Here is a 263039-nt window from a genome sequence, read left to right as displayed (position 1 = left end):
TATCTTTCTCACAGCTTGTGTTACACTGATCTAAAGGCTGGCTGCCATGCTAAACCAAAAGTTCCACAAAAGCAGAAACAGATTGTTTTTCTACAGTGTCCTTTGATGCACAGAAGTTTCAAGATTTTGGTGTAGTCCTGTTTATCTTTTTTTCTTGCCCATACTTTTGATAGCATATCCATACTTGTGATGTCATATCCAAGGAAACATTATTACCAAATGCACTGTTAAAAAGCATTTCCACTGTGTTTTCTTCTAGCAGCTTAATACTTAGAGCCCTTATGTTTTGATCTGTTATCCATTTTGAGTTAAATTTTGTCCGTGGTGTAAGGTAAGGGTCTAACTTCATTATTACAAATGCAGATAACCAGTTTTCTCAATATCATTTGTTGAAAAGACTCTTTTTCTCACTGTGTGGGCTTGGAACCCTTTTTGAAATCATGGCAGGCTACAGTCCATGGGGTTGCTAAGAGTCAGACGTGACTTAGCAGCTGAGCATCACGCATGCATACTAACTGGTATCTGGGTCATCTATGAGTCTTTTTCTATTATCTCTTTTTTTTCTTTTCATTTTGGTCATATTTCTTCCCTCTTTACAAGTCCCATGCTTTATTGCTGTTTTCCAGAAACTGTGAATAACTACAAAGGCTCCATATCATGTTCCCTTCCACCAGAAAGGATTCTCCCTTTTTCCCATTAGGCAGATAAGATGAGGGATTGAGCAGTCCGTCCTGTCAAGGATTAGGCTATATCAAGGTTGGGTTGCTGTTTCAGCCCAATTCACCCATATTCTTCAGGCGTGTTCCTTACAATTTTAATTGAAAGCTGGGCAGGTATTGGTGTCCTTAGCTCTGAAATACTGAAGTAGATTGAGCTAGCTCTCCAGGCTCCTGTCCCAGGGAGTCTCAAAATCTGGCAAGTATCTTGAGAAGGCCAGTTGAGCGGCTGAAGCTCTTCTTTCCCTGCCTCAGAAAGTCTTTATTTCCTAATCAGTAATGCCAGACTATGGGAGATTTGGGCTCCCCTGTAGTTCAGCTGGTAAGGAATCTGCCTACAATGCAGGAGACCTTGATTCGATTCCTGGGTTGGGAAGGTCCCCTGGAGAAGGGATAGACTATCCACTCCAATATTCTTGGGCTTTGCTGCTGGCTCAAATGGTAAAGAATCCACCTGCAATGTGGGAGATCTGGGTTCGATCCCTGGGTTTGGAAGATCCCCAGGAGGAGGGCATGGCAACCCACTCCAGCATTCTTGGCTGGAGAATTGCCATGGACAGAGGAGCCTGGTGGGCTACAGTTCACAGGGTCACAAAGAGTTGGACACTACTGAATGAATAAGTACACACACACGGGAGATTCACTGTGCCTTTTAGATGCTTTTAGCCCAACTCTCCAGTCTCATGAACGTTGTTCAGCACATTTTTCATATATAAAACTAGGCATCATCTGAGGCCCCTTAAGTTTTCACTTGTCGCTCCAATGTTGCATGACCATCAAAATCTTCAGTGATTTCTCTTCCCCAAACAGAGACATTCTACCTAAGTTAGGCCTTAGCTCTAGCCTGTGCTCAGCTCACTTCGGAAAGATTCTCTTGTCATTGCAATTTAACTTGGTTTAGTCTTCATTCCTTTGACATGTCCTTGTTTCCTTTAAAAAAGAAAATATGGTTTTTATAACCTTTCTAGCTTCTTATTGTAGGAGGAATACTGACCAGCCATGCCCTACAACTTACTTGATGTATAGGTTTTCCGTGGATGCTTTAGCCAACCTTAGTGGCTTAGAACAACAGAATTTTTTCTCTCACAGTTCTAGAGGCCAGAGTCTGAAAGCCAAGCAACATCAAAGCAACACTCCCTCTGGAGGATCTGGAGGAGCATTCATTCCTTGCCTCTGGTGGCTGCTGGCATTACTTACGTGGTGTTCCTTGTCCTGTCACTCTAATCTCTCTCCATCTTCCTCTTACTTCTGCTGCTCAGGAACCTCCTCTATGAGACCCTCCTCTGCTCTTCTCTTATAAGGACACTTGTCATTACGTGTAGGACCCACCCAGATCATCCATTATAGTTTCTCCATTTAAAGATCCTTAGTTTAATCACATCTGCAGGGAAAATCCCTTTTTCCACATAAAAGCTCTTTTTCCTTATTTTGCAGAAAAGGAAATATTCACAGGCTCCAGAGATTAGGCTGTGGATATATCTTGGGAAACCCGTTATCAGCCTACCACATCTGTAATCAGAAGGCCATGATGTGTTGTTGTTTTTTTAACCTTTGTAAAACTGAAAAATAAAACACACATAAATAAATATATGACTTAATGAATTATTTTAAGGCCAGCACCCTTAAAACTACCATCTAAATCAAGAAATGGAACTTCTCCAGCTAGCCCAGTTCTGATCACAGTTGTCTCCCTCTCCTGAAAATAGCCATTCTCTTGAATTTTGTGATAATTATCCCCTTGGATTTCTTTATACTTTCATCATCCAAGTGTGCTTCCCTGGACACTATACTTTGGATTTCCTGTTTATTTGACTTAGATGTGTTTTGAGTTTCTTAATCTACATACTTCCTCCTCTAGCCCTTTCTTTTCATGACAGTGTATCTGCTGAAGACCACAGAATGTTTGAGCTGTGTACCCTGCTTTCTGCCCACAGCCTGGGTTTTACTGATTGCATGCTAATAGAGTATTTTGACATGTTCTTCAGTCCTCTTCAGTGCTTGCACATGGACAGCTCAATCCAGATGTCTCTTTACATTCATATTTGATGCCTTTGGCAAGACTGTAAGTGGTGGTGTGTTTTTTAATCAGGAAGCCCATTGTGTCTAGTTGTCTCTCTTTATTGTGATATTATCAATTGCTCCTTTTCAGTTAATTCATTTGGTGTTGCACAATAATGATATTCTAATTCTATAACTTTGTTTTCATTCATTAGCTTGAATGTTTCTATAAAGAGACATTTCTCATCTACTTTTTGGTTAATCAGTGTTAAACTTATCTAAGAAAGGTCACATAAATGCTTTATTTTTTTCTCTTTAATGACTTTTAAAATGATTTGCCCCTATCATTATCTAAATGTGACCAGTTAGCTTTTTAAATTATATTTTTATGAATTCATAGATTTAAACATTCATTCTGATGCTCAAATTATTTCAGATTTGGCCAGCAAGAGCCTTTTAATTTAAAAATACTGGCTTCTAGATCCTTTTAACATATCCTGTCATTATTTGGACTTCCCTGGAGGCTCAGATGGTAAACAATCTGCCTCAATGTGGGAGACTGGGTTCGATCCCTTAGTTGGGAAGATGCCTTGGAGAAAGGAAGGGCTACCCACTCCAATATTTTTGTTTGGAGATTTCCATGGATAGAGGAGCCTGGCAGGCTACTGTCCATGGGGTCACAAAGAGTCGGACATGACTGAGCAACCAACACACACATCATTATTTGATCACATCCTTACTTTTTGGCAAAACAAGATATTCCAGGCTCATACTTTCTCTGCACCAGCCCTGGATCAGTCATTTTTCCAAAGGACCTTGATTCCTTTTAGTGGAGACTGATATTTATTTCTCTTTTTGTTTGTTTGTTTGTTTTGGGACAGGTTTGTTTGTTTTTTGGCTACACAGTTTGTGGGATTTTAGTTCCCCTACAAGGAATAGAACCTGGGCCCTCGGCAGTGAGAGCACAGAGTTCTAACCACTGGACCACCACTGAAATTCTTGACCTTGGTATTTAGAGACCAGATTTGGTTTGTAGTGAGTTCATTACTGAGATTTTGCTGTCCCCAAGACTACTTAATGGACAGAGCTGTGCACATACATTTACATCATATTTACTTTTGTATCTATCTATCTACCAATATATATACTGAAAACTATATATAAACTTCAAGAAAATTAGAGATACCAAGGGAACATTTCATGCAAAGATGGACACAATAAAAAACAGAAATGGTTTGGACCTAACAGAAGCAGAAGATGTTAAGAAGAGGTGGCAACAATATACAGAAGAACTATACAAAAAAGATCTTCATGACCCAGTTAACCACGATGGTGTGATCACTTACCTAGAACCAGACATATAGGAATGCAAAGTCAAGTGGGCCTTAGGAAGCATCACTATGAACAAAGCTAGTGGATGTGATGGAATTCCCATTGAGCTATTTCAAATCTTGAAAGATGATGCTGTGAAAGTGCTGCACTCACTATGCCAACAAATTTGGAAAACTCAGCAGTGGCCACAGGACTGGAAAAGGGTCAGTTTTCATTCCAATCCCAAAGAAAGGCAATGCCAAAGAATGTTCAGACTACTGCACAATTGCACTCATCTCACATGATAGCAAAGTAATGCTCAAAATTCTCCAAACCAGGCTTCAACAATACATGAACCGTGAACTTCCAGATGTTCAAGCTGGAATTAGAAAAGGCAGAGAAACCAGAGATCAAATTGCCAACATCCGTTGGATCATCAATAAAGCAAGAGAGTTCCAGAAAAACCTCTACTGCTTTATTGAGTATGCCAAAGCCTTTGACTATGTGGATCACAGCAAAGTGTAGAAAATTCTTCAATAGATGGGAATACCAAACCACCTGACTTGCCTCCTGAGAAATCTGTATGCAGGTCAAGAAGCAACAGTTAGAACAGGACATGGACCAACAGACTGGTTCCAAATCAGGAAAGGAGTACATCAAGGCTGTATATTGTCACCCTGATTATTTAACTTACATGCAGACTACATCATGCAAAATGCCAGGCTGGATGAAGCACAAGCTGGAATCAGGATTGCCAGGAGAAATATCGATAACCTCAGATATGCAGATGACACCACACTTATGGCAGAAAGTGAAGAAGAACTAAAGAGCCTCTTGAAGAAAGTGAAAGAGGAGAGTGGAAAAGTTGGCTTAAAGCTCAACATTCAGAAAACTAAGATCATGGCATCTGGTCCCATCACTTCATGGCAAATAGATGGGAAAACTGGAAACAGTGACAGACTTTATTTTGCGGGGTTCCAGAATCACTACAGATGGTGTCTGCAGCCATGAAATTAAAAGATACTTGCTCCTTGGAAGAAAAGTTATGACTAACCTAGACAGCATATTAAAAAGCAGAGACATTGCTTTGCCAACAAAGGTCCATCTAGTCAAGGCTATGGTTTTTCCAGTAGTCATGTATGGATGTGAGAGTTGGACTATAAAAAAAGCTGAGCACTGAAGAATTGATGCTTTTCAACTGTGGTGTTGGAGAAGACTCTTGAGAGTCCCTTGGGCTGCAAGGAGATCCAACCAGTCCATCCTAAAGAAAATCAGTTCTGAATGTTCATTGGAAGGACTGATGCTGAAGGTGAAACTCCAATACTTTGGCCACTTGATGCGAAGAACTGACTCATTTGAAAAGACCCTGATGCTGGGAAAGATTGAAGGTGGGAGAAGAAGGGGACGACAGAGGATGAGATGATTGGATGGCATTACCAACTTGATGGACATGAGTTTGAATAGGCTCCGGGAGTTGGTGATGGACAGGGAAGCCTGGCCTGCTGCAGTCCATGGGGTCACAAAGAGTCGGACACAACTGAGCAACTGAAGTGAACTGAACTGAAAACTATCTATACAGGTTTATACCAGTATCTCCAATTTCAATCCAGCACTGCTCAGCATATTCTAACCTCCTCCCTTTCCATATTTGTAATTTCCTTTTCTGAAAATGAGACATCTAGCTCCAGTTATCCTCTCTCTGTATGTAAATTTTATGCATAACCAATCTTCCATCACTGTCAACATCTGCATCCCTTCACCATTGCCCTCCTCACTCTGCTCTGGCTCCAACAGCCTACTGGACCATCCATCATGAAGATTTTCTCTGGACCCCATTCAGGGTACCATACTGATCCGTCTCTCCAAGTGCACAGCCTCTATCCCACTGTGGCTCCAACAGCCTGTGTCAGTTCCCCATCACTGCCACCTCCCTACCGAGATGTCTTCCTCACATCTCACGCTGCGTCACTGTGGCTCTGCACCATTCTCTGCTTCACACAGTTGCCTACTCTGCTTGGTCCTGCCTAATGGCTTTGGACTGAATTGTTCACTAAAGGAAGGGTTTGGGGAAAAGAAAATAAACATATATTGATTCCTGGTTCTGTAAGTCTTATATATACACACATATATATATCTTACCACCAGTCCTTCTGTTGATGTTGCTGTAATCATTTTGTTTGTAAAACTTTTTTCTAGATTCTTCAGGGAGGGCTGATGGAATATACATTCTCTTAGTTATCACTGGTAACAGTTGTGTGTGCCCTTCAAACTTCCAAGTCAGTTTTGCTGGATATAAAACCCTTAGCCCACATTTTTCCCCCTTGAGTGCATCTCAGTTGTCATTGTTTAGTTGATAAGTCTTTTTGCAACCCCATGGATTATAGCCCACTAGGCTCCTCTGTCCATGGACTTTCCAGGCAAGAATACTGGAGTAGGTAGCCATTTCCTTCTCTAAGGGACCTTCCTAACCCAGGGATTGACCTGAATCTCCTGCATTGGCAGTCATATTCTTTACTACTGGGTCACCAGGGAATTCTTCTGACATAAATTGTTCCTGTCAAACAGTCTAATGACAATATAATTTTCCCCCCTATGTAGATAGCTTGGATAATGAAATACTTTTTTCCTTAAATCTCAGTAATTTTACCAGAACATGACAACAGTGGTTATTCTAAATCGATAATCTTACATATGTGGTATGTTATTTCAATATGTAGTTGTCTTTTTCTCGATTTTTAGCTTTTAGTATGTATTCCCTGTATCTCTTCATTATTTTAATTAAAAAATTTTACCTTCTATTTCTCTTAAGACACTACTTATTATATATACTTAGTCTTTTTTTTTACACTTAGTCTTATATTCCTTTTAATTTAGTCTTCATTTCTGAAAAGATTTTTCTTTTATTTTCAGTTCTTTCCTATGTTTAGTCACCTAATAGCTGCATTTTTCAAATTCTGATTTCTATTGTTCTTTCATTTCCTACATTATTTTCACAATATCTTTCAGCTCGTTTTGAAATAGCGTATTATAGTTTGTTCTGCCTGTGGACATGTCTGCCTGATGTACTTTCATTGACAGTAAGGATGTTATTCTGCTTCTTATTCTCTTTATTTTTATAATAACTTTGTGTGGGAATTGCCCTCTATCCTTTCTTGTTTCTCTTTTCTTTTGGAAATATTCCTTTTCCTGAACTTGAAGAGGTATGGTTCAGGATGGCTTTTCTAACGTCACAGAGCTCCCTCTGCTGTTGATTTTGGGTAATGTTTCAAAAAACATGACCTGTTCTCTGAGATTTCCTAGCTTTCTCTTCACTTTTACTTAGACCTTCCTTCTCTTCATCTGGCTCTATCGTCCTGTTTTAATTGATTTTTATTCTGCTTGCGTCATTCTCTCCTCAGTGTGGAGCCCTGTCCCAGAAGGAGCCTTCCTGCTCAGTCAGAGAGCTCCTGGGACTGAGGCTACTCCAGCCCCCTCAGACCTCACCACGGACTCCTTGCATTCTTCACCTTCATCACTGGGCAAAGCCCTGCTCTGCTTGAACTGCTGTTTTCAAATTACCCTGTTCTGCTTTCCCGTGAATGTCTGTTGGCTGTTTGGGGGTCTGGTATTCTCAGATGTGTCAGAGGCCCCAGTGTCTCTCCCACACAAGTGCTGACACCACACTGGTCTTTTAACTTTTAGTGGTTTGTCCCCACCCACTTGTTTTTGGATGTCGTGGGGCTGCGGTCCCGTCAGTTTGTCATTGTTAATGGGATTTTGGCTTTGCTGCCTAGTTGTTCTATTTTTATGAGAGAATTCAGTGAGATTCAAAAACTGTGTAATCATCATTGTCCCAGAATCTTGTGATTTGTTTTTATGATGTACAAACTTTTATTATTACATAGCGATGCTTTTGTTTCGGTAGGCTAGATTCCCAAAATTTTTATTTCTAAATCAAAGAGACGTGGGGTTTTTTTACATCTTTATCGGTTTATCTATAGTGTAGAAATTCTAGATGCACAGCTCAAATAACATTTATGTGCATATATATCCATGTGACTGCCATTCATATCTAGATATAAATCTTTCCCCCAGAAAACTCTTATTATGTTCCTTCCTCCTTCCTCATCAATAATCCTCCTCAGCAAAGAAAACCATTATTCTGACTTCTATTAACATAGAAATTCTGTCTGCTCTTGAACTTCAGATAAACAGAATAATGCAGTATGCACTCTTTTATGTTTGGCTTCTTCCACTCAACACTTTGTCTCTGAGATTCATGCGTGTTGTTGTATATAATGGTATGATTGTTTTTGTTTGTTTATTTTACTGTGTGGTATTCCATTGTATAAATTGGTGCATATGTTTAAAATTGTTTTGAGTTTTTTATTGTACACATAACATGAAATTTATTATTTAAGCCATTCTAAGTGTACAGTTCAATGGCATTAAGTATCTTCACAACATTGTACACCTAGCATCATTGTTCATTTCTAGAATTTATTCTTCATCCCAAACAGAAACTGTATGCCTATTAAATAATATCTACCCCTTCCCTCTTACCCCAGTCCCTGGTAAGCCCTGTTCCACTTTAAATCTCTATGAGTTTACCTGCTCTAGATACTTCACAGTAAGTGGCACCACACAATATTTGTCATTTTCTGTCTGACTTATTTTGTTTAGTATAGTATCTTCAGGGTTTATTCAGTTTGTTTGTCAGGATTTCATTCTTTTTTAAGGAAAAATAATATCCTGTTGTATGTATTGGGTTGGCCAAAACGTTCATTTGGGTTTTTGTGTAAGATCTTCAGTTCAGTTCAGTTCAGTCGCTCAGTCATGTCCAACTCTTTGCAACCCCATGAACCGCAGCACGTCAGGCCTCCCTGTCCATCACCAACTAACATCTTACAGAAGATCTATACCACATTTTACTTACTCATTCATCTACTGATGGCGTTTGGGTTATTTCTACCTGTTGGCTATGATGAATAAGCACATTTTTAATTTTAATAGATGTTGGCAGATGCTTTTCAAAAATACTATGTTATGGGAACTTCTCTGGGGGTCCAGCGGTTAAGACTCAATGCTTCCATTGCAGGGGATGCACGTTTGATCCCTGGTGGGGAAACTAAGATCCCACATGCTGTGTGGCATGGCCAAAGATTTTTTTTAATAAATCTTTAGAAACTTAGACATATTAAAAATTATTTAAAATGGGGCTTCCATGATGACTCAGCGGTAAAGAACCCACCTGCCATTGTAGGAGACACGGCTTCAATCCCTGGTCTGAGAAGATCCCACATGCTGCTAAACAACTAAATCCGTGCACCACAACTCTTGAACTTGTGCTCTAGAGCCCAGGAGCTGCAGCTACTGAAGCCTGCACACCCTCCAGCCCATACTCTGTAATAAGAGAAGCCACCACAGTGAGAAGCCCAAGGACCGCAGCTAGAGAGTAGCCTCCACTCGCCGCAACTAGAGAAAAGCCTGAGCAGCAGTGAAGACTCAGCACAGCCAGAAATAAATAAAATTATTAAAAAATATGTATACACACACACACACACATATATATATCTGCAATTCTCTATAACATCCCTGGTGGTCCAGTGGTTAAGACCCCAGGCTTCTACCTCAGGGGGCATGGGTTCGATCCCCGGTTGGGGAACTAAGATTCCACATGCATGCTTGGTGGAGAAGTCCCCCCAAAAAAGACTGTGTTATGACCTGAATTTTGCTTCTCCTCACAGCCACCCTGATTCACATATTGAAGGTCTGAACCCTATCTTGGAGACAAGGCACAGAGATAATTAAGGTTAAATGAGGTCATAAGGATAGGGTCCTAATCCTGTAAGACCGGTGTCTGCACAAGAAGAGAGACACCAGAGATCTCTCTCTCTCCGCTTGCACAAAGGCCATGTAAGGGCACAGCAAGAAGGCAGCCATCTGTAATCCAGGAACACAGATGTCACCAAAAATCAACCTTGCTGGCACCTTGGCCTTGTACTTCCAGCCACCAAAACTGTAAGCAGATAAATTTATATTGTTTAAGCCACCCAGTCTGTGGTATTTTGTTGTAACAGCCAAGCCAATTAAGAAAGATTGTACCAAACTTTGACTCTCATAAGTAGTGTATGATTGTGTAATTAAAATCTGTCCCAATTTCCCCACACCCTCAAAACCATTGGATATTATCAGTTTCACTTTTTGCCAATCTGATAGTAAAAATGTCTTTGTTATTTTAGTTTCAATTATGCTGATGAAAAGTGTTGATATATATATTCTTTTTTTCTTTTGGCTGCATCACACAGCCTGTGGGATCTTAGTTCCCCAACAAAGGATTGAACCCAGGCCGTCAGCACTGAAAGCATGGAGTCCTAACCACTGGACCACTAGAGAATTCCCAAAAAATTGTTGTTGTTGTTCAGTCACTCAGTCATGTCCAACTCTGTGACCCTATGGACTGCAGCAGGCTTACCTGTCCTTCACCATCTCCCAGAGCTTGCTCAAACTCATGTTCATTGAGTCAATGATGCCATCCAATCATCTCATCCTCTGCTGTCCCCTTCTCCTCCTGGCTTCAGTCTTTCCCAGCATCTGTGTTTTCCAGTGAATCGGTTCTTCATTTCAGGTGGCCAAAGCGTTGGAGATTCAGCTTCAGCCTCAGTCCTTCCAATGGATATTCGGAGTTGATTTCCTTTAGGATTGACTGGTTTGATCTCCTTGCTGTCCAGGGGACTCTCAAGAGCCTTCTCCAACACCACAGTTCAAAAGCATCAATTCTTCCTCACTCAGCCCTCTTCATGGTCCTGTTCTCACATCCATACATGACTAGTAGAAAAACCATAGCTTTGACTAGATGGACATTTGTCCACACAGGGATGTCTCTGCTTTTTAATATACTGTCTAGGTTTGTCATAGCTTTTCTTCAAGGAGCAAGCATCTTTTAATTTCATGGGTGCAGTCACCATTCACAGTGATTTTGGAGCCCAAGAAAATAAAGTCTGTCACTGTTTCCATTGTTTCCCCAGCTATTTGCCATGAGGTGATGGGACCAGATGCCATGATCTTAGTTTTTGAATGTAGAGTTTCAAGCCAATGTTTTCACTCTCCTCTTTCACCTTCATCAGGAGGCTGTTTAGTTCTTCGCTTTCTGCCGTTAGAGTGGCATCATCTGCATATCTGAGGTTGTTGATATTGCTCCTGGAAATCTTGATTCCAGCTTGTGAGTCTTCCAGCCTGGCATTTTGCATGATATACTCTGCATATAAATTAAATAAGCACGGTGACAAAATACAGCTTTACTTCCTTAGTTAGAGTTAGTCCCAGGTATTTTATTCTTTTTGATGTGATTGTGAATGAGATTGTATTCTTAATTTCACTTTCTGATAGTTCATGTTGGTGTATGCAGCAGATTTCTGTATATTAATTTTGAATCTTGTAACTACCCTTTAACAAATTTGTAAAGCTATTTCATAGTGCTAAACTCTTTTAGCTTTTGCTTATCTGTAAAACTCAATCTGTCCTTCAAATCTGAATGAAAGCTTTGTTGGGTGTATTCCTGTATTCCTGGGTGTAGGTTTTTCCCTTTCATCACTTTAATTATATCATGCCCCTCCCTTCTGGCCTGCATAGAAGTCAGCTGATAGTCTTATGGGAGTTCCTTTGTATATAGCTTGTTGCTTTTCATTTGCTGTTCTTAATATTCCTTCTCTAAAGTTTGGCTATTTTATCTTGGTGTGATTGTCTTTGGGTTGATCTTGTTTGGAACTTTCCTCCTGGACCGGGATGTCTGTTTCTTTTCCCAAGTTAGGGAAGTTTTCAGCTGTTACGTCTTCAGATATGTTTATCTGTACCTTTCTCTCTCTCTCTCTCTCTCTTCTTAGACCCCTATAATATGAATATTTATATGTTTTATGTTTTCCCAGAGGTCTCTTAAACTGTCCTCATTTTTTAGGATTTACTTTGGCCATGTCAGGTCTTAGCTTCAGCACATGGGCTCTTCACTGAAGCATGGAGGTTTCTCCCTAGTTGTGTCTGTGAGCTTCAGAGCACATGGGCTCAGGAGTTGCAACATCCAGGCTTAGTTGCTTGGCAGCATGTGAGATCTTAGTTCCCCAACCAGGGAATGGAACCATGTCCCTTGCATTGGAACGTGGATTCTTAACTACTTGGCCACCAGGGAAATCTCCTGCCCTCATTTTTTAAAATTCTTTTTTCTTTTTTTTCCGTTCAGCTTGAGTGATTTCCACTGCTTTATCCTTCTATTTTGCTGATCCATTCCTCTGTATCATTTAATCTACTGTTGATTCCTTTTGGTGTAATCTTTTGTTTCATTTATTGTATTCTTCATCTCTGCTTCTTTATATTTTTTAACTCTGTTAAAAACATAACTTCTCACTCTGTTTATCCATTCTTCTGAGTTCTTTGAGGAATTATTATGAACATTACCTTAAGCTCTTTGTTGGATAGATTGCTTGTCTCCACTTTGTTCTTCTGGCTTTTCATCTTGTTCCTTTGTTTGAAACGTCTTCCATTTTGCCTCATTTTGCCTAACTTGCTGATTTTATTTCTCTGTGGTAGGTTGTTTGTGTTTTCCGATCATAGAGAAGTAGCCTTATGTAGGAATGGGGCCCTGCAGTGCTCTCCCCTTGATCACCAGAGGTGTATGCTCTAGGGGTGCCCTCTGTGTGCAGCATGGGTCCTTCTGTTGTGTCTGGTTGACTGTGGGTGTGCTATTAGACAGGGCTGGTCCTTGGTCTGGTTGATTTCTAGGCCCTGCCTTGTATGGAGGTTGCCAGCCACTGATGGTTTGGGCCTGATCCTGGCTGCAACTGGCTACATGTCCAGGGGAACCCAAGTCCTATTGCCAGTCCACAGGTGAATGGAACCAGGTTCTGGAGTGACTGGCTATGGGGTCAGAGGTCTCAGAGCTAGTGTCAGCCTGCTGATTGGCAGAACTGTTGCCTGAAGGAAGGTCCAGGGACTGCTGTTGGCCTGCTGGTGGGAAGGGCCAACTCCTGACTTAGCTGGCTGTAGGGTCCGGGGTAACCTGGAGCTGGTTATGGCTTATTAGTGGGTGAGGCCAGGTCCTAGGACTGGTGCCAGCCTACTGGCTGGCAGGGCTAGGTCTAATGGCTGGCTGTGGGGGATTGAGGTCCCAAGGCTAGTGCTGGTGCACTAGTGGGCAGGTCTGGGTCCTGAGCCCTCTGGTATGTGGGACTAGGTCTCAGGCAGTCTTAGGAAAACCAGCCTGATGGTAGGTGGGGCTTTGTCCCCACTTGACTAACTGCTTAGCATGGGAATCCCAGGACTGGTGCCAACAGGCTGGTGGGCAGGGCTGGCACTAACAAGCTAGAGGGAGGATTCGAAGGGGGTTCTTGCCAACAGCAATGTCTTCATGGTGGATGCACTCCCAAAACAGCTGCTGCCAGCATCTATGTCCCCCAGGGTGAGCTTCAGTTGCCTCCTGCCTCTTTGGGAAGCTCTCTGAGATCAGCAAGTGAGTCTGACTCTCAAATCCCTGCTTCTACCCTAGATCTCAGAGCATATGAGATTTTATATGTGCCTTTTAAGAGTGGAATCTCAGGACTTCCCTAGTATTCCAATGTTTAAGAATCTGCCTTGCAATGCAGGAGACGCAGGTTCAATCCCTGGTTGGGGAACTAAGATCCCACATGTTGCAGTGCAACGAAGCCTGTGCACCCAGCTGCTGAGCCCACGCGCTCTGGAGCCCTGTGCCGCAGCCCTGTGCCGCAGCCGTGTGCCGCAGCCCTGTGCCGCAGCCCTGTGCCGCAGCCGTGTGCCGCAGCCCTGTGCCGCAGCCCTGTGCCGCAGCCCTGTGCCGCAGCCCTGTGCCGCAACTAGAAAGTCCACGCGCTGCCGTAAAAGTCCCACACAATACAGGGAAGTCCCGTGTGCTGCAGCTAAGACCCAACACAGCCAAAGAAATAAAGAAATATTTTTTTAAGAGGGGGGACATCTCTTTCCTACAGCCCTCTGACTCTCCCAAAAGCAAGTGCTGCTGGACTTCAAAACGTTCTGGGGGCTTATCTTCCTAATGCAGGACCCTCTGGCTTGGGGAGTCTGGTGTGAGGACTGTATCTCTTGTTTCTTGGGGAAAACCCCTGCAATTATAATTATGCTCCTATTTGTGGGTTGCCCACCTGTGTGCATGGGTCTCTACTATACCCTATCTCCACCTCTTCTACTTGTCTCATTACAGTCCCTTCCTTATATTTTTAACTGTAAATGATCTTTTCTTTCTACTCCTGCGGTCATTTTCATGGATAGTCACTCTGTAAATACTGCAATTTTGATATGCTGGTGGGAGGAGGTAAGCTCAGGGTCTTCCTACTCTGCCATTCTGACCACAACCCCCCATGGAGCTTCTCAATGGAAAACACTTACTCATTTGAGGATTGACATTTCTTTTTTTTTTTTTTTAAGTGAAAGCTCTCAAATAAGTGATTTTCTTCCTATCCATGATTGCAGACATTTACAAAACCATAACATCTGAGTTCACCTTAAAAAATAACTTATATAAAGCAGTGATATACACAGCACAAAGTAGTTCAGAGAGGGGCAGGAGCAACTTTTAATAATTGAAATGTAAACATGAAAAAAAAGGACAGAATAAAAGTACCTACTCATTTCTACTCAAGATGTCATGTGATAGTATTTTACAATGTCCTGTGGGTCAATGTATGTATATGCATGTGTCCATATAACATACACACATACAATACATTCTCTTTCCCTGAGGTAATCATACATACACAGATAATCATTTGAAGTTCAGTTGAGGGCACTTCTAATGTTCCGCTCCGTACAGTTATTCGAATCACGTTTGGACCCGCTTTCTTCACAAAATAGGGGAGAGAGCAGAAAATAAAAAGGTTGGTTTGGTGTGACTTAGATTCCTTTGTTTAACTGTACACTGTGATGAATAATTTTCTTCTATAGTAGTTCTGTGCAGGGCTGACTCACTGTGGTTTCCATGAGGAGGCTTGGTAATGGATCACACATTCATTGTCATGCTAGGGGAGTAGCTCTCACTCTGAAAAGGATTTAAGAAATGTCCCCCCATTTCGCCATCATCCGTTGGCATGCCCGGCTGATTACTCAGGCTCATATTACTGGGAGAATTCTTGGAAATACTGTCCATATCTCCTGAGCCTAAAGAGTCATTCATGTGATGTGACTCCATTCCTCCTAATCCACCCATAGGACCATCTGACCCGGGGGCCATTGGAAAATTAGGCCTGTTAGGTCCCGGAGGTACTGCATTCATTAAAGTATACATGCTGTCTCCAGAGTTGGTTGAATCTGCTGGACTAGGCATGATGGGTATTTCTGGTGGCCCTCCACCTCCAGGAGGACCTACATAATTCCCAGGAGATGCTGAGGAGTATGGTATTGAATTGGCATTTGTTGGGTTTGGCCAAGGTCTACCACCACCTGGGCCCATGTTCATTTCAGGCATTCTGGGGCCACCTAAAGCATTCAGTGGGGGTCTTATTGCACCTCCATAGTTCTGTGGTCCTAAGGGCACCATTCCTTTTGGAGGAGTCATTCTCCGCATGGCCTACCCATATTTGGATGACCTTGTTGTCGAGTTGGGTCCGTTCCACTGGGAACTATGGCTGACTTCCTGGGACACCTCCAAGTGCCTGGTTAGGTATCCTCAATGGTAGCCTTGGACCACCAGGGTACGGAGGTGACATAAAAGGCTGAAAGAACTCTGGTGGTATAGGGCCTACTGGGCATGCCATCTCCCAGGGGAATGTTTCCTAGCACTGGCCTGGGAGCTGCTGCAGTACTGCAGTCATGGAAGTCTTTTGCTTCACTTGAATGTTCACGTGTCTCCCATCAGCTGCACAGCAGAGATCCCAAAACACACACCACCAAGAATGTAAGAATCCTGGTGGCTCCCCCAAGGTGATGTTCTTTTCCCAACTTATCTCTGATAAAAATATTTGGGCTGATTTCTGGGCTCCTACTTGGAGCACATACTCATATACGTAGAGTGCTAACTTCTCCCAAGCCTGACTGTCGGACAGGACGGCACTGCTATTACTCTTGCCTTTGCCATACATGCTTGTGCCAAGAGCAGCTCCCACTGTCACGCACCTGTCAACCCATCACAGCCTCCCCGGGGAACAGCCCCGTCCCCATGGCGACCCACACAGCCATCGAGGATTGACATTTCTATGTTGAATTTTTCCTTCTAGAAATATGGTTTACCTTTCCATAGTCATTTCCTGATCTTTAAGATTTTATCTTTTTCCTTATATAGACCATGGACTTTAATACTTTTTACTAATTTTATCAACATAATTTACTATATCAATAACTTAAGGGAGAAAACCCATAAGATTGTATCAATAGGTACCCCCAAAGAAGCAGTGTGTGAAAATCAACAACCATTCCTAATAAAACTCTATGCAAAACAGGTATAGAAGTAGAAACCTAAGTGTAACAGTGTCCATTTGCCAAAAACTAACAACAAACTTATTAACTGCTAAAGTATTCAAATTAAGAACTAGACAACTGCTAGTCACTTCAGTCATGTCTGACTCTTTGTGACCCCATGAACCGCAGCCCACCAGGCTCCTCCATCCAGGGGATTCTCCGGGCAAGAGTACTGGAGTGGGGTGCCATTGCCTTCTCCTAGAACTAAACAGGGAGGTCCACTATTAGCATAAATACTTAACATTATTTTGAAGATTTTATCTGATTTGTTTATTCATTTGGCACATGTTTATTGAGTGTTTGCTATGAACTGCTTTAGGTACAACAGTCTATAGAGCAATGAAAAAATATTTTGCCTTAGCAGAGCTTACAGCTGAAGGAATGAGGCAGTAAAGTAGAAAGAGTGGCATAAATATTTGAAAAGAAGAGATAAAATTATTTAGCTTTTCATATATGATTATACTTCTAGAAATCCTAGTCAATTAAAAATTTAAAATTTATAAGAATTTAATAAAGTGACTGATAGAAAATAAAGGTACACAAGCTTTTTTTAAGATTTTTCTGATGTGGACCACAAAGTCTTTATTGCATATGTTACAACATTGCTTCTGCTTTATGTTTTAGTTTTTTGGTTAGTCTTGTGGGATCTTACCTCCTCGACCAGGGATCAAACCCACATACCCTGCATTGGTAGGTGAAGTCCTTAACACTGGACTGCCAGGGAAGTCCCTCGTACATAAATTTTTGAGAGTGGCAATGACCAGTTTGAAATAGACATGATTAAAATATCCCTCTTATTAAAGTGTTTTTTATTCATACTCACAGATTCACAATATTTGAGTCCTAATGTTAAAAAGAGCAAGAAGATGTTCACAACAGATGCTCTCCCCAGACCACTTGGCCTGACCCATCCCATTCAGAGGACCCCTTGTGCTATGAAAGCTCATCCCCTGGAATGCACAGTAGAAAAGCCAGCTATTTGTACATCCAGTTCTATTTTGTCCATTCTTCTTTGTGTCTGGGGGCCCGTACCTGGTGTGTTAAATTAAGATTGTGCAGTGACTTGCTGAATTAGGAGGCACCAGCCACCCACTTTGGTTGGCAGATAGCTCCTTCAGCATCCGTGCTCACACTTTGGGGAAGTGAAACCCTGGGGTCGTTTTGATTGAAGGCACAATCGCAGTCCATTTATACAAAGGGAGTCACAAGATTTATTCCTGACAGATCCCAGAAACAAGAGTGTGAGTGGGGGGGAACAGGGGCATGCACAATGAACCAGGGGAAGGCCAGTTCTCTGTCCCATGTTACAAATGAGCAAGAAATAGAGAGCAACACAGCAAGCTTGGGGTAGAGGTCACCAAGTTTTCTGGAACTCAACACTCAGTGGTTATTTAAAGATCTCCACCTCCTAGAGTAATGAAAATAAAAACAACAACAACAACAAAAAAATGGGAACTAATTAAACATAAAAGCTTTTGCACAGTAAAAGAAACCATAAACAAAATGAAAGACAACCCACAGAATGGGAAAAGATAACTGCAAATGAAGTGACCCACAGGGAATTAATTTCCAGAATATACAAACTGCTCTCAGCTTAATAACCAGAAAGCAACCGATCAAAAAATGGGGTGAATATCTAAATAGACATTTCTCCAAAGAAGACATACAAATGGCCAAGGGGCACTTTGAAAAGTGCTCAACATCACTAATTATCAGAGAAATGTAAATCAAAACTGTAATGAAGTATCACCTCGCACCTGTCAGAATAGCTATCAGCAAAAAAATCTGCAAACAATAAATGCTGGAGAGGGTGTGAAGAAAAGGGAACCCTTCTATGCTGTTGGTGGCAATGTAAATTGGTATAACTACTATGGAGATCAGTATGGAGGTTCCTTTAAAAACTAAAAATAGAGCTGCCACATGATCCAGCAATCCTACTACTGGGCATATATCCAGAGGAAGCCATAATTTGAAAAGATACATGTACCTCAGTATTCATTGCAACACTGTGTACAATAGCCAAGACATAGAAGCAAACTAAATGTCCATCAACAGATGAATGGATAAAGATGTAGTACATATATACAAGGGAATATTACTCAGCCATAAAAAGAACAAAATAATGCCATTTGCAGCTACACGGATGGACTTAAAGATTGTCAACTGAGTGAAATAAATCAAGACACGGAAAGCCAAATATCATGTGATATTACTTATATATGAATCTTAAAAAATGGTACAAATGATCCTATTTACAAAACAGAACCAGAGTCGCAGATGTAGAAAACAAACATGGTTACCAAGGGGCTAAGGGGATGGTAAATCAAGAGACTGGGATTGACTTATACACATTCAGTTCAGTTCAGTCTCTCAGTCATGTCCAACTCTTTGCAACCCCATGAATCTCAGCACGCCAGGCCTCCCTGTCCATCACCAACTCCCAGAGTCTACTCAAACTCATGTCCATCGAGTTTGTGATGCCATCCAGCCATCTCATCCTCTGTCGTCCCTTTCTCCTCCAATCCCTCCCAGCATCAGGATCTTTTCCAATGAGTCAACTCTTCGCATCAGGTAGCCAAAGTATTAGAGTTTCAGCTTCAGCGTCAGTCCTTCCAATGAACAGTCAGGACTGATCTCCTTTAGGATGGATTGGTTGGATCTCCTTGCAGTCCAAGGGACTCTCAAGAGTCTTCTCCAACACCACAGTTCAAAAGCTTCAATTCTTCGGTGCTCAGCTTTCTTCACAGTCCAACTCTCACATCCATACATGACCACTGGAAAAAGCATAGTCTTGACTAGACGGACTTTTGTTGGCAAAGTAATGTCTCTGCTTTTCACTATGCTATCCAGGTTGTTCATAACTTTCCTTCCAAGGAGTAAGCGTCTCTTAATTTCATGGTTGCAGTCACCATCTGCAGTGATTTTGGAGCCCAGAAAAATAAAGTCAGCCACTGTTTCCCCATCTATTTGCCATGAAGTGATGGGACTGGATGCCATGATCTTAGTTTTCTGAATGTTGAGTTTTAGCCCAACTTTTTCAGTCTCCTCTTTCACTTTCATCAAGAGGCTCTTTAGATCCTCTTCACTCTCTGCCATAAGGGTAGTGTCATCTGCGTATCTGAGGTTATTGATATTTCTCCTGGCAATCTTGATTCCAGCTTGTGCTTCTTCCAGCCCAGCGTTTCTCATGATGTACTCTGCATATAAGTTAAATAAGCAGGGTGACAATATTCAGCCTTGACGTACCCCTTTTCCTATATGTAAAATAGATAAATAATAAGCCAGGCTCTTCTACCCATGGAATTTTCAAGGCAAGAATACTGGAATGGGTTGCCATTTCCTTCTCCAGAGCATCCCCCCCCCCCCCCCCCCCCCCCCGAGATCAAACCCACCTCTCTTTCATCTCCTGCATTGGCAGGCAGATTCTTTACCAGTAGCGCCACCTGGGAAGCCCATGTATAGCACAGGGAACTCTCCTCAGTACTCTGTAGAAACCTATATGGGAAAAGAATCTTGAAATGAGTGGATATATGTATCTTAAAAAGAGTGGATATATGTATATGTCAAAGCTATGGTTTTTCCAGTGGTCATGTATGGGCATGAGAGTTGGACTATAAAGAAAGCTGAGTGCTGAAGAATTGATGCTTTTCAACTGTGGTGTTGGAGAAGACTCTTGAGTCCCTTGGACTGCAAGGAGATCCAACCAGTCCATCCTAAAGGAGATCAGTCCTGAATATTCATTGGAAGGACTGATGCTGAAGCTGAAACTCCAATACTTTGGCTACCTGATGCAAAGAGCCCACTCATTGGAAAAGACCCTGATGATGGACAAGATTGAAGGCAGGAGGAGAAGGGAATGACAGGGGATGAGATTGTTGGATGGCATCACTGACTCAATGGACAGGAGTGTGAGCAAGCTCTGGGAGTTGGTGATGGACAGGGAGGCCTGGTGTGCTGCAGTCCATGGGGTCGGAAAGAGTCGGACGTGAGACTGAGCAACTAAACTGAACTGAACTGATTCACTTTGCTGCACAGCAGGAACACAACATTATAAATCAACCATACTCCAAGAAAAATCAATTTAAAAGAAAAAACTAAAAATAAAACATTTCCCTGGAAAAGCAAAACAGGAACTTGGCATAGGACTTGTCAGTTCAAGTCTTTATATAAATGTTCAGATTCTGGTGTGATGGGGTTTTACACTGATTTACAGTGATTTACAGTGATTCACACTGTAAAATTCCTATGCAGCAACTCAAAATGGTTGTCTTCTCATCACATTTTTAAGTATTTATTGAACTGCATGTCTCCAAGTTCTAGCAGAAGTAGGGGAAATTTCATGCCCAACCTATACATCCCTCCCAGGGAAGTAAGCCCTTCTGTTTACGGGTATTCACATTTCCCCCTCATCTCTGCTAAGTCAAAGAAACAGAAATTGGAAGATAATTCTAACATGCTTCCTGCCAAAATCATGCTTGAGAGTCATTGTCACTACACTGTTGAATGAATGGTCAGGGAAGATTAGAGTCAAATTGTATACCTTTAGGTAAAGGCCACTGTTTGAGATAGGAGAGTATAAGAAAAATTTAGGCTTATTAAATGTGTTTGCAAAAACAGTAAAGTAATAAAAATTAAATCCAACAGTATATTAAATAATACATTATGGGCTTTCCTGGTGGCTCAGACAGTAGAGAATCTGCCTGCAGTGCAGGAGACCCAGATTCAATCCTGGTTTGGGAAGATCCCCTGGAAAAGGGAATGGCTACCCATGCCAATATTCTTGCCTGAAGAATTCCATGGACAGAGGAGCCTGGTGGGCTACAGTCCATGGGGTCACAAAGAGTCAGACACAACCGAGCGACTAACACACAACATGTGACCAAGCAGAGCTTATCTCAGGACTTCAGGGTCAATTCACCATTAGGAAATTTATCAATGTAGTTCACCAGATTAAAAAAGAATATATCAAAAGAAGCAGAAAGAGAATTTGATGACATTTAAAACAGATGTCCATGAAAAGAATATACAAATCTTTTAACAAAATAGGAATAGAGGGAAATTTCTTTAGCCTGATAAAGGATATTCACCAAACTCCTACAAGGAGGGGCTTCCCTGGTGGCTCAGTGGTAAAGAATCCACCTGCCAATGCAGGAGACATGGGTTTGATCCCTGGTCCAGGAAGATCCCACATGCTGTGGAGTAACTAAGCCTATGTGCTGTAACTATTGAGCCTGTGCTCTAGAGTCCAGGAGCCACAACTACTGAAGCCTGAGCACCCTAGAGCTCATGTTCTGCAACAAGAGGAGCCACCACAACGAGAAAGCAGAGCACCACAGCTAGAGAGAGTAGCCCCGACTCACCACAACTAAAGGAAAAAAGCCCTCCCAGCAACAAAGATCCAGCACTTTCAAAAATAAAGAAAATTGCATGTCAAAAAAAAAAAAAAATCGTACAAGGAGGGTGGAGGGCTATAGTCCATGGGGTTACAGAGTCTACTTAGCAACTAAACAAAAACAATAAACAGTAAAATAAAGTCACTCAGTCGTGCCCGACTCTTTGCGACCCCATGGATTGTAGCCTACCAGGCTCCTCCCATGGGATTTTCCAGGCAAGGGTACTGGAGTGGGTTGCCATTTCCTTCTCCAGAGGATCTTCCCCACCCAGGGATGAAACCCGGGTCTCCCGCATTATAGGCAGACACTTTACTGTCTGAGCAACAAAACTTTAGAGGTAGTCCCATAGTCTCATTAAAGTAAAGAACATGATAAAGACCTTATCAGTGCATCTGATAGACTGGCAATTCTAGCCTCATAAATAAAACAAAAGGAGGAAGGGAGGGAGGAAAGAAATGAGGCATAGGAATTAAGAAAGAAGAAAAAAATGTGGAGAGGCAAATGAATGCCTATATAGAAAATCAAAGAGACTAAATGGGCATGCTATGAAAATGTAATGAAATATAGAATTCTACTCAGAAGAGCATAACTAATATTGAGGAATAGAATTATTATGAGAACTAAAGAAAATAAAACACAAATCCAGACAAAATCGTGTAATGAGAGGCCTGTAAGAAAATATTTATAAACAAAAAGATTTTTTCAGTATATAAATCTGAGTTTGTTAATGCGTTAGTCACTCAGTCGTATCCAGCTCTTTGCGACCCCATTGATTGTGGCCCACCAGGCTCCTCTGTCCATGGAATTCTCCAGGCAAGAATACTGGAATGGGTTGCCGTGCCCTTCTCCAGGAGATCTTCCTGGCCCAGGGATCGAACTTGAGTCTCCCACATTGCAGATTCTTTACCATCTGAGTCACCAGGGAAGCCCTGAGTTTGTTACCTTTTGTCAAAAGTTAAAGATGAAAGTATTCTTTTCCAGGTGACACAGTGGTAAAGAATCCACATCTCCAGTGCAGGAGATGCAAGAGATTTGAGTTTGATCCCTGAGTCAGGAAGATCCTCTGGAGAAGGAAATGGCAACTCACTTCAGTATTCCCTGGAAAATTCCATGGACTGAGAAGCCTGGCAGGCTAAAGTCCATAGGGTCCCAAAGAGTCGGACACACTTTTTTCTCCACATTCTTGCCAGCACTAGCTGCGATAGCTCATTTTCATTTTTTACCTGTCTGACAGGTGGAAGGTCATATTGTTTTGCATTGAATTGTTTCACAGTGAATTTAAGCATCTTTTCATTGTTTCTTGGCAGAAAATTTTCTCCTCTCTGCTTTGTTTATTCAAATTGTTTGTTCATTCTTATATTGGATTAATTTTTAAGAGCTTTTGATGTATTATGAATATTAACACACTGTCTTCCTACTTAGTGTATTTATTCTTTCTTTCTTTTTTCTGGCCATGCTGCACAGCTTGCAGGATCTTAGTTCCCTGACCAGGGACTGAACCCAGGGCCATGGCAGTGAAAGCACCAAGTTCTAACCACTGGACTAACAGGCAATTCCTTATTTATTCTTTCTTTAGGATAGTTTTCCAATTATAAAAACAAATCATATTGGGATCCTAACTGAAATTATGTTAAATATGTACACGAATTTTGAGAGAACTAATATTTTATGATAGTAAATAAATTCCTAAAACATGATTCAAACTGTCAAGAAGATGACTGATAAATTTGATATCAAAATTTTAAAAATTATTCTGATCCAAGATAATATTACAAAGTAAAATATAGGTGACAGGGAAATAAATATATCATATAAAGAACTAGAATTCTGAACACTTACTTACATATCAGTAGGAAAAACATAATCAATCCTAAGAAAATGAGCAAATAATATAAATAACAATGTATAGAAAAGAAATCCAAATGATAAAATATAAAAGACCCTCACTTAAAATGCAAATTAAAACATAGAAATACTACTTTTTCACCAATTAGATTATAAGAAATGAATTATTTGGCAATATCAACTGTTGGAGAGGTATGGAGAAAGGTCCTTTTATGGATTGCTGATGGGAGTGTATATTGAAGCAGGCCCTATGAAAACAACTTGACAGCATCTAATAAAATTGAAAAATATACCTGCTGAGCGACTCTATGACCTACAGACAATCACATATAGGCACAAGGAAACAGGTTCAAGGATGTTCATTGGAGCATTATTTGTAATAGCAAAAAATTAATAATAGTCTAAATGCCCATCAAAGAGGAAATGAATAAATTAAATGCAAAGTATTGTTACAAATGAATGCTACAAGGTGGCTAAAGAGAGAATGGAACATGTAACCCATTGTGGAGTGAAAAGGGCAAACCACAGAATGATATGAATGATGTTAAAGGTTTTGTGTTAAACACACAAAACACATTAAGGCATGTATTATGTGTATATACCCACAAAATGGATTCATGATGGCAGTTCAAAAAGATTGTTATATAATCTTATTTATAATGACACTGGGGAAAAATTCAAGGAATCTTTTAAAAATATACCCAAAGTAAAAGATCAAAAATATCTGCCAATCCGAAACAGAATTAAAGCAGAAAGTATGCTTTGCTGGAGTGAGAGGAGTAACTTGATCTCTGGAAAGGGAAAGAGGGTTGGAAGGGGTCATAATGGAACTTTAGCTTTACTCTGTCTGTGTGTGTGTATGTGTGTTAGTCACTCAGTCTTGTCTGACTCTGAGACCTGGTGGACTGTAGCCCACCAGACTCCTCTGTCCATGGAATTCTCCAGGCAAGAATACTGGAGTGGGTAGCCATTCCCGTCTCCAGGGTTAACTTTATTATACTTTTTTAAAAAAAGAATGTATATAATTATTGCTTCTGTAGTTAATTTTTAAGGTATACCAGAGACTTTGGGCTTTAAGATGGTAAAGCAGGAATTTCCCTAGCAGCGCAGTGGTTAAGACTCTGCTGTTAATGCAGGGAGCCCAGGTTCCATTCCTGGTTAGGGAACTAGATCCCACATGTGGAAACTAAGACCCAGTGCAGCCAAATAAATAAATAAAAAGTAAAAAAAAGAGAAAAAGATGGCAAAGCAAAAATATCCAAAGAATCTTGGAATTTGGAGGCAATGGCTACCTTGAAAGGCTGGGCTGAGATGGACACGCTGAAAAAATCTGAATTTAAATGTAAACAAGATCACCAGGTATAACTAGATATTTGAGAAAAGCCCCCAACATGATAGAGACAGAAATCCCCCTCCTCAATCAGACAGAAAAAGGCTTCTCACCACTCCTAAGTGAGATACTCAAGAGAATGAAAATATATGTCCAGAGGAAACTGGTACACAAATGTTCACGGTAGCATTATTCATAATCACCAAAAAGTAGAAAGAACCCATATGTTGATCAACTGATGAATAGATAAACAAAATAGGTATAGCCGCACAATGGAATATTATTCGGCTGTGAAATGTAATGAAGTATTGATACCTACTACAACATGGGTGGGTGGACCTTGAAATCATCACACGAAGTGAAATAAATCATAGAAAGCCACATTTTATATGGTTCTACTTATACAAAATGTCCAGAAAAGACAGATCTATAGTTTAGTGGCTGCCTAGAACTGGGGCTGGAGAATGGAAAGTAGCTACTAACAGATACTATTTCCTTTTTGAGATTATGAAAATATTCTAAAATTCAATTGTGTTGATGATTGCATCACCTGTGAATGTACTTAAAAACCACTGAAACGATCAGTAAAAAAAAAAGAAAGAAAGAACCACTGAACTGTATACCTTAAGCGGGTAAATTTTATGATATGTGAATTATATCTCAATAAAGCTAGTGTTATAAAGTCATCTAAAAGGAAGCAAAGATATTGGAGAGCAAAGGGGAAAACTTCAGCCCTCCTCTTTTCATGTTTGGAACAAGCCCTTCAAAAATCCTATTTCAGAGAACTTGTCTCTGCAGCCACATTAGCTGCTTCCAGTGCCTTAGTATTTTCATTCTCATTAAGATAATTTATAGGATTAAATTAATTACTGGAATTGTTTTCAGTGAATGTCCTTCTTTTCTGAGTCACCTTCTGTTTTAGGGTCCCTGGCCTTGAGACAGTCCTCTATGAACTTTATGAAATGTGTCCTGTTCAGGTCTGCTTGGGCTAAAAATTAGTTTTAGAAAGTATAACAATACTTATTTGGTATCTTAAAAATTAAGATAAAAATACATAAACAAACAAAGTAAAAATACTCAATTTCACTCTTTTCCAGAAATAACGTTCACTTGCATTTTGTTGTGTCTTTCCAGACTACTTTTGTCCACATGCAAAGTTATTTATTTTAAAAAAAAATCATGTTGTACAGACAGTATGGCAGCTTGTTTTCACATTCAAATATCTTGACTCTCCTTCCATGCCAGCATGTATGGCTTACTTGTAATACTTTGTTGTGATTAGTTCATAGTATTCCACAACATAGATCTATCATAAAATGTTATTTTTTCTTTTTTTTTAATTTATTTTTATTGAAGTATAGTTGATTTTCAATGTTATATTAGTTTCAGGTGTACAATCATAAATTGTTTTTAGGGTTTTTTGTCCTCTGCATGTGGGATCTTAGTTCCCAGACCAGGGGTCGAACCTGCACCCCCTGAATGGAAGAACAGAGTCTTAACTACTGGACCATCAGGAAAGTTTCCAATCATGAATTGTTTCACCATCCTCCTTAATGATATGTCTACTGTTTTTACTATTACAAATAGTTCTACAATAGATAGCTATTTTTGTATCTTTATGCATCTGGGCAGGTATTTCTATTAATATAAATTTCCATTAATAATGTATCGGTATTCTCCTCTAATACCCCTCCATGCCTGTATGCTCAGTCACTGGTTGTGTCTGACTCTGCGACCTCGTGAGCTGTAGCACACCCAACTCCTCTGTCCTTGGGATTATCCAGGCAAGAATACTAGACTGGGTTACATTTCCTCTTCCAGGGGATCTTCCCCACCCAGAGACTGAACCCATGTCTCCTGCGTGGGCAGGTGGATTCTCCAGCCCTGAGCCACCTGAGAAGACCCAACACCTCTCCACACAGTGCATTATCAACATTTCTAACTTTTGCCAAACTAATAGGGCAAAAAGGTTTGGCTGGCCTGCCCAGGCTTGTGAAACCTGATTGTGCACGTGCGTGTGTGCTCAGTCACTTCAGGGGTGCCCAACTCTGTGCGACCCTTGGGACTGCAGCCAGCCAGGCTCCTCTGGCCATGGGATTCTGCAAGCAAGAGTTCTGGAGTGGGTTGCCATGCCCTCCTCCAGGGGATCTTCCCGACCCAAGGATCTAACCTGTATCTCTTATGTCTCCTGAATTGGCAGGCAGGTTCTTTACCACTAGCACCCCTGGGAATGATTGTGCACATCTTTTCCCAATTTCACATTTAGTGATGGCACCTTGGTAGCTTGAAATCAGTAGTATTTACACCACAAAATTGGCAAATGATACAAATTAAAAACACACATACACAAAACAAAGGAAGGAAATATGAATAAAAACTGCTGTTCCAATTTTTAATTAAACTTATTTTGAGATAACTATAGACTCACATGCTGTATAAGAAATAATACATAATAATGGCAGAAACCAACACAATATTGTAAAGCAATTATCCTCCAATTTAAAAAAATAATGAAAAAAGAAAGAAAGATGCTGTGTATCCCAGTTTCTGCAAGGGTAACACCTTGCAAAGCTACAGTACACTGTCACAACCAGGAAATTGACACTGATACAATCAAGATACAAAGCATTTGTATCACCTTCTGTTACCTATTCATAGCCACACCCACTTTCCTCTCACCCCCATCCACACCTTCAGTTCAGTACAGTTTAGTCACTCAGTCGTGTTCAACTCTTTGCGAACCCATGGACTGCAGCACACCAGGCTTCCCTGTCCATCACCACTCCTGGAGTTTACTCAAGCTCATGTCCATTAAGTCGGTGAAACCATCTAACCATCTCATCCTCTGTGGTCCCCTTCTCCTCCCACCTTCAATCTTTCCCAGCATCAGGGTCTTTTCAAATGAGTCAGCTCTTCGCATCAGGTGGCCAAGGTATTGGAGTTTCAGCTTCAACATCAGTCCTTCCAATAAATATTCAGGACTGATTTCCTTTAGGATGGATTGGTTGGACCTTCTTGCAGTCCAAGGGGCTCTCAAGAGTCTTCTCCAACACCACAGTTGAAAAGCATCAATTCTTCAGCACTCAGCTTTCTTTATAGTCCAACTCTCACATCCATACATGACTACTGGAAAACTCAGAGCTTTAACTAGATGGATGTTTGTTGGCAAAGTAATGTTTCTGCTTTTTAATATGTTGTCTAGGTTGCTCCTTTCTTCCAAGGAGCAAGCGTCTTTTAATTTCATGGCTGCAGTCACCATCTGCAGTGATTCTGGAGCCCCTCAAAATAAAGTCTGTCACTGTTTCCATTGTTTCCCCATCTATTTGCCATGAAATGATGGGACCAGATGCCATGATCTTAGTTTTCTGAATGTTGAGTTTTAAGACAACTTTTTCACTCTCCTTTTTCACTTTCATCAACAGGTTCTTTAGTTCTTCGCTTTCTGCCATAAGTGTGGTGTCATCTGCATATCTGAGGTTATCGATATTTCTCCTGGCAATCCTGATTTCAGCTTGTGTTTCATCCAGCCTGGCATTTCTCATGATGTAGCCTGCATATAAGTTAAATAATCAGGGTGACAATATACATCCTTGACATACTCTGTTCCCGATTTTGAACCAACTTGTTGTTCCATGTCCAGTTCTAACTTGCTGGGAGCCAACACATGAGATCCCACCCATGACAAGGTCACGAGGAGAAAGCCTGACAGGCAAGGCAGATCAGGTTTTCAGGGATTTCGAAAAGCTGCCCCCGGCGCTCACCTTAAAGATGATCTCTGTCTTTCTGATGCCTGCCTCAATAGACTACTCCCTAATTTCTGTGACACAGGCAGAAGGCCTTCCCTGATCTCTTCCCAAATAAGAATCAATTTAGAACTTTAATCAATAAGTTTCCCAGATGGTGGTATTTTATGAGATTATCCAGGGTAAAAGGAGTGTTTTAATTTAAACTCCTTTGCTGGTAGTTTGTTAGCCAAATGCATTTATGCCCTTTGTACTAATATGCATGATTGTTTATAATATCCTAATCATAAAATAGCATAAAGAACCTAATTATATAAAAGCCCTAATAGACATAGAGCCTTTTTGAAGGGTGAAGGAGTCCTATTAGAAAACATAAGAAAAATTATTCTATAGGAGGTTATTGGGTTGACATTTGCTTGCTGTGTTTCGCTTGCTGTGTTTTTGCTTTTAATGTGCTAAGGTTGTGTTATAGAAACCATTGTTAATATAGTTAAAGATGTAGAGAAATAAGAACTTAGCACTAGTGTGGTAACAATGAGATGGTTGTTAATTGTCAGCCAGGAGTGCTCGGCAGAAGCTGCCTCACCAAAGTCGCAGAGTCAGTATGGGGTAAACTTCTTAGATAAACGCAACTGATAACTATTGCAGAAGGATTAAATTTTGTATTAATAAAGATATAATTCTACTCTGTACTGTTGCCCTATGAGACTGCTACCTTTCAGTTAAGGTCGCCATAAAAACAGAAAATAGGTTTACATTCACCTGACCTGCATAAAATGTTAATAGCCTCAAGGCCAGAAGATCATGTGCTAAGAATTACTATAGAATTAGAAAGCAAAAAACGTCCTGCTTTTCCTAAAAAACAAAATGATGTAATATTAATCCTGTGTAATCATGAGTAAGCATCTTGTACCTTGAAAACGTTCTGAGAAAGGGTATAAAACCTGTTGTCAAAAAGTAAAACACAGACTTGGCCCTATCAAGGCTGCTCTCACGTGCCTTCTCTCTCTCGCCAACGCCATTCATCCTGAGGGTACCCCCTGGATCCTGCCAAGGCTGGACCCCGGCACTAACTGTTGCTTCTTGACCTGCATACAGATTTCTCAGGAGGCATGTCAGGTGGTCTGGAATTCCCATCTCTTGAAGAACTTTCCACAGTTCGCTGTAATGCACACAGTCAAAGGCTTTGGCATAGTCGATAAAGCAGAAATAGATGTTTTTCTGGAACTCTCTTGCTTTTTTGATGATCCAACGGATGTTGGCACTTTGATCTCTGGTTTCTCTGATTTTCCTAAAACCAGCTTGAACATCTGGAAGTTTGCGGTTCACGTACTGTTGAAGCCTTGCTTGAAGAATTTTGAGCATTACTTTACTAGCATGTGCGATGAGTGCAATTGTGCAGTAGTCTGATCATTCTTTGGCATTGCCTTTCTTTGAGATTGGGATGAAAACTGACCTCTTCCAGCCCTGTGGTCACTGCTGAGTTTTCCAAATTTACTGGCATATTGAGTGCAGTACTTTCACAGCATCATCTTTCAGGATTTGAAATAGCTCAACTGGAATTCCCGAACCTCCACTAGCTTTGTTCGTAGCGATGCTTCTTAAGGTCTACTTGACTTTGCATTCCAGGATGTCTGGCTCTAGGTGAGTCATCACATCGTGATTGTCTGGGTCATGAAGATCTTTTTTGTATAGTCTTCTGTGTATTCTTGCCACCTCTTCTTAATATCTTCTGCTTCTGTTAGGTCCATACCATTCCTGTCCTTTATCATGCCCATCTTTGCATGAAATGTTCCCTTGGTATCTCTAATTTTCTTGAAGAGATCTCTAGTCTTTCCCATTCTATTATTTTCCTCTATTTCTTTGCATTGATCACTGAGGAAGGCTTTCTTATCTCTTCTAGCTATTCTTTGGAACTCTGCATTCAAATGGGTACATCTTTCCTTTCTTCTTTGCCTTTCACTTGTCTTCTTTTCTCAGCTATTTGTAAGTTCTCCTCAGACAACCATTTTGCCTTTTTACATTTCTTTTTCTTGGGGATGGTCTTGATCACTGCCTCCTGTACAGTGTTACAAACTTCTGTCCATAGTTCTTCAGGCATTCTGTCTATCAGATCTAATCCCTTGAATCTATTTCTCACTTCCACTGTATAATTGTAAGGGATATGATTTAAGTCATACCTGAATGGTCTAGTGGTTTTCCCTTTTTCTTCAATTTAAGTCTGAATTTGGCAATAAGGAGTTCATGATCTGAGCCACAGTCAGTTCCCTGTCTTGTTTTTACTGACTGTATAGAGCTTCTCCATCTTTGGCTGCAAAGAATATAATCAATCTGATTTCAGTATTGACCATCTGGTGATGTCCATGTGTAGAGTTTTCTCTTGTGTTGTTGGAAGAGGGTGTTTGCTATGACCAGTGTGTTCTCTTGGCAAAACTCCATTAGCCTTTGCCCTGCTTCATTCTGTACTCCAAGGCCAAATTGCCTGTTATTCCAGGTATTTCTTGACTTCCTACTTTTGCATTCCAGTCCCCTACAATGAAAAGGACATCTTTTTTGGGTGTTAACTCTAGAAGGTCTTGTAGGTCTTCGTAGAACCGTTCAGCTTCTTCAGCATTACTAGTCGGGGCATAGACTTGGATTACTGTGATATTGAATGGTTTGCCTTGGAAATGGACAAAGATCATTCTGTCATTTTTGAGACTGAATCCAAGTACTGCATTTTGGACTCTTTTATTGACTATGAGGGTTACTCCATTTTTTCTAAGGGATTCTTGCCCGTAGTAGTAGATATAATGGTCATGAGTTAAATTCCCCCTTTCCAGTCCATTTTAGTTTGCTGATTCCTAAAATGTCAATGTTCACTCTTGCCATCTCCTGTTTGAACACTTCCAATTTGCCTTGATTCATGGACCTAACATCCCAGGTTCCTATGCAATATTGCTCTTTACAGCGTTGGACTTTCCTTCCATCCCCAGTCGTGTCCACAGCTGGGTGTTGCTTTTGCTTTGACTCTGTGTTTTCATTCTCTCTGGAGTTGTTTCTCCCCTGACCTCCAGTAGCATATATGGCACCTACCGACCTGGGGAGTTCATCTTTCAGTGTCCTGTATTTTTGCCTTTTCATACTGTTCTTGGGGTTCTCAAGGCAAGAATACCTAAGTGGTTTGCCATTCCCTTCTCCAGTGGACCACGTTTTGGCAGAACTCTCCACCAAAACCCGTCTGTCTTGGGTGGCCCTACATGGCATGGCTTATAGTTTCATTGAGTTAAGACAAGGCTGTGGTCCATGTGATCAGATTGGTTAGTTTTCTGTGACTGTGGTTTTCAGTCTGTCTGCCCTCTGATGGAGAAGGATAAGAGGCTTATGGAGCTTCCTGATGGGAGAGACTGACTGAGGGGGAAACTGGGTCTTGTTCTGATGGGCGGGGCTATGCTCAGTAAATCTTTAATCCAATTTTCAGTTGAAGGGAGGGGCTGTGTTCCCTCCCTGTTATTTGATCTGAGGCCAAACTATGGTGGAGGTAATGAAGATAATGGCCAGCTCCTTCAAAAGGTCCCATGCACACCTTAACTCCATATAATCTCTAATCTGTTCTCCATTTGTATATTGTTATCATCTCAAGAATGTTATGGAGATTGAATTATATAGGTTGTAACCTTTTGTGATTGGTTTTTTTAGCATGATTTTCTGGAGATTCAACCAGGTTGAATATAACCATAGTTCATTTTTTTAAAACTGAGATGTAATTGACATACAACATTATATTTGTTTCAGGTACACAACATAAAGATTTGATATTTGTATTTATTGTAAATGATCACCACAATTAACATCCATCACTATAGTTACAAATTTTTTCTTTCTTGTGATGAGAACTTTTAAGATCTACACCCTTAGTAACTTTTAAATATACAATCAGTATTATTAACTATAGTCACCACACTATACATTACATCCCCATGACTTATTTATCTTATAACTGGAAGTTTGTACCTTTTGATCCCCTTCCCCCCTTTCCCCAGCCTCTCCAATCCTTGCCTTTGGGCATGCTCTCTATATCTATGACTTTGTTTGGTTTGTTTTTAAGATTCCACATATAAGTGAGACTATACAGTATTTGTCTTTTTCTTTCTGACTTATTTCAGTTAGCTCATTGCCCTCAAGGTCCACCCATGATTTTTCAAATTTGCAAATGGCAAGATTTCCTTCTTTTTATAGCTAAAAAATATCCGTGTGTGTGTGTGTGTGTGTGTATAGTATTTTCTTTATCCATTCATCCATAGAGGGGCACTAAGGTTGCTTCTACATCTTGGTTAGTGTGAATAATGCTGCTATGCTATGGGGGTACTCATATCTTTTCATTTAGTATTTTCATTGTTTTGACTGAGTACCCAGAATTGTAATTGCTGAATTGTATGGCAGTTCTGTTTTTCAATTTTTGAGGAACCTCCATATTGGTTTCCATGGTGGCTGCACCAATTTATTTATTATTTATTTATCCCTATTAACAGTGCGTCAGGGTTTCCTTTTCTCCATATCCTCACCAACACTTGTTATTTGCTGTTTTTTGATAACAACCATTCTAACAGGTGTGAAATGTTATCTCATTGTGCTTTTGATTTGTATTTCCCTGATGAGCAGTGATGCTGAGTACCTTTTCACGTGCCTTTTGGCCATCTATATGTCCTCTTTAGGAAAATGTCTATTCAGATTCTCGGCCCATTTATCAATTAGATTGTTTTTCTGCTGTTAAGAGCTCTTTATAAATCTTGTATGAGGTCTTTATAAATTTTGGACATTAGCCTCTTATCAGATAGATGATTTGCGTGTATTTTCTCCCATTCAGTAGGCTCCGTTTTCCTTTTGTTGATGTTTTCTTTCTCTGCGCAATAGTTCGTTTCTTCTGACTGCTGTAATCTACCACGGTATGGATGTACCACAGTTTGTTTAATCATACATTGCAGAACATCTGGGTTGTTTCTGACTAGTTTAGGCTCTTACAAGTAAAACAGGTATAAACATTCCTGTACAAGTTTTAGTGTATACTGCTCTCATTTTCGCAACTGATCCCGAGGCTGTTGCTAGTATTTATGACTTTCCTCTGTCGCTTCTCATTCCTTTGCCTTAATCATAGCTAACATTTATGAAGTGCTTACTACATGCCAGACCCTGTCCCAAGTGTTTTATAAGTATTACTCAATTCTCAACATAATCGTTTGATATATGAACTATTATTATCCCCATTTTACAGACGTGGAAGCTAAAGTAGACACAGGTACACAGCTAGCATGTGTTAGCACTCAGATTTAAATCCAAGTAGTCTGTTTAGGCCATGAAATGTTTACACCTTGTTTTATGTCCCGGGATATGTTCTAGTGTCTCCTGTTTATAGCATATGGGAACTTGAATAGAATTTGTAACCTAATGTTGTATGACAATTGTATAAATCTTAATTATGTTTAATTGGTTCACAATGCTTTTTGGATCTCCTACATCCTTCTACTTCTCTGTATATTCATTCTATAGATTTTTGAGAGCTTGATATTGAGACTCCAACTAAAAATCTTAATTTATCTACTTTAAAAAATTGTAATATATAGTGGAACCTTGTTCTGTATTTTCCAAGTCTCCTGTAAATGTGTCATCATACTTTGACAATTTTAAAAAATGTTTTAAAAATGAAAATATATAAATCCAGGTAATCTGGTACCAGAGCTCAGTCTCTAAACCACTGTTATACAGTCAGGACTTAAGATGGTTGGGTTCTTTCTTATGGGGTGACCTAAGCCTTCACTCTAGAGGATCTGAACTCTATTTTCTTGCTTCTGCTGCTTTAGTCTTCTGTTAACTTTAACCACTGGACATGGTGATCTGATATACCCCTGGGTGCCCCTGGGTTGCACATACCTTCCTCTCATCCTGTTGTATAACAGTAACCTTATTTTCTTTAAATCATCAGAATCAGTCATCCCAGCTAATATCTTATCCCCCTTTTCTACCTGTTCACTCAATGGCGTAAAAAAACTTCAAACAGCCAGGTGTCTGCCTCCGATTCCAGTGGAAGGGGACTACTGGTGTCTCCTCTTTGTGGGAGCATATCCCTTTGGGATGTGTATGTGCTTGTGAGTCCATTTGTTCAGTCATGCCCGACTCTTTGCTACCCTGTGGACGGTAGCCCACTAGGCTCCTCTGTCCATGGGATTCTCCAGGCAAGAATACTGGAGTGGGTTGCCATGCCCTCCTCCAGGGGATCTTTCAGACCCAGGGATCGAAACTGCGTCTCTTATGTCTCCTGCACTGGCAGATGGGTCTTTATCACTAGTGCCACCTGGGAAGCCCCTCCTTGGAATATCAAACCTCTAAACCAGAAGAGCCCGGAGTCACGGGACTACAAGTAAAAGTGTCGTGAATGGGCTATTAGGTGGAGGAGTGAGAGGCCCTGCTCCCTGCTCTCTCTCTGTCTTCTTGGGGCCACCATGTGTGCTGGCTGAGAGAGACATGGTGTCATAGAAAGGCTGCCAGTTCAGAGCATACACTGTACTGCCCTTTGTGGTCAGCACTCCATCCTCGGAAGGTTTTGCCATAACTAAGTCTGGGGTAATGCCAACTGCTTGAGGGATGGGGTACATCATAAGATCCATGACTCCCGTGGGTCTTCCTGGAATAGTTAAGAGTGTGGACTCTGGAACCAAACTGTCTGGATTCACATATAGGGCTCCCCACTTGCTTACCGACTGTGACTTTGAGCCGTTTACAAAACTCTGTGGGCTTCCCTGGAGACTCAGCGGTAGAGAGTCCGCCTGTCAGTGCAGGTGACACGGACCCGATCACTGGTCCAGGAAGAGCCCACGCGCCACAATATCGACCTGTGCGTCCTAGAGCCCGTGCTCACAACAAGATAAACCATCGCAATGAGAAGCCCGCACACCACAACTACAGAACAGCCCCTGCTCCCTGCAACTAGAGAGAGCCGGCACAGCAACAAAGACCCAACACAGCCAAATATAAACACACAAATAAAGTTATATGAAAACACCCTCCCTGTAACTCAGTTCCCTTATCTGCAAAATTAAAATAATAATAGTATGGAGTTTAATATGGTTGCTGCGGAGATTAGATGAGTCAATGAAACACAGCAGGACCATATGGTCCTTCCCCACCACATCCTCTGCCTGCTTGTTGTCTGTGGAAAACTTCAGCCAGAGAATAAGTTTAATCAGAGGAGTGAGAAAATACAGAAACAAACAAACAAAAAACAGTCAAACAGGACAAAGCAATAATAGTTCAGTCAGTAAGCAAGGTCAAAAGCCTGTAGTCCCTTCTCAAGGGCTATAGATAATTTTCTGAGCCATATCTTGTGAGCTGTCTTATAGATACCGAACCTCCTACCAGGTGGAAGAAGTTAACTTACACGATGACCAGACTGTAGCCATGACATAAGACATGACGATTCTGAGAACTGGCCTCAAGGAAATGGGGATAAACACCAACCCTGGAACTGAATACTAACTGTACTTGTAATAACCAGGATGATGCTGATCAGACCACCACATGACCAATTTCAAGAGGACTATGCTGTCTCTGCATGTAGCCCCCTCCCTCCATCTATAAAAGCTCTTGCCCACTGATTGTCAGCCAAGGGGAGTCAGCCTTCGGACAGTAGTCTGCTCTGGTCACCCTCCTCCGCCTGTCCCCATTTGTCAGCATCCAAAATAGAGCAAACCTTCCACCAACTTCCTTCTTTATTGGCTTCTGAGGGGTGAGCAGCTGGACCCCACCTTCGGTTACACTAATACTTGCAGAGATCTTCACATGCCAGACACTGTTAGCACTTTCGCCACACAGTGAGATCCTGGTCAGAAGCCATGTTTGTGGGGAACCATGTATATGAGGCATCCAGAATATCCACAAGTGGTGGGGATGGCAGATGTAAGAGAACGGGGAAAAGAAATCCAAGGCTAAAAATATGTTATTGCCTTTTAGGAAATGGTGGGACAAATTGAGAGAGTAGCAATGAAACATATACATTATCATGGGTAAAATAGATCGCTAATGAGAAGTTGCTATATAGCCCAGGGAGCTCAGCCTGGTGCTCTGTGACACCCTAGAGGGGTAGGATGGGGTCGGGGGTGGGAGGCAGGTTCAAGAGGGAGGAGACATATGTATACCTGTGGCTGATTCATGCTGATATATGGCAGAAACCAACACAACATTGTATATCAATTATCCTCCAATTAAAAATAAAAGTTTAAAAAAAATAAAATAATCCTGAAATCAACAGTGGAAAAAAAGATATGTAACTGCCTTCTAGAGAGAACAAATTTCTGCCCCTTCCATGTTGGAAGAAAGCTAACGTAAACACAGTTCATCACGTGGGTGGGCTGGGTTTCTAGCATTTGTGGGCCAAGTAGTAGCCCCCACTAGGTCTGACTTGGTAAGGGGTGGTCCATCCGGTGAAGGCCACATACAGCTGTGCCCTTGGCACTACAGCCACTTTGTTCATGGAATGTCTGGGGGGAAGGGAGGGACAGAATGACGACCATAAGTCAGGTTCACCTCCCATCTAATCACAGGAGCAGCCTCTAAGGGAGTCAGCCTTATGATGGGGAGTTGATGTACTGGACACAAATATTATTGTGTTCTGGGGTCCTCCTGTGAGTTCTATTCACAAGACTTCTTCCCAAACCTTTGGGTTTTGCTCCAGCCAAGTTTGTCCACCCAGCCAAAGCACTGGCCTTGCACATGAATCACTAGAGATCCCCTGGGTCTTCTCCCAATGGAGCCAATGATGCATTCTACTTGAAATTTTACCCATTGCAGGATTTTCTTTCTCCATTAACATTCAGGCTCATCTCTCAGAAGGGCTTTATTATTCTTTCTCAAGAGACATTTATTAATTATCTACAATTTAAGAAAAGGACCACTGATTCTCTAGAGTTGAAAGTAAATACATTAATTATAAGATTCCATGTTAAAAACTTATGTTTTCTAAGTGTTAAAACATTTTTTAATTGTGGAAAAACCTATATGATTAAATGTACTGTCTTAATCATTTTTAAATCTACGTTCAGCAGTGTTGAGTATATTCACATTGTTGTACAACAGAGCTCTAGAACTTTTTCTCAGGAGGGCTTTATTATTGCAGTAATATCAGTAATACTTAGGGCATGTAAATACTATTCAAAGAGCTTTACATATATTGTTATTTAATTGTCAAAGCAACTTTTGAGGGTAGGTATTTTTATTGTCTCTCTTTTAGAGATGAGGAAACAGAAGTACAGAGGGATTAAGACATTTGCCTAAACTGATATAGCTAGGAACTGGTAGAACCAGAATTCAAAGACAGGCAATCTGATTCTAGAATTCTTGCTGCTAATCTTTTTTCTTAAACCATGGGTTTGTTTAAGCATTTTTTAAAGTTGTACTACAGTTAATTTACAATGTTCTATTAGTTTCAGGTATACAATAAAGTGATTCAGTTTTATATATACACACACATATATATAACTGATTCTTTTTTCAGATTCTTTTTTCCATTATATATTATTACAAGGTATTGAATATAGTTCCCTGTGCTATATAGTGGGACCTTGTTGTTTATCTATTTAGAATTCTCGCTGTCAGCCTCTTAATAATAAACTGGTGATGGTATATGGTGGAGAGCCAGCCAGCAGCAATCCAAGCTGAAATGTTGTTTATATTTTTCTCCCATTATCTTTCATGCCTAACTTGTCCTGAAGCCACTGGAGTGGACTGCAGGAAGAGAGGCTATTTGGTGAGACAGGGCAAACTAGAGGATACATCAGGGCATTTTGAAGCTTCTTTCTGCCTTCAGGGTAATTTAAGGCTCCACCCAGCTCTATCTGAGGATGAGGAGCAGCGGGGTCTGTGAGACTCTGGGCCAACTAGGTGGATTAGGTAATCCTCAGTTCATGACGGGTCTAGGGTCACAAAACCCCTTGCTTGGGTTCTGTTGGGATCCAAAAGCTATTTACCAAGAGAAGTACAGTTACTTGCTGAAGTGGGCTGGGCCTCAGCACCCTTCTGGGCCACCCTGGGGACTCTCCCTCTGAGAGTCACTTGTCACAGCCTCAAAGATCAACCCCGTTTATCAAGCACCACTGGATCCCCTAAGTCATGAGGCCCCAGCAGCCAACATGCTTGAACTGCAGCCAGGAGCAGTCACAGCGTCTTTCCTGGCCCGAGACTCCCTTCTCTGAGCGCTACTTCTGCCTCTCAGATTTCAAGCATGGCCCCGGCACCACAGCGTCATGGGACCCTGGGGGCTTCTATAGCCTTGCTGTCCACCCAGAAAAGTTGCCTGGCCGCACATCCCAAGGCCCACTCCCCGCTGGAACTATTTCTTTGTGGCACAGTCTGGCTGTCCAGGGCCAACTCACATGCTTGCTCCTGGCTACAAGGGGACCTAAGACAACGAGGGTCTGATCTTTTGGTTCCTGTAGTGGTTGGTGGGTTCTGTCTCCCACCAAACTTAAAAAAAGAGGGGACTTCCCTGGCAGTCCAGTGGTTAAGATGCTGTGCTTCCAATGCAGAGGGCCTAGGTTAAGTTTAAAAGGGCTGTATGTGTTGGCCAGACCCAAACAATAAAATATCAAAGCAACCTATTCCAAGGAGTTGTTGTGAAGATTACATGATTTACCACATTATAGTGAAGGGTTTTGAGGCACAGACTCTAAAGTCAACTCCCTGGGTTCAAATCCTGGCCTCTGCCACTCCCTACCTGTATGACTTTGCCAAATTATTTCCCTTTTGTATGTGTAACCCCCGTATTTGTCAAATGGCCACAAGAGCACTCACTTCACAGTGCTAGTGTGAGGATCAAACAAACAGAGGATGTAAAGAACTTAAGAGAAGTACCTGGCACAGGTATGCTTGTATATGAGGCTTGGGTTCATGCCTTTTTGTCTTTAAGTCCTTAAAACAGCACCAAGGACTTAGTAAGCATTTAATAAGTGATAGCTGTTGTTATTATCATTATTACCTATGTCTTGCCTACTTGCCCAGGTGTGTCTCTGAACCTTATCCTAGAAGTGGAATTCCTATGTAAAATGGTATACATGGTTTAAATTTTGTTAGGTATTGACAGACTGTATTTTGTTAATAAGGCACCAACTGGTACTCTCACCAGTCCTAAATGAGTGTGCCCTTTTCCTCGTGTCTCATTAATACTGGATTTTAACCTTTTCAAATGTTGTTCTTCTAATAGGAAATGGTGTTATTGTAGTCTTTCATTATTTCAATTTTCAAATTCTGCATTTAGTTGAAGCCTTCTATTAAAATTTTAAAAACACACAATTGTGGAATTCCCTGGTGGCGCAACAGTTAACACTCTGAGCTTTCACTGCCAAGGTTGCAGGTTCAGTCCCTGGTTGAGAAACTAAGATTACCACGTGGCCACAAGAAATTTTTTAATTTAAAAATTAAGATAAAAATACATAATTGATATATAACAAAAAAATTAATTGCTCCCTATATTTCAATTCTTCAGAGAAAACCATTGTTAAGTTACATTTGGTATGCCTGATAGAATAAAGGGAGATTTATTTCTGCAATGGGCTTCCCTGATAGCTCAGTTGGTAAAGAATCTGCCTGCAATGAGGAGACCCCCTTCGATTCCTGGGTTGGGAAGATTCCCTGGAGAGGGGAATGGCTACTCACTCCAGTATTCGGCCCTGGAGAATTCCAGGGTGCAGAGTCTGGTGCAACTGAGTGACTTTCACTTTCACTTTATGTCTCCAAACCCTTTTCTATGAACATATAGATATACATAGATATAAGTTAAACATATATAATTTAAACTAATTAGTACAAATTAAATTAATTTAAGCAATTAATTAATTAAAACTACATGGTTTAACAAGCTTCCCAGATGGTGCTAGTGGTAAAGAACCCTCCTGCCAATGCAGGTAGATGTAAGAGATGTGGGTTCGATCCCTGGGTCGAGAAGATGCCCTGGAGCAGGGCATGGCAACCCACTCCAGTATTCTTGCCCAGAGAATCCCATGGACAGAGGAGCCTGGCGGGCTACGGTCCATAGGGTTGCAAAGAGTCGGACATGACTGAAGTGAATTAGCGTGTGTCGGGAGCCACCCGGGTGCGCCCAAATAGTGACAAGGTCACGGGACGAGAGCGGAACCTGCAACGCAGCTCTTCCCCACACGGGGCTGCCCCCGGGGCCCAGTATGTCCCCTCCCTCCAGAGCTGCCAGGTCGAGGAAAGGAATCTGCAAGGCAGCTCTTTCCCTCGAGGTTGTCCCAGGAACAAGGTCACGGGACGAGAAAAGAATCTGCAAGGCAGCTCTTCCCCTCGAGGTTGTCCGGGGGCCCGGTATGTACCTTTCTTCCTTCTGTCTTACTGTTGTTGGGCTTTCTATTAATTTTTGGAAATATAATATATATAGTAATAAGGCCTCCCTGGAAAAGTCCAGGCCTTTTTGGAAATGCTCATGATTGCTCTGGCTCAGGACACGATCATAAACATCAAGTCAGAAAAGAAAAGGCCACAGGTATAGTTTGGCTGCTTGCTTAAAAGATTATAATGTTCTAGAATAGAAAAGAGTAGAGGCATTTAGATTTAGAAGTAGATGTACTGCATCAGTTTACTTGCTCCTTGGTTGAGAGGGTTTTCATTATTGTTATTTCCTTGCTGCTATTTGTTCATTGTTTCCCTTTCTTTAAACAACATGAGATTATGGGTATTTTTGTAAAATTAGAAAATGGGGTACATAGGATTTCAATAGAAGATTTATATTAACCAGCTTCACTGCCATTATCTCACTATAATAGAGGTGTTTTGCTGCTTTAGAGGTGTTTTTGCTGTTTAATAGTTAATCATTGTAAATTGAGACTTTGTGGTTTCAGGTAAAGAAAAATATCAGGGTTTTCTCATGGTACTATTCTCAGAAATGTCAAACATGTTACTGTGACCCTTCCCATGTAGTGTTTTGTTGTCCAAAGAATTTACACTATACCTGAGATTTGTAGGACATTGTTTTGTTAGAATGAAAATGTTAGGCCATTGAGGCAAGAAGACTATGTATGGGACATTTAAGAAAAAACTCGGTAATCGGAAAAGTTCCAGATGAATGCATAAGGGAAAAACATGGGAAAGAAAAATATTGACAGAAGCATGAAACCAATATCTGATGTAATACGTGGTGACTTAAGGGGGAGGTAATGTTTATTCTATAAAAACTGAGCTGTCCTAAAAATAAAAAGAGCTACCTCTTCTATGCAACCTTCTGTGAGTGTGTCTGTCTGTCTTCTTCCTCGCCGACGCCACTCATCCCTTGGGTATTCCTGGTCCTGCCGGGGCTGGACCTTGGCAAAAGTGCACATGGTTTAATACACTAATTTTACATATAGTTTTAATTAAATGGGATTACACTCTTTTTTGCCTTTTACCCCCTCGACTCCTTGGATATCCTATAGTCCATGGGGTCACAAAGAGTTGGACACGACTGAGTGACTGAACAATACAATACTACAATGATTAGTTGATGTTCCATATTATTGATGTTACATAATACATTTAACCATTTCCGCTATTCTCAACTTTCTGCTATTACAAACAATGAACAGCCTATTCACATATTAGCATGCTTGTCTATTGTATGTGTCTTTCCATAGAGTATATTTCTGATTAAAATGTTGTTGTGCTGTGCTAAGTTGTTTTAGTCATGTCTGACTTTGCCACCTGTATGGACCATAGCCAACCAGACTCCTCGGTCCTTGGGATTCTCCAGGCAAGAATACTGGAGTGGGTTGCCATCCCCTTCTCCAGGAGATCTTCCCAACCCAGGGATTGAACCCGCATCTCTTATGTCTCCTGAATTGGCAGATGAGTTCTTTACCACTAAAGCCACCCGGGAAGCCCCTTAAAATGTTGCTGCTGCTTCTCAGTTCAGTTCAGTTGCTCAGTCGTGTCCGACTCTTTGTGTCCCCATGAATCGCAGCACGCCAGGCCTCCCTGTCCATCACCAACTCCCGGAGTTGACCGAAACTCATGCCCATCGAGTCAGTGATGCCATCCAGCCATCTCATCCTCTGTCAGCCCCTTCTCCTGCTGCGAGGTGTTGCTAAATTGCGTTCTTAAAATATTCCACTATTTTATACTCTTGCCAATAAAACACAAGCGTGACCTTTCCCCCATACTCCTTCCAACCCTGAATATTATCAATCATTTTATTTTTGAAAATCATATCATACTGATATTTTAACAAGCATTTCTGTAGCTGTTAATGAGATTGAGTACCTCTTCTCTTGTTTATTAGCCATTTATCTTTCACTTTCATATTCTCAGCACATTTTTCTGTTGTTCTTTTTCCAATATTAATTTGTTGGAGATCTTTGGATCTGGGAGCAGTCAGTCACTGTTTTTCAGTTTAAAACTTTTAAACTTTGGTTACTGAGCAGACTTTTGATAAGTTGAGACAGGAAATCTCACAAATATTCACTTACCAAATAGAAACTGTTAATATTCCTGGTCCTGGGGAGATCCTAGAGGAAACAGTTTAGACAAGTGTATGGAAGACAGAGAATCTGCGTGAAGACTTTTTCCCAGGCCTCCCTCTGATTCCAAGTAGAACTAAGGAAAGGTCTCCCCAGACCTTGGGATTCCTGTCTTTCTGGGAAAAGCAGCCCCTATCTTTCCAGGCAGCATCTTGGTGCTGAGGTGAGAAAGCAGAGGCCCTGGTCTCCCCAGGGAAGGAGATTTGTCCCTGCTCGTCCTGATTCTTAGTAGAGAAACTGTGACTCAGGAATATGACTCCAGGGACCAAAGGTCCTTCCAGTCTCAAAGAGAAAGGCTCTTATTTTCCTTTGGATATTTTATTTACAGTATTGTAACATGTCCAAAATGAAGGTTTGATTAACAGGTTTCATAGCTTAATTTGGGCCATTAACCAAGACTGATGCAATTCTTTCTTCCCAGGCTCTTAACTGAAAGGGTGCAAGCCAAGTGGGCCTCTATAAAGATGGAGATGATGGCATTAAAGTCATTTTATGGCTCTCGTCTCAGCTCTCCTGGAGCCAGTCTTGGCAAGGGAGGAAGGCTTGGTGGGGGGCTGGGGGTGATGGCAAACTTTCACCTGTGTCCTTATAACCAATATTATCTTTTCTAGAACACATAACTGATTTTCAAATCCACTTCACTTTTTCTTCTTGTAGAGTAGATGTATAACAAGACACAGTTTTTGTTCTAGTCAGACTCTTCATTTAAACAGAAAATCAAGGACTTCCCTGGGGGCTCAGTGGTAAAGAATCCACCTGCCAATGCTGGGGACATGGGTTCCATTCCCAGTCCAGGAAGATCCCACATGCCACGTGGCAATGAAGCCCATGAGCCATACCCATTGAGCCTGTGCTCCAGAGCCTGGGAAAGGCAACTACAGAGCCCGTGGGCTGCAACTACTGAAACGTGGGAGTCCTAGAGCCTGTGCTCTGCAACAAGAGAAGCCACGCAATGAGAAGCCCAAGCACAGCAACTAGAGGGTAGCCCCCATTCATCACAACTAGAGTAGCCCAAGGAGTCACAAGGACTCGGCACAGTCTTCAGTCCAGTTCAGTTCAGTTCAGTGGCTCAGTTCTGTTCAACTCTTTATGATCCCATGGCCTCCCTGTCCATCACCAACTCCCGGAGTTTACCCAAACTCATGTCTATTGAGTCAGTAATGCCATCCAACCATCTCATCCTCTGTTGAACACTTCTCCTCCTGCCTTCTATCTTTCCCAGCATCAGGGTCTTTACAGATGAGTCAGTTCTTCGAATCAGGTGGTCAAAGTATTGGAGTTTCAGCTTCAGCATCAGTCCTTCCAATGAACACTCAGGACTGATCTCTTTTAGGAGGGCCTGGTTGAATCTCCTTGCAGTTCAAGCAACTCTCAAGAGTCTTCTCCAACACCACAGTTCAAAAGTGTCAGTTCTTCAGGGTTCAGCCTTCTTTATAGTCCAACTCTCACATCCATACATGACCACTGGAGAAACCATAGCCTTGACTAGACGGACCTCTGTAGGCAAAGTAATGGCTCTGCTTTTTAATATGCTACCTAGGCTGGTCATAACTTTCCTTCCAAGGAGTAAGCGTCTTTTAAATTCATGGCTGCAAAATAAATAAATAAATAAATTCATGGCTGCAGTCACCATCTGCAGTGATTTTGGAGCCCCAAAAATTAAAGTCAACCACTGTTTCCACTGCTTCCCCATCTATTTGCCATGAAGTGATGGGACAAGATGCCATGATCTTAGCTTTCTGAATGTTGAGCTCTAAGCCAACTTTTTCACTCTCCTCTTTCACATTCATCAACAGGCTCTTTAGTTCTTCTTCACTTTCTGCCATAAGGGTGGTGTCATCTGCATATCTGAGGTTATTGATATTTCTCCTGGCAATCTTGATTCCAGCTTGTGTTTCTTCCAGCCCAGGGTTTCTCATGATGTACTCTGCATATAAGTTAAATAAGCAGGGTGACAATATACAGCCTTGACATACTCCTTTCGTAATTTGGAACCAGTCTGTTGTCCCATGTCCAGTTCTAACTGTTGCTTCTTCACCTGCATACAGATTTCTCAAGAGGCAGGTCAGGTGGGCTGGTATTCCCTCTCTTCCAGAATTTTCCACCATTTACTGTGATCCACACAGTCAAAGGCTTTGGCATAGTCAATAAAGTAGAAATAGATGTTTTTCTGGAACTCTCTTGCTTTTTTGATGATCCACCAGATGTTGGCAATTTGACCTTTGGTTCCTCTACCTTTTCTAAATCCAGCTTGAACATCTGAAAGTTCATGGTTCACGTATTACTGAAGCCTGGCTTGGCGAATTTTGAGCATTACTTTACTAGCATGTGCGATGAGTGCAACTTTGCGGTAGTCTGAGCATTCTTTGGCATCGCCTTTCTTTAGTTTTGGAATGAAAACTGACCTTTTCCAGTCCTGTGGCCACTGCTGAGTTTTCCAAATTTGCTGGCATATTGAGTGTAGTACTTTCACAGCATCATCTTTTAGGATTTGAAATAGCTCAACTGGAATTCTATCACCTCCACTAGCTTTGTTCGTAGTGATGCTTCCTAAGGCCCACTTGACTTCACATTCCAGAATGTCTGGCTCTAGGTGAGTGATCACATCATCGTGATTATCTAGGTCACGAAGATCTTTTTTGTACAGTTCTGTGTATTCTTGCCACCTCTTCTTAATATCTTCTGCTTCTGTTAGGACCATACCATTTCTGTCCTTTATTGAGCCCATCTTTGCATGAAATGTTCTCTTGGTATCTCTAATTTTATTGAAGAGATCTTTAATCTTTCCCATTCTATTGTTTTCCTCTATTTCTTTGCCCTGATCACTGGGGAAGTCTTTCTTATCTCTCCTTGCTATTCTTTGGAACTCTGCATTCAAATGGGTATAACTTTCCTTTTCTCCTTTGCTTTTCACTTCCCTTTTTTCTCAGCTATTTGTAAGCCCTCCTCTGACAGCCATTTTGCTTTTTTACATTTCTTTTTCTTGGGGATGGTCTTGATCCCTGTTTCCTGTACAATGTCATGAACCTCCATCCATAGTTCATCAGGCACTCTTCTGTCAGATCTAGTCCCTTAAATCTATTTCTCACTTCCACTGTATAATCGTAAGGGATTTGATTTAGGTCATACCTGAATGGTCTAGTGGTTTTCCCTTCTTTCTTCAATTTAAGTCTGAATTTGGCAATAAGGAGTTCATGATCTGAGCCACAGTCAGCTCCCTGTCTTGTTTTTGCTGACTGTATAGAGCTTCTCCATCTTTGGCTGCAAAGAATATAATCAATCTGATTTCAGTGTTGGCTATCTGGTGATGTCCATGTGTAGAATCTTCTCTTGTGTTGTTGGAAGAGGGTGTTTGCTATGACCAGTGTGTTCTCTTGGCAAAACTCTATTAGCCTTTGCCCTAATAATTAATTAATTAATTAAAAAATAATTTTTAAAAGATTATCTTGAAGGGACGCATACTGAAATATTAATTCAAAATATAATAAAATGTCTAGATTCACTGCCAAAAAAAAAAATCCAAGGTAGAGGGAGGCTGGGAGGTACAGTTGAAACAAAATGGGTTATAAGCTGATTTTTACTGAAAGTGGATGGTGTACCTGTGGGTTCATTATACTGTTCATTCTATTTTTGTATTTATTGACATGTTCCAGAATGAGAGAAAGAGAGAGATCTCCCTATCTACTTTCTATTCTTTTTTTTTCCTCTCAAGAGATAGGGACAGGGACTTTCCTGGAAGTCCAGTGGTTAAGACTCCAAGCTTCCCAGCTTCCCTTGTGGCGCAGTGGTAAAGAATCTGCCTGCCAATGCAGGAGACACAGGTTTAATCCCTGATCCAGGAAGATCACATATGCCACGGAGCAACTAAGCGTGTGCTTCACAACTACCAAGCCTGTGCTCTAGAGTCTGGGAGCCATAGAGAGCGTGCTCCGCAACAAGCAGAGCCACCACAATGAGAAGCCCGAGCACTGCAACGAAGAGTAACCCCCAACCACCGCACATAGAGAAAACCTGTGCAGCAGCAGCGAAGACCCGAAACAGCCAAAAATAAAGAAAACAACCACCACAAAGAGACTCCGTGTTTCCAAGGCAGGGGGTATGGGTTTGATCCCTGACAGGTGAATTAAGGGGCTTTCCAGGAGGTGCAGTGGTAAAGAACCCACCTGCCAATGCAGAAGACACGGGTTCGACCCCTGAATCAGAAAGATTCCACTGAGAAGGAAATGGCAGCCCACTCCAGTATTCTTACCAGGATAATTCCATCGACAGAGGAGACTGGCAGGCCGTAGTCCATGGGGTCGCATGGACTACAGACTGCACACAAAAAGAAGAAGGAGGAAAAAAAGAAGGAGGAGGAAGGGAACTAAGATCCCATGTATCACCTGGCATGGCCAAAAAAAAATTAAGGAAAAAAAAAAGAGAAATAGGGACAAAATAGTTAAGTGCTTTTCAAACACTTTCTTTCCCCTCTTTAGAGTCTCCCTTACTCTTGCCATTAGACCAATAGCCACTCCCAGCGCTGCCCACTGGGAGGCATACATTTGACCACACTGCTGAGATGCTTGTGGTTTACCACCCCAGGGGTAATCCTTGCAGCTCAGGGTTGAGAAGAGGCCACCTCCCAAGACAAAGACAGAAACGGTGGGTGGCAAAGTTTCAAGCACTGGCTGCAGGCCAGAGAGGAGGATATTTCTGCATGTGTTAGAGGTAGGAGGGAAGCTGTCTCACATTCAGCCCTTTGCAGGAAGCCCTGGCAGAGGGCAGTGTGGTTTTCTCTTTATTTTCTCTTCTCTGAGCTTTGTTGTCCGTCTGGGCAGCAGGCTCTGAATTCAGCATTGTTTGGAGAAGGGAGATACTGTGAGATGCGTGTAAGCAGCTGGATAAATTAGTAAGATTCTGTCTCATTAATGTGGGATGAAGAAAAAAGCTCCTTGCCTCTCCAAGTTTGCTAGCACGCAGCGCCCAGCCGGGCACCACTCACACCTGGTAACAGGTTCTCAGTAAAAGCTATTCTCTTCCTCTGAGAGTGTGGAGAAATGAGCAGGGCAGGGCTCAGAAATTCTGAGCTGGTTAAAACCTCAACTTGTCTAGCCAGTTCTGCTCCAGGCTGCTGTAGGCTGCCACTTTATGTGCAACAGGCATTTTTGTACATATTCGTGTTCTTCGGCTCTCAGTTTGTTTACGCTGCTCGTTTGCAAACAAATCTGTCCCTGTATATACCAGACAGCCCTATCGAATGTTGTTCTATCACCCTGACATTGTCAGACTTCCTTCCTAGCACTTATATGGAAACATTAGTCACTCAGTCGTGTCTGACTCTTTGTGACCCCATGGGGTGTAGCCCACCAGGCTCCTCTGTCCATGGAATTCTCCAGGCAAGAATACTGGAGTGGGCTGCCATGCCCTTCTCCAGGCGACCTTCCCAACCCAGGGATTGAACCCAGCTCTCCTGCATTGTGGGCAGATTCTTTACTATCTGAGCCACCAGGGGAGCACCCTAGAACATATATGAAATGATCCTATTTACTTATACATTTACTTGATTACTTGTTATCTAATGATATTAGATAATATTCTAAGGTTGTCTCCCTTAGAATGTCACCTCTTTGATAGAAATTTTGTCTTGTTCACCACTTTGTCTACCAAAACAGGGTGTTTGTGGAGATAGACTGCATGAATGACCATGCACACGTTTGTCTTCCAAAGGAGAGGGCAGACAGGTCAGTGAGACAACTGCTGTGTGAAGGGTCCAGAGCCAGTTCTTCTCCAAGGCATGGGACCCCACTGTGGCCCTGACTGCACCACACTGATCTTCCCCCCTGTTTTCTGTTCTTTCTTTCTTCCTTCCTTTCTTCAATATTTATATTAACATATATATTTGTTTGTTTTGTTTTAATACCTTTACTTGGGATTTGGTTACAAAAGTAGTACATACTTGTTATCTTTTCTTTTCTTTTTTTTGGCCACAGCCTTGTTTTGGCTGTGTAGTTTATGGGATTTTAGTTCCCTGACCAGGGCTTGAAACCGGGTCACCACACTGAAAGCACTGAGTCCTAACCCCTGGACCGCCAGGGAATTCCACATGCCAGTTATCTTTTAAAATGCACAAGTATATATTTTTAATAATGGAAAATTATCCCCTTCCTTTCATTGCCTCTTTCCAAAGGCAACCAGGCTGGCATTCAGATGTATATGCTCCCAGTCTTTCCTGGAGCACAGGGGAGTCTTCACCACTCCCCCCACCAAGGCTGCACAGTTTCAAGCTGAGGACATCTGCCTCCTCACTCCTCTCCCCCTTTCGGAGAAAAAGTCTCCAAGTTCTGAGATTTCTCAGAAACAAAACACCACAGCTTTCCACATTCCTTCTGTGCTCCCCACCCTCCTCCTTCAACCAAACAAAGCAAAACAGAACACAGAAATGCCAAGGAATGATTAGAAAAACTGTGAGCTCCCGACTCAGGCAGATCTGGATGGAAATCCTGCCATACCATCTGTCAATGTCCTTCGACCCTCTCTGAGCCTCAGTTTCTTTGTAAGAGAAAAGATGATTTACTTATAAGATTGGGTTGGGACAAGGGTTAAACTGGGCAACAGACAAGGGCTGGTGCGTGGGAGGAGATTTCATAACTTAATTTTCCTTTCTTCCCAATATCATTCCCAGGCCAGTTGCAACTGCTTCCCTGTCACTTTTGTTTTGCTAGAGATGAAGAACACCAAGGTTTCTTTTCTTTCGTAAATACGTCATGTTGTTCATCATCTCCTCTCCCTTCCCTTCACTGGGTTTAGTACTTCTTTCCTCAATTCCCCATTTCCCCATCAATGTTCTCAGGGCCTATTTACAGAGTCCCAAAGAAATTGGGCTTCAGGTGGAAGAAAAAGGGGGACCAGCAGTGCCCCCCCACCCCGGCCCCTGTGGCTGCGGCTCCAGGACTTCAGCCAGGAACATCCCACTCCCTGTTTGTGGAGACCACAGCCAAAGCTTGGGCAGCGGTTACACAGTCGCCTGGCTGTCTAGCTGTTAACCTGATAACCTATCACCTCTAATACTTACTGTGCTTCTCTGGGGCTTGGAACAACAGGAGGAACACACCCACCCCTCCAGCCTTCCCAAGCACCCTGTTTGGGGCTGGGGGATGCCCAGAGTCAGGGCGTCATGCGGGGCCACCCAGGTGAGTAGACTGAAGTCCAACTCGCCCAGCTCTGGCTGGCCTCGGTTTCAGGAAAGGGATCCCTGAAATTACTGAGAAGCAGCTACGGGCACTCAGGAGACCCGTGCTGACTGGGGTACAGTTCACCCCAAGCCCTGTTCGTGCCCCAAGAAGCAAATACACCAAGGGCGCTTCTCTGTTATCATTATCAGTCTGAACCCTGACCCTGGATTGCCTCTACCTGCAGCCTGATTGGGACAACTTTCCCCAGAACTTTGCAGGCTCTGGAGTGAGGATTCTGAGAGAAAATCACAAGAAGAGGCTAGAGGTGAGAGTAGGGAGCCACAGGGCATGAGAGAACTTGCATTGCGTGACAGACTCTGGGAAAAGCAAAATAATATACCTTCATTGAAGTTAAGAACTTTTGATAAGGGCGGGGGTGTGGTGGGCTGAGGGTTCTTTCTCTTTCAGATCTTGCCTGTTAGTCTCCCTCAATCCAAACAGTAGAAAAGTAGAGAAGAGGTAGGCAACAGAGACCCCAGAACGAGGGAGGCCAGAGGGATGGGGCAGGGTGAGTGGAGGCAGCCTGGGAGCAGGGAGCTGGCAAAGGTGAAGAGGCAGTCCTCAGGGGCCACCCCCGGGGGACAGCTGCACCCCCTTGTCAGCTGCCTGGGTGACAGTACAACGGCGAGGATGTAGAAGCAGCAAAGAGCCAGGAGGGGCTGAGTGGCGCTGGGGACCCGGGATAAGGGAGGACCCCGGTCATGGGCAGCCACAGAGCATCTTCCCTGAGTCAAGTGATCCCTCACCCATGGGAACCAGGAGGCCAGACAACCATCACACTGAAGCCCAGTCTTGCTCTCCTGCCTGCCACTCTGGTTTGGAAACCCTGTGGCTCTTTTCTACTGGCAACCTCAAGCCCAAACATTGTTGCTTTCACTCTCCAATAAAAACTTCACCACACAGCTTTCATCCAAGGAGATGAAAGAGGCTTCCTGAGACCAGAGCCAGCAGGTTCCTAGAAGAGGGGGGCAGGGGTTACCCCAGTCATGTGGCCAAGTTTGATGAGAGAGGGGGCCCTTGGTTTCGAGATGGAGAGCAATTTGCCAGGGTCCTCTTGTCCAGCTCTCTAAACCCTCGCTCCCCAGATGAGGGCAGCCCCCAGAGAGTTAAGGGATCAGGCTTCAACCATGCCTCAGTTCTTGAGCAAGTAGGTGTCATTTGCCTAGGGGCTTGGACACTATATTAGCAGACTCAGCAGTCATGGAATCCTCCAGTTGGAGAACTCTTTCCTGGATAGATGGAGAGTCTGAATTTTAGGGCCTGTCACGGTCAGCTAGGGACAATGGCATCACGCTGGACTGTCCTTGGGCCCTATTATGCTGCCCTAAGGAGTTATTGTGGCACCAGGCTGGGAGATGAGGGGGAGGCATTCCACTTTCACCTTCTGAGGTTTATGAGGGTAGTAGAGGGTAATGAGGAGCACTGCCAAGTTTCCTTCCACTTCAAAGCTTATGAGGCGTGAATGGGTCTGGGGAAGGTGCAACCTGTACACACAGCCCCACCCTGGCTCCTGTCAGGGCAGCTGCGGTAGCAAGACACGGGTGAGCAGCCTTGGGGAACACAGATGTCTAGAATAAGAAGGAACCTCAGGAGAGAGCTGACCCTGGCTACGAATGGGGGAGCAAATGAGCCCACAGTCTTCAGAGTCTCTGAATGCCAAGAGTCAGGTCCGCGTGCAGAGATGAGCGTTTAGCGATCCAGAAACGTGTGAGCATACACACTCATGCAAACACTCACGGCCATGCCCACAAAGGCATAAAGATTCTTGCCGGTACACAGACGTGCACAGGCACACACACACAGAGTCACAGATTGTGACACACAGGCACCCTCACACAGCCACACAGACACAAATACACACTCCCGCAGGCACACGCATGAAAGTACACACGCAGGCAGCACACGGGTATACAGGAGCGAGAACCCGCCCAGATACACAAGAGCACATGCCCAGGCACCCACCCCACTAGAGGGAAACGAGCCCAGACACAGCGCACATCTGCACACGCTCAGGTTCCTTCACACACACGCTTGCACTCTCACACAAACAGCTGCCCAGGCCATTTGAAAGTGCCCCAGCTGGCCAGCCGCTACCCGTCATTCCCTCCCAGCTGCGGCCCGGGCCCTCCCCCTGCCCCGCCCACCCCAATTGTTTGTATAAATCCCGTCGTTCAGGTGCCCTCTTCCCGCACAGCCAGCCAGCCTGGACACCTGCACAACCTTCTCTCTCTGCCCACTTCTGGCAGACCCCTCGGGAGCAAAGCGCACCAGCGAGCAGCATGGGTAAGGAGGGGGGCTTCTGACCACCGTGCGCTGCCCGCCGCTGGCCCGTCCCCCACAGGAAGTGACCGAAAACCTGGAGCGGGAGCTGGTTAGCGGAGGGAGCTGCCCAGCTCTGCTCCACCGTCGCCACCCCAACCCGCACCCCTGCATTTCCCAGAACCAAAGTTCTGGAATCGTCCATCTGGGAAGGCAGAGGGACTTCTGGGAAGGGTGACCTTGGGCTCCCACCCAGCTCCCCAGCTGCAACCTGGGACCAGGGCGCCTTGCTGCAGCTGAGAAAATATGTCCGGGTGAGGGCACTTAGGAGCAACTGTACCCTCTCTGACAGTTACCATAGGAGACTGACAGCCCTGATTCAGCCCTAGGCCAGCTTCTCACCGTAGGGACCAGGGAACCCGGCCTTTCGTGGCCAGGTCACTCTCTAGCTATCCTGCCCCACCAATCACTCCAGGAGGGAGATCAGGGAGCCCCCACACTCTCTTAAAACGGGGGGCAGGGGAGAAGGGGTGTTTCAGACTGTTTCAGTGCCTCCCACCTTCTCAGTCCTCCAAGTCTCCAAGCTCTCCTATTCCCCTATCCATGGACTTCTTGATGTCAGGCTGAGGAGGAGCCTGGGTCTGCTTGGGAGAATTGAGGTTCTTGCCTGTTGGGACCTGGCTCTTTCCTGTACTGGTGGAATGCCCAACAAGCCAGCCTGGCTTTGGAAGAACCCCTGGACTCATCTCAAACCCAAAGATATCTGAGATGATGCTTGAGATCCTTAAGATAGATGCTTCCCCAGAAAGAGGACTGATGCTCAGTGGAGTCTGAGTGGCTCACAGGGCCTGACCCTGACTGAGAAAAATGCTGTGGGCATTGGGGAATGGGGCACTTGGGCTCTGGGATGGGAGGATGGTGCTTAGGGGCGATAACCTCCTTCACAACACACCTCCTTCATACCTTTACTTCTCAATCTCTGGTTTTGCAGTTTTTGTATCTCTGTCTTGATGTCTTGGAGTTGGTTTTTTTTTTTTTTTTTTGGCTGCATGGGGTCCTGGTGGCGGCACGAGGGATCGTTTAATTGCAGTGAGGGTTCTCTAGTTGTGGTGCACGAGTTCCAGAGCTGTGGGCTTAGTAGCCCTACTGCCTGCAGAATCTTAATTCCCCGACCAGGGATCGAACCCACATCCCCTGCACTGCAAGGCGGATTCTTAACCAGTGGACCACCAAGGAAGTCCCTTGAGGTCTTGGAGTTTTGAACCTCCTTCCATTCTGTTTCTGGCAACCTCCTTCTCTTCCCCCTTACCTCCTGTGCCAAACCCTGACACAGCTTGGTTGCAGAGCTGAACAAGTATTAATTCCTTGGGGCTGGGCCTCACCTGTCCCATCCCGGCCCAGCCCTCTCTCTGGGCACCAGGCACTGCCTTGGATCTCTGGCACAGCCCTACCCATATTTATACGACATTTCTCACCTGAAAGTACTTCTGAATACTTTGTCTTGTTTGGCCTTCACAGCCACTTAGAGAAGAAGGTGAGGTATTATTAGCCCCTTTAGGCAAAGAGGAGAAAATGGAGAGAGTAGTTGTCAAACCTGGACCTTGAAACCTCACTCTGGACTCTACAGTGCTGTCACTGCCTTTCAGACTCTTAAGTCACGTGGCTGCTGCAAGTAGGGGACCTGGCTCCTTGGCTGAGAGCTGAGCCCAGGTACCAGTGGAGGTTGGACTCTGGAGCAGTGGCCAGGCTGGCCATGCTCCAGGCAGGGAGGTCATGTCAAGTTCTGTGAACTTCACTCCAGGGTTTCTTTCGGCCTACAGCTCCCTCTGTTTATTCCTCAGCCCTTCCTCCAGGTTAGGCCCCAAAACCTGATGCTTAATGCCTAAGTGGTAGTCCTCCCTGTCAGGGACTGACTTTGGTCGCCTAGATCCATGTGGCTTCTCTTGCCAGCCTTCAGGGGACAAGGAGGGCCACTTCCTACAGCTCTAGTGGTTGGGCATCTGAACTCTCCAGGGTTGGTTTACAGATAAACCAAGTGGATGGGGCCGACCCAGGGGTAGAAACTGGTCTAAGGATCTTCAGCTGGTGTCAGTCTTGCAGCCTTGAACTTCAGCCTCCTATCCCTTCCCAGACTTTTGGTTATATAACCCTAGCGCTGGCTGGCAGCCTGAGGTCAGGACCCAGAGGGGAGGGAAGCAGGAATTATCCCAGCTCCTAGCTTAGATGCCTTTCAAGTGAAATGAGATGAACAGGCGCCACCTGAGGGCTGTTCATCAAGCACAACCAGGGTTTACTGGCTGCTCCCAGGCCAGTACACAGCCTCACGCTTGACTTCAACTGCTGTTTTATTTCTCATACAAGCCCGCTGTGGTATTCTTATTACCCTCTTTTTACAGATGATGTGAAAACTGAGGCCAAGGAGGTTAAGTGATGTGTCTAAGTTCCCATGGCCAGTCAGTGACCAGCTGAGATGGGGATCCAAGTCAATGTCATAACCATTGCACCACACAGCCTCCCCTGCACTTACCCTTCTCCTGCCTCCCCTGGGTGCTGCTTGAGTGTCTGTGCACCTTCAAGTTGTATCTCTGCAACTCTTCCCACCACTCCCACACACTCAGGAGGGTCTGGAGGGGACCTGGGACGGTGCCTCTGCCTTGGCCAGTGGCGGGATGGGAGGGCTGGGGGTTGCAGCATGCAAGGAAGGAGCCTTCGCCCTCCAGAGTGTGGTCCAGCCAACAAGCCCCATTGTTTCCACAGCGACCAAATGTGGGAAGTGCGGACCTGGCTACCCTTCCCCTCTGGAGGCCATGAAAGGTACGTGTGAGAAGGTTGAGATCCAGCATCCTCAGGAGTGGGCAAGCCAGTACCAGTTACTGACCCTGTTGCTGGCACACCCTGCCCTGGTCTGGCCCTCCTCCCCAGCCTGTCACCCCCACTGCCTGCTTTCTACCCTCCAGGACCCAGGGAGGAGCTTGTCTACCTGCCCTGCATTTACCGGAACACGGGCACTGAAGCCCCGGATTACCTGGCCACTGTGGATGTTAACCCCAAGTCTCCCCAGTATTCCCAGGTGAGGTGGGGCTTGGACACCAGGGGCCCTAAGACCCCCCTCTAGGTGGCCGTGACAATGCCCTTCCCCACTCCATCCTTCTTCACCCCCCCTGGCTCTGGTGGTTCAGGTTGTTCATTGCACAAGAGTACCCCCACCCATGTGCAAGGCCAGTGCTAGAATCAGGGCTGTGCTTTGCTGCCAGCTGCAGCAGGTCCAGGGGGCCCCTTTTTGAAAAGCGCACAGAGGCATGGTCTGGATAAGCACCACCCATAGCCCCTCTCCTCTGCTAGGTCATCCACCGGCTGCCCATGCCCAACCTGAAGGACGAACTGCATCACTCAGGATGGAACACCTGCAGCAGCTGCTTCGGGGACAGCACCAAGTCGCGCACCAAGCTGGTGCTACCCAGTCTCATCTCCTCCCGAGTCTATGTGGTGGACGTGGCCACCGAGCCCCGCGCTCCAAAGCTGCACAAGGCACGTCCTCTGCCCTAGCCAGCTCTGAGCCCCTAATGGGCTCAGCACCTGGGGCAGCCTATGGGCAGGAAAGCCACCCCTAATAGCAGCAGCCTCGGGCTCCTGCGCAGGGTCAGGCTCAGCAGCAGGGAGCAGGGCTGGACTTTGGAGGAGAGTTACCGGGTGCGCTGGGTCATCATCACCCAGGGGCACCACAAGGGAGGAAGGAGGCTCTTGTTTTTCACTCTGAGCTTAAGGAGCCATTTTTTCACCAGTCAGTTAGTGAGCCCAGGGTTTCCCTTAGGCGGAGCCTCTGATCCCTCCTTTCAACACTTTGCTGAGTGCCCTCTTTGTGCCAGGCACTCACTGCTGGCTGCTGGTGATACAGAGTTGACACTGGCATCTTCCCAGCCTGGGAGGAGCTTATGGTCTCAAAGGGCTGTGAATGCCCTCAAGACTGGGGAGGAGCGGGGAGGAGGGAGGAGAGAAATTCCAGCTTTCAGCCAGAGAGTTGTCAGTCTCTGACGCCGCTGCTGGTCTGCAGACTGAATCTTTGCCATATTCCTACAGGGAAAATTGTGTCCATGTTTGAAAGGAAAAGAGGGTGGGTCAGCAAATAGAAGTGTGGGAGGGGAGGAGTGAGGAGTGGAGACTCCTGGCCCTGTTAGTTTCTGACATCATTCCTTACCCCTCTCCAGGTCATTGAGCCCAAGGAGATCCATGCCAAGTGTGACCTGGGCTACCTCCACACCAGTCACTGTCTGGCCAGTGGGGAGGTGATGATCAGTGCCCTGGGAGACCCCAAGGGCAACAGCAAAGGTACTGCAGGCACAGCTGTGAGGGAAGCGGATTCCAAACACGGGAGGGGTGGAACGACCTTCCAGGGAGAATCGAGGGTTGGGGGTCTCATCCAATATTTAAGTGATAATCATGTAACCTTGGTCTTCCCAGGGGGCACTAGTGGTAAAGAACTTAGCTGCCAATGCAGGTTGATGTAAGAGATGTGGGTTCGATCCCTGGGCCGGGAAGATCCCCTGGAGGAGGGCAGGGCAACCCATTCCAGTATTCCTGCCTAGAGAACCCCATGTTTTTCTGGGGAAATCCCCAGAACCTCTGTTTATGGACAGAGTAACCTGGTGGGCTGCAGTCCATAGGGTTGCACACAGTCAGACAAAACTGAAACGACTTAGCACACATGTGTGTAACTTCAGTTGTTTCAATTATTTTTATGAGGATGAGCCTTGAATGATGAATTCACTTACAAGTTCTGGTCTGCCATGGGGAACGTGAGAGAGTACAGACATGGCCGTAGAAAACAGATACATTTAATACCAGCCTTCCCAAACTCAAGAGCAAATCTCACAATCCTTGGGATCCTTAACTGTCACAGCTACTTGCTCACTTATGGTGTGGTCAATAGCTTTTACATGAAATGTCTACTATGTGCCAGACATGACCTATGAGATAGATGCTACTGTGATCACTGTTTCACATGTCAGGAAACGGGCACAGACTGGTTAAGTCAGCAGCTATTAAGTGGCAGAGCTGGAACTCAAACCCAGCAGTATGGCCCCTGTTTATGTCCTAATCACCGTGCTATACTGCTTCTCTGCCAGCCTCACCTGTTTCACCAGAGCTTTCCATCCAAGGGGCTTGGAGTGAACTATCAGTTAAGGTCATGGATGACCTTACTGATTACTGCATTAGACTGCAGTAGATTACTGCATTAGACTGCAGTAGATCAAGGTTACTACATTAGACTCCATTTAACTGCTTTTTCCAGAAGATGGGTTGCATGACATTCCAAGATTTAAGAACACTTAGGAGTAGACATCTATTTACATTTGCAAAGAAATGGCAAGGTGTCACAACCTACTCAGCTAGGGAAAAACACAGTGGGCACTCATGTCGAATTACAAATAAATAGCATTTTCTCTGTCTAAAAAAATGTAGTGAACAGAATGCAGTTTAGACTCTGGCAGGAATCCTACACTGAAAGTAGGAGGCTGGGCAGAGGAAGCATAGGGCACGGAGTCCCAAAAGATCCTGGCACAAGGGAGGAAAAATGAACCCTGTGGCCTGGGAGAGGGATGAACTGATGAGAGGCAGGACACCGAGCAAGTCCCCACCTTTCACCCAGGCCTTCTGGATGGGACCCTTTGGTCGGGTGGCCAAATCCAGCTCCTGAATCTAAGGACCTGGTAAACCCAGTGGGAGGAGGGGCACCAGGCGATGGGCTCAGAGCCTCTCGGACAGGCCTGGGGTGAGGGCTGGATGCGGGGCCTGTCTCCACCACCTCTACCTACCGCTTGACTTTCCTCACTGCTCAGGGGGTTTTGTGCTCCTGGATGGAGAGACATTTGAGGTGAAGGGGACGTGGGAGCGGCCTGGAGGTGCTGCGCCTATGGGCTATGACTTCTGGTACCAACCTCGACACAATGTCATGATCAGTACTGAATGGGCAGCTCCCAATGTCTTACGAGATGGCTTCAACCCTGCTGATGTAGAGGCAGGTGAGAACCCCCCGTATACCCATGGGCTGGCTGGAGCTTGCTCACGTGAACCCCTGCTTTCTATTCCAAACCCCCACTCTCCAGCCATCTTACTTCCCTCATGTGGATCCTGGAACCTTGGGGTGATGGTATAGGATGTGCTGAGTGCTCTGACTTGCTCAAGCATCCTTCTGATCCCTCCAACCCATCTTTCATCCTTCTACCCTGGGCTGGGCCCCAGCCTTGGCCCAGGCTCTCCTGCCCTGATCCTGATTCCATCTTCCGACCACGTCTCCACCCCAGGGCTGTATGGGCAACGCTTACACGTGTGGGACTGGCAGCGCCATGAGAGGGTGCAGACCCTGACTCTGCAGGACGGTCTCATCCCCCTGGAGATCCGCTTCCTGCACAACCCGGCCGCTGATCAGGGCTTCGTGGGCTGTGCCCTTGGCTCCAACATCCAGCGCTTCTACAAGAACCAGGTGATGTGAGCTCTGGCCCTCTCCTCCCAGCAGTCCTGCCAACTCTCTGCCAGCTTCCGTACTGTGTCACTACCTTCTCCCTCAGGGTGACCCAGGTCTCCTCCTCCTCTGGCTCCACCAGCCCAGACTTCCCAGGAATTGAAAATAAGGTCACCTGCCCTGCCTCTCTCCTCTGTCCTAGGCTAATTTCTCCCTAAGCCCCAACTGGCCATATTTATTCATTCATTCTCAAAAAATATTTAGTGAGTCAGGCACTGTGCTAGGGCTTTCCAGGTGGCGCTAGTGGTAAAGAACCCACCTACTAATGTAGGTAGATGTAAAGAGATGTGGGTTTTATCCCTGGGTTGAGAAGAACCCCTGGAGCAGGGCACAGCAACCCACTCCAGTATTCTTGCCAGGAGAACCCCATGGACAGAGGAACCTGGTGGACTGAGGTCTATAGGGTCGCAAAGAGTCAGACACAACTTAAGCAACTTAGCACTTACACACACACTGTGCTAAGTGCTGGGAATACAAGGGGAAAGCAGACATGATCCCTGCCTTAGGAGGGTCCGCAGGGGAGTTAGACCCTAGTGGCAAGAAGACCCTATACCCACTCTCTCTCTGCAGACAGTACACTCTGGGGAGACCTAGACCTGACACCCATCACCCAACTCTGACAGGCTCCCCTCTCTGCCTCTTAACCCCAATGTAGGGAGGGACTTGGTCAGTGGAGAAGGTGATCCAGGTGCCCCCCAAGAAAGTGAAGGGCTGGATACTGCCCGAAATGCCAAGTGAGTGCTCGGGGGAGCATGGGAATTGGAATGTTGATTCCTGGGCTGGGGAACAGGAGTCCCTAAAGCCTCTGGACCCCACCCCCTACCCCCAGGCCTGATCACTGACATCCTGCTGTCCTTGGATGACCGCTTTCTCTACTTCAGCAACTGGCTGCACGGGGACCTGAGACAGTACGACATCTCTGACCCCAAGAGGCCCCGCCTCGCGGGACAGGTGGGGTCCCAGCAGGATGGAGAGGGAGGGAGGAAGTAGACGTCCAGACATGAGGTGGAGGGTACAAAGTACCTGGGAGATGATAAAGAAGGTGCAGGAAAAGCAGAGATGGGGGCTGAGGGATGTTCGGGCCAGAACCACAGGGAATCGTGGTTGCACGTGGGGGACGTGAGGAAGTGAGGTGCTCTTCCTGGAATGTCCTCACTGCCCACCACTGTCCTCCTTTCTGCTCTGCTCCTCCCCATCCAGATCTTCCTCGGGGGCAGCATTGTTAAGGGAGGCCCTGTGCAGGTCTTGGAGGACCAGGAGCTAAAATGCCAGCCAGAGCCCCTGGTGGTCAAGGTGAGGCTGTCTCCCCCACAGATCAGGGGCCCCTCAGATCCCTGCTGGAGAGGTATGGGGGAGAGGGCTGGGCCGCAGCTGAATAACTCTCAGGGTTTGAGGGGTGCCACTGGTTCCCATGATCTGTATGTAACCCTGGGGTCTGACCCTTGGTTTTCCCAAGGGGAAGCGAGTGGCTGGAGGCCCTCAGATGATCCAGCTCAGCTTGGATGGAACACGTCTCTATGTCACCACATCGCTGTACAGTGCCTGGGACAAGCAGTTTTACCCTGATCTCATCAGGTAAGGAGACAACCTGGGCTCCCCTCCCAGCCCTCCTCTCCCAGAGGGGTTGGGCCTCCTGAAGACTCCTCAGCTCCGCTTGCAGACCCTGCTCCCTCCTCAGGAAGCCCTCCTCCCTCCCCCAACACTTACCTAATTTTGATGCAAGGAGAGGTGGCCCCCTCTGACCTCTTTCTTCTCCTGCCCTGTTTCCTCCAGGGAAGGCTCTGTGATGCTGCAGATCGACGTAGACACAGTCAGGGGAGGGCTGAAGCTGAACCCCAACTTCCTGGTGGATTTTGGGAAGGAGCCCCTTGGCCCAGCCCTGGCCCATGAGCTCCGCTACCCTGGGGGCGACTGCAGCTCTGACATCTGGCTCTGAAGCAGCCCCCCAGCCCCCGACTCTGGCTCCTAGCTGCATTCCGCATTTTGAACCCTCCATTCTGCAGAGACCTGGCTTCACTCTGCTCTCTCAGCCTCCGACCCTTAGCAGCTTCTCCTTTAAAGCCAAACCCAGGCTGTTGACATGTAGTGAACCATGTCTCCATCTGCCTGCCACGGTCGCAAGCCGCTCACTGTGCTGTTTTTACATGAGCTGTTGGAAATGATTTTTCTAAGAAATAAACGGGTGAACCTCTTCCTGAGATCACCTTGTCTCTGGGGGCACTGGGCTCCTCCTCTGCCAACCCTTTGTATCTTGCAGGAAAGTCCTGAAGAGGACCAAGGGGCGGGGTAGTTATGATGACTAGTTCATGCCAATGATTCCGGTATGACGCTAATGGTGCCAAAATCTTACTTCTGTGGCCAGACAGAACCTGAAGATTTTGAAGGTGGTTGTCACAAGGAGAGCCAGTGTTCCTAAAGTATTATTATTTTTTTTAATCTTTGAAATTTAAAAAAAAACATTTATGTATTTGGCTGTGCAGGCTGTTAATTGTGGCATGTAGGATCTACTTCTCTGACAAGGGACCAAACCTGGGCCCCCTGCACTGGGAATGTAGAATCTTAGCCACTGGACCACTAGGGAAGTCGCTAATTTGTGCTTTATTTTAATGAACCACCCATCTCATCCACCACCCCCAGGAGGACGTAACCTGCCCTCTCACACACAGGAGATCCCCTAGAGCCCTGACATAGATGTGCTGTCAGTTCCCAATGCTGCTGACAAGACTGAGAAAACACACCAGTCCAGGGAGGTTAGGTTTGTCACCTCCTACCTGGAAGACAGGAACAAGATGGGGCAGGAAGGCTGGGACATCAAGGTAACCAACCCAGCAGACCAGGCCCAAGCACTCTTCCCCCCTTGCCTGGACGGTGTTTTAGAACCTTGCCCAAATCAGAGATGTCTCCTTTCTCTGCATTAAGTCATTAGTTGTTTGTCAGAGGAATGCAGTGGAAGTTTCAGGAATCTAAGAGGCAGCAGCCAAGCAGTAATTCCATTGACTCCTTCACTGTCTACCCAAGACAGTACCAAGCAACATGCAGGTATTAATCTACCTTCTTTTCAGTCTTCCACAAAGATGTCTTTATTCTAAATACTGGAACAGTCTGAGACCCCCAAGATGGCCAGGCTGCCCCTCTTTCCCTTTGAGGTCGTTACAGTTTTGTTTCGTTTTGACCGTGCCACGCAGCATGTGGGATCTTAGTTCCCCAATGACTGGAGGCACTGAGTCTTAACCACTGGACCATCAGGGAAATTCCCTTTCCTTGAGATCTTTAAACATGCTCCTTGAAACATCTACCTCAACTTGAGTGTTGATTCCCTCTCACTGCCTTACCTGCCATCTGGGCTAGACTGTCATATCCCTGGGAAAACCTCCTCCCCTAATGGCTCCGGTTTAGTGACATCCTAACTTTACCTCTGGTGGCTCAGTGGGAAAGAATCCACCTGCCAACGCAGGAGACACGAGTTCAGTCCTTGGGTCGGGAAGATCCTCTGGAGGAAGAAATGGCAACCCACTCCAGTATCCTTGCCTGGGAAATCCCATGGACAGAGGGGCCTGGCGGGCTACAGTCCATGGTAGTCACAAAAGAGTCATGCAAGACTTAGCGACTAAACAATAACAGCAACAAACACTTCGTCTCAGCTCGAATGTATGCCACATTATACTGAGAATTCCTGCCTACTCTCAGCATCCAGCTTCTGCCTTAATGAACAAGTGACTGTAAAGGATGATTAAGTTTCAGGGAGCCTTGGGATTTACTGGGTCTTAACAGAGTTCAAGGAGGACCCTGCCAGGCTATAGTCCATGGGGCCTCCAAGAGTCAGACATGACTGAGCAACTTAGCATGTAGCACGTAACAGAAGTCTCAGGCTTCCCAGCTGGTGCTGGTGGTAAAGAACCTGCCTGCCAATGTAAGAGATCCAAGAGATGTTCAATCCCTGAGTTGGGAAGAGATGGGCATGGCAACCCACTCCAGTATTCTTGCCTGGAGAATCCCATGGACAGAGGAGACTGGTGGGCTATAGTTCATGGGGTTGCAAAGAGTCAGACATGATGGAAGCAACTTAGCACTCAAACCCAGACAACACAAGTCTCTCCTAGGTTTCTACCCTGTCCTTTTCGATAACCAAACTTCTTCAGAAAGAACTTGCCTTGGGGTAAGCAAATAGTTAATGAGGAAAGGTCCCTTACAAAATCCTTTACAAAATGTCAGCTGGTAGGCAGGAACATGTGGTCCTGGTGAGTCACAACCTAGCACCCCAAGGCGGTCTGGCCCCAGGTGTCCTAACCTGTGGGAAGGGGTAGCCATCAGCTCCCCCAATGCATGACAGCCTTTAGGGGCTGGATTCCATGTCCCATCAATCCCTGGGACATCAGATGCGGCCCCTAAATTGATGCTCCCAACCCCAAAGCCTCCCAACTCCCAAGCAAAAATAAAATGAAGAAAACAACCAACCAAATAACAGCAACAAAGAATTTTAGCTGGTAAATTCAGGAGTGATAGAATCTGGATGTACCAATGTGTGACCTCTAATGACAACTGGATCCAGGCAATAATCATCAGTGACTGCTAAAACCATTCAATGAAAGACCGAAATGGGGTTTCATAATGGCTAGATCAGATGATGAAACCTGAATACACTGTTCAATCTTTATATCACAAAAAGAGTACCTCCTAACGTGATGCAGTAGGAAGTACACAGCACCACGTATAAAGTATTCTTGCCAAAAAGTCAAAATTAAACTGATCAAGACTGAAGAGCTCATGGTCAGTTTACAGGAAATACAGGAGACAGAGGAACAAGTTTTAAAAGGTTAAAAACAGGACTTCCCTGGTGGTCCAGTGGTTAAGAATCCGCTTGCCAATGCAGGGGACATGGGTATGATCCCTGGTCTGGGAAGATCCCACATTCTGTCAGGCAGTTAAGCCCATGTGCCACAACTGAGCCTGCACTCTGGAGTTGGTGAGCCCCAACTACTGAGCCTTCTTGCCTACAGCCTGTGCTCTGCAACAAGAGAAGCCACTGCAATGAGAAGGATTGCCACTGGAGAAAGCTTGCACAGCAACAAAAACTCAGGGCTGCCAAAAATAAATAAATACAAATAAATAAATAATTTTTAAATAATAAAAGGTTATTGCACTATAAAGGTGCAATTATAAAAATGGGGAATGTGGGAAATTCTATAGCGCAAACAACCAGTTTCCTCAACAAATAAACTGAGAGAATATAGATTAGAAAGATTTAAGAAACATCAACCAAAACCAAATGTAATGCAATGTGTGGACCTTGCTGTTACTGTATTGAACATATCACAGAAAAATACATTTTCTTTCAGAAAATTGGAAAAATTTGGACACCCAGTGGATATTTGATAATAATAACAGATTATTTTTTAGGCGTGATTATGGCATTAGGACTGTGTTAAACAGAGTCCTTATTTTTAGTCATACTGAAGTATTTACATAAATCCTTAATTATTTTATATATATATAACAGCTATAATGATACAATAAATATCTATATTAAATAATCTAGAGTGAGTGAGTTGTAGAGTGGAGGAGGTCTAGATAAAACAGGATTGGCCAGATGTTGATAATTCTTAAAACAGGATGATGGGTATGTGTGTATGGGGGTTATAGTTTTCCTTCCTTTTTTCTATATTTGAAATTTTTTCATAGTAAAAACTTTATTTTTTTAAAGAAACCTCTTCACCTGCATCCTAATCCTGGCCTCATCTCACTATTTCTGCCCCTACATCACTGGAACAGACACTCCAAATACAAGAGAGGCCCTCCTGTCACCAGCAATGTGTGACCCAGTCTCCCCTAATCCCTGATATATCCACCGTGACAAGACCTCTCTCTGTTGTCTTCATGAAGATTCCACCCCATGGCCCACCACTGGGCTACTGAGCAATAGCAAAGCTGAGCTTGCTACATGAAAACTCTGGTATATCACACTGGGATCTCCTGCCAGCACCATGGTCAGCTCCACAAGTTGGCCTAGGAAACCATCTGGAAGGTTCTGGAGAGTTTGCTAAGCCCAGGGACACCCTTCCGCCCTGAGAAAACCTGTAGTCTCAGTCTACCATGATGAAAGATGTGAGAGTACTGGAAAGTGTCCACCCCACTGCCATTCCATCAAGCATGATCAGCCCTCCCACACACTGTGGTTGGCTCCCTAAAGGCACCTTCGGTCAACTGCACTCATCTCAGAGACTAATGAGGATAATTCTCCTTCTTGCATCTTCCATATGTTTGATTGCCTGGCTCCATGCTCTAAATATCTGCTCTTGCCCATTCTCCAGCATGCTGTTAGGAGTCCCTTCCCTGCCTTACTGGTTTTGATGCTTAGCAGGCTTTCTGCTATAAACACTACCTGACAGATGAATATGTACAATATTTTGTAAGGTTTAAAAAGTAAGTTGCAGAGATTTCCTGGTGGTCCAGTGGCTGAGACTCTGCGCTCCCCATGCAGGGGACCCAGGTTCAATTCTTGGTTGGGGAAATAGATCCCACATATCACAATTAAGAGTTCACATACTGCAATGAAGATTGAAGATCCTGCGTGCCACAGCTGAGATCTGGCTCAACCAAATAAAAAAAATAAGTACTATTTTTAAAGTTAAGTTGCAGATGGGTGTGTGCATGTGTATATACTTTATATATATATAGTAAATAATTCCCACTTTTAAGAAGAAATTCAACAAAAACTTTCATTTAGGTAGACTTGTGTTTGTAAGGACAGGGTAATGGGTGTGGAATGATACTTAGCAGAACATGTTACCTCAAAGGGGTGAAGGTTTTATAATGAAACTTGACAAGATGTTTCTAAAACTAATACAGAAATTTTAATGCACTGTTTCAGTTATCTATTGCTGTGTAACAAATGACCTCCAAAACCTAGCGGATTAATATTTTTACTCACAAACCTGGAATTTAGAAAGGGCTCTATGGGAACAGCCTGTTTCTGTTCCACTCTGTGTCAATGGGAGCAAATTAAAGGCTAGAGGCTACAGCCACTTGATGGCTCACTCACTCACATGTCTGATGACTGATGTTGGGTGTCACCTGGGACCCCAGCTGGGGCTGTGACCTACACAGGGCCTTTCCATAGCTGCGTGGCTTCCTCACAACATGGTGGCTGGTTTCCAAGGGCATGTCCCAAGAGACAGGAAAGAAGAAACTCTATTACCTGTTCTAACCCAGACTTGGAAGTCATACAGTGTCACTTCCACCTCATGCATTTATTGAGACACTCACAGAGGCTAAATTAAGGGGACAAGAAACAAATTCCACCTCTTGATGAGAGAGTGGCAAGGTTCTGGAATAGCATGTGGAACCAGAAATGTTACTGTGCCCGTACTTGAAAAATATAATCTTTCCTATGTAGGAATAATTTTTTTCAGTTAACAAAACTAATAATGGAAAACTTTCAGCATTAGACATCAAAACATACTGTTGCTGTTGTTGTTTAGTCACTAAGTCATGTCTGACTCTTTTTCAACCCCATGCACTATATAGCCCGTCAGGTTCCTCTGCCCATGGGATTTTTCCAGGCAAGAATACTAAAGTGTGTTGCCATTTCCTTCTCCAGGGGAGGGGGCTTCCGTGGTGGCTCAGGCAGTAAAGAATCTGCCTGCAATGCAGGAGACCCAGGTTAGATCCCTGGGTCAGAAAGATCCCCTGGAGGAGAACCCAGGCTTCTCTTCATTCTTGCATCTCCTCATTTCCACTCCAGCATTCTTACCTGGAGAATTCCATGGACAGAGGAGACTGGTGGGCTACAGTCCATGGAGTCACACAAAGAGTCAGACATGACTCAGCAACTAACACTTTCACTTTCTCCAGGTGATCCTCCCAACCCAGGGATGAAACACACATCTTTTGCATCTTTACCACTGAGTTTCCAGGGAGGTCCCTAAACATACTATATAATTACATTAATTAAAATAGAGTGTTAAAAAAATAAATAAATAAAATAGAGTGTTATGGGTAGACTAATAGACAAATAGAATCAACAGAAGAGAAAAAGGCCCAGAAATAGGCCCAACTGTAAAAGGGAACTTAGCATAGGATAAAAGTGTAAGATAACATTATAAAAATAAATAACTATAATAAGAAGGAAATGATAAATATTTTGAAATGACTGGCCATCCATTTGGGAAACAAACACATTACATTAGATCCTATGGAAGACATTATTGATTGATTGGCTGCTGAACAATTATTCCCAAACCTTTTTTCCCTTGCTTACCAGAGGTAACTTATATCCTTAACTTTATGATAATGATACCGCTACTTTTCTTTTTTTTTTTTTTACCAGATATGTAAAAATCCATAAATAATACATTATTCAGTTTTGCCTGCCATTAAACAGCTATTCATTGCATTGTACTTTTGTGTTCTTTCACTGTTTCTAAAATTCATCCGTGTGGATATGTGTAGCCATGGCTCATTCATTTATACTGCTCTCTGACATTCCATCATATGAATGTACAATTTATCATTCCACTGCAGGGGGACATTCAGGTTGTTTCCAGTTTTGCTAATGCAATCAATGGGACTATAAACCTTACTCCTGTCTTTACGGCACATCTATAGGGATAGGATTGCAGAATCATATTAAGACATTTAACATTACCAAGTAATACAAAATAGTTATACCAAAATAGACGATTTCCCAAAATAGTTTTACCAAGTTATACTTTTCACCAGCAGTGGATGAGAGCCCCTGTTGATCCACAGCCATGTCAAATCTCAATATTGCTAGACTTTTAAATTTTTGCCAGTTTATTAGTGAGTGTGAAATGATATCTTCATGTGGTTTTACTTTATATTTTCTTGATTACTATAGAGAATGAACAACTTTTCATATTTATGAGCCATTTCTGCTTCTTTTATAAAATTCCTGTTCATTTTTTCTGCCCCTTTAGTCTATTTAGTGTTTCATCTTTTTATTTGTAGGAGGTCTTTATAAATTCCAGATAACAATCCTTTTCAGTTATGTCTTTAAAACATCTTCTCCAAGTTTGTAGCTTGACTTTGCATTCTTTTTACAGTAGTTTTTAAAACAAATTTATTTTTAATATTAATGTATCTAAATTTATCAGTATTTTCCTTTATGGTTTACATTCTTATGTTTGTTTAAGAAATTCCCTCCTAGGACTTCCCTGGTAATCCAGTGGCTGGGACTCCAAGCTCCCAATGTGGGGGGCCCAGGTTTGATCCCTGGTGGGGGAACTAGAGCCCAGGAGCCACAACTGGAGATCCTGCATGCTGAAACTAAAAAAAGATCACATGCAAGGAAGATTGAAGATTGTATGTGCCATACCCAAACACATACCTAAAAGTAAATATTAAATAAAAAAGAAATTCCTTCCCAATTTTAGTAGGCAATGTATAATAATGTGCCTAAGAGCAAATTCTGAATCCAGCCAGCCCAGTTCAGATCCTAGGTCCATCACTTACTGTGTAACCTTGGGCAAAGTATTAATCTCTCATTACCTCAGTCTCCTCATCTGTAAAACAGGGATAATCATTGTACCTATCTGATAGAGTTGCTATGAGATTAAAAATGTAACACATATGAGGCCCTAGAACAACCCTCAGCACATATTAATGTTAATATATATTTGCTGTTATTACAATGATGCTTATCAGATGATTTTTATTGTTACTTCTCAGGGCAAGGACCATTACTGTTACCAAGTCCAATCTCACTCTGCTCACTGCACAATAGACCAATGAATCCAAGACAGGTGTTGAGGCAAGGCTAGTGCCTCAAAATAACCATCTTATTGGGCTCTGGATGCCAGGTTGTTTTATAGATTAGAGAGAAAGAAACAATGAGGAACTAAAGTCAAAAGGCAAAACAGAGAGGGAGATGCAGGGGGGAAATAAAGTGAAAGTGTCTTCAGTCTTGTAAAACATCTCCAAGGGAATGTTCAGCCTTCAGAAGGGGTGTGTTAGTCTCTTCTATTCACAGGTGGGCAAGGACAAACTATCTCTCCATGAGCCAAACAAAGGCACTTTAGTTTACAGTCAAGAAGAGGGGCAGGGTCCTCCAGGCAAGCCATTGAGTATGATTATAATAATAAATGCAAGTCAAAGAAACAGTTTCCAACATGGCGTCAGAATTGGCTTCCTTCCTGCAACAATACCTTATTACACCTTATTCAGCTTTGTATCCTCAGATCTTAGGCAGAAATTTGGCATAAATATTTAGTTGCCTGTTTTTCCCATCTCTAACTTTCCCCACCTCCCGACTCAACCTGGCCTTTCTACAGTGCTGTCAAAATAATTTCCCTTTCACAGAGATGATAGTTCTCCTCCCTTTGCTAAAGCTTCTGATTATTCTCTGACACCTTCAAATCCCTAAGCCAGGGCTTCCGTGGTGGTTCAGTGATATAGAATCCACCTGCCAATGCAGGAGACACAGGTTCAATCCCTGATCTACATGCCTCAGAGCAACTAAGTCTGTGCACCTGAACGACTGAGCCTGTGCTCTAGAGCCTGGGAACCTCAGCCGCTGAGCCCACGTGCCTTAGAGCCCCTGCTCAGCAACAAGTGAAGCCATGGCAATGAGGAGCCCATGCAGCAGCCAAGACCCAGCACAGCCAAAAATAAACAAACAAGATTATTTTTTTGAAAAAAAGAATGAAATTAGTAAGCCAGCATAATCTACCCCAAATTCCTTTTCCATTTAAAGTGCTTTACATTCCCCTTTATACCAAACAGTAGTGTTGGGGTATCTTTCCATCAGTCTACACCCATATTTGTACATGAGCACCTGAAAATCTGTATAAATGCAATCTAGGGCAGTATTCAAGAGAATGGGCTCCGAAGGCAGAGGGACTGACTTTGGATCCTGATTCCAGAACTTACTACAAGGTAACTCTGGACAAGTCCCTTCACCTCTCCAAGTCTGCTTCTATGTCTGCAAAATGGAGGCAACAATAGTTCCTACTTCAAAATAAGGTATTTAACATTTGGTCTGGTGTCTGGCACGCAATAAACAAATTTTAACTGTTACTAGAAAACCTTCTTGCCAGTATATTTGAATTTCCCCAGCTCCACAATCCCCTGGGTTTGTTCCCCCAGAACCCACCAAAGCTGGTAGTAAGGGAATACAGACTGCAAAGGGTGATGATCACGAAATCAGGCTTCCCAGATGGTTCAGTGGTAAAGAATTTGCCTGCCAATGCAGAAGACCCCAGAGACATGGGTTCCATCCCTGGGTTGGGGAGATCCCATGGAGAAGGGAATGGCAACCAACTCCAGTATTCTTGCCTGGAAACTCCCTGGACAGAGCAGACTGGTGGGCTACTATCCAGGGGGTCACAAAGAGTCAAAATGACTGCACTGCATGAACACATGAGGAGGCAACACTGCTCTCCTCTTTACAAAAGCACAATGATGATGAGACTGGAGAACTGCAGGTCAGGACTACAAACATAGTTTTGGGTGTAACATATCTGCTGTGCAAAACAAAAAACTGTGAATCCATTCAAAGGATGGTTAACCTTGAGTCCGTGACCTCTTAAACTAGATGCACCACTTGGCCTGTACCTATATTTTCGTGGCAGAAGGTTTATTGTTTTTCTCAGACTCACGACCTTAAAAAGCCTTAACCAAAAGGGAGAGGGACGCTTGACCCTTCAGCACAATGTTCTCTGAGGCGAAAAAGTCCAGGTGGGATCTCAGCACCCCTTGGGGGAGTCAGTCAAAATTCCTTTGTTCACTGACTGAACTAAGGGGATGCAAAAGAAGCGGCGACTCTTTGGAAGGAAACGAGGTACTTTCGGGAATCCTAGGAAGACTAAGGGCGCTTTATTTTAGCTTTATGTGGTACAGCTGCTGAGGTTAAGAGGCCTCCATCAATTGAGGAATGTGAGCTTGTGCTTGCAGGTTTCTTCTGAGTGTCTGCAAGCACGTGTTGGGTGGTAGGGACTAGGGGGGAATAGTTCAACTTGTTTTTCATCAAAAGCTAGTAATGTGAGTTTCCAGCAACTTCTATCACTACTACCTATCATTTTCTAGCTATTTTATCGTCCACTGAATCTTTTCTTCCAGTAGCTCTGACGCCCGAAGACAAAACTGAAACACGGAAGGAGAAAGCAAAGAAAGCTTCAAAAGGAGGAGAGCGTCCGGCCTTTCGTTCTGCGGTCCCTTTAAGAGAAGAACCTCTTGGGACCGGCAGTCCCAACCGACCCCAGTTTTAACCGAAACCTAACCCGGACTTCCCCCTCTTGACTCAAATAAGACCAACTTTGGATTTTCCCTCCCCTATTGACCAATCAGATTCTGTTACCAGGCAGATTTTAGCGGCCGCCGGTGCGAGCCCGGCGCCTTCTGTCTCCGGGTGGCAGCAACGACCAATCATAGAGCAGGCCGACCGAGTATCTAGGCAGATCGGGGCCGTTCCAGCCATTCAGAAAAAAGGAAATAAAGCAACGCACGAGCCCGCTGGGCCAGGATCGTGGGGCTGGGCTGGAGTGAAGGTGGCTACGAGGTAGTTTCTCTTTCTCCCTTACCTTTATTGGTGCTTGTTTTGGAAGGTGACTGTTCAAAGGTAGGGAGGGGGCAGTATGAGTTGGGAGGAGAGCAGACAAGATTTTGGCTGTATTTTCAACTGCTTCTTCACCCATGTGCACGTGCCCCGAATCTAGGACCCCTTTCCCGCAACCGGGTTTCCTACGCCCAGCACAGGAGTTCCGCTACCCTGAACCCCCTACTTCGCAGCAACGCGGGATGGAATGGAGGGGGAAGGGAGGGAGTGGGGGCGCGCGTCGGGAGGGGAGGTTGAGGGCGATGACGTAGGGGCCGGCGACGTGGGGAGGGGGAGCTGCGGGGGAAGCCGTGGCGAGATTAAGTAATGAGAAGTTGGGCCCAGATTTTTCCAAGCCTGGAAGGGCAGAAAATGTTCGTATCCTTTCTGACCTCCCAGGCAAATTCAGTGATGAGGAGTATATTAGAGAATTAAACAACTTTGTCTTGTGGTGGTTGTTGAGGGAAAGGAGGGCAGCATGGGGTCAGAGGCAGAAATGAAAATTTCTCTCTAATGTGGATTCCCAATCCCCCGTATCTCTTCCTTTACAGTTTTCCTCATTTAGGAGACCGCAGAAAGGTGGGGCAGATAGAATGGAGATGGCAAAGATCTCTTTGGGTATATATGGGCCTGGAGAAGTAATGGAATAATTTCTAATTTTTGGAGAAGGCAAGTTATAGAAAAAGACCACTGGGGAAATTCGGAGGCTTTCTTTCTGTCTTTCTGGGTAGAGAGGTGAGGAGTGCCCTGGGACCTCCAGCGGGGAAGGGAAATCTTGTTAAATCTTCTTGTCCTGTCTTCTCTCGACTCTAGCCCTCATGCCAGGATGGCAGAAGATGAACCTGATGCTAAGAGCCCAAAGACTGGGGGAAGGACTACCTCAGGTAGTGCTGAGGCAGGGGAACCCACCACCCTTCTTCAGAGGCTCCGAGGTACCATTTCGTAAGTACTCATCACCATCTCTAAACCTTGTTTCAGACCTGGGAATAGATCCCTATAGCACTTCTCTTCCTCTGTATTAGATGACCTGCACCTCCCCAAGCAAGTGCATCCGACCAGGGGAGATTTTCATCATGGTAGCAGTTCTTGAGCACCTGCTAGGCTTTTCAGACCTCTTCCTCTCCCTGGCAGTCAGCCACAGGGATGGGGAGAAATCTTTTGTATGACCTCCAGCTTTTTCCTCTTCTCTACAGCAAGGCCGTGCAGAACAAAGTAGAGGGGATCCTGGTGAGTATTCTGGGGAAGAAGGCAAGAGAGATGGCATTGGTGGGGGGTGGAGTGGGGATGAAGAAGGTGAGGATATGGGTTAGAAAGGTTTATGCAAGGGAGTCAGTGCTGTCTGCCCTGTCAGAAGATCATTGGCTTTATAGCTCGTTATCGCTTTGACCTTGAGCATCTTCATCTCTGTGACCTCTTGTGTAGAAGCCCAGTAGAAATAAAATCAGAGCTGATCCCCTCCACTCCCCTTCTCACCTTGGTAATTCTTAAGGGCTCCTCGGGGCACATTGAGCACCTAGCCTCAAATCATTTCTAAGCTCCTTTGTCAGCCTGATACTCACTCGCTCAGCTAGACAGTTTAGTGAGGATCAGAGGGTCCTACCTTGGGTATTTCTTGGCCTCATAATTTTTCCTGCCTCTCTGGTCCTCCCTACCTCAGCAAGATGTACAGAAATTCTCAGACAATGACAAGCTGTATCTCTATCTTCAGCTCCCCTCGGGGCCCAGTACTGGAGACAAAAGGTAGGTTTGGTGCTGGAATTTTAGATATCAGAGGTGCTTATTTTTAAAGAAAGACTCCCTAGGGGTGGTCCCTGGTGGTCTAGTGGTTAAGACTTCACTTTCCAAAGCAGGGGTTGCGGTTTCAATCCCTGGTTGGGGAGCTAAGATCCCACATGACTCCTGAACAAAAAGTAAACAACAGGAGCAGTATTGTAACAAATTCAATAAAAACTTAAAAAAAAAAAGGCTCCCTTAAAAAGGGCTTGGTGAATAAGAATACTCATAACAGCTCTCCTTAGTTGGGAATAAAAGTTGTTGTCCTGCCTTGGTTTACCAGGGAAAGGTGAATTCTGGATGCGCTGATTCAGTCCAGCCCTACTGAGGTGATAATCTGGATGGAACCAGGGCAACTGTTGGGATGTTGGTAATACTTGTCTCTTTTATTTCTCTTGCAGCTCAGAGCCAAGTACACTCAGCAATGAGGAGTACATGTATGCTTACAGGTGGATCCGCAACCACCTAGAAGAGCATACCGACACCTGCCTGCCAAAACAAAGTGTTTATGATGCCTATCGGTGGGTGTATGGGAGTGGGGTGGGTGGTAGGGTGGGAAGGTGGGCCTAGGACTACCCCCTCCTCCCTGTAGAGGCCCCTGCCTTGATGGAGCCTGACTTCAAGAGTTTCCCAACCTTGATTCCCAGGGACCCTCTGAACCCACCCACAAACCTCCTTCTCTGAGTATTCTTCCCACTCTGTCCCTGCCTCACTCAGGAAGTACTGCGAGAGCCTCGCGTGTTGCCGCCCGCTCAGCACAGCCAACTTTGGCAAAATCATCAGAGAGATCTTCCCTGATATCAAGGCCCGAAGGCTTGGTGGCCGGGGCCAGTCCAAGTATCCTTGACTGGAGAGGGTGGGCTGGAGGACCTGGGGAAAGAAACTTAGGATGAGGATATGAAGAGCTGGAAGTGGAAACAGCCCAACCTTCCTACTTGGGGACCTCCAGTGTGTTGGTTACCCCTTAACTTATGTCAGATATTGCTATAGTGGCATACGAAGGAAGACCTTGGTATCTATGCCACCCTTGCCTGGACTTGACCTAAAGGGCTCTGAGAGTGTAAGTAACCACCCTCCAACTGCACTCTTCTCCCCAAGGTAGATGGCAGAGGATTTTGAGAAATGTTTTGAGGCCTAACACAGCCTAGGTCATTTGGCACAGTTTCTCAGCCTATAGGATATGCCCTTCTGCCTACACTATGGCTGAGGCAGAGGAGGAAGAGAATTTGGGGGTTTCTGGGATGGAATGATAGAAGCTACTGCCATCCCTATTCTGGTCTTACTTACCGTCAACATTGGTGCCTGAGAAGGGCGGAGGGGCCTTTGTCACTGTGTAATTGGGCATGTCCTTCCCCTGTTTAGCCTGAAATGGGCCCAGAAGTAACCCCAGCACCTCGGGATGAGCTGGTGGAAGCAGCCTGTGCCTTGACCTGTGACTGGGCTGAGCGGATCCTGAAACGGTCCTTTAGTTCCATCGTTGAGGTTGCCCGCTTCCTGCTACAGCAGCATCTCATCTCTGCCCGATCTGCACATGCCCATGTGCTCAAAGCTATGGGACTCGCTGGTGGGTGGACCCTGTATTATGTTCTGAGAAACCTTCAACCACTTTAACCTTAAAGGCTCTCCCACATACAAGGAGAGAAGACACCTTCTGTTCCTAGAGACCCTTCCCAGACTTGCCTTGGCCCACCTCTTTCCCCTGCCTCTCTACCAGTCAGTCAATCAGAATCACCTCCCTCCTCCATTGTTTCTTCCTCACCTCTTTTCCTTTTCTGGCACTTCCGCAGAAGAGGACGAACATGCCCCTCGGGAACGGTCATCTAAATCCAAGAATGGGGTAGAGAACCTGGAGGGCGGTTCTCATAAGAGACCAGAGAGACAGGCCCAGGTGAGGAAGCTGATGCCCTTGACCTTACTCCCCAGGGCTGGGGGTATAGTATACCCTTCGCCCAGTGGGTTCAGTACTTTTCACGTCCTGTTCCTATATTCCCTCCATTGTCCAGTCTTCCCATTTACTGTGTTGTTCTCTTTACTTTTTAGCCTCCTAAAGAGCTAGACCCCCGGGCTGGGGCTGGCCCCTCTGCACGTGGAGAGCGAAAGAAGAGTGTAGCGGAGAGCCCAGCGCCAGTAGCCAATAACCCGCAGGTTAATGCCCTAGTGGCCCGGCTGCCTCTGCTCCTCCCCCGGGCCCCTCGCTCACTCATTCCGCCAATCCGAGTCTCTCCACCCATCTTGGCCCCCAAGCTTTCTTCAGGCACTCTGAAAATGGCTGCACTGCCTCTGCCCAGTAGGGCTGGGGGACCCCAAGCAGCTGTTCCCATCATTAACATGATCTTACCAACGGTTCCTGCTTTGCCTGGACCTGGACCTGGACCTGGACCTGGGCCTGGGCCTGGGCCAGCTCCCCCTGGGGGGCTCGCTCAGCCAAGGGGTGCAGAGAACAGGGAAGTGGGCATAGGTGGTGACCCGGGACCCCATGACAAGGGTGTCAAGAGGACAGCTGAAGTGCCTGTGAGTGAAGCCAGTGGGCAGGACCCTCCAGCTAAAGCCACAAAGCAGGAACTAGACGATACAGGAAGTGATGCCAAAAGAAAACGGGGGCGCCCTCGAAAAAAATCAGGTGGAAGTAGGGAAAGGAATTCTACCCCCGACAAGTCAGCAGCTACTGTGGATTCAGCCCAGTCCTCAAGGTTACCACGGGATACATGGGCCTCTGGAGGGGAGAGCAACTCAGCTGGAGGGTCAGGAGGGCCAGGGCCAGTGGGAGAGGCTGAGAAGGGCGTGCTTGCCCAAGGTCAGGAGGATGGCACTGTTTCCAAAGGAGGAAGGGGCCCCAGTTCCCGTCATGCCAAAGAAGCAGAAGATAAAATTCCTCCTGTCACCCCCAAAGTGAGCGTCATCAGGGGCAGTAGAAGCCAAAAGGAGGCTCTTCATTTGGTCAGGGGAGAAGTAGACACCTCCGCACAGGGAAATAAAGACTTAAAGGGGCATGTGCTTCCGAGCTCCATGCCCCATGAGCGAAAAGACCCTAAAGCAGCACCCCCATGATAGGTATGTGGGAAGGGGTGTTTATAGGCCTTTGTTAACTCTACCTGGCTGCCTAGAAGAGGCCCTTCTTTGCACTTGCTTCTCACTTGGCTCTTCATTCTCTTCTGTATAGACAGCTGAGGCACCCTGTCTTACATAGTGCCTGATTTTTGCCTCTCACTTTTCCAGCTCAGTCCCCTTGGCTTTAGAGTCACTAATCTGTAGTGACCTCTCTCCTGGATCCCTGCACTATCTTGTGGGAATATAGGGATGAAATACAATGAATGCCTCGGCTTGGAGTCTTTTAGTTTTAAATCACAGGAAACCTAACTCAGACTGGCTTAAAAACAAATTATTGGCTCATGTAACTGGCAAGTCCAGAGGTAGGGCCAGCTCCAGATGAAGCTGATCCAGTGACTCCATAAGTCTCTAAATACCTGATTGATTTCCCCTCACCATTCTACTTCTGTAGGATCATCTTAAGCCTGGTCTGCCTCATGGCTGCTAGCACTCCTAGGATTCCATGTTTCCTTTCTCATGTCCAACCAGAAAGAGAGGGCATCTTTGTGCCAGGAATCCTAGCAATAGGCCTAAGATTCACTTCGGTGAGGTCAGCCTGGGTCACACACCCACTCCTAGCCAGTCACTGTGGGCAGGAGATTGGTATAATAAATGCTGATTTGCCTGTTGATGCTACATCATGGCCTGTACCTTTTGGGAAAAAAAAAAAAAAAAGGCAGGATCAGCCTCCTTAGAATCACATAGATTCCTCAATGGGGACTGGGAATGGGGAGTTCCCGGGGAGTCACCTGACACGTGGCCACTGCTATGAAGTAGGTTTGGTTTTAGCTTTTAGGCTGAGACCAGTTATCTTCCTTTTTTTTCCGAATAGTTTTGAATTTTCCTTACTGCAGCTGTAACCTCTTCCTCTCATTCTGGTCTCAAGGAATGAGAGGGAAATCTTTCTCATTTGGAGACTTATCTCTTTAGTCTCATTTGGATAACAATCCCCCTTTTTTTTCCACCTCCATCTCAGAGATGGCTATCCTTCATTCTCCTCTTTCTGAATTTTAGTTTTCTGCTCATTCCTGCTTCCCAATGCTCCACTCTACTGCCTCTTGCACCAAGTAGAGTGAGCTTTACTCCCTAGTCATTTTATTAAATTCACTCTGTATCCACCAGGTGTCAGTCTCTTATCATGTAAGTGTCAGGACTTAGCCGGACTGGGATTGTGGGTTTAGGCTGTGTGTATGGAAGGAGGTGCCTTGCCTATCAGGGAGCACCAGTAGGAAGGGAATTCAGGTATATATTTGGGAAAAGCAGTAAACCAACCAACATTAATTAAGGACCTACTTTGTCTTCTGCATAGGGTAACTTCCATCAGGGATTCTTCATTTTCTTTCAGGGAGCCTTCATTCATTTGTTCATTTATTTCCACCATTGCAGATTTTTTAAAATTATATGTAATGTTTGATAACTATAAAGAATATATTTAACGTGAATAAGTTATGAAGCATAATAATTAAATGACCCATCACCCAATTTGTACATTAAAACATTAGAAATACTGCTGAATTTCTTGTGTTCTTCCCCTAGCCTGTCCTCATGGCTCTCCCTGGAGGTCACACTATCTTTAATTTTGTGTTTATTAACTACCTGCAATATATACATATATATATATATATATATATATACATAGCCTTTCCATTTATGTATATACCCTTTAAAAATGGTTTTGCTTTTTAGCTTTACAAAATTATATTCTCTTAACATTCCCCTGTGGTTTGCTTTTTTTTCCCATATAACATTATTTCTAAGATTCATCCATGTTGCAGATAGCTATTATTCGCTCATTTTTATCTATATAATATTTCAAGTGCATAAACCACAATTTATCCATCCCATCTGTCAATGGACATTTGGGTTGTTCTCAGTTTTTTTTGCAGTTATAAATAATGCTGCTACTAACATTCTTGTACAGGTTAGTGCCTTTGTTTTTAGTAAGATTTCTAAGTCTTCTGAGATGGTTCCTTTGGTCTGTACACCCTTTGAGTTGGAAACTGTTCCCTCTTGTCTCATTCTCTAAAAATGTGTATATTAGATTGAAATGAACCATCCTTTGATCATTTGATAAAACTTACTTGGTAAGCCATCTGAGCCTGGCATTTCTTTGTGGGAAACATCTTAACTATTAATTCAATTTCTTTAATAATTATAGGCTATTTGGGCTTTCTATTTCTTCTTGAGTCAATTTAGGTAAATGTTTTTCTAGAGTTTTGTGCATTTTACGTCATTTTTTAAAAATGAAATTCCTTCCATGTTCTTTTTCACCTTTGCTCCCTGGGTGGTCGTGTCCTCCTTTTCATTTCTGCTGTTTACTTGTGCCTTCTCTTTTTCCCCTTTGACCAACTACACCAGAAATTTGTTTTACTTGTTTGATTTAGCTGCCACTCTGGACTTTGTTGATCCTCTCCCTTAAATGTTTGTTTTCTACTTCATTAATTATGGATGTTATCTGGTATTTCCTTGTGCTTTCTTTAGATTTAATTTTATGTTCTTTTACATTGACTCTTTGCGACCCCATGAACTATACAGTCCATGGAATTCTCCAGGCCAGAATACTGGAGTGGGTAGCCTTTCCCTTCTCCAGGGGATCTTCCAAACCCAGGGATCAAACACAGGTCCCCCACATTGCAGGTGGATTCTTTACCAGCTGAGCCACCAGGAAAGCCCAAGAATACCGGAGTGGGTAGCCTATCCCTTCTCCAGGGGATCTTCCCTACCCAGGGATTGAACCCAGGAGACCCAGGGGTCTGCTGCATTGCAGGCGGATTCTTTACCAACTGAGCTATAAGGAAAGCCACAAATATTTGTTTTCTACTTCATTAATTATGGATGTTATCTGTGGTATTTCCTTCTTTCTTTAATTTTATGTTCTTTTACATCTTAATTTTTATCTAATTTTCAAGCTGTCTTTTTTTCTATTATAAGTTTTCAAGGACCCACTTCCCTATATTCTCCACATTTTTCTGTTTAAAAGTATTTATTACTTAGTTCTAAAAATATTTAAATTACCTTTATGACTTTTTTGATTCATGATTTAGAAAAGTTTTCTAAATTTCCAAAATCTAGATATTTAAAATTTTATCTTTTTGATACTGATTTTCAGTTTGATCATTTGTGCTCAGGAATTGTGGCCTCTGTGATAGCAGTTCTTTGAAGTTTGTCAGGATTGTTATTTCTATATTCTGGGACTTCCCAGATGGCTCAGTAGTGAAGAATCTGCCTACCACTGCAAGAGATGCAGGTTAGATCCCTGGGTTAGGAAGAGCTCCTGGTGAAGAAAATGGCAACCCATTCCAGTATTCTTGCCTGGAAAATCCCATGGACAGAGGAGTCTTACAGTCCATGGGTTCACAAAGAGTCAGACTCAACTTAGTAACTGAACAACAATTTTATATTCTGTAACTTACCTTGGATATCTACCTGTTTTGTTGTTTTCAGCTGATTTTCCCATAGCAGCTTGCTCCCTGGTATATTTTGTATTTTTGGACTTTGAGCTCCTATTTTGTTAATCTGAGGAAATCCAGTGGACCTAAATTGGGGGTACTTTCCTCCAGAGAGAGTTTGCACTTGTTTCTGCCAGGCGACAAAGGGTGCTCCGTACCTGGGACTGTGTTAACCCTTCAGGAGTCCTGATTTAACTCGGGGGTCCCAGGGTTCTCCCCTGCTTTGGCTAGGCCCAGGGTTTAGCCTCTGTTCATGATACTGAAACTGGCATCTGTGCCCGGAGCAAACCTGCTTCTCCTGCTGCATGTTACTCATTCTGCATAAGGGTTCAGCTCAACGTTATTTTTTCCCCTTCCTTTAGTGATTGCTTCTACTTTCTGATGAGCATGACAAACATGTTTACTGTAATTTATCCAGGATCCAGTGGTATTCTAGTGAGAGAGCCCTTTCTCTCCTCCATGCTGCCAGAAGTAGAAGTCCATTACTGTAGTTTTGGCATTTTCCTTCTTGTTAAGAGCTCAGCACTTATTGGAAGCTGGCTGGCTTAGCACTATCCTTAAGTCAATAATGATCTCAGCACAGTTTGAGTTATGTTAGCAGTAAGCACAGAGAGTGGTGGGAGGCAGAGAAATAGACAGGGATCAGAAATGACTTCCTAGTAGAAGTGAGTAGGACAAGGCCAACTCATAAAGCAAGGACAGAACAACAGAAGACATGATACAAAGAATTGAATCATGATACCCATTCTGCTGCCTAAGTGCTGTAAATTCAAAAAGATTAATTTGGGAAGGCTTCATGGAAAAGGTAGCTTTGAGTTGAAGCTTTAAGTAGAGCTTAAGTAGATAAAAAAAAAAAAAAGAAAGTCATTCCAGGAAAAGCAGGCGTTTGGGGATATGGGATGTGAGTAAAGACATGGCAGTCTAACTCAGTAAAAAGACCTGTTCAGCAGAAAGGTTACGTATGAACAAGAGAAATCAACTGGAAGAAGAACACACAACAGTTGAATGAATGGGTAAAAGTTATCCAGTGATGAAAGTAAAGCATTGATTGAATGAATGAAAGGTATGAAGTTTGCATTAGAGGATGGAGGAACTGAAGTCAAAAAGAACCCTCCAGACAGCTGTTTCCATTATCCATGTGGGAGGAGATAAGGGACTGGACCAGGTTGCCAACAAGTTGGAGGTGATAGGCATATGGAAAAGTAAACCACTGGTGATAGGATAGAAGCTTCCAAGGGAATAGTGCCCTCACCACGATTGGGTTTGGGGATATATCCACTCACTTTAGGAGACCAGACCACTGGGTGATTTTAAGATTTACATGAATGTTCTGGGGGGTTTAAGTAGCCTATTTTGTATTTTTATCCTAATATTTTAAAAATCTAACATGGAACAAGTTACTCTTCTCTTGGTCAGGCAGTCTTCAGTTGGTTAGATGAAGGGCTAAACGAAGGTTTTGGGGACTGTCTACTGCTTACACGCTGCCATTCCTTATTCTCTCCCCAATACCCTGTTCCCCAGTCCCATTGTTGTCTTTTTTCATTTTAGCCCTAGCATAAAGTAAGTCAGAAATAAAAATTTGTTACTTACTAAAACTTGAAATAATCTTTTGCTATTAAACCAAGGCAAACTATATATGTTTAGTCTGTGGCCTCAAATGAATGTATTGTTTATTTTTGTAGGCAACAGTCAATTTTCTTTTTAAAAAAATCAAAGCAAATACCACATTGACTCACATGCTAAACGGGGGGATTAATATCATTACATATTTGTCTGTGTGTTTTGTCTCATAGTTCAACAGTAGGCCTATTCCTGCTTTGTCTAGGATCATTCTGCTGGTTCCATGTTATGAGGTAAAGCTAATTTTATTTATATATATATATATATATATATATATATATATATATATGCAATACTTCTTAAGACATGTTCGTGAAGAGGCATTTTACCAGAAAGAGCATGAGTTCAGTTCTAATCTTAGCTTTACCACTTTCTATAGGATTTTGAACATTATTTAGTCCAGTTTTTTAAAACCAGGTTCAAAAACAGATGGCAACTCTGTATTGGGTTGTGAAACCAATTTAGCAGTATGCAAAGCTAAATGTTTTTAAAAAGTGAAATAGGGACTTCCTTAGTGGTTCAGTAGTTAAAACTCCATGCTGCCAATGCAGGGGAGGGGGGGGTGGGTTGGGTTCAATCCCTGGTCATGGAACTAAGATTCCATATGCCTTGTGCCACAACCGAAAGATAAAATAACTTTTAAAAAGTGAAATGGAGTAGAAAGTATCAATGTGCATTGCATATAGTAGGGTAATTGCATATCACTTCCTGAAACTTATTTCAGTGAAGACCATGTCTATGTGCTCCTCAATGGTCAGGATTAAAAAATTGATTTCTTATTGTGGGTTGAAGTAAAACAATTTCAAAAACCAATGACTTAGCCGTTCTGAAGCTCAGTTTCCATAAGATAACATCTGTTTCACACAGATGTACTGAGGAATAAATGAGGTAGCATTAGTATTTATACACAGTAGGAGGCCAAGCAATAATTGCTAGTAGCTTCTTTTTCTTTTCTCTGGGGGGGAAAAACACATTATCTATGGCTCAGGAAAAAAAAAATTACTCTTTATATAACCATAGGGGTGTTTAATATATACTTGGAGCTGTATTATGACCTGGGTCCTCTAGTTTTACCAACTTTTGATGAATAAGCCAACTTCTTTCCTCAATTTGATGACATTTAAATAAATAAATGAAATCAACAAAGCTAAAAGCTGATTCTTTGAGAAGATAAATAAAATAGACAAACCATTAGCCAGATTCATCAAGAAAAAAGGGAGAAAAATCAAATCAACAAAATTAGAAAAAATGGAGAAATCACAACAGACAACACAGAAATACAAAGGCTCATAAGAGACTACTATCAGCAACTATATGCCAATAAAATGGACAACTTGGAAGAAATGGACAAATTCTGAGAAAAGTATAACTTTCCAAAACTAAACCAGGAAGAAATAGAAAATTTTTACAGACCTATCACAAGCACGGGAATTGAAACTGTGATCAGAAATCTTCCAACAAACAAAAGCCCAGGACCAGAAGGCTTCACCGCTCAATTCTACCAAAAATTTAAAGAAGAGCTAACATCTATCCTACTCAAACTCTTCCAGAAAATTGCAGAGGAAGGTAGACTTCCAAACTCATTCTATGAGGCCACCATCACCCTAATACCAAACCAGACAAAGACGCCACAAAAAAAGAAAACTACAGGCCAATATCACTGATGAACATAGTGCAAAAATCCTTAACAAAAAAATTCTAGCAAACAGAATCCAACAATACATTTAAAAGATCATACATCATGACCAAGTGGACTTTATCCCAGGGAAGCAAGGATTCTTTAATATCTACAAATCAATCAATGTGACACACCACATTAACAAATTGAAAGATAAAAACCATATGATTATCTCAATAGATGCAGAGAAAGCCTTTGACAAAATTCAACATCCATTTATGATAAAAACCCTCCAGAAAGCAGGAAAAGAAGGAACATACCTCAACATAATAAAAGCCATATATGATAAACCCATATATGATAAAGCAAACATTATCCTCAGTGGTGAAAAATTGAAAGCATTTCCCCTAAAGTCAGGAACAAGCCAAGGGTGCCCACTCTCACCACTACTATTCAACATAGTTTTTGGAAGTTTTAGCCACAGCAATCAGAGAAGAAAAAGAAAAGGAATCCAGATTAGAAAAGAATAAAACTTTCACTGTTTGCAGATGACATGTCCTCTACATAGAAAACCCTAAAGACTCCATCAGAAAATTACTAGAGCTAATCAATGAATATAGTAAAGTTGCAGGATATAAAATTAACACACAGAAATCCCTTGCATTCCTATACACTAACAATGAGAAAACAGAAATTAAGGAAACAATTCCATTCACCAATGTAACAAAAAGAATAAAATACTTAGGAATAAATCTACCTAGAGAAACAAAAGACCTATATATAGAAAACTATAAAACACTGATGAAAGAAATCAAAGATGACACAAATATATGGAGAAATATACCGTGTTCATGGATCAGAAGAATCAATATAGTGAAAATGAGTATACTACCCAAAGCAATCTAGATTCAATGCAAGCCCTATCAAGCTACCAATGGTATTTTTCAAAGAACTAGAACAAATAATTTCACAATTTGTATGGAAATACAAAAAACCTCGAATAGCCAAAGTAATCTTGAGAAAGAAGAATGGAACTGGAGGAATCAACCTGCCTGACTTCAGACTATACTATAAAGCTACAGTCATCAAGACAGTATGGTACTGGCACAAGGACAGAAGTATAGATCAATGGAACAGAATAGAAAGCCCAGAGATAAATCCACGCACCTATGGACAACTTATCTTTGACAAAGGAGGCAAAAATATACAATGGAGAAAAGACAATCTCTTTAACAAGTGGTGCTGGGAAAACTGGTCAACCACTCATAAAAGAATGAAACTAGAACACTTTCGAACACCATACACAAAAATAAACTCAAAATGGATTAAAGATCTAAATGTAAGACCAGAAACTATAAAACTCCTAGAGGAAAACATAGGCAAAACACTCTCTGACATAAATCACAGCAGGATCCTCTATGACCCACCTCCCACAGTAATGGAAATAAAAGCAAAAATAAATAAATGGGACCTAATTAAGCTTAAAAGTTTTTGTACAACGAAGGAAACTATAAGCAAGGTGAAAAGACAGGCTTCAGAATGGGAGAAAATAATAGCAAACGAAGCAACTGACAATCTCAAAAATATACAAGCAGCTCCTGCAGCTCAATTCCAGAAAAATAAACGGTCCAATAAAAAAAATGGGCCAAAAAATTAAACAGACATTTCTCCAAAGACATACAGATGGCTAACAAATAGGAAGCAGGGGAATAATTTAGTCAAAATATTTATAAATATTTTTATTTTATTAATTCATTTATGAAAAATGACTATTTTACCAAAACAAATCTGACAATTGGCACTGTTACATATTTTTGGACATCTGCTTAATGCTTGACTGGATTCTCATATCTGCTTCTGCATTCAATTTGTTGCTACATAAACAAATATAAACATTTTTTTCCTGTGGTGGAAACTAAGGATACAGCTAGAATACAAAAATAAACCCATTCTTGCCTTGAGGAGTTCAGATTAGAGGGAGCTGGAGACCCAGAAACAGAAGGAACCAAAGAAAACTCCAAAAGAAGGCAGAAAGACAAAGTCATAGAGGCAAAGAAACACACAAAGGCCCTTAGAACTATAAACACAGAAAACTTGAAACAAACAATAGTGTGTGTGTGTGTGTGTGTGTGTGTGTGTGTGTGTGAGGTTGAGGTGGGTCTCAGCTAATAAAGGACTTACAACTGCTATACCTACAAAAAGTTCCTACTTTAAGGTTTGAACAGAGATGTTACTGGAAAGTAGAAAAACTTCCTCCAATAAAAAGTAAAATGTACTTCTCTTTTTACAATGTTTCAAAAAAGCTAGTCCTTCAGACCTTGGAATCCCTATCCTTTGAGGGGATGGACATGTGACATTTTAAACTCTAGGCAAAGCAGGTTCATCACCTCTCCATTCCTGCTCCACGGCTGACTAGGTGCTGGCCAAGAGCTGCTGGGCCTGACAGGTGGGCTGGTGATTCCCGACTCCAGGCCAGTGGTGACAAATTTAAACTATCTTTGGCACTCTTGGCCTCTTTCTCTGCTCATCTTTCATTACTGTACTCCTGCTTTAACCTAGCTTATCAGCTTGTCTTCTCATGAGCAAATTCCCTTCAGAATGCTCCCTCCTCTTTGTTGTTCCACTGGATCATTTCCAGTATCTCTTCTATGACCTAACTCACAATATTGAGAAAACTTTCATGCATTATTTATCATATACAGAGCAGCCTTCTGTATTAACCATATGTTCCTTTAGTAATCAGGTACCCTATTGGTTCTTTTATACATACTGCACGTTTTACATAGGTATTTTCTTTTTTAACATAGGTATTTTCAAGCTATTAATCTTTATTCTGCCATCCAAACACTGAAGCAATGACCCTCTTTCATTTATATTATTTATTGTCCCTGTGCTGGCATCACCAAGGTGATGGACATGAGTTTGTAGGCTCCGGGAGTTGGTGGTGGACAGGGAAGCCTGGCATGCTGCAATCCATGGGGTCGCAAAGAGTCAGACACAACTGAGCAACTGAACTGAGCTGTGCTATGTCATTTCAGTCATGTCCAACTCTTTGCGACCCCATGGACTGTATGTAGCCTGCCAGGCTCCTCTGTCCATGGGATACTCCAGGCAAGAAAACTGGGGTTGGTTGCCATTCTCTCATATTATTGTCCAGATAATAGTTGTAATCTGTGCTCTCGTTTAGTCCTCACAAAACCCTGTAGGGTGTTAATATACCTGGATCTACTCTGCAGACATAGAAACAGAGGTTCACAGAGGATGCATCAGTCATTCAAATCAAACAGCCTTCAAGGGGCAGGGAGGGTGGCGTCCAGGATCTGGGCTCAAGTAATTAGCCTCAATATAGACTATTAAGCAAGGTCCTATGAGGGGCAGAGGTTATGTCGGGACAGAGGTTCTGATGGAAAGGGTTCCTAGGCAGTAAGCTAACTGACAAATAGAATTACACAAGACAACAACATAAGTCCATTTGCAGGCCGAATTTTATTTGTTTAGATTTTTCATGGTTTGGTTTTGTTCAGAAGGCGTGATTTTGCCCTCCAAGCTTTTGTCATTTCACTCACCTTTCCCAACCTGGCCCAGTTCAGCCCCTCCCAGGCTGGATCGAGGTCCGGAGGCTGAAGGCCAAAGGCTGCCCAGGCAGGTGGTGACCTCGGAGGCAGAGCCGCGGCCTCGAGTCGCGCCGCTAACGGCGAAAGATTGACGCGGTTGGACCGCGCCATTCCCCAAGTGATAAGGGGCGTAACCTTGGCGTCGTCCTTAAACATGAGTAAGAATAGGATAGTGAAGGTGACTATCTTCCCCGCCTGCCCTTTCTTTCTCTTTCTGCTGTCCAGCTCGGCCCCCAGCATCCGTCCCCCGACCTGATTTACTAAAGGAGTCGTGTGGAATAGGGGAAAGTCCCTGATTGCCATTACGGTAACTCGGTTGCTAACTCGAACGGGCTCATTTACGTATAATTTGCACGTTCCAGTGTTTACTGAAGTACGCGGCAAGCCTGTACTCCTCCTCTAGCAGGAGGCCCACGCCCGCCCGCTACACCGCCGCCGTCTGCTCTAAGCCGAGAACCCCTGCCCCTTTATCCAGAAAATTTTACTTCCCTTTCGGCTTTCTTAGCTTCGCAAACGCTGCCTCTTAGGTCCGCTTCCCAAGGTTTGGCCCCTCCTCCCACCCGTAAGCTCCTCCCCTGGCCCTCTCCGCCTCCCCGGCTTCCAACTCTCTCTTCCCGCCCCCTTCTCTATTTCTGAACAGGCATGTTTCAGGCAGCTCACTCGACTCCTTAGATTACTATGGGATCCGTAGGGTCCTGAGCGTCGGCGTAGCAAGAAAGCGTAGCCCACGAAGGGCCTGAATTCAGAAGAAAACTCGAGATCTGCTGAGGAATTTATTTTATTTTTTTTTAATCCTGGTGGTGCGAGGGAGGAAGAGAAGGTTGTGAGGACCGGTCGAACGCGCGGTAGCGCGAAGGCCCCCTCAGGCGGCGCCGAGGGCAGCCCCGCAGCCGGGGCCTGGTGCAGCCGCCGCGGCCGCTGTCAGGGAAGCGCAGGCGGCCAATGGAACCCGGGAGCGGCCGCTGCTGCTGAGGCGGCGGTGTCGGCAGCCCGACCCCGACCGCCCGCACCCCCTCCGCCGGGGTCCCCCGGAGGTAAGCGACTCCTACCCCGTGAGTGCCCCTTGGCCTGTGTGTGAAAGGGTCCCTCTGCCACCCTGTCCAGCACAGCCTCCCCCGCCCCCACACCGGGGCTCGACTACAAAACTGTCCTCCCGGTGGCAGCTGCACCCCGGGTTCCTTCTCCACCCTTTCTTCCCGAGCCTGGGGTCCTCCTCTGCTTTTTGGCTTCCTCTTCTGTTTAGCTCCTCCCTCTGCCGGGGATTCCCCCCTCCCTCACGCTTATCCCTGTTGCCTCCGTCCCGAATTATCTTCTCTTAAGTCGTCAAGCCTTTCCACATCACGATGCCTTTTATAGGGTCCATCCTTGTTTGTCTTTCCTCATTGTCTGTGCCCCAGCCTCTTTTCCCACGGCCTCCGCCTGTATCCCTTTTCCTGTTTTGCCCCTTCACTCCGATGTCTCTGCATCCCCAGCCCTTGGTTCCCGATCCTCTGTGGCCGTCTCTTCCTCTGCTGCTTCTGATTCCATTACCTCACTGCCACCCACCCACCCAGCTCCTGGCTTCCAAGAATTATCTGTTCCTTCTCCTTAAGGGATCTCAGGCCCTCGCCATCATTCCCGAAGGACTGTTTACATTCTGCTTTGACCTTAATCCTTTCTTCTCTAGAGTACTTTAATGATTCCTGTAACTTTCTTTAGCTTTTCTCGACCCTTCCTCAGATCTCCCAACCTCTGGAGGTTTGTTCCTGTAGAAGAGAGATCTGACGGTGCTCCTTCCCATTCAGGATTTCCAGCTTTGACACCTCCCTCGAGTTTCAGGGGTTTTGCTGATCCTTGTGGTACTGTTTTCCCTGTGGTCCTTATGTGTTCTCTGTCACTCTACCTTTACATACCACTTATTTCAGGATCAGCTAAACCTTGAGCTAAGAAGATGTGTTGGGAGGAGAGGGTGCCTCAGCTGTCACAGGCTTTTCTCTGAACAGAGGGTGTTTCAGAAGGATGGAGCAAGTTTGAAGCAGTTCCTATCAGATTACACTTTGCTGGAGGAATGAACAGGCCTGCGTGGAAACTGAATGAGGTTGTGAGAAATTTTGTTTTGGATAATTTAATTTTAGGCTTGTCTTAGAGGGATCACAGAATATAGTGTCTTCCCACCCCTAAGAGGAATCAGTTTACTCTCTGTGGCTTTACTAGAATGGTTTTGGTTGATTCTGTAAGAGCTTAGGCCTGGAGTGGATTTGGTCAGGGGGTGACTGGGAAAAGGAACATGAACCAATGGAAAGAGCTTATATATTGAGAATCAGGACTCCTGGGGTCAGGATGTGACTTCTTCTCTTGACCTTTAGCGTGACTTTTTTGGGGAAAATAGTCGACTCTATAGGCATAGGTACAGTAATAGGCACTATTTTGGGGGGGGGAATTTGACTTCATTATTTGTTTACAAAACACTGGGTTCCTCAGACACAAGGTGTTTATTAGTAGTGATTCAGTGGTTCTGAGAATTTTCCTTCATTCTGGTCTCTCTGTTGAACCTTTCTAGTCTCCAACCATGGGAGTAAATCAGTTTGAAAGGCAAGCTCCAGGCCTGATTCTTTCATCTGCCTTGATTTGGTTCCCCACTGCTTTAAGTTGCTGACCAGCTTTGCTGTTCCTCTTGTACTTGAGCCATAACTCCAGATTCTGTAGGCATAAAGTACGTTTGTGGGAAAATCCTTTGAGGAAACTGGCTGGAAAAGAACACTTGGAGTGAGTTGGGACTTAGGAAGCTAGTTGTTCACCTGTATGCCGTGTCTCACTCTTGGCCTCCAATAGTGAAAAGGACACGTGAAGTTCCCTTCATCTTCCTACTCTAAGCCTGTTTGAAAGTAATCATGCTGCCTTCTCCTGGTTCCCCCTTTGTCTGCCTCCTCATTAGCCAGCCAGTGTCCAGTCTCATAATTCCCCTTTTTAGGAGCAGCTTTGCTCCTTGGGAGCACCCCTAAAGAGAAGTCGTATTCCTTTTAGTTTCTCTGCTTCCTTCTCAGAGCTGGGTCCATACTACGTGAGAACACATTTGCTGAACACTATCCAAAGCAGCAAATTGAAATTGTCTAATTTGGGGAAGAAGCTTGAGAGGGACCTTTCAGTAAGTGGCATGAGACCGGAGAGAGCCTACTTCAAGTGCATTTGGAGCTTCTGGTGGGGAGGAACAGTTCAGAGAGGAGTGTACAGGTTGCTTTCTTTGCCATCTGTTTGTTTCAGCAGGGGCTCCCAGAGCTGGCTTGGGCTGTCTGGCTGGTATCTGCTTATACCAGCTCTAGAGCCCTGAACAGATTTCTCCACCTCAATCAATATTGACTTAACTTCCCTGAGACCCCTGCTCTCCCTACCCTATCCCCTGATGCCACTATGCCTTGGGGCCTTGGTTAAGCATTTACCTGGTTCCTGGTAGGGCTTGAGCCTGTTTGAAGGCTTGGTTCTGTGTTTCTACAAGGGAAAGGTTGTACTCAAACTCCATTTTTACCATTGAGGTTAAGAGGGAAGGATGAGCTAAGACCTCCTTAAAGAAAGGTTTGAGTTAGACTTTGAGACATGAGGAGGGAGTCCTCAGGAGCAGAACAGGCAGCTTAGGATGATTAGGAGTCCCTTTTGAAGAGCAGCTTCTTTTTAAAAATTATTATTAAAGACATGTGAAAAAAAAAGACATGTGCATTTGGTAACAAATCCAATGATACTTAAAGGATTTATGATGAAAATCAATAGTCCCTTTCCCTTCATCCCTACTCCTAGAGATAACCTCTTAGTTATTTTAGTGTTTCTCTCTGATAGTTATTGCCAGAGCTTTAGATAAAATTTTTGTTCCTCTGTTTTTTTGGTTTATTAATCATTACAAAAGAAGACTGTTTTAGAAGATTCATACCTCTTGTTTATATGTTGTTTTTGTTTCTACTGGAAGCCTGAATACCTTTAAATGACATTTGAACTTTCTTTCCGTTAACTTTTTAAAAAAAATTATTTATTTTTAATTAGAGGATAATTGCTTTACAATGTTGTGTTGGTTTCTGCCATACATCAGTGTGAATCAGCCATAGGTATACGTATGTCCTCTCCCTCCCACCGCCCACCCTATCCGTTAACTTTTTTTTTTTTTCCATTTATTTTTATTAGTTGGAGGCTAATTACTTTACAGCATTGCAGTGGTTTTTGTCATACATTGAAATGAATTAGCCATGGATTTACATGTATTCCCCATCCCGGTCCCCCCTCCCACCTCCCTCTCCACCCGATCCCTCTGGGTCTTCCCAGTGCACCAGGCCCGAGCACTTGTCTCATGCATCCAACCTGGGCTGGTGATATGTTTCACCCTAGATAATATACATGTTTCGATGCTGTTCTCTTGAAACATCCCACCCTCGCCTTCTCCCCCATTAACTTTTAATAGCCTCTCTTAACTACCTACCTTGTAGGATGAACATATTGGCTCCACTACTCTTTTTTCCAGTTCACATGATCCATCTCTCCATCTCAAAGGGATCTTTTTTTTTTTTCCAGAGGGATCTTTTAAAAGGCAATGGAAAATTGAGCTCACCTTTCTGTTTGGAGGTAGAGCAATAAGATGATCTCTTAAGGGTCATTCTATGAAAATACAGGAACATATTAAAAACATGAGGATTGATCTGAAGCAGTCATATTTATCTAGTTCTTGGAAAAGGATTTCAAGAAGGCGATGGTGATTAACTATGTGAGGAAATTGATTTGGGGCTCTTTATATCTTGTCCTAGCAGAGACCAATCCACCAAGTCATTTCATGGAGGCCAGTGGAGAGTTGCTTGTCTAGAATCTTTTGAGGTGATGAGAAGCGAGAAGCCAGGTTAAGTGATAGCGTTCCCTACCCCCAAAATCTGTAGACTTCGATGCTTAGTCACAGAAGACATGCACATGTCCCTCTCTGGCCTCCTTCACTGCTGTTCTCTGCTCTGCCCAGAAGAACCCTCTGATGCTCACCTGAGGAGTCCCTTCTTTGCCCAGACATAAAGTGTGGAGCCAGTTGGTTGTCAACATTCTCTGTCCCCCCCCCCATACACACACCCCTTTCCAAGAAGCTAGCTGCTAGTCTGGGTCATGGTAGACCTCTTCAGTTCCCTTCTAGCCTCACCGGAAGGCCACTTTAGGCTCCCAATGTGAAATGTGGAGCCTCAGTTGTCTGTGTCCTTGAGAGCCATAGGAGTCTTTTGATATTAAAGGTTTGAATTTTCTTCTCTGGGGTTTTTCTTGTTCTCTGACTTAAAAGGGGAAAGGTGGTGAATACAGAAACCATTTCTTCCTTTTTTGCTTTCTAGTCCTTTCACTCTCTTTAGAATAGTTACTTATCAAAGCTATATTTTCTTTGTATTTCAGAATGAATTAACTGATGTTAAAGACCGTATCTGGAGTTAGGTTTTGAAAAATCCATTTCTTATTTCTTATTGCCTAAATTGCCAAAACAACCTACATTTCCTTCAGCTGCTCCTTTTCCCCATGACTTGCTTCAGAGGCAGGCAGTTCCTGAGACTCAGGAAGGCCAGGAGGGAGGCCAGGCTCCAGTCTGGTGGTTTCCAGTGGCAGAGCTGCCCTCTCCAGGAGAGGAGTTTGCTTTTCCTCCTCCTCTTGACATTTTCTGTTCCCTGGGGAGTAAAGGCTGTCAAATGGGGGACCTGTTCTGTTCAGTGGGTAAGTCCCCTAAATACTGTGATGTGGGATTTCTAGCTCAACCCTGGGATAAAAGAAATGATGGCCTCCTTGGTTTCCTCCCTGGTGCCAGTAGTAATCCCACTTGTGCCCATTTCCAGATCATCTGCATTTCCTAGTAGAATCTGAAATGCTGTATGTGGGAGAATGTCTGAACTTCTTTTCCCTTGAAAGTTTTGAAAAGTGGTCTTTTAGAAGCTTTTGGTGTCTTGAAAATCTCTGGAGTAGAGGAAAAGAGAATCATGTGCCAAGCATAGAGAGATTGAAAAACAAGAATTGGTTATATAGAGTGGTTTGAGTCTGTTGTGTGAGTGTCTAAGCAGACCTAAAGGGTAGTAGTGGTCCCGGTTGACTTTGAGGAATTTGAGAACCCTCTGGTGCAGTGTGCCACAGAGTTGCAGCAGGTACTGATTCACACTTCCCTCTTATTATTCCTGTGCAGCCCACAGTTGCCAGTAGAGACAGATCCACATGGGCAGAGGCAGCCATGCTGGTTCTACTGCTCAGAGGTCACTGCCTCATTTGGGAAAGAGCATGGTGAAAGAGTTGCCACCTTCTTGCCGATTCCAGTCTCAGACTGCATCAGAGAAATTTAATTGGGGGATGAACGCCTTGCTTGACAGAATTAGGAGAAAAATAAACTGAAGTCACCTTTTTTTTTTTCTTTTTAATACTCCTTGAGAACTTAAGAGTTCTCCATCCATCTTCCTGCACAATGTTAGTGGTTGACTGGTGGGGGAGAGCAAGCTGGACTATATATGTTGGACAGACGAAGGTAACCTTGAGTCTTAACATTTCAGAGGTTCAAGAGGCACTGAAAGAGTAGCAGTGGAAACTTGGGCTTTGCAGAGTGACTAGAGAATCTGTATCTTGAGGCTCCTTCCACTTACTTGGGTTCACTAGGGTCAAACCCCGCTTATCAGGTTCATTGATGTCACTATCACTTGGAAATTACCTGCCTTCCAGCTCCACAACTGCTTCTGCCTTCCTCTTGCTCATGCTCTTGAGTGTGACGTGCCTCACGGTATTTGTATTTTTGTGACGAGGCCTCTTGAGTCCTTTGCTACCTACAGCCAGACTCTGGAGCTGCATCAATCTGACATTAATATAGTGTACCCCTCCCAGTCCTTGCTTTGAGATTTCCTCCTGTTCTGCACTGATTCTCCTGATCTGGATTTGGTGAGTCTCTGAAGAATCATTCTAGGAAGGCAGTGGCTTTTATCAACAGTGTTCTCTCACTGACTTTCCTTCTGATCCCTTGGTTGTATGTTTTCTTCTCCTTTGGACATTCTGGACAGGTGGCCTCCAGCCTGATATCTTTTTGTCTTCTCACAGCCCCTCCAGTTCTTGGAGTGTTTGTATGAGAATGGGGAATAGTAGGGTTGGGATAGGAGAGGACTCACATAAATGTTTTGGAAGAGTCTTGAGTAACAGTATTAAATAAGTCCCTCCCCTTATAAACAACATAGGTGTGTGCACGTGAATTGTTTATTAACCTTTAAGGTGATAAGGATTTAACTAGCATTTGTAGCGGAGAAGGCAATGGCACCCCACTCCAGTGCTCTTGCCTGGAAAATCCCATGCGCAGAGGAACCTGGTAGGCTGCAATCCATGGGGTCGCTAACAGTCGGACACGACTGAGCAACTTCACTTTCACTTTTCACTTTCATGCATTGGAGAAGAAAATGGCAACCCACTCCAGTGTTCTTGCTTGGAGAATCCCAGGGATGGGGGAGCGTGGTGGGCTGCCATCTATGGGGTTACACAGAGTCAGACACGACTGAAGTGACTTAGCAGCAGCAGCAGCATTTGTAGAGTACTACTGTGTGCCTATACTAGACTTCCTTGTAGTTCAAACAGTAAAGAATCTGCCTGCAAGGCAGGAGACCAGGGTTCAATCCCTGGGTTGGGAAGTTCCTCTGAAGAAGGGAATGGAAAACCACTCCACTATTCTTGCCTGGAGAATTCCATGGACGGAGAAGCCTGGTGGGCTACAGTCCATAGGGTCGCAAAGAGTCTGACACGAGTGAGTGACTCACACACACACACACTGTGTGCCAGGGACAGACACGTTAGTTCCTTTTACACACATAAAGTTACTCATTCTGTTAATACACAGTAACATTAAGAAATAGACATGTTTCCTCCCATTTTACAGTTGAGGAAACAAATAGAAGATAGGTGGTTTGCACAAGTTTACACACATACGGGCAGAGCCAGGATTTTGAATCTCAGCCTGTTTGACTCCCAAGTTCAGGAGTTTTTCCACCATCTTTCAGCTGCCACAGCACTGGAGGAAGGGAGCACGATGTCATGTGCTCAGACAAGCAGAGAAATGGCCCACCTCAGCAGGGTTGACGATGGTTCTTTCTGAGCTGTTTTCTTCGTGGTAAAGCCTGGTGTGGTGTTTGCTGGCCATTATTTTTTGGGTGCTTTGAGTCTAAAAGAGAAGGTAAGAAAAGTATCTGTAACTGGAAAAACACATCAAGATTTTAGCGCTAAATAAAGGTGAGATGTTCAGGACCTGTGTATGGAGTGTTATATGAGGAAGAAAATACAGTTTAAAGAGGCAAAAATAAAGGTTACTGGCAAGGCATTTGAGGGAGATATGGGAAGAGCATGAAGGGAGAAAAGCATTTGAAGAGTTGGGCACAAGAGAATTAAGACCAGAATTGCTTCCCAGTCTACCTGAAGAATTTGTAAACCTATATAAACGTAACACACATAAAGCAACATTTTGCAAATACAAGTTAAGAACAGAGGCTAAGCTGAGTAACTGAGCCCAGAAGGAGTGAAGAGTAATGTAAGGGTGGGAGGTGGAAGGAGGGAGTCAGGGTAAGCTTCCTGGGAGGGGATGACTTTTCATCTGAGTTTGAATGAGTCCCGGAAGACATAAAGAGAGGGGATGCCTGGGAAGGTTTCCTGGTGAGGGCCAGACCTGAGGTCAGCACCACTAATGGTGTGTGTATGTGTGTCTCCCTTTCTCTTCCTTTCTCCCTCCTTCCTTCAGCTTGGAAGCTCAAAGTCTGGCTGTGGCCATGGGAGACACGGTAGTGGAGCCTACCCCCCTGAAGCCAACTTCTGAGCCCGCTCCTGGCCCACCAGGGAATAATGGGGGCTCCTTGCTAAGTGTCATCACGGAGGGGGTCGGGGAGCTCTCGGTGATTGACCCTGAGGTGGCCCAGAAGGCCTGCCAGGAGGTGCTGGAGAAAGTCAAGCTCTTGCATGGAGGTGTGGCCATCTCTAGCAGAGGCACCCCACTGGAGCTGGTCAATGGGGATGGTGTGGACAGCGAGATCCGTTGCCTGGACGACCCACCTGCCCAGATAAGGGAGGAGGAAGATGAGATGGGGGCCACAGTGGCCTCAGGCACAGCCAAGGGAGCAAGAAGGCGGCGGCAGAACAACTCGGCCAAACAGTCTTGGCTGCTGAGGCTGTTTGAGTCGAAACTGTTTGACATCTCTATGGCCATTTCATACCTGTATAACTCCAAGGAGCCTGGGGTGCAGGCCTACATCGGCAACCGGCTCTTCTGCTTTCGTAATGAGGATGTGGACTTCTATCTGCCCCAGTTGCTTAACATGTACATTCACATGGATGAGGACGTGGGTGATGCCATCAAGCCCTACATAGTCCACCGCTGCCGCCAGAGCATTAACTTTTCCCTCCAGTGTGCTCTGTTGCTGGGGGCCTACTCTTCAGACATGCACATTTCCACTCAGCGACACTCCCGTGGGACCAAGCTGCGGAAGCTGATCCTCTCAGATGAGCTGAAGCCCGCTCACCGAAAGAGGGAGCTGCCCTCCTTGAGCCCAGCCCCCGACACAGGGCTGTCTCCCTCTAAAAGGACTCACCAGCGCTCTAAGTCAGATGCCACTGCCAGCATAAGTCTCAGCAGCAACCTGAAACGAACAGCCAGCAACCCTAAAGTGGAGAATGAGGATGAGGTAAAATTCCCGGGCGGGACGGAGGGGCAAGCCAGGTGGCTTGGAGACAGGATGTCTGGTTCAGGGTTACTCTGTCCGTTTCACTCCTTCCCTGTGTTTCATTTCACCAGTTAAAGATGGAATGTTAGAATGGAAAAAGACTTAGGATTCATGTATTCCAGCTGCCTCATTTTACAAAGAACTCAGAGACCCAGGGAGATAAAGTGACTTGCCTCAGGTCGTATAGCTTAATAGCAAGGCTGATACTCCTGACTGTCCAGTGGGTTTTCACTAAATTGCACTGCCATCTTACTTCCTGAGAACTGTGGCAGAGACCCCCACCAGCCTGACTTGAACCCTGGGATATCTACCAGGACCTCTGAGAGCAACAACCATGGCGGGGAGGAAGAGGGGTTCTGTGTGTGAATTCTGTGCGTGCTGGGGGAGGGGAGATGATAAGTAGAACCTCAGCTTCATTCTCCTGCCCACTGCTCTTCATAATCCCTCTCCCTCACTCCCTGGAGATCCTGCTCCTTGTTGACATAAGGGTAAGGTTCATTCCCTATCACTGAGGCATCTGCAGAATGCCTTCCCACCTGCCTTTCCTTGGGGGAAGGGCTGTCTTGCTTGTCTCTTTCCCATGTCATTTGGGAGAAGCACAGAAAGAAGAGGGAAGCAGTCCTGATACGCAGTAAATCTTGGGCACACCCAGTGTCGAGTCAAGGGCCTGAAGCCTAAGAAGAGAAAGCAGCAGTTGGGGTGTCCCATTTAGGATAGGATGGGGGTGAGATAAGCCATCAGTTGGTCATATTGTTCAGTCTCTTAAGTCGTGTCCGACTCTTGGCGACCCCATGGATGCAGCACTCCAGGCTTCATACACACCAGTTATTCCACATCTGGACAGAGAGCAGGGAAACTTGCCCAGTGAACAACCAAGTATTAGTGACTTACCTAATGTCCCAGCCAGAAAATGGTCCCCCGGTCCCTACCCCACCCCTGACTCCCCACCAGCCAGGCTCCCATCTGGCTGCCAGCCTAGTCTTAGGGAAGAAGGGAGAAAAGACCAAGGAATTTGCACTTGCTGGAGAATGTGTATAGCCACGGTGCTGGCATCTGCCTCTCTGGGGCCCACAACCCACCCACATTTTTGATACAATGAGACTTCTTTCAAGTAAAGAGGTCAGAGTGACTAGGGCAGGGAAAGGCAGGAGGGAAAGAGTACAGAGCCTGGTCTGTCTGGAAATTTGGTATTTTATTATGATAATAGTGAAACTAAAGGAGCTAACATTTATTGAGCACTTAGTACGTGCCAAGCATCATGTCAAATATTTTACATTTAATCCTCACAACAACCTTAAGAGACAGGTATTATTTTACCACTGAGGAAACAGGTTAGATGATTTGGCTCAAGTTTCTCAACCGGTGTCTGTCACACCCAGCCTCAGCTGTCAGAGTCCATTCGGGGAAGAACAGCCTAGGCCTTAGCCATGAAGGTTTCCACGCCCAGGCACAGGCAGGGCCCAGCTGTTCTCAGAACCAGAATGGACCATTTTCGTTTCCGGTTGAGCTTGGCAGGAAGCCCAGGGTCATGAAGGGAGGCTGTTGCAGAGCAAGAAGAATCATCCAGAGCTGGTGGGACTAAGGTCATGAAGGGTTTGGGAGCTCCTCTGGGGGTCAGGCCTGTAGTGATACGAGTGTGAGCAGCTGTAAGTGAATCCCATGGTGCCTCGTGTCAGGCGCCTCGTGGCTTTACTCCACAGGCATTTTGTAGTACTCATCTTCGGACCGGAAAAACTGAGGCCTCGAGCTTTTTGTACTCTGTGTTGATCCTTAATCCCTCTTGCAGCTCACTCCTGCCTAGGATGGGATTTGGGGTGATGCTGAGACACAGGTATTCTGTGAATGCTTAAATTCTCTAGATTGGCTTCTCCAGCTGCCATTCTTCCCAACTTGGCTCCTTTTTCTTGGGTCAGTAGATCCAGGGACGAAAGGAGATGCCACTCCCGGGTTATATGGTGCTAGCAGAGAGAGACACCAGAATCCACTGTGGCTCCCCAGGAGATGTGAGAGTGAGAGTCACCAGGAGTCTAAGCATTGAAGTCTTCAGCACAGAGGTCTCTCCAAACCCCTGGACTTTTCGGAGATACATCTTCCAAGGCCTTTGTCTCCCAAGTATTGGCTTGCTTTCTTCTAATCCTCCATCTCCCCTGTCATGCAGCATTTATTCACTCAGCCTATAGTTCTTGAGCTTGTCCACTGCAGAGCCCTGTGCTGGAGGCAGTGGGGGCTGTAGGATAAAATGCTGTCCTTTCCTCCAGGAACTTACAAGGTAATAGGGAGATCCCATTACCTGGGAAGTTGTTTGGTTTGTAACTCTTCAGTTTTATATCCTGAAACTTAACTGAATTTATTAGTTCTAGCGGTTTTCTGGTGGAGTTCATGACTCTCCTGAAATGTGGATTCCTGCATGTGAGGAGGAAGTATATAGCTCACTAAAACAAAGCACATAGTTATCTAAGGTCTGAACAGAGACTCTCAAAGGAGAGATACCCTGCTCGCCCTCTCTGGCTTTCCCCGTGGGTTCTGAGTTTAATACTGTGCTCCCATCACCAGCAGGGAACCTCTGGAAGGTGAAGGGAGGCCTCCAAGAAGAATCCCAGGTGCTTGTGCAGTCTCTTCCTGCCTAGGGTCTCCCAGCAGAGTTCTTCTCTGCCCACATCTCACAGAGGGTTCTATTTTTTAATGAGGAATCCTTTACACTCTCCCTTACAATTAAAGGGCTCCAGCATTGATTTCTCCCATCTCCTACTATTCCTCCTCCCATTCCCCCACCCCAGCCCAACCCTTCAGAGCAGTTTTTCTCAACTTAGGGAACTCTTAAGTTGTTCAGGTAGTTTTCCTTTCCAGTTGTAACCACATGGTAATTATTTTGGCCTAGGGTTGTGGCTCAAGGAACAGTGATTTAGATCCTACCCCCACCCCACACGATTCCCCACTTAATGTAGATCAGCCTTGTCTTCTCAGGGCTATAACCTTTGTACAGAGAAATGTGCTTATCACACTGGAAGCCCAGGAGACCTTCCAGCCCAATAGACTGTGATGTCAGCTTCTTGGCCTCAAGCTTCTCTCCTTAGAGCTGACTCAGTTTGAGTGACTCAAGTCTCCAGAGGAGGAGAGAGGAGCAGTTCATGATGTATCTCCCTGCCCCCAAGGCTGTTAATGAGTCAGACAGGACTGTCCTGTCTGTAGAAGCAGCTGGAGCGGGGCTTGTGGAACCCATATCCTGCCTACTATTCCTTCCCCACCCAGCTCCTGGGTAGAGATTGAGCCAGCAGGTCATCATCAACTTGAGCGCCCTTGCTGCCTTGGTGCTCCCTCCCACCACCTCTCCCCCCCAAGCAGAAGAGCTGTGGCCTTGGGGGAGTGTTCAGCCTGAATTCTCCCTCAAAGTGCCCCTCTCCCCAGATTCTTTAAAGACAGACCCGACAAGAGGGCCTCCAGCTGGAATAGAATGTAAACTGTGGAATCGAATTAAGTAGATGCTTGAAATTCTGATTGCAGAGCAGCTCAGTGTCCACTGCCCTCCTGCCCTGGGAGCCGCTCCGATTTTGTCGCTGAGTCCAGGACCTCCCTCCCTGTGCACTGTGCGCCCGTGTTGCCCGTTCTCCCTGTCCCGGGAGACCTTGGTGGACGGAAGCCAGGGCGGGCCTGTGCACGAGTGCCGCAGAGCCGCTCAGTGACTCTCGGCACCAGTCCTTGTCCCTGTTTTGCTTGCAGACGCTAGTAAGACATAGGAATGGGGTGAGTTTTAGCTAACTCCCCTGAACTGGGGCTAGGACAGCCGCTCTGGAGCAGCCAGCCACTCAGCTTTCTCAGATGGATTCAGTTGCGACCTGGCTTCTCAACTTACATCCAAAAATTGTAGTTTATTGAGGGTCACATGAGACACCCTGATCGGAAGCCTACAGAAGTGTGGTAGGTAAGAGAGTTACTCGTCCTTAACTCCCAGCAGCACCTAGCGCAGATGTTTCATGCTCCTGGGTCCCTGCTAGCCCTCATCACATGATTCAAGAGTGGGATTGGGCTTTCCAGGGTGGTAATGAGGCTGATTAGAGAGGAGATGTACCTGACACTAAAAGGTTAGCTCTTCTGCTTCCTCCTCGATGTCTCCAAGAAGCTGGAGGAACATGGGATTTCTGCTATGGGGGCCATGCAGCTTGTTAAATTCAGTCTCAATGGTGGTCTCCATGGAGAAGGGGTTGGTTGAGAGCATGTGAGTGAATAAAGAGGAATCAGGAAACCTTTGTAACACTGAGGTACCTGCCTCCTTCAGGGATGCAGCTGTAGGATTTTTTTTCCTAGAAGGAAGACTTGTACAGGCAAGAACAGAAGGGCAGGAAATGAAAAGCAGAGGCCACTACCTCTTCAGCCCTTCTGACCTCAAGGTCTGCTCTAGCCTTCTAGCATCTTCCACAATGTCAAGAATCTGGGCAAGTGGCATTTGTGGGCTGACTTTCTTTCATTAAAGCAGAAAGGTAGAGCTACATAAGAGAAACAGTTATGATCCAGGTTGGAGCTAAATTCTTTGCCTTTGTCTCTCTCCCTTCCCTCCCTGCCCCCTTCTTCTCCCCTTGCCCTCCGGCCCTTTCCCAGGAGCTCTCCTCCAGCACCGAGAGTATTGATAATTCATTCAGTTCCGTAAGTGGGGCCAGGCTGGGACTGGGTGGCAGGCTCCCCCCATGGCCGCATTTCCTCTCCGTCCCCAGGTCTTCTGAGTCCTCAGGTCAAGGCTGGAGTTAAAAGTTGCCTTTTCTTCCTGGGACTTCAGCCCCTCACTTCCAGGCCTCCGAGACCTGGAGGAGCCCCTGGTCTTCGTTGCCAGTGCTCTGAGCCCAGGCTGAGGAGGCTCTGTTGATCCTTCTCCCAGGACAGCTGGGATGCAGTGCAACTCAGCCTCCAGCTCCTGGTTCTCCAGAGCAAACAGCTGGGAGAGAGGTAGAATTTACCCCTGGATTGAAGCCAAGAACTGCTTGGCAGAAACCCCCAGGATCCTCTTTCTCCCACCCAGCACCCTTTCCCTGTGGCTTCTGCCATCAGACCATCAAATGCTTGTTCAGTGTCTTCCAAATGCCAGGCCCCATGTTGGGTGAGCTGACTGGAAAAGCAAACAGGATTTGGCCTGAAGGAAAGTTGTATGTCCCCACAGCCGGTGTCCTTTTTAACTTCACATTTCTTCCAGGTCCGAGTTCTTCCCTTTCCCAGCTCCCTGCCCGGGATGTTTCTTAACCCTCATTCTCCTTTCTTGTTCCCCCTGGACTAACCCCTGACCCTCCGGTCCCACAGGGTCTTGGACCTTGTTGCTGGGCAGAGACGTGAGAGGAAATGCAGGACCCTCTGGGAGTTTGGATGGTTCCTTTACGTTTTACTTTTGATTTGTCTTCGCAATCAGTTTTCTCTGTGCTGTGCTGATCCCCTTTGAGTCGTGACTCCTCTCTCCTCCCATGTGGCAGCGCCTCTCTCTCGAGGCCTGGGGTCGTATTTCCAACATGCTGACGTAATTTAGGGGCTCCCAGCCCGAAGGCTGAATTGAGGATGGGAAGGAATTGTGTTGTTTCTAATCTGAAATAACTATGGATTGGTTGGGGTGGAGGGTCTTTGGGACCATGACCGTTTGCCACCTGAGTGGATGGATTAGGGGATCAGGATGAATGAAGGAGTGAGTCTCCAGATTTCCTCTTCCTTTCTTTCTCTCTCTCTCTGAAGCCCCTAGGATATTTCCAGGGACCAGAGGTCTAGTTCTCTTGTCTTCCTGTCTATCTCGTTTTCAACCCTGCCTCCCAAAGCATTCCTGACTGATTCAGACACCCCGGTCTTCATTACTGTGTGGGGCCCTGGGCCAGCCCCCTGGGGATAGAGCCTGAGAGCTGAGCTGTCCCTCGGAACCCTGGCTCTGAGCACATGCAGAGGTGGGCCTGGTACTGCCCAGCTTTCCAAAGAAGCTCTTTATGGCAATGTGAGGGAGTGAGGGTAGAAATTCTCACTCGGGAAACTGAGCATGACATACAAAGAGGGAGAGAAGCCTGGTGAGTGGGATACCCCTGTTTCTGTTTGAGGAAGAGGTATTGTTCTTGCCTAGCTGAGGAGAGATGGGCCGGGGAGCTGGGTGGCCAGCTTGATAAAATGCCCCTTAAGGTGGAAGGACTTAAGCTGGCAATGGAGCCCTTCTCCATGTCTAGCTGAGCCCATCTCTTTCCCCATCCCCGCCTGACTCCCGACACTGACTTTGCCCTTTCTGAGAATGAAGTACCCAGCGTGAGCAGCCAGGCCCGCAGGAGGGAGCGAATGTGGGTGGCCTGGTCCCTGAGAGGTGGGGGAAGAGGATCCAAGGAGGAATCACTGAAAGACCGGCCTTCAGGGCTGGCACCAGGGCCTGAAAGGAGCTGTCTTCTCCACACACCTCCCAACCTCCCATCTGCTTTTTCTTTCCCCGTTGATTGTTGCCTCATTAGTGCAAAGTCTGCTCATCCTGCCTCATACCCTGCATGCGCACTGACCCTCGGTGAGAGATTGTGGGGTGGACAGGTGGAATGCCGTGGAAGCAGCAAAAGTCACTTAAATGGACTGAATCCTCCTTTGAAAGGGGAGGTACTGATTCACAGCTCCCCTCTGGAGCTCTGTGGGCCTGGTGGAGACCCAGCCCAGGGATCCTGGTGGGGAGAGGGATGGCCTCGTTCCTGAGATGGGTGAAGCGCTTCAGGTGTGAGCAGCATTTCCGCCTGGGCCCTTGGCTGACCTCTCTGGATGTCACCCTCCCATCCGTCTGGGAGCCTTGGGACAGTTCCTCGGGAACTCAAGTCCAGGAGCAGTGGGGTGCACCGAGTGACCCAGAATCACATACCCCCTTCCCGTCAAGAAGCAGCCTGTGAGGAAGGGCAGTGCTGGCTTTTCTGCCTGTTCCCAGTTCAGGTTGATGGCCATGGGTGGGATCTCCTGACAGGGCCGGAAGATATCCCTTCCCTGGAGTACTGGAGACACTGGGACCCCTGGCCTGCGGGTCTAGTCGTGACTAAGTGGGAGGACCACTTTTTTCTATGGTTTCTTCACCATCTTTTACTTCACCCCACCCCCCTGTAGCCCGTCAGACTGGCTCCTGAGCGAGAATTCATCAAGTCCCTGATGGCGATTGGCAAGCGGCTGGCCACGCTCCCCACCAAGGAGCAGAAGACACAGCGGCTGATCTCAGAGCTCTCCCTGCTCAACCACAAGCTCCCCGCCCGAGTCTGGCTGCCCACTGCCGGCTTTGACCACCACGTGGTCCGCGTGCCCCACACCCAGGCTGTCGTCCTCAACTCTAAGGACAAGGTAGGTGGGCTCTGGCCTCAACCAGACCCCTCAGCTGACTCCCCTCCTGTGCTTGTGTGTGGGCCCAGGGAAGCCCCCGACACCCTGAGCTCCTCCATAGCTCATGCGCACCTGTCAGCCTTGACTTCACCTCCGCCCTGCTGTGACTCTGAGGGCCCGCCTGTGCCTCTTCTTGGGCTTTGTTTTTCTGGACCAGAGCAGCCTGATGTGTTCAGCTGGCCTCCTGCTCTGCCTCAGAGGAGAGCCACTCTCCTCACCTCCTTCTAGTCCTTCTGGGAGCTCTTCTCCAGCCCTTCCATAACTCTTAGGCTTTCCCGGCACAGCAACAATAAAAGTAGAGAAATGTTTGTTTCTAAGACCTTTTCTGATCACAGTGGGCAGGGAGAAGGAGAGAAAGGTGCCCAGTTCACGTTGGAGAGAATTAGCTCAAGCAGTATGCTGGTTGAAATGAGTACTAATGGTTCAGATGTTTGTTTGTTTGTTTTTTTCCAGAAGACGTATTGAAGATTAGAATCCTGTTTGACACAGTGCCCAGCTTTTTCCTAGTCTTTCTGTTTTGAGGACAAGCCCACAGAGGCATTCAGGCCTCTCTGATGGGTGGTAATTGATAGTTTGGGGTGGTTTTGGTCAGGTGCACCCTCTATACATTTTGAAGCTCAGCTGAACATTTGCTAGACCGATATACTCTCAGCCAGATTCTTATATATGTATTCATAGGATCAGTTCCTGCCTTAAGTAGGGCATTCCTGGTGTCTGGGGACTGATGGAGGCAGGCTGGCGCAGGGGTGGGTAGCAGGACAAACTGTTACCAGGGTTGAGTATTGGGGGGAACAGTGGTAGAGGTATATTACAAATACTGTTCTCACTATCCCCCCAGGCTCCCTACCTGATCTATGTGGAAGTCCTCGAATGTGAAAACTTCGACACCACTAGTGTCCCTGCCCGGATCCCCGAGAACCGAATTCGGAGCACCCGGTCTGTAGAGAACCTGCCCGAATGCGGCATCACCCACGAGCAGCGGGCAGGCAGCTTCAGCACTGTGCCCAACTATGACAACGATGACGAGGCCTGGTCAGTGGATGACATAGGCGAGCTGCAGGTGGAGGTGAGGGAGCTCCAAGGAAGTAGTACTGGGCATAGGATCTGTTCGCCAGGCGCTTTCATTGTATTTGAGACAACACAAAACTCCCTGAGGCAGGCTGGAGCAAATGCCCAAATGAGTGGGGTAGTTATTGACAGGGGTGAGAGGGGAAGCACTGAACAGGTCTAGTCTGGAATAGATTCAGGTGGAGCTTGTTTTCCTGCAAGGAGAATTTAGGCTTAACGTAAGGAAGAACTTCTAAGCCCAGGGGAGAGTGGAAAATTTAATCAAAATGTATGTTGAACACCTGCTATATAAAGCAAAGAAGAATAAGTCATATGTTTGTTCATTCAAGGAATATTTATGGAGGGCCTTCTTTTTGCCCACTCTGAGTATTGTGTGCTAGTAAACAAGGCTTGGCCCCTGCCTGCAAGGAGTTTGTGACCTAATAGGAGAGAGAACAAGGCCAGTCAGCAGGGAGATGTAATGTGGTGTGATCCAGGTTGTGCTGGAGAGAATTCGGTGTCAGGGGAGCATTTGCAGGTGGGCGTGGCGCTTATTCCAGACTTGGGGTTGGACACACCCCAGACAATTTCCCGGAGGAAGTAATATCTCAGCTGAGACCTGGAGGTAGGTAGGAATTAGCTGGACAGAGTATTCCAGGCAGAGGGGACAGCTCATGCAGAGACCAGAAGACACAAGGGAGCTTGGTCCATTTTAAGAATAGAAAGAAATTTTGTGTGGCTCTGAGGTGTGGTCATGAGATGAAGAGTGGTAAAGAATGAGGCTGGAGAGGCCAAAATGGGCCGGATATAAGAAGGATCCTGTAAGTGCAGAAAGAAACTGGGATTTCATTCTGGGGTTGTAGGGAACCAGAACAGGATTCTGTTAGAGCTATGACCCAATCAGATTCCACTTTGTGAAAAGGCAGACTCTGTACTTGAGCTGGCAATCCAACTGGGGAGACCAGATGCGGACATTTAAGAGGAAAAAATATATATATATATAAGGTACACAACAAAGCAATGTGCAGTAATGGCGAATGGGGTTAAGGAGAAATGCACTGGTAAAAGGAAGGAGAAAAGACGGGACTTGATATGGGCCTTAGAGTCTGTTATTTTATAGTTAGAGAGAGATGAGGAGATAAGATTGAATGGCTTAGGGCTTCCCTGATAGCTCTGTGCTAAAGAAAATCACCTGCCAGTGCAGGAGACACAGGTTCAATCCCTGGCCAGGGAAGGTCCCACACGATACGAAGCAACTAAGCTCGTGTTCCACGACCATTGAACCTGTTCTCTAGAGCCCAGGAGCCACAGTAAGAAGCCCAAGCACCGCAGCTGGAGAGCAGCCCCTGCTCGCAGCAACAAGAGGAAGCCTGCACAGCAACAGAGACCCAGCACAACCCAAAGAAATAAAAGATCGGATGGCTTAGTTTAAAGAAATGCTGAGAGGAACCCAGCCTGGAGAGGGTCTGTTCTGGACCCTAAGATTGCATTCCTGGCCTTGGGGAGCTCTCAGCATAAGGCTGAAAGTTCAGCTTTCTGTGATGGTCCTGGCAGTGGTTTGCAAACTTGAATGCATTGGAAGTCTTCTGGAGGCTTTGTTAGGAATTCATTTTTCCAGATCCCATTCCCAGTCATTTAAATTCAGATCAATGGTGGCCTGGGATCTGTGTTTTAGCAGCATTCCAGGTCATTCTGATGCAGCTATAGTTGACACATTGAAAAACACTGCTAGAGGGTCTGGGGGTGGGGTGGGGAACCTAAATAGTGTGGGGTCCAGAAGATGCATGACCTGAGGAGGCTTCTTGGAGCAGAGTTTGAAAGGGAGGACTGGTCATGCTGTGGAGAGTGCAGCATGAAGGGTGATCTGAAGAGAAGGTGGAAGAGGCGCCCCTGTGCTTAGCACTTCTGAACCGGCAGTGCCCTGCTCTCCCCAGCTCCCTGAAGTGCACACCAACAGCTGTGACAACATCTCCCAGTTCTCCGTGGACAGCATCACCAGCCAGGAAAGCAAGGAGCCTGTGTTCATTGCAGCAGGTGACATCCGGTATGGCCAGACTGTGTGGCCCTCCTTTTTCACCCCTCTCTTAGGCGCCACCTGTCTCTGTTCCCTTCCTTTTTGTCAGCCTTTAGCTTCCCTCTCCTCCCTCCTTACTCTGTCCTTGTCCTGATGCCATCAAACTAGAGGGAGTAAAGATGTGGGCTGGGAAGTTACTGGGTTACTACAGAAAGTAAATTTTAAAAGGACTCCAAAGGAATCAAAGTACCAGAGGAAGGTCTGAGTGTTTCCCAGAGTGGGTCTGGGAAGACAGAGGACACGTGTGTCAGACACATTGCTCAGAGAAGGAGGAGATGGTGTGGGAAATGCAGATGCTGGAGCTGTATCTGTTCTGATGCAGAATCTTGGTAGGAAAATGGTGAGGGGCTGCTAATCTGCATTTAGCATGATTACAAACCACCAGGTGAGCAGAGAGGTATCAGTGGTGTGTTCCTTCCATGAGTCTCTCTCAGCCCAGGTTTCTATCTCTGTGTGCCCAGAGTCAAGGAAACAGTGCAGGAAATGCGGGCATAGACAGGGACAGGAGGATCTGGGGTAACTCCTCCAAGCAAATGATACAGTTTCTTCCTGCTAGACGGCGCCTTTCGGAGCAGCTGGCTCACACCCCCACAGCCTTCAAACGAGACCCAGAAGACCCTTCCGCAGTTGCTCTTAAAGAGCCCTGGCAGGAGAAAGTGCGGTGAGTTGGGTGGGGATTCACCCTCCATATTCTGTCAGTCTCCTCTGAAAAATCCATCAGGCCTCAGGCAGTCTTGAGTCCTTACCTTGAGGGGGGTTTGATATGAATTTTTTATAGAAATTGTGTGTCTGTCCTCAACCTGGCATCACCCCCTGCTCTTTTTTTTTTTTTTGGCTGTGCTGGGTATTCATTGCTGCACACGGGCTTTCTCTAGTTGCAGAGAGCAGGGGCCACTCTAGTTGTGGTGCGTGGGCTTCTCATTGCAGTGCCTTCTCTTGTGGAACACAGGCTTTAGGGTGTGTGGGCTTCAGTAGTTGCTGCACATGGGCTCAGCAGTTGTGGCATGGGGCTTAGTTGCAAGATCCCACATGGGATCTCCCTGGACCAGGAACCAAGCTGATGTCCAATGCATTGCAAGGCAGATTCTTAACCACTGGACCACCAGGGAAGCCTGGCATCACCCTTGACACTTTTGCTTCTCTTCACAGGCGCATTAGAGAGGGATCCCCCTATGGCCATCTCCCCAATTGGCGGCTCCTGTCAGTCATTGTCAAGTGTGGGGATGACCTTCGGCAGGAGCTGTTGGCCTTCCAGGTGCTAAAGCAACTGCAGGTAAGAAAAGGGAGGGAGAAAGAAGGGAAACTCATCTTACCTGTAGCCCACCTGAGGTGATCACACAGGTCCTTCTGCAGGGAACTCTGCTGGGGACCAACTCCCTGCCTAGGCCAAAGTTGGATTTTCATTGAACTAAGCTGGTGCTTCTCCCCAGAAGTAAAGTCTCAGGAGCAGCTCCACAGCGATCTCTTGTGGCCCTTTTGTGACTGGCACCTGTTCTGATCACAGATCAAAAAACTCCCAACTGATTTGTAGCAAGTGGTTTGCGGTGGGCTGAGATGTCAATCCCTGACCCCCCAGGGTGGTTGCCTACAAGCAAATTCACCTGTTTAGTCAGTTCTTGATATAAGTATTTTCATTTTCTGGAGGAGATTTCTCTGAACCTAAATCTCTTGGTCTTTTTCCCAGTTTTTTGAACTTGGATTAATAGCTCCCACTTGCCCTGCCTGGGATGTGACAGTTAGGTCTCCTCTCCTCTCCCTCTTTTGAACTTCTCTCTATAAGATGCCTTTTCCTACATGCCACCCTGTGTCTTGTCAGACCCTGGATTTCCTTTCAAAACTTCCTGGTCCTCAGTGGGTTTACAGGGTTTTACTTACTTGATGGCCTAGAATTCAAGGCCACCAAGGATGGGAACTGTCTGAGGTTGGGAACAGAAGGGATTTTAGCCTCCTCCTCTCATTTAGAGTCTTAATGCCACTGTGTGTTTCCTCACAGTCCATTTGGGAACAGGAGCGAGTACCCCTGTGGATCAAGCCATATAAGATTCTTGTGATTTCGGCCGACAGTGGCATGATTGAACCAGTGGTCAACGCTGTATCCATACACCAGGTGAAGAAGCAGTCTCAGCTCTCCCTGCTCGATTACTTCCTACAGGAGCATGGCAGTTACACCACTGAGGCATTCCTCAGTGCCCAGCGCAATTTTGTGCAGAGTTGTGCTGGCTACTGCTTGGTCTGCTACCTGCTACAGGTCAAGGACAGGTAGGTGAATTCCTGTCCCTCATCCTTAGCTTTTCTCCAGGGTTTCCTCTGTTTCTTCATTTATTCATCACCACCTTCCACTGCCAAGATGTAAAGATGAAAGAAACAACATGTTATAGGCGGAGACAGATGTATTGCTGTTCTGTTAAGGCAAGGAGGCAGACTGACAAGTACTAAGGCAAGGGGCAAAGAAGTGAAGCATTTATGGGAGGAGCAAGGGTCTGAGCATGCAGTCTTGAAAGACAAAGGAGAATGAGGACAGAGAAAGCTGTGGATGGAAAGGAAGGATGTTCCAGGCAGAGGAAACAATTTGAGGTCATTTAAGCGTGGGCCACACTGCATGGCACGTAGTAGCGGTAATGTCAGGTAAGTTGAGGCTGGATTAGTAGGGCCTTCATGAGGCTCAGGAGGTTTATTCTGCAGGCAGAGGAAATACCGTGAGCCGGTCTGTGTTGAGTGAGTGTGCCTTGTGGCACTGTGGGCAAGAGTGGATCAATGGACCTTCAGCTGTCAAACAAGAGGTGATGAGGCCTGGTGTGAGGGCATTGGTAGAGACTAAGAGCAGAAAGGAGCAGATGAATGTGAAAGACATGGTGAACACAAAGTTGAAACTCCCAGCTCTGAATTCTCCTGGTTCCAGCATATGATTTCCAAAACTCAAGTACCTGTTGTTTTGCCTAGAGCTGCCATTTCTGCCAGTATCATGTGACCTTTAGGAAGCTCATCTTTGCACATAGGTGAACAACATACCATACAAAGGTTATTACACCCTCGAGGCCCTGTTTTTTAAGACCGTCTCCAGACAGTGACTCGGGGTCAGTGCTCGGAATGCACCTGTGAGTTGTGCCTCTCAGCGGGCTTAGGGCAGCTGCCTGGGAAAGCACTAGTTCAGTGGCCTGTGCTTCCAGGGTCCCCAGTGGTATGGCAGCACATTAAGGTTCACCGACAGAGCCGCTTATCAGAAATCCAGCATCTGTTAAGTGCCTGCGACGCCTGACTATTTTTTTAAATTGAAGTATAGTTGATTTGCAATATCGTGTTAGTTTCAAGTATATGGCAAAGTGATTCAGTTATGTATATATATGTATATGTGTGTGTAGGTATACACAGGAGCCTGGCAGGCTACAATCCTTGGAGTTGCAAAGAGTCAGACATGACTTAGTGACTAAACAACTATGTGTGTGTGTGGGTGTGTTGATTAGTCGTGTCCAACTCTTTGCAACCCCATGGACTGTAGCTCACCAGGCTCCTCTCTGTGGAATTCTCCAGGCAAGACTACTAGAGTGAGTCGCCATTCCCTTCTCTAGGGGATCTTCCCAACCCAGGGATTGAACCCAGGTCTCCCACATTGCAGGCAGATTCTTTACCATCCGAGTCACAGGGATATATGTACACAGACACACATATATATTCTTTATCAGACTCTTTTCCATTATAAGTTAATACAAGATATTGAATATACTTCCCTGTGCTATACAATAAATTTTTATTTATATAAGTAGTGTGTATCTGTTAATCCCTCTTCCCCTTTGGTAACTGTAAGTTTATTTTCTGTGTCTGTGAGTCTGTTTCTGTTTTGTAAATAAGTTCACTTATTACTCCACCTAGACGTGATATCGTATAATATTTATCTTTTTGTCTGACTGACTTCACTTAATGTGATGATTTCTAGGTCCATGCATGTTGCTGCTAATGGCATTATTTCATTCCTTTTTTATGGCTGAGTAAAGCTTGGTTGCAAGCTTTAGACTGTCCCTCAAGAGTCAGGATTTGGAATCCAGGGCCCAGAGAGCCTAGAGCCTGAGCCCCTGCGTTGAGTAAGTGGGGGCAGGGAAGCAGGTGATGCTCAGGCCTCTGGGCTATTCTTTAGGAAACTAATATATTTGAAAGACGAGAGTCCATCCTTTAAAAGTGGAGGCAGAGACGGGCAGCTGGTAAACCTTTCATAATAACTCAAAAAAGAATAGATGTAAAAAAAAAAAAAAAAAAAAGAATAGATGTAGTTAAGTCCTGAATGGACTCATCCACTGGAGAGAAGCGTCAGCAGTGAAGGGGGCCCCGAACTGGAAGCAGCTGAAGGTCCCCTCAAGTGCTTCAGAATGAGGCCCCTGCAGCTGGAGTTCGCTCCAGCAGTTAAGGAGAGGAGGAACTGCCCTTCATTCACTGGCTTGGGACCTGGGACAAGTCGGTCATTTCTTCTCTCAGCTTGTTTCCTCACCTGTAAAATGAGAGGCTGGACTAGCACACCTGGGGCTTTCTGGCTCTCAAGATTGAGTGTTGCTGAATTTGTTACACTTCCCCAGAGGGGTAAGGACTCAGGTGGGACTGGGTTCTCCCTCTGTCCCTCTTCTTTAGGCCAGTCAACCCAACCCCAGAGAAGGTGGCCTCAGACTGTGAGCTCTTAGCCTAACAAAGCCTCTTTTGACTCTGAGGAGGTCCCTTATGGGCCAGGCCTCACATGCTTAGCATGTTAATTGTTCCCCTCCGACTGGCCATTCATGTGGGAATCACAAAGACCTGGGATTTATCTCTCTCTCTTCTTCATGGAGAAGGAAATGGCAACCCACTCCAGTGTTCTTGCCTGGAGAATCCCAGGGATGGGGGAGCCTGGTGGGCTGCCGTCTATGGGGTCGCACAGAGTCGGACACGACTGACGTGACTTAGCAGCTTCTTCATGCAGCTAGCCTGTAGGAATTGCCTCCTGGGAATTTTTTTACATAAGTGGTTTTACCAAACAGTTAAAGCTGACTCTTTGAAGCCCACACACTATTTTACATTTAAACTCCACTCAGCCTGGGATTGCTGTTCCCTTCCAGTGGGGTTTCTGATTTGCAGTGGGCCAATGGGAATTACAAACAAAACACAGGTAATTAGGTTGTAACTGGCTGCTTCCCACTAAGCTAAGTGCTTGGCCTCTGTGACAGCTGGACAGAGTGCAGAGGCTGTCTTTTCTAGCTTCCCAGTTCTCTACTAGATTGGGATTGGGTGCTTAGAAGCACGATTATTGGGAAATGGGGATAATCTTAAAGCTATTTTATTAAGTTGTTAATGATAGCAAGTCAGACCCCATTGCCTTTGTTAGCAGTCTACTTTTCTAATTTCCTTTCTTCCTACTGCCAGCTTTGGGTTCTAGGGGTTGGACCCAGAGTTCTAGGCAAAGTGGCAGGGCCCTTGCCTGGTGTCATGTGGCCAGTGTGTTGCAGCTTAAGCTCCCACCTCAATCGGACTTACTACTGTCTCTTCCTCTCATCTGCCCCCTCCTCAGACACAATGGGAACATCCTACTGGACGCAGAAGGCCACATCATCCACATCGACTTTGGCTTCATCCTATCCAGCTCACCCCGAAACCTGGGCTTTGAGACATCAGCCTTTAAGCTGACCACAGAGTTTGTGGACGTGAGTCAGGAAGGAGAGGTGCCTCACTGTTCTGTCATGGGAGGGGGAGCTGGTAGTCTCCCCGCAAGTGGGAACAAACAGATCAGAAATGGGAATAAGTCAGGGTGAGGTTGGATGTCCTGGGAGGCTTCCTGCCTGATAAGAGATGGGCAAGTAACACAGTTTGGCACGTTTACCTAAGGGAGGAAGTTGTGAGCTCCCTTGCACACACAACTCTCTCCTCGAAGGTGATGGGCGGCCTGGATGGCGACATGTTCAACTATTACAAGATGTTGATGCTGCAGGGGCTGATCGCTGCTCGGAAACACATGGATAAGGTGGTGCAGATCGTAGAGATCATGCAGCAAGGTGGGCTGGGGAGAAGCCTATGTTTGGGGATAGGGTGGGACCTGTAGTGCCTCAGAATTCCTGCTATGTTGGGGCCCTGGGGCGTGGAGCCTCCAGAGTTGAGTCCACCTCAAGACTGGGGGTGGGGTTCCCAACTCTGAACCAGTGCCCTGCTCCTCCTTCCACATACTCCTCCCGACTCCTGACCGCTAGTCCTGGAGGGTGGGAGGGCCGAGGCAACAGAAACTACCTCCTGTGTGCACTAAGGGGAAAAAAAAAAGGAGTCCCATCTCCTGCCTCCTGGTCTCTTCCTGTCTCCCCATCCTTTGTCCAGCTCTGAGTTTGTCTCCTTCCATCGCTTGGCTCTTCACCAACTCAGGTGTTTTCAAAAGTCACCACCTTGCTACCCGTTGGCCTCTGACCTCCAATGGCCCTATCCTCAGACCCCTTCCCTTGGCCATACTCACCCCTTCTGCTCAGAGCCGAGCCGTGTTCTTCTCTCCTCTTTATCTGCTCTCATTGCTGTTTCCTCACTGCCTTGCCATCTAGTCTTTTGTCCAGGATCCCTCCTCTCCCATCTTCTCTGAGCCCTCATCCCCATTTCCTCCTCAGGGCTTTGGTGTCCACCCAGTCTAAGCTGCCAGTCTCCTCCTCCCCATCCCTGCTCCCACCCCACAGGTTGTCGCCGTTGCTCAGGAGCATCCCCGTCTGGCCCCGTGATGACGGTGGCCCAGGTCATCTGTGAGTGTCAGACGTAGCATAGGCAGAGGCCTGCAACCAGATAAGTGCCCAGCTCAGGGCCCACTCCCCAGACTCTTCCCAGCCTTCCCTCTGGGTCCTAAGACTGCTCCCTCCACCCTTCCCTGGAGGAGATGCGGTGCTGACCCCCTGCCCTCCTCTGCCCCTGTGCCCTTACCTAGAGGCACTTAGGTGTGTGGGATGAAAAGGGGCTCAAGACAGGGCCTCCCGCCAATTCTCCCTTCTCTGCCCAAGCAGACCTGCGTCCATGCTGTCAGTGATCTGAGGTGGGAGGGCAGGGGCACCAGGCAGCCCGGCTCTCTACTGTTACACTGCCCCTCCCTCCTGTCTGTTTGTGACCCTGTTCCTCGCTGCTGCCCCCAGGTTCTCAGCTTCCTTGCTTCCATGGCTCCAGCACCATCCGCAACCTCAAGGAGAGGTTCCACATGAGCATGACTGAGGAGCAGCTCCAGCTGCTGGTGGAGCAGATGGTGGACGGCAGTATGCGGTCTATCACCACCAAACTCTATGACGGCTTCCAGTACCTCACCAACGGCATCATGTGATACTCTCCTCAGGCCCCAGCGCAATGGGGGGGGGTTCAGGGGACCCTCCCTGGGAAGGCCCTTGGAGAAACCCTAAGCCAGGAAGCCCCACCCACCCAGCCATCCACCAAGGGAAATGGAAGGCAAGAAATACAAAGGATCATGTGGTAACCGTAGAACTTGCCAGGGCAGGTGGGGAGAGCCAGCTGTGGGGTCCAGACTGACTGGGGCTTCCTTGCCACCACCCCAGCTGTGTCAGTATTACCACCAGATGGACTCCAGGACTCACTGCCCTCCAGAGAACAGAAGTGATAAATGTGGGGGGCGCTGGGGCCTCGCTTCTCCTCACCAGGGTCCGAGAGGTTCTTTCCACAGGCCATCCTCTTCATGTATTCTGGGTCCCAGGAAGGAGAAGAGAGTAGGTTCTTGGTACTTAGGACTTAATCCTGTGGTTGGCCTTTGGCCATGCTGCTGCCTGACTGTCCCCTCCCAGGGACTGAGCCCTAGCCCGAGTTCCCCTGGGTAGGTGGGCTTTGGCATAGGGTCCTGCACTTGCTGAGGTCCCCCATCCCAGAAGTGAGGAAGGGAGTGATCACAGCCCCTCCAGTCTGAGGGTACTGGCCTAGCCTCGGGAATTCCTTGCCCTGATCCCTTCCCCACACCCAGGGAGACAGCTCTCAATTTTTTAATTTTTGTTTGAAATAAAGTCCTTAGTTAGCCATCTGTGTCATTTCTGAGATGTATTTTTTTCAGGGGTGGGGAGTGAACATGCCTGTGCAGGTTACAAAAGGAACCACACATAACAGCGGGAGGAAGACTGCATTTTCCCTGCCTGTCTTGGTCAATAACTACCTCATCCCTCAAGAAGGGCCTTCCCAGCTTTGTCACTCACCTCCCTCCCAGACCCGTCCACATTGTCACATAAAAAGAGGAGCTTGAATGGGGATTAAACCACGAGCAGTTTTAATGGTCTGGTTTTCTCCCTCCCATTTCCCCCACTGTTAGTATTATTACTACAAGAATAAAGGATTCCTGAGAGCCTGTCCCCTCCTCTCCCTGGGACCCCCTTGACAGGACTCACCCCACCAACCCCCCTCCCCCCCTGGATTTCTGGGGAAAAAAAAAGTGAAAGGCACTGCAGGGGTGGGGGGCTGGAGTGCCAGTGAGTCTGAAGGGCATGCTGGGACACAGATGGGGCCACCATCCGTGCCCACAGAGGTGAGGAGTGTCGCTGACCACCCCAGTATCAGGCCTTCCCATCCTCCCCGCCACCACCCCCCGTCCCACATGGGGGGGCTGCAGCAAGAAAATAATTAGTGTTGGGCTCAGAAAGAAGGAATGGAGGACCCACTCTACTAAGACCCAAGGAGGGACCGCAAGTAACTACCATCCTCAAAAGCTGGTTGTCCTTGGGGGTTAGCGGAAGAGGAGGTGAACAAAATGTGAATTATAATGGAGCTCCCCAGCCCAGGGACCAGGCAGCAGCAGTGACCCACGGCTCCCAAGAGAAGAGGGAGGGGCTCAGTCCAGGCCTGGGCCCTAGTTGTCCCCGCTGCCCCCTTGCCGAGCCCTGATGAACGCCATGCCGTGTGTGCGGAAATGGGTCTTGAGGTTGAGAGGGCTATCGCAGCTCTTGCCACAGACCTTACAGGTCAGCGGGCCTCCTGAAGCAGGCAAGGGTGACTCTCCACCATCTGGCTCGGACCTGGAAGGAGGAGGGGCCTCTTCCTCCCCATCCCCCAGGCCTAGGGCACTGGCACTCCCCACACCCCGTTTCTTCTTGTGGCTGATGAAACGGTGACGGCTCAGGGAGCCAGGCGAGGCAAAGCACAAGCCACAGTCGAGGCACTGCTGGGCACCACCGTCCACCCTCAAGCCCACCACGAGGCTCTGTTCTGCCGAGCCGCCGCTCCGGTAGCGCAGGGGGCCATGGCCACCCGACCCGGGTACGCCCCTGGGGGACTTGGCTGGAGGTGTCGTGCTGTCAGGCTCCTCACTGCAGGAGTCTGAGGACTGGCGGCGCTTCCGTCCCGGCCCCTGGAGAAGATAGTAAAAGAACTGGGTGTCCAAGTCCCACGGCTCCGGCACCCCCACCCCGCGCCAAGGCCGCGTCCACGTCCCGCAGGCTCCCGCTCCCACCGTCCTCGCTCGGCTGCTCAGGCCTCCGCCTACCTGGGCTCTGGCACCAGGGCCCCGAGCCAGGGCGCTCCCCCGGCCAGGGGACTGGGCCCCGAGCGGCAAGCCGTGCCGGACCTGGACGTGTTTCTCCAGGATCAGGCGGCTGCTGAAGGTGCGCTTTCCCTCTGTGCAATACCTAAAGGGGAGAGCGGGCGGGGTGGGCGCCGGGGCACAGCCCAAAGACCAAGGCTGGTGGCTTGAGCAGAGGGAGGCCTCAACCGTCAGTCCACTCAGACCTAAGAGGCAGGTGGGAAGGTGTTTTGGGGAACCAGGGTTGGGGGCACCCTGCTGGAGAGAGAAGAGGACAGGGGCACAGGGTGAAGGTTACCTGCAAGGGTAAACTCGCTTGATACCCTCGTGGTTGACCCTGACGTGGCGCCTCAGGCTGGGGGCCGAGCAGAAGGAGCGCTCACACAGGCGGCAGGGGAACTTTTTCACTGACTAGGAGAGCAGGCAGTGGGGGATCTCAGAGCCAGGCTCCCACCTGGGGCCCCGTCCCCATGGCCACACAGGCCAGCCCAGCGCAGCCCCTCTGGCTCCCGGGGCGCTCCCTCACCTTGCCGTGCTCCTTCTTCATGTGACCCACATACTCGTCACGCTCAGGAAACCAGGAGTGACAGAGGCCGCAGGTCCAGCCTCCCGGGCCGCCCCCCCCGCCCTTGATGCCTTTGCTCCCCAGTTCTCGCCGGGGCCGTTTGCTTGGGCGAGGGGGCTCGGGGGAGCTGGGCGGCTCCTCCTCTTCTGAGGTGGAAGAAGATTCCTCAGTAGGGGCAGCGGTTCCTGCCCGAGACACAGCCAGCTCCTCGGGCTCTGTCTTGGGGGTCAGAAGGGCACCCCCAGCTCCTTTCCCAGCGGTCTCCTCCCCCGGGCGCCCAGACTGATGGGTGTTCTGTGAGAGGGAGACAAGGCGTGTGGCTGTTGGCGGGGGAGGACCTGGCTTTGCCCAAGTCCTGGCTTCTCAACCCTGCTCCCACTTCCAAAGGGGTGTGTGATCTTAACCCCGAATTGATACAGCGGAGCACCCCACCTCCGTCCCTTGACTCCTGTACCTTGAGATGTTCCAGCATGGTCCTTTTTTGGGCAAAAAGCAGAGGACAAGATGGGCACTTGAAGACGCTGACACGCTGGGGCAGCAAGTGCTGGTCGAAGTGTGAGGAGAGGAGGGGTTTGTGAGTGAAGACTGTGTCACACATGGCGCACTTGTAGATCATCCTGTGTGGAAGGAGGGGACAGTGCCAACATCCTGCCCCATCAAGGCCCAATCCCCACTCCTCCCACCCCACCCCTATGTGCCCTCCCCAGGTCTCACTTGGCCTGCTGCGTGTGGAAGCTGGGATGCTGGGTGTAGAGATGGGCGTGGGCGCTGGGTGCAGACTTAAAGGCCATGGGGCAGATGGGGCACTTGTGGAAAACCTCGCAGTGTGACGTCTGGATGTGGGACTTGATGGAGTTCACACCCCCAAACACCACTGCACAGCTGGGGCACCTTGGGGAGAAAGTCGGAGGCACAGTGGTGAGTGGGGGGCGTCCCTACAGCCACCCCCAACCCCACAGTCATTCTCGGGGACCGGGTGGCCTGAGAACTTAATCAGCAGTGGAACATGAGCAAGTGGAGGAAGGAGCCACAGAATCCAGTCTGGGAGGGGAGGCCTGCGGAGGTAGAGCTGGTGTTCCAGAGGTGGACCTGCTCACAGAGAGGAGCGACGGAAAGGCAGAGAGCTCAGGCTGCACTCGTCAACACAGCATGGTTGAGTGATTCAGCAGGAGAGACGGGCCCGCCTTCTAAAAGGCTGGTCCCAGGAGCCACGAGATCATCAAGTACAGGAGGAAAAGTGTCGACATATGGGGAGGAGGTGTGGGAGGCACCTGTATCCTACGCGGCGAGAGAAATGTAGGCAGGCCTCCCGGAGATGGGTCTGAAAATTGGCTTGCAGAAAGTTGCCCCCACACTCAGGACAGACGTGGGGAGGTCGGTTCTTATGCATGCGCTGGTGGGCGCTGAAGCTGCAGCGGTTGGGGAGCATCATGGGGCAGGTCGGGCACACCTGTCGAGGGGGTCAAAACAAGGTGAGTCTGTGAGGAGGGGCCTGTCCCCCATTCCTTCTAACCAAGCCCCCACACCTTCCTAGACCCTGTCCCCATGGCACCTGGCTGTCTCCTTCCCAGGGAGGGGCTGTGAAAGGTAACTCACATTGCTGGTGGCCCCAGGGGCGGGGGGCCCGAGCTGCTGGAAGTGGGCAGCCATGCCGGCCTTGTCGCGGCACTGCTCCTTGCACTCCAGGCAGCGGAAGCACGTGTAAGTAGAGGTGGCAGGCGTGGTGGGTGGCTCCGTTGAGAGCGGCAGCACGGGGGCCTCGGCAGCAACTGCAGTAACGGCGGCTGTGGTGACGGCCCCTTCACCCTTGCCCAAGGCGGGCAAGGCTGGAGGTCCGAGGGCAGGTGGGACAGCCAGCAGGGGCGTGATGTCCGGCTGCCCCACCATCTGGTCCAGGGCCACTGGCCTCATGACCAGATGTGAGCACTGCATGACGAGCCCCTTGTCCTTGTGCTCGCGGGCATGCAGAAGCAGGCTGCACTTGTTGAAGAAGACCAGGCGGCGGGCGCAGTGATTGCAGGTGACCTCAATGCGCATGCTCCGGCGGTCATAGTGTCTCGCCAGGCTCTTCTCCAATGAGAAGGCATCCCCACACTCGAGGCAGCGGTAGCCCGTAGGTGGCAGGGCCAGCCCGGCCTCAGCCGGTGGACTCAGGTTCGGCCGGTAGGCAGGCAGCAGGTTCTTGCTGTTGAGGATCTTGTTGAAGGCCTCCACCAGGCTGGACTGGGTCCGTGAGATCACCGTGCCACCCGCTGCCCCCGGCCCAGTGGCCGGCTTAGAAGGCTGCACCATTACCACCGAGGCGCCATTCACCTTCTGGCCCCCCGTCCCCAGCCCTGTCCTCCCCTCAGCCTTGGGCAGGGCTTGGGGCACCAGACCCAGCACATTCTTAGGCATCGTCTTAGGGCTGGTGGCAGTGCCCCCGGGCAGAACCACCGCTTTGCGGGCCACACTGGCCGCCATCAGCATGGCAGTACTTGCATTCTGAATGGTGGCCACGGGCAGCACCGTGCCCTTGAGCCTTGTGCCGTCACCCAGTTGGACACTCACCACCTTCGGACCCTCGGGGGCTGGGGTTGCCGGAGACAACTTCAGGAGGTTAGCCTCCGCCAGGAAACCCCCCTCAGCCAAGGGGGCAGGGGGATCAGGGTCTGAGGGGACCCGGGTTACAGTCCTTGTGATATTTCCGCAGGATGTTTTAATGGTCTTGATCCGCACCTTGAGGGGCCGAGAGGAGCTGGAGGCAGGGGAGTCATTGCTGTCCTCGTCCGCAGCCTCAGCTCCACTGGAGGGACTCTGGGGACTTCCCGGGGAAGACTTGTCTCCTGGTCCCTCATCCTCCTCCTCCTTCAGGGGCTGACAGCTGGGCCCTTTAGGGGAGGCAAGCGGGCTCTGGTGCCCCGGAGACTTCTTAAAGAAGGACACCCCTGCCGCCTGGGAGGGGGAGGCACTGGCAGGGACTCCCGTGGCCTCAAGACTAGTGCCTGAGCCTGGCTGAGCAAGGCTCTGGGGATGAAGGGGGCTGCAGCTTTCCTGCTTCAAGGACCCCAGCAGTGGGGGAGAAGTGGGAGGCAGCAGGGCTGGGCCATTCTCCCGGGTCAGCTCAAAGGGAGAGGGGAAAGCAGGTGGGGTCAGGGCCCCTTCCCGAGGTGGGGAGGGTGCAGAGGGAGGAAGGGGATCAGGGTGCTCCCCTGGCTCAGGCCCAAAATGAGTAAACAGATCCAGCGGAGCTTTGCTTTCCAGGGATTTTTCTTTCCAGGTACCCCCACTGGGAGGAGCTGGAGAGCGTGGGGTTCCTGGAAGGGATGGCTCAGGGCCCCCAAAACCATTCTGCATCAGACGAGGTCCCAGAGGGCCTTCCTTCGTCACTCCCCCCACCCGGGCCCCTTCCCCTCCTGAACTCCCAGCCAGGGACTCTGACTGCTCAGGACACACAGTGTTTTTGACGATGACGCTGACTGCTGAGACGTCCGGTGGTGGCAGGCTATGGTCAGAGGCCTGGGCGGGCCCCCCAGGGCCATCCCCAGCAGGAGCTGCTGTTGCTTCTCCAGATTCACCTCCTACACTGGGTTCAGGCTTCCCGGAGCCTCCTGGCCCCTCATTTTCTTCTGGCCCAGAGTGGATGGCTTCATTTGCATCAATGTCAGGGATGTCAAAGGCAGCAAGGAGGTCATCAAAATCAGGGGTCTTCATGTCCCCCATGGCAGTCGGTCCCAGACCTGAAAACAGGGGAAAAAGTGAGAAACCGAGATGTCTGAAAGCAGGAACTCTGGACCTCCTCCCTCAGGATCTCCATATACATTCCCTCTCAGAAGCCCATGCACACTGACCTAGGTACACCTCCATCATAGTGCAAATCCTAGAGAGCTGATGGAGGCACCTGTTTTGCCAAACCCTAAAACTGGAAAGGAAGGTAGCATGCACATTCTAGAGAAAGATCCATAGAAGATCCAGAGAAAGCAAAGGAAAAGAGACGTCTCAGAAACACAGCTGAGAGATAAGACAGTAGAGATGGAGGGAGCACTGCGAGCGTCCTGGCTGAAACCACCACAACCCCTCCTGTGCCCAGCACAGAATCAATCAACTAATCAATACTACTATTAAGGAGGCGAATGAACACGATACTCTAGGTTTAAAAGCTCATTCACCGCAGCCTGGGATCCATTCATACTCTTCATGGATCTGCTGGGGGTCCACAAAGATCTGAAAGGCCATATGCACAAAAGGGCAGCAACTTAAGCCAAGATGCAAGGATTGATTCCAGTTCCAGCCTTATCAACAGCCTGCTGTATAAGCAAGTTACTCAACTGCCTTACTCTTGCTGTCTGAAACAGCGGGCAAGTAACTTGTTTAACACAGGGTTGTTCTGAGCATGATATGAATCCTAAACCTGAGAGTCAGAACCCACAGAATAATTGATTATTACAGCTAGGACAAGGACATGCCAGGCCGAGAAGGCGCTGGGAGAGAATAAGCACTGGAAATCTAGGGCTGGGGTCAGAGATGAGAGTCAGGGGTCAGGGAAGGTCAAGTCTGGGCCACTTGGGGGTCATTACTGGCACTTGGAGATCTAGCTGGGTTAACAGGGAGAAGTGGGTTCACGGAAGTTGCCCAAGAGACCCAAATGGAAAGAATAAGACACAGGAACAGAAAAAGACAAAGAGAAGAAGCAACGGAAAACCGTGCCGGCAGGCTGGTCACAAGGGCCCAGCCTAGGCCTCTCGCTGTCACAAACACCTGCTGCTCCCTCACCTGCCTTCCCAGGGGTGCCTGGCCCTCCCCTCGCCAACCCCGCCCCGCCTCCCCATCTTGCTCTCTCAGGACCAAAACTCCAGGGTATGAGCTTATCCAGCACAGCTGCCACAATGGGGAAAAGTCAGACCCCTCACCCCTGTCATTTCTGCTCTGAGCGCCTCACCTCAGGTTATTCCCAACTCACACTCCTCACCCTTTTCATTTTCCCTTGGCAACAGTGACCCCGGAAGGCTCAGCCAACCCCCACCTGTCCCAGTACAAGAAAAAAAAAAAAAAATCCCAAGAGACTAAAGCAGTACTAAACCAACAGGGTCAGCCGAGAGCCTGTGGGGGACCCAGGTCTGTTCCCTACCTCTCTCTCCCCACAGTGTTTCTAAATCTAGGAAGAAGCAACTGAAGAAGTCTCTTTCCTGCCACATTCCCTGCCCAGGATGCAAGCCGTTTCCCAGGCCAATTCTCTCACCTCCTTCCAGCCTTTAGACTGTAACTGGAGAGAGTCCCAGCAGGTGGCAGCTGGCAATGCTGGGACCAAGGTGGGGGTGGAGGGAGAGGGTACCAAGTAGAGGAAGAAAGGGGAGTCCTCCCTTCAGCCCCCTCTACTTAATTCTGCAGGTTCTGGGTTTAAACAAAGCCCTCTACCTTTTCGTCTGCCCTGCTGGATGGCTGCAGCCATCCCCTGCCCCGGCGCCCTTCCAACCCTGAGAGGCCAGAGCCGCCTTCCGCTTCGGCCCTCAGAAAAGTGGGCTGGTGGAGCACAGATCAATGGGGACTATGAGAATACACCTACGAACTTGCCTCCCCCAAGCAACTCCCTCTTTGACGTCCAAGTGACTTAGAGGTCATCGGATAGTCAGGAACAGGCAGTAGATCAAGCAGCGGAGCTCAAGGCCGTAGAGGCTTCCCCCGCTCCACAGTCCAGGCCTTTCTGCGTCTGCTGCGCCCTGTCTCTTGGGCTCCAGCCCCCCTCCTTCCCTCCGTTCTTCCCCAAAAGCCAAAGGAAGGGGTTGAACAGGAAGAGGGTGAACTGGCTTGGGTCGGGTGGGGGCCCCGCGTCCCCTTCCCTGGCCCGGGGCCTGCTGCGCAGAGGAGGGCGAGGGGCCGGCGGCCGGGGGCGATTAGGCTGCCGCCAAGCTGGGCAGCGGGCTGAATTAAGTCTCTGCCATCTGCCGAGGACCTGCGCGGGGAGCATGTCCAGGGTTGCGGGGAGGGGGCGGAGCGTACATGGGAGAAGTCAGAGGGGAAACTGAGGCGCGCCGCTGTTCTCTAGTTCTCACCCGCGTGCGAAGGGAAAGACGGGCCTCCGCCAGGCCAGGCCCTTAGGGAGCTGCCGCGCCGCACCTCCCGGCCCAGGACTATACCGGAGTAGGGGAGGTGTGGAAAGAGAGTGGGGAGGGGACAGTCTCTGCCAGAGTCGCAGCTCTCCAGCCGGGGTCCGTCCCAACTCCGACCTCCTTCCCTCCCTCCCTGCGCAGCGCAGCCTCCTCCCCGCGCGGACTCCTGAGGCTCTCTCGAGACCGGAGAGGAATCGGAAGGCGCGCCGCGGCCCGGGGCTCGAGGTTGAGTCCCGTCCGGGCCCGGACGCTGACCCGCGCCCAGGCGGGGTGCAGGCTCCGCTCCGGCCTGGCCCAGTTCCCCCGCCCCCACCCCCAGCCCCGGACACGGACACCATTTTAGGTCGCGACATCCCGCAGCTTCCAGTCCCCGGGCCGCGCTTCGGACACCTCTTGGGCCGGGGGCGCCAGGAGTTGGGGACCCCGACCCTCCCTCCACGTTTACCCTGCTAGGGGTTGTGCTTTCAACAGGCTGGGAGTTTCGCCCACCGGCCCCAAGGAACGGGGGCGGCATCGGGGCCACAGTAGAAGCCATCCCGGGGGGCGGCGCGGAGGGGGGGGGGTAGTTGACCAAGTGGGGGAGGGGCGGGGGCATTTACCCGCCCCCCAAGGGGGCGGGGCCAAAGGCGGGTATTTACCCCAGACACGCTTTCTTGTTCCGCTCCCAGTGCGGGCCGAGACCCGGCGGTCTCCCCACGGCTCCGGCCGCTACCGCTGCCGCCGCCGCCGCCGCCCTCTCCACGACCGCCGCTACTTCCTGCTTCTCTCCGGTTCAGCCTCCCCCTCCCTCAGCTCCCTTCGCGTTCCAGGTCTGGGCTGCCCGCTTTCGCACTCGCCATTGGTCAATGCCCCCGTCGTTCAGTACTGCGCCCCGCCCAGCTCCACACTGGGTTGGCCTTAAGTGCTGCCGCTCTGAACCAGCTCCGTACAGCCTTCCCGGCATCATTGGGCAAGAAGCTTGGTCCTTCTGGAGATGCTTCTTCTCATTGGTTGCGCCGGGGCCCACCTGCCCCCATCTGTGCGTCTCAAAAATGATTGACCTCCGCGACTGTCGCTTAGAAAGAAACCAATCTGATTCCCTGCTTTCCTACTGGAGGCGGTGACTAACCCAGGTGCGTCTCCGCCCCTTCACTCCCTATTGGCCACGATCCAAGAAGCCTGCAGTTCACTTATGCAAATTTCAGAACCCTCTGCTTTTTATTTGGTGGGCACTTTGAGGAGAACCTCGTTGGCCCTGAGTGGAACCCGGATGTGTGGGTTCATTTGCACTGTTTTCTCAAGCAACACCCCAATGTCAGTCTTCCCGTGCAGAAGTCACAAAGTGGGACGTCACCGAAAGCATCACGTCATCTGGTTGACCATTTCCTCACGGTTTTCCCCCTATCTAAACCGTCATATAATCTACTTGGATGGGATCCTCGCAAGGACTAGCTCTTGGGCGATGGCGTCAACCACTGCTCCTCCCTCTGCAGGAGGGCTCGTAGCGGGGGCGGGATTTGTAGTGTAGAAGGAACAGGCACCTGAAGCCTGGGACGGGCTTGCAGACCGGAAGTAAGGCAGAGGTGACGTTAGGGTGCTGGCGTGGCCAGGTCCATTTCAAAAGGGATCTTAAAGCGGCACTGTGTTAGGCTTCCTAAACACGGAGATAGGGGATGGATAAACCCGCCCCACCTCCGTTACCCATTTAAGAGTTCTCGTCTTCCCCGCCCCCAGCACGGGTAGGGGGTGGAGTCGCGGCCGGTTTTCCCGCGCTTTGTGGCCCCGCCCCCTGAAGGCGGAGGTAAGGGGAGGGGTACTCCGAAAGTGATAACTCTAATCGCCCTGGCGGGCTACAGTCCTTGGTGGGGAGGGGGATCCCAAAGAGTCAGATACGATTTTGCGACTAAACAAAAACAGCAAGTCAGTAAGCGCTCGCTGAACTCGTTTGCAAGTCCAGTATACCACCTCATGCATACCCCAGCCGGCCGGCAAGCCTACCTATTCCGCCTTGCACACAGCCGCTGAAAACCTTAGATGTAGTTATTAAGATGTTTCTGTTGTGCTTTCCAAGACTCCGGTACCCAGGACACGATGGCGCTCCCTGAGAGAGTGGGTAATAGCGATTGTATTGAAGTGTGAATCTGAACCTCCGGATGGGAGTATTGGGCCACCATTTGTCGTATGGTTCCATCGGGCAAGTTGCTCAACCTCCTCAACCAAATTTTCTCATGGGTAAAATTGGGATTAAAAATGCCCACCTGACATGTTTTCTGTGAAGATTTTAACGGTTTAGAATGTCAAAGTGCTTTGTAAAGCCATGACAAATGGGATTAGGAACCCCCTCTCCAGCTCTGACTTTCTCAAGGTTGTCTGCAGTTGTCCCAACTCACAGCTCCTCACCCACCTCTGAACAAACTAACTAAAATCGCATACTGGATGTATGTGAATGTATGCGAGTGTACGTATGGGAATGCCCACCGGCATTCCATTCTCCTCTCCTCTGAGTCTTCCTGTGCTGCGGTGCTTAGTCTCTCAGTCCTGTCTGACTTTTGCAAACCCCATGGACTGTAGCCTGCCAGCTCCTCTGTTCAAGGGATTCACCAGGCAAAAATACTGGAGTGGGTTGCCATGCCCTCCTCCAGGGGATCTTCCCAATCCAGGGACTGAACCCAGGTCTCCTGCATTGCAGGCAGATTCTTTACCACTTGAGCCACCAGGAAAGCCCATGGAACCATAATTACTACTCATATACTGGTACTATTGTTGTTGTTCAGTCACTAAGCCAGGTCCCACTCCTTGCGACCGCATGGGCTGCAGCACACCATTCTTTTCTGTCCTTCACTATCTCCCAGAGTTTACTCAAACTCATGCAAACTCATGTGCATTGAATTGATGATGCCATCCAACCATCACATCCTCTGTTACCCCCTACTCTTCCTCCCTTCAGTCTTTCCTAGAATCAGGGTCTTTTCCAATGAGTGGGCTCTTTGCATCATGTGGCCAAAGGATTGGAGCTTCAGCTTCAGCATCAGTCCTTCCAATGAATATTCAGTACTGATTTCCTTTAGGATGGACTGGTTTGATCTCTTTGCAGTCCAAGGGACTCTCAAGAGTTCTCCAGCACCATAATTCAAAAGCATAAATTCTTTGGTGCTCAGCCTTCTTTATGGTCCAACTCACATCTGTGCATGACTACTGGAAAAACCATAGCTTTCACTATATATGGACCTTTGTCAGCAAAGTGGTGTCTCTGCTTTTTAATAGGCTGTCTAGGTTTGTCATAACTTTTTTTCCAAGGAGCAAGTGTCTTTTAATTTTATGACTGCAGTGATTTTGGAGACCAAGAAAATAAAATCTGCCACTGTTTCCACTTTTTCCCCATCTATTTATCATGAAGTGATGGGATGGGATGCCATGATCTTCATTCTTGGATGCTGAGTTTTAAGCCAGCTTTTTCACTCTCCTCTTTCACCTTCATCAAGAGGCTCTTTAGTTCCTACCCACTTTCTCTGTTAGAGTGGTATCATCTGCTTATATGAGGTTGTTGATACTGGTACTATGTGTGGGCTTATTATAAGAATTTACATATAGAGGGTTCCTTGGTGGCTCAGGGGTAAAGAATCCACCTGCCAATGCAGGAGACACAAGTTCAATCCCTGGTCCAGGAAGATCCCACATGCTGTGGAGCAAGTAAGCTCATGCAACACAACTACTGAGCCTTGCTCCAGAATCTGGGAACCACGACTACTCAGCCACAACTACTGGAGTCCCAGAGCCCATGCTCCGCAGCAAGAGAAGCCACCACAGTGAGAAGCCCACACACCACAACTAAAGAGCAACCCCTGCTCACAGCAACTGGAGGAAAAACCGAAGCAGCAACGAAGACCCAGCACAGCTAAAGAATAAAAATTAAAACTACTGTGAAAATTCTTATATCTCCATTTTGATGGACAGGTACATCAATTTTTCCTGAGTATATACTCAGAAAAGTATATATGTGTGTGTGTATATATATATATATATATATATATATATATATACACACATATGTATAGTGCTCTAGATATCTATCCTTACCTTTACCAGGTAGTACCAGCTTTCCTAAGTATTCCAGTTTATACTCCTACTAGCAATTTATGAGTGTTCGAGTTGTCCTACAGTATCTTTACCAACGCTTGGCATTGTTGATCCTTTTAGTTTTAAGTATTCTGGTAGATGGAAAGATCCCCTGGAGAAGGAAATGACAACCCACCTCAGTATTCTTGCCTGGAGAGTCCCATGGCCAGAGGAGTCCAAGGGGTTGCAAAGAGTCAGACATGACTGAGCAAATAACACACATTCTGGTTTATCAGTTCAGTTCAGTTGCTCAGTCCTGTCCCACTCTTTGTGACACCATGGACTGCAGCACACCAGGCTTCCCTGTCCATCACCAACTCCTGGAGCTTGCTCAAACTCATGTCCATCCAGTTGGTGATGACATCCAATCATCTTAGCCTCTGTTGTCCCCTTCTCCTCCTGCTTTCAATCTTTCCCAGCATCAGGGACTTTTCAAATGAGTGGGCTCTTTGCATCAGGTGGCCAAAGGATTGGAGCTTCAGCTTCAGCACCAGTCCTTCCAATGAATATTCAGGACTGATTTCCTTTAGGATGGACTGGTTGGATCTCCACACAGTCCAAGGGAGTCTCAAGAGTCTTCTTCAACACCACAGTTCAAAAGTATCAGTTCTTTGGCACTCAGCTTTCTTTATGGTCCAACTCTCACATCCATACATGACTACTGAAAAAACCATAGCTTTGACTAGACAGACCTTTGTCAGCAAATTAATATCTCAGCTTTTTAATATGCTGTCTAGTTTTGTCATAGCTTTTCTTCAAAGGAGCAAGTGTCTTTTAATTTCATGGCTGCACTCACCATCTGTAGTGATTTTGGAGCCCAAGAAAATAAAGTCTCTCACTATTTCCATTGTTTCCCCACCTATTTGCCATGAAGCGATGGGCCGGATGCCATGATCTTCGTTTCTTGAATGTTGAGGTCTTTTTTTTTTTAATGTTGAGTTTTAAGCCAGCCTTTTCACTCTCCTCTTTCACTTTCATCAAGAGGCTCTTTAGTTCTTCACTTTCTGTTATAAGGGTGGTGTCATCTGTATATCTGAGGTTATTGATATTTCTTTCGGCAGTCTTGATTTCAGCTTGTGCTTCATCCAGCCCGGCATTTCTCATGATGTACTCTGCATAGAAGTTAAATAAGGAGGGTGATAATATACAGCCTTGATATACTCCTTTCCCGATTTGGAACCACTCAGTTGTTCCATTTCTAACTGTTGCTTCTTGACCTGCAAACAGATTTCTCAGGAAGCAGGTAAAGTGGTCTGGTATTCCCATCTGTTTAAGAACTTTCCACAGTTTGTTGTGATCCACACAGTCAAAGGCTTTGGCATAGTGGATAAAGCAGAAGTAGATATTTTCTGGTGGATACATTGTGATATTTCATTGTGGTTTTCATTTGTATTACACTGGTTAAAAATGATGTTAAGCACCTTGTCATTACTTATTGACCATTTGTATCATTTCTTTTGTAAAGTGCTTTGTCCAGGATTTAACTGTTAGTCTGTTCATTTCTTTGTTTTTGACCATGCCACGTGGCATGTGGGATTTAGTTCCCTGAACCCACCAGGGATGGAACCCACGCCCCTCTGCAGTAGAAGTGTGGAGTCTTAACTACTGAACTGTGCCAGGGAGGTCTATTTTGTTTGTTTTTGTTTTATCTTGTTTTGTTTTTTGATTTGTAGTTTTTCATATATTCTGGACACAAGTCCTTGTCAAGAATGCTAATTTCAGATTTGAATTGCACTTCTGCCATCTTTTCAGCCTTCAGTCAGACTGGTAGAAACTCTTTGGGAAGTAACATCATGATGGCTGCCCAAGAAGAACCCCAGGTTCAGTTCAAACTTGTATTGGTTGGTGATGGTGGTACTGGAAAGCTACATTCACGAACCAACATCTGACTGGTGAATTTGAGAAGTATGTAGGTACTGATTGGAGACCCTAACTTGGTATTTGTTGCCATGCCTGCTCTTGCCCCAACAGAGGTGCAGTATAAGCATGATCTAGAGGTTGCTCAGACGACTGCTCTCCCGGTTGAAGATGATGACCTGTGAGAAAGTGAAGTTGGGGTCCAGCATCAGAAGACCAGTTTTATAGGCAACCGTTCTGTGATGTCAGTGGTACAGCAAGTTTGCCATTTTATTATATAGCTAAGCAGAACAAGTGCTTAATCTGTGAATGCTGAAGGAGATGGATGGGCTTTGGAGTGAATGTGGCCATTAAAAAATATGCCTTCATTTTTGGACCTGCGTGTTTAGGTGCTGTGGGACACAGTTGTTACCTCCTTGACTTTCAAATATAAGACTGCCATAGGACTTCCTTGGTGGCACAGTGGATAAAAACCCACCTGCCAATGCAGGGGACATAGTTTCAATCCCTGGTCCGGGAAGATGCCACATGCTTCGGGATTACTAAGCCTGTGCACCACTACTACTGAGGCCGCGCTCTAGAGCCTGTGCCCAGCAAGAGAAGCCACCGCAAGGAGAAGCCTGCGTACCACAACAAAGAGTAGCCCTGCTCCCCACAACTAGAGAAAGCCGTCTCACAGCAGCGAAGACCCAGTGCAGCCAAAAAATAATTATTAATTTTTTTTAAGTTTAAAAAAAACTGCTATAGTCACATCACAATGTTGAGAGGTGGAATCTTGTTTGTTACTGTCGTTCTCACTCCTTTTTGTTTAGAATCAGAATAAAGTAGTTCAAATATAAAAAAAAAAGAGAGAGAGAATGTTAATTCCAGATATTTTCTTCCTGGCTGTAGCTTGCCTTTCTACTTTCTTTCTTTCTTTTTGGCTGCACTGGGTCCAAGTTGGTGTGCTCAGGCTTTCTCTAGCCTCAGCGATGAGGGGCTACCCCCTAGTTGCCATGCTGGGGCTCCTCGTTGCAGTGGCTTTTCTTGTTGTGGAGCACAGGCTCTAGATAGAGCATGGGCTCAGTAGTAGTAGCGCATGGGCTTAGCTGTCCCAAGGCATTTGGGATCGTCTCAGGCCAAAGATTGAACCTGTATCCCCTACGTTGGCAGGCAGATTCTTAACCACTGGACCACCAGGGAAGTCTGCCTTTCTTCTTTCTTAATGATGTTTTTTGGTGAATGTAAAGTTTTAATTTTTTGTGGTAAAATTCACATATTATAAAATTAACATTTTAAAGTGAACAGTTGAGTGGCATATTCATATTGTTGTGTAACCACCACAGCTATCTAGTTCTAAAACATTTTCATCACCCCAGAAGGAAACTCCATACCCATCAATCAGTGGCTCCCATTCCCCACCCTCCCAGCTCTGGGCAACCACCAGCCTCTGTTCTGTTTCTATGGATTTAACTGTCTAGATATTTCACACAAATGGAATCATGCAATATATGACCTTTCATGTTTGGCTTCTGTCACTTAGCAGAATGTTTTCAAAGTTCATCCAAGAAGTTTGTTTTTTGTTTTTTTGGCTGCTCCACATGGTTTGTGGGATCTTAGTTCCCCAAGCAGCGATTTTACCTGAGCCATGGCAGTGAAAGCTCAGAGTCCTAACCATGGACCACCAGGGAATTCCCAGAATTTTTAAAATTTTAATAAAGCTCAATTTATCAACCTTTCTTTTAGGTTAGTGTTTTCCACCTCCTGTTTAAGGTCAAGAAAAAAATTTTTTCCCTAGCAGGCTTGTTTTACTTTTCACTTTTAAGTTCACAAGTGTTAGTCACTCAGTGGTATCTGACTCTTTTTGACCCCCCACCAGGCTCGTCTGCCCATGAAATCCCCTGGAATGAGTTGCCCTTCCCTTCTCTAGGGTATCTTCCCAACCCAGGGATGGAACCCAAGTCTCCTGCATCATGGCAGATTGTCTACTGTCTCAGTCACAGACCTATTATAAATTAATGTTTATATGTGGTATGAGGTTAAGGGTCAAAGTTCATTTTTCCTCCATGTAGATATACACCATTTATTGAGAAGATTATGCTCTCCCCCACTGAATTGCAATGGAGTAGTATTGTGTCTTTTTTTTTTTTAATAAGTGGTACTAAAAAAATTAATAAATAAATGGTACTTTTTTTTTTCAGGGAGAGGGGCTATGCTGGGGATCTTAGTTCCCCAACCAGGAGACAAACCCATGGCCCTTGCAGTGGAAGTGCAGAGTCCTAACTACTGCACCACCAGGAAAGTCCCAGTGTTGTATTCTTGAACTGAATAGAACCAATAAATCTTCTGATAGCCTCCCAGCTTTCTGATCATGGTATATATAGCAGCCTCCCCGACAGACTGGTTCTGACATGTTCTGAGAATTATTCCTGGAAGCCCAGAGTAGAGCCTTCTCCTACTTCAGTTCTAATAACTTGGTAAAAATCTAATTCAATAAATTCCTTTCTCTTCAAAATACCTAGGCTAGATTTTCTTTACTGTACAGAACCCTGACCAATCCAGTCCTCACAGTTGTTTGATCCCAGTGCTATTGGTGGCTTATTATTGTTACCTGGAGCTTAAATTTATCTTATTTCCCAGGCAGCTATGTTGCTAAAGGGTAGGTGGGACTGTGGTAACAAAGAAGGTAACAAAGAAGCTTTCCTGTGGTTTATTTTAAATTGTTGCAACCTAAGGGAAAACTGAGCCACTGAAGCTGCCATATATGTGCATATACAGAGTCCAACCCAAAGTCCCCTCGGGGGCTTCCCTGGCGGCTCAGTGGTAAAGAGTTTGCCTGCCAATGCAGGAGACACTGGTTCGATCCCTGATCTGGGAAGATCCCATATGCAGCTAAGCCCCTGCTCTGCAACAAGAGAGGCCAGCCTCTCGAGGAGCCTCGAGAAGAAGCCCTCGAGCCGCAACTGCGGAGTAGCCCGCACTCTCCACGACTGGAGAAAGCCTGCGCAGCAACAAAGACCCAACATAGCCAGGAATAAATAAATAAGCAATTGTTTTTTTAAAGTCCCCGCAGCCTCATCCTCCCCAACTCAACAACACTCTCATTCAGGTAGACTTACTCTTCAGAAATTAGAAGCCCTCATACCCCTTACCCTAACACTCCCTCTCCAATCCACACCCTCTCCCTGGGTGACCTTGTCCACAAACATTTATCACCTTGGCCTAATAACTCTGCATCTCTCACTCAGATCTTCCACCTGAATTCCAGGGTGCCACCAAAAATACCAGACACTTCCGAGGCCCCATAATGCGAACCGAATTCACTGCTTTCTACCAAACATTCTCTTGTTCTTGGATTTGCTTCTCAGGGAAAGTTACCACCATTAACACCCACACAGAAACCTGAGAATTGTCTTTTCCTCATCACTCTTTCTTATCCCCTGTCATGACCAAAGCTTTTCAATCCCACCTCCTTAATATCACTCAGAGTCACCCCTCAAGCCCACATTCACAACTCTTGTTCCAGCCACCACTATATCTAGCCTGGGTGTTTTCAACAGATTCCTCATTCTTGCCCCGCCCCAAATGAAACTAATGAAACTCAAATGCCTAAAATTCTTCACTCTCTCCAATTGCCTGCATGATAAAGTCCAAACTTCTTGGAATGTGTGAGGGTGAAACAAAGACATTTTACGTCAACAGAAAGAACTTTTTACTGGATTTACTCCTGGAAGAATAAAAATTATCCCAGAAAGAAGATCTGTAAAGCAAGAATTAGTGTGGAAAAAAATTAGTAAACTCATGAGTAAACTTAAATCAACACTGCTTATATATGACAATAATGATAATCTAATTTATGTGGTTTTAAAACAAGACAGACATTTGGGTATAGAGGGTACATTGGATATACTCTTTATTTTTTTTTCCTTCCTGAAATCTACTGAAAGGACAGTAAAGAGTTTTGGGGGTTTTTTTAAGACAGAAGCTCCCAAAGACAAGGAGAATGGAGAAGACAACAGCATTGGATGCTAAAAAAGCTGATAAATATGTGTGACTGACCAGACAGATCAAAGAAAATTGAATTCTAAGTCAGTGGGCAAAGCTAAAAAGACAAACTGATGACACTGCAGATGAAGAACCCCCTGATTATCAGGAGTCAGCAACACCAGATACTTCTGAAGTGGTTGATAAATGCGGGATGAGAAACAGGAGAACTATTTGAAACTCTGTTTAAGGAGGGGTGTATCCCAGGTCCACACAGCAATTTGACTGCCTCTCCTCAACCACAGCAGAAGCGTGTAGATTCATGCTCCAGAGAGGACTGAAAGAACATTTACATCCTGTATTCTGAGAACCCCAGCTTTTCCCCCCACCTCAGTACCCAGAACACTGGCAATCAGAACTGTAGTCTCCAAGTAGGAGACTGGAATAGGTTTGCTTTGGAGAATCTGATCTAAAGATACTGACATTTGGGGTTCCCTCAAGAAAAGACCTGGCTAGATCATCCTACAGAGAACCTTACAGTTAACAGCTCCCCAGAAAGTCTCAAAAATATTGTCTCCCACACACACTGAGAAACTAAAATGTAGCTGTGACTGAGAGTCAGTTCACCCTGCCATTCATCAAGCTGGGATAAGAGACACAGAAAGCCAGCAAAGTTAACAAGAAACACTGTTTTCCCCAAGCTATGTAGCAGAAATGTTCATAACAACCCCTTTCTGTGACTATTGCTTTCTTATGCACTGAGAAACCCTGTTCTCTAAAATCATAAACTATAAGAAACATTGCTGTTGGAAAGCATATCAGTAAGAATGAGTCATTCTCCTTTTGCCTGGAGGATCCAAGTCACCCTGAGACGGAGGAGCAGCATGGATTGTTTCAGCCCAGGTGCAGAGCTTTAGATACGGGGTTTCTGGACACATCATTCCACATTAGTGTTGACTTCAGACTCCAGGCGGGTACTAACCTCTTTAGACAGATCCCTATTTCCTTTGAACCTCTAAGAACATGGCTTCATTTAAATCTCACCTAAGTTTCACCTTTGCCCCCAGTCCTGGAGCACACATATCTTGTCCTTTATTTCATGAAATACCTCACATTTTCTTCGGTCTGTGATCTCCTTCACTGCCACAGGCTAATGAGGTCATGCTGGTGGTTGGCTGGTTGGGGCTAGAATAACTCTCTCAAAGAAAACTGGGGGCTTTGGTCCACCAAAGCAAAGAGGAGACCAAGAAGGAAGTCCACTGGAATATGGGAAATAGGATCCAGACTTCCCTGGTGGTCTACTGGTTAAGAATCCACCTGCCAATACAAGGGGCACAGGTTCAATCTTTGGTCTGGGAAGATCCACATGCTTCAAGGCAACTGGACCCGTGCACCACACCCTAGATCCCACGAGCCACAACTACTGAGCCCACATGCCCTCAAGCCTGTATTCTACAACAGAAGCCACTGCAATGAGAAGCCCATGCACCGCGACTAGAGAAAACCCCTTGCACAGCAACGAAGACCCAGCACAGCTAAAAACAATCCATAAATTAAATAAATAAATGAAAACTTTAAAAAAAGGATCCAAAAAAGTTCAGTAGGATTCAACATAGAGAAGAAGTCAGGAGTCTGAATTCCCAGGATGTGCATGAAGGGAGATCAAAGAGGAAAGGGCAAGGAGGTCAGAGAGGCACCAGCAGGAGGCTCAAAGAAAGATGTCTGTGAGAAAGTGAGATTGATGGATGCTTTCAGATGCGATCCAGACAGCTGGAGAAGAGCTTGTGGTCAATTAGTAATAGCTAGACAACCAAGAGCACTTCAAGGCAAGTATCATAGTGATTCATCTATGAATATTATTTGCATAGTAAAAATAATGTAAATTCTGAATAGTCCTTCAACCAAAATTGTTATATATAATTATATGGAGGAAATGGGGGAAGGAGAAGGTGGATGTAAAACAGCTGAGCCCTTTTGTCCATTTTAGAAATCAGTGCCTAGGGCCTTCCCTGCTGGTCCAGTGGTTTAAGAGTCCAAGCTCCCAGTGGAGGGGGCCAGGGCTGATCCCTGGTTGGGGAACTAAGATCCCACATGCCTCTAAGTGTGGTTTAAAAAAAAATATCAGTGCATAATGCTGTTAAGTAAAAAATCAAGTAGTCACTGTATGTTACTTAGATATATGAAAAGAGATAATTAATAAACTACCAGATACAAGATTTGAAAGTGGTTGCTTCTAGGTAGGGGGAAATGGGCAGAGTGGACCAGAATGTTTTGTTTACACCTGTTTATGAATATTAGAACTGTTTAACTTGAGGAATTCCCTGGTGGTCCAGTCGTTGGGACTCTGAGCTTCCACTGCAGGAGGAACAGGTTCGACCCCTGGTCACAGAAATAAGATCCCTAGTGCTCGCTTCAGCAGCACATATACTAAAATTGGAACGATACAGAGAAGATTAGCATGGCCCCTGCGCAAGGATGACACAAAAATTCATGAAGCGTTCCATATTTTTAACCAGGACATGGAAGCAACCTAGATGCCCATCAGCAGACGAATGGATAAGAAAGCTATGGTACATATACACAATGGAATATTACTCAGCCATTAAAAAGAATTCATTTGAATCAGTTCTAATGAGATAGATGAAACTGGAGCCCATTATACAGAGTGAAGAAAGATAAACACCAATACAGTATACTAATGCATATATATGGAATTTAGAAAGATGGTAACGATAACCCTATATGCAAGACAGAAAAAGAGACACAGATGTATAGAACAGACTTTTGGACTCTATGGGAGAAGGCAAGGGTGGGATGATCTGAGAAAACAGCATCGAAACATGTATATTATCAAGTGTGAAACAGAGCGCCAGTCCAGGTTGGATGCATGAGACAAGTGCTCAGGGCTGGTGCACTGGGATGACCCAGAGGGATGGGATGGGGAGGGAGGTGGGAGGGGGGTTCAGGATGGGGGACACATGTAAATCCATGGCTGATTCATGTCAATGTGTGGCCAAAACCACTACAATATTGTAAAGTAATTAGCCTCCAAATAATAAAAATAAATGAAAAAAAAAGAAAGAAAGAAGATCCCCAAAGCCATATGTTACCCCAACACACACAAATTCAGCAAATAAAAATTCATCCCCATTTATATTTTGATTACAAGAAACATACCTAAAACATAAGAAATAGCTTAAAAGTTAAAGAACAGAAAATATATATGTGCCAAGCAAATACTAAACAAACAAATAAAACAGCTGATGTAGGTATGTTACTACTAGATAAAATAAAATTTATGACTAAGAGCATGAATTGGAGATAAAAGAGCTGCCACATTGATATGTTTTAATGCACCAAGAAGACACAATTATAAATTTGTTTCTTAATAACACAGCTCCAGATATATAAACTGTCAGAACTCCCAGGAAAAATTGATAACTACAATTGTGGGAAATGTTAACATATTTCCCTCAGTTGATTGATGGATCAAGAAAAATGTGTTTTGGACTTCCTGGAGGTCCAGTGGTTGGGAGTCCGCCTGCCAGTGCAAGGGACATGGGTTGCATCCCTGCTCTGGGAGGATTCCACATGCTTCGGGGCAACTGAGCCCATGTGCCAAAACTACTGAAGCTTGCACTCTAGAGCCAGAGAGCGGCAACTGCTGAGCCTGTGCACCCTCAAGCCTGTGCTCTGTAAGAGAAGCCACAGCAATGAGAAGCCCAAGCACCACAGCTGGAGAGAAGCCTCCACTCAGCGCAACTAGAGAAAGCCCATGTGCAGCCACAAAGATCCAGCACAGCCAAAACCAGATAAAGTTTTCAGTAAAAAGTAAAAATATGTTTCAGTAAAAATATAGGAGATTTGAACAACATAATTGAAGGTTTGACCTATTATCAAAAACCCTGCAGCCAATAATTGGGGGCACATATTCTTTTTGCATACACATACAACATTTTTAAAAGATTTGTTGAGGTATAATTGACATACAATAAGCTGCACATATTTAAAATGTACAATATAGGGGGACTTTCCTGGTGGTCCAGTGGCTAAGACTCTGAGCTCCCAATGTAGTGGGCCTGGGTTCAATTCCTGGTCAGGGAACTAGATCCCACATGCCACAACTAAAGAGCCTGCATGCCACAACTAAGACCTGGCATGTGCAAGTATATAAATAAAAATAAATACTTAAAATTTTTAAATGTGTACATTGAAAACCAGGTGGTGCCAGTGGTAAAGAACCCACCTGCCAATGCAGAAAACATAAGAGACATGGATTCAACCCCTGGGTCAGGTAGATCCCCTGGCGGAGGGCATGACAACACACTACTCCAGTATCTTTGCCTGGAGAATCTCTCAGATGGAGGAGTCTGGCAGGGTACAGTCCATAAGGTTACAAAGAGTTGGACAAAACTGAAATGACTTAGCATGCACACACATATGAACATGCCTCCATTAAAAAGGAAATAATACTCTGCTTAGGAAAGTGCCCTTTACTTCAGGCACACACAAAATCACAAATATAAAAGTTGACTGAGAGTCTTATTAAATGGAGCCTGCTGGATTGAAAGCATCAGCTGCTTCTCTACCCTCCAATTGGAAGAAGTTCAGAATGGTAGCTGCTAAATAGTCATCCTACCAAGATCTAACACAGATTCCAACCCTTTCTCAAGCACCCTCTGCTCGGTTCAGTTCAGTCACTCAGTCGTGTCCAACTCTGCAACCCCATGGACTGCAGCACACCAGGCTTCCCTCTCCATCACCAACTCCGGGAGTTTGCTCAAACTCAGGTCCATCGAGTCGGTGATGACATCCAACCATCTCAGCCTCTGTCGTCCCCTTCTCCTCCTGCCTTCAATCTTTCCCAGAATCAGGGACTTTTCAAATGAGTGGGCTCTTTGCATCAGGTGGCCAAAGGATTGGAGCTTCAGCTTCAGCACCAGTCCTTCCAATGAATATTCAGGACTGATTTCCTTTAGGATGGACTGGTTGGATCTCCTTGCAGTCCAAGGGAGTCTCAAGAGTCTTCTCCAACACCACAGTTCAAAAGTATCAGTTCTTTGGCACTCAGCTTTCTTTATGGTCCAACTCTTACATCCATACATGACTACTGGAAAAACCATAGCTTTGACTAGACCTTTGTCAGAAAAGTAATGTCTCAGTTTTTAATATGCTGTCTAAATATATATATATATGCTGTCTAGGTTTGTCATAGCTTTTCTTCAAAGGAGCAAGTGTCCATTAATTTCATGGCTGCACTCACCATCTGTGGTGATTTTGGAGCCCAAGAAAATAAAGTCTCTCACTGTTTCCATTGTTTCCCCATCTATTTGCCATGAAGTGATGGGACCAGAAGCCATGATCTTAGTTTTCTGAATGTTGAGTTTTAAGACAACTTTTTCACTCTCCCTTTTCACTTTCATCAAGAGGCTCTTTAGTTCTTCTTTGCTTTCTGCCATACAGGTGGTGTCATCTGCATATCTGAGGTTATTGATATTACTCCAAGAAATCTTGATTCCAGATTGTGCTTCATCCAGCACAATTCTCATGATGTACTCTGCATAGAAGTTAAATAAGGAGGGTGACAATATGCAGCCTGATGTACTCCTTTCCTGATTTGGAACCAGTCTGTTGTGCCAAGTCCAGTTCTAACAGTTGCTTCTTGACCTGCATACAGATTTCACAGGAGGCAGGTCAGGTGGTCTGGTATTCCCATCTCTTGAAGAACTTTCCACAGTTTGTTGTGATCCACACTGCCAAAGGTTTTGGCATAATTAATAAAGCAGAACTAGATGTTTTTCTGGAACTCTCTTGCTCTTTTGATGATGCAACAGATGTTGGCAATTTGATCTCTGATTCCTCTGCCTTTTCTAAATCCATCTTGAACACCTGGAAGTTCGTGGTTCACATACAGTTGAAGCCTGCCTTGGAGAATTTTGAGCATTGCTTTGCTAGTGTGTGAGATGATTGCAACTGTGCATAGTTTGAACATTTTTTGGCATTGCCTTTCTCTGGGATTGGAATGAAAACTGACCTTTTCCAGTCTGGTGGCCACTGCTGCGTTTTCCAAATTCACTGGCATATTGAGTACAGCACTTTCACAGCATTATCTTTTAGGACTTGACATCGCTCAACTGGAATCCCATCGCCTCCACTAGCTTTGTTCATAGTGATGCTTCCTGGGGCCCACTTCACATTTCAGGAAGTCTGGTTCTAGGTGAGTGATCACACCATCATGGTTATCTGGGTCATGAAGATCTTTTTTGTATAGTTCTTCTGTGTATTCTTGCCACCTCTTTTTAATACCTTCTGCTTCTGTTAGGTCCATACCATTTCTGTTCTTTATTGTGCCTATCTTTGCATGAAAATTTCCCTTGGTATCTCTAATTTTCTTGAAGAGATTTCTAGTTTCTCCCATTCTATTGTTTTCCTCTATTTCTTTGCATTGATCACTGTTAAGAGGTGCAAAACTCCCAGCAAAGACCAGATTAGCAGTGTTATTTTCTCCTTCAAACCTTGAAGAATAATTAGGGAGGATAGTCAGAGCACAGAAATCAACACGCAACATGTGATCTTTAAGGTTTAATATGCTACGTAAGATCTTTGGTTTCCCCAGTGGCTCAGCAGCAAAGAATCTGCCTGCAGTGGAGGAGATGCAGGAGACTCAGGTTCAGTCCCTGGATTGGGAAGATCCCCTGGAGGAGGGCCTGCAATCCACTCCAGTATTCTTGCCTGGAGAATCCCATAGAGAGAGGAGCTTGGCAGGCCACAGTCCATAGCGTTGCAGACAGTCAGACACAGCTGAAGTGAGTGAGAAAGCATGCATGCACTCACTTAAGATCTTTGGCCATAGTAACTCATGCTTAAGAATTGACTGGAAGCCTACTATTTATTTCAGGAAACTACACTAATTAAACAAAACCCACATCTGGCCTACAGCAGCTATGGCTGTTGGCAAAAATATCCTGAATCTCTTACACAGAAGAGGCGCCCTCTAGAGGTGGCTGCCGAAGGTGTGTAGCCCTTAATGAGAGTATTACCCACAGAGCCCACTTCAGATGGGCCATGAGAGATGGAGGACACGAAACAACTTTCCTGGGACTTCCCTGGAGTCCAGTGGCTAAGGCTCTGCACTCCCAATCCTGGGGGCCTGGGTTTGATCCCTAATCAGGAAACTAGACCCCACATGTGGCAACTAAGAATTCACATGCCACAACTAAAGATCCTGCATGCTGTAATGAAGATCAAAGATCCCACGTGCTGAAACTAAGAAATAAGTAAATACAAATAAACATTAAAAAAATCCGTGGGTCACAAAGAGTCGGACACGACTGAGCAACTATTACTTAGACTCCTCTGGTTGGCTCAATGGTAAAGAATTTGAGTGCCAATGCAGGAGACGTAGGAGACGCAGGTTTATTCCCTGGTTTGGGAAGATCCCTGGAGAATGAAATGGCAACCCATTCCAGTATTCTTGTCTGGGAAATTCCATGGAGAGAGGAGCCTGGTGGGCCACCGTCCATAGGGTCACAAAGAGATGGATATGATTGAGCATTAACAAAGTACGAAAAAAAATAAACAACCTCCATGAGGACAGAACAAGGGATCATGGGGAACAATGAGGATTTTCCCAAGGGGGTAGAACTTGGGAAAGCCAAACAGACCAAGCAAGGAACTTACTCCTGTGTTGGGGCAGGTGGACCTTATCCCCCAGATCCAATACACAGTGTTGTTCTGGTTATCTATTGCCACCCCAAAATTTAGTGGCTCAGAATAACACTTATTTGTCATCCCCAGAGTTCCCATGGCTCCTAAGGGCTTGGCTGGGCACTCCAAGTATCTTACATGATTACAGTCACACAGCTGCAGCTGGAGCAGCTCTGGACTAACTGGGCATCTCACTTTCTTCATATATTCCTGGGGCTTCTCAATGGCTCTCTGTGTAGGCAAATGTGGGCCTCCTCACAAGATGGTGGAGATGGTGGCCCTAGGGCAGTTGGAGTGCTAACTAGGGGGTCCCAGCATAAGTGTCTCAGCAAACAAGGCAGCAGCCGCCTTGCCTTTCAGGGCCCAGCCTCAGACGCTATAGGGCATTACTTCTGCTTTGCTCTACTAGCCAAGCAGCCGCTAGCACATCCCGGTTCAAGGGATGAGAACATACACAATCCATCAAGAGACCAGTGACGAGTGACTCCTGAATGCTTTCCTTTTCTGAACGAGAGTTTTGCTTGTGGAGGACTTTCCCACCATTGTATATCAGCTGTGCTGGGGACTGAAAACTTGTCTTTGGTTTACAGCTTGCTGGACCACAAACAGCCACATGAGGAACTTAACAGATTCTGAGTAGCTAAAGGGATGTACTGCCACACAGTTTGGTGGTTACCTATCTAAACTCCATTTTGCTTCTTCCTCAGGAAAACAATTCTTATATTTCCCACATTCCCTTGCAGCTAAGAGTGGTCATGTGACAAAATTCTGGCCAATGAGATGTCAGCCAAAGTAGCTGGATGAGACATCCAGGAAGGCTATTTTGTTTGTTTTTGCTGCACCACACAGCACGTGGGATCCTAGTTCCCTGACCAGGGATTGAAGCTGTGCCTCCTGCTTTGCAAACTCGGAGTCTTAACTGCTAGACTGCCAGGGAAGTCCCAAGAAGGCTTTTTAAAAGGGGGCTAAAAAGCTGATACGGATCCTTTTCCGCCCTTTGCCATTTCCTCCTGATTTCTGGCTGGAATGCAGGATATGACAACTGGAGCTCCATTCAGTCACCTTAGACCACAAGTCTTAAGAATGAAAACCAAAAAAAAAAAAAAAAGAAAATGAAAACCACAAGCTGAGAATGGTGGTACAAAAAGATAGAAGGACCCTGGACTCTGCTGACAATGGAACTACTATGAACCCTCTATCTATGGACATTTTTTACACAAAAGAAAAGTAAAATTTCAATCTTATTTCTGGTCTCCATTATTAGCTGCTAAATGCAGTTCCTACCTTAGACAGAATGTCTTCCTCACTCGATTATCTAAGCAGGGACTCTTGGTTTCACTCTTGTTTTTATTCCATTAAACTTACATAGAATCTGGCAATAAATACTGATTGAATGAATGCCTAGCAGTTTAAGTTCTAACTGATTTATTTAACTGTCTGGGTTTGATAAGGTACAAAGAATTCCCCCCCACTCATCCCATCCTGCCATCAGCTGCTGTCTTCAACTGTGCTCTGTCAGCCAACTTCCCCATCCTAGGAACACATTTCTCAAGTACCCACCATGGTTTTCTTGTTATTTTCATGGAATACAAGTCTTGAACAGTCCATTTTTTAAATTTCAATCTTATATTCAATTCCTAGCTCACTCCCCGCCCTCCAACTCAAGTTGAACTCACAGCCCAGAGATCCGAAACAGCTAAGTGGGGAGACGGGTACCTTTATCTTCACTCTTCTTTCACCCTCCCTCCACTTCCTGCCTCTGACTTCTCCATGCTTGGAATAGTGGGAGAAAGAAAAAGGGTAGTTTTATATGACAAGGTCTGTTAGAAGTCCTGGCTTTCTCTTGGAGGGTGATATTTGAGGAGACTCACAGGCCCTCCACACTGCACACCCCTTGGTATCACAGTGCATCTCCAACTGATGTCCTGCAGCGCATCCTGAGCTTCTAGCACACTGCTCCTTGCCATTAGAGTCTTCTTGCCCTGCAGGGACCTCTCTTGGACAGAGCCCCCTCTATGGTTAAAACCCAGGTACTCTCCATGATGTCCTCCTGGCCCATGAGAAACTGCCACATCCTTATCATGCCAGATGCTAGAAGTACAGGCTACTCTCAAGCACTGCCATTCCTGGTCTGGGCTCCAGTCATTCTCCAATATGCCCTGTTCACCAGACCATCAGCAGATACTCATCCCTATGTTCATATGTGTCTCCATGCCAGTAAACTCACATCAAGTTTTTCCAAAACTCTGACAAGGGGCCCGACTTTGATCCCTCTTTGGAGAACAGATCCTACCTGCCGCAACTAAAGATCCAGCATGCAGCGGCTAAAAAAAGATCCTGCATGCCTCAACGAAGATGGAAGATCCCGAGTGCCCCAACTAAGACTCAGCACAGCCAAATTAATTAATTAAAAAAAACTCTCTCACACTGCTCTGCTTGTGCTCTATTGCAGCACTGGGATAATAATTCTACTACCCAAGATTCATCCAGTCAAGGAGTGATTTTCCTGCAGGCGCCCCAGTCTCCTGGTGCTCTCCTGACTCGGCCTGTAGCCTCTGCTCACCTTCCTAAGGACGAAGCGGGGGAGACAACAAAGCTCTACAGAGCAGACCAACAACTCTACCTTCACAACCCTTCATTCCCTTGTCAAGAGTCTCATTTCTAGAGGCTGAAGATGACGATAAGGGACCATGATTGTTAGAGGAGTTGTTCTCTTTTTCTGTCCAGTCAAGTCTTTCTCTACCATGTGGGGAACCTACATGCTCTTCCTTCCCTGAGGACTCAGCTCAAACTCTAAGACAACAGGAAAAATCTCTTTGAACATCCTGTGACACATGCACTACCACTTTTAAATTTTTACGCCACTTCATGAGTTAGAGAAACAAAGTAATTAAGACTTAAGGAAGTAGGAACTCCTGGCTAAACATGGTGGATTGAGCACACCCATTTATCTCTGCTCCATCCAGAAATCACATCAAAAGGAGAGTATGGAAATTAAAAAGCATAAAAGCTCAAGGAGAAGACTAGAGACAATGAGAGACGTAATTTTGAAAAATGGAATGTCTCATGTGTAAGGTTTTAAATCCTTGAGTTTGAATATTTTCCATTCTATTCATGAGGTAGAGAGAGGAAAACCAAAAAGGCATGAAATAATTGGAGTCTTAGAACTTGTAAAGACTTAAAAAATTGAAAGTGTTTAGTCTTCTGGCAGTAGAGGAAGAGGACTGAAAATTTCCTTTGGGGATGATGACTGACACAGGAAAAACCTTAACAGGAACTAGAAGACTGATCCCTCCCTCACCCACCCCACAGTGAGTTACCCCCAACTGACCACCTCTGGCCCCTGCATTGGGCTTCTAATCAGCAATTTTGGACCTCATGCCTAAATTGGAACAAACAGCCCAAGTTCACAAGCCTCACACATAAAAGACAGAAGCCAAAAGAAAAGGAACCTGGAGTGTAACATATAACGAGGGGACCAGAAGAAAATGTCCTCAAAACTGCAATTAATATGGTCAGAAATCAACAGAAAACATTGCACCCATGACAAAAGAATGGATGCTATTTTTTTTTTAAGGTTTTTTTTTTTGTTTTTTTTTTTTAGTTGGAGGCTAATTACTTCACAATATTGTAGTGGTTTTTGTCATATATTGACATGAATTAGCCATGGATATACATGTATTCCCCATCCCGATCCCCCCTCCCACCTCCCTCTCCACCCGATCCCTCTGGATCTTCCCAGTGCACCAGGCCCGAGCACTTGTCTCATGCACCCAACCTGGGCTGGTGATCTGTTTCACCCTAGATAATATACATGTTTCGATGCTGTTCTCTTGAAACATCCCACCCTCGCCTTCTCCCACAGAGTCCAAAAGTCTGTTCTATATATCTGTGTCTCTTTTTCTGTTTTGCATATAGGGTTATCGTTACCATCTTTCTAAAGTCCATATATATGTGTTAGTATACTGTAATGGTCTTTATCTTTCTGGCTTACTTCACTCTGTATAATGGGCTCCAGTTTCATCCATCTCATTAGAACTGATTCAAATGAATTCTTTTTAATGGCTGAGTAATATTCCATGGTATATATGTACCACAGCTTCCTCATCCATTCGTCTGCTGATGGGCATCTAGGTTGCTTCCATGTCCTGGCTGGATGCTATTATTAAAAGGAACATTCAGAAAATAATAAAGACATGTGCTGGCTTCTACAGCACATATACTAAAGTTGGAACAATACAGAGAAGATTAGCATGGCCCCTGCACAAGGATGACATGCAAATTCATGAAGCGTTTCATGCTCTCTGTATAACTGATTTACTGTGCTATACACCTGAAACTAACACAATATAATAAATCAGTTATACTTTAATACATTTTTTAAAAAAGAAAATAAGACTTCCTGGAAATTAAAAATATGAAGTGGTCAGTTAAAAATAAATACATATTTAACCTCCCTCCCCCCCAAAAAAATGAAGTGAGGGACTTCCCTGCTGGTCTAATGGGTCTACCCTGCAGGGGGTGCCGTTGGAGCCCTGGTCGGGGAACTAAAATCCCACAAGCCATGGGGTGTGGCCAAAAAGAAAAGAAAAATATATATATGTGTAAGTGAAAGTTTGTAATTTAATAAAAAGAATTCTGAGACAAAGTTGAAGCTTTCCTGGTGGTTCAGTGGTAAAGAATCTGCCTGCTACTACAGTATATGTGGGTTCAATCCCTGGGTTGGGAAGATTCCCTGCAGAAGGAAATGGCAACCCACTCTAGTATTCTTGCCTGGGAAATCCCATGGACAGAGGAATCTAGTGGGCTACAGTTCATGGGGTCGCAAAGGGCCAGACTCGACTTAGCAACTAAGTCAAAGTTGAAGAAATATCCTAGAGGATAGAATAAAAATACAAAGAAATAGAAAATATAGATATAAGAAAATTAGAAATTCAGTCTAGGACACAGAATATCTGATTTTAGAAAGTGAGAAGAAATAAAATAGTCAGTAGGAAAATTATTAAAGAAGTAATTCAATAGCAATTTACTACACTGAAGGACATGAGTTTATAGCTTGCAAGGGCCCATGAAATTACCAGGACATTAAATTTTTAAAAAAGGAAACAAACAAAAATTTTTAAAAATCAAACACCCAAAGGCTTTTCCTCATCAAATTTCAGAGTAAATATTAAGACCAACTTGTAAAGTCATCCAGAGAGAAAAATCAGGCTGCAAACAGAAGATGCTCAGAAGCATACTCAGAATGACGCTGGATTTTATAATAGTCCTAAAAACTAGAAAACAATGGGCAATGCCTTCAAACGCCTAAAAACAGTATTTTTAATCTAAAATTCTATACTCTGCCAAGATATTTTCAGGCAAGCAAAGACAGGAAATTTGTTTTCTGGGCTCCCTTCCTCAGGAAGCTTGTGGATGAAGAAGTCCACTAAAACAGAGCATGAGGCCAGGGAAAATCAGAGCTTGGCATCCAGGAAACAGAGGGTCCACAGAGAAGATAAACAAGGAGAGTCCCTGGATGAGGGTGTCGGGAAGAGCCCCGACAGCCTTGCTGCAGGCCTCACGCAACCAGCCAGATTAGAACAGAGGCCATCACACAAGGTCATCAGGCTACCTACTTTGACCAATTTGAGGTTTACACTTCTAGCAGAGGGAATGAAAACAAAAGAAAGGAACAAAAAAGCCCAAGGCAGTTATAAATTCTGGGAAAAACAAAAATAAGCATAAAAGGCAGGTTTAATAGAGACTTAATAGTGAACAAATTTCCCTGATGGCCCAGTGGCAAAGAATCTGCCTACTAATGCAGGAGACCCAGGTTTGATCCCTGGGTTGGGAAGATTCCCTGCAGAAGGAAATGGCAACCCACTCCAGTATTTTGCCTGGGAAATACCATGGACAGAGGAGCCTGGTGGGGCTGCAAAAGAATTGGACAACTTAACGACTAATCAATAACCAAAACAAACCTTACAAAATCATAATTATATAAACAATAAATACCAACTTATCCAAAAATTATTGTCTACTATTAGAAGAGGAGATGAGTGTTACATATGGAGTAAAGAGCTAAATCCTGATCTTCTATTTTAAAAAGTATACTAAGTGAACTGATTTTATTTTATTACTAAAATTTATGATAAAAAGTTTAAGGTGATATTTCCTAAAAGCAGTAGGTTGGAGAGGTTTATTTTGTTCTGATGAGCTATGGGTTTAGTTTTTTTTTTCCCTCTCTCTCTCTCTCAAAAGATGCAGTAAATTTCTATATCTGTTATGGCATTTCATGGAGGTCTTCCTCTATGTACATTAAAAGCATTTAAAAGCTGCAGTCTTTACAACCCTATGGACTGTAGCCCACCAGGCCTCTCTGTCCATGGGATTCTCCAGGCAAGAATACTGATGTGGGTTGCCGTGCCCTCCTCCAGGGGATCTTCCCAACCCAGGGACCAAACCTGCGCCTCTTATGTCTCCTGCATTGGCAGGCGGATTCTTTACCACTAGAGCCACTTGGGAAGCCCTAAAAGCATCTATTAGAAGTGTAAAAAAAGAAGTGTACAGAGAATTCCTTGGCAATCCAGTGGTTAGGACTCCACCCTTTCACTGCCAAAGGTCCCCGTTCAATCTCTGGTTGGGGAACTAAGATCCTGAAGGCTGTGCAGCCAGAAACAAAGAGGAAGAATTGTATAAATTATCCATTCCTCTCATACAATATGAAAATAGTGTTAACAACTTAAGTTAGTTTTATCTGAGGTGATTAAAAATGCAGATTAATTACCCTACTTATGATGTACTGAACAAGTATGTCTCTGAGAACTAGAAGTGACATTTGACTGAGTCCCCCAGTGATTGTTAGGTGTCCTAATGGAATCTACTAGAAAGATACATCTTGGATTACTCTAATGTGCTTTCACATTATAATAATATGTGTGTGTTATCACTTAGTCATGTCCAACTCTGCAACCCCATGGACTACATGGTAGCCCACCAGGCTCCCCTGTCCATGGAATTTTCCAGGCAAGAATACTGGAGTGGGTTACCATTTCCTTCTCTGGGGGATCTTTCTGACCCAGGGATCAAACCTGGGTCTCCTTCCCTAGCAGGCAGATTCTCTACAGTCTGAGCCACCAGGGAAGCCCGAACACACAATGTGCTTTCACATTATAATAATTTATTTTGCATCAGATTTGTCCTCTTATGATAGGAAAATATTTTTCTCATTGCTCTGAGGTCCATAAAGTGTTGTTGATTTAACAGTACCTCATTCTGTTGTTTCATCATTATAGTCTTAGCTCATTTGAAATATTGTTCTGATTTCTCTATCTTATCAGATAAGGGCCTTGTGCTTGATTCATATTTTATCTCCATTCTCTTCTCAGGAAGATCAATAAAAGAATATCTCACAAGTATTTGTCAAAATATGACACTGCCTTATAAAATAAAATCTGAAGGAAAATATACTTTATTAAACTATATGACTTCACTCTGTATGATACTCTCTGGGTCCATCCATGTCTCCACAAATGACCCAATGTCATTCCTTTTTATGACTGAGTGGTAGTCCATTGTGTTTATGTACCACATCTTCTTTACCCCATCTTCTAGTGATGAACATTTAGGTTGTTTCTATATCCTGGTTATTGTAAATAGTGTTGCATTGAATATTGGGGTACATATATCTTTTCAAATTATGTTTGTTTTTTTTCTGGGTATATGCTTAGGAGTGGGATTCCTGGGTCATATGTTCTATTTTTAGTGTTTTAAGGAACCTCCATACTGTTCTCCATAGTGGCTGCATCAATATATATTCCCACCAACAGTGTAGGAGGGCTCCCTTTTCTCCACACCCTCTCCAGCATTTATTCTTTGTAAATTTCTTGTTGAGGGCCATTTTGAGGAGAGATAGCCGTGAGAAATATCAATAACCTTAGATAGGCAGATGATACCGCTCTAATGGCAGAAAATGAAGATACTAAAGAGCCTGATGAAAGTGAAAGAGGAGAGTGAAAAAGCTGGCTTGAAACTCAGCTTGGAAAAAATTAAGATCATGGCATCTTGTTCCATCTCTTCTGGCAAATAGAAGGGGAATAAGTGGAAGAAGTGACAGCTTTCTTTTCTTGGGCTTCAAAATCACTGCAGACAGTGACTGCAGCCATGAAATTCAAAGATGCTTGCTCCTTGGAAGAAAAGACAGCATGTTTAAAAAGCAGAGACATCATTTTGCCGACAAAGGTCCATATAATCAAAGCTATGGTTTTTCCAGTAGTCATGTATGGATGTGAGAGTTGGGCCATAAAGAAGGCTGAGTGCCAAAGAATTGATACTTTCAAATTGTGGTGCTGGAGAAGACTCTTGAGAGTCCCTTGGACTTCAAGGAGATCAAACCAATCCAGTCCTAAAGGAAATCAGTCCTGAATATTCATTAGGACTGATGCTAAAGCTGAAGCTCTAATACTTTGGCCACCAGATGGGAAGAGCTGACTCATTGAAAAAAAAAAAAAAACTCTAATGCTGGAAAAGACTGAAGGCCTTAAAAGGAGAAGGGGGCAAAGTGCACTTGGCAGTCCCATGGATCTGTCTCTTGTTTCAACAGTGCTTGAAAGGAGCAGACCCAAGGACACCCCCTTACTCCAGCCTGCAACCACCCTCCAACTTTTTTTCCAGTTGCAGCCTTTGGAATCACCCACTCAGCTGTCCATGATCACCAGGACTAGCCACCATTTTTTGAGCTTCACTCCTTATTACCGATCAACCATGGACTCCCAGATTTGTCAGAATTATTCCACCAAGGTGGAGGCCGCCATCATCACCTGGTCAACATGTATCTGTGGGCCTCCTATACCTACCTCTCTCTGGGCTTCTGTTTTGACTACTGACTTGTGGCTCTGGAGGGTGTGGCCCAATTCTTCTGCAAATTGGCCTAGGAGAAGTGTGAGGACATGGAAAGTCTCTTGAAAGTGCAAAACCAGTGCAGCGGCCGCCCCCTCTTTCTGGACGTGCAGAAATCATCTGAAGATGACTGGGGTAAAACCCAGGACACTATGAAAGCTGCCCTCCTCATAGAGAACCTGAACCAGACCATATTGGATCTGCGTGGCCTGGGTTCTACTCGTGCAGACTCCCACCTCTGTGCCTTCCTGGAAAACCACTTCCTAGATGAGGAGGTGAAACTCACCAAGAAGATGGTGACCACCTGAGCAACCTCTGCAGGTTGGCTGGTCCCCAGGCTGGGTTGGGTGAATATCTCTTTGAAAGGCTCACCCTCAACCATGACTAGGAGCCTTTGAAGCCCAGCGGCCTTTGAGGAGCTCCCCTAACATCAGGCTACAGTCTATGGGGCTGCAAAGAGTCAGACATGACTGAGCACACACACACACCTAACATCAGGGCTTCTGCCTGAAGTTTCTTCTCTGCAGCCGCTAGGCAGCATCTTAACACTCTAGAGCTCTCTCAAGCCTTGGACCAAATGGAAAGAATAAAGGTTTTGGCAGCATCGACAAATAAATAAAAGAAGAAGGGGTGGCGTGGAATGAGCTGGTTAGATAGCATCACCAACTCAGTGGACATGAATTTGAGCAAACTCTGGAAGATAGTGGAGGACAGAGGAGCCTGGCCTGCTGCAGTACACGGGGTTGCAATGAGTCAGACACAACTTAACTGTGGAGCCCTATACCAAGGTCACAGATGAGGAGCCCTATATCCAACTCACAGGATAAAAATCTCTAGAACTGACCAAGCCCCATTGCACTGTTGCCATGAGCCTCCAGATCTAAACCGGCCAGTTCCTTGACCCCATATTATGTAAAATACCACCCTACTATCCACCCTATAGCATCCTAACCAATCACCTAATGCCACCCTTCAAGTAGGAATTTTCTGTTTTGAGGCTGTAAAAAACAGCTGCAAGCCTGTGAAAGCGTTTAGCTCTCCCTTGAGCCAGCCCACTGTTCTAACAGCACCTCCCACTCTAATAAACTTTATTCTCCTCTCATTCTGCCTCATGACTGGAAATTCTTTTCCAACCTCCACACAGACCACAACATTAGTGTCTGAACAACAAAAACATTCTGAGGAGTGTGAGGTGATACCTCATGTTGTTTTGATTTGCATTTCTCTGATAACTAGTGATGTTGAGTATCTTTTTCATGTGCCTCTCAGCCATCTGTATGTCTTCTGGAGAAATGTCTATTTCAATCTTCTGCCCACTTTTTGATTTGGTGATTTTTTTAAAATATTGAGCTGCACGAATATTGAGCTGTTTGTATATTTCGGAGATCAATCCCTTGTCAGTTGCTTCATTTCCAGATATTTTCTCCCATTCTGAGGGTTGTCTTTTCATTTTGTTTTTGGTTACTTTTGCTGTCCAAAAGCTTTTAAGTTTAATTAGATCCTATTTGTTCATTTTTGCTTCTATTTTATTACTCTAGGAGATAGGTCAAAAAGATCTTGTTGTGATTATGTCAGCGTGTTCTGCTTATGCTTTCCTCTACGAGTTTTATAGTGTCCGGTCTTATATTTAGGACTTTAATTCATTCTGAGTTTATTTTTGTGTATGGTGTTAGGGAGTGTTCTAACTTGATTCTTTTTCATTTAACTGTCCAGTTTTCCTAGCACCACTTACTGAAGAGGCTGCCTTTTCTCCACTGTAAATTCTTGCCTCTTTTGTCATAGATTAGGTGACCATAGGAGCATGGGTTTAATCTCTGAACTTTTTATCCTGTTCCATTGATTCATATTTCTATTTTGGTGCCAGTGCCATACTGTTTTGATTACTTTAGCTTTATAGTATAGTCTAAGCTCAGGGAAACTGATTCTTCCAGCTTTGTATTTAGTTCTCAAAATTGCTTTATCTCTGTGGGTCTTTTGTGTTTCCATATAAAATTTTTGTCCAAACTCTGTGAAGAATGCCACTGATAATTTGATCGAGATTGCACTGAATGTGTAGATTGCTTTGAGTAGTAGAGTCCCTTTCACAGTGTTGATTCGTCCAATCTAAGAACATGGTATATCTCTCTAACTGTGAATCTTTTATTTGTTTCATCAGTGTCTCAAAGTTTTCCAAGTACAGATCTTTTGCCTCCTCACGTAGGTTTATTACTAGGTATTTTATTCTTTTTGCTGTGATGGTGGTTTTACTTTTGAAAGACAACATGTGAGCTTTTCTGATTACAAAAGTAGTTATGTAGTCTTTTTATTCAACTCAGAAAGCACAGAAAAGTGAAAAGAATAGACAGTTCTTCTATAAACCCAGTTGACAGAGGAGACATTTTGAATAAAAATTATCTACTTTGAAGGTTTTTTGTTTTATTTCATATATCATGAGCATTTTCCCTTTCCATCAATAACATATTTTTTTTAATTATAAAGGAAATAGATTTCATTGTAAAATAAAACATCAACCAGCAAAGCATAAAGTCTCAGGTAAGGTTATGGACAGTGTGGACTTGATGCTTATATGCCAAGGGAAAAGCACTGGCCGAGCAGATGCTGAAGACAAGAGAGACAGGAGAGAGAGGGGGCTTAACTGCTGCCAGGAGAGGCTGAAGAAGAGAAGAGAAGAGGTTCAGAGCTTTCAGAACTTGCCGCCTAAGCGCCTTGACTCCCTTTGTAAAGGTGATGTCTTCTGCTGAGAGTGATGGGGGAGTAAAAGAAAGTGTGATGAAGTAGTTGCTACAAGGAAATGATGAGAGGACTGCTGATAATGGGAAATAGCCATTTCGTGGAGGCTCACATTTTAGTGAGATAGACTGGGTTTTGATCTTGGCTCTGACCCCTAATTAATTAGGTGTCTTTATTCAAATGACTTAACTTCTCTGAAACTGACAAGTCCAGATGAAAATATTGAAAAGGTAGGTGGTTGAGAACCAATCCATGCTTGCAGTTTAGCTGGGCAAGTGTGGGTTAAAAAGGAGCTTGGGAGATAAAAATCATTGGAAAGATAGTGGTTTAAATGATAGGTTAAGAGGCCTTTGCTCATTAGAGATAGAAACAAAGCAAGGAGGAAGCTATCAGTAAAAAACAGAGTTCAAAGAAGTAATTTTACATGTTTCCCTGTACTACAAAAGTAACATCCTGAAACATTTTCAAACATTCATAAAAGCAACTCCTTCCCCCCAACTCTGTGTTTCTATAGTCCAGAAATAAATGTTGTTTAGGTGCTAAGTTGTGTACAATTCTTTTGTGACCCCATGGACTGTAGGCTGCCCACAAGGCTCCTCTGTCTATGGGATTTCACAGGCAAGAACACTGTAGAGGGATGCCATTTCCTTCTCCATGGGATCTTCCTGACCTAGGGATCAAACCCACGTCTCCTGCATTAGAAAGTAGATTCTTTACCACTGAGCTACATGGGAAGCCCTTTTCACCACTGTCTTGCCAGTCCTTGTATTAAGCTAGGAAACAATGAGGTATAATTAAACATTTAAGTGTCCCAGGTGGCGCTAGCAGTAAAGAACTCACCTGCCCATGCAGGAGATATAAAAGATGAGAGTTTGATTCCTGAGTCGTGAATATTGCCTGCAGAGCATGGCAACTTGCTCCAATATTCTTGCCTAGAGAATCCCATAGACAGAGGAGCCTGGCAGGCTACAGTCCACAGGGTTGCAAAGTCAGACACAACTGAAGCAACTTAGTATGCATGCATGCTATGTAGCAGGCCTTAGGAGTAGAAACTGTTTTTAACCTCACAGGCTACTTTTGTTTTATCAATAGGTTACAAAAGTCAGAGCCAAAACCAGACTGAACTGGCAAGATCCAAGTTGGTGAATGGAGTAGGCTAAAAGGTCACTGCTTTCCTTGCCTTCATTCATCTCTGTGTTTCTACACTAACCCCTGCATAAAACCCTGTCTTCCTTGCACCAAACTCAGTTTCATTATTAGCCACTTGAACTTTAGCAGGGAAGAAGTCCTTGAATAGCCCAGGAGGAACTTGGTTCCGCGAAGAAGTCTCTACACAAGAAGAAGGATTCGTGTCTGATTTGGTCACAAGAGCATGGCGGTCTTTACCCTCTTAAAAACTGAAGATTCCCAAAAGCTTTTGTTTATGTAAATTACATATGCATTGATATTTACTATATTAGAAATTAAAACAGAAGTTTAAAAAATATTAATCCTGTAAGAAATAGCAACCATAAACGCATTACATGTTAACATAGTTCAGTTTCTATGAAAAATAACTACATTCTCCATTCTTTCACCTTGGCTCGTCAGCCTGAGTTTTTTTTTCCCCCTTTCTTAGCTCTATAGTTCCTCCAGGCTTCTTTGGAGCAGTTTGAGCCTACAGCATCGCCTTCCACTGGCACCCCAAGATCTAGGAGGAGCTTCAAGCTGTGACTAGACTTCCGATGGATTCATCAGAGGATAACCCAACCTGGACCCTAGAGTCTCTTAAAACATCCATCGACGATGCTTCCCAGGCAATGCAGGTTGCCACTCAACTCTCTGAAATGTTAGCAACGAACCTCAGTAACTTGACTCTCAACCCTAGTATCAAGTTGCCGTATATACCAGAATACACATCTCAACCAACCGGGCAGTTACTTAGTGAGAAAACACCAAATAGGTGGAGAGGGGTAAGAACGGTGTTGAGTGAGCGGAGATACAGGATGAAAAAGCTGATTGAATCTCTTAGACTTCGCTATGCCAATGGAGTTCCTCGTTCTGACTCTCAAAGAGAACTACAGCAGCAGCAGGACACTGAGATTCAATCAAGAATGAGAAGATTCCAGTGTACCTGTAGTTACTGCCAGTTTAACAGAAATCCTTCTGATGATAATTATGAGAATTATAACACAACATACAGTAATTATGCCATGGAATCAAATGAGTCATAAACCTTATTCTTGTACTGTTTTCTTGCTGGTAATTTTAGGATCATTATGAAGCAGCTTGGGAAAGATTGTACCAATATTTTGATAATGTATATTGTAAGTTTGTCTTTTTTACTTGCATCTCTTTTCTACCTTAATACAGTTAACTTACGAGGAATCTATATGTAGCTTGGATTTGAGATGATTTGAATATACACTAGTTCCACTTTGATCTGACACCAAGAAGTACTACTTAAGTCTCAGGTATTGCCTGTTTCTTAAACCTGAAGTTTGCTATAAGATGAAACTCAATATCAAGAATTTGAAACAAATTAACTTGGGAAGGAATGTAAAGATAACATTGGCTGGCTTGGCCAGAGCCTTATTAGTGTGTTAAATAGTAATAAAAGTTTTTGCTGCGCTGTTTCAATTTTCAGTAGCGAATAGATGTGTTTATAGAAGATCTTAATAAAACTTCATACTTATTTGAGTAACTTTAAGATAAATCCTTGTTCTTATCTTAGACTTGTTTTTGCTAGCTATGTATTAAATAAATAATAACCCCCTCCAAAAAAAAAAAAGAAAAATAACTACATTCTCCAAAACAAAAATATAATAAGGGTGTACTGTTTTACATTTTTGCAAGTCTCTTTAACAGATGATATCTGTGTCTGCATTCAATTTGTTGTTTTGATTGGCATACATAAAGAAAATATGACCTTTCAAATATGTTGTTACAAAAGGGAGGAATATTTCAAAATGCTTTTTCAGATAAATGTGGATATTCTTTCTTGTTACTACACCAAATCTTGATACACAGTCATTTTAATTTTTGTTTATTTTTGTCTGTGCTGGGTCTTCATTGCTTTGCACAAGTTTTCTCTAGTCACTGCGAGTGGGCACTACTTTTCATTACAGTGCACCAGCTTCTCATGTTGGGGAGCATCGGCTCTAGGCACGCCAGCTTCAGTTGTTGCGGCAGGCAGTCTCGGCAGTTGTGGTGCATGAGCTTAGTTTGCTCTGCAGTATGTGGAATCTTCCTGGACCGAGGATCAAACCTACATTCCCTGCATTGGAAGGTGGCTTCTTATCCTCTGCGCCACTGTTACCAAGTTCAGGCTCATCGACTGAGAGGCTGACAGAAGATTTCAGGCTAGCGCTTCAAAATAACCATCTTGTCAGGGTCTGGAAGCCAAGTTCTTTTATGGGTCAGAGATGGGGGGGAGGTGAAGAAACAAAGTAAAATGACCATTTCAGTTAATTTCATTCACTCAATCGTGTCCGACTCTGTGATCCCATGGACTGCAGCACACCAGGCTTCCTTATCCATCACCAACTCCCGGAGCTTACACAAACTCATGTTCATTGAGTCAATGATGTCATCCAACCATCTCATCCTCTGTCTTCCCCTTCTCCTCCCGCCTTCAATCTTTCACAACATCAGGGTCTTTTCCAATGTCAGTTCTTCACATTAGGTGGCCAAAGTATTGGAGCTTCAGCTTCAATATCAGTCCTTCCAATGAATATTCAGGACTGATCTCCTTTAGGATGGACTGGTTTGGTCTCCTTGCAGTTCAAGAGTCTTTTCCAACACCACAGTTCAAAAGCATCAATTCTTAGGCATTCAGCTTTCTTTATAGTCCAACTCTAACATCCATACATGACTACTGAAAAAACCATAGCTTTGACTAGATGGACCTTTGTTGGCAAAGTAATGTTCTGCTTTAAATATGCTGTCTAGGTTGGTCATAGCTTTTCTTCAAAGGAGCAAGTGTCTTTTAATTTCATGGCTGCAATCACCATCTGTAGTGATTTTGGAGCCCAAGAAAATAAAGTCTCTCACTGTTTCCATTGTTTGCCCTCCTATTTGCCATGCAGTGATGGGACCAGATGCCATGATCTTAGTTTTCTGAATGTTGAGTTGTAAGACAACTTTTTCACTCTCCTCTTTCACTTTCATCATGAGGCTCTTTAGTTCTTGGCTTTCTGCCATAAGGGTGGTGTCATCTGCATATCTGATGTTATTGATATTTCTCCTGGCAATCTTGATTCCAGCTTGTGCTTCCTCCAGCCTGACATTTAGCATGATGTACTCTGCATATAAATTAAATAAGCAGGGTGACAATATACAGCCTTGATGTACTCCTTTCCCGATTTGGAACCAGTCTGTCGTTCCAAGTCCAGCTCTGTTGCTTCTTGACCTGCATATAGGTTTCTTAGGAGGCAGGTCAGGTGGTCTGGTATTCCCATCTCTTTAAGAACTTTTCAGTTTGTTGTGATCCACACAGTCAAAGGCTTTGGCATAATCAATATAGCAGAAGTAGATTTTTTTTCTGGAACTCTTGCTTTTTTCAGTGATCCAATGGACGTTGACAATTTGATCTCTGGTTCCTCTGCCTTTTCTAAATCCATCTTGAACATCTGGAAGTTCACAGTTCACATACCGTTGAAGCCTGGCTTGGAGAATTTTGAGCATTGCTTTGCTAGTGTGTAAGATGAGTGCAATTGTGCGTAGTTTGAACATTTTTTGGCATTGTCTTTCTTTGGGATTGGAATGAAAACTGACCTTTTCCAGTCCTGTGGCCACTGCTGCATTTTCCAAATTTGCTGGCATATTGAGAGTAGCACTTTCACAGCATCATCTTTTAGGATTTGAAATAGCTCAACTGGAATTCCATCACCCCCACTAGCTTTGTTCATAGTGATGCTTCCTAAGGCCCACTTGACTTCGCCTTCCAGGATGTCTGGCTCTAGGAGAGTTGTCATGCCATCTGGATCTGGATCATGAGGCTCTTTTCTGTACAATTCTTCTGTGTATTCTTGTCACCTCTTCTTAATATCTCTGTTTCTGTTAGATCCATACCATTTCTGTCCTTTATTGTATCCCTCTTTGCATGAAATTTTCACTTGGTATCTCTAATTTTCTTGAAGAGATCTCTAGTCTTTCCCATTCTATTGTTTTCCTCTATTTCTTTGCATTGATCACTGAGGAAGGCTTTCTTATCTCTCCTTGCTATTCTTTGGAACTCTGCATTCAAATGGGTGTATCTTACCTTTTCTCCTTTGCCTTTAACTTCTCTTTTTTCTCAGCTATTTGTAAGGCCTCCTCAGACAATCATTTTGCCTTTTTGCATTTCTTCCTCTTGAGGATGGTCTTGATCGCTGCCTCCTGTACAATGTCATGAACCTCAGTCCATAGTTCTTCAAGCACTCTATCAGATCTAATCCCTTATTATCTCCTAGAATGGCAAGCCTGGGGCAGAGGGATATGTTAGTTTCATTTCCTTAAGACCCTTCACAGGTGGGCAGGGTCAAGCTATCTCCCAGTGAACCAAACAAAGACACCCAAGCCCAAAAGTCAGGCGGAAGGGGCTGGGCACGTCTCCCTGAGGCATTTACGTATGCCTATCATAACAAAAGCGGCAATATAAGAATTAAAGTCACAGAAGCAAATCCAATATGGATTCAAAATTAACCCTTCTGGTTGGTTATACCACCAGGGAAATTCAATACACAGTAGTCTTTAAAATGCTAGTCACCATGTGGGATCCCAAACCATATCAGTATACTTTTTGTAATCTGTTACATCTGAATCCATTGCTTTCCTCTTTTTTTTGCATTTGAAATGGATCATGCGGAGAATATTGATTCACTGCAAAATGCAGAGCTTCCTAATGTTGACACATTACAATACACTACTCTGATACATAACAGGAACATATTAATATCACCATCTAAAATATTTTGAGAATGTCAAGTTCACTGTGGCACATGCAAGTTTTCCAAAATTCAAAATTTCACCTGAGGACTCTAATTTCATCACGGACAACAAAAACTGTCAGTTGTTTTCCTTGAAGTGAGGCTTACATCATTTACTTTTGAGAAAGTGTTTGCCAAATACTCAAGTCTAAATAACCATAGTTTGCCTGGCAGTTATTCTGTTTTTTGGCTGCACTGGGTCTTCGCTGCTGCTCCAGCTTTACTTGAGCTGTAAGCGGCGGGGATATTCTGTAGTTGCAGTGCACAAGCTTCTTTCTCACTGCCGTGACTTCTCTTGTTGCAGAGCATGGGCGCGAGGGCTTCAGTAGTTGTGCCAAGTGGGCTCAGCAGTTGCAGTTTCTGATTTCTAGAGTGCAGGCTCAATAGTTGCGGCACATGGGCTTCACAGCATGTGGGATCTTCCCAGACCAGGGATCAAACCCATGTCGCATGTAATGGCAGGCAGATTCTTTACCTCTGAGCCACCAGGGAAGCCCCTGGCATTATTCTTTCAAGTAAAAATGTTATTTTACTTAAAAAAAAGTGGCTAGTTCATCTCACAAGTCAAACAACTGCACAAGTATCATCCCTCAAGTCCATCACTGTACCCCAGGATGCAGCCACATGCTCTATGTAGTTCCCACTTTACCTCAGACATACTAAAGATGTGAACTCAAGGGCTGGGATTTAGGGACTTCCCTGGTGGCCCAGTGGTTAAGAATCTGCCTTCCAATGCAATCTGTCACAACTAGAGAAAGCCCATGAGCAACAATAAAGACCGACCCATCACAGCCAAAAGAAATAAATATTTTAAAAAGGTTGAGATTTAATACAAGTCATGATTTTACTGCTTCATCAACAGTTTTTGTTTTTTTTTCAATCCAGGGGTGTGTGGACTGCCATTGTCTTAGATTCGTGCTAAGGCACCAGAAGTTTTACCCGCACTGCTTCGGCATCACTGCAAGTATCATCATCACGGAAGAGAAGAAAAACATCCTAACACAGTATTAATGATGATAATAGTTTTGACCTCACAAACTCCCTCAAGTTGTCTTGGGGACTCTTAGAGGTTCACACACCACACTGTCAGCACCATCACTGTAAAGTAAGTTACCGACCTCTCTGGCTTTCAGTTTCCTTATTTATAAACTAGGATTAATGATGCTACAGCTACCTCATAGGGTTGTGGAAGCTGAATGATACAAAAGTGTGAAGCATTTAGAATAATCTGGCACACTGTGTTATACAAGCATCTGCTAATATAATCATATATTCAGCATCATTAAATGTTTTTCCAAAATAAAACTTATTTTATTTTCCAAATAAAACTTATTTATTTTCCAAATAAAACTTATTGACAGTGTGTAATATTCCACAGTGATGTAACATAATTGTTGGATATGAGGTTGCTCCCATTCTTTCAAAATCCTTGTACAAATCTGTGTTATTTCTGATTATTTAAATTCCTGAAATGGAATTGCCCAGCATACCCACATTTTTCACAGTACTGTTGAAAAGCATACATGCACTATCAAAGTGGGAGAGCTGAAAAAAAGAAGGGTCCATGCCGAGTATTTGAATCACCCGGGAGCATCTCTTAAGGTGGACGTGAACCACGGTGTTGCCGTAAATACAAAAGAATGAACTGTGATGTCTGAATTGGAAGAGGCCAAGGTGTTGGTGAGTCATCCTCATGAACACTGAGGTCACTCAGCTGGCATGCAGAGGGCCAGAGACGGGACACAGGGCCCATCACCACTAGATGGGCAGACTCTGCCAAAACATAATTTGGCTGGGAAACTATCCCCAGACTCAGGAAAGCCAAAGTGACCATTATCTTTAAAACCAACACCTATAAAAGACTGCCAAGTCCTAGATGATGAGCCATTTCTCTCAAGTAAATATGTGATTCAAAAAATACTAGTGTCCTGCTCAACATACACATTTTCAAACTCACTATTTAGAAATGGTACACATCCAATATGAACATAATGCAAGCACAGGATAGGTTTTTCAGTTTGATTTTGTGGAACCTTGTTTACATTCAAGCTTTAAGGTCTGACTTCAGGATACTGCAAATTAAATTCATGGAATCTTGGCCCAGGCAGAAGTAGCACTACAGTGAAAGGTTTTTTTTCCCCCCCAATAAATAATGCTGTAACAAGTGGCTTTCCATATTACAAAACTGAAACTGGATCCCTATCTCAGTGTACACTGAGGCAGAATAAGGAATTTCTATGTGAAAGGCAAAAATCATAGAACTTTCAGAAAAAGATAGAATATCTTTCTGACCTATGGAAGAGTTTGCTGGACACAAGAAACATTAACTTTGAAAGAAAAGATTGAGAAATCTGACATTAAATTTAAAAATTTTTGGGAAAAAAAATTTAAAAATTTTGGTCACTAAATTTGGTACCTTTTAAAAAATGAAAAGGAATTCCCTGGTGGTCCAGTGGTTAGGAGTCAGTGCTTTCACTCCCAGGGCCTAGGTTCAATCCCCAGTTGAGGAACTAAGATCCCTTAAGCACACACCATATGCCAAAAAAAAGTGAAAAGACAAGTCATAAATTTGACATACTTCTAACAATATATAATAAATAATGATTTAATACTAAGAATAAAGAACTTCGATAAAACATCAATACAAAGTTAACTCAAGGACTTCCCTGGTGGTACAGTGGGTAAGAATCTGCCTGCCAATGCAAGGGACATGGGTTTAGTCCTTGGTCTGGGAAGATTCCACATGCTGCAAGGCAACTAGAGCCTGTGTGCCACAACTACTGAAACCCTCAAGCCTAGATTCTGTGCTCTGCAACAAGAGAAGCCATCGCCGTAAGGAGCCTGCACACAGCAAACAGAGAAAGCCCCTGCATAGCAATGAAGAGCCAGCCCACCAAAAAAGAGAGAACTCAAGAGAAAAATGAACAAAAGAAATGTTTCACAAAAATGGAAATAAAAAAAAAAACTAAATACAAAGACCTATGTTTTTTTTAATTAAAGGATAATTAACCTCATTAGTAATTAGAGAAACACAAATTAAATCACAATGAGTTCTCATTTTATCCTCACTGGACTGGCAGAAATTAAGAACTTGTAATGGTCCTAAGGGCTGGAAAGGGATGCGTTCAATAGGAATTCTTAGATTGCAGGAAGGAGTGCAAATCCATACAACCACTTTGAAAGACAATTCATCCTTATCCTGTAAAGTATCCTAAAGAAATTCCTGTATGGGTGCATCAGGAGATAAGTACAAAAAACACTGAGATCCTTTTGATGCTAGAAAAATAACTGAGGCAATGCCAGATTCATCTATGGGAAAATAGTGAGATTGTAGAACATCCCCAGAATACATATACATCCATGAAAAATGAATAAGCAGCCGCTAAGTGCAGCAACTTTGAAAAACCTAAGAAACAAAATGTTTGTTAAAAACCAAGTCCTGTAAATACGTAAATCCATGGCTAATTCATTTCAATGTATAACAAAAACTACTGTAATGATGTAAAGTAATTAGCCTCCAACTAATAAAAAAAAAAAAATTAAAAAAAAAAACCAAGTCCTGTAAATCTCAGAGTATAGGACTTTTTTGGGGGAGGGCCTTGCCACACAGCTTATGGCATCTTAGTTCCCTGACCAGGGATTGAACCCAGGCCCCAGCAGTGAAAGAACCAAGTCCTAACCACAGGACCGCCCGCCAGGGAATACCCTAAAACTTTTTTTTATAAAGCTCAAACACATTAAAACTAAACATACTTGTCAAGAATCTTTATGTATATGAGAAGACATGAAGGGAAAAAAATAATAAATGAGAGATTCAGGATAAAAGTTCTGAAGAGGATGTGATGAAGTGGGTTCAAGAAGGCTAGGTACGTTACAAGGTATTAGAAATATTCTAGCTTACATTGAGCAATTTCAGATATGTTAATTTCTTTATATCTCACTTTATATATAGATTAAGTATTTTATGTGTAAAATATTTACCTTTTCAAATATAATAGTAATAAAGGGGGAGATTATATGAATTGTGCATTCTATTCCATGCCCCACAAAAACCTGCCTCTAAATTTGGTGCTCCAACAAGATGAATCACGTTTCCCCTTCACAGACTTCCACCTTGTGAAAGGTCTCCAAGATCCCTGATACGTGGTATTCTGACTTTTCCACTTGTCTCCTGCTGCTTGCCGGCCCAACTAGTCTTTAAGTGACAAAATGCCTCCACGCCATCAGTACATGCTATTCCTACTGAATGGAAACATCACCATCTCTTGTTTCCTGGCTGATGAACTTCTAGCCCCATTAAATGAGGGCTCAAATGTTGCCTTTGGGAACCTTCCCAGAGGCTACAAGGCTTTGGCCCTCTCTCCTCACTTCCACAGTGCCTTGTTCAGGCCTCTCTTTGGGCACTTGTTAGACGTGGTAACCGCTCATTTACAGGCTGGCCCTTCCCTAGATGCTGAATCCTCAATGGCCAGTACTGGCTTCTCTTTTCTGGGGCCCCAGTACCTCATACAAATGGCTTTCAGTAAAGTTTTTCCTAAGGAAGGACTGTCCTGGGTGGAGATGGGCGGAAGGGAATGGTCACAGGCAGTTACCAGTGTTTGAAGCGAAAAAGCAAAAAAAAAAAAGTTGCCAAGCTTTATTTAGGCTGCAGTGGTTACAGACAACACCTCTAAGCCTATACCCCACCCCCCGACTTGGGCCCCTGATCGCGGTCTCCCCTTTCCCCCCAGTCTCACTTCTTGTCCTCCTCCTTCTTGTCCTTCTTGCTGTCCTTGGTGGCCTGGGAGGCCAGGGAGCCCATAGCGTTTCGAATGGCCTCGTTGTTGGGATCCACGCCCGGGAGGTTCTCCAAGACACTCTGGAGGAATTCGGGGTCCTGCATCACGTCATAATCATCCTCCTCCTGCAAAGGGCGCAGTGTCAGCCCGGTGAGGGGTGTGGAAGATGGGAGCACACTGCCACATGAGCCCCTCTCCCCACTTGGCTGGGGGTGGGGGCAGCTCTGGCCAAGGACAGGAAGGAGGGTTTAGGAAAATACCCAGTGCCTAGACACAGTATGCTGGAGTGGGAAAAGGCAGCCCACTCCAGTGTTCTTGCCTGGAGAATCCAGACAGACAGAGGAGCCTGGCAGGCTACGGTCTACGTCACAGAGTCAGACACAACTGAGCAACTAAGCGCACACATAGTATGAACTTAAAACACTTATTCTATTTTTGTTGTTGTTGTTGCATAGGCATGGCTTTCCAGATCTCAGTTCAGTGACCAGGGATTGAACCCCGGGCCTCCAACAGTAAAAGCACTAAGTCCTAACCACTGGACCATCAGGGAAGTCCCCCAAACAATAAATTACCGACCAGTTAGAGGAGAAGCCTGAGAACATTGCTTTTTGAGCTCAAAGGATAAAAACAGATGCCATGACCTTTAGGTTTCCTGCTATTAGACACCCACTCCCCTCTTTTCTTTTCCTGGACCCTCTTTTCACCCTCCTGGAAGACAGTATCACTGAGAATTGTCCAGACTGCTCCCACCAGCAAGGAATACTTGTCCCTAGAATACTTAGGACATTTCTCCAACTCTGGCCACATTCTCCTTAGCAAGGTTTACCCACAAGAAACATTACCTCCATGGGTTTCTTTTCTTCTGCTCTAGAAAGAGCTCATCTATGAAACCCTGAGAGAGGAACGGTTCCAGCCCTAGCAGGCCCTCACCTTGGTGGGCTCAGATGTGTCCATGGCTGAACTGGCATCCATGTCAGCTGACTCTGCCTGGCCAAACTCTGAGGAAGAAAGGTCAGTGTGTTCAGTTCCATTTCTTCCCGCAGTGCCTCTGCCTCAGCACGCCCACCCAGGCCCTGGCCCACCTGCGCCCTGGAGGGACATCTGCATGGCGTAAGCAATCTGCTCTTCCTCAGTCATACTGCTTAGGTCAGGGAGCCCGGTGCGGCCAAACTCCTGCTGGCTGATGGTCATCTTGAGCAGGGCATCGTCCGAGTCTAGGAAAAGGAAGACAGCAGCAGGGTGGAACTGTGCCCACCGCCAAGCCCACGTGTTTCCACACCGCCAAAACCCCAGCCCCATCTACATCAGCCCTCCACAGAGCACCCCGCAGTCCCGGGACTTCAGATTCCACCTCTTTCACCTTCAGTCCCGGTCGTGGCAATCCCCGCCTCAGCGGCAGAGGCGGCAGCTGCCCGCCGTGCCTCTTCCTCTTGCCGCTGCCGCTGTTCTTCCATAGAAACACGCAGGGCCTGGCCAAGGGTGAGGAAGGTCAGATGTTCTCCCGCCCTCAGTCCCCTGGGGTGCTGGGGAAGGCCGCTGAGGGGTGGGCATGGACTGTAAAGAGGCAGCTTCTGGTTTATACCCATGGGGAAGCAGCTGGAGAGATGACAGATGACATAGGGAAAAAGGACGGACTTGGGAGAAACCTGGGGTTTGGTAGGAGAAGCGAACACCAGAGTCTGACAGTGCTGTCCCTAGAGATCAGACAGAATGATAGGGAAGAGGGACCTGGAGGGGGTCTGGGAAAACAAGCAAAGTTCCTTAGGACTGTCTGGCCCTAGAGAAGTTCGATGCTGTGTGAGAAGGATCAAGAAGGACACCTGGGTTCTCCTGGAGGTCAATGCTTGCTCACCAGGGCCAGTTCAGGATCAGCGCTCGGATCCACTCCAAATTCAAAGTCACTGGCACCCAGACCCAGCATGGCGCCACCTTCCCCAGCCAGAATGGGCGAGCTGATGAGGGCATCGGCCAAGCTGGGCCCAGGAGGCACAGTCACCAGGTGAGAACCGGTTCCGTCTTTGCCATTCAATGTGTTTACAAAAGCGGTCAGCTTTTCCGTGTTCACCTCCTGGGGAGAGAACACAGGAGGCTCTCCTTCCTGCCCCGCCCCCATTCTCTGCCACCAGCTCCCACCTGCAGCTCCTTACCCTCATGCAGACTCTCCTCTAGGTAAAGACTGTTCTCTAGTCACAATCAAAGCAGTCACTGGCCCCCAACCGGTCCTTACTCACCTCTTCCCCCAAATTGATAATGTCAACATTTACTTTCCCTAACTCACCTCTTCCCCAAAATTGATAATGTCAACATTTACTTTCTCCTTTTTGAGGCGTTTAGCCAGCTTCACCAGCTAGGAAGAAGGGGAGAGAAATGAGGAAGTCTGTTCCATACTACAAGAGAAGGTGACACACATCACAAGCATACAGGAGTGGGTGGACCTCTCCAAGGCCCCCCGACAGAAACACTGAATTCTGCACGATCTCCTTTCCCCAAATTGATGGACCCAGTGCGTCTTCCTGACTCTCCCAGGAGCCAACAGAAGCCCTCTCCCAAACATGTGGTGCCCAAACTCCCCCACTGTCACTTGGACTCACATCTTTCTCATTGTCCTCCACAGGGCTTCCCACAAAGGCAATGATTCGCATCTTGTGATTCTTGCCCTGCCGGTGCTTCAGGGCCAGCTTGAAAAGGAAGAGGAAGTTCTTGGAGTCAGCCACAGAAATCCCCCAGCTCGTTCCTATCATTCTTTTTCTTATGGCTTCCATATACTTTGAGCCTATCATCACACTCACACCAGATCTAAACCCCCTCCTCCTCCCTCCCCTTCCTTCTGCACCTCTCTGTGGATAAGGAAGAGGGGTTAATTCTCCATTCTAGGGATTTCCCCTTCATGATCTTCACTGATCATCCCACTATATCCTTTCCACTCCTTTCTCTACATCATCTCTTCCCTGGTGCTGGTTCTCAAACCAAGAGTCTAGGGGGAAAAGGAGTAAGGGTGGAGGCAGAATCCCAGAGCAAGGAGGAACCACCAGAGGGACCCAGCAGGACTCACGTGGGCCACGCGGATGCCAGTGCAGAAGGTGATCTTGCCCTTGGGCTGGACAGTGTGAAGCTTAGACAAGATGCGGCCAGTGTCTGGGGTGAGTGTGGTCAGCACTTCACAGTCACTGGAATGGGGGAAGAAGCACTTCTGTGATTTCAGGGCAGGACAGCTGCCTCCAAACTGTCTTCGACTCATCTTTTCTTTAGAGATCTTGATGATAACTGTTACCTCTATTTTTCCTAAACAAACATCTACTGTTTAGAGAGTAGATCTTCCAAGTTTTCATCACAAGGAAAAAACTTTTAACTATGTGAGACATGGATATTAATTAAACTTCCTGTGGTGATCATTTTACGATATACACATTATCAAATCATTATGTTGCATACCTTCACCTTTTACATAATGTTACATGTCAATGACATAAAACTAGAGAATAACTGGAGAAAACTAGAGAAAAATCTCTAATGTGGGGATATGAAACACAGAAAATAAGAAGGGAGTGGTTTTGAGAGAAGTTTGGCCTCTTCCAATATTTCCCCCAACCTCTCTCATGCCATTTTCCACTCAGGGGACTGAGAATTCTCTACAATAGCTGGATGCTCCTTCTCTCTCCTAACCTCTTCATTTTTAGACTCATTTTCTGGCTAATAATATGAATGCTGGGATGGGCAGTCACTGATTTGAGGATTATCAGTTCCTAAAACAAATTACTTTGGGGGTAACATGATGTGTGACACATGCCCTGGGACGCTGACCCCAAATCACTTTTTATTGTCTTTAAAATACAGTGAGGACTGCCCTGGTGGCACAGTGGATGACAGTCCACCTGCCGATGCAGGGGACACAGGTTCAATTCCTGGTCCAGGAGGATTCCCCATGCCTCAGAGCAGCTAGACCTGTGCGCCTAGAGCCTGTGCTCCACAACAAGGGGCTTGGGCTTCATGAGAAGCCCAGGCACCACAACTGGAGAGTGGCCCCCAACTAGAGAAAACCTGCATGCAGCAACAAAGAGCCAGCAAGACCAAAAAATTAAAAATAGAGAAAACACAGAAAATAAAATACACCATGAAATTTTACCCCAGGAAATTAAGCTTCACAATTGTATTAAATTCAGATTAATATTAATTAAAAAAAAAAAAGTTGCTGCTTATATTTATATGGGAAGGTGAAGAAGGTAGTCCAGGAAGATGATGGGCAAAAGCAGCCTTACGGAATCTACGAAAAGGCAGTGCCCTAGGCACTGTAGCGGGTCACAGGCAGGAATCACCCCACCTTCCCCCACAGGCCCTCCCACTCTGCCCCACCTACTTGGCCAGTGTGATGAGGCCCACGTTGTTCTCAGGGTTGCTGCGGGTCTTGGAGTGACAGACTATATTGACAGCATCCTGCTGGGCCTGTAGCCGGGTGGGTAAGAAGTCCCCATTCCGCATGTACTCACTGTTGTCCACGCTGCCAGGTTAGGGGTGAAGCAGGAGAGATAGGCCACACTGTGAGACCCGTCTGACATTCCCTCCAGTTCCAGGAACCACCCCCCTCCCTCAACAACCCTCCCATGAGGGGCGCCACGGTACATGGCAGCGGCTCTCAGTCTTTGTGGAACAGAGGATCACCTGCAACTTTTTTTTTAATGTACACAGGACCAAGACCTCCTCTACACTTACTGACTCAAAATAACCAGAGGCGAAAAACCTTTTTAAATCTCCACAAGTGACTGCATAATATCCAAGGTTGTGATCTACTAATGTGCCATGTCCACCTTTTTATAAGGTGCCTTAAGGGTTATCAATCACGGTCATGGAGAAACATGCTATCTGCTATTAAAACTAGGAGTAGTCCAAGGCAGGAAATCAACAGGGCAACTGAAAAATATTGAGGAAATAACACACACTTCGCAGCACTGAGTACAGGAAAGTACAATCGAAATTATCTGGTTAAATGTTCAACAGCTTTGACAGCTGGACTGAACTGCCAATATGAGGTTTCATAGATCTGGGGGTCTCATGTATTCTATCCCTGTAGTTTTTCACAATCTGTAAGAATCCAAATAACATAAATTACAAGTGCCAGGTTCCTGCAGACCAAAAGAAGGCAGGGAAGTGAACAAGTTATCTACACCTCAGAAGAGATCAATTCTTGATGAACTGAGGTCCCTCAGAACCCTGAAACAAAACAGCGTACTCAGAGACAGCTCATCTTTACTGGCAAGAGAAACGGGCTTGGAGGCAATTTTTTCCTTTAGTATCCTTCGCCAGGCAATAAATACAAACCAAAAATGATGAAGAGAGGTAATTAAGAAGCTACTGGAAGACAAGCAGAAAGGGTTGGAAGGGTAGTGCGCAGGCAGGCTCAAATCCCTACCGTGCTACTTACTAGTTCTATGATCCTAAAGAAGCTACTGAATTTCTCTAACATCCAGTTACCTCATCTGTAAAATGGGTTTTATTATACCCACCTGCATAGTGCTGGTTATGAGGATTAAACTCATGGTAAGTACTTAGCACAATGCCTAACAGTAAGCATGATACACAGACTAGTTTCTATAGAGGAAACTCAATCTATATAAAGGAGGTCAAGGGCAGACTTTACTGACCATGCTATATTCTTTTTTCCCTGATACAGTTTCCAATTACTCTCCCAACAGGGAAATAACTGCCTTCCTAGCTTCAAATACAGTGCTGGCTAAATATGTGAAACAATGGAAGCTTTGAGGATCAGCCAGATGGAATAGGTACTGAGTAAAAAGGCTGTGGGCAAGACCAGCAGAGGGATGAAGGCTGGGAGAAAGATGTCAGAGGAAGACCCGGGGGTGGGGGCGGCTTGAGAGGGAGGGAGAACCTACTGTGCAGAACACAGCAGTCCTCATACTGTCATGAGTGCATTAGAACCACTCTGAGGGTGACGGTGCTGGCAGTGTTAACAACACAGATGCTTGCACACCTACATGTGCATCCCTAAAAAATGCAGTTTGGTTTTCCCAATGTTGAACTTTATACAAACAGGATAATACATGCATTTCCTGTGACTACTTTTGCTCAATAGTAATTATAATTTTTCCCAATAAAAACTTATATCAAAGTAAGGGCTGACAAAATTATCCAGCTATTCCATAAAGTTTTCATCTAAAAAAAAAAAAAAAAAAAAAGAATACAGATGCCTAAGTTTCCCTGGCTGGAAGTCTGAGCCACCAGACCAAGTAGAATCAAATATACACAACTTTTTAATAAGCTCCTCCAGGGAATTCTGAGGGACAGCAAAGCATGAGAAAAGGAGTGGCTTTCACTGCTATTCTGTGGCTGGGCTGTTACAACAGGGTGCCAGTGTACCACTCTGGACCTGATCTTTCCTCCTATACCTCAAGCCAGATCAGCATTCTTAATCCCATTTTGTAGATAGCTCTGGCTCCACCAGCCTCAGAACGTTTTCAGTAGTCCTCTATTGAAGGGTAAAGGGCAGAATTCAACCTCCTCAACCTGACATCTGTGCTCTTCTACCTGGCTGCATCCCCCTTTCTCCAAAAAAGGGAACCACCTTCAACCAACAACCTAATAATGAAGTCATGCTAGTCCATTTTCTACTCCCAAAACAAGCCTGGAGAATGTACACTTCAGCAGCTTTCCTTATGCCCTTCTCCTTACATGTAATGGCCTCTCCTTAACATCTGTCTAAGTCCCTTCAAGGACCGTCTTAAATTCTTTACTGAGGACTCCTTAAGCATCATGGCAACTAATAGATGGGCAGTGCTGCACAGTTTACAGAGCCCATGACACACATTTTGCCTACCTGTGCTATGAGAAAAGTAGATGTTACTATTATATTCTCATTTTATAGCTAAGGTGAGAGATTTACTACATTCTCAAGAACATGCAGCTGGAAAGTACCCAAAACACAGGTTTTTGGATTCCAAATCCTGTCCTCTTTCTACTCTTAACTTGCTTTCTCCCAGAGGTTGCCATATTTAGCAAATGAAAATACAGGGCTCCCAGAATTCCCTGGTGACACATCGGTAAAGAGTTTGCCTGCCAACGCAGAGGACATGGGTTCGATCCCTGGTCTGGGAAGATCCCACATGCTACAGAGCAACTAAGCCCGAGTGAGCTGCAACTATCGAGCCTGTGTGCCACAACTACTGAAGCTCCGGCGCCTAGAGCCTGTGTTCCTCAACAAAAAGCCACAGGAAGGAGAACCCTGCAAACCCTCACCACAACAAACAGTAGCCCCTGCTCCCAGAAACTATAGAAAGACGAGGCAAAAGCAATGAAGACCCGGCACAGCCAAAAATAAATAAATGAAATACAGGACTCCCAGTTAAATCTGAATTTCAAACAAACAACAGTAACTTTATAGTGAAAGTATGTCCCATGCAAAATGGCAATAGCCATTTTGATATTAAAAATAATTGTTTATTTGAAATTCAAATTTTACTGGGCATCCTGTGTGTTATCTGGCAACAATATCTTTCCAGAAAAAAAGAAAACCCTCAGGTGTCTGTTCCATGCAACTGTAGACTTGTGTGTTTGTGTACTATTCTGTTTTCATTCTAGGCTCACACTTAGGAGAAACTCTTGAAACCTTGCAAAAGTGTGGTCCTCAGTTCCTAACAGCTACTCAGCCAAGTCTGAGACTGATGAAGACAGACAGCTCACTGGGTAAGACCCCAAGCGTCTTTGAGTCAGATGATCCTGGGTTTAAACCTAGGCTCCACCATTTAATCGGCTGTGTGATTTTGTGTAAGTCATTTAAAACTGCCAAGACGCGGTATCCTCATCTGTAAAAGGCCGGGAGTATTGTGAAGCTTAAGTGAGATGAAGCAAATTAAATGCCTAACATTTAGAAGGTAGCTTAGTCGGTAAAGAATCTGCCTGCAGTACAGGAAACCCACATTCGATCCCAGGGTCGGGAAGATCCTCTGGAGAAGGAAATGGCAAACCACTCCAGGATTCTTGCCTGGAAAATCCCAGGGACAGAGGTCCCTAGCGGGCTACAGTCCATGGAATATAGAGTCCGACATAACTTAGCCACAAATACTTATTTTCTTTCTTTTTTTTTTTTTTTTTGCCACAAACACTTATAAAGTACTCTTCTAGTGCCTTTGACGGTAACACCAGGAAAATCAAAGGAGTCAGCGACAAGCGAATGGGGCGAGGAAGCGATTTGAAACTCTCTTCCTAACTAACACCCATCATTTTGAAAAGAGAGGAAGGCAGACTATCATGGTGAGTCCGAGAAGCAGGACTCTAGCTAAAGACAGATGTAGGCTGGTCTAGAGAAGACGACGCTGTAATGGAGAAAAATAGCAGGGCCGGTCCATGACTGTCCGCGGACTGAGGGTTAACGGGGGTACCTCGGGCCCGTCCGTCGGGAACTACCTCTGGGGCCCCGGGATGACTCAGGGAGTCGCTGGAGCGCCTTTCCTCCCGGCCCAAGGCCTCATCTCTTCCATCAGGCTCCCTCCCCCACCCCAGGCCCACCCGGCCTCCGAGCTACAGGCGCCCCCGACCCAGTCCCGCTCCCCAAGGGGGCCCGAGGCGGCGCCTCACCAAACCATAGTGCTCTCCAACACCATCGTGCCTCCTTCCTCCCGCCCGGACCGGTTCTCCCGGACCACCTAACAACAACTCCTCCAATTGGCCTGGCGCGCATCACCAATCACTGATCTCGGCTGGGCCAGCAGGTTCCGCCCTCATCCCCGCGTTGCTTTCTGGGAGTTGTAGGCGCCGCCAGAAAAAAAAAAATGGGCGCTGTTTGGGGAGGAGGGTAGGGCCAAGTAACAAAAAAGAGGGCCCCACCTCCACCTGCCCTGCTATTCAGGCTTTCTGGTGGCGTTCCTTGCAAAGAAGATCTAAGAGAAAATGTGAAGGAACTTCTGAAAGTGCTGAGGCTATGTTTATTCCAGTTATCATCGTTTTTAAAAGGTGGTGAGATGACTACTGACTTTCCAGCTCCCCCGGTTCCCCATGGCACATCAAACAACTAAGCCCTTATGCCTCTGAATTGCATTTGTTTGTGTAGCTGTCTTTCCCATTTCATCAAGGGCAAAAGCAAGTGAAAGTATTAGTCTGTCAGTCGTGTCCCACTCTTTGCGACCCCATGGATTGTAGCCCGCCAGGCTTCTCTGTCCACGGAATTCTCCAGGCAAGAATACTGGAGTGGGTGGCCATTTCCTTCTGCAGGAGATCTTCCCGGACCCAGGGATCGACCCGATCTCCTGCACTGCAAGCAGGTTCTTTACCGTCTGAGCCACCAGGGAAGCCCCCATTAAGGGCAAGAAAGGTGTAAATCTCTGCTATCCCTAAGTCCACCACAAAGCCTGACATATGGTAGGAAGGCAGAAAAAAGTTTGATGGATCAATAATTTTAACTAATCTCCCAAAGAATGGGAGACAACCTAGTCAACCATTTTCTCTTTTTAATCAAGAATCACATTTTAGGGACTTCCCTGGCAGTCTAGTGGCTAAGACTCTGCGCTCCCAGTGCAGGGGAACCTAGGTTCAATCCCTGGTCAGGGAACTAGATCCCACATGCCACGACTAAGACCCAGTGCAGTCAAAAAAAAAAAAAAAGAATTACAGTTTTAAATGTCTTAGGGGATTTCCCTAGTGGTACAGTGATTAAGACTGCACTTTCAGTGGAGGGGCTGTGGGCTCAGTTCCTGGTAGGGTAACTAAGATCCCACATCTATCATGGTATGACCAAAAAGTAAAAATAAAATTATTTTAATTAAAAATGCCAAAAAAAAAAAAAATGCCTTGGCTGGAGAAGGAAATGGCAACCCACTCCAGTATTCTTGCCTGGAAAAATCCATGGACAGAGGAGTCTGGCGGGCTGAAGTCCATGGGATTACATGACTGAGCATGTGTGCACGAGGGTGGAGGGAGATGGGTTGGTAGCAATAAACTGGTAGAACTAAAAAAAAAAAAAAAAAAAAGCCTTGGCTGGAAATTCCCTGACAGTTCAGTGGTTAGAACTCTGCACTTCCACTGCAGAGGGCACCAGTTTGTTCCTTGGCCGGGGAACTAAGATCCTGCATGCCTTGGCCTGGCTATAAATGAATAAATGCCTTGGCTTACCTATACACACACTCCAAAGAAAAACTGGAAATTCCAGGTGTCTATTGTGGAGGAAGTGGGGGAAGGAGCAGGGGACCCAGACATAACTACAGAGATGGTAGATGGAGATGGCAAGCGTGTTGTAGACATTACATAGATATTGATAAAGTTTTAATGGATATGTTCAAAAGTTATTGGTGACCATTAAAGGTATAGGAGTAAAATCTCTGTATTACTAAGGAAAAAAAATCTGTTACTATAATCATAGACAAGGAAAGGAAGAAAAATAAAGCATAGAAAAATCATTAGTGAAAAGTTCAAATATAAACAAAATATGAATATAGGACATACCAAACTGACAAAAGGTAAAAAATAAAAGGAAAGGAAAAAAACAACATATCAGGCAATAGTAATAAAAGAAAGCATGCGTAGCTATATAAATATTGTACAAATAGGAACCAGGGTCTCCTGAACTGCAGGCGGATTCTTTACCAGCTGAGCTACCTGAAAGCCCAGCCATATACATTTTGCACAAATAGAAAACAACACAAATCGGTGAAGTCAGATCCAAAGTATTTCATAAAATATAAGATTCAACAACAAAAAACTTTCTGAGTTAATCAGGATAATGCAACTCTAAAGACAATTTGAACATCAGGAATTATTATAAATTAGTATTCTTCTAAAATGTATAAGTAGATAAAACATTCAGCCCAAACTAAAGGAAGTGAATTAATACTGTCATCACTGTTTTGGGATTCATGATGTCTATACAGGGAGGTTGTCTGTCACCATCTCAGCTTTAGTCAGATATTTAACAGATTGTGACCAGTTTTTAATTACACTTTGAAAAGTCCTTGTAGATATTGCAAATACAAAATAGAGTGGTCATAAAAAAATGAGTTAGTAAATAGGTCCAATATGATGGATTTGATTCAACCTGGAGAATGCAGAATTCATACTCTCTTCATACAGAAGATGTCCTGTTAGAACTATGTCAGAGCTTTTCAATGAAGAGATATGTGAGTTGCAAGAATGATCATGAGATCATGAGAGGTGAAATCTGATAGGATCAGAGTTCAGTAAAACAAGAGCTCTAATATGAAAAAAAGCAAAAACAATTCATTTACCTGTGGGTCAGACCCTATTCTAGGCACTTGGAAGGGGACAAAATAAAGTCTGCCTTTGTGGAACTTGCTTTCTATGGGGGAAGGCAGTTAATAAACCAATAAGTCAATGTTGAATAATGATGAAACTAGGGTGGATGTGTGGGTGTTTATATATAAACAAGACATTAGGGAAGACTTACAATTGAAGAGACCTGAAGGATACCTGGGGAAAAGAGAAAGTGCAAATACTCCAAGGCAAGAGTGTATTTAAGAACATGATGGCCAGCAGAGACTAGAGTAGAGGGAGAGAAGAAATGAGACCAGAAAGGCAAAGGGAGAAGAAAGGTTGGATTATGTACAGCAGGAAAGATTATTTTAAGGACTCTGAGATAGGAGCTGTTGGAAACTTCCAGCAGAGGGTCTGTGTTTTAACAGATCACTCTGGCTTCTGCATTGAGAACAGACTGTAGGGGAAAAATAGGATACAGACCAGTTAGGAGACCGTTTCAATGATCAGGTATGATAGTGGCTTACTGTAGTGTGTTAACAAGATGTGAAAATAGTGACATATGGATGAATTTTGCATATGTCATAAGATATAAAACTTAGGGATTTCCCTGGCAGTCCAGTGGTTAGGACTCCATGCTCCCAGTGCAAAGGTCATGGGTTTGATCCCTGGGTCAGGAAACTAAGACATCACATGCCGCTTGGCCCACCCCACCCCTCCCCCCCAAATTTCTAAGATACAAAACTTAGAAAATTTGCCAATGGATTTGATGGAGGATGTAAGGAAAGGGGGTGTTAAGGGGTTATTAGAGTTGGTTCTAAGCAACTAGAAGAACGGAGTCACTATTTCTGAAGATGGGCTAGGAGGGGCAGGAACCAGCGATTCAGTTTTGGACATATATTAGGTTTAAGATGCTTATTAGACCCCTAAATGGAGATGTCAAGTAAGTGGGTAGATATGAGTTGCGTTCAGAAAAAAAATCTGGGCTAGAGATAGAAATTTGGGAGTTTTTAGTTGATCATGAGGTGACGGGGGAGTTGGACAAATGATACAGGGCCTTTAGGACTTTGAGAGTGAATGTAGACTAAAAGAAGGGGTCCTATGGTTGAGCCCTGGACTTAATCATACATTTTGAGGCTAGAGAGAAAAGGAGGAACCAGAAAAGAGGATGGAGATGGAGCAGTGCAGCAGCACCTTCGTAAGGACAACCAGGAGAAAGCACATGGTATCCCAGAAGCTAAATGAAGAACATATTTATTTCTAGGAGTGAGTAACAAACTCAGATGCTGCTGACCTGTCAAGTAAGATGAGGACTGATATATTTAGCAACATGAAGGTCATCAGTGACCTTAGAGTTCAAGAGACTGGGGTCAAAAAGCTATTTGTAAAAATTCATTTCTAAGACCAGTTTTCTAACTTTGATCACTGGATATTATTAAGGAATTATTAATTTTAAAAGGCATGATAATATCATTGCAGCTTTAGCTCTTGACCTATATGTTGAGGTGTTTATGCATGAAATGATACAATGTTTGAGATTTTTTTTATTGGGGTGTAGTTGCTTTTGTCTGGGATTTTAAAAACAATATTTATTTATTTGGCTGTGCCAGGTCTTAGTTGCGGCATGTGGGAGCTAGTTCCCCGACCAGGAACTGAACCCAGGCTCCCTCCACCGAGCAGTCTTAGCAACTGGACCACCATGTAAGTCCAGGTGAGTCCCTGTGTGGAATTTAACATAATCCTTTGGAGGTGGAGAGAGAAGGGAAGGGTGGGGTAGAAGGTATAGATCAAACAGATTGGCCCTATTTACAGACAAGTATTGAAGCTGGGTGATGCATACATGTCAATTTACCATATTTTTAGCTTGAAATTTTCCATAATAAAGTTTAAAGAAAATTTTTTTGAAAGAGAGGAAAAATTGGAAACAGCTGATGTTTAATGAACTTAAAAAAAAAATTATTTGGCTGCACCAGGTCTTATTTGCAGCAAGAGGGATCTAGTTCCCTGACCAGGAATCAAATCTGGTCCCCCTACACTGGGAGTGCAGAGTCTTAGTCACCGGACCACCAGGGAAGTCCCCTTGATGAACTTTTAAGAAATAATTTTACAAAAGATACTGATTTGTTTTTGTGTCTTTAAAAAGCTACAGAATGAACAGTTTAATCTGAAATCTACTTTTAACTAGCAACTCTTTGTTTAAAGAATGAATTAAAAAAAAAATAAAGAATGAATGAGACTCCAACCGTGGTAAATAACTTTTTTGACTAGCTGAGATTGACATGTTTAAGAGTAAAACATTAGACTAGGATTTCCAGGTTATATATCCTATAGATTGATTTTCCTCATTTTTGGAATAGGCCCTACTTGCAAGTGAATCTAATCTAGATGGCAGGGTATAGCTGTGAAGTAGTAGCTGCTGCTCACCACTAGAGGGAGCCTCTGACCATCAGAGGGTATCTAGTACACACAGCAGGTGCCTGAGCATGTTGAAGAGTGACAAGCTAAGAGCAGCAGCAGGATCATTTTTCCCCTAAAATATGTTCATATTCAATTCTTATTTGGGGAAAAGTCTTCTTATCCAGTTTAAAGGAGGACTGAGCCTCTGGCTTAAATTAAAATTCAAAGCTTTGAGAATCCTCAATTCCTCCTTCATTCCAGTTACTTGTTCCATCATAAAATGTATTACCATCTCAATTCTCTTCCTTCCTCTCCAGTTGGGTATTGCCAACATCCTAAATGCACATTACTTCACACCTAAATTATCCATCTAACTTGTCAACTTTTTCTATCTGCTGTGATAGAACTGTAATCAGATTGACTTTGGAATTCTTTTACCTCCCACTTATGGACAGAAACATTCTACACTTCCCCCACTGACTGCAGCTTAAAATAAAAATCCCTCAGCTTAGCAGCCAGGGTTTCCAGTGTCGCCTCCACCCATATTCATTCCAATATTCTCCCTCGGGTCTCCCTCCACCTTTGCTTTCACCATGGTCTCTTCCTTGCTCTCTACAACAGACCATTCTGTTTGGAGTGGAGACAGTGCTGCTGTCAACTGTCCCAGCACTCATGCCCATTCTCAGACTTCTAGGCCCTTGTGCTCAAGTGAAACTTTCCCCAACACTTCAGGCCCACAGTAACCTCTATAATTTTCTTTTAAAAAACTTCCCTTTTGACTGCACTGGGTTTTCCCTGCTGCACATGGGCTTTCTCTAGTTCCAGTGAGCGTGCTCTGTACAGCACAGGCTTAGCTGCCCCTTGGCATGTGGAACCTTCATGGAGCAGGGATCGAACTCATGTCTCTTGCTTTGGCAGGGGGATTCTTAACCACTGGACCACCAGGGAAGTCCACTTCTAATTTTCTTCCATATTTTATGCTCTATACCACTCTTTCAGAAATCACATCTCATGTATTCTTTTTGTGTGCATGTATGTTGTACTCTTCTGGACTCTGTAAACCCTTTAAGTAAGATCAATTACTTCTTTTAACCTTCAACTGCCCAGTGCATTGACTGTTCTTACTCATTAGCTGCTGCATAAATATTTGTAGAATGATCTTAACAAAGTAGGGAATAGTGGTATGGAGGGGAACATCCTAACCTCAACCTCACAGAAAAACACATGGCTGAGGAAAGCAGTCTCTATGCTTTCCTAAGAAAACGTGGGGCCAAGTTGAGGGAAGGAAAGGGAGAGAATCCTAGGGCCAACAAATCTTAAGCTTGCTTTTCCCACTGTCGCTCTCCTTTCCTCCTAAAGCCAAGCAAAATTTTGAGCTTTGGATCCCCAAATCCCTAGGCAACAGACCTACATTAATTCATTTTCTAGTCATTCACAGCTTTTCCTTGTCAAGTTAAGGATGGAGGAGGTGGCCAGAAGGTAATGAATGAAATCATTTCTCTCAGCCTGAGTTAGTCCAAAGCTGGAGTGAGAAAAACTGGAAAGCATGCATTCATTCCGGGTAATATGAACAAAACAGCCTGGGGTAGAAGGGTGGAGCAGATGGTGTATGAAAAAGAATCAAGAGGAAGCAAGAAGTCTAAATAACTGACAAAAGTTTAATGCATTAAAACCAGATACTTATCGCTTTTATATTGTATTTGCCATTTCTGAACAATACAAAGTAGAGGCAAATAGTGACACTTCATAAAAATGTTGACTCCCCATTCCTGTCCTTAAGCCTCCCTCAAGTATTCCCTCCCACCCATGACAGAACTCTGTCCTGAATAAAACACTTAAATACATCATAAATAGTAAATTATGAAAAAAAAATAGCAAGAATTGTTTCTTTCCTTCTTGTAAAAAAGAACATGGCAGCAAAGACAGGCAGCCAGAAACTGGCTGGGGGTGTCTAATATAGACAGTTACTCAGGGTGTGGACTAAGCTACTATCAAGGCAGGGTGGGATGGAGGGGGACAGTACAGGGATTCAACAATCTGCCAGACACACCAGGACCCCTTCTTCCCCTGAGAGGAGGAGGAGGACCAGATGGTGAACACAGGGAGAAGAGGGATTACACAGCCCCCATGTCCACGTTCTCTGCGTGAAGAGAGGCGGCAGGGTGTGGGGCACAGCAATGACTGCACTAAGGCAGGAATCTGCTGGCTCCCTATGCGTTTAAGAGAACATTCTCTAGCCTCACAGTTACCTGTTCAACAGACAGGTATCCCCATCTCCATCTCAGCTCCACTAACAGCAGAACACTGTAGGAAAAGGTGGGAAGAGCAAGGAAGACATCTCCTTTGGAGAAGAAATCTAAAATTCATTTGATAAGTCTTCATATTTAGAAAAACAAGCAGAATACATTTCAAATTGCAAAACAGTAATAATGATTATGGCCTGGCAGTGAGTAGGGTTCTGCCTAGAAAGGGTTCTGACCTGTGAGCCCCAAGACTGCACCACTGTTTAACAAAAGGGGTAAAGACTACCCCGTGTCCCACTCTCTCCATTCCTTCAGCCTTAAGAAATTCATTAAGAGAGGAGGAGTTAAAGAGGAACTGTTCCTAGCAGAGCAGTCACCACCTTCTGTTTCTCAAATACCAGGGCTCTTCTGAGGGAACCCTGTGAATAGGCATCTCTCCAATACTTCCGGAGTTTTGATCTGAAAACTGGTTTGAAATTGTGTGCTATTTTCCTTTTCCTTTTTTAAGGAAACAAAAGGAGAGGGATGGGAGGTTAAACACCCCCCCAAAAAACCTTTACAAAGATTACAGGAGTCTTCTTCCAGAGAAAGAGTTAAGGTAGGGATAAGGTACCAGCCAGTCTGTCCTGAGGAAATTAAAGAGTCCAGCTCCTGATGAAAGGTAGATGAGGGGGAAAGAAAATCGCCAAGTCCAGCAACCCCACTTCCAACAGGAAGAAGGGGGATCTGAAATCATTCAGTTGTGGAAGCCAAGGCTGGTGAGTTGAAAACTGGTTTCACCCAACTTGGGAGTGGAGAGGATGCTGCCGTCCTCAACTGTCCCGGCACTAATGCCCATTCATAAGGAAGGGAAAGGAGAAAAGGTTCTTCTTCTTCGGGGGAAATGGAGAGCTCTCCTAGCTTCCACTGCACTCCTTTTTTGATGACCATGAAAAAGAAAACTCAGCACTGCTGGGTCAAGGGCTGACATCTTGGGATCACAGAGGTGGTTGAGTCTCGCTCCAAGTCTTCTGAGGATTTTTGCTCACTGAAAAGGTAAAGTGTATAAAGTTAAGGATGTAGAGTATGAGATAAGGGGACAGGAAAGGAATTCAAGTTAATTTCAACCTAGATGGCAGACCTAAAAAGTTTCCTTCTAGTCCAGTCTCAGGTTCCAAGAACACAGTACCAAAACCAAAACCAAAACAAAAGCAAAAATCCACGCCCCCCCCCACCACCACCAAACCAAAAATTTTTAAAGTAAGATTTAAGGGAAGGGGGACACCCAGTCCCCCTAACCCTGACAACTACTTCCTTGCTCTACTCCATCAGTGGTGCTGTTTATACCCTTTCAAAGCAGCCACCTCCCCCACATCCCAGAAACTTACATGGACGAACTCTGACTCTGGAACTTCATGTTTTTCCAAGAGGGTTGAACTAACAGGAGTGGGGGAAAAAAATGGGGGCAGAAAGAAAAATGAGTAAATAAATGAGGAAAAGAGCTCTCAGGTCAAATCTCAGACTGCTTCTCCATATTTCACTGGGAATCAACTTAGAATTCAGAAAGAAGGGACTGAGTTACTAGATCTGGAAGCACATTCTTTTAATTAATAGTTTCTTGACTTCTATAAAATACTTCCTTAACACCCTCCTCACTACTACTTTCAATCCCCAGGTGTGGTAGGCACCCAACAATCACTGCCACCTGATAGTCATGCCATCATGTCATTTTCTCCTCAAGTGTGGGCTGCACTTAAAGAGACTCTGTTCTAGCGAAGAGAATGCACCACAGGTGATGGAAATCAATTCTGAGATTAGGCTATGTAGTATCCTCTTGGGCACGTGCTCTCCAATTTGTTTGCTCTGAGGAAGCTGTGGCAATGCTGTGAACTGCATCATGGAGAGGACCATGTGAAGAGGAACTGAGGAATACCTCCAGCCAATAGCCAACAAGGAACCCTTAGCCCAGGAGCCTGCAAGAAACTGAATCCGGCCAACAACCACAGAAGCTTGGAAGCAGATCCTCCTCCCTGGGCAAGCCTTCAGATGAGACCACACTGCTGGCTAACAGCTTGACTGTAATCTCCTGAGAGACTCTGAGCCAAAGGCACCCAGCTAAGCCATACCCAGATTCTTAAGCCACATAAAATCTGAGATAACAACATTTGTTGTTTTCAGCTGCTAAAATTTGGGGTAATTTATTTCACAACAGGTAATACAAATTTTTGTACCTGGAAATGAAATGCTGCTGTAATAAAAATCTAAAATGTAGAAGTGGCTTTGGAAGAGAAAAATGGGCTTTGAGGATAGTTTCAGTGGAAGTTTAAAAGTGTGCTGAAGAATTCTGGACTATAAGGGGTTTGCCGGTAAGGGCTTAAAGGGAAGTGAGAAAAATCTTATTGGAAATTGAAGGAAAGGGGATCTTTGCAATGTAGTGGAACAAAGTGTAGTGACAATGTCATCTATACTTATGTGGAAAGTAGAGTATGTGCCTAATGGACTGGGTGACCTAGCTAAGGAGATTTCTAAACCAAGTGCTGAAGGTGCCACCTGGTTTCTTCTTAATGCTTACAGTAAAATATGACAGGAGAAAAATATATGAAGGGAAGGACTAGGAAACAAAAAGAAGCCAAGACTTGAAGGTTTTGAAAATTCTGAGCCTCCCTAGATAGCAAGTAATGCTAAAATTAACAAATGGATAAAATCTAAGGCACTGCTAGGAAAATGTGGTCTATAGATGAAGCCATGGGTGTAACTATAAAACATCTGTTAAGAACTCAAAGTACTATTGAGTCATAAGAAAGGACATTCAAAAGATTAAGGGTATGTCTCTCAGATCCTCTCAACTTGAACAGGATCTCTAAGAAGCATAGAGCTTATCAGAAGGTATTTGTGGGTATGGCTTTGGTATAACAGTAAATCCCAGTGAGATTCATAGGAAGCCCATAAAATCTCTGAGAGCATTAGAGCAACAGACACACTGTCCTGCTTGGACTAAAAAAGACAGAAATAGTACACAATGAAGAAACCACTGGATCCTCAAAATTCTGGCAAGTAGGCTGAGAAAATGACTCAGGTGCAAGCACATTCTAGTTTTCATGAAGACTCAGAAGGCAAAACCAAGAGTTCAAAAGGTAAAGCCAAAAGTCATGCATTATTCTCATGCTTTGAGACGTGATAAAAGAAAACTCAAAAAAAAAAGAAAAAGAAAACTCCAGCATTTGCTGGATTTTAGGCTCCTCTGTGCCTCCTATTTTCCATTTTTTGTGCAGGAATGTGTAAAGATTTTTTACTTTCTTGCTTGTTTGTCTCATCGTGGTATGCTGGTGTATGGGGAGAAGATAGCCTGTCTCTTTTATTAGTTCCACAGGTCCAAAGTGATCCCTACTTCCTGATACATGCTTAGGTACATGCACTCTCACTTGCCTATGCTAAGTGAAGCCGGCTGCCATGTTCTGAGTTATCCTCTGGAGAGGCTCATGTGGCCAAGAACTAAAGGAGGCTCCCAGAAAACAGTCAGCAAGGAACCAAGGCCCTCAGTCCAGCAACTCACCAGAAACTGAATCCTGTCAAAGAGCACATAAACGTGAAGTGAAGCCTCTCAGTTGGCCTTAAGATGAGCCTAGCCCTAGCCAACGTGTAACTATCATGTCATGAAAAATCTTGAGTCAAGAACCCAGTTACACTGCACCTGGATTTCTGACTCACAGAAACCATGATATATGTATGTTGTTTTAAGTCACTAAGTTTTTGGGTACATTATGATGTAACAGGTGATCAACACACCAAAAACAAAACGAACTCACAATCCATATAACAGATCCTTTTGAAAGGCTGACTGTTCACTGTCTTCAGTGCCTAGGAATCCTCCCAGCCTTAAATCCTAAGCTAAGAATTCTCACTTAAGTCATCAGGAAATGAAGTGTTTATTAAGATATTCTGATTAAATATCAGAAAAGTTTGTACATAAGGGTTTCCCACCACCCCTAAAAACACAGAGATGTTGATACACCTTTCCAAATCACTAAAGATGAGCTCTTAGGAAGATGAACGTGCAAAAATATAGTGAAGAGCAAAAGACAATAAAATCCGGGGAACAAAAAAAACAAACCAACAAAATTATGGAAGTTCTCAAAAGATCTGAAGAGAGAGATGAGAAGATTACATGGAGAAAGAGACCAGGGAACCAACCTTGTAGTTAGCGCTTGCAAAGTCTCTCCAACTACAGGTGAGAAATAGGGGTCAGGAATAGTCGAGACCTCACTGATTTTCTCCAAAGGTGGAGTCTGAGGTAAAACATCAGGACGACCCAAGTGGACGCCTGGAAAAAAGAAAGAGGAAGAAAATCAATAAATCAAAAAGAAGAGAAAATGGGGTGGGGGGAATATAGGAAAAAATATGTAGCAACTTGGCTTTTCATGAACAGGAATGGGGAACAGAGGTCCTAAGCAGAAAAAGATAAGGGCTCAGAAGGGAGGGAGGGAGCACCCATCACATGGGGACTCCAACCCTGGCGCTGACCTGGCTCCACTTCCGCCTTTGTTGTCACTTGTGCCTTGTGCTCCCCAGAGACTGATGGCTGGTAAGTTACGCAGGAGTTGCCGCTGGGGCCTGCTCGCCGAGAGAAAGATGAGCCAGACCGAAACTTTTTGGAAGGAGAGGGCTTCACTTCAAAAGGGAAAGAGAAAGCCTACTTAGCACCTACCTCAGAAACAGTCACCAAGACATAAATACAACTTGCTAGTGTCCCCAACAAAAACCCAAGGTTGTTCTTCTGCAAAGCAGGAAAAATCGTTAATGTCAACAAAGATGGGCTCTATGAACTGCTTATCAGACGAGGGGGCATCTCAGTTCACGTCACTTTGGAAAAGAAAGCAGAGAACCCAGAGGAAAAGGGATGCGCATTTCTCCCCTCCTACAACCCTGATGGCTTTGCTTCCACCTGATGACATGTCTCCTAATCCGTAATTCCTTTTTCTTTAATAGGAGCCTTCAGTTAAACCAGACACTCTATATCCTTGTAGAGCTTGATACACATAGCACCATGATGATACTTTACACTTGTTTATTCTCTTTGAAAAGATTATTCTATGTTTGTTAAGATTGTTTGGCATGCATAGGTCCTCTTTGCCTCACTGAGGGATCACTAATGGCTATGATGAGGAGATGGAAATAGGAAGGAGCTGGAATTTGCCAGTGGCAGTAGCATGGAAGGTTTGGAAAAAAAAACACTGGCACTTCCCAACTCCCTTCCCTAGGCTGAGACCCTAGCAAAAAGGTAAAACCCACAAATGAAATAAGAGGAAACTGAGGGAGCAAATCAGAAGTGAGAGAGACAGAAAGAGGAGAGCCTCTAGCTGACTAATATCTGCTAAGCAGACATGAGTATATGCTTCTCCAACCTTCTGATCCTCATCTGAGAACTCCGTGGCCTTGGGGATACAGTAATATTCTTGCCTATCTCTGTCCATAGAAGTCTGGCTTTGCCTACCTCAGCCTGTGGCATGGATCCTACACCCACAATTAAGTATTTTTACAATCCCACCAGTTTCTCAGAAATGCCCCTCACCTCGACAACACATGTAGGGATTGCCAGGGGGGAAAACAGCAACTTGATAATGACTGGGGCAGAGTGAGTGACATAAGGATGGGCAGCAGCTCTCAAGGGATGTGGGTAAAGGAAGAGAAGTCTCTGGCTTTGGCAGTTCCCTGACAGAGGAGTCCTGCTCCCACCTCTTGAAGTAAGAGAGCCATTGGAGGGTCATCTGGCAGAAGCCACTTACAGGGAATCTTCTTAAAAACTGTAGTGCACATGAAACGCTGGAACCGTTCAGCGTAGAAGCTGGGGCGATGCACTGATACGGTGTCCTGCAGAGGAAACAAGATGGCTGTAGTTTAGAGAAGGGGAGACCCAGCAAGAGAATCTCTAGTCTAAGGGCCATTTTTCCCTAGGCTGAGACCCTAGCAAAAAGGTAAAACCCACAAATGAAATAAGATAAGAGGAAACTGAGGGGGCAAATCAGAAGTGAGAGAGCCAGAAAGAGGAGCACCTCTAGCTGACTGCTACTCACCCCATCATGTACCAGAGCTTTCCAAGAATGCTCCAACTTCTTAACAAACCTGTCAAGAAAAATGTATACATCATGAATTCACATTAAATGAATGACCTTATAGATTGTATTTAACAGACTTGAGCAATCATAGTAGAAAAACTTGAAAAGACAGAAGCCAGGAAAGCACTCCCACTATTATGCTATAGTTTTTCAAAGAACAGACAGAGTAGTGCTTATTCAGCATGGAGATCAAAGCTGTTTCTAAAGTAAGTCAACTATCCTCTCACTGGAAAAGGATACTTAATACATCCTGGCAAGTCAGGGACAAGAATATTTATTGTAAAAGGGGAACTGTAGGGACAGACAGGCAAGCCTGGAGGGAGGTCAAATATTGTCTAGTCCTCACTAGTGCCTGAAATCTTACAGGAGCAAAACTGGGGTCTAACATTTCCAGCTCTTCCCTCACTACCATCCACTGCTTTAGTCCCACAGGCTAATACTTCTCACAGAACAGTGATCCCTTTGTTTTTCTTCCATGGAAAAGAGGAATGTGTTTCCAACTGTATCCCAATGTGGAGTATGACTCATCTCACAGGTTTTCCACAAAGAGCCAACAGGATGGCGTATTCCACCCTGCTGCTTCTGAGAACTGACTCAGCTTTCCACAAAGGTGTATGCTATGTTTGTGAGATGGTGGGTAAGGAAGTCAAGAGACAGGCATAACCAAGGAAATAAACCACCATTTGAAACCCAGTGAGGCAAGCAGCCAGACTGCAACTTACTGTTCTTGCTTCAGGAAGAATTTGGTGACAAACCCATCTAAAAGAGCAAGGTGAGTAAGTCTATATCCACTATAACTCTGGGATTGGTATGTTTCTCACCTGTAAGACTGCAGAATGTCAATGATCCCAATATAAAGCAGCAGCCTTTCCCCTTTACTATTCCGGGCCGGGATGCCACCCATACTGGGGAAGACAAAAAGGAAAGAGTAACAGTATCTTCTGGTTAGCAGGCAGGAGCTTCTGCTAAATTCAAACCCAATCAAGACCTGTAACTGAGACCTAAGCACAACTATCCCATCTTCCATAAACGGGAAGAGTGAGAGCCTTCACCCAACCCTAGCCACTTTGGAGTATTTATTACATACAACTTCTTGCTCTCCAAATTTCACTTGCCTGCCTCTCCCACCCCAATTTCACCAAAAAGAATCTAAAAAGAACTCAGCAATTTTAGGAATACTCTCCCAATTAACTCTAAACTTTCTTAGTACTCTCCTTTTTTGCCCTGCCATGTGTCTTGTGGGATTTTAGTTCCCTGATCAGAAATCAAACCCAGGCCCTCAACCCCTGGACCACCAGCAAATTCCTCCCTAGTACTTTAATTTATGCCCACTAAGACACTCTTCTTGAGAATCATGATAAAGAATACTTTAAATGAAACCACCCAAAAGACATTTGATACTTCAGTAACTGCACTTCTCTGGTCCATGAATGTAACAAAGATGCCTTCCATAAAAAACTCAAAGTGGCTCAGTCCTATCTGACTCTGCAACCCCATGAACTGCAGCTTGCCAGGCTTCTCCGTCCATGGAATTCTCAAGGCCAGAATACTGGAGTGGGTAGCCTTTCCCTTCTCCAGGAGATCTTCCCAATCCAGGGACCAAAACCAGATTTCCCGCACTGCAGGCAGATTCTCTACCAACTGAGCCCCTAGGGAAGCCCCAGAATACTGGAGTGGGTAGCCTACCCCTTCCCCACGGGATCATCCCAACCCAGGAATCAAACCAGGGTCTTCCGCATTGCAGGTGGATTCTTTACAAGCTGAGCTAGTTCTTAGAGAATCATGATAAAGAATACTTTAAAATGAAACCACCTGAAAGACATTTGATACTTCAGTAACTATTTCTTTGATCCATGAATGTAACAAAGATGCCATCCATAAAAAAAAGTCTGTAACAAACTGTTTTTGATGAAGTTCTTACAATCTGCAGGTATGTATCTAAGACTCTAAGCCACATTTTTTAAGAGTCTCTTAATTTTGAACGGCACTCCTTCCAGGTTTACAAAGCCCAAATTTAAGAATCTTCCTTTCCTTTTACATTCTTAGGAAAGCTCACTCTATAGTTCTGCAAGTATTAATGTTGACTTCACTGCTGAATAAAGGCTACTCCTCTCAGAAGCTGTGTACCCCTCTCTAGAAAAAAATGCTCTGAGCCTACACACTCCTTCCTGGTGCCCAAGTCCACTCACTGGTCATCGGTCTCCATGGTGCCACCTCGCCGAGCCTCGCCCTGGATAGATTCCATGGCTGTGGAATAGAGAGCCTTTTGGGGGGCTGGTCTGCGAGTATCAGCTGAACACTGTGCTTCACTGCCTAAAGGCTCTCGCTGCGCATGATCTATGTTATGGATTGACACCAGGAGGCTATAGTCCATTATCTTGAAGCTCTGCAGCACCTAACAGAAAGAAAAAACATGATCTGAGCCTTGGGAGGTATGAGGATCTTTTTTCAGGATCTTATAGCTTTCCTGGTCTAACTACTCCAGAGTTAACCACAGGATTATCCTTTGCTCCTACCACTCCTTGGAGAACAGTACACTGACCTTCTCTGCTCTCCCATCCCTGATACTCCTTCAGTTTTCCTTCACCAGAGTAAATACAAATTAGACCACAGCCTAGCCCACAAGACCTTGTTTGTTTGTTCTTTCCTTGTGTCTCTTCATGAAAAGAACATTATTAACTCAATAAAAGAAGAAATATGTATCTGAGCTCAAAAAAAAATCCACAGGAGGGTCAATAAAAGCATACTTTTGTGACAGTGAAGATCTGTGGCAGGACCTTATATGGCCAGCTTCACGGTTCAATATCTGCTGAAGCCTCACCATCTGTAGGCTCTGTGCCTGCTTGTGTGGATACAGACACTTAAGAGACCATCTGTCCTCATGGATATCGTAATTTAGTAAGGGAAACAAACATAAAAATAAATACAATACAGTCTAGTATGTGTAATAACAGAAGTGCATACATGGTTGAGGAATACTACAGAGGTGGTCAGGAGGTATATAAATAGGTTTATGAGGGATAGATTAGAAAGAAAATAAATGCATGCAAACAAGGGAAAGAAAGAATAATGCAATAATGCCAAGGCCTGGAGGCATGAAATAGCAGGCCACGAGCAGATGGGTAAAATCTGGTGTTGCTGTTTAGTCACTAAGTCATGTCCAACGCTTTGTGGCCCCATGGGACTGCAGCATGCCAGGCTTCCCTGTCCCTGATTATCTCCTGGAATTTGCTCAAATTCACATCCAGAGTCTGGTGAGGCAAACTGTAGGTGTTTGGCATATGAGAGAGGATGGTAGGGGAAGGACAATGCCAGGCCTGATGATTAAAAAGTGTGGACTGAAAAAAAAAAAAAGTGTGGACTGTCTCTCCAGTTCTCAACCGGGTATACTTCCACCAGCTCCAATAGCTCACTTTGGTGGTACAGCTCACCCAAGGCTGTTTTGATAGGTGGGTAAAGGATAAAGAGAATACAGGACTGATTCTTATGTGTAATTTACAAAACCTCTCTGCTCCACCAAGTATCCAGTTCTCACAACCAAAAGAGCCAAACTAAAATGGGCATTATCCTGGAAGAAGAGGCAAAGTAAGCAAAGGAAAGCAAGGATGATAACACTATGGACTGAGTAGATGACAATCCTACAAAAGCAGCTTGCAAAAAAAAAAAAAAGATGTGGAAAAACAAGGGAAAGATATCACAAAACCCAAAAGACATTAAGAAAGTGGAAACAATCAACTGTCAAACACTGCAGAAAACTCAAGGAAGGACTAAGAAGTACTCTCTACTTGGCATACAGGTGGTCATTGGAGAGAGCAATTCAACTGGAAGTGGTGCGAGCAAAAGCCAGGACATAGAGGGTTAAGGCAGGAAGAGAAGAAAAAGGCAAAGGAGAAAGGAAGGCATCATTACATGAAGACATTGAAAAAAATTCTCCTACACTTTAAGTTGATGATGGGGGCAAGATGAAGGGATGCTACAGAATAGAAAGTTGAGGTAGCTTGTTGAGAAACAAGGCTGGGGGGATGGGAGTTACAAAATTGTTTGGAGAGAGTACCAATCACTTGGAATCTCTGAGAGAAACAGGAAATGCATTAATGAGCAACACTGATGGCCCAAGTGGAACTGGATATCAGAAATCTATAGAGGAACTTCCCTGATGGTCCAGTGGCTACCACTCCATGCTCCCAATGCAGGGGGCTTGGGTCTGATCCCTGGTCAGGGAAGGAGATCCACATGCCACAATTAAAGATCTTGCATACAACAAAGATTGAAGATCCAGCATGCTGTAACTAAGACCTGGTACAGCCAAATATATAATTCTTTTAATGGTATTAAATAACCTGTAGAGATGCCAGTATACATAGCTGTGATTTTTTTTCTTCCAGCAGCACTCAGCTTCCAAGGTATAAATTTGAATTGGCAGGCAGGATCAAAATCTGAGCAGTGATGGTGTTGGTATGGAAACAAGGAGAATGTATGATTATGAGGCCCAGGACAGGTAGAGGAAAAACAAAGACAGGGAGGAGAGTTAGACCAACAGGGAGAAAGTAAAAATGTAAAGACATAAATGAGCTAATGTAAAAGATACTGTAAACGAAGTATGACACATACTGAAAAATAGAGTCCCATCTCTTACAGATTAAATGCCTTAGAACCACCAAGCTGTTTTAGTCACTGAGATTTCTGGTGCCTGAGAGAGAAGGAAGTATGACAAACTTACCAAACAGTCACGCTGCAGGGTCTTGCATAGAGCATTGTACATATCGGCATCCAAAAAGAGCCCATCAGGGATGTCTTGTAAGAAGTCCAGATCTTTAAGGGTAGGGAGAGGTTTCTCTCGCTCTTTTTGGGAAGCTCGCCTTTTGTATGTTGAGCCCTTGAGGTCATACTTGATATGCATCTTGACTGACCGTGGTAAGAGATTGTTCATCACGACAATTCGAATATTCTTACCACCTGCCTGCACACAGTACAGTCCATAGAACTTAGGCAGCAAAGTCCGAGGGTTCTGGTTGAGGTTCTGAGGGCAAGAAAGTTAAAAAGCAGCAGAAGAGCAAGTCAGCTGATTTTCAGTGAAGCTCAAGGGCAAAACCTGTCACCCACCTTCCTCTGTCTGCTCATGGGATTTCAGACAATCTGCCTGCCCAGAAGCCCATATTGTAATTGTTTTAAAACTTTCCAATGTATCTATCTCAATAATGGTATCACCACCAAGCCACGTAGCAGATCCTCCCATATACTAAGCAGTCAGGATACTACACATATGATGAATATATTCCTTTAGAGAGGTTTAAGGGAAGACAGCACTGAAAAAGTCTTAACCCTTAGCCTTCTTTACAGTATATTTTTGTTGAGTATGATGGGAGGCAAAGGAGAGTTCCCTAACTTCTCCAGAACCTCCAAGAGGTATCAATAAGAATGAATATAGTACTATCAAGAGAAGTAACCAACCTCATTCCCTGATTTAGGAGCTGGACTAAGAATGGAAAGCAAAATCATCACTGAATAAAAACAAAAATAAAACAAATGGGATCTAATTAAACTTAGAAGCTTTTGCACAGCAAAGGAAAACATCAACAAAATAAAAGGAAATCCCCAGAATGGGAGAAAATATTTGCAAATGAAGCAACCAACAAGCAATTAATCTCCAAAATATACAAACAGCTCAAGCAGGTCAATAACAACAACAAAAAACAACCCAATCAAAAAATGGGTGGAAGATCTAAACAGACATTTCTCCAAAGACATACAGATGGCCAAGAGGCACATGAAAAGATGCTCAACATCACTAATTATTAGAGAAATGCAAATCAGAAAAACTACAGTGACGTATCACCTCACATAGTTCAAAATGGCCATCATCAAAAAATCTACAAACAATGACAGAGAGGGTGTGGAGAAAAAGGAACCTTCCTACATTGTTGGTGGGACTGTAAACTGGTATAGCTAATAATGGAGTGTAGTATGGAGGTCCCTTAAAAAACTAGAGTTACCATACGATCCAGCCATATCAATCCTGGGCATATATCCAGAGAAAATCCTAATTTGAAAGGATACACATACCCCAATGTTCATTGCAGCACTATTTACAATAGCCATGACATGGAAGCAACTTATATGTCCACTGACAGAGGAATGGATTAAGATTTGGTACATACGTACAATGGACTTTGTGTGTGCGCTCAGTGGTGTCCAACTCTTTGCAACCCCATAGACTATAGCTTGCTAGGCTCCTCTGTCCACAGAATTTTCCAGGCAAGAATACTGCAGTGGGATGCCATTTCCTACTCCAGGGGGTTTTCCCAACCCAGGGAACAAACCCACATCTCCTGCATCTCCTGCATTGGTAGGAGGATTCTTTTACCACCTGTGCCACCTGGGAAGCCCCATAACGAACAATTATTCAGCCATTAAAAAAAAAAGTATGAAACAATGCCATTTGCAGTGACATGGATGGACCTAGAGACTGTCATACTGAGTGAAGTCAGTCAGAGAAAGACAAATATATAACACTTTTAAGTGGAATATAAAGAAATGGTAAAAATGAACATATTTCAAAATAGAAGTTGAGTCATCAATGTAGAAAACAAAACTTGTGGTTACCAGAGGGAAAGGGAAGGGCATACATTGGGAGATTGAAATTGACATATACACACTACTATAAATAGAACAGGGAGAAGGCGATGGCACCCACTCCAGTGCTCTTGCCTGGGAAATCCCATGGACAGAGGAGCCTGGTCAGCTACAGTCCATGGGGTCGCCAAGAGTCGGACACGACTGAATGACTTCACTTTCACTTTTCACCTTCATGCACTGGAGAAGGAAATGGCAACCCACTCCAGCATTCTTGTCTAGAGAATCCCAGGGATGGCGAAGCCTAGTGGGCTGCCACCTATGGGGTCGCACAGAGGTGGACATGACTGACATGACTCAGCAGTAGCATAAACAGAATAGATAATTAATAAGAATATACTGAATAAACCAGGGAACTCTGTTCAATACTCTGTAATGACCCAGACATGGGAATAGAATCTAAAGAAAAAGTAGACATTATGTGTATGTATAACTGACACACTTTGCTGTCCATCAGAAATTAACACAGCATTGTATATCAACTATACTCTAAATAAATAAATAAACATTACTGAATTTTGTCTTCGGTAGGAAGATCTAAGCTAGGTAACACTTAAAATAGGACAGATAAACAAAACCCCCTTTAGCCATAGAGAGGCAAAGGAGATGGGACCAAAAGCACAAAGATGAACTATATCCCTAAGACAGAAGCGCTGACATTGCTTTCCCCCTGACGTCAACCTCCCCAGCCTTGTCCAGGAGTGGAGTGGGCAGCTCATGCAGTCGGTGCTCCTTGTCCTCTCACCATGTAGTATCCTGGAAGTAGCTTCTGCAGAAACTCCGCCTCTTTGTGCTGGACTGTTTTTATGATGAATTCATCATCACTGGACACATAGAAGAGGGAACCACTAGCCCCAGAGTTGCAGAGTTCAATCAGTGGTTCATTGCAGAGGGAGTACTAGGGCCCAAAGAAAAGAAAGCAAGAGGTTAAGAGATACCAGGGCCTCCCCAATCAGAAATCAACTACAGATGCAATGCTACTCTAAAATAAAAAATAAGATCAAGAATGTGAAGAGGTCTTCCTTTGGAAGTACTCTTCTGATACTGGAAGCCCAGAGTCCTGAGGTCTGGAAGCTTACCAAGTAATCATCAGGCCGGATACCAAATAACTCCCGAAAGTATCGGAAGGCAACAGGTGCGTAGGTCTTGAATCGAAAGTCATTGTAGTGATGAGCAGGGGTCAGGTTGCTGCCTTCACTGTGGGGTTAAATAGAAGAAGCCATAACTTACCAGTCCCTATAATTTAGGGAGTCCCTTTGGTTCTCTCAGGAGGCATGTCACCCAGAGCCAAGTCAATACATGCCTCCTGAGAGGACCAAAGGGACTGGATCAGTCAGTTACATAATGGGACAAAGGTGCAACACAGGGATTAAGACAAGGGGCAGGGAATCATATTACCTCCTACCCAATGCCCTGAATTGCTTTTCAGGGCTCAGTCCACAGGCCAGAGGCTCACACAAGCATCCAAAGTACACCATCTGCTGTCCAAATTCTCCAGTCCCACATCACACTGATTAAAATCAGGCTAAGGAGTGGATGCATGCCTAAATTAGGGATGAATCTCTAAAATGTCCTAATGTTGATATAAAAAAGCCACATTTTCCAGGACATTCTTCTGAACATTAATTAACCACTGTACCTTGGGAAGAAAATACTCTCCACCACATAGAAGTCTTGCATGAGGACATCCCGCTCTGGTTTGGTACTCAGGCTTCCCACAGTGTGAGTAATGCCTAACTGGATGGCACCTTTTAAGGCTGATGAGGTTGTCTGAAACAAGAGGAAAGTTTCTAGTATTAAATCTGATTATGGCAGTAAAAATTCAGGAGAGAAGAACCAGAAGAAACAAAGGAAAGCAAATGCCCTCTGGGCAATCCAATTTCGCCACCTTCATGGCTTCACATGGCAGTGAAGCCTGCAAAGACTGGAGAGGCATGAAGACACAGAGTAGTGAAGGTGTGACTGTGGGAGCCAGCCTTCACTAGGCACAGTGTTCTCTCCAACCCACATCTACCTCTGCAAGATACACTGAAATGAGAGAACAATCTTAGGTCTCACTCCAAAGGTTCCTGCCCCCGGAGGATACAAAGTCCTCCAAACATTTTATTCATCAGATACAGAATGTAACTAAAATTAAATGATATTCTGACTGACTGAAGCTCAGTCCTCTAAGGCCAGGCCTGAGTGATGTCCCAAGGCCAAGAGTGGCAAAAAAAAAGCTACTAACAGATAAAAAAAGCCTGAAAAATTACAATTATTTCTGAGAGAAATATTTAGCTTTAAAATTATCATGTATGTGTGCTTAGTCGCTCATTTGTGTCTGACTCCTTGTGACCCCATGGACTATAGCGCTCCAGGCTCCTCTGTCCACGGGGATTATCCAGGCAAGAATACTGGAGGGCGTTGCCATGCCCTCCTCCAGGGGATCTTCCCAACCCAGGGATTGAACCCAGGTCTCCTGCATTGCAGGTGGATTCTTTACCATCTGAACCACCAGGGAAGCCCATTATCATACTATGGTCAAAATACAAATACAAGAGCCCCATTCTTGCAATCCAGGATTCCAATGTCATGAGAAAATGTCATATTAACTAGATCTGTGCTATCTAATACAGTAGTTAGTAGCCACACTTTGCTATTTAATTCTGTTAATTAAATTAAATTTAAAAATCACTTCTTTAGTTTTGCTAGACACATTCAGGTATGATTAGTGGCTACCACACTGGATAACACAATATAGCACATTTCAATCACTGTAGAAAGTTCTATTGGACAGTTTTGTTCTAAGCTATTTCCCTATCCCCAACCCTTACCAAGTACTACTTGTCTTTCTACTTAGTCCTCATGGGGCATTAAAATTATAATTAATTTTTTAAGTGCTTGCCTCTCTTAGACTAGAAACTCAGCTTTTTGTCTGAGTGTTCAGCACATAAAATGAGCTCAATAAATGTCTGCTGAATTGACATGGGCCTCAGAGCCCATTCCTGGGAAAAGTCAGGTCCCTGACAGAGAATGAGTGAGTCTACCTCTGTCACTCTGGACAACGCGGTAAGACAGAAAACAGACACAAGAAAATTGACATGGGCCAGACAAGGTACAGTTGCCATATAGGGGTTTAACACTCTACCCCAGGAAACCTAAGCATCTCCAATTAGTCCAGAACTGAAGAACTGGATCACTCCAGGATGCTTCTCTTCTGTTTTCCCTTCACCAGTTCAATTTTCTCTTCTTGGTTATTACTACTATCTTTTCAATCCATTTGATATCTCTAGCTCAAAATCAGGTGCTCTAGGCTCTATTCACCAACTGAAACTATAATCTTAAAAAAACAAAACCTAGGAGCTTCCCTGGCGGCTCAGTGATGAATAATCTGCCTGCCAATGAAAAGGACGCACGTTTGATTCCTGGTCCAGGAGGATCCCACATGCTGTGGAATGGCTGAGCCTGGGCGCCAAACTATTGAGCCTCTGCTTTGGAGCCTGGGAACCACAACTCCTGAGCCTATGTGGCACAGTTACTGAAGCCCGTGAGCTCTAGAACCCGTGCTCTGTAACAAGAGAAGCCACCCCAATGAGAAGTTCACACAGCACAACTATGAGAGTAGCCCCTGCTCACCACGAGGACAGAAAAGTCCACAAAGCAACAAAGACTCAGCACAGCCAAAAACAAACAAATAAATATTTAAAAAACAAAAAAGATTGGAGAAGGAAATGGCAACCCACTCCAGTATTCTTGCCTGAAAAAGCCCATGGACAGAGGAGCCTGGCGGGCTGCAGTCCATGGGGTTACATGACTGAGCATGTGTGCACGAGGGTGGAGGGTAGCAATAAACTGGTAGAACTAAAAAAAAAAAGAACAAAAAAAAAAACCCCAAAAAAAGACACACAAAGAAAGAAACACATTTGGCCTGCTGTCTATATCACCAGGCTGAATTGGATCCAGCCTTCATTTTGTGTACATCCAGCACCAGAGCAAAGACAGACAAACTTCAAAAGACATGGTTCCCCAAAGCTAGGTAAAAATGGCCTTGAGGGCTTATTGCTATTTGTTTGTTTAGTTACTAAGTTGTGTCCGACTCCTTGTGACCCCATGGACTGTAGCCCACCCAGTTCCTCTATGCAAGGGATTTTCCAGGCAAGAATGCTGAAGTGGGTTGCCATTACATGTTTACATCTTAACAGGGAAACTCAATTGCTTCAGCTCAGTGAAAATTCATCTAACATCAGATTTGTCCATTAAGAACATTCTCATTTAAACACATATACAGATGTGTGTTTAGATAACTCACCCTTTGTGATGTAAATTCTAAAATTCAAATTGTATAATGGCTATTGTGCAAAGGTTTAGGGTATCAAGAAATGGGACAGAATGTGGAGAACATAATCAAAGAGACAAAACTAGCCCTTCCTGGAATAAGATGAAAGGGTTCCACTCAGACGCACCTTTTTATATGTTGTCTCTCCTGAGGAATCAACACCTCGGTGACCTATTTTCTTCATGGACATGCCAGAGGAATAAGGCACCTATAAAAAGAAGACTAAACATTAGTATATAATTTCCACATAATACATCAAACTGCTACCATGACGGTACATCAAAATAAAACACTGAACATACCCTTTTTAGGATCAAGAACATTCTATAAAGTCTTCATAAGATCTACCCCATGCAAACACAAGTTAGAGTGTTGCTACCCAAAGGATTACAACTGACTAAAAGAGCACTCCAAAGGACACATATTTCACCTGTGGTCCTCAGAAAAATGACAAAGAAAATTAAAATGATTATCACTGAAGAAAAGCAGAAACAGAGGAAGCAGGAGATATTAATAGCAGCCCCAGGAAAAAGGAGAGACCCCCAGTGTACAAAAGCAAGACAGAAATGAGAGCTTCACAGACACATATTCCTTTCAGAAATTACTCCTCCTCTAACTTTCAACCCAACCTGAATACTGTTTGCTCAAACTGACTTCACTAGCAGAAACGAACTGCTGCTGCTGCTGCTGCTAAGTCGCTTCAGTCGTGTCCAACTCTGTGTGACCCCACAGACGATAGCCCACCAGACTCCCCCGTCCCTGGGATTCTCCAGGCAAGAACACTGGAGTGGGTTAACATTTCCTTCTCCAACGCATGAAACTGAAAAGTCAAAGTGAAGTCGCTCAGTCGTGTCCAACTCTTCGTGACCCCAAGGACTGCAGCCCACCAGGCTCCCCCGTCCATGGGATTTTCCAGGCAAGAGTACTGGAGTGGGGTGCCATGGCCTCCTCAGAGAAATGAACTAGCCACTGGCAAATACAAGTACCGTAAGTCCAGATATTAAAAGGCTGAGGCAATGAGACAAATTCTCTAAGAAAAGGGCCACCCTGCCTCAAAGAGATTCCTGAGAATATGATATGGCTTTGTTTTCTACTCACATGACAGCCTCGGAAAAAAGGAAGAAATAAAACCAGTGGAGCAGAACCTAGAAGGCTATCTTCACAGCCAAAATGCCAGCAAAATAGACATGAAGGTATTCTTCATAACGCCAATATTCATTAAGTTAATAAAGCCAAAAGGCAAAAAGACTATTGGAAATAGCATGTTACCATTTTAGGACCTGATATTTAAGTTCTACTATCCTTACTAAGGCCCTTAGTGGAGAAAGCCCTCAATAAATAACCTGACAGACCTTGGAAGATGTTCTGAGAGAAAAGCCTAAAATCCTATGCCAAAAGTGTCCACATTTGGCCCCGTCACAAAACCCAGGAGAGATGCAAAAAGTAAAGAAAGAGTCGGGAAATACATCATGAGAAGAAAATTAAACAAATATAAGATACTCAGCACAAAAGAGAAATATAGAAAATCAACAGCTTCAGTATGGTTAAAAGATGTTTGCTATATTCACTGAAACTATGCAATCAGGAAGTATTAACAACAAAACAATAGAGTGAGTTTTAGTGTCAGACTGGCTTTGAATCCCAACCTTCTTAATGCCATATTATTAATTATGAGAACTTGGGCAAGCTGAAGAACCACTAATCCTCACTTTCTTCAACTATAATACATGGATAACAACAGTATCTACTGTAATAGAGGTTCTTTGCGAGATTAAATAAGAATACCTACTTAGATACATTATTTACATTTTGGTACACTACATATATGAACAGTATGAAAAGACAAAAAGTCTAATGAGATGGATGAAACTGGAGCCCATTATACAGAGCGAAGTAAGCCAGAAAGATAAAGACTATTACAGTATACTAACACATATATATGGAATTTAGAAAGATGGTAACGATAACCCTATATACAAAACAGAAAAAGAGACTCAGATGTATAGAACAGACTTGTGGACTCTGGGAGAAGGCGAGGGTGGGATGTTTCAAGAGAACAGCATCGAAACATGTATATTATCTAGGGTGAAACAGATCACCAGCCCAGGTTGGGTGCATGAGACAAGTGCTCGGGCCTGTGCACTGGGAAGACCCAGAGGGATCGGGTGGAGAGGGAGGTGGGAGGGGGGACCAGGATGGGGAATACATGTAAATCCATGGCTAATTCATTTCAATGCATGACAAAAACCACTGCAATGATGTAAAGTAATTAGCCTCCAACTAATAAAAATTAATGGAAAAAAAAAAGAAAAGACAAAAAGGACACTGAAAGATGAACTCCCCAGGTCGGTAGGAACCCAATATGCTACTGGAGATCAGTGGAGAAATAACTCCAGAAAGAATGAAGGGATGGAGCCAAAGCAAAGACAACACCCAGTTGTGGATGTAACTGGTGATAGAAGCAAGGTCCGATGCTGTAAAGAGCAATACTGCATAGGAACCTGGAAAGTTAGGTCCATGAATCAAGGCAAATTGGAAGTGGTCAAACAGGAGATGGCAAGAGTGAACATTGACATTCTAAGAATCAGTGAACTAAGATGGACTGGAATGGGTGAATTTAACTCAGATGAGCATTCTATCTACTACTGTGGGCAGGAATCCCTTAGAAGAAATGGAGTAGCCATTACAGTCAACAAGAGAGGTCCAAAATGCAGTACTTGGATGCAATCTCAAAAACGAGAGAATGATCTCTGTTCATTTCCAAGGCAAACCATTCAATATCACGGTAATCCAAGTCTATGCCCCAACCAGTAACACTGAAGAAGCTGAAGTTGAATGGTTCTGGAAGATCTACAAGACCTCTTAGAACTAACACCCAAAAAAGATGTCCTTTTCATTATAGGGGACTGGAATGCAAAAGTAGGAAGTCAAGAAACACCTGGAGTAACAGGCAAATTTGACCTTGGAGGACAGAATGAAGCAGGGCAAAGGCTAATAGAGTTTTACCAAGAGAACGCACTGGTCACAGCAAACACCCTCTTCCAACAACACAAGAGAAGACTCTACACATGGACATCACCATATGGTCAACACCAAAATCAGACTCGGATTATATTCTTTGCAGCCAAAGATGGAGAAGCTCTATACAGTCAGCAAAAACAAGACCGGGAGCTGACTGTGGCTCAGATCATGAACTCCTTATTGCCAAATTCAGACTTAAATTGAAGAAAATGTGGAAAACCACTAGACCATTCAGGTATGACCTAAGTCAAATACCTTATGATTATACAGTGGAAGTGAGAAATAGATATAAGGGAATAGATCTGATAGACAGAATGCCTGATAAACTAAGGACAGAGGTTCGTGACATTGTACAGGAGATAGGGATCAAGACCATCCCCAAGAAAAAGAAATGCAAAAAAGCAAAATGGCTGTCTGAGGAGGCCTTACAAATAGCTGAGAAAAGAGAAGCGAAAAGCAAAGGAGAAAGGAAAGTTTCAAAGAATAGCAAGGAGAGATAAGAAAGCCTTCCTCAGCAATCAATGCAAAGAAACAGAGGAAAACAATAGAATAGGAAAGACTAGAGATCTCGTCAAGAAAATTAGAGATACCAAGGGAACATTTTATGCAAAGATGGGCTCAATAAAGGACAGAAATGGTATGGACCTAACAGAAGCAGAAGATATTAAGAAGAAGTGGTAAGAATACACAGAAGAACTACACAAAAAAGATCTTCACAACCCAGATAATCATGATGGTGTGATCACTCACCTAGAGCCAGACATCCTGGAATGTGAAGTCAAGTGAACCTTAGGAAGCATCACTACGAACAAAGCTAATGGAGGTGATGGAATTCCAGCTGAGCTATTTCAAATCCTAAAAGATGATGCTGTGAAAGTGCTGCGCTCAATATATCAGCAAATTTAGAAAACTCAGCAGTGGCCATAGGACTGGAAAAGGTCAGTTTTCACTCCAATCCCAAAGAAAGGCAATGCCAAAGAATGTTCAAACTACGCACAATTACACTCATCTCACACACTAGCAAAGCAACGCTCCAAATTCTCCAAGCCAGGCTTCAACAGTATGTGAACTGTGAACTTCAAGATGTTCAAGCTGGACTCAGAAAAGGCAAAGGAACCAGAGATCAAATTGCCAACATCCATTGGATCATCGAAAAAGCTAGAGAGTTCCAGAAAAATATCTATTTTTGCTTTACTGACTATCCTGAAGCCTTTGACTGCATGGATCACAATAAACTGTGGAAAATCTTGAAAGAGATGGGAATACCAGACCACCCGACCTGCCTCTTCAGAAACCTGTATGCAGGTCAGGAAGCAACAGTTAGAACTGAACATGGAACAACAGACTGGTTCCAAATAGGAAAAGGAGCATGTCAAGCCTGTATATTGTCACCCTGATTATTTAACTTATATGCAGAGTACATCATGAGAAACGCTGGGCTGGAGAAAGCACAAGCAGGAATCAAGATTGCGGGGAGAAATATCAATAACCTCATATATGCAGATGACACCACCCTTATGGCAGGAAGTGAAGAACTACGGGCCTTTTGATGAAAGTGAAAGAGGAGAGTGAAAAAGTTGGCTTAAAGCTCAACATTAAAAAAAAAAAAAGCTCAATATTCAGAAACATGGCATCGGTCCCATCCTTCATGGCAAATAGATGGGGAAACAGTGGCTGAGTTTTTATTTTTGGGGGCTCCAAAATCACTGTGGATGGTGACTGCAGCCATGAAATTAAAGGACACTTACTCCTTGGAAGGAAAGTTATGACCAACCTAGACGGCATATTAAAAAGCAGAGACATTACTTTGTCAACAAAGGTCCGTCTAGTCAAGGCTATGGTTTTCCAGTAGTTATGTATGGATGTGAGAGTTGGACTATAAAGAAAGCTGAGTGCCAAAGAATTGATGCTTTTGAACTCTGGTGTTGAAGAAGACTCTTAAAGAGTCCCTTGAACTACAAGGAGATCCAACCAATACATGCTAAAGAAGATCAGTCCTGGGTGTTCACTGGAAGGACTGATGTTGAAGCTGAAACTCCAATATTTTGGCCACCTGATGCAAAGAGCTGACTCATTTGAAAAGACCCTGATGTTGGGAAAGATTGAAGGCAGGAGAAGAAGGGGATGACAGAGGATGAGATGGTTAGATGGCATCACCGATTCAATGGACATGAGTTCGGGTAAACTCTGGGAGTTGGTGATGGACAGGGAGGCCTTGCGTGCGGTGGTTCATGGGTCGCAAAGAGTCAGAGATGACTGAGCAACTGAACTGAACACTACATTTGGTACACATAAAAATGCTCAATAGTGACTTCCCTGGTGGTTCAGTGGCCAAGACTCTATGCTCCCAATGCAGGGGGCCCAGGTTCCATTTCTGGTCAGAGAACTAAACCCCACATGCGACAACTAAGACTGATGCAGAGAAATAAATAAAAAAAATAAAATACTCAATTAAAAATACTCAATAAATCTGAGCTGCTGTTAATATTCATAATAAACTGTGACAAATGTAGAGTTGTATAACTTCTAGCCTACCAAAGAGATGTGAGAACCATACCTATCAACAGATTTCAAGACCCTAGTAGGGAGGAAATAAGGATGTCATAAACAGGTATCCTTCTATCCCAGAATTAAGGTTTTAGAACCACTGTGTATCAATATATAAAACTCACCTCAGATGCCGTGGGTCTCTTGATTCCAGATGCTGTTAAAAAAAAAAATAAACAAACATAACTATAAATATGTACACACACTCTCATGATCTCTATCAAACTCACTGAAACAATTAGGATTTGAGTCAAACTAAACCTGACAATGGGTTCCTGCCTCTTGCTCAGTGATACCAGATCCTTTTGGATAGGGATTTTAAATGTCCTTTCCTTTTCCTCCTCCATACTCACAGAGCCCTTATACATATTCCAGTCTTCTTCTAGTTCCTTTTTCTTATCCAAGTGTTCACATTTTCTCTAGGAAATACATCTGTTCTTGACATTTAACCATCAGAGCCAAAGTGTCTCATTTGATACCATGGTTGAAAGAGAAAGGGCATAAGAGATACCAAAGACTTAGTGGACAGCCTAGACTTCATTAATAATTTTTCCTGTAGAGCTAAAAGGATAAGAAGCTTTAGAGCATATCTATGTGCTTTGCATTTCTACTAACTATTTCAGAAGAAAAAGTAAAGAGTTGATCTACAGAAGCTTTACTTACAATAGCCAAGATATGGAAGCACCTAAGTGTCCATCAACAGATCAATGAATAAAGCAGCTCTGGGTGTCTATGTGTGCGTGTGTGTGTCTGTACACAATAGAATACCACTCAGTCACAGAAAAGAACGAAATCCTGCCATCTCCAACAATGTGGATGGCCCCAGAGTATTATGCTTAGAGAAATAATTCAGAGAAAAACAAACACATTATGTTATCACTGATATGTGAAATCTAAAAAATAAAACAAATGTGTATAACAAAAACAGACTCACAGAGAACTAGTGGTTACCAGTGGGAAGTGAAAAGGGCAGAAGGGCAAGCTGGGGTAGGGGATAAGCAACACAAACTATTATGTATAAAATAAATGAGCAAATAAATTAATAAGCAAGGATATATTGTACAACATAAGGAAATATAGCCGTTACTAAGTAGTAATTTTAAATGGAGTATAGTTTATAAAAATATTGAATAATTAACTGTATACCTAAAACTAAAATAATATTGTAAATCAACTATCCTTCAATTAAAAGAAGAGTTGGTCTGTAGAGATGAAGAAGCTATGGATGGGAAAATGCAATGATGAAAAAATGAAAAAGCATTCAGTGCAGGCAAAACCTGATTCTATATCCTTACATCTTCATCTTAATCCTGCTGTAAATGCAACAGGAATTTGTTGTTTACTTACTAAATATTTAATCAGTGGAGATGTGTAAGATATGTGTGTGGTTAAATATCATTTATGACTTTTATCAGTTTAAATGTAGAAAAGATCTCAAGAACATATTTAGAAAGTGACTAAAAGACCACTATCCATAGAAAACTACTCCAAAAGGTTAAATCAATTCTTTTTTTCTTAAGGTTAAGTCAGTTCTTAAGGGTATGCCATCCTAAAGACTTCACCCATGATCACACTGGAGACACATGATCACTCAGGGAGACAGACCTTTCTCCCCTTCATGTTGAAAACTGTTGGTCTTTTTTCTTCAAAGACTAGTGATATATTACTTTGATCCAGTTCAAGAATTCAAAGAGAATAAAGATTAGCCACATTAAAGAAAATTAAAAAGAATCCAGGGACTTCCCTGATGGTCCAGTGGTTAAGATTCCACCTTCCACAGCAGAGGATGCAGGTCTGATCCCTGACTGGGTAACAAAGATCCCACATGCCACGGAACAACTAAGCCCAAGTACTGCAACTACTGAGCCTCCACACCACAAGAGCGTCCATGTGTCACAACCAAAGAGTTCGCATGATGCAACAAAGATCCCGTGTTGTGCAACTAAGACCTGATGCAGCCAAGTAAATAATAAAACAAATTGTAATAAAAAAAGAATCCAAATGGGGCGAATCCTCAATAACATGTTAGTAGCTGAGTAAGAAAATCTCAGTTCTGGTCCATATGTAAGGTTTAATGGTAAAAGCATTTCTGGTACCAATAAGCCGAGCAGCAAAATTTCCTTTCCCTTAATGAGTCAGAGTAGCAAAATTATGGGGAATAGATGGTTTTCATTCCTCTTTCCAAAAAAGGAGGTAAGAAAAATGTCATCTAGCTGTTAGGAAGATGTGCTGCATAAAATGACCCAAAAAATTAGAAAAACAGCAAAGCACCAAAATCTATGCTTTTTGCAGGATGCTTCATCTGCAATCAGGTCAAGTTGAGGTAGGTGAAAGACCTGGAACCTAGGACTGGAACCCTAAGCTAAAGCTTCCAAGGAACAGTAAGCCAGCACAACTCAGATTCAAGATTAAAACTGCTAACTTAACTGTAAAATTTAAGGCACTCACTAACAAAAAATTAGTCAAACCCTTTGAATCTTAAAACCCTTCAGATGAGAGCCAACATGCTGACCTAGGTTCAGATCCCTGTTGTGTGTTAGTCATTCAGTCATGTCTGACTCTTTGCGACCTCATGGACTGTAGCCCACCAGGCTCCTCTGTCCATGGAATCTCCCGGCAAGAATACTGGAGTGGGTTGCCATACCCATCTCCAGGAGATCTTCCCAACCCAGGGACAAACCCGGGTCTCCCACACTGCAGGCAGACTGAGCCACAAGGGAAGTCCTCAAATCCCTGTTATATCAGGCAAATTATTCTCTATTAATAACTAAAAAAGAAGAATCTATATTAGAAGGTTTATGTAAAGATGAGATAAACTAAATCAAAGTACTTCATGGACTGTGATGTGCTACACAAATATGTTGTCATATGTGAGTTCTAATGGAAGAGCAAAGTTGGCCCCTCAGGAAGGTTTAATGTTCAATTACCTAGACCATCATGAAATTCTAATTAGTACCTCAAAGTTCTTGGCTGCTCCCCAAACCCTTAGCCTCCCCATATCCCCAACAAACCCTTGTACAAGTATACACACAACAGTAGAATTAGTGATTCTCAATGAAGAAATCAGCATTCTTTCAGTTGAGAAAACAACACTGTTTCTGGACTCTTTGGTCAGTACTTGGCTTATTTCTTCCTCTTTTATCCAAAAGGAAGGGGTTTGGAGGGATCTGACAGAACCAAGAGCCAATGTCCAATCCTAAGCTGACAGTTTCTCCTAGAACAGAACAACCTCTTTATGCAAGGAGTCACTGGACCAAATTAAACAATAAATGAAAAAAGCAGGTAAGTGAGTTCAAGGCAGAGTGTAAGCTCGGGGCCTTCTTACTCCCTAAAAAGTTCTACCTTGCTACCTTTCCTAGTTTTATCTCACAAACACATAGCTCCAGGGCCGCTACACTCTTGCAAAGTACCCAGAATGAGGGTGGGAGGACTTAATTCAGTGGAATATGGTGCCAATTACTTAGCTATCTCCAACTGCAAAACCTGGATTAATCCCAAAACACTACAGCTGAAGCAGTTGGAAGGATATTGGGGTCTGAATAATAATAGGATTGGGGTCCAGTGGTTAAGAATCCATCATGCAATACAGGGGACACTGGTTTGAACCCTAGTCTGGGAAGATCCCACATGCCAAAGGGCATATGAGCCCGTGAGCCACAACTACTAAGCCCATGCACCTAGAATCTGTGCTCAGCAATGAGAAGCCACTGCAGTGAGAAGCCTGCAAGAGCAGCCTCTACTCACAGCAACCAGAGAAAGCCAGTGTGCAGTGACAAAAACCCAGCGCAACCAAAAATAAAAATTATTAAAAAATAATCATCAAAACAAGTAACAACAGGATGGAGAAACAGGAATCAAGACTCATTCTCGTCCTTGTCTGAAGTTTTGCTCCTAGGGTACAGGTCAGAACTCCCAAACTACCAAAGAATGGACAGGAATAGAAAAGTAGAGAAACGTATTAATGTTGCTATAACATCCAGCTTGGTAGAGAAGAAAACCAATGAACAGCAGAGTAACATTTTAGGGAACAAAGTACCAACTGCTAAGGCTTGATGGCTTGGGCCACTTGGCTCATGTCAATGAGAAAATGCCTACTGAGACTGAAGAGTCACCAGTACCTGTTGACCTCTTCTTAATCAAGCTTTCTCTTCAGAAGGAACAGCAGCAAAAACAGAGGAAAGCAGAGATGCAGGGGGTGGGGGATTGGAAACAAAAAGAAGAGAAAAGAACACCAACTCAGTAATGGCAACACCCATCCAACCAATGTTTAAGGAGAATGAGATTTATCCCTAAATTAGGATAAGATTAGAGTATTAGTCAACAGAAAATCTGTTTTCTAGCATGTATAAAAAATACTGATAAGTATAAGCTATCATCTTATAATCCATACCCACAATCCATATATAGCATCCTTTTTTGGGTGAGGAAAACTGCAGGTCAAGAAGCAACAATTAGAATCAAACATGGAACAACAGACTGGTTCAAAACTGGGAAAGGAGTGCATCAACGATGTATGTTGTCACCCTGTTTATTTATTTAACTTATAAGCATCATGCAAAATGCCAGGCTGGATGAATCACAAGCAGGAATCAAGATTGCAAAGAAAAATATCAATAACCACAGATGTGCAGATGACACCACCCTTATGGCAGAAAGCAAAGAACTAAAGAGCCTCTTGAAGGTAAAAGAGAGTGAAAAAGCTGGCTTAAAACTCAATATTCAAAAAACTAAGATCATGGCATCCAGTCCCATCACTTCATGGCAAATAGGTGGGGAAACAATGGGAAACAGTGACAGACTTTATTTTCTTGGACTCCAAAATCACTGCGGACAGTGACCGTAGCCATGAAATTAAAAGACGCTTGCTCCATGGTAGAAAAGCTATGACAAACCTAGGCAACGTATTAAAAAGCAGAGACTTCACTTTGCAGACAAACGTCTGTCTAGTCAAAGCTATGGTTTTTCCAGTAGTCATGTACGGACATGAGAGCTGGGCCATAAAGCTGAGCGCTGAAGAATTGATGCTTTTGAACTGTGGTGCTGGAGAAGATTCTTCAAAGTCCCTTGGACTGTAAGGAGATCAAACCAGTCAATTCTAAAGAAAATCAATCCTGAATATTCACTGGAAGGACTGATGCTTAAGCTCCAGTACTTTAGCCACCTGATGCAAAGAGCCTACTCACTGGAAAAGACCCTGATGCTGGAAAAGACTGAAGGCAAGAAAGACTGAAAGAGAAGGGGACAAGAGAGGATGAGATGGCTGGATGGCATCACTGACACAATGGACCTGAGTTTGAGCAATCTCTAGGAGATGGTGAAGGACAGGGAAGCCTGGTATGCTACAGTCCATGGGGTTGCAAAGAGTCAGAGACAACTGAGCGACTGAACAATACTACTGCGTTCCAATATTAAATTTCCTCCTCCTCAGGGAAAAACGTTTCATGTTTGTTTGACCTTCATGATCATGTAGTTCCTACTTATTAATAGGCCCTGGACCAAGAAGCATTCTAAACCAAAGGCTAATGTTGCTCCACTGGCAGCAAAAAATAAAGCCATGACGAACAGGTTATGTCAGAAAAATAACTGTGGAAACAGCTTAATTCTAAGTGGGTCAATATATGATGCAGAGCCAATCATGGTGATTTCTTCAAGTACCAGTTCCTCTATGGAAAGATGGAAATGTAAAAAGACCTAGGGGACATAAACAAGGATCAATGTATAAAACTGTACTCAATTACATATTTACTAATAAAGACTGGCTTGTTCACTAATAACTAAACAAATAAAAGACCTAGAGAAGCAAGGATATACTCACTTCTGGAATTTTTTAAAAATTCTGAGCAGACTGAGCAGGCTCAATCTGGCTGAGATCTATAGATATTAATGAAAACTGATTTTTAAATAGAACAAGTTGAGAACTTAGCCCCTTCAGCCACATATGAACCTATATGCCCATTTAAGCTAACAAATAAGTAACAATTTATATTAAGAAAAAATCATTCAACAAGGGCCTTTGAGATTTTAATCTATTCTTAATGTGAAAGTTGCTCAGTCGCGTTCAATTCTTTGGGACCACATGGACTATACAGTCCTTGGAATTCTCCACGCCAGAATACTGAAGTGGGTAGCCTTTCCCTTCTCCAGGGGATCTTCCCAGCCAAGGGATCGAACTCAGGTCTCCTACATTGCAGGCAGATTCTTTACCAGCTGAGCCACAAGGGAAGCCCAATTCTTAAGAGTAAGACGTATTTAACCTATAAATAAACAGAGCATAAGGGATGTGCTCAAAATTAAAGAGCAAAGGTGGTGACAGAGCCAGAATTGGAATTCACATTCCCAACTCCCCAGTTCAACTCTTTCTTCTAAACCATATTTTGTTTTCAATTTCCTGGCCACTCTGAGTCTAAGGGGGAAAGGAAAACACCAAAGGAACTAGAATGCTTTTACAAACTAAATAAATCTCACAACTGCTAATGGACAGTATAAACACATATTTTCTTCCCCTGATGTATTCCCTTCCCTTCCCACTTTCATTGATAAAAGGATAAAGAGTCCTCCTTTGGTTCCTCTCAATGGAATTAACAATACCACCACTCTGTTCCTCCAGCAACAGTCATCAATGTCGCTGGCAAAAACAGTAGGAAAGTACCTTTCATTTCTTTCAGTGAGATTATACTTGTTTTGAAACAGACAATGCCAGTATTCTAGAGGAGCAGAAGCTGCCTTTCAAAACTGACACTGGACAGAGCAATTTCACACAAGTTAAGGTCCTCACTAGCAGTACAAAGCACCTCTTTTCTTCATAAAAAGACATGAACAACTTCAACAGAAAAAGTTTTTAATTCTTCTCAAATTAAGAGTTTTCTTTTTGGTGTCAGTGGGACCATGAATCGATCTGATTAAAAGCATAAGAGTTATGATCACTGAATCTGCAATGACAGAAAGAGGGCATGTGATAGGCAGTCTTGTTGTTTTAATGATCTTAGAATTGACTGTACAATCAGTTACCAATCCTCGGCAAAAATCCACATTAACTTCTAAAATATCTTCTGAAAGAATGATCAATAACTCCAGGTATTACACATGGAGGAGCTCAGAATTTTGACAGCTCAAATCAGAAGGGGAAGTTCCCCTCTGCACTATTCTTTGTTGAACAACAAATATGTAATCTGGTTTAAAGTCAAGTTAGTTCACACACAGACTTTTAGATTAGTGAGAGAGCAGTAAGGTATTGTGGGTAGGAATGTGGGCTCTGAAATCAGCACACCTAAGTTGGCTAGGTTTGAATACTAGATCTACATTTACTAACTAGATAACCTTGTCAAGTTGGTTAAAACTCTCTAGGCCTTGGTTACCTCATCCATAAAATGGAGATATAATAACATGTACATCATAGGATAGTTATGAGAATTAAATAAATCCTATATAGCACTTAATACGTAATAAATGCTCTGTATATACTAGCAATTATTATTACCATTGTGAATTATAAAACCCCATCTACAGGATGAGATGGGTCAGGGGAAATGAGAGGTACAACAGAAAGGGAAAGAAAGAGAGACACATTTACTAAAACAAAAGGAAATGGAGTTACATGGGAAGACTTTGAGGGAGACAAAAGACAGTCAGTGGATCCATCTTACATTGTGGGACTGTGAGAAAAGAAGTTGCCATGTTAAGGCAGCATTTTTCTGGAGGGGAGAGGGGAATGGAAGCTGAAGTCAAGTAATCTTTCAGGACACTCACAGCCTTCTCAAAAGGCCATGCACACTACTAAAAAAAAAAAATTTGCAATTGTTATGGGGAAGAGGAGTCCGCTGCTAGTAACTGCAAGGAGCTCATGCTTCTTCAGCACAGATACACATCAGATCTACCTCTCTTACGGTTGACCCCACAGCACAGAAAGTGGAGACCTAAATGAGGAAAAACAGAAAATTATCACTTACTGCTGGGGTTCTACTTGCTTACAACAGAACAAGCATATTTTAAAAATACCCATATGACATCTCTAAAGTTTAAAATTATAAACAGGGCCCGAACTGATCCCCAGTACCATACTGTGAAATGTGAGAAGATTTTCTGCAGTTCTAAGTAAAAGTCAAAAAAAAAAAGAAGCTCTGGCAGAAAAACTCCAGGAGTGATTACAAAACTTGTGACCCAAACAATTTCACTATTGCATGATTTCAGATTGGCAAAAAAATTTCAGGTATAAAGCTCCTTGCACACGGGCTTCTATCTTTTTAAAAAAGAATGTGTATACATTTTACACATTTGAGGATCTTCCACTCCTGAGGGTAATTTGGTAATATCTAGCATAGCAAAAAGTCTTAAAAGCAAATATGTATCATTTGTCCCAGAAGTGAGAATTTATCCTAAAGAAATAATTGGTCAAGTCGACATATATACAAATATATTTATTGCAGCATAGTATGTAACAACTATGATTGGAAAGAATCTAAATGTACAATATAGGTGATGTAAGTTGTGGTATAGTCATAAAACAGAAAAAGTATAGAACCATTATCCTTATGTTCATTTACAGACAGGATGTCACAATAAACTGTTTAATGGAAAAAGCTAATAATTATATAGTACAGTATTTTTCTAAAACAATTATCTATAAAGTCATATGTATTTATACACATAAAAATGGTCCAGAAGATTATATACTAAAATGTTAAAATATGATTATATTGGATAGTATGGTTAAGGTGATATTCTAAGTTTTAAGTTTCTATTTTCCTTATGTATATAAATTTTCTATTAACAAACAGGTAATTTAACAAAGAGATATGTAGGAATGGCTTTATTGTTGTTTTATAACCCATTCTCCCCAGTAAACTAGTGCTCAACAGTTCCACACATACAGATCACCATCAATCCCCTCCCTACACATTAACTTGAGCTCATTACAACGTATTATGCTGCTACAGAGATAGACTAGAAGGAAAAATGTGAAAGATGATGTCTAGAAAGCTGCTGACAACTGCAAGCTACAAATAAAGCATGACTCCTATACATTCACTCCTGTTCTCTACTATTTGAGATTCCCATACAACCTGAAACAAACCTGTATTAGTGCATATGCTAACAGGTTCTCCCTGAAGAATTTATCTTTAATATCCTTTAGAATATAAATATTCTCCCATAAAACAGGTATTCCTAATTTTAGCGTATCTCCTGAATATTTGAAAAATAAAGATCTACCCTCTAAATTATGAAAATTAGCTGAGAAATCTTTAATGCTACTAAAATAATTTCAAGACAACTGAACCAGCCAGTTAAGTGCCACAGAGGAAATAATTCAATCAATTCTTGCTAAAATACAAAGTTGAATCATACTATGTCACAGAAAATTTTTCTGAGTAACTCTGAATAGTCTTAAGGAAGCACTCCATTTTGGTCCTTAGTCCCAGCCTAAATTGTGTTTGTGATGAGAAAGATACCAAAGGGGCTGGTTTCTAGTCATTTGGCAAAACATCACTAGGACTCTCCATAAACTGGTTTGCAGCTACTAAAGCACTGCCAGCTGTGACTTACTATTGAGAGCAAGGAGAAAATGTAGAGAAAGAAAAGAAAATTAATACAATTCTGAGAAATGTGAAAAAGGTAAAGTTTAGAGGGGAAATGAGTTGGCCTTAAAAGAGGAGATAATCCTAACAGAGATATTTTCACACAGTACACAGCTCCAAAATAGGAGTTATAGTTCCCCTCCCCCACTCCCCCTCAGCATGTGGAACAAAACAAGAGTTGGCCTTAATACCAGAGCCTCTCCCAGTGCTTTCAGAGAAGAAACATTTCCGTCAAAGATGAGATGACATCATCTTCCAGATGAGAAACTAAGAGGCAGTCTGTGACTGACTTTAATGCTTGAAGTACACACTTAATTTCAGGATGCTAGAACTGGGCAGGATGAGAATTCCTCAGACGAGTTTTGCCTGAACAGGTCATAAAGAAGAGATTCCAGAGACTTAGCTTAATGAGCTACCAATACTACTACATAAATCTGTCAATTCCCATTGAATTCAGAAAGAGACAAGCAGGCTTTTTGGAAGCAAAATGATAATTCTGAGGGGGTGTTTTGGTTGATAATATTGACAGCCTGAGATTTTTAACAAAAAGCAAAAACCTGCACAAAACAAAACAGTCATCACCCAGTTATTTGCTGGACTATCTCAAACAATCTCTCTAGTCCTCTTTAACCTGAAATACTGAACACCACTTTAATTATACCCCTGCATGTAGGAGGCATAATATGGCATCCAAATGAAAAATACTCAGAAATGTCAGCCTGCCTCATGAGAAGCATTGCTGAGCACACAGCTCTAAGAGGTAGTGTTGGGGGATGGGGGTCAGGCACTGTTACCATACCCTCAGTAAGAACTAAAAGAAGTCAATTAGAAAATCTAGCCACATCTTAGAGAAAAGTTAAATTTTGTTCCTTCAGTTTAGTTCAATCACTCAGTCATGTCCGACTCTTTGGGACCCCATGAATCGCAGCACATCAGGCCTCCCTGCTCATCACCAACTCCCAGAGTTTACTCAAACTCAGGTCCATTGAGTCGGTGATGCCATCCAACCATCTCATCCTCCGTCGTCCCCTTCTCCTGCCTTCAATCTTTCCCAGCATCAGGGTCTTTTCAAATGAGTCAGTTCTTCGCATCAGGTGGCCAAAGTACTGGAGTTTCAACTTCAACATCAGTCCTTCCAGTGAATATTCAGGACTGATTTCCTTTAGGATGGACTGGTTGGATTTTGCTCCTAGCAGGTGTCAATTTTTACTAAGAATTTTCTAGAAAAAGGTCTGCAAGGCAAGGATGCTCTTAGAAACAAAAGCTCAAAACTCACTGATCTACCAGTCCTGGGGTCAACCTGGCTTGGCTAAGAGCCGAGTAGCAAGGAATGAATCACAAATTTACCAAGACTCATCACGATAACATACAGACTTCATGCAAAGTCTTTGCCACTATTAACAATTTGAACCTCAGTTTCCTATTTTAGAAAATAAGAAGGAAAAAAAAAAGAAAAGAAGAGGGTTAAATTAAAACATCTCTGCATTTCCCTTTAATAAACTTTTGCTTCTAGTTCTATAAGCCACATTTCATGATTCTCAGCCCACAAATATGTATCTCTTAGCACTAAAATTCTGGTTGAAATTTGGGGGGGGGGGGGGTTGTGGATATCTGAGTCCTTCTTTAAAAGACCTGAGTCTCCTGGATAAGCCAATCCAAAGCTAAGGAGCAGTTCAGATTTCCAGCAGTTCACCACCTCCCAATTCTATTTCCAAACCTGGTTCTATCTTAAAAAAAAAAAAAAGCAGTATTGCTGGCCTGGAACATACATTGAGCTGAGAAAGTAACTTAAATAATATCACAATGGGTATTAATTGTCTCAACAATGCACTTCAACCACCCACCAGACCCTAATGCAAGAAAATCACAGAGATATGACCAAGTTACTCCTCTACCATTTCTTTTATACAGATTCTTATCAATGAGAACTTCAAGTTTACTAGGCATGTTGTGCAAAGGAAAGCTAGTATTAAGCTATTAATATATTCTAAAAAAAAAAAAAACTCTTCCCATTCTCTCCCTGCAACTTCCCTTTGCTCACTCCCCATCAATGATACTGATCCTTTGAGATGGTGTTTATTCTGGGTTAACTCCATAAAGCTCAGTTTATTTTTTTTATTAATTTATTTTTTCATAAAGCTCAGTTTAATACACAGCAAATAGTAAGATATACTTAACTGCCTACAAGGAATCTACCCTTCTCTCTCTTTTTGCCAGTCTTCCTCAGACTCCAACAATAAGGGGACTTTGGGGGAATCAGATATTTAAAAATTAATATATTCTGCATACAGCCATTACAAATACAGACTTATTTAATAGGAGAAAAAAGAAAAATAATCAGTGACAAAATTTTAAAAGATGGAGGGGCTGAGGGAAAAAAGTTCACTTCAAACAGAAAACATTAAAACAACAGTTCATAGGAGATATGAATAACACAGGATCAACACATATGTAAAAATGAAACAATGTTCTCTTTTGATAGGAAAGGGTGGAGAAGTGAAGTGCAACAAGGGAAATGAGCCAGGAAGGGGTTTCCTCTAGGAAACACCATTAGTCCAATCAGTCTCTCTTTGAGACTGAATGATGGCCTGGGGTTTAGAACACAAAGGAACAGATTCCCTCTGCCTGGCTATCAGAAAATAGCATACTTCCTGAAGTATACTTGTATCCTTGATCAAGAGGACACACTCAGTAAAAAGAAAAACCAAACTGACAATGTTGGTCTTTTTGCTTTCTTCATGTCAGGTAAGAAAATGCCAAAATTCTAAGAAAGCAAACATCCAGCTTAAAAGGTAAAATACCACCCACCCACAACGCAGAACTTCTCACCAGTTACCTGAGTTTGGCCTGGTGAAGTTGTTCACTTCACAGGCTGTAGTTTCCATTATTTTTATTTAAAAAATAGGCTGATGAAACATGTAATAACCAGTAGCTAGCACATATTTGAGCACAGTTATTAATCAGAAGAGTTTTACATCAACTTAGAACAGCACACAGAAATTAACAAAACAAAAAACAAATTAACAAAACATAACATGTATTTTGATATTTAAGGCTAACCTTAAGTACACATTACCAATTAATAACAGATACTGGATACCTATTAAGGCTATATAATTATACCTAACCCTGGGCTTGAGCAGTCATGGCAGAAATAAATGGATAATTAAAAAACAGTGACATTCTGATGTCAGTTTTCTGGAAGAAAAAGGGGACAAAATAAAAAAGGAGGGGTATGTGGGTGTAAGCCCTCTGTCGAAAAAGCAAAAGGAAAAATCTCTCCTTACTTATAAAATACCAACCAAAAGGATACCTGTTGATATTCTCATTACATGGCATTCTGTTCTGTCTTTACATTTCCAAACTCCAATTTCTCCCCCCAATAATGTGGCTTAAGTTGCTTTACTTTTCACTAGTACAAAAAAATTAAAGGGAAAGAGATCAGTCTACAAATGGCTTACAATGTACACAAACAACACAGACAAAAAACCCTCAACAAAATTCCTACCATTTGGAGTTATCAGATTACAGCGTAGCTCTGCTGGGAAGGACAAAGCCAGCAGAATCAAGGACTGATGAGACTGGCTCTACTACAAAAGCTCTGGGCAAAGATGTTTCTTTCCTGTGTTTTTGGGGGTCTCCCTCAGCAGTTTAAGGGTAGATCAAAAAGGAGCTATAAATGTTACCTCCAAATCATCTGTACTCATGATAGAATCATTTGGTAATGTGTGTCAATTTCAGAAATGTTCTGGTCGGAAAGCAAAAGGAGCTACAGGTTCATGATTTTCTAGGGTTTCAAGTGCTTTTTCTGAGGGGAGTCACACAGGATTTTATCACAGCTCTTATTTCAGGGGAGCAAGGGACACTTTAATACTCGACTTTTTAACTCCTCCACTAAATTCAAATCAAGTCGCCAAAATAGAAACTTGACTCCCTTTCTGGTAGTAAAAAGGAGAGTTGGTGGCTTATTTTCAGATTCTTGATGAACTAGTCAAACTGCGAGACAGGTTCTCTATACTGTCACTAGTGTGACAGATGGTCGCACTGTCAACAGCATCTCATCAGTGCTTTTATTTTTTAAGTGGTACCACTGACCAAAGAATGAGGCTAGGACAGAAAAGAAGGAAAGGAATAAATTTCCTTTATACATTGAACAGCTGAGAGCAAACTGCATCACCTTTTATTAACAAAGTATAAGAACAAGGAAATGCTGATGGTTCCTGTAAGATTGATATTAATTTATAATCACCTCCCTCTAATCCATACATGGTAGTTACTCCAATGGGAAAAGATCTCTCCATCTCTTAGAGTGTATGGTTTGCTTTAACTCCTATATTTAACCTATCAGCAGCATTAAAAGACCAGCTACAGCTTAATGATTAAACAATATAGCCAAGGGTTTAATACTGACAGGGATGAAATGTTTTAAATTATCAATCCTTAAAAAATAAATAAATAAATAAATAAATTACCAATCCTTTCTAATTTGAATGCCAAAAGATTTTGAACCTTAAAAGGTTATGAATGACTTATGTAAAACATCAATCTGTCCCTGAATCCTAACATTCTTGTTTTGTATACACTGCCAGAGAATCTTACCTTTAGGATTTCAGTTTCACCAATATTTAAGTGAATTCAGCTAAACATCTAAGGACAATAAGTTGATTTTAGAATGATTAAAACACAAACACACACACTCCTACCTTGAATTTCTACAAAGCTAGCCTTTTAGCCTTTAACGATTTAGGAGACCATAAACCAATTTATTCCTGCCAATGCCTTAATTCCCCTGATACTATCCAGACAAAGCACCATTCTCCTCCAATCACAAAATACATTCTCAATAGCCTTTTTGGCATCTGAATCAAACACCTTATCCTCTTCAAAAACATATCCTTGAAATGAAATATGAAATATTCTATTAAATTCAGTAAGCCAAAACTGAAGTGAACGTATAGATATGCGAAAGAAGTCAACACTGTGTATCTGCACACAATAATTCCATGTTTTCAGGAATATTTATGAGAATTTTTCTTAATTTCTTAATCCAACGGTTTCAATATTTGCCAAAGAAAGAGAGAAAGAGGGTGGAAAAAAAAGTTAAAAAAAAAAAAAGGAATCTAAAGCTATTTGTTTTTAGTCATTAAAAAAAATTTTTCAGCCATTTTTGTATCTTGACCTCACATATGATGAACACAATAAAGCCAAGAAGCTGTAAAATTGACTGAAATCTATTATTTTATCTTCTGGTGAAAACACAACAGCAAAAAACATTTACACTATCTGAATAACATCCTGCTAGTCTTAGGATCTGACAGAAAATATAAAAACATACAAAAATATCAAATATCAAAACAGATAGTAGGACTATCTGAAGTAGGAGCAAAAACCTGAAGACACCACTATGTGACAGAAATAGTTTCTTTTACTCCTAAATCTGCCCATGTGGACAATATTTTCATGAGATAGAGGCTGAATCAAATTCTGGGATATAAACACAAAAACACAAGGCTTTTAAGATTAAGCTGTTTCTAATACCTGATCTGATGGTTAAGAAGTCTGCTTAAAGACTGTACACAACCATTCTTGTTTCAGCACCGGGGGAGAGGAAAAAGATGTTTTAAATTAAGAAGCTACTGTATTTTAAAACTTTCATTTTAACTTTATCCTTCTTCACACTTAGAATGCAACAAGAGTTGCTCCGGCCCACTAATCTTTTAGGAAAGGCAAAAACCACCTCTCAAGAAACTAAAAATAGATTGTACATAAACAAAACTCCAGTTTGTGAAGAAGATATTTATGACCAAGTATGTGCTCACCCGAACTGAACAGGAAAAGGTGGAACCCTCTATTTAGTCAACTCAAGACGAGTAGGATGCAATCCCAGGATTAAGCAAATGTCAATGTCTCGGGTATAGCATCCGTCATCTGGCGGCCTCTCCTGTTCAGTGTATAGGCAACAGTCACTGTGGAACCCCAGACATTTCTGATGGAAGCTCTAGAACAGTTTCTGACTCAAACTCCACTCCCCCCCAACAACATACATCCCAACACCACACATTTTCCCCTCCTACACACAATCTGTTGCTCCTTAGCCCTCCCTCAATCTTCAACAGTTTCTAACTACTTTGAGCTAGATTCCCTGGCTCCCTTCTCCAAGTGCCAATTTCGTGCCTAAGCATTCTTCCAGTCCATTTCCTATTATGCAATATTCCTACACAGCACTTAGAACCATCCCCACCCTATCCTTTTCAAGCCTAATTTCCAGCATCACCTCCCTCAACTTCTACTGCAATTCGAGACTACATCGTTCCGACTTCTCCACTTGTTTTCAGTGTCTCTTAAGCCCTGCTTTTCCACATACCTCAGGCTCTCTTCAAAAACTTCCCACTCCTTCCCAAAGCTGGGCAATCAAGAGATAGGAATATCCAGAGGATGTTTGACAAAACGTGTATCTTTCCTGCGAGCGCGCGCGTGTTTGGGGGAGGGGAGGCACGAAGTGAGAAGGAATGACGCATTAGGGGGAGGCTCTCAGGAGCCTCCAGTAACTACCACCCCCAACAAAATCCCAATCCCCTAACGCCTCAGCACTGGTAGCATCCCAGAACGCTTCCATACCTTTTAAGTCCCATGGTTTCTCTTCCACGTTTTTATCCAATTAACCCCGCAATCAACGTGGAGTCTACCTGCCTCTCACACTACGTAATTCCTCCCTACTTATGAAGCCTCTATTTACTCTTTCTCTACTCCCTTCGATTCCCTTTCTCTTTCCTCCCTACTCCCACCGTCAATCTCCATCCTTTTCTGACCCTACTCCTTCAAAGTCCTCAACTCGGTCTCCTTAAAGACAGCCAGTGTTTCTGACAGCTTCCCTTTTCTCAATCAAATCCATCCTTTCCTCACATTCCTTCTGCCTGCTCTGAAAGCTACATGAAAGCCTAGTTCTCGGTCCTCCTTACCGGCAACGCCTCAAACATGTCCAGCTACAGGTGCCCTTCCTGGGTCTCGCTCTTCCTGCCATCGCACAGCCATCAGCCCCCAACCCACGCCACGCCCTGATTACCTGAGGCCGAGGTGCAGGGAGGGACGCCGGAATCCGCAGATGAACACCCTACCGCCGACGAGCCAGAGGAGGCAGACGCCATCTTGGCAGCCCCCTCCTCCTCAGCGGCCTCTCTCTTTTTCTACCGCGCTCTTCCTCTTCTCGGAGTCGAATCCCCCCCACGTATCCTCACGGAACCCGCGTTCTGCGGGCCACCTCCCCGCCCCCTCCGGGGCCTCTCTCAGATACGTCGCGCCGGCCCCGGGACCAATTCAGGGCGGAACCATTAGGATGGCATGGGGGAGAATTCTCGTCTCGCACCGTTTTAGCAACTTTAACCCCTTTCCGCAGGAGCTACTTTCCCCTTTTACAACAGAGTAAGCTCAAGCGGCTGCCGGGAAACTGCGTCTGGATCAAACCACACCTAAAAGAAAAAGGTGGGGAATAAGGAGTCCCTGCGGAGCGAACTCCCCCTCCCGCTTCTTCCTAGCCACAGCCTGTTTATCGCCCAACCCCACCGCTTCACTCCCGGTGGCCAAGGAACTCCGGGTATCGCGCATGCGCCCAACCTTCTCCTCGCCGGCCACCCCATCCAATGGGGGAGGAGGAAGGCCCTGAGAGGAGGCAAGCCAATTAGGAGGCTGAGTCTGGTCACATGACACAGGTCCCTCGCGCCCTGGCAAATCCGAGGAAGGAAGACAGTGCGGCTCTGTCTACGGTGGCTTGGTGAGTCAAAATAGAAGGGAGTCTTAGAAAGGACTAGATCGAGAAGTCTGAGCTCTAGGAAAGAGTGTGCCGGGTTGGCATTCACCACCCGGGAAGACCTCCCGACTGAAGCGCTGGTGTCTAGTCAAAGAGGTTAAACAGTTAAGTATCACAAAACATCACATGCCACCAAGTATTATTCCGACTTTACTGCCTTGTTTATTATTTAACAAGCGTACGTGTCTTGCCTTCCTTTGAATGGCGTTCGAAACATCTACGTTTTACCTCAAGCGCAATGCTAGGCACAATGATGGATCTGAGTAAATATTTGATAAATAATAGGATGAAGACCTGTCTAAAACGCCACGGAAGACTATCAGAAACATAACAGCAGTCTTCCTGTGATCCGAGCCCTTAGCCTCCCTGTTACTTATGCTCCAAACGTCACTGAGACTCAGAGAAATTCCCTTTTCTAGTCTAATCTTCGTACTAACCCCGCTCAGTTTTAACAATTATGGAGATTTTGGAGATTATGAACCTTGATGGGGAATATGAAGACCTATCTCTGGACAGACTAAACAGCCAGAGAGTAAGGACTGTTTCATTCTTGTATCTCCAGCTCCTCCCATGATGTAACTCTGTACGTAGTAAGGGCTCAATAATTATTTTGTGGAATGAATAAATGAAGATAAATGGGTTTAAAATCCTGGGTATTGCAGCCCCCAACATGGGCCTAGTTATTCTCTATCCGAATGTCTTCTGGGTCTTTAAAAGGGAACCTAGTACCTCAATGTCCAGAACATAATCCCAAGCATTTACCTCTGCCTTCTACTCCTCCCTCATCAAGATCTAAAATAATTGTTTCCCTGCTGCCACCTGCTGGGTTATTCATCTTTTTGGTAGTGAAAGTAGACAAACTTCAAATGCTTGGATTGCCTCTTACCCTGACTCACCAAGGCATAGGTCAACAGAGGGATCACCTCCCTTGAATTTGATCTATGAAGTAAATTTCAACCTTCCTGAAGCAAGAGAACCCTGTATTGTAGTTTCTTGGGGGTCTTTGTTTCTCCTTTATGTACCTAAAAATAGCCACTATTATGTCATCTTGTATTATGTCAGTCTGTTTACTTGTTCTCCCTCAAAGACTGTGAACATTTCAGGGCAGATTACATCTTATACATTTTTATATCTCAAGCATCTAGAATAGTGCCTCGCATAGAGTCGGTGCCCAATACATGTCTACTGAATTTATGAATGGATGAAGGCAAAATTCAAAAAGTGGAGTTAACAGTGTTTTCTACGTGTGTGCTTAGTCACTCAGTCATGTCTGACTCTTTGCAACCTCATGGACTGTAACCTGCCAGACTCCTCTCCCCATGGGATTCTCCAGGCAAGAATATTGGAGTGGGTTGCCATTTCCTTCTCCAGGGAATTTTCCCAACCCAGGGATAGAACTCAGGTCTCCTGCATAGCAGGCAGATTCTTTACCATCTGAGCCACCAGGCATAAAGCCAACAGTGTTTTTCATATTCCCCCCCCCAAATCTTGTCTTTCCCTCCACTACCGCTTAATCCCTGGGCTGGCCTCTGAGTCATAGAGCCACTCTTCCCCAGTAACATTCCTGGCATAGCAGTACTCAAGTGACGTGGCAGGGTGTGGAAAGAGGAGCAAAGCAGGACACTTGGCCTGGTGCCCCCAAGGAAATGGAAAAGGGAGTTTACCAATATATACTTTGTAAAGAGGGGCACAATCTGGTGATCTCAAAATAGGGCCCCACATACAAACTTGAAGGACAGAGTGTATACACAGACACAAAGACACACACAGCCTTAGTAATGTGACATTCATGCCTTAGAACAGTACCTCAGGTCAAAATGGAGTGGTTAGGTCAACACAGAGGCAAAATAAGACAATGATACCTTATTCACTCAATTAGTCATTAATTAATTAATTCATTGAATTAGCTATGTCCTCAACACTGGGAATTTCTGGCATACACAGATGATAAAGTCTCTGCCTGCAAAAAGATCACAGACTAATGAGAAAGACAGACACAGAAATCATTAAAATAAAACATAATAGGTGCCATCATAAAGTATGAACAAATGCTGTGTTTTGAAAACCATATTTTCAGAATAAAAATGGGGAAGAGAAGTTGATGCATTCTTTTTTTTTAACTGATTTTTATTGGAGTATAGTTGCTTTACAATGGTGTGTTAATTCTGCTGTACAGCAAAATGAATCAGTTATACATACATCAACCTTTTTTAGATTTCTTCCTCATTTAGGTCATCAAAGAGCATTGAGTAGAGTTCCCTGTGCTATACAGTAGGTTCTCATTAGTTACCTATTTTATGTATGCATGCTAAGTCGCTTCAGTCATGTCTGACTCTTTGCGGCTCCATGGCCTGTAGTTTGCCAGGCTCCTCTGTCCATGGGATTCTCCAAGCAACAATACTGGAGTGAGTTGCCATGCCCTCCTCCAGGCAATCTTCCCAACCAAAGGATCCAAATCTCACATTTCCTGCATCAAGCAGGTGGGCTCTTTACTACTTATGCCACCTGGGAAGCCCCATTTTGTGTATAGTAGTGTATCTGTGTCAGTCCCAGTCTCCCAATTCATCACACATCCTCCTTACCCTTATGGTAACTGTAAGTTTGTTTTCTACATCTTTGACTCAATTTCTGCTTTGCAAATAAGTTCATCTGTATATGATTTTTCTAGAGTCCACATATAAACAAGATACAGTATTTGTCTTTGTCTTTCTCTTTCTGACATAGTTCACTTTGTATGACAATCTCTAGGGCCATCCATGTCAATGCAAGTGGGATTATTTCGATACATTCTTTTTTTTTTTTTAATTTTATTTAGTTGTGCTGGGTCTTAGTTGCAGCATGTGGGATCTAGTTCCCTGACCAGGGATTGAATGCAGGGCCCCCTGTATTGGGAACACAGAACCTTAGCGACCAGACCACCAGGGAAGTCCCAATACATTCTTGATAACACCAGAAACTATTTGAGATTGGAACTATTCCCGAGGTTCTAGGAGCCATGATCTCAATGGTTCTAGGAACTTTGGGAAGAGAGAAAGGGTATGTGGGAAGATGTCACTGTATTATAGAATTGGAATTTTGCTAGATAGACAAGAAAGAGATTTTTAAGGAGAAGAAAAGCATAGAGGCACTACAGAAAATTGGTGTCAGGGGAATGATGCTAGAATAAGATGATGTGGCAGGAGTTGAGGCCATGAAAAGCAGGGAGAGTCTAAATTATGAAGGATATGACTTTGTTAATAATTACCTACTAAACATCTATGTGCTTCCTAAATACTGTGCTAAGCAGATTATGAGGATTACATTTCTTAATCTTCTCAACCACCTTAAAGGGTAGATTAATACTTAGGTTAATACCTATCAGTCCCACTTTACAGATAAGAAAACTAAACTTCTGCGATGTAAAGTAACTTGTCCAAAGTCATAGGGCTAGAATTTAAGCTCAAATGCAAGTTCACATCTGGCAGTCTCTAAAGCTGTGCTCCTAATCACACTACTATTCGGCCACAAGGATTTTGGGCTTCATCCTGTAGTTGACAAGGAGTCAACAGTTTTGTGTAGAAGAGTGACAAAATCTGGGTTTTGAGAAATGTTTCTTAAAAAGGCCTTAAGGACAGTCATCCCTCGGTGGGCTCAAACCACCAACCCTTTGGTTAACAGCCAAATGTGATAACCAATTGCCCCAACACTGTACAGGAGGCAGTGACCAAAATCATCCTAAAGAAAAAGAAATGCAAGAAGGCAAAATGCTTGTCTGAGGAGGCTTTACAAATAGCTGAAAAAAGAAGAGAAGCAAAAAGCAAGGGAAAAGAGTAAAGATATACCCAACTAAATGCAGAATTCCAGAGAATATCAAGGACAGATAAGAAGGCCTTAAATGATCAATGCAAAGAAATAGAGGATAACAATAGAATGGCAAAGACTACAGACCTCTTCAAGAAAATTGGAGATATCAGGGGAACATTTCATATAAGTTTGGGCACAATAAAGGACAGAAACAAGCAATCCCACTCCTGGGCATACACACTGAGGAAACCAGATCTGAAAGAGACACGTGTACCCCAATGTTCATCACAGCACTGTTTATAATAGCCAGGACATGGAAGCAACCTAAATACCCACCAGCAGATGAATGGATAAGAAAGCTGTGGTACATTAACAAATTGAAAGATAAAAACCATATGATTATCTCAATAGATGCAGAAAAAGCCTTTGCCAAAATTCAACATCCATTTATGATAAAAACTCTCCAGAAAGCAGGAACAGAAGGAACATGCCTCAACATAATAAAAGCTATATATGACAAACTGACAGCAAACATTATCCTCAATGGTGAAAAATTGAAAGCATTTCCCCTAAAATCAGGAACAAGACAAGGGTGCCCACTCTCACCACTACTATTCAACATAGTTTTGGAAGTGTTGGCCACAGCAATCAGAGAAGAAAAAGAAATAAAAGGAATCCAGATAGGAAAAGAAGAAGTAAAACTCTCGCTGTTTGCAGATGACATGATCCTCTACATAGAAAACCCTAAAGACTCTACCAGAAAATTACTAGAGCTAATCAACGAATATAGTAAAGTTGCAGGATATAAAATCAACACACAGAAATCCCTTGCATTCCTATACACTAACAATGAGAAAACAGAAAGAGAAATTAAGGAAACAATACCATTCACCATTGCAACAAAAAGAATAAAATACTTAGTAATATATCTACCTAAAGAAATGAAAGACCTATACATAGAAAACTATAAAAAACTGATGAAAGAAATCAAAGAGGACACAAATAGATGGAGAAATATGCCATGTTCATGGATTAGAAGAATCAATATTGTGAAAATGAGTATACTACCCAAAGCAATCTATAGATTCAATGCAATCCCTATCAAGCTACCAACAGTATCCTTCATAGAACTAGAGCAAATAACTTCACAATTTGTATGGAAATACAAAAAACCTCGAATAGCCAAAGCAATCTTGAGAAAGAAGAATGGAACTGGAGGAATCACCTGCCTGACTTCAGGCTCTACTACAAAGCCACAGTCATCAAGACAGTATGGTACTGGCACAAAGACAGAAATATAGATCAGTGGAACAAAATAGGAAGCCCAGAGATAAAATCCACGTACCTATGGACACCTTATCTTTGACAAAGGAGGCAAGGATATACAATGGAAAATAGACAACTTCTTTAACAAGTGGTGCTGGGAAAACTGGTCAACCACTTGTAAAAGAATGAAACTAGAACACTTTTGAACACCATACACAAAAATAAACTCAAAATTTGTGAAAGATCTAAATGTAAGACCAGAAACTACAAAACTCCTAGAGGAGAACATAGGCAAAACACTCTCCAATATAAATCACAGCAAGATCCTCTATGGCCCACCTCCCAGAATATTGGAAATAAAAGCAAAAATAAACAAATGGGACCTAATTATACTTAAAAACTTTTGCACAACAAAGGAAACTATAAGCAAGGTGAAAAGGCAGGCTTCAGAATGGGAGAAAATAATAGCAAACGAAAAAACAGACAAAGGATTAATTTCAAAAATATACAAGCAACTCCTGCAGCTCAATTCCAGAAAAATAAATGACCCAATCAAAAAATGGGCCAAAGATCTAAACAGACGTTTCTCCAAAGAAGGCATACAGATGGCTAACAAACACATGAAAAGATGCTCAACATCACTCATTATCAGAGAAATGCAAATCAAAACCACAATGAGGTACCATTACACATCAGTCAGAATGGCTGCTATCCAAAAGTCTACAAGCAATAAATGCTAGAGAGGGTGTGGAGAAAAGGGAACCCTCTTACACTGTTGGTGGGAATGCAAACTAGTACAGCCACTATGGAAAACAGTGTGGAGATTCCTGAAAAATCTGGAAATAGAACTGCCATATGACCCAGCAATCCCACTGCTGGGCATACACACCAAGGAAACCAGAACTGAAAGAGACACGTGCACCCCAATGTTCATCGCAGCACTGTTTATAATAGCCAGGACATGGAAGCAACCTAGATGCCCATCAGCAGACGAATGGATAAGAAAACTGTGGTACATATACACCATGGAATATTACTCAGCCATTAAAAAGAATTCATTTGAATCAGTTCTAATGAGATGGATGAAACTGGAGCCCATTATACAGAGTGAAGTAAGCCAGAAAGATAGACACCACTACAGTATACTAATGCATATATATGGAATTTAGAAAGATGGTAATGATAACCCTATATGCAAGACAGCAAAAGAGACACAGATGTATAGAACAGACTTTTGGACTCTATGGGAGAAGGCGAGGGTGGGATGATCTGAGAGAACAGCATCGAAACATGTATATTATCAAGTGTGAAACAGATCGCCAGTCCAGGTTGGATGCATGAGATAAGTGCTCAGGGCTGCTGCACTGGGATGACCCAGAGGGATGGGATGGGGAGGGAGGTGGGAGGGGAGTTCAGGATGGGGAACACATGTAAATCCATGGCTGATTCATGTCAATGTATGGCAAAAACCACTACAATATTGTAAAGTAATTAGCCTCTAACTAATAAGAATAAATTTTTAAAAATTTAAAAAAAAAAGAAAGAAAGAAAACTGTGGTACATATACACAATGGAATATTACTCAGCCATTAAAAAGAATACATTTGAATCAGTTCTAATGAGATGGATGAAACTGGAGTCCATTATACAGAGTGAAGTAGGCCAGAAAGATAGACTCCGCTACAGTATACTAACGCATATATATGGAATTTAAAAAGATGGTAACAAAAAAATAAAAAATAAAAAGATGGTAACAGTAACCCTATATGCAGGACAGAAAAAGAGACACAGATGTATAGAACAGACTTTTGGACTCTGTGGGAGAAGGCGAGGGTGAGATGATCTCAGAGAATAGCATTGAAATATGTATATTATCAAGTGTGAAACAGATCGCCAGCCCAGGTTGGATGCATGAGACAAGTGCTCGGGGCTGGTGCATTGGGAAGACCTAGGTGGGGGGGAGGGGAAATAAAGGACAGAAACGGTAAGGACCTAACAAAGGCAGAAGAGATTAGGAAGAGGTGACAAGAATATACAGAAGAACTATCTTGAGGAAACAAAAATTTAGAGTTTATTAGTATTATGTGGATTACACGAGAAGATTTGATATCTAGTGGAAATGGGGGGAAAAAAACGCCCCAAACTAAACAAAAAATAAAAGCTGGAACTAAAAATCTTGTGTTTAATCTACATTTCTACTTATGATAGATAGTAATTACCAAAAATAGCCATTTTGCTTCTGTTATCTAACTGCTGGAATATTTAGAGTAAATGTATGTTGCAGGCTCTCTTTAAACTTTGCACTGGGCCTCCTTATCTGGGCTTGTACAAATATAATCTTTTCTGAATTATACAGGAAAGGTCTTTGGAGAAGGAAATGGCAACCCACTCCAGTATTCTTGCCTGCAGAATCCCAGGGACGGGGGAGCCTGGTGGGCTGCTATCTATGGGGTCACACGGAGTCGGACACAACTGAAGTGACTTAGCAGCAGCAGCAGGAAGCATTACTATGAACAAAGCTAGTGGAGTTGATGGAATTCCAATTGAGCTATTTCAAATCCTAAAATATAATGCTGTGAAAGTGCTGCACTCACTATGTCAGCAAACTTGAAAAACTCAGCAGTGGCCACAGGACTGGAAAAGGTCAGTTTTCATTCCAATCCCAAAGAAGGGCAATGCCAAAAAATTTTCAAACTTCCGTGCAATTGCATTCATTTCACATACTAGTAAAGCATGGCCAAAATCCTTAAAATTAGGCTTCAACAGTATGAACCAAGAACTTACAGATATATAAGCTGGGTTTAGAAAAGGCAGAGGAACCAGAGATCAAATTGCTAACATTCATTGGATCATAGAGAAAGCAAGGAAATTCCAGAAAAACATCTACTTCTGCTTCACTGACTACACTAAAGCCTTTGTGTGGATCACAACAAATTGTGGAAAATTCTTAAAGAGATGGAAATACCAGACCACCTTATCTGTTTCCTGAGAAATCTGTATGCAGGTTAAGAAACAACAGTTAGAACTGGACATGGAACAACAGACTGGTTCAAAACTGGGGAAGGAGTACATCAAGGCCGTGTATTGTTACCTTGCCTATTTAACTTATATGCAGTGTACATCATGCAAAATGCCAGGCTGGATGAATCACAAGCTGGAATCAAGACTGCCGGGAGAAATATCAGCAACCTCAGATATGCAGATAATACTACGCTAAATGACAGAAACTGAAGAGAAACTAAAGAGCCTCTTGCTGAGGGTGAAAGGCAAGCATAAAAATCTGGCTTAAAGCTCAACAAAAAACAAAAATCACAGCATCCAGTCCCATCACTTCATGGCAAGTAGAAGAGGGAAAAGTGGAAGTGTTACCGAAATCGCAAGTCCATGAGTCCGATGCACAGTGAGGCTCATAAATACTAAACATAAGAGTTTGGAAGAGAGAAAGGTTTATTATAGATTCATACAAGAAGATGGGTGGCTCATATCCTAGAACCCCAAAATTACTGAAGGCTGTCAGCAAGTCCCTTTCAAAGCAAAAGGTGAGGGATGGGTGTGGTTAGTTGTTATAGACTTCCAGGCGTCAGATCCTTTGTTCTCGAGGTCAGGTCATGGTCAGGTAATAATGTTCCTGAAAATCTCTACCAGATGAATATTATTCTCTGTCTTGACCAGAAAGGGCAAAGTCCCAAGGCACAACTTTTACCCTCCAAGGTCCCAGTCCTGGCTAAGAGGAGGCAGATCTCACTTGGCAGCTCCTTCAAGGCCAAGTTCCCATACCCTACCCAGCTGTCATCCCTGAGGGAGCCAGGCATCCAACCCAACTGGCCCTCAGTCTCCTCAGGCCATCCAAATGGGGAGACCAGGTCTCACAAACTGTGACTCATACAGATGGTCACTGCTAGTGGGTCACAGAGACAGGGATGGGAAGAGGTTCACTGCTTCTCAAAGTCTTGGCCCCAGCTAGTGGAGGGCCTTAGTGAGGGCTCTGGAGCCCTGCAGGACGTAGTCCCTAGGCTCCCTAGTCTGCTCCCTGGGCCCTCCAGCTCACCTGCTGGCCCAAGGCTGGGTAAACTGGAGGGCCTCCAGGAGAAGGCCTGCATCTGCCTTTTACCTCACTCTCCACCTGATAACCACCACCCCATGGATTGTTGACTGAATCATTTCCCCAGTGGTCCCCTGTTGACATTTACCAGTGGGCAGGACCCACTGCAGCGTTGACCAATAGCTGAGCAGGACCTGTTGCCTAGTAACGGTGCAGAGTAATGAGACACAGCAATGCTACCTGCTAAGGGCTGTGCTCATCCTGCTCTGTTAGAGAAGCAGTGACAGACTTTATTTTCTTGGGATCCAAAATCACTGAAGCTCCATTACTTTGGCCACCTGATGCAAAAAGCGAACTGATTGGAAAAGACCCTGATACTGGGAAAGATTGAGAGCAGGAGGAGAAGGGAGCGGCGGAAGGAGGATGAGATGGTTAGATAGCATCACCCACTCAGTGGACATGAATCTGAGCAAACTCCGGGAGATAGTGAAGGACAGGGAAGCCTGGAGTGCTGCAGGCCATAGGGTCGAAGAGTCTGACACGACTTAGCGATTGAACATTAACAGAAAGGTTTCTATTGACAACGGAATGAAAAACATACTGGAGCAGAGGGAAACTGACTTCTTCTAAATGAAAATTTATTGATTCCCAAATTCTGTCCGTAGGGTAAAAGGCTCCTGGTGTCACAGTGTGGTATCATTCCACAGCCGGGATAAACTTGCGTACTGGGGCGGGGAGCCTGGGGTGGCCTCAACGCAGGAGTGGGCGGGGCTGAAGAGTTGAGAAGGCCTTGAAATTAAAAGAGCTTGCTCCTTGGAAGAAAAGTTATGACCAACCTAGACAGCATATTAAAAAGCAGAGACATTACTTTGCCAACAAAGCTCCGTCTAGTCAAAGCTATGGTTTTTCCTGTAGTCATGTATGGATGTGAGAGTTGAACTATAAAGAAAGCTGAGCGGAAGAATTGATGCTTTTGAACTGTGGTGTTGGAGAAGACTCTTGAGAGTCCCTTGGACTGAAAGGAGATCCAACCAGTCTATCCTAAAGGAAATCAATCCTGAATATTCATTGGAAGGACTGATGTTGAAGCTGAAACTCGAATACCTTGGGCACCTGATGTGAAGAGCTGACTCATTTGAAAAGACCCCGATGCTGGGAAAGATTGAAGGCAAGAGAAGGGGACGACAGAGGATGAGATGGTTGGATGGCATAATCGACTCAATGGAACTGAGTTTGAGTAAGCTCCGGGAGTTGGTGATAGACAGGGAAGCCTGGCGTGGGGTCGCAAAGAGTCGGACACGACTTAGGAACTGAACTGAATGAACTGAACTGAGGTGGCTGTACTGGGAACTTCTCGACGCTCTGCTACTTCTGTCTGTAGACGACGGCTTCCGCCGCCCGCCCGCAGGTAGTGTTATCGAGCGCCGAGCACAGAGAACGGCGCTGGGTGAGGGGCTTGGTGTTGGCAGCGCAGTTTCCTTAGGCGTTATGAGTTTGGCTGGGGGCCGCGCCCCCCGGAAGACCGCGGGGAACCGGCTCTCTGGGCTTCTGGAAGCAGAGGAGGAAGATGAGTTCTACCAGACGACTTATGGGGGTTTCACTGAGGCAAGAGCCGGGCCCAGGAAGAGGGAGGGAATAAATCTAAAAGGAGTCCTGACGGAGAGTGAAACCTCGGACAAAGAAGGGGGCGGGGGAGAGGAGTCCTGGTAGTTGGTACTGGAGATGGGGTGGGCGAGATGAGGGGATAAACTGGAGTCCTAGCAGGGGGAGCCCTGAACGGTGTTGGAGGGGTCAGGAATGGAGTTGTCCGAAGGACCCCAGACTATGGCTGAAAACTACTGTGTATTTCCTTAACTGCATCTCTCAGCGCTTCTGACGTCTAGCACACGCCAGGCACATCCTAGTCACGCGGTGTATATTCGTTGGCCTACGGCCTGGTTATTCACCTGAACTGTAGAAAAGAATCGCTCAGAAAAAAAGAGGGACTTAGCCAACTCCTTTTTTCAGCTTTCAAATGTCGTTGTAAATGTTTTCTTAAATAACTGTTTCTTGACCTAAAAAGTGACCCCATGTATGTCCTTCATAGAATATATTTCAATTTGTAGTTAGATACATTTTGTTTGTTTGTTCCTTCCAATAGACTGTAAATTCTGTAAGGTTAGAGATGGTCTGTTTTGTTCAACAGTGTACATCTGAGTGCCTAGTCCAATAACTGGATTGAGTTGACACTTGTTAAATTTGTATTGAATCTGTCCATTCTTTAAATGTGTTAAGTGCCTAAGGCAAGCCAAGCACTGTGATAAGCGCTGTGGAAACAGAGTATTAAAAACACCACCTTACCCTTACGTTTTCCAGACTCCAGTGGAGGACCTAGCTGAGTTAACAGTCAGTTAAAATATAGTGTGATAAGGAGAAAAGTGTTAAGCATAGGGTGCTATGGTAACACTTGGGAGACAAAGTTGTTTGGGATGGGCATCCCTGGGAAACGTGATGTTTAAGCTGAGGACAGTTTGAAAAGTGAGCCTTGGCTGGATGGAGAGCAGTAGGACTGGAAGCAGGGAGAGAAGGGAGGTTAGTTCTGGAAGAGGGTGGGGCAGAATATGTAAAGGCACTGACATCCTGCTCTGGGACCTGCACAGCTACTGTCATACTCCAAACCAGGAAGGAGAATAATGGAAGGAGTAGGGCCCATTCTTGTAGGATTTTGTGAGCCATGTTAAGTTTTATTCTTCATTCAGAGGGCTGAGAAGATTATTTCATGGTCAGATTTGTACTTTGGAAAGATCACTCTATAATGAGGAAAATGGTAGAAGGAGGCAGTGAAAGTAGAGATACATGAATAGGAGGAGTCAAGAGAAACCAAGGAATAAGAATCCACAGGACTTGGTGACTGACTAGGAATCATTACTTAACACAGCCATAACCAATTAGTTTAAAATAGAACCTTCTCATCTCTCCTCCAAAGGCCATTTTCCTATTCCTGTCATTTTACGAGTCGTTATTTAATATGTACCCTTCATGCTTCCAAAAAGGATTTAAGAAGGCTTATGATATAAACAAAAAGTAGGAATGGTAAAAATAGACAGATGAGAAGTAGTTATACCAGGAGCCTCTGCTACAGTGGTAATAACAGTTGATATTAAATTTAGCTATGAGTTTCCCGGCAGCCAAATCCTGAATTTCTTTTTTTGTAAGAAAGAAGCATTTAAGTTCTTTACGAGAGATATACTTATTCAGCATTAAGTCCTAAGGAGAATTACATCCTTATAAATAAAGTTAACAGGGGTTTGGTAGATGATGTAAAAGCATTCTCTTAACTAGTCATGTCTCTTAATGACCCGGGATAAAAGCCAAAAGAAGGATAGTAAATCCGTAACTTAGTGAAAGCGTTTTAGTTGGGCACTAAGCTAATGTGTAGTTGAACTACTACCCTCTGGTGATATGATTTAATACCAGGTCAGGGCTGAGGGGATTAATGTATTCTCAGGCTGTTTTTCACAAACATTAGTTGGGAGGAAATGATGGTCACCGGTACAAGATTGAATACTGGCTGCCTTGTCAGCTGTGTTATTTGCTTGCTTTGACACCGCTGTACCAAGATTAGCCCATCAGTCTCATCAGTGATTGAAGAGAAAGGCCCATGTTTGAGGTGCTGCCCCGCCCAATTAACTCCCCTCCTCCCAAGCATTTTTTTTCTCTCTTTCTTTTCCTGTGTGGCTGCTGTTTTAGCCCAAACTCAGGCTTAGGCACCACTACATGTTTTCTACTCCAGTCCATCCCACCACCTCCAGAACTTTCTGAAACACTCCTTGTATGTAGTTTTTTTTCTCCTCCCCAAATCTTCAGTGTCTTCCCATTATACATGGTGTGAAATGAAAGTTGCTCAGTTGTGTCTGACTCTTTGCAACTGCATGCATTATACAGCCTGCCAGGCTCCTCTGTTTATGGAATTCTCCAGGCCAGAATTCTGGAGTGGGTAGCCACTCCCTTCTCCAAGGGATCGTCCCAACCCAGGGATCGAACACAGGTCTCCCGCATTGCAGGTGGACTCTACCATCTGAGCAACCAGGGAAGCTCATACATGGTGGTAGGACCCAATTCTTTTTCTGTCCCAACTCACCTGAGGCATGAGACAGATTTCTCAGTAACTTTAGCTTACTTCAATGGTGATTATCAGTGCTGGACCAAGTAAGAAGAGGGAGAAGATTGAGAACCACTGTCCTGCCAGTTAAGATGATAAGTTTAAAAGTTAAATGTCATTAAGTCATGACATTTACATTTCTCTGTGGATCAAATCCCTGGAGAAGGAAATGGCAACCCACTTCAGTATTCTTGCCTGGAAAATTCCATGGGCAGAGGAAACTGGCCAGCTTCAGTCCATGGGGTCACAAAGAGTTGGACACAACTGAGCACATAGATTGAATGCAACCTTCTTTTCAAATCTTGTAGCCCTATACGGCATTCAGTTAATGTTGGAAGGAGTCTGTGATGGAGCCAAAGGCAGTCAGCTGGGAAGACTTCTTGCCAGAGACAAACCTGCTTTGCTTAGGTCTAAATCCTTATTCCATAAACATGCTGTACACATTCTTGCTTCTGCACCTTTGTTCCTGTCATTTGCTCTGCCTATGATTCCCTCTTCCCTCTTGGCTGTCTAAATACTAGCAGTATTTTAAACCATGGCTCAAGTTCTCTTTATTCTTTAAAGTCTGAAGCAGAATTTAGTAAACTACAACCTGCTGGCTGAATCTGACCCACTATCTGTTTTAATCTGGTCCTTTGCAGAAAGTTTGCCAACCCTTGGTCTAAAGGAATAAAGTCTAACATTTAGACTTCTCCAGGCCATCAGTCCATAGCAGGTGTGCCTTCCTCTGATCACCTATAACATTTTATTGCCATTTGGTAGTTTATGTTTTGCCCTGTATTAAAGCTTCCATTCATAATGATGTCTTTTCCTTTGCTTGACTGTGAGACCCTAAAGATGGAGAAACCATATCCTTTTGTACCCCAGCAGTTAACACAGTGTGCTACAGGTAAAGCGCAGTCAGTCAACGTTGGAAGGGGTGGTGCTGGAGCCAAAGACCATCAGCCCTTCTTGCCTGAGGCAAATGAAAGGCTAGGCTGGGAAGGAGAGTGGGGCAGCCCTTATCAATAGGCAAAGGGATTCTGTTCCTCCTGGAGGGGCATTAATAACTGATGCCAGTGAGAACCGCATCTCCCTATGTCCTCAGGAATCAGGAGATGATGAGTATCAAGGGGACCAGTCAGACACAGAGGATGAGGTGGACTCTGACTTTGACATCGATGAAGGGGATGAACCATCCAGTGATGGAGAAGCAGAAGAGCCAAGGAGGAAGCGCCGAGTAGTCACCAAAGCATATAAGGTGCAGGGGAGGCCTGGTTTTCTTGGACCTCCTTAATTTGTATTCTCCCTTTCATCAGGTCCCATTATGCCCCACACAGATCCCACTTCCTGCTGTGCTGGTTTTCTCTTCCTAAGGTCTTCATTGTCTTTCTCCAATATCTTCTCTTCCCTGGTATCTGATTTCACTCTGTCTCCAGGAGCCTCTCAAGAGCTTGAGGCCTCGAAAGGTCAGCACCCCAGCTGGTAGCTCTCAGAAGACCCGAGAAGAGAAGGCACTGCTTCCATTAGAACTACAGGATGATGGCACTGACAGTGAGTGGGGCTGTTTGGGTCAATAGACAAAATTGGAGTATTATGATAAAATACTGTATTAGTGTTAAGTTTACTGAAGTTGGTAACTTTACTATGAGCATGTAGGAATAATTCTTATTAGGAAATATACACTGAGTATTTAGGGAAGAGAGCCATGATGTTGATTTGCATAACTTAACTCAGATTATTCAGAAAATACGCACACACAGATTGCAAATAGGGCAAAATGTTAACAGATGATTTGGCAAAGGATTCATGGGTGTTCTTTGTACTATTCTCAACTTTTTTGTAAGTTTAAAATGATTTCCAAATAAAAAGCTTTAAAATTAAATTCAGAGAAGGTAGACATGAGTTCAAAGATTTCTTCCTCTATGATTTCCTTCCCAGGTCGGAAGTCCATGCGTCAGTCTACAGCTGAGCACACACGACAGACATTCCTTCGGGTACAGGAGAGGCAGGGCCAGTCACGGCGACGGAAGGGGCCCCACTGTGAGCGGCCACTGACCCAGGAAGAGCTGCTCAGGGAGGCCAAGATCACAGAGGAGCTCAACTTACGTTCACTGGGTCAGTCTTTGGTTTTGAGAACAATGGGTAGAGGGACTGAGAAGCATGAGAAAAAGTTAGATCTAGAGGCCCCAAAGAATTGGACAGGTGGAGATTTGGGACAAGAGAAATCAGAAGAAAGATATGGGGAAAGAAAGTGATTAGGAGCAAGGAAGTAGGCAGTAATGAGGGCCCTGAAGAACAACTTATATTGAAGTACTTTGGTATAAAATAAGAATTGTATGGAAATGAGTTCAGATTTTAGCTCCACTGTTCACTTGCTATAAGACTGCAGGCAAATTACTTACAACCTGTTTGCATCTTTCTTTCCTTGTTCACAAAATGCAATGAGATGATAACGCTACTTTAATGATCATGAAAATTAGAAATTCAGTAGAATCAGTCCATTCATGAGATACATTGGTTTAAGGTAAAAATTCTATAAAATCTCTTCAGTTTATGTGCTACTGGGCACACAGTCCTATATAGGAACATACTGTACATTTCTTTAAAGGATGGTGAGAATTCTCAGATCATGAGAAATGAATGAGGGAACAGCAGATTTCACACCTCCCATTACGTGCTCACTCTGGAGCATACGTGCATTGAGTGAAATAACAGGTGAAATCTCCTACAATATTTGATTTGCTATTTCTCTCTCTGAATCTTTTTTTGACCAAGCACATATAATTGAATGTGCATAACCCAAATACAGTTTTGCTGTGGTGTGGAAGATTGTTTACCCAGAATGTCTGGGACCCAACTCATTTTAGTTCAGTGGTATCCTTGGTTTCCTTAGGACTTCCTTGGTGGCTCAGATGGTTATGTGTATGCCTATAATGCAGGAGACCCGGGTTCAATCCCTGGGTCCGGAAGATCTCCTGGAGAAGGAAATGGCAACCCACTCCAGTATACTTGCCTGGAAAATCCCATGGATGGAGGAGCCTGGTAGGCTACAGTCCATGGGGTCAAAAAGAGTCGGACACGACTGAGTGACTTTACTTTCACTTAACTCATTTTAATTTAATGGTATCAGTAGTTTTGAAATGTAGATACCTTCACTCCAGAAAGTTCCCTTAGTGGTCTAGTGGTTAGGACTTGGTGGTCTCACTGCCTCAGCCCGGGTTCTATTCCTGGTCAGGGAAGCACATCTTTGGGGCTTCCCTGATAGCTCAGTTGGTAAAGAATCTGCCTGCAGTGCAGGAAACCTGGGTTTGATTCTGTGTTGGGAATATCTGCTGGAGAAGGGATAGGCTACCCACTCACTCCAGTATTCTTGGGCTTTCCTGGTGGCTCAGCTGGTAAAGAATCCAACTGCAATGTGGGAGACTTGGGTTCGATACCTTGTTTGGGAAGATGCCCTGGAGAAGGGAAAGGCTACCCACTCCAGTATTCTGGCCTGGAGAATTCCATGGGCTGTATAGTCCATGGGGTCACAAAGAGTTGGACATGACTGAGTGACTTTCACTTTCACTCCAAAAGACCACAGAAGATTTAATTAATTTTCAACATTTTCAGGGCGTATTGTCGTGACTTTTTAAAAATATTTCTGTTTGGCTGTGCTGGGTCTTCATCCTGCCCTCAGGCTGTCTCACTGCTGTGAGCAGGTTCCTCATTGTCGCAGGGCGGCTTCTCGTGTGGACACAGGCTCTCAGGCATGAGGGCTCACTGTCTGTGGTGCATGGGCTTAGTCGCTCCACGGCGTGTGGCATCTTCTTGGACTGGGATCAAACTAGTGTCCTCAGCCTCGACAGAGCAGATTCTTTGTTTTTGATTGAACGATAGTTACAGTATTATATTGGTTTCTGTCATACATCAACATGGATCAGCCATAGGTAAACATATGTCCCCTTCCTCTTGAGTCTCCCTCCCACCCCATCCCACCCTTCTAGGTTGTCACAGAGCCCCAGTTTGAGTCCCCTGAATCGTACAGCAAATTCCCACTGGTTATCTATTTTACATATGGTAGTGGTAGTGTATATGTTTCCGTGCTACTTTCTCCATTCATCCCACCCTCTCCTTCTTACCACCCCCATGTCCATACGTCTGTTCTCTATGTCTGCATCTCTCTTGCTGCCCTGAAAATAGGTTCATCAGTACTACTTTCTAGATTCCATATGCATGCGTTAATATACTGTATTTATCTTTCTCTTTCTGACATACTTCACTCTGTGTAATAGGCTCTAGGTTCACTCATCTCATTAGCACTGACTCAAACTAGTTCCTTTTTATGGCTGAGTAATATTGCATTGTATATATGTACCACAGCTTCTTTATCCGTTCATCTGTTGTTAGACATCTAGGTTACTTCTGTGTCCTAGTTATTGTAAATAGCACTGGCAGGCAGATTCCTAACCACTGGACCAACAGGGAAGTCCAGCTGTTGTGACTTTTTTTAAAAAATTATTATTATATTGACTTTAAAATGGGAAATATACCCTTTATTTGTATAATGGCAGTGCCATGCTTTAAAACAGTGGTTATCTCTTAAAACATGTAAATGACTGAGAAATATCACAAATAATGAGGTCACTTGATGTCACTATAATTATAATCTGCATCCTTTGACTACATTGATGGTTTCAGGGCACTGTAAAGAGAGTGATTCCCAGGCTTCTGACATAGGAGATCCTGGAGGGGCATGTTTGGCAGGAAAAAAAAATTATAAGTTCATTTTTGAAGATGTTGGATTTGGGTTGTCTGTGAGCAGTTCATGCAGTGCTGAGAAATCAGATAAACATACAAATCTGGATCTTGGACAAGATATCTGGGCTAGAAATACAAATTTGGAAGTTTTTGAATATGGATGGTAATTGACACTGGAGTGGATGAGATCACCCAGGGAGAAAACATAGAGGGAGAAAGGTAGGCAGAAGCTCAAGAAGGTCCTGCAGACACTAAAAAGTAATGGTCTCCTACAAGAGGAGGAACTTAGAAAAGGATCTGAGGGAAGGCCAGAGAGTGGGAAATGCCAGGAAAATTTGTTAAGAACTCTAAGGAAAGAATGTTTTGGGGGAGTAGCTGCTCAATCTTGCTGAGATGCCAGTGAAGAGAACTGAGAAGTGCCCATTGGTTTTGGTGACATAGGGGTCAGAAATGACCTTAGGGAGCACTTTTTGGGGAGCAAGACACTGGGAAGTTTTAAAGCCAAACCTTTAAAATTTGGCCATGAAGGGTAGGAGAGGAACAGTGAGGGGTCTGGGGTCAAGACAGGGTTTGTCCTTGTTCTATTTTATTCAAAGATTGGAGAGTACATATTTTTGGTGAGATGTAACAGAAAGAATTTTAAGACAGAAAAGAAAGGATCATTAATAGTGTAGTGTTTTGGAGAAGTGGGAGTCAGGGTGGGAGCTAGGGCACAGGTGGAAGAGTTGGTCTAAGTTAAGAGGAAGGAAGTAAGGGTGGCTCAGAGCTGTAGGGTTGTAAATCCAGAGCAGGACAGTATAATAGGTCTCATCTGATATTTTTTAGGCACTGTCATTTTTCAGTTGTTGGGGATAGACTTGGAAGCTTGAGAGTGAAGACTGTTTGAAATTGTGGAGATAGGATCATCTGCTGGTGTTGGTAGATCTTTTGAAGTTTGGGAATATGAATTTTGCGCAGTTTCATTCTACCTGTTGTGTAACTTTTCTCCAGTACTGCGCATCAATCCAGGTCTGGGTGAATGAGTTTAGATTGATAAGAGAATGACTGATGAGAAAAGGAAGGCTGGAAGGAGTGATAGAATGCAGAGAGTTTCAGGTACTCGAAGGACTGAAGAACTAGAAGAAGAACAGAGGTATATAGCATAATGGAGCAGAGAGCTGAAGCGTGAGGCTCCACAGAACACGGGCACGTCCTGCCCGGGGTGTGGGAGAATGAGCTGCCTCCCCCAGAGGGTTGCAGGGAGCAGTGACCTCTGTGGATGACAGGTTTCCTGTAAGGCAAGTTTTGGAAGGCGTGCTGAGTGAGAAACTTGACGAAATAGATGAGTTGGCCGATTATAGAGCAGGGGTTACAGAGGGTACAGGAAAGTGTTGAGAGAAGAGTTAAAAGGTTGGCTCGAGGGAAAGAAAGCAGTATTACCGTCCAGAATTCAAGTGTAAAAGACATTAAATCACTGGGTGGGGGTGGGGGGGTCAGGGGAGTAGGTATCCAGAGGACTCTTCTGGTCATACTTTATCTAGAGCAATGGTCCCCAACCTTTTTGGCATCAAAGATCAATTTTGTGGGAGATAATTTTTCCACAAACCCAGGGTGAGGTGGATGGTTTCAGGATGATTCGAACACATTACATTTATTGTGCACTTTATTTCTAATCTAATGTTGCTGCTGATTGGACAGAAGGTACCAGTCCTCAGCCCAGAGGTTGGGGACCCCTGCACTAGAGAATTGTGTTCAGAGTACCCACATTTAAGGGGGAACAGAGGAACCAGGAATATTTTGATCTGTGTATACATTAACAAATCTTTATTGAATTCCTGTAAGTGGAATGCTGCATGACCCTCATGATGTATAGGTAATATGTGTCATAGTCACTGCCCTTAAGAGATGTGTATACCAACAATGAACTGCCACAGAGCAGTGTCACCTGGTCCAGACAGGGTGACTAGTGAACTAGAGAAAAGGGCCTGAAAGAAGAAACAGTTACTCAGCTCAGCTCACTGTGAGAATGCAGATACAAAGTTGCCAGATTTTCTTCCTAGTTTTTCAAAAGGGACCAGAAACCTCTGTATTTGAATGTAATTTCCTGACTTTTAAATGTCAGCAACTAATTCAGATTTTTCTTTCAAACACTATGTAAATCAAGCAGGACATACAAGGGGGCTGCTATCTTGCAGCCTCTGCCATAGATCATGGTAAATACAGGAACAGAAGCATGTTTTTGGCACAGGTGGCAAAGGAGGGAGTGACTGAGAACCATGTTGTATGAGGAATGGTTCAGTAGAAGGGGTACTGTGATCTGCCTGAAGAGAGGTGAGCACTAACTTCACCTATTTAAAGGCCTGTCAAGTGGAAGACAGGTTAGCTTTGTGTTCCTTTTGGCCTTAAAAGGTGAAATTGTCAACAGGAAGTATATTTCAGCTCACAGTGGGAAAGAAGGTGGTTTCCCTGGTGGCTCACTGGTAAAGAATCCGCCTGCCAATGCAGGAGACGTGGGTTCGATCCCTGGTCCGGGAAGACCCTAAATGCTGCAGAGCAGCTCAGCCTGTGCACCACAACGACTGAGCCTGCGCTCCAGCGCCCAGGAGCCAACTGCTGAGCCCATGCGCCTCGAGCCGGCGCCCACAGCAGCAGAAGCCGCCACGGTGTGACGCCCATCGCTCGAGAAAAGTCCATGCGTCAGCGAAGATCCAGCACAGCCAAAAACAAACAACTCAGTAAATAAATAAAGTATTTTTTAAAAGTAGGAAAGAATTCTAATCACTGGGGAATCCTAAAGAGACAGTGTGCTCCCTTGGATAGGTAGGAGCAAGTTGACAGAACAGTAACAAGAGGTTAGAGGAAATGAGCAGGCTCCTCGACAAAGGATCCCTTTCAGCTCTGAAGTCCTACCGTTCTGAGCTGGTGAGGAATCAAGTGAACCTGAGAAATGATGAGCAGGGTGTATGTCAAGCTTATGAAAGCTTATGAAAGGGGAGATGCTTGAGGGCTTTAGAGGACTTTCCTAATTGGCTTGGGTGAGCAGTGTCTAGACAGCCAGGAGGATAATTAAGAGACTATAGGACAGGACTGGGGTTTGGGAAGTGGGGAACTGACTATCCGCTCGTTCCTTCCTGCAGAGACATATGAGCGGCTCGAGGCTGACAAAAAGAAGCAGGTCCACAAGAAGCGGAAGTGCCCTGGGCCCATAATCACCTACCATTCAGTGACTGTGCCAGTGGTTGGGGAGCCAGGCCCGAAAGAAGAGAATGTCGATGTAGAAGGGTGAGTGAGTGAATCTCGGGGAAGAGAGTGTAATTTCTCTCTTCTGTATTCAGCTTGTGTTCCCTCAGCCCCATTTCACTTGCTCTCCTCACAGAGCTCTCTTAACACTTCGGTATCTTTCAGATCCTCTTCCCATCAGCTCCGATTTTTCTTACAGTCTCTCCCTTCTCCTGTTTTTTCCATCCAGCCCTGCTGTGTTTGTCCTGTCTGTCACTTCATACATTCTCTCGGACTGTTCCCATCCACTGCCGCCTCCTCTTTCTTCAGTTCTCTGATCTCTGTCTTTATCTGTTGTCTTCACCGCTCAGCTCTTTGTGTTTTTCTCTGTCTTTTCCCTCAGTCTTGATCCTGCTCCCATGGCTTCTGCATTGACTCCCCGTGCTGGGACTGGACCCGTCATCCCTCCTGCTCGCTGCTCACGTACCTTCATCACTTTTAGTGATGATGCCACATTTGAGGAATGGTTTCCTCAAGGGCGACCCCCAAAAATCCCTGTTCGGGAGGTCTGCCCAGTGACCCATCGGCCAGCCCTATATCGGGACCCTGTTACAGACATACCCTACGCCACTGCGCGAGCCTTCAAGATCATCCGTGAGGCCTACAAGAAGTACATCACTGCCCATGGACTGCCGCCCACCGCCTCAGCCCTAGGCCCTGGCCCACCACCTCCTGAGACCCTCCCTGGCTCTGGGCCCCGAGCCTTGCGCCAGAAAATTGTCATCAAATGAAGGGATGTCTGGTCCTTAGAAACCTCTTTCCTGCCCTAATTTAAGAACCTTAAGTTGGGGCTCTTAAGAAGCCCTGCTTCTCCCTTTGTCATCACTGATCTTTGCCCAGCTCTTCTCTGTATTTCTTTCCCCATCTTTCCCCCTAGTTCCTACTGGTTTGTGTTTTTTAATCTAATAAAATAGAAAGATCCCTTTTGTCTGGTGTCCAATCTAGGGTTGGGAGCAAGAAGCATTTGTGAATGAGTTTTATATTTGTTTAATAGCTTTTATTATGAGTCATTCTTTTTATTCTTTATTTTTCAAGGATTTTTTTTTTCCTTTCCTTTTTTGGCCACACCATATGGCTTGTGGGATCTTAGTTCCCCAACCAAGGATCAACCCTTGGCCCTCAGCAGTAAAAGCGCCTAGTCCTAACCACTGGACCACCAGGGAACTTCCAGAGTGGCCCTTTTTAAATTGTAAAATATGCACTCCTCTAACAGTTTATAAACACCTTAAAATTAGACACCAAAACAAAATCCTTACACTTAACCTCTGTATCTCCTTATAGTCACTGCTTTGAATATAGCAGGCACTAAATATTGGGTTAGCCAAAAATTTTGTTCAGGTTTTCTGTACGATATCATGGAAAAACCCAAACAGACTTTTAGGCCAACCCAGTAAGCATTAATAGGAACTGTGATTCGTAGAACTCCAGTTTCTGGGACTCAGGCTTGTAGGAAGGGGAGGAGGTGCCATGGCTGTTAGCGGCCACTAGAGGCTCTCAGGGCTGGGCAGGGTATGGGGGCTGTGTATATGTGATCTCCCACTACCCCCCACCTGGCCAGAGCTAAAATAATAAAATGCTGAGCTCACTGTTCCCCCACCCTCTCCCCCGGCACCGGCTCCTCCTGCTGCCCGGACGGTGCTCCAGCAGAACAGACAGACCAACCAAGAGCAGGGGAGGTGAGAAGGGAGGTGGCCCCCAGGACTGGTAGGTGGGGAAGGCAGGGGGCTTGTGGATCAGAGCCTGGTGGGAGACGGGAGGAGAAGAGTGGCTCCTACTGGGAGTGATGTGGAGTGTGTCTGTGTCTCTGTCACTCAGTGTTTCTGTCGCTGTCTGTCCTCTCCCTTAACTGTAGTTTACAGTCAATGTAAGTATCTCTCACATTTTCTGAATCTTTCATATTCAGCATGGTGTGTATGTGTGGCTTAAAAGATCATGCAAGTTTAATCCTCTCACTGTTTTTAGAGAAACTTTATCCCATATAGAAGGCAGTTCCCACCCATTAGACTGGTGTCACCTTCCCGTCCAAAGCCAGGGACAAATCAGTACCTTCTCCTAAGGCTGTACCACCCTTCCCCCAACCTGAATGTCTCCCAGGTGCCCTCGCTTTCCCTCAGGATTTAGAATTTTAGCAAGCATAATGAGCTCTTGATCCCCCACAGTAAAAGGAGATGAGGGTGGAGTAAGAGCACTGTCTGTTTCCCCCCAAATCCTCCTTGGTTTCTTACACCAGTTTAGGAAAAACTGGATTACTGGATTAGGGGGAAGAGAGGCGGAATTTCCCTGAAGCTCTCTGCCTGCCCCCTTCCTTGCAATAGGAATTGGGCTTGGGGCCAGCTGTGATGGCAGGGCTCCTGGCAGCTGAACTAGGGCAAGAGGCACCGACAGGCGAGGTTAAGGGGAGGGGTACTGCCAGGGTTTCTGATACAATGGGGAGACAGGTTCACCCTGCATGCCTGGGATCCCCATCCAGAGTGGCTGGAAGCTGTGGAAGTGGGAAGGAGGCTCCAGTTCTAACTAAACAACCCAACCTTCCCCCATTTTCCCATGCCCAGCTAGATCTCTATCCTCCAAGGCAACCAGCTTATTTATTGTTCTGCCCCACTGGCTTGTCTGTTTCCGTACTGTCTGTGTACATCTTGCCATTGTCCAACCACTTTCTCCCTATAACCCAGGCTCCGTGAGTACCACACAGTGGGGAGGGGGTGGGGGCCACCATGTCATCGTATCAAAAGGAACTGGAAAAATACAGAGACATAGATGAAGATGAGATCCTAAAGACCCTGAGCCCTGAGGAGCTGGAACAGCTGGACTGCGAGCTACAGGAGATGGACCCCGAGGTAGGGGCTCCAGCACAGGGGATTGGGCAATCCCTAGGCAGTAGGAAGGGTGTGGGGCCCTGGGGGACTGAGACCAGGATGATCTACAGGGCTTAGAGTCCCAAGAAGGTCAAGGGAACGGTGTCTGGAGATGCTTTAGGGAGACCTGAAGGTGCCCCAAGCCAGACGGGGGACCCTGACTTGCTCTCCAAAACTCATCCCTAAGAACATGCTCCTGCCGGCTGGACTAAGACAACGTGACCAGACAAAGAAGAGCCCAACGGGGCCGCTGGACCGCGAGGCCCTCTTGCAGTACCTGGAACAGCAGGCGCTAGAGGTCAAAGAGCGTGATGACTTGGTGCCCTTCACAGGCGAGAAGAAGGGTATGAGATCGCTAACATCCATGCCTCCTAGAACCCGGTGGTGGTCTCTCACATGTCCCCATTCCAGCTTTCTTCTCACTTGCCCACTTCTAACTGCCAGGAAATCAGCTGCCTACACCTGCATGCCAACTTGTACTCTTCAGCTCTTAGAAGTGATCAAGGGGACCCAGGAATCCTGAGCTTGTAGATGACTCAGGCTTTACAGTGGCTCCTAGTGACCCAGCATTCTACCTCCTGGAGAAGGAAAGGAAGCTGGAGGCCAGGATCTTAGGAGAAATGACCTTGACCTGAACATCCTCATCTCCCCATCAGGGAAACCCTACATCCAGCCCAAAAGAGAAATTCCAGTGGAGGAGCAGGTCACTCTGGAGCCTGAGCTGGAGGAGGCGCTGGCCCACGCCACAGATGCTGAGATGTGTGACATTGCAGGTGGGCAGCTGTGGGCAGTTGAGTTGGGAAGATCTGGGGCAGGGGGTCGTGAACATGGCATGGGACTAGTGGGATGTGGATGTTTTGAGAAAGCCTCAGGTAGTGCTTTTTAATTTTTATCTATATATGTATTCACTCAAAATTAACATCTCAAGGGCGATTTTACAGGGATTATAAAGCTGAACTATTTTGGCTGAAAACAGGAGGGTCTGACAGACCCCCTCCCCCTGTAGAGGCTCCTTAGGGACCTTCCCTTAGCCCTGTCTCAGTGTTTTAAAAACCACCGCCTTACATAGCTTAATGGAAGGGACCCCAGGACCAAAAGTGGAAACCTCTTTGGAAAAGATTCAGAATGGGGGGGGGGGGGGCTAGAACAAGCCCGTTTTTCTCATTCCCTGTGCCCCCCTCTGCCTACTCTCTCCAGCAATTCTGGGCATGTACACACTGATGAGCAACAAGCAGTACTATGATGCGATCTGCAGTGGAGAAATCTGCAACACCGAAGGCATTAGCAGTGAGTGTGTTGGGAGCATGGCGCCCAGGGCCCCTGGCAGGTGTCCCAACGTCTGAGCAGAGGTAGCAAAGGGTGAAACGAGGCAGTTAGGGAGGGGACATAATGCATAAGTGATAAGAGAATGAATGGGGAGGAGACTGGGGGGACATGTCGGGGTCTCCCTCCTACCCTCACCCACCAGGTGTGGTGCAGCCTGACAAGTACAAGCCAGTGCCAGATGAGCCCCCAAACCCCACCAACATCGAGGAGATACTGAAGAGTGTTCGAAGCAATGACAAGGAGGTAGAGGAGGTGAACCTCAATAATATCCAGGTGTGATATCTGACCCCATCCTCTAAGCACTAACACCGGCCTAACCCTGCTGTCATATGAGTCCCCTGGCCCACCCTCTCCTATTTCCCTTTGATAGGACATCCCCATACCCATGCTGACTGAGCTGTGTGAGGCCATGAAGACAAATACCCATGTCCGGAGCTTCAGCCTGGTGGCCACAAGGAGTGGTGACCCCATTGCCAATGTAAGGCTAGTTGGCGTCCCTCCCCTTCTCCCTGCACCTTGACATGCATCCCTGGCAGGGCGGTCGGAAAGGCTTGTGCTGGGGGTGATATTCCCATCGACACTCTTAGGGGAGACCTGCTAGAGACTCCTCCCCTCAGTCCTTTGACTCACAGCTGTGAAATCCTGATTGTCTTCCTAAAGCACCAAACCCTCTCAACCACCCCCAACTCCACTGCAACGTCACCCCACTGCTTTCCCTACTACCTACCCTCCCTCTGCCTCCCTGGAGTCCCACACACAGCTCAAGGACTCTTCTCAAAGAGCTGTCTCCCTCTCGCTCCTGTTCTTTCTCTCCTCAGTCATCTGTGAAACTGTACCCTAACCCTAATCCAAGTCCCTACTACCCAGGCGGTGGCTGACATGTTGCGTGAGAATCGTAGCCTCCAGAGCCTGAACATCGAATCCAACTTCATTAGCAGCACAGGGCTTATGGCTGTGCTGAAGGCAGTTCGGGAGAACGCCACACTCACGGAGCTCCGAGTAGACAACCAGGTCAGTCTTCCCTTTCCCTAATCTTTGCAGTCAGCTAATACTCACTGACCCTCTTCCCTGGGGCAGCCACAGGCGGGATCTCACCTGATCTTGTTTGAACTCTCCCTTTTTATGAGGGGAGCCAAGGCAGCACCTCCCATCACTCATTCTGGAGAACGAGCCTCTTTAACCTCCCAAAGGGTTGGTGGTCTGAGACGGTGAACAGTCCAGATGAGGGGTGCTGACGGCTTCCATCTCGCCCTCCCCCAGCGCCAGTGGCCTGGTGATGCGGTGGAGATGGAGATGGCCACCGTGCTCGAACAGTGTCCCTCCATTGTCCGCTTTGGCTACCACTTTACACAGCAGGGGCCACGCGCTCGGGCCGCTCAGGCCATGACCCGGAACAACGAACTGCGTGAGTAGCTGCAGACATGGTGCGTGGGGGAGAAGGCAAGTAGCTGCAGAAGCTGGTGGATGCCCCTGAAAGCTAACTTAGTGACTGGCAGCCCAGGATGCTGCCAAAGTGACATTCACAGAAGTTCAAATACCACAGGTGACCTGAAAGTAGACAGAAAAACTCCTCTGCCCAAGTATACCAGTAGAGAGGCAAAAGGGAAGTTAGTCATAGCCATTTGGGACCATGTGTTTTTATTTGCCCTGTTGTTTCTTATTTAACATGGTGGGGGAGGAGCATGTTTGGTGACCTAAGACATTACCTCTTTATGAGTCTGGCCAAGAAACCAGAAAGGAGAAGGACACCTTTGCAGGGACAAGAGATGGGATAATGACTTGTGCTTACTCTTCTTCCTTTACAGGTCGCCAGCAAAAGAAGAGATAACACTACCTTTGCCTTTACCAACTAGGGTTCGGAGCTTAAATCCTCCTCTGTCCCCCCTTTCCTGTAAATAAAGGCCCTACTGACCACTCTGCCTGCCTCCTTCCTTGGGCTTTGAAGTGGAAATCTTGGCGCTAACCCCCAAGGGTTACTGCCAATTCATCAGGGGATTATTTATACTCTGGGGATCAGCAGGCAGGGAGGTTCAAGTTACCAGGAGGAGGTGGGGGGAGCTCCCTGCCTTGGTGTTCCCCACAACCCTGCCAGGGCCTTTAGTCTCTTCTACTTTCACAGGGTGGCAAGCCCTGGCTCTGTTTCCAGACATGTCCAACCCCTCCCCGCCGACCAGTGCCTACCCACAACCCTCATGTATTGGAAGGAGGCAAGGACTTTGAGTGGAGGTGGAGAAGAAAGCAGAAAACATGAAGGGCAAAAATCTCCTTCTGACAGACTTATTAATAGGGCACCAGGCTGCATGCAGCTGACGCTTGGCATGACTTTTGGAGAAGGTGGGGGAGGGGTTAGAAGTGTGGGGAGCTGTGTACCTTGCAGAGAAGAATTGGCTGGGCTGAGAATGAACAGATCTGAAATCCTGAAACAAGGAACCAGACTGAAAGAAAGCTGGGCTCCCAGCGCTTGCAGTAGTTTATTTGTGAAATGAATGGGGAAAGAGGATGTCAGTCCAAGGGGAGATCAGGGGGTTCCTCCTCATCAGAGTCAAACTCAACATTTTCATCTTTTATCCATCGACCTCGTCCATCTGGGATCCATCCAGAGCTGGAAACATCAGAAAACAGAACTGGTCAGGAAAGGAAGTTTATTAAATTAATAAAAGCATGTGTGCGAGTGCTCTGTCACGTCCGACTCTGCAGTCCCATGGACTGTAGCCTGCCAGGCTCCTATGTCCATGGGATTTCCCAGGCAAGAATACTAGAATGGGTTGCCATTTCCTTCTCCAGGGGAATCTTCCCAACTCAGGGGTCGAACCTGCCTCTTGTGCACTACAGGAGGATTCTTTACTGCTGAGCCTCCTGGGAAACCCCAATAGTTCTTTCTATCTAATTAATTAATTTCCTGAACTATCTAGAAAAAAGTTACGTATGTAAGGAGTCTGTGCATACATGCATGTGTGCTAAGTTGCTTCAGTAGGAACTGACTCTGTGACCCTGTGGAGTGTAGCCCACCCGGATTCTCCAGGTAAGAATACTGGAGTGGGTTGCCATGCCCTCCTCCAGGGGATCTTCCTGACCCAGAAATCGAACCTGCATCTCCTGCATTGGCAGGTGGTTTCTTTACCACTGTGCCACCTGGGAAGCCCCATGGGGATAAGTAAAAATACTTGAGAAGATCTGAAACAAGGAGGGTCAGAGAGGAAAGGGAAAAACAGGAAAAATTCTGCATACTCACCTTCGAAGGGTGAGATAATGATCCAGGGCCCGTCTTCTTGTGGGACTCATAGGTGCGGGGGATGAGACAGTGGCTGACTCCTTGGTCTGTGAACCAGCCTCAGGCTCAGGTTCTCTATTGATCTTCCCACCTTGGGGTTCAACCTCTGGGGGTGGCAAAGGGGGACGAGAGACAGAGGGACGAGGGGCTTCTGGTCTGGACAGAGAAGAATCAAAGTCTGTAAAAGCAGTAAAGGAAAGGGCCTAATCTCCTGTGACTCCCAACTCCTTACAGAAGTGCTTCCCAATTCTGTGTTCCTCAAGATATTAGTAAGTGTTCTGCGTAAAAAGAATTTTGGAATCCAGTAAATTTAGGAAAGGCTAAATTAATCTTTTAAGGGTTTTTTAAATTTTTATCTTAAGATTTTGTAGAACCCTTAAAATACACTAATTTTCAATCAAATAAGATTACAAAGCAGCACTTCCCAAACTTTTTAGTTACAAAAATCTTTTTCCTGAAATACAAGTCAATACCCCCAGAACACTTAGTATTTCTCAGATTACAATTAGGAAAATAATCACTTTAGAGCTATCTATCTCTTGTCCCTCCCTACCTCTGGCTTTCCCATCCCACTGACCTGTACCTTCGGCGGCAGCAACTGTTATAGTGAGGAGCTCTGTGCAGAGCACTCTGAGTGATAAGTCGAGTCTGGGTTAAGAGAGGAGCCTGGCATGGAGACCAGAGACAGAGTCAGAGCCTTCAGAGCCAGAAACAAGCCACAGTCCTTCAAGCCTCAGGTGTGCAGCACAGTCCTGCCTGGAACACAACTTCCCCTCTCTGATTACCTCTGCTGTGGTCTCTTCTCTCCTGAGTTCATTATGCTGTCTTGGATTCTGCTCTGTGCCCTTTCCTGGTGGCTTCTTGCCATAGAAAAGCTGCAAGCCTGAGGAGAAAGGGGAAGAGGATTAAAAGCAGAGCACCAAGGGTGGTCTGAAGAGATTTTAAGGGTTTCCTCTGTATCGACTGTCTTCCCAAACTTACTGGACAGATGTTTTTTGCCTGCACGGTGGGCAGTCAGCATGGCCAGAGTGTCCAGGACAGGCCGGTGGGGACAGATGGCACAAGCAAAGCTGGGGAGGAGGAAAGATCATTGCTCCCTGGGGAGTGGAGTCTCGGTCATAGGTCCCACCCCGTCCAAGCATTCATTTCCAAAGCCCAACTCCCAAGTCTCTGTCTCCATCACCCACATCCCTGTCACTCACTCACAGCCAAAGAATCCTAGATACTCCTGCTCTCCTCCTTAATAACAAAAGTTCTTGAGTCTCTAACTTCAAAACCCTTAAACTTGATCCACTCCTCGCTCTCACCGTCCATCCCGTAGCATCAGCGCCTCATCCTCTGGGATGTAACTGGCAAGCAGGTCCCCGACTCTTCGTTTCTGCAGGGGACAGGGGAAGAAGTCCGGACGGGATCAGCTGGATATGAGGGAGGGATAAAAGGGAAATGATAGAGAGGAGGACTCAAAGGGCATAAAGACCACGAAAGAACACACATCTGCGGCGAGGAAGGGGTCACCACCACCTCTAGTCTTTTGGTTCCCTCCGCCCCGCCCCCCAGTTGTTGCCAACAGCAACAAAACAGCTCCTTTACGGCCTTCAGAGGGCAGGTGAAGCTGCTTCGGATGCACTCCTCTCCGCCTACTTTGAGCACATTGAGTTGACTCCAATCGTCTCCTTCCCTCTTGAAAGACATCACGACTGTGAGCCCCAGAAATCATAAACTCTATCCAGCCGCCTTCGCCACTCCTTTCAGGCCACCGTAGCGGGAGTGGGACGTCTCCGTTCCTCCCGGTCTCTTTCCGGCTGGCCCCCTGACTTCCGGCGATGTGCTTCCACGAATGCACTGCGCGATCCCGGAAGCTAGCGTCTAGTCGGCCGAGGGGGACTGCATTTCCTATGGTGCCCTGCGACCTCACCGGCGCGGGGCCTTTTGGGAAATGAAGTCTTTTTTCAAAGAGCTTGCCGCCGGGCTGAATCCAAGCCCATTCGTCTCGGCAGAGTCGAAGCGTTTGGAACGACAAGAACCTAGATGTGGAGCCCGAATTCGAGAGTGTCACTGATTTGGTTTGGAGAGTACCTTTGAGGATCTCTGAAGGGGAAAGAGTGCTACAGACTCTCGCTATTGTCACGCCCTTCGCCTGCAGCCACAGCCCACGTAGGGTGGGCCTAATCTGTTCCTGACCCTAGAGGGCCAACCCCGGGACGGGGCGGAGTCGGGGTATTGGGGATCCAGGAGGTCGGGCTGTCAGACGTAGGGGAAAATTGAGTTACATGTTAAGGAGGTTGATAGAGTTCAAAGGTCAGGGGTCAACGTCGCGAGCTGTTGTGGGGAATCGAAAGTCGGAGGGGTGCTTAGGAAAGATTCAGGTAGGGACTGAACAGTCGGAGTACAGATTTGTGGGAAGGGGACTTGGAGGGAGGAGAAGCTCGGGCTGACAGGTCGCGTGTCGCCGTGGGAGGCGGGGAGACTTAGAGAAGACTGAAGGGTAGAAGGATCCTGTAAGATACCCATTTTCGGACCGCGAGCCCGTCACTATCGGTCACTTGGCCGGGCCTCCCGTAGTTGTAACCTCAGTTGTCCGCAGGGTAAGGAGATGGCTTCTCCCTCTAGACAGGCCCCCCTCGGGGGGTCAGGACTGCTTCAAGGGAGCCGGGCTCGTTCTTATGGAAGCCTGGTGCAGTCTGCCTGCTCCCCGGTGAGGGAAAGACGCCTGGAGCATCCGTTGGCGCCCGGAGACACCCTGGCTGGACTAGCACTCAAATACGGGGTGACGGTGAGTCTTCCAGGATTGGGACGCAGATATCCACTTAGAAGAGGTTTATTCCTCATGAGAATGTATGGCCCTCTAGGCAACTTCCCTTGAAATGTTCTTAATTGTGTTTATATTAATTAATTGTGATAAATTGATTGTGATAAAGGTTTGGTCCACCTTTATCTTTTTGTTTTCCCATGTCAGTGTTGCACTGTCTGGTGGGGACAAATCCTGTCCCATTATCCCAAAGGAGGGGAGCAGCATTTATTTACTAGGCCAGTCACTGTACTAAAGACTTTGCATCCATTTGCCCATTTGATCCTCACATCCCTATCAAGCATATAATGATTGTGCCCTTTTTACAGACGAAGAAACTGAGACTTAGATTGGTTAACTAGTTTGACCAAAGTCAAATAACTAATAAGTGTTGACGTGAAAATTCAAACAGGTCTGTCTGATTACAAAGCCTGTACTGTTAACTACATAGAAATATTTTAATTGAGAATGACTAAACATTCACAGCAAACAATGCAGAGCTAGTTTTTAGTCTGAGGTTCCTTAAGTGCTGTCTCCTCTTGTTCTTTTCTCCTCCTCAATGCTCTGCCCTCTTCTTTTCAAGAAGGTGGAAGGTGGTTTCTGTGGTACAAAACAGGTGCTGTCTATGCCAAGCATTTCAGCTTATGCATAGGGTATATTTAGTAGGAGTAAAAATACATTGCTTTAAAGTTGATAAGGGTCTTCCCCTATATCTTGTTGAATTTAGGCAATGTTTTTCTGCTTGGTATGTTCAAAGCATTGTGGTAACCATCTTGGGAGATAGAAACATAAATGTGTAGTTGCTGCTCTCATGTAATTTACAGTCTAGTGAGAAGTGGGCAGGGACACAAATAATGATTGTAGGTGACAGAACATGGTGAGTTTGTAGAGATGTTAACAAAGAGTGGGAAGTCAGGAAAGAAGATTGGTTTTTATTTGGAAGGGGACATTAGTGCAGACTTTAAGGGAATCATCACAATGGGCTTTCAAAGACTTGGAGATTCCTTTCTCTATGCTCCTCTCTATAAACCTATGTAATCCAGTGATCTGCACCCTTTACATCTTTATCTTTCCAATAGCTTGCATTCTAAGGGACAGAACTATTTCTTTTCAATTTTATATCTCTAGAGCCTGACATGGAGAAGGCAATCGCACCCCACTCCAGTACCCTTGCCTGGAGAACCCCATGGATGGAGGAGCCTGGTAGGCTGCAGTCCATGAGGTCGCTAAGAGTTGGATATGACTGAGCAACTTCACTTTCACTTTTCACTTTCATGCATTGGAGAAGGAAATGGCAACCCATTCCAGTGTTCTTGCCTGGAGAATCCCAGGGATGGGGGAGCCTGGTGGGCTGCCGTCTATGGGGTCACACAGAGTCGGCCACGACTGAAGTGACTTAGCAGCAGCAGCAGAGCCTGACATAATCCCCAGCACATAGAAGCTTAATAGATGTTTTTTGAATGAATGAAAGTCTGGCTAAAATTTCCACACTGGAGACAGGGAGTATAGTAAAGTGCACATTTAAGTAGAGGGATGACCTAAATAAAGGAAATGGGTTTGAAAGTACTGAGCAGTCCTTTCATCCCAGCAGAGGCTCAGATGCTGTGCAATGAAGGAAACTGCTACTAGTGAATCAACAATTATTGTTTGAGAGGTTTTTCTTACTGCCCTGTATCTTTCTGAGTACAGAAAAGCTCTGTAGTCTAGTAAAGAGAAGTTCTAGGTTCTGGTTTCATTCTGCTGCTTACTAGCTGAGTGACTGGATAGTCAGTCACTTTACTGTCTGGGGCCTCAGTTTCCTCACCATTTGTACAGTGAGAATAAAAAATAAACAACTTGGGTAAATAAATTACCTAATTTATTACCTACCTGTCATTTAAGGAACACTTAGTATATGCCAAGCTCTATTATCTCATATTATATCCATAAAACTTTATGAGGTAGATGTGACCATTTCCATTTAAAGATAAGAAATATCACTATGTGGTACATCTTAAATTAATATAATACTGTAAGTCAATTATACTTCAATAAAAATAAATTTTTAATGATAAGGAGACTGAAGCTTTGAGAGTTAACTTGCTATAGACTGTATACAACTAGTCTAATTGTTAGAGCTAGGATTCAGACCAAGTTGTCTTGTTCTGAAATCCTCATTTCATGGGACTTCCGTGGTGGTCCAGTGGTTAAGACTCTGTGCTTCCACTGAGGAGGCATGGGTTCAATCCCTGGCCTGGAACTAAGAGCCCACATGCTGTGTTGCAAGGCCAAAAAAATAAAATCCTCACTTTGAACTGCTCTATTAAACTAACTAGATTCTAACGACCTTCTAGCTCTTGGCTTGAAGGCAGAGGAACAATGTCCCATATATGGTACTTCTGGGAAGTAATAAAAGCAACAGAAAATTCACAAATTAATTCATATCGTCTTGGAACTAGAAGGGACCTAGGATATTATCTAGGCAAAATAAAATGAATAGCATCAAAGTACTTGGCAAAGTAAAAGTATAAAACTGCAAGCCGCTTTTAACTGTTTTTACTGTTCAGATCAATCCAATTTTATTTTTAAACTCATTATAGCATAAGATTTTATTAGTCAAGTTTATTTTAGTAGTCTTGGCCTAGAGTGGAAACAGCTTTGATATTGGACAGTTATAAGAATTATGATCTCCCAAACTGGTGCCTTTATGGGATGAATTTTTAGTAAAACTGGCTGCCCGGCCTCGGGTAATAAAATACTGATATACTGTGTCTGTGGTTTCTATATTTTATTATCTAGTTTCTTTACTCATAAAGCATTAATGAGCCTCTGCTCTGTGCCAAGTTTGTGCGATGTTGAGGAGAATCTTAGGGATACAGAGACAGCAAGTCACCAGTCTTGCCCTTAAATGACTCACAGTTTGCGCAGGACAAATATGCCTACAGTATAATATAATAAGATAGGTATTATTATGGCAATATTTACAGTATGCATTGGGATCCCTGAAGAAGATAACACAAAGGGAATGGTAGTTGTTGAGAAGTTTTCCAGGCCAAGAAGGGAGCAGTGGTGAAGCATTCCAGGCAGATAAAGCCACAAAAGTGTGAAAGATCATGAAATGTTGGAAGAAAAATAGAAAGTTCAGGATGGCAAAAGGTGTAAGTGGCCGAAGAAGGGAGGTGTTGGACTTCCTATGAAGGCAAGATTGAGGATGCCCTTGAATGGTAATTTGGATTTTATCTCTGACCCAGTGGGGAGCCATAGAAGGTTCATAAGCAAGGTAGTGGGTTGATGAGGTTAAATTTTTTTTTAAAAGATATATGTCAGCAGGGTAGAAGATAAGTTGAAATGGAGGGAGGAAGACCAGTTAAAAAACTTAACAATACCCAAATGAGACATACTGAGTCTGTTCTAAGTCAATGGCAATGTGAAGCTGAGACCAGAGATGAGAGAGATTTTTGCAGCATTTTTGTTGACCCCTTGGGTATAGATGGTGAAAGAAAAGTGTGAGTTAAGGATGACAGTGATATTTCTACCTTGGGAGGCAGGTAGATATAGATGGTGATGCCAGCCACTGTGTTTAGTGATGAATAAAGTAGGCACTAAATAAATACTTGATCGGTGAAATTATTAACATTATAATATTAATAATATTTATTAATTAATCCACTGGGACTTCCCAGGAGGCCCAGTGGTTAAGGGGGCCTTAACCATTACAGGGGGCATGGGTTCCAGCCTTGGTCAGGGAACTAAGAGCCCACGTGTCTTGCAAAATGGCCAAAATAAATAAGATAAGCATTCCTGGGAGGAGTAAAAAGGCTCAGAATTCTAGCTCTATCACAAGCTTGCTAGGCAAGTAACTTAACCTCTCTGAGCCTCAGCTCCTTCATCTTTATGGGACATTGCTCCACCGCCTTTGAGCCAAGAGCTAGAAAGGCATCAGAATCTAGTTAGTTTCAAAGTGAGTTCCTTCATTTTTACAGTAGTTTCAAAATCTAGGGGTCCCTAAGACTCTTTAGGGATCCACAAGGTCAAAACTATTTTCATAGTAATAATAGCAAGACTTTATATGTCTTTTTTATTTTCATGGGTGCACACTGTGTTTTCCCGAAGCCATGTGACCTGTGATACTGCAGCAGATGCTTGTAGAGGCAGATATGAGAAGCCTGTTGTCTTCAATTAAATCGGACATGCAAGTGATTTACAAAAATGTAAAACAGTGCATCTGTTCTTGCTACATGTTCGTTATTTTTGTCTTAGAAAATATATTATTTTTCATTAAAATATTTATGTTAACATATAACAGGGTTTTAAATTTTTAAAGTTTTAATTTATAATAACAATAACTTAAATATTGTTAGATGTGATTAACATAAGTAAAAGCTTTTTTCCTCAATATTTTTTTTAAATGTAAAGGGGCCCTAAAACCAAAAAGTGTGAAAAACTACTGATCAATAAAATAGGGATAATATCAGCCCTTTATAATTTTGGTAGTTATAGGGCCAGATAAGACTCTGAACAATCACTTTAAAAGGCCTGAGATGAAAAAAATAAAAAATAAAAGGATGAGATCCTATACAAATATAAGGTGGATTGTTATTACTGTCATTAATTGTGGTGACTTTTTTTTAAAGATGGAACAGATTAAGCGTGCAAACCGCCTTTATACTAATGACTCCATCTTCCTGAAGAAAACCCTCTACATCCCCATCCTGACAGAGCCCAGAGACCTGTTCAATGGTTTGGATTCTGAGGAAGAGAAGGATGGAGAAGAAGCAGTACAGCCAAGTAAGGATGAAGTTCAACCACACTCAGCTGAGAGGAAGAAAGGAGAAAGAGGTTTAGGCCATGCCAATGGGGAAGTCCTTCCCACACCTGGCCAGGAGCCCCCCATACATGACCTCTCTGCCTCCGATTTCCTTAAGAAGCTTGATTCACAGATCAGCCTGTCAAAGAAGGCTGCTGCCCAGAAGCTGAAAAGGGGGGAAAGTGGGTGAGTCTTGAATGGGTCCTTTTAAGTCCCTCCGTAAATTTCCCTGTTCCCCCAACCTTACCTGATCAGGCACAAAGTAAGCCCAGTGTCAGCAGAAGCAAGGTGAAGCCTTTCCCTCAGGTGGCCCCAAGACAATTCGCAGAGCCCATGGCTGTTGGAATGGGTGGAGGCACTGGAAAATGATTCTGAGTTCCCAGTAGAGGGAAACAGTTGGCTGTTCTTACTGCTCTGATGACCCATGAAGGAACGTTAGGGTTAGGATTTATCCAGAGGGTGTTGGACTACATCGTAAAGCAACCAGTTCATGTACATTAGAGGAAGACAGCTTCCCACTTACTTCTTCACTCAGCCCACCTCAGTTTCTTCCCTTGATCTGTAGCTCTTTCCCCCTTTTCCTTGCCTGCAGGATACCTGGGGAGGATTCAAGTCTTCACCTGAGCTCTCCTCGGATGCAGCAACGAGCAGTCCTAGGTCCCGTGCCACTGACCCAGACCTCTCGGACCCGGACACTTCGGGACCAGGAAGATGAAATCTTCAAACTCTGAGGTCCCCAGAATGGATTGAGAGAAGCCAGATGCTGAAGGAGCATCGTGAGGGAGAGAGGAGCTGGAGGTGAGGCTCAGGAACACGGCTTCCCAGCCTATCTCCCTGCACTCCTGCCATCTCCCCAGCCTCCTTGTCCGGCAAGAGTTCCTTGGCCTGGAGCAGTTCTATTGGCAAGGGTAGAGGATGGGAAACAGACCCCTTCTCTGTTCTTGGGCTGAGTCTAGAATTGGTCTTTAGACTCAAAAGGTCTTTTACATCCCTGCTGCCCTTCCCGTCCCTTTCATGATTCCTTGACCTTAGAGCCAAGGGAGGCAGGGACTCCCCTAGCCCTTAACTTCCTCCCCATCTCCAACTCTGTTACCTAATTTATTTGGTGCTATATTGAAGTAATATTTATTTGCTGTACCTTATTGTTTCCCACTCTTAGCTGAAAAATGGGATTTCTGTAGCCCTGGGATGAGGGGAACCCAGGAACAGTGAGCCAGTGATTTCTAGTCCACCTTCCCCACCTTCTTAGCCAACCATTTTATTGAGCATGGGCCATCAGTGATCTAGCCCTGCTGCAGGGAGTGGCAGACTGTGCCGGGCCTTGCCCCCAATCTCAAATGAAAGAATCTGGGCTTAGTCTTGACTAACCAGGTCACTGTAACTTTTTCACAACTCTTGCTCTGAGAAAAAAAACAACAGCAATGTAGGGTCTGGAACCCTCCGTGCCACCAGTTCACCTCTCTGATCTGCTCCTCTCTTCAGCCTGTGTGAGACTAAGGGATGGAAGAAGAATTGACTTGGAGTTTGAAGAGGAAGACAGTTGTGGGAATCTTTTTGCCATGGGAGCCTCTTTGTTATACCCTCTCCCTACCAGAGCCTATTGATCTATGCCTTGCTCCTCACTACGTATTTATTTGCAATTTGTAGCACTGATCTGTGGTATAGTTTTTTTGAGTGTCTTAAACAGAAGAAGTAGGCAAGGAAACCCTAGTGATATTGGAAATATGCCTCAGTCTCCTATATGGAAATGGTGAGAGGTGAGATGAGTGGTGTTTATATACCTCTTCCCTCTGTGATGGTCATAAGATGTAAGAAGCTGGAGAGATTAAACATTGAGCCCTGTGCATGTTTTAATAGTTTTATTTCCTCTGTGAGACTCTTCCCCGCCCTAGCCCCTTCTTCCTGCCATCTGGAGCAGAGCCTCTGGGATCCCTCCAGACTCTGCCGAGATCTGAAGGTCTAGAATGTCTCTCAGGGTCCCCTTCCCCCCAGCTGTCTTTAGTGTCCCCAGAAGAGTTAGCTGGGCTGTGCCCTCTTACCCTGGTTCTGAGGTGAGGGGGCTTCCCTGTTTGAAAGGCCCTTTGCGGGGAAAACAGAGATCCAAGTTTCACTTCGTCTTTTTCAGGCAGCTTTGTTTCCGGTCTTGGGGCTGGAGTGGGAAGAGAGGCCTCAACCCTCAGCCATTGCTTCTTCTCCACCAGGAGTTTGGGGGTGGGGTAGTCTCAGAGTCACACGCACTCTCGGGAAAGACTGAAGCCTGAGGATTGAGAAGCATTAGTGCAGAGGCGCAGGGTTAGAAGCCTGATATGTGTAGTTTTCTCAGTCGGCCATTCTGCCCAGAAGGAGCGCGCCGGGGCTGCGGCTCTCAGAGCTTGCCCTCGTCCAGCAGCTTCCTCAGCCCGTCACAGATCTTGCCCAGGTGCTGGGTGTAATCAGGCCCGTAGAGGGCCGTGAGCAGGCCGGCGTCAGAGAAGTGATCGAACACGTGGCGGATGCGGCCATGGGACTTGGGTGTGAGGTGGCGCTCCACCAGCTCCAGCAGCATGTCCCGGCACTCGGTCAGCAGGCTGGCCAGCACGGCGGCCTCGAAGGTGAAGTCCACCTCCCCGAAGCTGAGTGCTGTCATGGCGCCCTGTCGCAGCTTCTGGCGAAAGCGGGTTGCCAGGGCCAGCTCGCTGGGGTTGAAGCAGCCACTGCGGTGCAGCACGGCCACCTTGACCGCCACCTTGATCAGGTCCTTGATAACCCGCTGGGCCTGGGGCCTGCTGCGTGTGTATTCTTTGGACACACGGTAGAGCTCGTCTAGCACCTCGCTGCTCGTCTCATCCACGAAGAGATGAGCCACAGACCGCCCTGCCATCTTACTCAGTAACTTCTTCTCTGCCTGTAGCGCCAGACTCTTTGAACTGAAGGACTCCATGGTTCCTAGGGAAGGGTCGGGGTGGGGGGAGTGATGTGATCAGTCACTAGAAGAGAGGCCATAGGCTTCCTTAGCAAGAGAGAAATAGCTTTTCCCCTTTCTGTCTCTTTGGTTTCTGTCTCATCATCATCTCTGTTTGTCATCTCTTTCCCCCGGGCCCCCTCAGTCCTCAACACTTTGTTCCCACTTTTCCCTTTAGGACTGTGGGACATCATGATCTCTAAAACAGGCCAGCAGAACCATAGGAGCTTTAGCTGGAGGGATGAGGGCATACCCCAAGCTAGCCCACCACAGCCAAGACCTCAAGGGAAGTGGGTTGTTGCTCCTACAGTAGGGAAGATAAAGCTTACCTGGCAGATAGCTCTCACAGCTGCCCTTTCTGGACACTGACGGTACTGCACCTACACTGTGAAGTGTAGGTATTACTGTCTTTGTTTTACAGCTGAGAATACTTAAGCTTACATTAAATAATTTACCCAAGGTCAAACACAACTGTTTTTCTGACTCTAAAAGCCCGTGTCAGCTAGTGTGCTGTACTGCCTTTAGAGACAATGAGAAATACAGGGGTCCCTGGAGTCCTGATTAAAAGATGATAATAATAATTAACATTTATTGAGGACCTACTGTGTGGCAAGTGCTTCATGTGAATTATCTCAGTCTTCCAACCCTTTGTAAGGTACGTATCCCCAATTTGCAATGAGGAAAATGAAACTAAGAATAATTAAGCAATTTTGCTAAATCACTGGCAAATGATAAAAGTGGGCCTTGAACCACACAATCTGAAGAAGCCTCCTCCCGTGGAATGCTGTCAGTGAGGTGGAAGCACGCCGAGGAAGCATGAGAAAGAAGCACCTCAAGACTGCCCCAGAGGGCTCAGGTCCTCTGCCGGGGCTGCACTGAGGCCCTGCTGGCGGCACATGAGTGCCTGTGTCCCGGAGCGCTCTCCCCATGGTCGTGCCTATGGTGGTTCTGCTTGTTTTGCTTCTTACTTCCCCCTCCCCTGTTCCTCTGCAGGATGTGGCTCTGACCGCAGTGAGGAGCAGCCTCGCCCTGTCCCCCAACCAAAATGGGAGTCTGAAGAAGCAGGGGAGGTGTCACTGGGGTGGGGGGTTCTCCCCCAGCCGAACCAGTCCAGTGGAAACCTAGAACCTTGCTCTGCCCCCAGCTTTGCTGGGGCTTTCTGGACCACACTCTGCAGCCGGAAGAGGAGATTGCTCCATGTGAGCCTTCCTTCCTCCTCGGCCTTCCTGTTACCCAGCTCTCCACTGCCTCCGTTGCCATCTCGCATTTGGTCCACTGTCCTCTCCCTCCCTCCGTGTTTCAGTCTCCTGTTTTCACTTGACTGAGTGCTGCCCTGTGACCCCCTGGCCATACTCTCTCACTGGCCCTTACATCTATATCCATGTCTCCTGAGATCTCCTTGCATCTCTCAGGGGTCTCTCACATGCCCTTATCCACCGCCATCCCTCAGCCCTGCGCGCCCACCCATCCAAAACCATGTCTTTCTTTCTGAGGCTGCTTTACTCCAGGAAAAACTGAGCTGGACCTCCCCCCGAGACTCAAGAATTCCATCAAATGAGAGCCACAAGATGGAAAGCTCGGGTTGACAGCGGGGCTCTTCTGCCACCATCTCCCCTGAAGCCTGCCCTCTGTCATTGCCCGGTCCCTCACCTGCTGCGCCCTGGGTGCCAGTCTCGCCTTGAATGTTCCGGGAGAGCTGACAGAATGGAGAAGCTCCTAAGTGAGGCCCTTTGGCCTGGCCCCACCCCCAAGCCCCGCCTCCCTACTCTGTGCTCAACCTCCGGTTCATCACAGTGTCACCAAGAAAGTCCATGGCCCCAGCAGCCTCCTATAAATAAGACAAAGGTCAGAAGGAACAGCATTCTGTAGGAAACAGTCTTGATTCCTTGAGGTGAGGAGGAGGAATTGCACATCCCCTGTTCCCAAATTACCTGCCTCTTTCTCCTCTTGCTGCCCAGTTCCTTGAGATCTTGTTCTCCTTATATTTCTCTGGTACTGGGGAAAATGTGATGTACAAATTGCTGGCATGGGGGTCGGTGCAGAAAGTTCTGAAGATTGTACTGAACTTAGACTGGAGGCACCAGAAGCAAGTTAGAGATCAGCAGTTCTGAGTGTGCCCCTAGAGTCACCAAGGATGGTTGGGGCTGTGGGGCAACATTACCAGAACAGGCTTCCAGTACCTGGCAGGGTAAGGGTATGCATACATGCTCAGTCTCTCAGTCATGTCCAACCATTTGTAGCTCATCAGGCTCCTCTGTTCATGGGATTTCCCAGGCAAGTATCCTGGAGTGGGTTGCCATTTAATTTTCCAGGGGTAAGTGTGTCCCCACCCCTAATACTTGCACTTCCCTGGTGGCTCAGATGGTAAAGAATCTGCCTACAACGCAGGAGACCTGGTTTCCCATCCCTGGGTCGAGGAGATCCCCTGGAGAAGGGAATGGCAACCCACTCCGGTATTCTTGCCTGGAGAATCCCATGGGCAGAGGAGTCTGGCAGACTACAGTCCATGGGGTAACAGAGAGTCGAACACGACTGAGCGACTAACACTTCTCTTCACCCCTAAACTTGAGAGGAAGATGCTGGGTCAGGCTGCAGAACTAGATATGACCAGCAGGTGTCAGCACATCATCGTACCACTAGAGGCAACGAGCTCATTGACTATGCTTCATAGCTGCTAAGATACAAAAAATGAAGGTAAGTCACAGTCCGTAAATGAGGCAAATTTATTTACCATCAAGAACCTTACAGCCTGAAGGAAAAAAAAAAGGGAATCTTACAGCCTAGTCAGGGAGATAAATGTAAGCACATACAACTGTAATACAAGCCAAATGATGTCATTAGCTTTAATAGAAATTTAAGGAATTAAGGAACTGTGAGAGTAAAGAGAAATTTATATATATATTTTCTAATAGGAATGCTGAAGAGGTAGACTTAGAAGGATGGATTTAACTACCTAGCAGGCAAAGTGTGGAAGAAATGCTTCCCAGATAATGGAGATACGCGTAAGCCATAGAGCAAACAGAGATTCAAGGCATATTCAGGAAATGGTGATTTATTCTGATGACTGGAGCATAGATTGTTTGAAAATGAAGTGAAGAAGGAAAAAGACCAGATCACAGACGGGTTTAAGGGAGCTGCTCAAGACTTCAGACTTTTGCCATAGACAGTAGGGAGACATTAAAGGTTTTTGATCAGGGGAGGGAAATCATTAGCCCAGTGGGACTGAGTTAGGGGCTTCAGCAAAGTTTTAACTGAGGAAAGGGGACACTTAAAAGGAAGTGATCACCAGTATAATTTTCTTAAGCACACGATGAGAACCGATGAGAGGACTTGAGATCTGGGTTCAGAAGGTATTAGCTGTGTTTGCATCTTATGGTATTTTCACTCCTCTTATTTTCCAATTAGATTATATATATATATATATATATATATATTTTTTTTTTTTTTAAGGACTTTTACTTTTTAAGAAAAGTAAGTGTTCTGGCAGAAGAAGAAGAATGGGAACGATGTCAGGTTGTGAAATGTTGATGTTTAGAAGTGGAGGCAATCAGCATACCAGTGACTCCAAAACCATTGATTCTCTCCTTGGAGACAGTGACTGGGTCTTGGCTCCTTTCTTACTTTCACCTCTCTCAGCCCAGGTTTCAGAGCTGAGGGTCCTTGATTGAATTTGGATTGGGAATGTCAACAATGCCTTAAATGAATGTGGAGGTAAAGGCATGAAGAGAAATGGAAAGGTAGCTTAAAGGGATGGGAAGCTGGATTGAGAGAAGGACTATTTTTGGCTTGGAGTTTGAGGACATTTGTAGGTTGAGAGGAAGGAGCAGTGGAGAGGGAGGCTTAGAAAATGCAAAGGAGAGGTAATGTTTATGGAGCAAGGCACAGGGGCAGGCGGAGAAGAATGGACTGGGAGTTAAGGGAAGGGAGAGGAGAGAATAGGAGCTGGCATTTGTTGGGTGTACTCTGCTAGATGTTATATAAATATCTCACTTCATCCTCTGATACCTCTATGAACTAAATGTCACTATATTCTTTTTACCAATGAAAAAGACTGAGCCTTAAAGAGGTTAGATAACCTGTTCCCAAATTAGAGAACTAATAAATGGCAGGCTGAGGACTTGTGTGATTCCCAAGCCTGTGCTTTTCTGACAATTACCTCACAAGGTTAGGAGGTAATGACTTCAACCTCATAATGAATGTGGCAGCATTCTATTCCTGTGTGCTCTATTAATTCATTAATCACACACTTGGGGGCCAATAGTAGGTGGCACTGTCAAAATCACAGGGAAAAATAAAAGTCCTTTTATAAAAGAAATATATAATACAATATAATTGGAAAATAAAAGGAGTGAAAATACAAGAAGATGCAAATACAGTAATACCTTCTGAAGCCAGAATTCTACCAATTCCTTACCTGTTTACCTCTCCAGCTTTACCTTATACCCTGGTCTGTGTTGCAATCCTCCCAGCTCCTCCAAAACACATCATGGCTGGCTTCTCTCTCCTCCCCTTCTCCCTCTTCCTGCGCTCCCCCACTTTTTGTCTCCCTACCTGGAACTCTTCCCATGCATACCTCTTCCCTGCCTGGTTAATTCCTAGCCCTCCTTCAGGTCTCAGCTGGAAAGGCGTCTGAAGCCATTGGGTCTGTGAAGCCATTGTGGCTCCCCAAACTACTTGTGACTCCTCTGTTCCTAGTCCTATAAAACTACATACCTTCTTTATCATGACAATCACTCTTCATTGTAGTCTGTGATTTTATTAAGGGCCTCCCT

At 44.7% G+C, this 263039-nt stretch overlaps 12 protein-coding genes, 2 non-coding genes and 2 pseudogenes across 49 annotated transcripts; 10 read left to right on the top strand and 6 right to left on the bottom strand.

Annotated features, from left to right (window-relative positions):
* Positions 1-14995: 14995 nt before the first annotated feature.
* Positions 14996-16099, bottom strand: LOC110125368 (single-stranded DNA-binding protein 2-like; annotated as a pseudogene).
* Positions 16100-52700: 36601 nt separating this feature from the next.
* Positions 52701-61499, top strand: SELENBP1 (selenium binding protein 1). The gene is made up of 12 exons (XM_020874321.2): positions 52701-52811; positions 55545-55601; positions 55745-55857; positions 56130-56315; positions 56993-57113; positions 58625-58807; positions 59090-59268; positions 59963-60041; positions 60137-60258; positions 60508-60600; positions 60764-60882; positions 61081-61499. The coding sequence occupies exons 1-12, from the start codon at positions 52808-52810 to the stop codon at positions 61241-61243; spliced, it is 1419 nt and encodes a 472-aa protein (XP_020729980.1). The 5' UTR covers positions 52701-52807; the 3' UTR covers positions 61244-61499.
* Positions 61500-71712: 10213 nt separating this feature from the next.
* RFX5 (regulatory factor X5) lies at positions 71713-81761 on the top strand. Of its 7 annotated transcripts, none has more exons than XM_020874375.2 (11): positions 71740-71821; positions 72409-72526; positions 72671-72799; positions 73051-73084; positions 73515-73597; positions 74032-74151; positions 74348-74467; positions 74609-74690; positions 74993-75194; positions 75418-75518; positions 75671-81761. In XM_020874375.2, the coding sequence occupies exons 3-11, from the start codon at positions 72684-72686 to the stop codon at positions 76676-76678; spliced, it is 1866 nt and encodes a 621-aa protein (XP_020730034.2). In that variant the 5' UTR covers positions 71740-71821; positions 72409-72526; positions 72671-72683; the 3' UTR covers positions 76679-81761. The 7 variants fall into 7 exon arrangements, with proteins under 7 accessions (XP_020730036.2, XP_020730034.2, XP_020730038.2 ...); XM_020874376.2 differs by lacking the exon at positions 71740-71821 and adding an exon at positions 72173-72231; XM_020874377.2 differs by lacking the exon at positions 72409-72526 and having other exon boundaries at positions 71713-71821.
* A 5874-nt stretch (positions 81762-87635) lies between these two features.
* Positions 87636-115160, top strand: PI4KB (phosphatidylinositol 4-kinase beta). 7 transcript variants are annotated; one of them, XM_070467332.1, is made up of 15 exons: positions 87636-88052; positions 89001-89095; positions 95004-95176; positions 95735-96671; positions 101304-101348; positions 103785-104012; positions 104890-105117; positions 107033-107142; positions 107729-107833; positions 108322-108445; positions 109166-109431; positions 112697-112829; positions 113057-113177; positions 113835-113897; positions 114279-115160. In XM_070467332.1, the coding sequence occupies exons 4-15, from the start codon at positions 95763-95765 to the stop codon at positions 114458-114460; spliced, it is 2514 nt and encodes an 837-aa protein (XP_070323433.1). In that variant the 5' UTR covers positions 87636-88052; positions 89001-89095; positions 95004-95176; positions 95735-95762; the 3' UTR covers positions 114461-115160. The 7 variants fall into 7 exon arrangements, with proteins under 7 accessions (XP_070323433.1, XP_070323434.1, XP_070323431.1 ...); XM_070467333.1 differs by lacking the exon at positions 89001-89095; XM_070467330.1 differs by lacking the exon at positions 95004-95176.
* Positions 115161-115164: 4 nt separating this feature from the next.
* Positions 115165-124093, bottom strand: ZNF687 (zinc finger protein 687). Of its 4 annotated transcripts, none has more exons than XM_020874323.2 (9): positions 123937-124093; positions 118809-120931; positions 118484-118662; positions 117927-118103; positions 117667-117829; positions 117174-117506; positions 116946-117058; positions 116612-116753; positions 115165-116476 (listed from the first exon to the last, which is right to left on the bottom strand). In XM_020874323.2, exons 2-9 carry the CDS (start codon positions 120912-120914, stop codon positions 115979-115981), a joined length of 3711 nt encoding a protein of 1236 aa, XP_020729982.1. In that variant the 5' UTR covers positions 120915-120931; positions 123937-124093; the 3' UTR covers positions 115165-115978. The 4 variants fall into 4 exon arrangements, with proteins under 4 accessions (XP_020729982.1, XP_070323429.1, XP_070323430.1 ...); XM_070467328.1 differs by lacking the exon at positions 123937-124093 and adding an exon at positions 123744-123838; XM_070467329.1 differs by lacking the exon at positions 123937-124093 and adding an exon at positions 123242-123434.
* Positions 124094-135616: 11523 nt separating this feature from the next.
* On the top strand, positions 135617-135723 carry LOC139035414 (U6 spliceosomal RNA). The gene has a single exon (XR_011488061.1). It is a non-coding gene; the product is annotated as a U6 spliceosomal RNA (small nuclear RNA).
* A 9395-nt stretch (positions 135724-145118) lies between these two features.
* On the top strand, positions 145119-145225 carry LOC139035315 (U6 spliceosomal RNA). Its single transcript, XR_011487985.1, has one exon. It is a non-coding gene; the product is annotated as a U6 spliceosomal RNA (small nuclear RNA).
* A 4440-nt stretch (positions 145226-149665) lies between these two features.
* LOC110125380 (ferritin light chain pseudogene) lies at positions 149666-150188 on the top strand (annotated as a pseudogene).
* A 3928-nt stretch (positions 150189-154116) lies between these two features.
* Positions 154117-155273, top strand: LOC139035127 (developmental pluripotency-associated protein 3-like). The gene has a single exon (XM_070467327.1). The coding sequence runs from the start codon at positions 154255-154257 to the stop codon at positions 154741-154743; it is 489 nt and encodes a 162-aa protein (XP_070323428.1). The 5' UTR covers positions 154117-154254; the 3' UTR covers positions 154744-155273.
* A 7826-nt stretch (positions 155274-163099) lies between these two features.
* On the bottom strand, positions 163100-171950 carry PSMD4 (proteasome 26S subunit ubiquitin receptor, non-ATPase 4). 2 transcript variants are annotated; one of them, XM_020874393.2, is made up of 10 exons: positions 171840-171950; positions 167611-167751; positions 166309-166423; positions 165848-165934; positions 165535-165603; positions 165109-165324; positions 164608-164725; positions 164339-164470; positions 164187-164254; positions 163100-163381 (listed from the first exon to the last, which is right to left on the bottom strand). In XM_020874393.2, exons 1-10 carry the CDS (start codon positions 171863-171865, stop codon positions 163211-163213), a joined length of 1143 nt encoding a protein of 380 aa, XP_020730052.1. In that variant the 5' UTR covers positions 171866-171950; the 3' UTR covers positions 163100-163210. The 2 variants fall into 2 exon arrangements, with proteins under 2 accessions (XP_020730052.1, XP_020730053.1); XM_020874394.2 differs by having other exon boundaries at positions 164617-164725.
* Positions 171951-178499: 6549 nt separating this feature from the next.
* On the bottom strand, positions 178500-218897 carry PIP5K1A (phosphatidylinositol-4-phosphate 5-kinase type 1 alpha). 11 transcript variants are annotated; one of them, XM_020874384.2, is made up of 16 exons: positions 218348-218896; positions 209587-209625; positions 201838-201869; positions 196272-196352; positions 193469-193599; positions 192909-193026; positions 192575-192727; positions 189917-190216; positions 187386-187591; positions 186018-186101; positions 185155-185203; positions 184867-184951; positions 183605-183751; positions 183275-183404; positions 180472-180520; positions 180046-180131 (listed from the first exon to the last, which is right to left on the bottom strand). In XM_020874384.2, exons 1-16 carry the CDS (start codon positions 218427-218429, stop codon positions 180129-180131), a joined length of 1689 nt encoding a protein of 562 aa, XP_020730043.1. In that variant the 5' UTR covers positions 218430-218896; the 3' UTR covers positions 180046-180128. The 11 variants fall into 11 exon arrangements, with proteins under 11 accessions (XP_020730051.1, XP_020730043.1, XP_020730046.1 ...); XM_020874387.2 differs by lacking the exon at positions 209587-209625 and having other exon boundaries at positions 218348-218895; XM_070467322.1 differs by lacking the exons at positions 180046-180131; positions 180472-180520; positions 209587-209625 and adding exons at positions 215884-215931; positions 217104-217225 and having other exon boundaries at positions 182337-183404; positions 217649-218435.
* A 10684-nt stretch (positions 218898-229581) lies between these two features.
* On the top strand, positions 229582-243061 carry VPS72 (vacuolar protein sorting 72 homolog). Of its 3 annotated transcripts, none has more exons than XM_070467317.1 (7): positions 229582-229784; positions 233408-233560; positions 233739-233853; positions 234241-234417; positions 240159-240303; positions 241948-241976; positions 242973-243061. In XM_070467317.1, the coding sequence occupies exons 1-7, from the start codon at positions 229668-229670 to the stop codon at positions 243059-243061; spliced, it is 825 nt and encodes a 274-aa protein (XP_070323418.1). In that variant the 5' UTR covers positions 229582-229667. The 3 variants fall into 3 exon arrangements, with proteins under 3 accessions (XP_070323418.1, XP_070323417.1, XP_020768241.1); XM_070467316.1 differs by having other exon boundaries at positions 241948-242004; positions 242973-243057; XM_020912582.2 differs by lacking the exons at positions 241948-241976; positions 242973-243061 and adding an exon at positions 240644-241226.
* TMOD4 (tropomodulin 4) lies at positions 243015-246398 on the top strand. Its single transcript, XM_020912597.2, has 9 exons — positions 243015-243137; positions 243343-243499; positions 243812-243928; positions 244353-244442; positions 244624-244754; positions 244852-244959; positions 245349-245492; positions 245742-245886; positions 246287-246398. The coding sequence occupies exons 1-9, from the start codon at positions 243015-243017 to the stop codon at positions 246307-246309; spliced, it is 1038 nt and encodes a 345-aa protein (XP_020768256.1). The 3' UTR covers positions 246310-246398.
* A 530-nt stretch (positions 246399-246928) lies between these two features.
* SCNM1 (sodium channel modifier 1) lies at positions 246929-249583 on the bottom strand. Of its 4 annotated transcripts, none has more exons than XM_020912501.2 (7): positions 249394-249583; positions 249060-249130; positions 248734-248822; positions 248538-248635; positions 248336-248418; positions 247714-247908; positions 246929-247083 (listed from the first exon to the last, which is right to left on the bottom strand). In XM_020912501.2, the coding sequence occupies exons 1-7, from the start codon at positions 249442-249444 to the stop codon at positions 246984-246986; spliced, it is 687 nt and encodes a 228-aa protein (XP_020768160.1). In that variant the 5' UTR covers positions 249445-249583; the 3' UTR covers positions 246929-246983. The 4 variants fall into 4 exon arrangements, with proteins under 4 accessions (XP_020768160.1, XP_020768152.1, XP_020768170.1 ...); XM_020912493.2 differs by having other exon boundaries at positions 248330-248418; positions 249394-249581; XM_020912511.2 differs by having other exon boundaries at positions 248330-248418; positions 249060-249167; positions 249394-249580.
* Positions 249584-249619: 36 nt separating this feature from the next.
* Positions 249620-257172, top strand: LYSMD1 (LysM domain containing 1). Of its 4 annotated transcripts, XR_002317542.2 has the most exons (4): positions 250025-250525; positions 255154-255512; positions 255919-256124; positions 256809-257172. XR_002317542.2 is itself a non-coding variant. In XM_020912539.2 (3 exons), the coding sequence occupies exons 1-3, from the start codon at positions 250023-250025 to the stop codon at positions 256055-256057; spliced, it is 594 nt and encodes a 197-aa protein (XP_020768198.1). In that variant the 5' UTR covers positions 249620-250022; the 3' UTR covers positions 256058-257172. The 4 variants fall into 4 exon arrangements, 3 of the variants coding, with proteins under 3 accessions (XP_020768198.1, XP_020768184.1, XP_020768203.1); XM_020912539.2 differs by having other exon boundaries at positions 249620-250118; positions 255919-257172; XM_020912525.2 differs by having other exon boundaries at positions 255919-257172.
* On the bottom strand, positions 257171-260002 carry TNFAIP8L2 (TNF alpha induced protein 8 like 2). 2 transcript variants are annotated; one of them, XM_020912575.2, is made up of 3 exons: positions 259918-259990; positions 258597-258652; positions 257171-258251 (listed from the first exon to the last, which is right to left on the bottom strand). In XM_020912575.2, the coding sequence occupies exon 3, from the start codon at positions 258244-258246 to the stop codon at positions 257692-257694; it is 555 nt and encodes a 184-aa protein (XP_020768234.1). In that variant the 5' UTR covers positions 258247-258251; positions 258597-258652; positions 259918-259990; the 3' UTR covers positions 257171-257691. The 2 variants fall into 2 exon arrangements, with proteins under 2 accessions (XP_020768234.1, XP_020768224.1); XM_020912565.2 differs by lacking the exon at positions 258597-258652 and having other exon boundaries at positions 259918-260002.
* Positions 260003-263039: the final 3037 nt, after the last annotated feature.

The sequence above is a fragment of the Odocoileus virginianus genome, chromosome 5, assembly GCF_023699985.2.
Source record: "Odocoileus virginianus isolate 20LAN1187 ecotype Illinois chromosome 5, Ovbor_1.2, whole genome shotgun sequence".
Lineage (NCBI taxonomy): Eukaryota > Metazoa > Chordata > Mammalia > Artiodactyla > Cervidae > Odocoileus > Odocoileus virginianus.
This window is presented reverse-complemented; position numbering and strand designations above follow the sequence as displayed.

Excerpts from the sequence above, each read along its gene's own strand:
- LOC139035127 (XM_070467327.1), top strand. The coding sequence starts at position 154,255 with ATGGATTCATCAGAGGATAACCCAACCTGGACCCTAGAGTCTCTTAAA.
- TMOD4 (XM_020912597.2), top strand. The coding sequence starts at position 243,015 with ATGTCATCGTATCAAAAGGAACTGGAAAAATACAGAGACATAGATGAA. Across the intron at positions 244,755-244,851 it reads TGAACCTCAATAATATCCAG|GACATCCCCATACCCATGCT; the intron begins GTGTGATATCTG and ends TCCCTTTGATAG. Across the intron at positions 245,887-246,286 it reads GACCCGGAACAACGAACTGC|GTCGCCAGCAAAAGAAGAGA; the intron begins GTGAGTAGCTGC and ends CTTCCTTTACAG.
- LYSMD1 (XM_020912525.2), top strand. The coding sequence starts at position 250,346 with ATGGCTTCTCCCTCTAGACAGGCCCCCCTCGGGGGGTCAGGACTGCTT. Across the intron at positions 250,526-255,153 it reads CACTCAAATACGGGGTGACG|ATGGAACAGATTAAGCGTGC; the intron begins GTGAGTCTTCCA and ends TTTTTTTTAAAG. Across the intron at positions 255,513-255,918 it reads CTGAAAAGGGGGGAAAGTGG|GATACCTGGGGAGGATTCAA; the intron begins GTGAGTCTTGAA and ends CCTTGCCTGCAG.
- VPS72 (XM_020912582.2), top strand. The coding sequence starts at position 229,668 with ATGAGTTTGGCTGGGGGCCGCGCCCCCCGGAAGACCGCGGGGAACCGG. Across the intron at positions 233,561-233,738 it reads TAGTCACCAAAGCATATAAG|GAGCCTCTCAAGAGCTTGAG; the intron begins GTGCAGGGGAGG and ends CTCTGTCTCCAG. Across the intron at positions 240,304-240,643 it reads GAGAATGTCGATGTAGAAGG|TCTTGATCCTGCTCCCATGG; the intron begins GTGAGTGAGTGA and ends CTTTTCCCTCAG.
- PSMD4 (XM_020874393.2), bottom strand. The coding sequence starts at position 171,865 with ATGGTGTTGGAGAGCACTATGGTTTG. Across the intron at positions 167,752-171,839 it reads TTGGAGAGCACTATGGTTTG|CGTGGACAACAGTGAGTACA; the intron begins GTGAGGCGCCGC and ends CTAACCTGGCAG. Across the intron at positions 164,471-164,607 it reads CGGGACTGAAGGTGAAAGAG|ACTCGGACGATGCCCTGCTC; the intron begins GTGGAATCTGAA and ends TCCTTTTCCTAG.
- SELENBP1 (XM_020874321.2), top strand. Across the intron at positions 57,114-58,624 it reads CCCCAAGGGCAACAGCAAAG|GGGGTTTTGTGCTCCTGGAT; the intron begins GTACTGCAGGCA and ends CTCACTGCTCAG. Across the intron at positions 60,259-60,507 it reads GGCCCCGCCTCGCGGGACAG|ATCTTCCTCGGGGGCAGCAT; the intron begins GTGGGGTCCCAG and ends CTCCCCATCCAG.
- ZNF687 (XM_020874323.2), bottom strand. The coding sequence starts at position 120,914 with ATGGGGGACATGAAGACCCCTGATTTTGATGACCTCCTTGCTGCCTTT. Across the intron at positions 117,059-117,173 it reads TGAAGAAGGAGCACGGCAAG|TCAGTGAAAAAGTTCCCCTG; the intron begins GTGAGGGAGCGC and ends CTGCTCTCCTAG. Across the intron at positions 116,754-116,945 it reads AAGCGAGTTTACCCTTGCAG|GTATTGCACAGAGGGAAAGC; the intron begins GTAACCTTCACC and ends TCTCCCCTTTAG.
- PIP5K1A (XM_070467319.1), bottom strand. The coding sequence starts at position 218,429 with ATGGCGTCTGCCTCCTCTGGCTCGTCGGCGGTAGGGTGTTCATCTGCG. Across the intron at positions 190,217-192,574 it reads TACTTCCAGGATACTACATG|AACCTCAACCAGAACCCTCG; the intron begins GTGAGAGGACAA and ends TCTTGCCCTCAG. Across the intron at positions 183,752-184,866 it reads AGTTTTTAAGAAGATTCCCT|TGAAGCCCTCTCCTTCCAAA; the intron begins GTAAGTGGCTTC and ends TCCCTTTTGAAG.
- RFX5 (XM_020874374.2), top strand. The coding sequence starts at position 72,185 with ATGAGAAGTTGGGCCCAGATTTTTCCAAGCCTGGAAGGGCAGAAAAT. Across the intron at positions 72,232-72,670 it reads AGCCTGGAAGGGCAGAAAAT|CCCTCATGCCAGGATGGCAG; the intron begins GTTCGTATCCTT and ends TCTCGACTCTAG. Across the intron at positions 75,195-75,417 it reads CAAAGCTATGGGACTCGCTG|AAGAGGACGAACATGCCCCT; the intron begins GTGGGTGGACCC and ends GCACTTCCGCAG.
- TNFAIP8L2 (XM_020912565.2), bottom strand. The coding sequence starts at position 258,246 with ATGGAGTCCTTCAGTTCAAAGAGTCTGGCGCTACAGGCAGAGAAGAAG.
- SCNM1 (XM_020912493.2), bottom strand. The coding sequence starts at position 249,444 with ATGTCTTTCAAGAGGGAAGGAGACGATTGGAGTCAACTCAATGTGCTC. Across the intron at positions 249,131-249,393 it reads GTCAACTCAATGTGCTCAAA|AAACGAAGAGTCGGGGACCT; the intron begins GTAGGCGGAGAG and ends TGTCCCCTGCAG. Across the intron at positions 247,084-247,713 it reads CATTATCTCACCCTTCGAAG|CTCTGGATGGATCCCAGATG; the intron begins GTGAGTATGCAG and ends TGATGTTTCCAG.
- PI4KB (XM_070467330.1), top strand. Across the intron at positions 107,143-107,728 it reads ATTGCAGCAGGTGACATCCG|ACGGCGCCTTTCGGAGCAGC; the intron begins GTATGGCCAGAC and ends TCTTCCTGCTAG. Across the intron at positions 112,830-113,056 it reads TGACCACAGAGTTTGTGGAC|GTGATGGGCGGCCTGGATGG; the intron begins GTGAGTCAGGAA and ends CTCTCCTCGAAG.